The sequence below is a fragment of the Cricetulus griseus genome, chromosome 3 (assembly GCF_003668045.3).
Source record: "Cricetulus griseus strain 17A/GY chromosome 3, alternate assembly CriGri-PICRH-1.0, whole genome shotgun sequence".
Lineage (NCBI taxonomy): Eukaryota > Metazoa > Chordata > Mammalia > Rodentia > Cricetidae > Cricetulus > Cricetulus griseus.
This window is the reverse complement of record NC_048596.1, coordinates 25,616,896-25,905,253: the sequence shown is the minus strand read 5'-3', so window position 1 is coordinate 25,905,253 and position 288,358 is coordinate 25,616,896. Positions and strand designations below refer to the sequence as shown.

The following is a 288,358-nucleotide window of genomic DNA, read 5'->3' as shown; positions in this document are numbered from 1 at the left end:
TATCCAAAGCATGAAAAGGTGCACAGAGTTTTGTAAAAGTAGTTTTGGCACAGCATTTGAGTAACTGGGTCATTTATTTTACCAGCACACTGAGTAACAAGTATGTGTAATACATTATGATAAGATATCCAAGTTGCTTATGGCTTTGCATATCCCAACCAGCTCACAAAGAGAACATGGTAAGTTGATTGATCGCATAGACACTGAAGTTAGATCACCTGAGTTCAAACTCCAACTCTACCCTTTATTAGCTGTGAAATCCTGCCTGTGGTGCCTAACCTCTCCAGGCTTCAGTTTCTTCCTAATAAAGGGGGGAAATAATAGTGTTTGTAAGGGTTAGCTGAGTTAATGTACCTAAAACTCTCCGAGGAGTGCCTGCCATTAAGCCAAGCAGAAAGAATAACTGAAGGCTATTTGCCTTTTGTGATGACCTAGATTCATCCCAAAAGCAAGCAGACAAGAAAGTAATTTTGAGCCTCTATGTAAAATGAAGAGGGAAAACCCCATTCTTGCATTATTTACCAGTGTGAGCTGCCAAGAGTGCTGCAATAGACCCATCAGTGTGTCACTGCTGTCTGGGGCTTGCTGCACACTTCCTTCTCAATAAATCATTTCTAAAAGATGAGTAAAATTTCACACACAATTTTTCATAAGAAATCTTCCCATAGGAGCTGGTGTTAGCTGCATGCTTGTGTCAGAGATTAGCACATGCTTTCATGGCAGACAGATTGGCTTATCTCCTCAAAGCATCTGAAAGACTCAGTATGTGCTCTGAAATTTTTGCAAGCCTTGATTTAAAGGAATTCCAAGACTCATGGGGTTTATTCTTGGGTTTCTTGCAGTTGTAAATCAAAACATAAGAACATGCTTTGGGACATAATGTTTGTTGTGTTTTTAAATGGAGTTTAAGCTGTTACAATACCTCCTCTTAAACTCTGGGCTTAGAGTAGACCCTATTAGTACTCAGTATGTAAACAAACTACTAAGACAAACTGCATGAGATTCCATGATTCCTAAACTAAAGAATAAAAGCCGGTTAGTGCAAAACTATCAGCTTCAGCCAGATATGGAGGCATGTACCATATTAATATAAGATGTTATTGAGTGTGTCATGTATGGGCATGTGATATATTTGTATTATTTCTGTACATCTAAAACAGCTATAGGAAGCAAAGTTTATTTTCTAAAAGATAGAGACGTGGTCCATAGGAATACCTAAAAAGGAGATAGATGAATAAATTACTAAATCATAGACAGAGATTTAGTGTGCTACGAGTGGAGGCACATACAATGTGCAGAGCCTGTGCAGCACACAGAGGGAAGATGCTATTCCAGAGGGTGGTCTATCGAGGAGTTATGGGTGAACCTTAAACGGAACTGCAGTTTCCAGAAACAAAACCTAGGGAGATGTAGGAAACTCACAAGCAGCAGGGATGCCCAGGTGAAGCCTGGGCAACTACAGCAATCTCTTCTTAGCTTAAGGAAACACTATCCAAACTGCCCAGTAGAAGTCCAACATCTCGTGGTACTGAACATTATATATACCATACATGCTACATTTTGTTCTTAACTGTTCATCTCCACAAATAGAATAACTTGTTCTTTTCTTACCTTAAGAACTTTCACCTTTTCACTGAAGCCAGACATTTTCTGGCTTCTCTTTGGCATATGAAAAAATGCCTACATTCTTACTCTTAAGCTTAGCGGCCATCATTAATTAAAATAGAGATTACTTGGACCCTGGTACTACAATACTTCAGCAGCTAACCTAATAACCAAGGTGACCATTGAATGACTCATGGATGAGTAGTATGTGTAGCCTTGATATTGTGAGCAAAGCAATGTTTTGTTTGGCAGGTGGAATGGTTTTGTACGATACAAGATTTCATCATGCAACATAGAGTAGCACATGGTTATAATCATAGATTATTTGGGGTATTTTCTGTTTAACAATTCAGGTCATGGTAGATGGCAAATAACAGAAAGCATAGAAATCAGACTGCTAAATTAGAGAAGAGGAAAGAGGAAAGAGGAATAACAAGGATCCATATCAGAACCCACCCAGTAGAGAGACTAAAGACTGCACCTGTCAAAGCCTAAGGGAAGTAGAAACCTTCAAAGATGTGTTCAAAGATGTGGAACAAAACAGCAGGAAACATTACCAGCAAGCACTTTGCTCTCTTTAAATTAAAATGGCTACCTTCATTCATTCTGCTGCTAGGACGGACAGCTGGAACCTACCAGGCCTGTCCTACTCTTAATACATTTATCAGTTATGAGGCCAGAGAGATGGTTCAGCCTTTAAAGCAGTGGTTCTGAACTTTCCTAATGCTGCATCTCTTTAATACAGTAACTCCTGTTGCTGTGACCCCCACCCATAAAATTATTTTTGATGCTACTTCATAACTGTAATTTTGCTACTAGTATGAATCGTAATATAAATACTTGATATGCAGGATATCTGATATGTGACAGTTGTGAAACAGTCATTTGACTCCCAAAGACGTCTTGGACCCAGATTGTGAACCACTGATCTAGATGGCTCCTGGCCAATCACAGCCTCTATGTAGGTCATATGAATCTAGTTCACTGAGAGTGAGAAAAGAAGGTTTTGAACTAGAAAGATGGGTGAAAATGTACTTTTGCAGTCAGTCAGGAAGGAGGGTATTGTGAATTGAATGAAAATGGCCCCTATTGGCTCATAGGGAGTGACATTATTTAAAAGGATCAGGATGTGTAGCCTTGTTGCAGGAAGTATGTCACTTGGGGTTTCAAATGCCCAAGCCAAGCCCTGTGACTGACTCTCTCTTCCTTGTTGCCTGTGGATCTTGTTGTAGAACTCTAAGCTAATTCTCCAGTACCATGCCTGCCTGTATGCCACCATGCTTTATATTGTGATGACAGTGAACCAAAATCTCTGAATCATAAGCCAGCCCCAACTAAATTTCTCTTTATAAGAGTTTCTGTGGTCATTGTGTCTCTTTACAACAATAGGACATTGACTAAGACAAGGGAAAATGTCTTGAGGCTTGAGCTCTACATTGGACACAAGCAGCACCCCCCCCAAGACTAGTAAATTAGCAATTTTCCATCACTCAGAGGACAAACATATTTTGCCATTAAGAACAGCAGCATAAGTTGACATGGTTAATTATGTATATTTAAATACAATTTGTGAAATGAAGAGTAGAATTTTTCCAATCAGTACCATTTATAAACGCAGGGACAGCCAGGAAGGCTATGTGCCCAATCATGGCATAGTCCCATACAAACAAACATCCCATGTGAACCTATTTTATTACCCAATTTCATTAGGATAAAGTGAACATGACTTAAAATTGGATATCTTAACCATTTATAGGTGCACTAAGTTTTATTCTGTTGTGCAATCACTACTACCCACCAGCAGAAATTTTCTTCTTACAAAATGGGAAACACCAGGCCACACCAACTATACAGTGGCTCCCTATTCTCCTCTCCTCCAAGCCCATATATGAATGCATGAGTACCCACACACATGTGTGTATGTACATGTGTGCATGCATGTGAGTGTTAATAGTGGCCACCTTAATGAATATGAGCTGATAACCAGTTTTAAAATTTGTTAATTTGGCAGAATGTCTTTTTAGGTCATTTGCCTGTTTTCTAATCGGATTCTTTGTTTATTTCATTAAGTTTTACTTCTCCTTTATATCTCTACTGTATGAGATTTTTATATTGCACATAAGTGAACTAATCCTGAATTTGCCTTTAGTGGCTGCCTTATTTAACTAGCAAATTATTCAAGCTTCCACTTTGTAGCATATGTGAGCTCCCCTTCTGTTTCTAAGGCTGAATGATATTACATTGTTTGCATATGACATTTAGCTTTGCTGTGCATTCACTGAGCAATTAGTTCCTCAGAAGGCTGAGCTGGGTCTGAGGAAGAGTAAGTGCACTGCTGGCCCATTCCCCAGCCTCCCAGAATCCTGGAGACAATCAGACACAGCAGGGAGTCTAGTCAAGCAGGAACTTGTTTATTGCCCCAGAGCAAGCATCTTTTAAAGCAAAAAACTGCAGAGTGGGAAAACAGCCAGCCAATGCTTTTAAAGGACCTTATCTGATTCGATCTTGGCAACCAATCACTCTGTTTTGCAAACATCTCAGGACTTGCCCTCCTAAATTCCCCTAGGCACCATCTTTAACTGGTTCCTGTGCCCTTCAAGTTCCAAATTTTTCTATTGTGAATAACCTTTTCCTTGAATGTAGGCATATAAATACCTTGTCAAGAATGTGTTTTCAGTAAAATGTACATATCATAGAGGGGACTTACTAGATCCTATGGTAATCCAATTTTTTTTTATTATTATTTTAAGGAACTTCCATGCTGCTTTCTAAAACAACTGTGCCATTTTATCAACTAAGTGTAAGAGCTCCAATTTCTCTTTAAACTTGAAAACAATCAGTTATTTTGGGGTTGGTTGCTTGGTTTTGTATATGAGTACCAATGTGTGTGTGCGCGCACACGTGTGTGTGTGTGTGTGTGTGTGTGTGTGTGTGTGTGTGTGTGTGTGTGTGTGTTAATAGTAGCCATCTTAGTGACTTTGAGCTAATGACTAGTTTTAATTTGCAATTTGTAAATTTGGCAGAAATGCCTATTCAAATCACATTTCCTAATTGGATTCTTTGGTTCCGTCACCAAGTTTGTAGTCTCAATGTTAATCTCCTCAGATATATAAATATTTATAAATATTTTCTCCCATCCTGCTGGGTGCCTTTTAACTGTCTTAATAGAGTCCTTTGATGCAAAAAAAAATTAAAGTATTATGAAATCCAGCTTGTCTAATGATTCTTTAGTTGCTTAATTCTCTGGTATCACATGCAAGAAACCATGGCCAAATCTATCATGGATATTTCCCTTTATATTGTAAGAACTCAATAATTCAAGGTATTTCCCTTCCTATTGTTTTTTTTTTACTAACTCTTTTGGAAGTTTTGTATTTGTCTTTTGTTTTATGTTTTGTTTTCTATTTTTTTGTTTTTTATTGGGGGGGGAGTGGATTCTCTGCATCCCTGTATATCCTGGAACTCACTATGTAGATTGAGCTAGCCTCAAACTCACAGAGATCCACCAGCCTCTATCTCCTGAGCAATATGATTAAAGGTTTATGCTACAATGCCTGGCTTTTTATTGACTCCTTGGTTAGCATGAAAAATAATGGGTTCATTAGGTCTCATTCATACAAATACATCATGTACTTTGTTCTTATTCATCCTCTCTCCCCTTGTCCTCCTCCATCTCCCCTGGTCCCCTTCTGCTTATTACCTTCTCTCCCTAAAAAGTATACCCTACTGTTTTCATGTCACATGTATTCAATTACCCTGCCTTGTCTCACCTATTGTAATATTCCCATCTCCCATCTCATGGTTGCTCTTCTACTTTCATGAGCATACACACACATACATTTGCACATATGAGAGAAAATATGGGCATTTGTTTCTGAGTCTGGGTTACTTTTCTTGACATGATGATCTTCATTTGCATCCATTTTCTTGAAAACATCATAGATTAATTTTTCTTCATAGATGAACAATATTCCATTGTGTGTATGTGCCACAATCTATACATTCATCTGTTGATGGATATCTAGCCAAGCCAGATCTTGGCTATTGCAAAGAGTAATGCAAAAAGCATGAATCCACAATTATCTCTGTGGTATGTTCACATAAAATCCCTCAGATATACACCCAAGAGTGATACACATGGACTATTTCGTAGTTTTTTATGAACTGGAGTCCAGCATAAACTGCTGCTAGTAGCTTGCTTATTCTATGAACCAGACTGAGGAGCCAACTAAAAGTTCATATTGTGGATACTCCCAACTTTACACTGACTAGAATAGCTGAATACAAGCTTAAAGGATTCTTCCAGTTACTTGATGGATTTGCACTTGTGAAGCCATTACTCCTGAATACAGTTAGTTCCATTACACCAGATGTAAAGCTATGCTTTTTACCCAATTACTTTTGTTTAAGCGTTTCTAATTATTGCTATCAGGATACAACAAAGAGGATTTTATTATGATTCTTTTATTATATTTAATAATATAAGATAATAATAATATATCTATTATTATCTTTAATTCTTTTATTATAATTCAAGGTCCTATAACTATTTTGTTTTATAAGTATTTAAAATATTTATATTTTTTGTTGTTGTTGTTTTTTGAGACAGGGTTTCTTTGGAGCCTATCCTGGCACTCACTCTGGAGACCAGGCTGGTCTCGAACTCACAGAGATCTGCTTGCCTCTGCCTGGGATTATAGGCATGTGCCACCAACGCCCGGCTATAAGTATTTTTTTACCTTATAAAAAGACTACTACTTTTGTTCTCATGAGAAACAAATCCCAAATAATAATAACAGAGCATGTATATATATCAGGGGTAGGATACTCTCTTAACATGTACCAAGTGGGTTTTATTCCCACTCTGTAAAAATAAACTTATACACTAGATTATTGTTTTATTCTATGTTATCTTACTATAACAAAATGCCCGAGTGTACTCATTTTTAAGAAAATGGGGAATTATTTAGTTCACTGAAAGTCTAAGAATAGGCAAGTCCCCCTTTTCACTATTCAACTCTACCTTTTAGTAAGGGACAACCCTGCAGATTACATTACAGATAAGGATGATGAGCAAGAGTGGCTCATAAACATTTCTTGATTCATTAGAAGCCACTCTTTCGGGAATTAATCCAGTCCTGAAAGACATAATCTAACTGCCACAAGGTGGATATTGAACCCCTTTAAGTCACAGAGCACTCATGATGCAATTATCTCCCATTTGGTCCCACATCTTAAAGGTCCTGTCATCTGCCAGACTGTTTCTAGCACATCGAATTCTGGGCATGAATTAGCAGCTTCCACAACAGTACCAGGTAGAACCGTATACAGTGAGCAACACCACAGCCATTGATAAACCTGGGCCAGTATAAACCAATGTTTGACATGAAATATGCCAAATGTTCTTCTGTTCACTAGAATATAGGCCAGAAAGAGAGCTATCTGAGACCTGTGGCTATCCTTGAAAAGAGTAATGAAGGGAGTTGAAGGAGAAGCTGAGGAAGGAGAGGAATACTATTTGATGTTTTCAGCCCTGAAGAGTATGTACTCCCAAAGCTTCAGCTTCAACATTAGCTCATAAGGAAGCTTGTTGATTAGATTTATCTTCACTCAACCGTGATCATGTCTTTGTAAGACTTTTCCTTGAGCCACAACTAAAGACTTCATGAGAATATAGGCTGAACTAAATCAATGTATTAAATATGAAGTTGAATGACTGTAATCCAGTCAGATACCGTTTGGTGAGTATAAATCAAAAATATAAATATTCATATGAAGATTAATTCTCAATAAAAGTAATAGCTTTAGCTTTAGAAGCTTGAGGTCAAGCTATATGTCACTTATTAAATAGGTAACCTTCAGGGAAAAAAACTTAATTCAGCAGCATCATTACAATAGCAATCATACCTGGTTTTAGTCACAAGACCATGAACAAACTATCAAGTCTTATATAAGACATTAAATTTTTTTAGCAAAGTTTAAAGGCTTTTCTAAAAGAGCCATGAAATAATACTATATAGTTAATTCTTGGGAGGGAGAAACTTTGTGATTTCCCCCACAAACTTAAATTTTGTGTTGCTTAATATACTAGTCAAAAGGAACCATTAAGAAATGAAAGATATAGATACATGAGTTGATTCAACTTGCACAATTACAGCGGCTAAGTCCTTACAACCTAAGGATCCAGGGAAGCATACAGCTTGGCTAAATAACATCTAATGGCCTCCCATACAAGGAATCCAGTGATAGTGACTCTCAATCTAAAAAGCCCAAGGGCTGAGAATCAGGTGTGGGGAGGCAGTGGAATACTACTTTTACAAGTCTCAGAGTACAAAAAGGACTTGGAGTTATAACATTAAGGGCAGAAGTGGGTTAAGCTCTAGAAGAGGCAGAAAGTAAGACAATTCATCTTTCTTCTGCTGTTCTGTTCAGTCAGAGCTCTCAGCCGAGTGGCAGCACCCACCAACAGAGATCTTCCCCATTCACTGGACCCATTAAAGTACCAACCTCCTCCACAAATGCTGCCATAGGTATATCCAGAAATAATGCTTCTCTGAGTTACCTGATTATCCTTCAGTTCATTCAGCTTGACTCCTGTCTTAGTTGGTGTTTCTGTTGCTGTGATAAAACACCATGATCAAAAAGCAACTTGGGGAGGAAAGGGTTTATTTGACTTACACTTCCAGATCATAGTCCCTCATTGGAGCAAGTCAGAACAGGAACTCAAGCAGAACTAGAACCTGGAGGCAGGAGCTGATGCAAAGGCCCACGAGGGGAGTTGCTTACTGGCTTGCTCAGCCTGATTTCTAATAGAACCCAAGGCAGCCAGCCTATGAATGGCATAGTCCCCCATGGACTGGGCCCTCCTCCATTGATCACTAATTGGGAAAATGATCTCACGGAGGCATTTCCTCTCATGAGGCTCCATGCTCTCTGATGACTCTATCTTGTGTCAAGTTGACACCCAAAACTAGCCAGTATAACTCCTAAAATTAACCACTATATTTAATCAAATGTCACACTAAATATTTGTGGAACATGGTTTTAGTATCAAGTAATATGAAAAGAAATATTTAAACTGTATCATTCAATCATTATTATATATTTCAAAAATTAGGTCTCTTTACAGATGATTAAGCTAAGCTTTAAGGGGTAAGTGCCCTCTCCAATGCTGTGAGATACTAGGAGCAGAGACAGAATGTAGCCTCTACTTTCTGGACTTAAAAACCCATCAATGCCACTGGTAATTATTTTATCTTTAAGATGTATTTATTTTTATTTTATGTGCATTTGTGTTTTGCCTACATGTATGTCTATGATCATATGTATGCATTACCTGCAGAGGCCAGAAGAGAGTGTCAGATCTCCTGGAGTTGAAGTTACAGATGGTTGTTAGTTCATATGCAGGCTCTGAAAATCAAAATGGCGCCTCTGGGAAAGCAGCTAGTGCTCTTAACCACTGAGCAATCTCTCCAACCATCTGAATTTTTTAAAAGCATCATTTCACACGAATTTCTAACTTAAAAAAATAGGCTTCAAAAATATCTCAAAAAACAGGGGTAGGGGCATTGTGAAAGTAGAGATTGGAAATGGAGAGCTTCAGGAAAGGAGAGTTAGAAGCCATGGGGTGGGGGGACTTAAAATGAATAACAAGGGCTTTAGAAAAAAGTGGAATCAATGAAGATCCAAAGTAATTAGACAAATAAAAGATGTTTCCTACCTCATCAAACAACATCTGCAAGTTGAAAGGCTCTTTTATGTCAAGTCAACAACCAAAACAAGAACTTTTCAACATACCTTAATAAAGCTACAATCCCTTAAAGATAAAAGGAAAACTCTTACATGACACCAAGATTGCACACACATGTAATCTGAAATAAATAAATAACACTGGCATTTTCACTAGCAGAAGTTGAGAAATAGAATAAAACCTATCGTTTAAAGTATGAAACTTAGTTCTCTAGACAATTAAGATATGACCGTTCTTTCATGGATGATATGCAGGACAACAGACAGTAAATGCAGTCAAAGCAAAAGAGCTGAAAGCATTACTCAAATAATAAGCTAAACAAAAAGGAATTTAAACATGGAAAAAGAGGGGAAAGTTCAACAATTAAATGTGATTAATTTGTACATACATGAATGCTAAAGACATCTGTAAACAAAGTAATATGATAATTTGTCTAAAAAACTGCTTATTATTAAAGGTTTAAAAGTATTAACTAGCAGGAATATGCTAATTTATACAAAAATTACCATAGCAAAATTTATAGGTTGTAAATGGCAGGGGGAATAAATTATTTAAAGGAAGAAAGGAGAGGAAGTGATGACTTGAAGGGGTCTTTATTAAATAGAGTAAAAATGCCAAGGGAAATAGGTCACCCAACCACAAGTGTATCCTGAACGCGAGAATGTGGCTCACTTTGTTCTTCTTATTTTGAAATGGAGCTCCGGAAAACAATATAAGGGAAATTATAGAAGAACTTCCAAATGTTTAAGACAGAAAACAAATAGAATAAGTATCAATGAAACCAACCAGCTTAAGGGAACAGTCTCCTATTAAAATAAGGACTGGCCAGGTTACATTAAATGTATATTTTGTTCTTTATAAAAAAATACTTATGATGAAGTGACAAAGATGAAAAATAAAATAAACCACAATAAGTTACCAGAAAAACACAAACTAAGAAAATACAAATATGGGGAAGCAGAACAAAGCAGCCAGCATCATCCGCTGCCATTTTTGTCTTGCCCCTCCACCCTCTGGTAGAGAGGAGAGGGAGAGACCTACCTATACCCACTGGAAGAAGAGATAGGAAGATGACAGTATAAGAACACATCCAACAACAAAAAGACTTGTATGATACCACCAGAGTCTAGGGACTCAACAGCAGCAAGACCTGAACATCCCAATGCAGATGCAACAGAAGAGAATGGCCTTAAAAACAACTCCATGAAAATGATAGAGGCACTCAAAGAGGATATAGAAACTCCCTTAAATAAATGGAAGAAAAAACAAACCAAAAAAATGAAAGAAGTCAACAAATTTCTTAAAGAAAACAAGGAAAGCCAAGAAAAAAACAATCAAACAGCTGAAGGAACAATTCAGACAGTTCAAGACCTGAAAACTGAAATAGAGACAATAAAGAAAACACAAATTGAGGGAATTTTGAAATAGAAAAGCTGGGTAAAGGATCAGGAACTACAGATGCAAGCATAGCCAACAGAATATAAGAGATGGAAGACAGAATCTCAGGTGCTGAAGATAAACTAGAGGAAATAGATTTATCGACCAAAGAAAATCTTGAATCCAACAAATCCTTTACACAAAATATCCAGGAAATATGGGACACCATGAAAAGACCGAGAAAATAATATATTCCATGACACAACCAGATTTACACAATACATATCCACAAATCCAAACCTACAGAAAGTACTGGAAGGAAAACTCCAACCCAAGGAAGTCAATTACACTCAGAAAAACATAAGCAATAGATAATCTCACTTTACCGGAAGCCAGAAATATGGGAAAAATTCACACATAATACCGCCACCAAAAACAAATCCAAAAAAAGGTCAAGAATCAACAATCAACCATCATTAATATCCCTCAATATCAATAGTCTTAACTTACCAATAAAAAGACACAGCCTAACAGAATGGATATGAAGACAGAATCTATCCTTCTGCTGCATACAAGAAACACACCTCACCTTCAAAGACAGATATTACCTCAGAGTTAAGGTTTAGGGAAAGATTTTCCAATCAAATGGCCCTATGAAGCAAGCAGGTGTAGCTATCCTAGTATCTAACAAATTAGACTTTAAATGAAAATTAATCAAATGAGATGAAGAACGACATTTTATATTTATCACAGGAAAAATCCATCAAGATGAAGTCTCAATTCTGAACATCTATGCACCAAATACAAGGGCACCCGAACTGGTAAAAGAAACATTACTAAAGCTCAAATTACACATGTAACCTCACACACATAAGTGGGAGAGTTCAACACCCCACTCTCACCACTGGACAGGACTACCAGAAAGAAACTTAACAAAGAAACAAAGGAACTAACAGAATTTATGACCCAAATGGGCTTAACAGACATCTATAGAACTTTCCATCCAAACACAAAAGAATATGCCATCTTTTCACCATCACATGGGACCTTCTCTAAAATTGACCACATAATAAGCAACATAGCAGACCTCAACAGGTACAAAACAAATTGGAATAACCCCTGTATCTTATCGGACCACCATGCTTAAAATTAGAATTCAACAATACAAATTGCAGAAACCCCACAAACTCAATGGAAATTGAACAATGTTCAACTGCATCACTCCTAGGTAAAGGAAGAAATAAAGAAAGAAATCAAAGACTTCCTACAATTCAATGATAATATCCAAGCATACCCAAATCTATGGGAAACTCTGAAAGTAGGACTAAGAGGAAAGTTCATAGCACTAAGTGTCCACATAAAGAAACTGGATAATAGCCACACTAGAAATTATCAGAACACCTGAAAGCTCTAAAACAAAAAGAAGCAAACTCACCCAGGAGGACTAGACTCCAGGAAATATTCAAATTGAGAGCTGAAATCAATAAAGTAGAAACAAAGAAAACAATACAAAGAATCAATGAAACAAAGAGTTGGTTCTTTGAGAAAAAATCAACAAAATAGACAAAGCTTTCTCCAACCTACCAAAAGGCAGGGAGAGAACATGCAAATTAATAAAATCAGAAATGAAAATGGGGACGTAACAACAGACACTGGGGAAATCCAGAGAATCATCAGGTCATACTTTAAAACCTGTACTTCACAAAATTGGAAAATTTAAAGGAAATGGACAATTTTCTAGATAGATATCACTTACCAAAATTTAATCAAGAACAGATAAGCAATTTAAATAGACCTAAAACCCCTAACAAAATAGAAGCAGTCATCAAAAGTCTTCCAACCAATAAGAGTCCAGGGCCAGATGGTTTCAGAGCAGAATTCTATCAGAAATTCAAAGAGCTAATACCAATATTCTTCAAATTGGTCCACACAATAGAAGCAGAAGGATCATTGCCACTCTTTTTATGAGGCTACAATTACCTTGGTACTCAAACCACACAAAGACACAACTAAGAGAATTACAGACCAGTCTCCCTCATGAACATTGATGCAAAAATACTCAATGAAATACTGGCAAATAGAATCCAAGAACACTCAGAGAAACCATCTACCATGGTCAAGTAGGCTTCATCCCAGGGATGAAGGGATGGTTCAGCAAACGAAAATCCATCAATGTAATCCACCATATACACAATCTGAAAAAGAAAAACCACATGATCATCTCACTAAATGCTGAAAAAGCCTTTGACAAAATTCAACACCCCTTCATGAAAAAGGTCCTGGAGAGATCAGGAATAACAGGTTACATACCTAAGCATAATAAAGGCAATATACAGCAATCCAACAGCCAACATCAAACTAAATGGGGAGAAACTCAAGGCAATTCCTCTAAACTCAGAAACAAGACAAGGTTGTCAACTCTCTCCATAACTCTTCAATACTGTACTTGAAGTTCTTGCTAGAGCAATAACACAACAAAAGGAGATCAAGGGGATACAAATTGCAAGGAGGAAGTAAAACTTTCACTATTTGCAGATGATATGATAGTTTACATAAGTGACCCAAAGGATTCTACCAGAGAACTCCTATAGCTGATAAACACCTTCAGCAAAATGGCAGAATACAAGATAAACTAAAAAAAAAAATCAGTAGTCCTACTATATATAGACAATAAAGAGGCTGAGAAAGAACTCGGAGAAACATCACCATTTACAATAGCCACAAACAACATAAAATATCTTGGGGTAACTCTAACCAAATAGATGAAAGACTTGTATGACAAGAACTTTGAGTCATTAAAGAAAGAAATGATTCTGGCATAACTGGATGCAGACATGTAGAAGATTGCAGATAGATCCATATCTATACATGCACAAAACTTAAGTCCAAATGGATCAAAGACCTCAGCATAAATCCTGCCACACTGAACCTCTTGGAAGAGAAAGTGGGAGGTACCCTTAAACAAATTGGCACAGGAGACCACTTCTTGGACATAACACCAAAAGCACAGACACTGAGATTGACAACTAATGGAACTTCCTGAAACTGAGAAGCTTCTGTAAGGCCAAAGACACAGTCAACAAGACTAAACAGCAGCCCACAAATTGGGAAAAGATCTTCCCCAACCCCACATCAGACAGAGGGTTGATTTCCAAAATATACAAAGAACTCACGAAGCTAGTCACCAAAACACCAAATAATTCAACTAAAAAGTGGGGTATAGGACTAAACAGAGAATTCTCAATAGAGGAATATAAAATGACTGAAAGACACTTGAGAAAGTGTTCAAATTCCTTAGCCATCAAGGAAATGCAAAGCAAAACAACTCTGAGATATCATCTTACCCCTGTCAGAATGGCAAAAAAAAAAAAACACTAATGACACTTTATGCTGGAGAGGATGGAGAGAAAGGTGAATGCTTCCCCATTGCTGGTGGGAGTTCAAACTTACACAGCCACTTTGGAAATCAGTATGGCGGTTTCTCCAAATGCTACAACTGTTACAAACCATCCTATCAGAGAGCTATGGTAACCACTTATCTCCACATCACTGGAAATGTGCATAGGAATGTATGGTCTTCAAATAGAGAAAGAATAGAGTTTGTGTGTGTATATTTATTGCTAGAACATGTTGAAAAATTAATCATGCACTTTATTTGGGTTTTACCAGTTATATATTCTTAACAAAACACCAACAATTTTTAAATTTCATAATATCAAGATGATAAGAAGCATGGCTGAAAAAATTTAGAATATAGAATCATAATAAAAAGGAAGTCAGAATCATCTAAAAAGTAAGGGACTATTCATTCAAAATCTATGGGATCAAGCACAAAGCCACACCAAGGGACACACAGGCAATTAGCAGGAGAGCTTACATAATTTAGATACGTGGTCTATATCCCCCGCATAGTCACAGGGTTAGAGCCCATAGTTCTGCCAATCATGGTACCACCCAGCAATCCCACCAAGCCATGGGGTGCTGTCCCTCTGGCATTATCAGCCCAGAGAACCCAAAGAGTTACCCCACCACATTATAGAGCATAACTAATAACACGCACTAGGACAGACCCTATCTTCCAGCCATTATGTGTATAGCCCAGTGTCCTCATATGACCATGAATGTTTACTGCTCTAGCTGGTGGCATGGACCTGAGAAAGCAGGATCTAAAAATGAGGCAGACTAAAATCTCATGCAATACCCAACTTTCTCTGTAACATCAAAATGATTTACACCCTGAGGGTTAAGAAAGTTCATCTGAGTAAAGTTCTCATGATTTCAAACTGTATATAATCACAAGGACAAGATTCATGTGGCAAAAACCCATGTTTTTCCATAGAATATGGAATATGAATGTGAATAACTTGAGCCATAAATAACAACAGCTGAAGTAAACTCATGCCTATCTGCTGCACATGGGAGGAGCAGGAGACACTTCTCAAGAACCATTCTGTGTTCTGCAGAAACTGAGGTCACAAGACTCATGTCTTCTTTTCTTGGAATTTTCCCACAAGCACTCAGAAATCTCCTCACACAACTCCCTCTCGGACTTCGTTCTGACACAAGAAGCCGTAGTTCTAGTCGTGAAGCCTAGATTGTAGTGATGAACAACTGCAGACAGCAGCCTGCAGCCCTTCCCAACCTGAGTGCCTAGGAGCAACTCGGATCCATCCTAGCACAGCCTATAACCTGGACAAAAAAAAAAAAAAAGTCAAGCTCCTCACATCCACAGAACTCAGCTGGGGCCTGATCGATGATGGAGTCCAGCTGTCTCACTTGGCTATGGAGAAAATCTGAGACCCCATCCAATTTTGGAGATAGCCTATGATCACATTCAAATACGGACTCTTTCTAGCAGCAGCATCCAGCCAGAGAGCAAATTGGCACTCTTATCTGGCCAAAGTGATTTCAGATGCTGCAAAACGATTATGCCCTACTGTGAGGCCAGCTAGAGTACTGCACAGCTGGACAGCACAGCCTGCTACCCCACATGACCAGAGGGAAGTTTGTCAGTGCTAGTCCTAGGAAATCTTAATAGGGTTTCGATAGGAAATGAAAACCAGCTGTTAGCAACATAAAAGGATATGAATGTACAAAACTCACCAGTTAAATACGAGTCTGAAACACAATTACTTATTTTTTTAACTTTTGCTCTTTAAATTTTATTTTTAATTGACAAATAATAATTATAGGATGCAATGTGATTTTTTTATTTATGTTTACAATGACAAATTATTAAATTAAATTAATGAACAGATAGATCTACCACCTCATATATGTGTGGTGCTATACAAATCACTACAGAATTTTCCATGAGACTTTTTTAACAAAAGTATGAAAATCAACTACAAGGACAATAATTTTTCATTTAAAATATAACAAAAATGATATAAATTATAACATAAATAACTTAAAACATTAGGAGAAAGGCAACAATATAGAACTGCAGTAAATGATTGAAAATGTTACCAGCTTAAAATGTTATAGCTGTAAAATACATAATACAAGCACCACAATAACAACTGAGGAAAACATTGTAATTGGTAACTAAATACTAAGGGAAAGAAATGGAAAGCACATCACCAAAAAAAGGTCATCAAAAGACAAAGGAGACAAGAACAGAATCAGCTAACGAAGGAACTATTAAGTAACCAGAAGCCTCGTATCCAAGTGTGGGTGTTAATTTTGTGTATATCAAAAATCACTTCAAGCATAAATTAATTGAATTCCACAATCAAAATACACAAAGCAAATGTATTATTTTTAATTCAGTCATTTGTTTTCTAGGGGGGGAAAGCTACTATACAGACACAAGAGCAAAAGCAAAGGAATGGAAAATATATCCCAGGCTAATGGGAATCCTAAGAGAATAAGGTGGCTATATTATATCAACAAAAATAAATTTAAGTCTTGGGGGTTACCAAGAGACAAATATATGATTATATAATGATAAAGAGGTTAATTAATGTAAGATACAATGATAATTTATTCATAGAACACAAAAGGCCTAAACATAAGAAACAAATACTGACAGATCTGAAAGAAGAAACTAACAAAATACTGAATATGGCTGGTGAATTTAAAACCTACTTTTAATAATGGATCATCCAGAAAGAAAATCAATAAAGAAATATTGAGAAGGCAAAAGGGGAAACCTGCCCTTATGTCTAAACTCCACACAAAAAAGCTTATGGGTAATATCATATGCTTAACACCCAAATCAGCAATAGATGATATAAGGCAGGTGTTCCTCGAGAGTCCTGTGAATCCCCCAGATGGATATAGATGCTAAAACTAAAATTAAATTTTACCAAATAGAATTTGACAAAACATCAAAATATTTACAGCATATTAACAGATGGTGACTAGACATTTGACATCCTAATGTCATAGAGCATCTTAACAATAATTAGACACTAAGCAAGGATTATATATAAGATGAGCATTCCTTACTACTGTTGGGGAGGTTCTAGAAAATTCAATATGATGAAAAATTGAAAATACTGACTAGAAATATCAAAAGAATCAGAATCTATGTTATTACTGATATGTGTTCCCTTACCCAGAAAAACAAGTTAACTTGATGAAATTTCTATAACCACTGAGTGTAAAAATCACTATGTACTAAATTGAGCTTAGTATTTTATTTTCTAAAACCGTGACAAAAAATCACACATCAAATAAGTAAGACAGGGAAATAGAAACTTAAGCATGTAGATAAAGTGGAGTTCTCATGTCTCAGAGTGCTAAGGGAATGACAAAAGATTAAAAGACAGGCAAAATCCAAGTGAAAATATACGCATAATCTCACACATAAATTGCACACACAAAGAAATTACACTAGCATAACTAAATTTTATTAGCAAAGTATCTTCAAGTGATTTTGTTCTTTAAAGGAAAGTATAGGATGGAGTGATAAGCAGTCATACTGTTGACTCCAGCTCTAGATAGAGGGAATTTCAAAGCTATTTCTTCCCAGCACTCTGTCTGTCTCTTGTACATATTGGCTTCTTTAGCTATCCAGTCTTCCTCTGAGGCCCATCTACCCCATGGTTTGTTGATGATACGGGCACATCTGCATGATTACATTTCTCTACCAATGAGCCTCATTAGAGGTGTGGCCTCTCTCTTCAAGTTGCTCTGTTAAATAACAGCGTGATTACATTACCTGATTGTCTGCTGTATTTAAAGTCTTCTAACCCCATCAAAGCACATTGATAAAACCAAGACTTAGTGTCTCCTGAACTTTTATTCCAGTGAAGAATCTATCTCTCCATTCTCCATTCATTTAACCAAGGTGTTCATTAAGTGTAGTTCATTGAGCATGTTTGGAAGGGTACTTGTGAGACACTTGTGGACTAATGTAGACATGGAAAAAAGGATGTCAGACAGATGAGATGATGCTTTAAAAAATCCAGCCTGCCTGGTTTATGATACATAGTAGTGACCGTGCTTTATCAGAGCTGTTTTTAATGATGTTGCTCAGAATGGTTTCCTTCCAGATGATGATTGAGAAGCTAATTAAAAAAAATGGTGCCAGGTACTACAAGAGTAACAGAATTGTGCTGTTTTTCTGGGATTTTGTTTTTTACTTTTTTTTTTCTTTAAATGGAGAGTGCTGGATGTCTCTACAATTTTGTTCAAATGACTGCAGAACCTGGAAAAGCTGTTGCTGCTATTGATGCATAACATACTGCCATTATTGGTATAATTTGAATTTTTGGAAACTTACCTGTGCTGTCAACTTTGGAAAAGAGTATCCCAGTTTACCATGCTGAGTTGGCATTGTACAAAAATTAACAGCCATATTGGTCTAGAAATGTTGAACTTATTTTTTTTCCATTTGTACAGGGGTAACACACTGTATTAAATATGTAAGGTCTTAAAAAAAGAAGGGATTTTGAGAGCCCATCCCTTGTGAAGGGATGCTCTCTTGGCCTGGACACATGGGGAAGGGCCTAGGCCTGGCCCAGGATGATGTGGTAGACTTTGGGGAGCCCCTTTTGAGGGCCTTACCCTGCCTGGGGAGTGGAGGGGGGATGGCTAGGGGCAGGTGGGATGTTGGGGGGAGGGGAGAGAGAGGGAGAATGGATTGACATTTGAAGCAAGCTTGTTCCTAATTTGAACTAATAAAATAAAATAAAATAATAAAAAACCCAGCCTGTTTTACTTTATAAAGCAACAGAATTGTTAGAGAATTCAAATCATCTTAAGACTAACATAATACACTTACATTTTTGTTTTTAGTTTTAGTTATAAAATATTTTAACAATCAAGACTGAGGTGAGAATAATGCAAACTTTAAGAGAAAGGATGACAGAAAATTCCACCCTTCCACATACTCACTCACTAAATATTTCACTGCACAGTTCTCTGACCCAGCTATTATATCACTATACTTGTTTGAAGTCATTGTCCTACCATCTTTGAGCATAACATTGTCCTGAAGAATCTGTTGCTCGACAAACTATGATGACTTTGCAGGTATTGGCCTTTTGTCCTTGCTATTGAATCTTTTGTTTTGGTATTCTGTGGATTCTCGTGGGTGAGCTTCATCGTCACTGTACTAAATGATTAAAATCAAATGCAAAAAGAAAATTATTTTAATATAAGAAGAGTTTCCTTTTTCTCACATACAAGATCACACCTCACACACATTAACATAAATATACATGCATTCGCATGCATTTCTGATTTGGCTAAAGCACAAAATTTATTCTAACATTTTGTTTTCAATGGGCTATTATTTAATTTTTTCTGTTTCTGCAAATCATTGGAATCATAACATAGGAACACACATTTTGTCTTGAGATATTTGATTGTTCTTATATTTTTGGTTATAGGTTTTAATGGCTGAGCCTTCTCTCCAGTCCTTGGTTGTTCTTAAATTGAACTAACCTCCAGTTGTTAATTGTTTCATCATGATTATCCATCTTTTTCCTTTTTTGAAGAAACCAAGAGCTACCTGAAGATGGTGCCAAGCATCTGTGGTCCAGTATTAAAATTTTTGATTTTGTGGTGTGTGTGTGTGTGTGTGTGTGTGTGTGTGTGTGTGAGAGAGAGAGAGAGAGAGAGAGAGAGAGAGAGAGAGAGAGAGACAGCTTTGAAAACATAAAATCATAATTAAATCACATAAATGTAATCACTATTAAAGCATAGACCCATGGGTGACTAGTTAATGTAAAAACGCTTAATAAATACCACAGCATAGTATAGTCATCCTCATGACCTCAGCCATCTTCCTGAGATTAATAGAGATTTACACAAAAGGATTAGAGAGATGATGTGAGCTCAAATCATCTGCTGGCCATCTTCATGTGGGAATCAAACTCTGGTAATAAGACACAAGTTACCACTATACATCCACATTTCTCTCTAGGGACTAACAAATCTAGTTTATGTAAAAAATTAATTCACCCTAGTAATGCAGATTTGAGCCAAATCTTTAGGGAAAATATGAACACCCCATTTCATGTTAAAGAAGCAGTTTCCTCTCCCTCACATTAGCAAGAATTAATTACTAAGGTTATTGAAATCAGTCTTTGGTAGCCCCATGTTTTTTGCATTTCACTATCAAAGGGGATACTTACAGATGTTTCAGCACATACTGATGTAACATGATATTAGTAATACCTGTCTTCCTCACTCAACTACACACTCTGTGAAGTCAGAATCCTCATCTGGCTGGATTTCAGTGTCCATTGTATCATAAGCCTCATGTTGTTCTTGGGACCAAGTAGGAACTCAATATTTATGGCCAAGAAAAGGGAGAGTGGGAAGGGGGAGAATGAAAGCAGGAGAATCAGGAACTAGTCAGGTGTATGAAAATGAGTTGTGGCTTATTATTCAGTGAATAATTCCTATTATTATTGCTGTCACTACTAACATTTTGTGGACAGAATCATAAGTCCATTTGCCTGGATTTTCAGAGACTTCATTGGGCTTTTAGCCCTAAGCATATTTTGAGTTAACATTTCTAAAAACAAAAACAACAACAACAAAACATGTTTGTGTGCTTAAATTTAGACTTGTGAAGGTCCAATTCAAGAGTGTTTTCTACTATAGAAGGAGCAAATTAATTCAGTTGTAAAGAGAGACAATTATATCTACTTTACACTTATCACTCTCAGCATTGATTTTCTGAGCTAGGAAAACAAGTGTTGGTACTATACTAGGCATTCAAGTTCCTACTGCAGTCTGCATAATTATCTTGAATATTATAATAGTGTATCTGCTTTCAGGAAGTTTTCATATTTCTTATATCCAATTAGAGAGCTGTTGGTTACAGCCAAACTTTGTATGCCACTATTGTACCCTTAGAATTATTGTACCATGTTGGTCATTGTTGTAGTTTATAGGCATCATAGCTATTGGAGTAGGACTACTGGCTACTCCTCTCCCTTGGAAACTTTCATGGCTGCTAGTGCCATGGAAGCTAGTCCTGAGAGAGAAGGTATTGGGTTGTATCCAGCTGAGATCCTTTCGGTCTTATGCCTGAAGTTCACAGTGTCTTAAGCAATAGGGAATTAATTACCTTCAACCCCAGGCAGGAAGCCGAAAGCAATGGCAATAACCAATAATGGTTTGGGGATCCCTTGGACAACCCTGTCCAGGAGCTTAGAAGGAGGCTTCTCATGCCTGGTGATGAAGTTTTGTTAGATAGTCTGTGGTTCCTGGTAGGGGAGAGCATTGTCAACTACATGTACAGGATGTATATGTATATACAGGCATATATAGTATATGTAATTCAGGCAAATAGATGTTTCAAACAATATGTTTCTCCATGACTTATTCAGGCATTCTTAATATTATTTTACCCTCCTGTACTTATCTGTCTTCCCCTTCTCTGATTAAAGTTATCCCATCTTTTCCAATTCTTTCTTCAAATAAGCTAACAAATGTTGGTATTGATCAGTCACCTATTTTACTCAATGTTAACTATAATGATGTATGATAATTGTATCTATAACTTTTTATATTATATTTTGGTGTTTGTTTATGCATGTGTGCATGTATGCATGTGTGCGTGTGTGCGTGCGTGCGTGCGTGCGTGTGTGTGTGTGTGTGTGTGTGTGTGTGTGTGTGTGTGTGTGTGTGTGTGTTTGATGGGTACAGAGAGGTCAAAGGATGAATCTCAGGGGTTGGTTATCTTCTTCCACTACATGGGTCTGAAGAATTGGAATCCAGTTATCTATCAGGCTTGATGCCAAGTTCCTTTACCTACTGATCCCTATCACCAGCCCCCAAAATACCTTTATAAAAACCTCTAGTTTTGTGTTTGATTAGACAATTGTATAACTAAACTTAATCAAATTGATATATATAATTTGAACATCATATAAACCTATTATATCACAGATAATTGAGCTTCCAGAAATTAATTCTGTTTATATTATTCTACCAGATTAATAAATATATGAGTTTTTTTCCAAAATATATAAAAAAATTTCAGTTTGATTACTTCACATGTATAGCAAAAAAAAACTTCTTTGGAGAAAATGAGCACATTTCTCAAATAAACTCAATTATTCAAAGATTAAAAAAAAACCTGCCCTGAGTACCTTTGTTTCTACATTTCCAACCTGAGATGGTAGGAAATAAATGTACACAGAAGAAACACACAGTTTTTGAGGCCCAACTGCAGAATCCCGTCTATTTGTGTCATCTTCAAACTGAAAAGCTAAATCTGTGAGCTGTGAATTCAGAGGGCAGAGAAACACAAGCAAGTGATCCAACACAGCTGTAAAAATCATGAGGTGATCCACAAATGATACATTGGCATTATTGGTGTTTTGGATGCTTTTATGATGGTCATTAAAAAGTGTCTAAGAACTCTAACAATTGGCCAGAGCTTAAGAGGAAACGATTATTGTCCAATTTTGTTACCTTTTAGGAAAATTTCAAAGCAGTAAGAAAATACTACAGATAAGTACACCAGCTCCAGAGATAATCTGAAAGACATTCATTAAAATGTAAGTTATAGATGTGATTTTAAAAAAGCACATATCCTTAAAGGAATAAATACTCATATTAATTAAAGCCAAGACTTCTCTACATTTAAGGTTCATGAGAATGACATAGGGTTCTTATTAAAATACAGATTCCAGCATGCACTGGAGGAGGCTGCTCTCTGAGAACGTTGCTCCAGGCCTTACTTATCAGGTGAGTGCCATATCCCCATGCATCTGTGCCTCTGTGTACCATCGAACTGTTGCTTCTGGATGAACATGCTCAATAAATATACAACAATCTCACCCTACTAGAACAAAACTCACCTTTAGCACCAGTTCCTCAGGCATGCTCCTGCTGTCACTCTGCATGCACGCTGTTTTGAGCATACAGCTATGTCAATGGAGAGTTGAAGGCATGAAGACTTTGTGTGCGGGGGAATACTGATGTTTCTCTTTTGTCCTTTAGGTATCACCTTTGTATGTGCTATTGAAATTATTGTCTTTAGTGACAAAACCAATGAGTTTCACAATGTGAACTGTGAAAATGGTTGCAGACTCAGTGGATTCCCACTTCAGTCATCTTTCCTGGGCCACTATATCATGGAAGAACTCCATTTTGGGACACATGAACACTGTATTCTCATCAGATCCAACCAAGTGTATTACTGGGACTAGGTGTGCTTTTGGTGAGTCTTGGTATTCAATAAGAGAACTCTTTATAAGTGACCCCAATGAAGCCATCACACATCTGAATATCAGTGGCCTTATAGACTGCAGTATATAAAAGAAACTGCATAGAAGGTGTTCCACTTGTGAGCCCATGGAGAACTCCACCAGGCAAACAGGATACCAGTTTCCTATGTGATCAAGTCAATTACAAACGATTCTAAAGAATACTTCAATTGTCCATGAATGGATGTAGTTGAATGTTTTTCTCTGTCCTCCTGGTCCCCTGAACCAGTTTCTCTCCCACTCATGGGTCCCTGTAGCCACCTAAGAAATAATCACTCAGAGGCTAATATTAAATATAATTGCTTGGCTAATGGCACAGGCTTACTCCTGGCTAGCTCTCTCTTATAAATTAACCCATTTTTTAAAATAATCTGAGTATCACTATGTCACTGTGACTTACTGGTAATGTTCTGGCATCTTACTCCTTTAGTGGCTACATGGCGTCTCCTGACTCTGCCTTCTTTCTCTCCATAATTGTTTGGATTTCCCACCTAGCTATATTCTGTCTAGTCACTTGTCAAAATGGCTTTATTCATCAACCAATGAAATCAGCACATATTCACAACATACAGAAGGACATCCCACCTCATCCCCACTTTTCTATCTAATTAAAAAGGAAGGTTTTAACTTTAACACAGTAAAATTATGTATAACAAAATAGTTAACAAGCAAGAATTACAGTTACAATATTTAATCTATTTGCATCTGGCAAATTAAAGAGAATACTCTGTCATCTATCTTATATTTGTGAGTCTAAAGTTTTATGCCTAATTTATCTTTTATCATAACTAAGGAAAACTGTAACTGTCTGTAACTCCATCAAAGACCCCATAAGTATTGGGGCGTGGTGGGGCACGACTTTAATCCCAACACTAGGGAGGCAGAGGCAGGTGGATCTCTGTGAGTTTGAGGCCAGCCTGGTCTCCAGAGCAAGTGCCAGGATAGGCTCCAAAGCCACAGTGAAACCCTGTCTTTAAATAAAAAAAAGACCCCATAAGTATATAATATTGTCTAAATAAACAGGAAGTGCATTGTAAGCAATTTCCAAAGCTCTAGAAATGACAAAGATATCTGGCTCTCTGTACAGTCACCCAAAGTTGTTCTGTGATGTTGGGCATCTGTCTTCAGCTTATAGGCCTAGAGTGTCTGGCAGACTTCCCAGAGAAGCAAGAAATTAGAAGGTCTCTTCTGCCTTGCACTGGCAAAGTTTGTCAGTTGCTTTCTCCTGTGTCCTGTAGAACGTATGGCAGTTTCTTCTGTGAAGGAGGAATTTTGTGATTCAACATTAATGCATGCTAGCTATGTCCTAAGCTATTTCATGTATGCTGGCCACACAGTGATTCCTAGAATTAAAGAAATAATCCCCCAAAAAGTTTATAAAGTAACTGTGAGGCAGAGAGATAACATTTCTCTGCAGGTAATACATAAATGTTGCTTCGATGGCCAGTATCACCTATCAGATAGTTGCATCAGCTAAATTCAGGCACTGTCTGTAAGCACTGGGTAATGACTCTCCTTGAAGCAAACCTGCTTCCTAATACCCTCACCAGCAACATTCCCAAGCCTATCACTTTCCTTTTGCTCTGATCCTCAACATCACATGTTTCTTTTTCCACTCTCATCACAGTGCTCAAATAGAAGAGATTGCTGGTTTTGAAGTAAATGGGCAGCAATTCACAACCCTAAGAGCATCAGTATTTGTCCTAGAGAGGAAATCAAGAGGATAAAGAAAACATGCTTTGTTCCAGATCAAAGTGTCATTGCTAGAGCATGGGCTGTCTACATTATCACTTCCACATTTGGAATATGCAATGCCAAGAACAATGGGAACTATCTTTTTACAGGACAACAGGGATTTTATTCAGTCTCCACAATTTCTTGTTGAGATTTATTTTTCCTTTTTTGCATTTTGCAAGACATCAACATAATGAACTACTCACTTTGCCATGTAATATACACCTGGCAGTCGCAAAATTCAAATGACAATACCAGCAATAGCAAAGTAATGTGGGATTGCTGGGTGACAGGGGAAATCCAAGAAGCGTTTTACTGGCACTGTCAAGTTTCCTTTGTAGTTGTGTTTCCTAAGACAGGGAGACAGAGATTCCCCTTTGCAGGTCTGGTTTCTCAAGAAGCTGACTCAGACAGAGATTACTGAGAAGTTCCTTAAAAACTGCTCTCAGTGGGGGAAAAGGAGGAAGAAAAATTTGACAGAGGAGATGGTATGCAAATAACAACAAATATTTCTTAGCAACAGAGCAAAGCAATGATTATTTCCTGTTTCTTTTGAGGGGACTTCTTAACCTCAGAAGGTTAATCGCTAAAATCATAAGGTTTATGAAATTTACTATTGTACTTTGATTTAATTTATTTCTTAAACACAATGAATGTTCTGTATTAAACCTAAGAAAAGAGTGACCACAATCAATTTCTGGGTTCTGTGACTTACAGGAGGAAGTCTAGTTGAAACAGCTTTGGTAGATATATTATCCTCCAGGGCTCAGTGGCAAGCATTCCACACTACATAAACGTAATTATGCTCTTAACTGTTGGCAGATTCTTTACATTCCCCTCAATTATATTTAATCTTCATAAGTTTAATTCTGCTCTGAGAAAAAGAAACTACATTATAGCTCTGTTGCTTTAAGTATTTCCTGACAGATAATTGCTCTTCTCACCTCAACTCAAAAATCATTGTCTTCTTCTAATCTTCTCAACCAAATCATGATGGGCAGAAAAGTTATCCTAAGAGGTGACAGTTCCATGTTTCTGGTCCCTTCTTAGAGTGTTTTCCAATATTTCTTAGTTGACCATGAGGACATTCAATGTGAGGTTTTCAGAAGTCTGTGGAAAGGGAGAGGGACCTAGAACCCTATAAATAAGTCTTTTGGAATATATGCAGCATAGAAACCAATCCAGAGATAGCCAGAGTACCAGGTGGAGGAGGGAGCAGAGAATACTGAAAACATAGACACCTGCTGGCTGGCCGACCCCTTGTCTCATTCCCTTTCCAATCAGTTTGCTGTAGGGGACAGTAAGCCATTCCTTTTAGAGGCTAGCTACAGGGGTACTTGACTACACCTGACTATAGGTGAGGCCATAATGACAAGGTATGGGCTCTTAAGGGACCACAGAGGGCATGGAAGCCTCTTCTCCTGACCCTTCTCCTTGGCTTAGCTGCTCGGCTGCCCCTGGCATGCTCTGGCTTGTGTTTGGCTGGTATTTATCTGAATAAAGTTATCTTGAACCTACAAGCTCTCCCATCAATTTGCTGAGAAAAACAGGGCTAACTATCATTACATGAGGTTACTCTTTGTAGAAGCAGAAACCTCAAAGCTATTGAGACAGAGAGACAGCAAGGATGCTTGGTCACTTTGTATAAAATCCTTGATGTAAAGGGGAAAATAGTCTTCCTTCTGTTTCCATTAAACAAAATATAGCTCACTGTTTGCTTATTCTGGAGGCATCGTGGCTGTTTCCTTATCTATCTTACTGTGTTCGTCTGCCAAGCATTCTTTGAGGACAGATGTGGCAGAACAGTGCAACCCCATGTCTCTCTAGGAACAATAGGAGAAAACTGCTATATACACAACAGAGGCAAGCTTTTCATAGATCCTTATTGTGCTAGCAACTTCCAGACCCAAGGTCCACATCTAAAGTCCCAAACTGTATATGTAGCATCATGGACATGTTTTCTGATACTTTTCTAAAGTTGTGTGGGTAAAATGAGATACTGGCAAAGATAACAAATCATTCTGTTAGAGTTGCCCTTTGTGTGTAAGACAGATTTGCCAGAGATTAATTGCTTTCAAAACAAAAAAAAATCAGCCCTACCTGGATGTTTCTCTCCCTCAATATCTACAACCGTTATGCTTAAGTATGCTTAAGTTTCTCCATTGGGCACAAAAAGTGTGGGAAAATGAGATAAAGTATGCTTCTATATTTGATGATTATTAGCTCCAGACTAATATTATATTTGGTTACCTAAATACAGTATTTAGTAAACATAAATGTATGCAACAACATCCATAAAAGAAAATTATTCTAGATTTCTTACTGTGAGCCAATACTATTCTAAGCATTTTACATACATTAATCTAGTTAAATCTTACAATAGGCTCTTGCACTCAATCTTATTACTAATCCCATTTTATACATAGGGAAGCTAAAGTATAGAGACAAGGTCTAAAGTCACAGACTAAGTAATTATATGAAGATAATCCTAAAGACAATGTTATTAAATCAAAATAGCACATCTTATCACTTAATAGAAACTTGGCTTGGAAAAATGTTTATGTTCTCACAGAAAGAGAAGCACCACATGTGTTTCAGAAAGATGCCTTTTCCTAGCTGTTTGCCGGCAACTTTAAATTAGAACTGTTCTCAGAAACTTTTGTCACCACATCTGGAAAATGTTACTGTGGCCCCATACCCCTTCAGAGAAAACCCAAGATGTCTGAAGTACTGGAGTTTCCCAAAAAAACTGTCATTCACGAGATTATGAAATCTCTACTCAAAACCTTACTAAGGGACTGTTGCAGTTTGTTTTCAAAGTGTACCCCAGAGGCTCACATGGCCTCAGTCTGTGGTGCTGATGGGAAACAGTGGAACTTTCATAAATTGGGGAGCTTTCAGAAGAGAGTGATTAGTAAAGCATGACCTTCAATAGGGACAGCGGCACTCCCTGCTTCTTCTCTTTCTCTACTTGCTGGCCTTTAAGTGGTAACCACTCTACCCTATGCCCACCTCCCATGATGTTCTGCCTCACCACAGATCTAAAGCAAAAGGACCCAGTGACAACTTGGACAAACACCTCTGAATCTATGAGCCAAAATAAGCCTTTATTCTCTAGGTCACTGTTTGCTAGGGATTGTTTCACAACAGAAAGCTGCCTACCATAGGACCCAAGTGGCTAAGTTAAAGAAACACCTGTCCTCTCCAAACCCAAGAAGTTCCTTGCTCAACAATTGACTTTTGCTAGCCTGTGAATAACAAAAATAATTGCTTGCAGCATTAGTTTCCCCTGGAACATTTAAGAGCACAGTTCAGAAAGGGGGTGGCTTTTAAATACAGTTATGCACTGCTCCTGCTTCTTCACTAGGGGCTGGTGTCTTGTGAATTCTAAGCCAACCTTTTACCCAAATGAATTATAGAGACCTAGATCCTCTAAACAAAACTGTTTCACTTAAATCCTAGGCAAATTCAAGGTAAAAAAAAATGGCCTCAGTTTCCACTAGACACAGTAAAGAAAATGTATAGCTGCTTAGCGTGTATTAGTTCCTGACCTCCTTCCAATGATAACGAGGCCACATTAATTAAGAATTCCAAACTCTAAAATGTGTAAAGTAATGATGCATTTAGTGATGGAAGTAGGGAACAACAAACGTGACTTTTGTTTTCTATTTTCTCTATCCTCCATCTGGAATCATCTCACCATGTTTTGGTGATCAAGGGGGGGGAACTAGATCACAAGTATACAATTCATAGAAAAGACCCACAGTCATTTGTGAAGATGTATTAAAGTCAAAAGTCAAGATGATCAAACACAATGAACTATGCTACCAACATGGGCTAGACATTCACGGTGTAGAAGGTATCTTTCTGATGTCTAACACACGTTAATTCATTCTCTTCATAGGAAATCATGAGCTAGACACAATTTTACCATCTATATATTTAGATGAGAAAATTAAATATAATGAGGTTAAGTAACTCCCCAACGAAGTTCTGATAGTTGAGCTGGAATGAAACATTTCAACACAGGCATTTTAGTTCCAGAGTCTCTGAGCTAAATTAAATCATTGAATAGTGCTTGCATCTTAAAGTATTTTTTTTCTGATGGTCCTTTTTCTGGCCTCAGAGATGAAGAAACAGCTGAAAAGTTCTTTATCTAGAGGAGAGTCTTCTTCAGTGTTTGTGATTTGGAGAAAAGGTCATCAGTTTTGATACTGTCCCACACTGATTTACCAACTCAAAAAAAATGCCATTGTAATCCCAACACTCAGGAAGCAGAGGCAGGTGGATCTCTGTGAGTTCAAGACCAGCCTGGTCTACAAAGCTACACAGAGAAACCATGTCTCAAAAAAAAGTCGTACAATGATCATTTTTGTATAGCAGAGAGCTTCCAAACACCTGTATCTAACTTCCCATGGCAGTGTAAACAATAGTTAGTGTCTCCCATTTGTACTTATATCTGTGATATTCTAAGAATTCAGTGAAAAACAAATACACTAACCCATGTCACAAGCAACACAAGTGGAACAGCAATCTGGTATCTGAGCCTGTTTTATCCCACTACCTCCAACCGGGATGAGTCTGTGGCTAGAAACATGTCCATGCCAATCCCTTCTCAGTATTTCTGACATTAACTCAAGAAGTAGATGAGATTTTTATAGTGGCCTACAAAGTCAATCAAGCCTTTGAAAATATCTACTGGAGGGATTCAAATTAACTCCTTCCTCTTAAAAAATCCAGCATGCTTTTGGAACTTTCAGAATCAAACTATTAATTGGAAGATAAGGAGAGCCCTGTCCTTGTTTATATTGTTCATTCTGTGTCATGGATGTTGATAAGTGTTCCCAGTAGATAGCAGATACTGAATACACCTTGATGACAAAATAGTTCATAGCAAACATGACCTCTGTAATTATGGTTCCATTGCTAGTGAGGGAATCAGGTGAGACCATTTTATCCAAGTTTATTCCAAAATCTCTATTGGGAGAGTCACAACACAAAATACAACAGGCAGGGGAAATACTCAGATTCATTACCTCTCGATCTATCTTATGTGTCCCAGAAATCATTAACTAAAATACAACCGTTTGATACCAGGTTGAAGACAAAGTTCTTCACCCACCCAAAACATATACCCCCAAACTGATATGCAAAGTCCTGTTACAGTATTTGGCATTTTCAATCAATTTAAATCTGAAGGCCACCATAAACTTGGTGTTTTGCATATGAATTTTAAACATCTCTTTACTTCAGCCTTCTCAATTTTAAAACCAAATAAGGATGCATGCCAGAGTTAGTGTAAGAATAAATCTTAAAATATATCAAAAGTGATGACTTAGCAGCTGTCACTTAGGAAATGCTTAATAAATGGAGGTAAAGTATGGAATGGGAACAAGCTCTACATCATTCTCATGTTCATTCTACATGTGTTTTTAAGTCCTCATTTTTAGCATAAAATCATATTAATTAGGCAATTACCAAATGTTCTTATGATCTGTGTCCACCAGATCACTCATGGAGAAAATTTATGATGTCTTCTAAGAGATCTTGTCAACAGTGGGTTTCATCCCCAGTGTATTGATAACCCTTATTCTTACAAGAAGAATATGTTTTACTAAATGAAAGAGTTTATGTGATTTCTACAAATACATAGCTTGCCTCTATCCAGAGAACCTCATTAAGTTGATCTCAAGCTGCATTTCCAAATAACTTTAATGAAGAGAGCTCTTGACTTTAACATACCCTAAAGATTCCAGGTTTGTGTGTTATTCTAAATAACAACACCTGCAGGAAACTTTTAGATTATTTGTCACAGGCAGGAATTCTGGTGACTGCACTGAGAGACTATGACTTTCTGGAAATATCTACACTTACTTAGTAGTATGAACTATAAAATATAAAAGATAGCTTTGAGAATTTTTTAATCATTATTGCCTTTGCTAGCAATATGGTTCTGAGGTAAGTAGTATTCAAGAGTAAAAGAAAGGAAACATCACCAATGTTTAGACCCCACAAGTACTAGAGGCTAGCATACTTGACCACCAGAATGCACTAAGATTAACATGTGCCAGGCTCCATATTTACTATTTTATGCCCATGTTCTCTCACTCAATCTCCATCAATTGTCCTATTCTATGAAGTAGTTAAGACAGATATCAATTGGAAATATTGTGGCACAACCAAGGTCCTTTATCTATAAATGAGCAGTTCACAAGTTAAACCCTTAAATCTGGGTTCAAACTCTGGGAGTCTATGCTACCATCTCACATCTCTTACACTTACCTGAAACACAGAGTAAAACTTCACTATCACATCTGGAACAGGCAAGCATCTAACATCAGCTGTGGCAATTAGTATACAATAACAGGTAGGAGCATTAGAATCTTTCTAATTGTGGAGTTTCCACTTCTAATGATTTCATTGTATTCTCATTATGGTGTAATTTCAGATTGTCCAATTGCATAAGTGCAAGTTTTCTTTACTCATTTGCCAACTTTCCCACTTTATGGATCTTTCTCCAAATCTGTCTTACATATTCTCATAAATAGGTTTGGTAATCATAAATGAAAATAGAACACCAGCAATGTCAAAGCCATTAGTGCTTCAGACTCTTCACTTAATTTTCAATCAAGAGTGGAAATAATTGGCTGCACTCAGCCCATTTTTACTCTACAGAACAGAATGATATTTAATTCAGAAAGATGCCACCTTATCACCTCCATGGGTTTGCTAAAATGAGGAGAGCAATTTGAAAAAGACAGTTGTAAGACTTTAAACCATCATTTTTAAAACAGCCAGTCTGACTCTTACATACTTCAATGGGCACAGACAGAAAGTCGAAACTTAAAAGAAAAATATTCATGGTGTCACTAATTTAATAACAGTGTTTCTCTACAACACTCAGGACTATACTTTAAAGTCCTTATAAATGCATAAACCCACATTGGATTGCACAAGCAATTCCATGATTGTCAAAATGTGGAATTTTTATGATGAATCCCCAAGATGTGTTTCAGATTGGGCAGTTGATATGTACAGCATGGATTTTCCCAGTTGTAGACACACAGGAGCAGCAGTGACTACTGAGATTAATTTGATTGTCAGACTACAGGACATTCCGGAGGTCATTTCCACCTTGTGCCAGTTCTCCACCTCAGCTGCATGGCTAAGAGCAGGAAGCACAAGGTTCTGTTTCTGTGCAGCTCTGCTCTCTTTCCTTTCTGTGACATGCTGAGTTTGAGCTCATAGCTTTAGTTGCTTCCTGGGTCATCTTAGGCTGAAAATCATTTCACCCCTTCTTAAAGTATTTCTCCATGTCACGGTGGTTCCATTCCCCTACAACTGGCAGATGTGATGGGTTAGACATACCTACATTTAGAAATAAAATAGAAATGATGCTCATATGGTCCTGTCAGATTCCCCAGAATTCTGTGCCTGGGATTTCAAACATGTTGCTTCATCAATTTCCTCTCGATGTTCCATATGGATGCTCCTTCCTGGAGAACTTCCCATCAAGAAGGGAAGTCTGGGTCTCACTGAGAAGCCAGATGTTATGAATCATTCTGTTCTAATAAGTAATTATCACCAATAACACTGGTTTGGGAAAAATACTGATTTCAAAGATGATTATAAACAATTTTATTAGAATTAGCTTATATCCTTTTAAGTATGCAAAATATGCACACTTATCTGAAATACACAGAGAAAAATTGATTTATCTGAATTTATTTGCAGGAAGTTCAAACATCTTCAGAATCAGACACACATATATGCATTCACACATGCATCATACGTACTACATGCGCATATGAGTGGGTGTATTACAGCATCATATTGAGAAGGACTGGGAATCTCATCTTTCCAAGTCTAGCATCTGAACCATGGAGGTTTCTTTGATGTTCCACGGGGGTGGGCTTAGGCCCTATCCCAAAGGATACAATAGACTCTGATGACACCCTATGGAAGGCCTCAACATCAAGGGAGAGCAAAAAGGATATGTGATAAGTAGCGTTTTAGTTGTGGGGGTGGCAGGGGAGAAGGGAAATGGGATTGTCATGTAAAACAATCCTGTTTCTAATTCAAATAAAAAATCTGAGAAAAAAATAATTTGGAATAGGAGTAGGATCAGTTTTTCTTGCACACACAAACACACATACAGAGAGAGAGAGAGAGAAAGAGAGAAGGGGAGAGGGAGGGGAAAGAGAGAAGAGAGAGAAAGAGAGAGAGAGAGTTTGGTTTATACACAATAGCATTTTTCTACCATCTTGGGGTGCTGCATATCAAGTACAAGATCCCTGCACCTATTGAAAATGATTCTTGGGGACACACTCTGGGAGTGAGGTGTGCCATCAAGAAGCAGCCAGTGACCTCTCTGCCTACTGGAGCTCGTAGACAGAACCTTCTTCACTAGGACAAAAGTCAAACAGCTTTCAGTGGCTTTTCCTGCAGAGCAATGACTTGTCAATAATGAAACTCTCAGAGTTCTTAGCCTCCCATCCTGTCACAAGAATCCTATCATTTACACACCATTAAAATAGAGCCTAAATGCTTCTCTCAGGGTAGAAGAAAGGAAAATAAAGCAGAAAGAATATTCAGCAGCTACCTCTTCAGGCAGTTATAAAAACCCAAGATACAGGATCAAGATCATGCCTGGCTTCCTGGAGGAAGAAAAGAAAGGAAGGGAGTGAGGGGGACAGGAAGGAATGAAGGAAGGAAGAAAGAAAGAAACAAAAAAGATAAAAGAAAGAAAGGAAGGAAGGAAGGAAGGAAGGAAGGAAGGAAGGAAGGAAGGAAGGAAGGGAGGAAGGAAGGAAGGAAGAAAGCCAAAAACATCCAAGAGTTGTCAAACTGCAGAGGCCTTTCAGTCGGTACTTTCTTACCATTGTCATAACAGATGTGATCTGTGGCAAAGGTTTTCAGTTTTTCCTTCAGACCCGGAGGAATTCTCAAGCTGTTGCCTTTAAACAACTTGAATGTTTTCTAAAGAAGTACAGGAGCACTTACAGCGATGACAATGGAATGCATTTTTAGCATTTCAGAACCCATTCTGAATGCATAAAGCTTTGCCTGAATTTCTGCTACAGTGCCTACTCTCTTTCTTCTGCCATCACTGTGTTCAAAAGGATGGTGAGTCCTGGGGTACACAGACAGACAGAGCTGGCTCTCAATAGAGCCCTCAAGGAGGGAAAATTGCTGGAGATCATCTGGTGGGTGTGGGCAGTGGAAGAGAAAAGAAAGAAGATTGAGCCTGACCAAAGATCTAGATGAAAGAAGTTCAAACCGTATACTGCCAAGATCTTGCTACCATCCTCCTTATTATAGGAAGGGGAGATTCCTTGTGGGCTCTGCCCTGCTTAGGGTGGCAAGAGGAAAGGTGGTACCACTTGAAGGACCGGATGAACACACATGCCCTTTGCCCCAACAAGCTACTTCAGTCACCAGCAAACACTCGCCCTAAACTTCTATGCCTCATGGGTCTCCCTAGGGTTAAATACCATGTTTTGTAAAGCTATGATATAGTTAGAGAGAAATGTTCAGTTATATAGAGTGATATATCATGGAAGAAAATATCCCTTCCCCAGTACTGATTTCCGTCCTTGTGCCCTTGCCACAAATAACTACACTTAACAGTGTATTTTACCTCACCTGGGGACATGATTAAGACATATGCAAATGCATTTATACCTAAGGTATTTTTTAATTCAGACAGGAGTCATACAAAACATACTACTCTTGACACTTGCATTTTATACTCTGTGTATTTGAACAGTTTTCCATGGCAGTACACCCAGATCTAATTTGTTCTTTTTCAGGGACTAAATTGTGTTTGGTCAGGCTGTAATTTAATGAGTCCTCCCTAAGTGACCATTAGGTGACTCAGTTTCTGGTTGTTATGTGCCTTGTTACAGTTATTTGCGCATTCATCTTTGGGTAGCTAGGAGAGTATAACTCAAAAGCGAGAAGCAGGCTAAGTAGTCACATTGTCACTTTTAATAGACAATGTCAGTTGTCCCTCAATAAAAAATGCATAGAAGGAAGCTGTTTCTTCACATTCTTTCCAGCACCTATTGCTCACCAATGTGTAAAAAAAATCATATTTCATTTTTGTATTTTATTTTCACTAATTATAAATAAAATTATGAATCTACCTATCAATATAAATTCAAAGTTTAGCTTTATAATGTCCTATTTATTCACAAACAAAGACATACAATTTCCATTATAAGTTACTGTTTGGATCCTTTGCTTGTTTTGGTATTGTTTATTTATTGTTCTTGATTTGTTAGACTACATATATGAAATTATACTATGCTATATTCACTTTCATTTTTTCCTTCTTTGTCCTATAGGATTTTTTGGCTTTGTTTTCCATATTACTTTAATAGTGGAGCTTTTGTATGTTTCAGACTGAGTTCAAATCAAGTTTGTCTTCTATTTTATAACTTCTGTGTTGTCTATGAAACATCATAGACTTCATCAAACTTTTGTCAATGACTAGTATTTTTCTATTACTTTTATAACTTAATTATTTTAAGTATGGCCGTTTTAGTCTATGATAATCTGTTTTGAAATGAAGACATGTGCTACAAGCTAGCGAAAAGTTCTCCCTAATTTTTAGCTGCCCAAATATAATTTGCTGCTACTATAATTTTGTTTCATGGATTTCAAATATTATCTGTATATCAAATTCCAATTTATGTGCAGGCCTGTTTGTAATCGTCGAGTACTATTCCACTGATGTTTCTAGTTACACTTCAGTTACAAACCAACTTGGTTATTGTCACACGCAGATTTTTTTGGCTAGGAAGTAAAGAGTCGTTAGAAGCCTCACATGAACAGACAAACAGAGCCTGTGACAGTATGGCAGCGGCTCCAAGGAGAGTTCAGATTCCGTACCAGACACAGACAGCATGCAAGGGTCACCATCTGATTCCCAGATAGGAATCACCGGAAGGGGATGTGGAACAGGATATATGACTAATACCCCCCTTTCACGTTAATTCATTTCCCAGGTGAGGAATCATGGTGTCTGGAAGTTTGTTAGGTAGAACTCCCAGGCAAACTCTCTGGGACCTGTTGATATCTGTGAGAAAGGTAGCATCAGATAGTGTGGCCTGATCAGAGGCAGGGTTTTTATATCACACTCCTACACTTACATCATTGGGTTCCCATATTTTATGCACATTCATTATTTTAGAAATGGCTTGGGGTTGTCAAGGTAAAGCCCACTTTATACCCATTAAACTTTTTGTACCTGATATATATATGAGGGCTGGTCTTTTTTCACAGCTCCTTTATAGACGGTTTTGTTTTCAAGCTGGCGACGTGACATGCAGAGTCTGTCTTTTCAAATGTGGAAGCTTAGGTTTTCTTTAAAGTGTGACTTTAGTTCTGAGCAAAAGCCACTGAAGTGAGTGGGCCCTGCTTATGTGATTCCCACATGAAGCTCGGGAGAAAGACCTAAATGTAGACCCAGATGGAAGCTGCTCCACTGGAAGCCAAGATCTGTTTAGAAATGCAAACTTCATAGGGTTCCACAGCTTACGTCATCCCTAGAGACACCTCCGTTCCTTGGATTTATCACATCTCACTCTGTGATAACAATGCATGTTGCAAAACAATGTGTCCCCAGGGTCAGTGATCCAGTCTTGCAGTTGCAAAGGCAGGGTGAATAACCTAGCTTCAGACAGAGGCCTGGGTAGGATGCTGCCACACTCCTCAGCCCAACTGCAAGATGAAAACTGGACTATGCCTATCTGAGGTCTGTTTAGTCCATGCTTTATGTCATTAAAGATTGAGCAAGCTGGGTTAGTGCTTATTTGGAGCCCTCAGGGAAAGTCCTATCACTGTGCTCTTTTCCTTTAAGAAGTAACTTTGCCTAGACATCCTTGAAGAGAGGGGAATGGAGAAATGTAGACATGCAAAAACCTATAAAGTTTGAGTGTGTATAGTCCAACTATGAGAGAGGTACCTAAGGGCCCCACATTGTGAGAGTTTAAGCGGTGAGCAAGCAACTTCACTGAGAGGAGACTTGAAGCTGGATGAGCCAGCCACTCAAAGGGACCAAATTTGGACCATATTTAGCATCCTTTAGATGGTAACTCCTTTAAACCTTCACAAAGCCCTGGACCATGGAACAAGTGTGTATTGGAGGTGGCTATGCCCATCTTGGGGAAAGTAGTAAAGATATATGAAGCTACAGAGCAAAGAAGGCTGTCAGAGCATCAACTATGTGGCAAAGGGAGTCACAGTCATTATTTCCAGTTACTGTAACATCTGATCATTTCCCAGGGGCTCATGGACATATAAGATGAAAAAGCTTAGAGGTCTGCAGAATTCCCACAGTTGGGCAAATTTGGGACTTCAGAAGAAGTATGAACTCATATCTAGTAAGACAGCTCATTTTTCCCCAAGAGATTATTTTTATTAGTTCAAATTAGAAACAAGGCTGCTTCACATGTCAATCCCTTCTCCCTCTCCCTCCCCTCCCCCAGCCCCCCACTAGTCCCCTACCTCACCCCCCCTCTGCTCCCCAGGAAGGGTAAGGCCCTCCATGGGGTTTCCCCAAAGTCTGTCATATCATCCTGGGCTGGGCCTAGGCCCTCCCCCATGTGTTCAGGCTGAGAGAGCATCCAGCCATGTGGGATGGCCTCCCAAAGTCCCTTCTTAAGCCAGGGATAAATACTGATCCACTACCAGGGGCCCCATAGAGTGCCGGGGCCTCCTCATTGACATCCACGTTCAGGGGTCTGGATCAGTCTCTTGCTGGCCTCCCACACATCAGTCAAGAGTCCATGTGCTTCCCCTTGTTCAGGTCAGCTGTTTCTGTGGGTTTCACCAGCCTGGTCCCCACCTCTTTGCTCTTCACTCCTCCCTCTCTGCAACTGGGGTCCAGAGTTCAGTTCAGTGTTTCGCTGTGGGTGTCTGCCTCTGCTTCCATCAGCCACTGGATGAGGGCTCTAGGATGGCATATAAGACAATCATCAGTTTCATTATAGGGGAAGGGCATTTAGGGTAGCCTCTTCACCGTTGCCTAGACTGTCAGTTGGTGTCATCCTTGTAGATCTCTGGAAATCTCCCTAGAGCCAGATATCTCCTCGAACCTATAATGGATCCCTCTGTTATGGTATCTCTCATCCTGCTCTCCTCTATTCTTTCAACCTTCCTGCTCCTCCCTTTCCTCCTCTCCCCTCCTCTTCTCCCCCTGTCATTCTCCCAGCTCCCTCTTCCCTACCCTCATGCTCCCAATTAGCTCAGGAGATCCTACCCCTTCCCATTCTCCGGGGACCATGCATTTTTCTCTTAGCGTCCTTCTTATTTCCTAGTTCCTTTGGTGATAAGGATTGTAGGCTGGTAATCCTTTGCTCTATGTCTAAAATTCATATATGAGTGAGTACATACCATGTTTGTCTTTTTGTGACTGGTTTACCTCACTCAGGATGGTTTCTTCTAGTTCTATCTATTTGCCTGTTGAATTTCAAGATTCCATTGCTTTTCTCCACTGAGTAATACTCCATTGTGTAAATGTACCACATTCTCTCCATCCATTCTTCAGTTGAGGGGCATCTAGGTTGCTTCCAGGTTCTGGCTATTACAAACAATGCTGCTATGAACATAGTTGAACATATGCCCTTGTTGTATGAATGTGCATTCTTTGGGTATATGCCCAAGACAGTAATTGCTGGAACTTGAAGTAGACTGATTCCCATTTTCCTGAGAAATCGCCATACTGATTTCCAAAGTGGTCTTACAAGTTCACACTCCCACCAGCAGTGGAGGACTGTTCCTTTTTCTCCACATCCTCTCCAGCATAGACTGTCATTGGTGTTTTTTATTTTAGCCATTCTGGTGGGTGTAAGATGGTAACTCAGAGTTGTTTTGATTTGCATTTCCCTGGTAGCTAAGGGTTTTGAGCACTTTCTTATGTGTCTTTCAGACATTTTAGATTCCTCTGTTGAGAATCAACAGACAGCTCATTTCTTTATGAATACTTTTTATGAGATCTGCTTTTGTTTCTCGAAGTAGGTAACATTTACCTCTTTGAAATATTTAAGCTTTTAACTAAGCCAACCTCTATCTCAGCCTCACCCAAGGGACAGCTTCCAGATTGTTTAGTAAGTCCACCAGAGCAGAACTACTCCATATAAACAAGAATAATAAAGTCCAACCATCTGACTCAAGTGGCTGTCTTACCTCTCCTGAGAGGGGGTCTCCAGATTATGGTCACAACCTTTGCTAGTAAGCAAGCAAAGGTTTCCAATGACAGGTGATTCACATCTCCACGAGAAAATGGCCTGTAGCAAAGGCTATTGTTCATCTAGGTATCACTAAATAAAATATGAAATACTTGAAGTTCATATGAAGTTCTTTCCTTACTTGTCACTGCCTGTTTTCAGTACAAGCCTCCACTGAAATGACTTTAAACTCAAAGTCCATAAATTTGGAGACTTGAGGTGACACTTGTTTTTCCCTACAGGTTTTCACTTAAGGTCACCCAGTCCTTGGGTGGTCATGAAGAATAGTTACTTGAAACAGGTACCTTGTGAGTTTCCTCACCAGTTTAATGAATACCTATCAAGCAATGCTTCTTTTCATAATTTTTATTAATCTTTCTTGACAATTCAAATACTTGTGATAAGGCATTTCGATTATGCTTACCACCTCCCATCCTCTCCTGTCTTCCTTCCACCACAGTAATCTTCCCCTCCTCCATACAAATTCCTTTCCCATGTTCATATTTTCACTTTGTTGTGTTAGCCAGTGGGTCTGTCTGTGTGACCATGAGTTTGGAACTGTCCATTGGTGCTGGAGTAAGCACTCACCACTGTTAACTCTCCCACCCAGGTACTCTGGGAGGCCATGAGAAAGTAGACCACCTGCTTCTTTTACTCATTATTCTAGACATTGATAACAGAAATGCTTTGGATACTATGACCTTTTGTTCCCATCACATTTTTACTTTGAAAATAGTCTCCAAATGTCAATAAAGGACATATCTGAGGACTTAAGAAAAAAATCCTCTGTGAATGCACACACAAAAAATAAGTTTTATGCTTGTTTGTATCTATAGAATAAAAAAATTAACAAGGGCATACCTTTCTGACAAGAATTCTTGGATAGAATAGCAGATCAAATTTTTAAGTTGGGGATTAATATGAATGTTTAACTAGTTTTCCTATAACCACATTTGGAAATTTTGAAAAGAAAAACATGCTACCCTAATGGATACTATTAGCATGAATAAGAAAAATACAGTGGAATTGAACATGCTGTATTAAATTTTTTCATTTATTTTCATTCATATGATGTGTCTGTGTGTGATATTACCCTTGCCTAATTAGTAGACACACACAGCGTTCCAACTAGCCTTTCTCTATTGATAGTGGTGTTTCCTTAAGCTAGTTATAAGAAACCTATTTTAATAATTTATCTTTCTAGCCGGGCGTTGGTGGAGCATGCCTTTAATCCCAGCACTCGGGAGGCAGAGGCAGACGGATCTCTGTGAGTTCAAGGCCAGCCTGGTCTACAGAGCGAGTTCCAGGACAGACTCCAAAGCAATACAGAGAAACCCTGTCTCGAAAAACCAAAAATAAATAAACAAATAAATAAATAAATAACTTATCTTCTTTGAAATTTGGGTTTTCTTGGTGAAATTCTGGAATATCCTTGCAAAATTAAGATGAATGATCTTAGTGGGGATTTTTGCTGCATTTTTCACTTGTTAAAAATCTAACTATTCTTGGGAGTCCTCCCAACACCTTTGTTCTTTAAAGCAAACAGCGTATTTATATTTCTGTCTACTTGTGGTATACAGAGTGGTTCCATTAGCATCAATACAGTTGTAGTGTCCTTAAGAGCTGATTTTTAAATCAGAAATGAACAATACTAAGTGTTTTTCTCTGGATTAAATTAAACAGTAAAACATTTCAAGCCTCTGGAATCACTCCCCCGCATCAGTACGGCAAATTTAACAACCATTTTCCTGTGTGATACAGAGGGTTTGCTATGCTTCAGTTTTTCTCTGCTCTTCCATGAGCTTGTGTGCATGGAGATAAGGATGCTCGTGGCTCCCATCTGCATAACAGCACTCCCAACTCCTTTAATTAACAGGTGCTCTTGAAATCTCTTTTCAGGTACCTCCTATGCTGTTCTAAATCTGTCCTGGGCTCCCACTGTTCAGCTGTTGACAGTGCTTACTAGTATTCCATCGGGAGTTAACTTCCCCAAAGAGGGAGAATGGAGGAACGCTGTTACATTTGAAGGCTTATATACAGAAAGGGGGTACCACAGGCTCCCTGTAACTCATGGGTATGTGTTCCTTTCAATGAGTTTTGAGGCACATTGTCTAAAGAATTGAGAAATACGCCATCATTGCACAAACAAAACTCACAAGACAAATCCTACAGCCAAATAAAACTAAGTCGTCTATTAGCATGTTTTTGAGTGTTCCTACTACACCCATTTCAGGGTGCTAAACTCAGAAATGCTTCGGAACATTAGCTATTGAAGCCCTACACAGAAAAGCAGATACAGATTTAAAAACAAGAGGGCAGAGGTCTTCTCAATGCTTAACATTACTAACAAAAGAAAATCACAGAAACTTTCACTTTTTCAAATCAAAATTCACAAGAAAAGCACAAGGGAAAGTTTAATATAACCTGCTAGTAATCCTTAGATTCTTCTGGTATAAAGTCACACTGTATTAAGCTTATGTGAACCATTTTCTGCTGCAACTTGGTTCTGGATTTTAGAGAATAGAGATTATGCTCTATATGTTTTGTACCTTACTTAGGGTTTTTTGGGGGTTGGTTTTTTGTTTGTTTGGTTAGTTACTTGCTTGGGGTTTTTTGTTTGTTTGGTTGCTTGCTTGCTTGGGTTTTTTGGTTGGTTGGTTGGTTGGTTGGTTGGTTGATTGGTTGGTTTTTTTGTTTGTTTAGCTGGTTGCTTTTTTGTTCGTTTGTTTTGTTTTTTTGTTTTCAATCATAGTAGAAATAATTTCCTGTCGTGCTAAAGTACTAAAACATGATTTATACACACAAAAATTCTGGAAGCCATTTAATTTTTCTTTATTCCTTTACATGTGTGTGATATATTATGCACATATGGGAGTGGCAGATGTGTGCCCGAGCACACACATGCAGAGGGGGACGGCCAACACCTGGCATCTTTCTCTATCACTTTCCACCTTATTTTTAGGATAGTGTCTCTCACTGAACCTATAGTTTTAAATAAATAAGTATTTATTCATTTTTACATAACCTGGGATACAAGCCGGTTCTTAAACTTTCAAAGAAAGCATTCTGCCTACTAAGCCATTTTCCCAGTCCAATTTAATTCCCATTTCTTAGTAGTTTGGAATTTTTTCATTATTAGTACCTGCAATTGTGATTTGCATAACTTTTTTTACATCTCTATTCTTTAGGGGAGATTTCCAGAAGGGTGACTGATTTTGTTTTTGTTGCAATTTAGAAATGCAATTTTAGTAAATGTTTAGCCTATGAAAACACAGAAACTATTCATTTAAATATTCTGGTTTTATTAAAGAATATTGTCAAGTAAAACTATCCACACTGTGAAGGTGCACATCATCAGTGATGTTTGCTTTGTTGGGTGTGTGTGTGTGTGTGTGTGTGTGTGTGTGTGTGTGTGTGTGTATAATGATTGCACTAAGGATCTCACACCCTCTACCACTAAGCTGTATTCGTAGATCACCATGATAGGCTTTTGTATGTGCTTTTTGCTCACATGCTGTCCCTAGATGGTGGTGCTGTTTGGGAAGTTTGTGAGATCTTTGAGAGGGAGAAGCATTGCTGAAGGAGCAGACCGTGAGCCTTTGTAGACCCACCTGACTTCTGCTGCTTCCTGGGTGCAAATGCAAGCAGTCAGCCTTCAGCTCCATAGCCGTTCCTTTCTTGCCAGCTTCCATGCCACCCCATGGAGCTACCAGCCAAATTAAGCCCTGACTTTTAAGTTGCTTTTGTCAGAGTATTGTGTCACAACAATGAGAAAATAACTAAGACATGGATCTACATATGCTATTAATTGCTATTAAAATCCTAGTTTGGTTAACGTTTGTGTGTGTGCTAAGTTGTAAACACAGCAGCTGAAACTTATCCACTTAGTAAGTTTCAGGAATACATTGCATTAATATTCATGCTTGATTTTGTTAGTGGTATTACAGCATATGGAGGAAGTTATGAAGAAAGTTAATTTATTTTAGCTAGTGGTTCTGATTCATTGTTGAGTGTTCCCATCCAGTAATGGTATTCTTACTGCCAGAATCTCAAGATGATATTAGAGCAATGGTTCTCAACTTGTAGGTCACAACTCCTTTGGGGGTCACATATCAGATATCATGCGTATCAGAGAGTTACATTATGACACACAGCAACAGAAAACTTACAGTTATAAAGTAGCAACGAAGTAATTTTGCAATTTGGGGGAATCACCACAAATGAAAAACTGTATTGAAAGGCCACAGCATTAGGAAAGTTAAGAACCACAGATTTATGTCTTCCATGGCATGAAACCATGTGGTGTGTGTGTGTGTGTGTGTGTGTGTGTGTGTGTGTGTGTGTGTGTGTGTGTGTGTCTGTGTCTGTGTCTGTGTCTGTGTCTGTGTCTCTGTGTGTGTGTCTCTGTGTGTGTGTGTCTCTGTGTGTGTGTGTGTGTGTGTGTGTGTGTGTACAAGTGCATGTGCACCTGCCTTCTCATCTTTCTCCTTCCTTTTACCAAGCTACCATCAACATTTGATTATGGGGGGGTCCCATTTTGATGACCTTATATAATCCTAAAAGGATCCTAAGAGGTGCCAATTCTAAAAGCCATAGTCAGGCTGTTTCTACTCACTTTATATCTCACAATGGAGATAGAATTGGTACAAACTGTATTCAAATACTGATGATTACTATTAACAATAGTCACCATGCTACTCAGTATGTATCTAGGACTTGTTCACAACAGGAAGTTCATACTCTTTGACCAACATCTCCCTCTCACTTTGGGTATCCACAGTTCTATTGTTTCCATCTCAATGAGAGCAGCTGTATATATATTTTTCTGTGTCTGCTTTACTTCATTTACATAACATTCTTCAGGATAGTCCATGCATTACAAATGGCAGTACCCCTTTTGAAAGAGGTTGAGTAACTTTTCATTTTATACACTACATACATAACAATACTCACTTCTTTCCCTTTTAAAATTTTTGCCCACCATCTCTTCTCTTTTCCCTTTGAAAATGTAATCCCTGTGATAATATTTGTTCACTTGTTATATTTATAACACTTGCCTGGTATATAATATATGATAAATAAATATGTGTTTCATGGATCAGTCATTTGTTCCCAAATAAGGTGAACAAAGATTGCTTTACATGGTCATCCTTATGTACTGGTGGAGAATTATTTCCATGACCTCCCAAGAATAATAAAATTTGCAGATCAAGTCATTTTTATAGAATGGTTTTGTATTTGCATATAACACACATTCTCCTGTATACATTAAATCATTTCTAGACTACTTAAAATGCTTAATACATTCAATGCAAATTCTATGTAAATAATGACATACTAACTTACTTAATTACTGGGGAGCATCACTAAGTGATTGGTAGCATGGTACTATCTTCACAGTGTGGAAAAACTACCTGTCAACCCAGGGTAGCATGCCCAAGAGAAATTATATCAGGACACAGAATAAGAATGATGTTGGTTATTTATTGTGGGAAATTACTTACACCAAAACCCAGGTTAGTCTCTGCAGCCTTTCCAGACCTGACTAGAATCCCAAAAGAGAGCATTGCCCCCTCCCTCAGCCAGTTATTCCATATGCCTTCTACATACCTGTGACCAAACCCAAACTGTCGTGGTCAGTGGTACAGGTACTATTCTGCTTTTAGTCTAAAGAAAAGATTTAGACATGAAACAAAACTAAATTGTGTCAATATACAAAATGTCTTAAACATACATAAAGTCATATGTACATAGAAGATGATAAGGATATTTATGCACCAAACATTGTAAGTAGAAAGAAGACCTTACACAGTAAGACAAATTGTGATGTACAAATTATCCAAGAAAGGAATACAACTTGATCCTACATGAGTTACATCATATGAGATTCTATAACAATGTAAGTTGTCTATAGCTAAATAATCACTAAGATAATCATCTAACCATATGTATCCCATCTGAACCCGAAACTATTCTGAAAGACATGTCCAAGTCTGAACATCTCCTTCCAAACCCAACCCTAAACAATCAGTGTCCAATATGCCAACTATCACTTTGTTATTCATTTTAACTTTTAATTTAGGCCTCTGATCCTTTATAGAAGTTTGCCAAAATATACATTTTTTTGTTTCCTCCAGTTACATTTGATTCATCCTCATTAGCTAATCTACCATCCAGAGCGGTATTATTCTTTACAATAGGCAGTGGATTTTCTTTTTTTTTTTTTTTTCAGGAGGAAGAATTATTTCAGCTCAGGGTTTCAGAAGTGTCAGTTCATGACTGTGGTGTAGTGGAGCAGAGGAGAACAACATACATCATGGTGGACCTGAGGATAGAGGTAGAGGAATGCTGATGCTTTCTCACAGTGTTGCCCTTTTAATCTGTCCAAGCCCTGGGAGGGTCATGCCACCCACTTTCAGGGTGACTCTTTCCCTCCAAGTTCTTTCTGGAATGTTCTGAAAGACATACTCACAGTGTGCCCCCATCTCCTAGGTGATCTTAAATTGGGTTATTGGATTTTTTGTGGAGTTATTTATTTATTTATTTATTTTTAATTCTTTAATTACTAGTCATATTTACATATCCATCCCCATTTCCTTGCCCTCCCATCCGCCCATGTTCCCCACCAACCCCCCAACCCATCCCCCAACTCCTCCCCAGGGATAGCGAGACCCTCCCCCAGGGACCTTCAAAGTCCATCATATCATTTGGGGGAGGGCGTAGGCCCTCCTTGCTGTATCTGGGCTGCAGTAGTATCCCTCCATGGGGAATGGGCTCCCAAAGTCCATTTGTGCTCTAGGGATAAAGATTGGCTCCACTGTTAGAGGTCCCATAGACTGTCTTGACCTCCTAGCTGGTCCCCACATTCAGAGGACTTGGATCAGTCCAATGCTGTTTCCCCAGCTTTATGACTAAGGTCTCCATGCTATCAGTAGGTCAGGTCCACTGTTTCTGTAGGTTTCTCCAGCCTAATTGTCCTGGGAGAGATTGTCTTCCACAGTGACTAGGAATGACCTACAGAAACAGTGGACCTGACCTACTGATGGGGGCCTTCGAGAGGTCCCCCCCAAGGAGTTTCCTGATTGTAACATGATTCCTTGCTTGTCTCTAGTCAATTTACATTCATTGGTCCAGTATTGGCCTTTGTCACATCGTCTATATAATCTAGAAGGTTGAGGCCTTCTGCTTGATTCGTTTCTAGGAGGAGCATTAGATCCAGGAATGCTTTGCCTACATTTTCTTCTTAGATGTCCTATTCTGCATGTGCATGTGCACCCTCTCTCAGCCAAGAAAATGTTTTAATAATCAAAGTGAAATTTGGACATCATAGAAAATAAAGCTATGATTGTCCACTAATTATGCACATGGTTAAATGCATACAATGGCAAGAACTATGAGTAACTATAATAAACCAAGATCTCTGTTGTATATATTTCATTTTTCATATCACTTACACATCAGTAGTCATCATACTTTTAAGCAATCAGAATGGGATATCTATTATTTCAAGCTGTGTAAATCAAATGTTGTCATAGATTATTTTACAAGAGTTAGGTCTAATCTCCAATGCTTCACTTTGTTTAAAATCATTCAGGCACAGAGAACTGGAACACAGGGGTACACAATTTCATGGGAGAATAGGTAGAGTTCTAGTGACAATTAATCTCAATTGTCAACTCGATCGAGGAGATCTGGAATCAACTCAGAGGCATGTCTGAGTTGTGCCCATGAAGCTATTTCCAGGAAGGGTGAGCTGTGGGAGAAAGACCCCATAGTGAGCAGTACCTTCCAGCATGTCGCCAGGGTATAGGGAGGTCCAAGGAGAAAGTGCTGTTTGCTTGCCTGACTTCACCTCTTTCTAGAAAGCAAATATGCAGCCTTTGCTGCTGTAGACATCTTTCAGTGACATCTTATTCTAGCATCTCCAGCTTTCTGCTATGGACTGAAAGCCAGTGTTTCTAAGAACCTTCCTAGGCTTCAGCTGAGAAACAATCACCAGTTGCTCCCTTCTCCAGAGTGCTACCACCCAATGTTGAGCTACCGGACCTGTATCACTTATATGCCATTTTAATAAATGCCCTATTCTAATATTTATACAACTCTCATGTACTGTTCCTCTAGAGAACCCTGACTGATACAACCCTCAACCCAGGTTTGTCTGCAATAAAATAATGTACTTGCCTAATTGATTGTTTTTATAGAAGACCAAGTGACTTTTGCAAAAATGCCTAAGTAGAAAAAGTAGGGGAATGAGCAGCATGTTGGCAGCCTTGAATCTTGTTTTCTCTTCCTTGGAGAGTATCTGCATCTGGATTCAGGATGTTTGGCAGCTGTTTCAGGGGCTCTCCAGGAAATGTTCACACAAAGACATCAGCAATTCTGAGGAAATCCTCACTTCAGGGAACTTCTTGAGCAACAATCCCTAATAAGAGTCCAGAAAACCAGTGGGGTTACAGTAACTATGGTTGTATGTGAAAATATCCACTAGAAAATCCTAAAAAATAATAGAAAGGGACCAGTAGCAAACTAGGAGCCTGAATTAAAAAAGTGAAAAGCAGAGAAACTTCTATGAGGCATATAATCATGGGAAACAGATTTGATAAAGGATATCTTCTGCTACTTTTGCTGACAGATATTAATTTTCCACTGTTACTGGACAACTCACTGCCTTTCTTCCCAGTGCCCAGGACCTTAACTTCTACCAAAGATGTTTTTTGACTACCTCAGGGAGCCAAGATGAGCAGTGTTTGTGAGAGACAGCTCTGAGAGCACACAATCTGCCTTTCTAGGGAAATTTAATTAAAATTAAATTTTAAATAATTTTTAAAAATAAAAAGTGTGTGGTGAGTGGGTTGACACCAGATGATTGACCAAAGAAAAGGAAATGTTACAAGGTCAGATCATGGAGCCCAAAACTAATGGGAAAGAACAAGAGAGAAGCAGAACAATAGCAAAGAAGGAGGAGGTAACAGTGTAGATACAGAAAACCAAGGATTTGGAGGCTGACAGGGAGGAGCAGACATTTCCTTCCTAGTAGGAGTCAGACTCTTCTAGAACAGTAGCCTGAAGATTAATGAGAGCAAAGGGGATATCAGCAGAGATGTAGAACAAATGAAATGGAAGAGAGAAAACAGGAGACCTTGGTTCCTCAGCTTTGCTAGTTCCTGTGAGGGTCTGAGTCTCTAGCTAATGGCACTAGTAAAGAATTTATCGTCTCGATTTGTGTGTGGTGAATAAAAATTGATTATTATTTTTATAAAAACTATACATTCTCACAAAAGTCTTCTACCAATAGAAAATAGTAAAGTACAGTAAAAAAATATTAAAACTAAATCTTACCTACTGAACATTGTAACATATTGCAAATACATGGGATAATACATTATCCCAGTTAATTCAGAGTAATCAGTCTAGAAATATATATGTTCACACACACAATATTCATATACAATTGCATATAGCTGTACAAATATGTATATATGTAGAAATAAACCACACAGAGTATGCATGTATACAGAGAGATGACTAGTGGTAGATTGTAGAAAAATAGATGGATAGATAAATAGATAGGTAATATACTTTTCATGATTTTTTTATTGTATGTGTGAAGGCCAGAAGTTAATGCTGCTCACTTTATTTTTGGAAAAAGAGCCTTGACTTGGAACTCATTGGTCAAAATAAACTGGTAAGGGGGCCCCAGGATGCCTTTGACTCCTCCTTCCCAATGCCTGAATTATGAAACTAAGCTGTATTCCCAGTCCAGATAACAGATTTTTGCAAAATAGATTTATAGTATTTGATATATTTTAGGATAGGATAAAAGACACCATGAAAACAAAGCCAGCTAAATCAATAGGGTTGACACACATACTGATTTACAGAGACTGAAGCAGCCTGCACAGGCCCTGCATGAATCTGCACCAGATGGGGACTTAGAGCTAAAGGGAGAAGTGAACACATGTACCCATCCCTAACCCAAAAGCTATCTCCAATTGATAACCACTTGCAAATAATTATTTAGTTTTTTTCCAAGGGAATTTCACTAGGGAAACAAAGTATTCTTAGGGTAGGTTACATGCCCAGCATTGGATATTAACAGAAAATAAACTCAATGGCATCTTGGGAGGTTCCTTGTCTCATAATAAATCAGAGATGTTTCTTTTTAATTTCATATTTTTATTTATCTTTTCTTACCCTGAAGGTCCTTTATGTACTAATGTACTATGGATTGCAGTTTTGTGCTATTATGAGATTCCTGAGTGTGTGGATGAGTGGGTCTCTACATCTGTATCTGATTCTTGTGCCTTTCTTGGGCTCTTTTCCTTTTATTTGTTTGTCTTGTTTTATTCTGATGTGTTTGTTTTGGCTGTATCTTATTATAATATATTTTATTTTATTATTATCTCTTAGATGCCTGTTTCTTTTTATAAAGATAAGACAGAAAGGGGGTTGATCCAGATAGGGAAGGAGGGTGAGTAGAGGGATGGGAAAACATAACCAAGATATATTATATAACAAAAATCAATTTTCATTAACTGAAAAATGTCTATGTCTTGAGAAACTGGCAATCTTCCAATTTTTAATTATTAGAAGTTATTGCAGAGCAACTAAAAATAATTCTATAAGCTATATTCATTGATGGGACTGAGAAGACAGTTGTTTGGTAAGGTGCATGCTGTGGAAGCCTGAGAAGCTAATGGATCCCTGACCCCCACATAAGAACAAAATAAAACCACTAGTAGGTTCAAAACTGTAACTCAGCACTGAGGGGCAGATAAATAGCCTGCAAGTCACTGATTAGCCAGGCTAGCTCAATCCAGGTTCAATGAAGACCATGTCCCAGAGAGCAGGGTAGAGAATGATTAAGGAAAACGCCAGACCTTGACCTCAGGCCTCCACATCCACAGAGATTCATCCTCACAAACCTTGCACACATGCATGTCTGCATGCGTTCACACTTACACTGCACACATAGTTACACACGAAAAGATTCATTTATGTAAATATCCCCAGAACAAAGACATAGGGTTATTCTTTTAACTGTACATGGAACACTTCCATGACCTGTTTAACACAACTTATTTAGTAGCCTGTCTTGGCGATATAGAGATGAGCCCTTGTTCTTCATTCTTCCACCCTCTCCTCAGGTCACAAAAATGTTTTCCAGACAACCATTTTACATTTTTAAGTTTCATAGCACAGTCTGGTCTTGAGACATAATTTCCCATTGTTTTCCCGACTGTGTTTCCATGAGTTCTACATTATACACATCATGTCCTCATCATTTATCCTTTGATGTCTGAGATGTCAAGTACATTTTCCCAGTATGATTCAGTAAGTCCCCTTTATCTACTCGTTGCTACTGGTGTTTGTCTTCAGTTGATGAGTAGAGCTATTAAGAAACTTGAAAAACATTTTTTTCATCTATAAACTTTTCATTTGATGACCTCTTAATTTTCCTTCTTGACATTCGTTATCTTGCCCTGGATATAGCTTAATGGCCATTTGTTTCTATCTGCCAATTTTTTTTCTTCCCATGATAAACTGTCTTTTCATCAGAAATTTTGTGCTTTTATTTAGTTTGGGGAAGTTACCTTCTATTTTGTTTGGATCTTTCCCCCTATATCTAAAGTTGCAGTGTAGTTGCTCATAAAGATTCCTTAAATGTTTGGAGACCATTCTCTAGTGTGTTTCCTGTTCCATACACTGACTCTTCTTTGTGGCCAATTATACTTGTGCTGAGTATGCTTTCTACTTTCTGTCTTCAGATTGATTAGTTTTTGCATGTTAAATATTTTGTCTTTTTCATTCTGCTTTTGTGATTCCTCATGCTTTTCATCACCCCAACCTGGCAGAGATGCCAGAGTTCTTACAATTCTTTTTTGTTGCTTATGCTTGTGTCTGTATTGATTTTCCTTCCCTGTTTCTCCCCTAATTTCTATTGGTGCTATATTCATCTTTCTCTTGGAGTATTATTTTTTTTCATCAAAACCTATTGGGCTCTCTCTGTCTTTGAGAAAACAATGTAACATCTTTAAAGATGCAGATTTATTTTTATGTACTCTTTAGTGTTTGGGAGTTTCATATTGTGATACATATTTTTTTAAAAAAATGTGTTTCAAAATAAAAACAGTGATCTCTCTTTTAATGGAGCCAACTATTACCTAAGAAAAATGTAGGAGTGCCAGTCTATAATTGTGGCCAGTTTCCCCAAATCTACTGCTGCTACCATTACCTATGCTGTGGGCTCCTGACTCTTGTATCAACATAAGCATTGATTTAATCTGAATAAAAGGAAACAATTATTTGGACAACTTCATCCACTACAGAATTGTGCTCCTTTCTAACAAAACATATGTTTTAAAAAATTGAAATATATACAGCAGACTCATCTCTACTAGAAACAGGGACCTCTTTTCCAGCTTCCCATGGGGACAAAAGTAGAAGTGACACTTCTGCTCAATGCTGATGTCATTCAGCGTCACTGTGGAGTATTTCTTCCTCCTCACCAAAAGGGTAATGAAGACAGTTGGCAAATAATTAAGCCAGAGATAAACAAGGGCAAAATTAGTTAGAATCAAAAGATTCATAACTGAAAAGAGTGCTTGGGAGAAAGAAAATCAGTGATGACTCATGTTTAAAATTATGCAGGAGACAAAGTTAATTGTATGAAAAATTCTAATATTAGGATATAAATTTGAGTAAGACAGACTTTCCTGACCAATCTGTGTCCCTAGTCAATCAATTAAGCTCTGATTGCCCACAATCATCCCCATGACTCACATGTTCTGTACTTACACAGAAAAGACCAAAGTAGAGCCAGGATTCACATGGCAGCCTTGATTCCTCTGCTCTTTCCATGGCACCCCCTCTTGCTAAGGATAAGGAAGTCACAGTGGATTCATAGCAAGAGAAGAAGAGCACAGTATTCATTATCTAGATTCTAAAGGGTAGAGGAATTGTGTAGCTGCCATCTGCCAGAGGGCAAGTTCACAGGTGGAGGAATCTCATCTGCCCTTGTGACTTAGTGCACGTGAGACCAAAGGAAAGTGAGTGAACATCACATCACATTTCTCTTTCATCCTACACTAGTCAGTTGGACCTGAGACAATAAATAAACTGTCAGCAAAGGTCTGTCTTAGAGATGCCATCCCTGTGATTGCAAAATAACAGTTCTTTTCCCTAACTCTCTTCAAGAGCCATCGGTGAATGCCAGATACCGCATGTAATGTCAAGTTGTACACATATGCAGTGTTTGTCATTTACCCACGTATGGATGGTCAAATTTGAGAATTAGCACAGGAAAGGATTAACAATCACTAATAGTAAAGTACAATAATCATAGCAAGATAGTTAAATAACAGATGCTTCAAACATGGGAATTCTGTAGTTTTCCATTTACTATTTTTGAACTGAATTTTACTTCAGAAAACAGAAACTATGGGAGGCAAAAGCTTGTTTAAAGGAGAGCCACACTCTTAGGACTATCTTCTCCAGGGACATTCTCCAGTCACCTGGGTCCCTGACACAGCAGCACAAATCATCAAGATCTCAAGAATTATAGTAGATGTCTAAGGTATGAGAGGACTCTGCAGCCTCTGCTCTTAGGTTCACCTTCCTTTGTCCTAAAATTACAATTTGAGGTGATTAGAGGCTGGAAATATGGCCACTTTATTGTTTCCTTAAGCATGAAAATGTTTGCTCACACATCATTTTCTTCTTTTCCTTTATTGCCTTTGACACAACTTAACAGAGAAAATGGAATAAAAAGCTCCAGACGAACATATGTCATGATATAAGTATGACCCAGAATGACACTGTTGGCATGGGATAGAACCTTTAAGATGCAGAGCCTCATGGGAGGGCTAAAGGTCACTGGGCAACATGCCCATCACTTTCCATTTCCTTTCTCCTTTTTGCTCCCCAGACATGAGGTGTGTAACCTCTAAAGCTATAAGCCAAAATACTTTTCTCCTTTCAGCTGATTGTCTCAGGCATTTTATTATAGTGACAGAAAGTTTATCATCCCTGTGCTTTCTCTCTACCCATCTCCAATCTCTTGAACATCTTCATTTGTGTTTAAACTCTTTTTTATTACTTTTTTTATAATTTATTTATTAGTTCTAGTTAGGGAACAAGCTTGTTTCAAGTCCCTTCTCCTTCTCCCTCCCCTCACCCCCAACCCTCCTCCCCCACCCCCAGCCTACCCCCCACCCCATCCACCCACCACTCCCCAGGCAGGGTAGGGCCCTCAACGGGGGCTCTGCAAAGTCCACCAAATCTTCCTGTGCTGGTCCTGGGCCCTTCCCCATGTGTCCAGGGCCAGAGTGTAACCCTTCACGTGGGATGGGCTCTCAAAGTCCCTTCTTGCACCAGGGAAAAATACTAATCCACTACCAGAGGCTCCCTGGAGTGCAGAGGCCTCCTTATTGACATCCATGTTCAGGGGTCTGGATCAGTCTTGTACTGGCCTCCTCGATAGCATCTGGGGTCCATGTGCTCTCCCTTGTTCAGGCCAACTGTTCCTGTGGGTTTCTCCAACCTGGTAAAGACCCCTTCGCTCTTCATTCCTCCCTCTCTTCAACTAAATTCCCGATTTCGGCTCAGTGTATATCTGTGGATGTCTGTCTCTGCTTCCATCAGCCACTGGGTGAGGGCTCTAGGATGGCATAAAGAGAAGTCATCAATCTCATTTTAGGGGAATGGCTTTTAGGTTATCCTCTCCACCATTGCCTGCATTGTCAGATCATGTGTGTCATTCTTGTCGGTCTCTGGAGATCTCCCTGGTTCCAAATCTCTTCTCAGACCTATAGTGGCTCCCTCTGATATGGTATCTCTCATCCTGCTCAGTAGCCCTACTTTTTTATTTTAAAAGCAATCTTTTCTCATTTTATATATCAATCCAAGTTCCCACTCCCTCCCCTCCTCCTGCTACTCCTTCCTCCCTCCCCAAACACTGCCCCCCTATTCATTCCCCATTCATTCCCATGGGGAGTCAACGAATTCTGGCACCTTACTTTGAGGCAGGAAACTCATTATTCTGCTGGGCTCACAGTACTTGCTGCTTGTAATTGGTTTACGTAGTTGAGTGCATGACACTGTTTATTTTGTAGTGAATTTCAAGGATTTTAAGAGTAGTTCAGACTGGAAATAATTTTCTTTTTATGTACAGGCACTAGAACTTGACATCTACATAAGGTAGGACTCCATTAATCAGGAAATTCATATAGCTCTTGTAAAAATTGCTTTTGCAATTTTCTCTGTTGTTCTTGCAACAGCCATGAAGCAATGAGCACCATGCCAAGTACCCAGGAAGTACCAGGTTCTCCATTGGCCTCCTAAATCCAATAATTGAATTAATGTGACAATTCCCCTCTGTGACAGAGCAAAACAAGCAGCCACTAAATGAACCAAAAGGTATATAGTATGTTCCCTGAGGTCATTTGAGAGTGCTGTTGCTGACTAGATATGGTTTGAATGTGCCTTCAAGGGTTCACATGTTGAAGACTTAGTCTAGTGTGACAGTGTTTGGAAGTGGTGTGGACCTATTGAAACAGCTCCCCATTACTGATGGTGCTAACCTTAGAAGGAATTCAAGTAGCTCTTGTGGGCCCTTGGTCAGTTCTTAAGAGTTGTTATAAAGGGAACAGCTACAACTACCTCCCCTTTCTCTGGCTTCCTTTCTGGACATGTGATCTTTTCCTACCACTTATACCTCCATATTTGTGATATCATCAGCTCTGGAGTCAGCACCAGACCTGAATTGATGCTGGCCTCATGCATTGAACCTCCTGAAATGAAGAGCTAAATAAAATTGCTTTCTTTATAAGACTACCCTGTTTCAGTCATTTTGTAATAGCAACAGAATATGGACTCATATAGGCACTTAATGACACCTTTGCTAGGAACCATTTCTAAAAAATCACCTAAAAAATTTTGCCAAAAATGTTTAAATTGCCCATTTTCTATTAAAATTTCACAATTGTATCTTTAAATAATATCTCAAAAATAATTCTAAATTCTAAATAAAGTCTAATTCATGGCTGTATACACAGCATGAAATTATTCAACTTCAAAGCTTTAATCTTGTAGGTTTGCTACAATATCAAGACAATTATAATTTCCTATATTTTCCATATAGCAATCATTAAAATAATTTAAATACATTTTCTAGGTTATATCCTTCCCTATTTATTTATTCATAATTATCCAATCAGCTGAAGTACTTTCCTGTACTTTTCAACCATCATATAATAAATACTTCACTCAATTAAGTTTAAAGTTTAATCAACTCTGACTCCTATGTCTATGGAAAGTTTTAATAATCTAAATTGAAATCACCTATGATAAATTCATTCACTCCTTTCACTGGTACTTGGTAGTTTGACTAGAGGGACATGTCCTAGAATTAGCCTTTAATTGCTTTGTATTATATTAATCAAAAATATTTTAAAACAACATAAAATGTATTTTAATATTCTATAGGTTTATGTTTAAGAAAATAGCACACAAAACTTGCTAAATAAATTTTAACAGAGTCACCAAGCACTATTCATTTCTATGTGCAAGCATGTGAGCTTGCTTCATTGTCATCAGACAGAAATCTTGGTGCTTCCATTATAAAGGGTGGGTCAGCGCCACATGGCTAGAGTCTGTGGTAACACAGTAGACATAAGCCTAGGTGAAGTGTGCTGTAGGAATAAGCAAAGCTGCTGTGAGATTCCAGTTAGTGTGTGTGTGTGTGTGTGTGTGTGTGTGTGTGTGTGTTATGTAACCACTGAAACGTACCGAAAAGAAAAGCAAGTATACTGGACTGGGTAGGCACTTCATTAGAAACAAGCAAATTTGGCTCCACAGGACTGTATGAGACAGAGATGGACCAAGTGAGGAAGCTGCTCCCCAGATGGCCTCTCAACTCAGGGTGACAGCAAATACTGTGAACTGGTATGTTTCTCTAATCAACCATCTACTGACATCTATAAAGTGTGACAAATAATAGAGAATATGCCATTGTATCTTTCATGGCTCCAGGAATTGGGCTAGCTAGGACAGTGAAAGAAATGAAGAAATGACGATACAACTGACAGAGAGAAGCTGGGAGTGATCTGGGCTCTCTGATGGAGAAGCAACAACACCACGGAAGCTCAGTGTGTTTATTGTAGACAGTTGAACAGGAAGGCAGCGTTGCTGCATAAAGCTGAAGAAGGAGGTTGGGGTATTGCATAAAAATTAACAAGGAAGCAAGTTAGTGTATTCAGCTGAATATGGAAGTGGGCTTGACTAAACTCAGTAGGAGCATTCTCTGGAAGGGAACACCTTCAGGCTGTAAACACCCTGGAGAAGAAAGCTAGAGTGGACATTTCTCCATACACTGTCAACATTTCTACAAAGACCTAAGGAAGGCATCGCCATCCCTCAGAGCCTCACCTGGGGAAGGCTTTGCTATTCTGGCAGACCTGAAGCATTGGGATCTTTGGCACAGATATTTCCAAGTCAACAACACACTCTGACTCAAGACATCGCCTGCTCCCTGCAGGAATAGCCTGTTACCCACCCTCACTGTTGAACATATTCTTACTAACATTTTCAAACTATAGAAGAGTCAAAAAAGGAAATAAATCCCCTGTAGTGACAATATCCAGTCCAGAGATAACCATTCTTACCAATCATACAAACATTTACAACGACATATATACATAAAAGTTTCAAAACTGCAATTATGTCACCACACTATTTCTTACTTAAAGCTAAGTTCCCCCACTCAAAACTATTGCATGCATAGTGGAGAGGTGGCTCAGCCATTAAATGTTAAAACTCACATCCAAGAAACGAAACGGTGGCATCAGTTTTCTTTTTTGCATTATTTGCTATATTTCTGTAACTCATTTTTATTGCTGACTATAAAATACTCCTCCTTTTAGGCTATATGCTCCAGGATTATAGAGATTAAGCCAGTTTTGTGAATGTAGCCAGTAACCACCATGAAAATTTAGCCAACTATATATTGCTTAACATCCAAGTGTCTTTCAAGTTTCAACTGCCACAAATACTATATTATCATTATTAATGTTTTGAATTTTCCCAGACTTTTCCCTTCCCTTCCTCTGATGCTTTAGATTTCATCTTTCTCCCTCTCTCTGGAAAAGTTCTGTTTTTCCTGCTAATTCTTTGAAACTTTGTGATGCAGACCAAGAAAGAAAGAGGAAGCTCAAGCAGAAGAGGTGAGTGAGCTAGGACTAGAGGAAGGTCCTGAGAACGTCAGAGGATATGACGTGAGAGCAGCTGTGTGAAAAGATGAAACAGGATAAATACATTGCATATATAACCCCTTCACTATCTATGCTATTGCGCCACTACCATGCTGTTTTTAGTACTATAGCTCTGCAGGATAGTTTAAAGTTGATGATGGTGATAACTCCAGCAGTTCTTTTATTATCAAGACTGTTAGAATTGTACTGGTGTGTGTGTGTGTGTGTGTGTGTGTGTGTGTGTGTGTGTGTGTGTGTGTGTGTGTGTGTCTACATGAAGCTGAAAATTGTCTTCTCAAGATCTGTGAAGAATTGTGTTGGAATTTTGGTGGGGTTGTTTTGAGTCAGTAGATTGCTTTTAGTAGGTTGGTCTTTTTTATCATATGAATCCTACTGTTCCATGAGCATAGGACACCTTTCCATCTTCTGACATCTTCGATGTCTTTCTTCACTGTCTTAAAGTTCTTATTATACAAGTCTTTCACTTGCTTGGTTAAAGTTACCCCAATATTATTTGAGGCTCTTGTGAAACATATTGTTTCCCTGATTTCTTTCTTAGTCTGTCATTTTTATGTAGGAAGGTTACTGGGTTTTGTAAGTTAATTTTGTATCTTGCTATATTGATGAAAGTGTTTATCAGCTATAAGAATTTCCTGGTGGAAGTTTTGGAGTCATTTATGTATGCTAACATATCAAATGCAAATGAAGATACTTTAACTTCTTTCTTTCCAATTTGCCCTCCTTTGGTTTCCTTCAATTGTCTCATTGCTCTAGTTAAGACTTCAAGCACTATATTTAATAGGTATGGAGAGAGTGGACAACCTCTTTTTCATGAATTTAATAGAATTGGTTTGAGTTTCTCTCCTTTAAATTGATGTTGGCTGTGGGCTTGCTGAAAACTGCTTTTATTATGTTGAGGTATGTCCTTTGTATCCCTAATGTTTCCATGACTTTTATCATGAAAGGGTATTGGATTTTGTCAAAGGCCCTTTATCCATCTAAAGAGATGAACATGAAGTTTTTGTCTTTCAGTTTATTTACATTGTGGGCTACATTTGTTGATTTATATATGTTGAGCCATCCCTGTATCTCTAGGATGAAGCCTATTTGATTAGGGTAGATGATCTTTGTGATGTGCTCTTGGATTTAGTTCACAAGTATTTTATTGATAACTTTTGCACCAAGCTTGAAGGAGGAGGTATCTTCCAATATAGGTCCTTATGAATTGAGGTAGCTTAACTTCTGAAAAAAAAGAACCCCTAGATCTTAATGACTTCAAATCATTAAAGTTTTTATCTTACCTTGTGTCTGTGTACAGTAGTAGAGCTCATGTGACAAAGGCCACTGAGTCTATGAACACAGCATTCTCTAGAGATGAAAAGGCAGGAATAGCTTCTGCAGGATTCGTAAACACTTCCACACACACAACTTGTAGTAGCAAACGTCATTTTTGCTCCATTCTATTGTCCAGAACTGAGTCATAGGTTACCTACCTAGCTACAAAGAAAATCAAGTACATAGTTCATTGTGTCCGGCCCCAAGATAGCCAACTTCTAGAGTTATCTACAGAATTCTACAGAATCCTGGTATAGTGATTATAAGGTATTTTTGACTTGGGTAAGTGGTAAACATAGGGCCCAGATAAAAACTATTTTGTAATATCACTCCTAGGTGTATGGATCTTGAATTTGACTAAAGTATCTGACAGAGTTGTAGTTAATTTACCCTGATAGCTATGCCCTATAGAAGTCCTCTGCTTATTTACAAAAGCTGAACACATCCTTCACAAGAGCTGTTCAGTTTTCCGCCATGCCCATGAACCACCTACATCCTTTTAGCTTATGTTAGTCACATAATTATTTTTTCTCTTTATTGCCAAAAGTCCTTGTTTAATTCAGAACATAAATTATGTTGAAATTATGTTTGATTTTCACTGTAATTAGTCTGTGTCTCTCTGCTCACAGCACCACTTGTGGTGATGGCTTACACAAATATATTAAGATAAATTGATCTGTGCATAAACGTCTATGCTGGTTTTTCACTCATTTCTTAGTCAACATGCCTACACCAAATATATCTTTTAAAACAATGCTATGGTAATTAAGCATTTCAGTTATTTAAACACAATAAGCCTTTCATTTCAGCTCTGGAAAAGAAAAACTTCCCCATTGTGCATAGTAGTCAACAGAAGAAATCATTAATCCTGCCCTGGGATTAATGTTAAATTCAGGTGAATGAAGCCAGTTGCACATGAGGAAATCCCTCCCAGGGTGAGCTTTCCAGAGATGGCTGCCCTCAGCCTAGGACAGAGGAAGGAGCAAGGAACTGTCTTTGTTGTAGCCTTCTGCTCTTTTTTTTTCAGTGCTAGTCAACTCAGATCTGGGTTTCATCAGAGGCCACACCCCTAGCCTGCAACCCCTCATATGCTGGTTGCTTCTTGACAACACACTGTTGTAAATCACCAGGACATTAATAGTCTGTCAGGACTTTATGATATTGCCTACGGGCCTCTCTGTCATACAGTGACACTTTTTTAGAGATGATTTGCAAATCTTCATCTTCATGACTAGGGAAAAAAAAAGAAAATGTAGGGATACTGAAAGTTCTCATTATCCTATGTGTCTCTGGTAATTCTCACATATTAGTATCTTCAACTACTCAGTTGTATTTGCTGCCATCTTTTATACTTTACCTAAGATGGCCAACACTGCCAAGTGTTTCTTTGCTGATGTTTGGCTTATTTTTCTGTTTGAGAAAAAAAACTTGTCTTTAGCAAAAATATCACCATTACAATTAATACTTAAAACCAAAATAGAATATGCAGTCAGATCTCCCCATCTGGGAGTTCCATATTTCAAGTTGCAAATATTCTGGAAATTATATTGTACCAGTACTAAACACACACCGACTTTTGTTTTCCTGTGTCATTACACCCTAAACAACAATGATTGCCACAGCAAAACCATGTTGACATGGCATTTACATTGTATTAGGTTTTGTAGGTAACCCAGGAATTATCTAAAATATACAGCAGATGTGTGCAGGCTACATGTAAAAACTGTGTCATGTTACTGAAAGGACTTGAACACATGCATTTGGTACCAACCTATCCCTTGTGAGAAACCAGAAATGGCCATATAATTAAAAGAACACGTGCACAACCTTATTCAAAGGAGGAAAACTTTAATGAATAAGACAAAAGTATGAGTAGACACCTCTGGGAAATTTTTGTTGTTTTTGAGTTTTTGCTATGTTGCCCACATTTGGATTCAAAATCATAGCAATCCTCCTGACTCAACATCCCAAGTGTTGATATTGCAGGCATGAGCTACAACATCTTGCTTGAGTACACTTTAAGTAAAACATGATGTGGAAAGCCTTTCATTATGACATCAAAGCCATAAGTAAATGAGCAAGCTTTTTAAAAACCCCTTGTCAACAAACAAACAAACAAAACAAGCAAAAGAACAACAACTGGTAGAATCATTTTACTTGTAAGTAAATCCTATTCATTTACCTAAATAAGGCTCTTCACTAAGACCTGAGAAATTTTCTAGAGAAAGAAGAAATATCCCAAATGCACATTATAAACAACATGACACTATTACAAATCATATCAAATAAAAACAGCTGACAAATCACACCCCAAAAACCATAAACAGAGCATTAGAATAGAACTAAATCCCTCCAGGGGATATTAGATGTGGTGATATATTGTTTATGATCTAATAAAGCTTGCCAGGAGATCAGAAAAGCAAAGCAGCCAGTCACTAGCTCTTACCTCTACCAAGGCTGGGAGGGTGATACTGGCTCCACAAATCCTCAACATGGCTGGAGACTGAATGCCTTCCTGTCCTCAATGTGGCTGGAGACTAATTGTCAGCTCAGAGACCCGCCTCCTGTCTTATGTAGAGAAACAGAGGTCACACCTTTAATCCCAGCACTAGGGAGGTGGAAACAGGAGTGATAAGGCTAGGTGGAGAGAGGAATATAAAGCAGGAACTAATGGCAGTTTGAGGCAGTCTGAGGAGCAGTGCAGTCTGGAGATGCAGTCAGAGGACAAGGTCACCCCTTCAGTCTGAGCATTAGTAGACGTGAGAATTCTCTAGTGACTGGCTGCTTTGCTTCTCTGATCTCCAGGCAAGCTTTATTTGATCATAAACAATATATCACCACAATTAGATAGTGGATAAATGTCATTTTATGCTTTAGGAGTAATTTCATATTAGTAAATACAATTATATAATGTAAATTTTAGCTGTCCAATGTTTATTTCATTCCAAATCTGTTCTTCTTTTCAAAAACAAACTGTAAAATAAATTTGGATGAGCAATGACTGGATACTATTGTAAAATTTTATGCAAATCTAAGTCCAGTATGACACTTAGTGGAGAAATAATGAAAACATTTCCATTAAAGTCAAAGAAGTTACAATCATCTAATACTGTTCTGAGTATTCAAGACAATGCAATCAATCAAGAAAATTAAATAAGCTATACACACTCATGGGCAGCTGCAAAATATCAGTATTTCCATTCAATAAAATTTGTGTAACTTTTTTAAATTTATAATTTCCTGAAAACCTCCAGAGAAAAAATGGAAAAGTTTTGGAACTGTTAAGAAAATCATTAGCCAGAGATGATGGTGTTGCCTTTAATCCCAGTACTCCAAAGGGACGTCTGTGAGTTCCAGTCCAGCCTGGTCTACAGAGGGAGTTCCTGGGCAGCCAAGGATAGAGATACCCTCTCTCTAAAAAAAGGAAAGAAGAAAGAAATGAAGAAGGATGGCAGGGAGGGAAAGAGGAAGGAAGGAAGGAGAAAAAGATCATTAAGGCAAACAATTTAAAATTGAGTACACAAAAACACAATTACTCACTTCACATATGGGTTAAAACCAGATAGAGAACTACAACATTCACAATAGCAACAAGTAACAAAAATGACAAAAACTGAAAGGAAATTTGTATCACTAGAGATTATTTTAAAAAAAAAAGCATACACAGAAATAAAAATCAATTGGCTAAATGAAAGGCGGCCTTTGTTTCTGGTCAGGAAGATGTAGTGCTGTAAACTCTAAACAAAATCACCACAGGATTAACATTTTTAAGTCGCATGAATGTATGTGTAAATATGTGTACACGTGTATATGTGTGATGTGTGTGTGGTTTATGTGCCCATGGGCATATAGATGCACATGCCCATAGATTGCATGAAGACTAAGGGAGAGAGAGCATCAGATGCCCTGCTCCATCACTGCCCAGCTTATGTCTTTGAGACAAGGTCTTTCCCTGAACTGGGGGGCTAGGCTGTTAGCCAACAAATCCAGCAATACTCCTGTCTCTACCACTCCAGCACTGGGATGACAGACACCCGTATGACTCCTCTTGACTTTTTACTTGAATTCTGGGGATCCAAGAGCTCTTATCCACTATGCCATCTCCTCTGTTTCAGCACTTAATGATTTCTTTAAAATTCATCTGTAAAGAACATAACAAAAATCATTCAAGGGGAAGGAGGGAGGAGCAGGCACTTTCATGTTTAGAGGGTAACTCCTTATATTTCGAAGTAATAGGAACAATAGCATCAACTGTGTTAGCATGGAGAATAAAACAGAAACAGTTTTCCAAGGAATCTCAGGCACAGAGGCATATATGAGGAGGATTCAGTAGATGGTAAATGTATCATTTCCAGTAACTGGGGAAAAGTGGTTATTCTCTAAATGATGTGGGGAAACTGGCCTCATTATAGGAGTTAAGTTCCATAAACTATAAGTACATTAAAATTAATGATAAGTGTAAAAAATGAATATGGGATCCAAAGCATTTGAGTAAATGCTTTTAATACAACAAATTGGAACAAGAATTTTTGTCACCAAAGCCAGAAACTATAGAGTAAAATCAATTCACATAGAATTTCTGGGCAACAAAACCAAAATACCACAATGATAATGTTTGAAAGAAAAATATAGCAAGAAAAACAATGCATAAAGAATCACTACTATTACACAAGTGCTTCCACAAACTACTACTTATGAAAAAAAGATGGCCAAAGACAATCACGAGTCAATTCATAAAAGTTCAAGTGAACAAATGTACAAAGCAGTTCAGTTTCATCACTTGCTGAGATGCACACACAAACAGGGAAAAGGAAATCTTTAAAACCACAAAACTCCACACCTCCAGAGAAGCAAGGAAACACGTAGGACCATAAGAGAGACATACATGGCCCCCTAGTGAAGTGGAAAAGACAAGAGCCCCTGAACAAATTGGGAGCATGGGGGGAGGAGGGAAGGAGGTAGGAGAAAGAGGAGGGGGAGGAGAACATGAGGGACCAGAAGGATTGAGTGGGGAGAGGAATAGAGGAGAACAAGAAAAGAGACACATCAATAGAGGGAGCCACTATAGGTTTAAAGGGAAATCTGGCACTTGGGAATTGTACAGAGATCCACAAGGATGACCTAAGCAATAATGGAGAGGCTACCATAAATGCCCTTCCCCTATAATGAGATTGATGACTACCTTAAACACCATCCTAGAGCCTTCATCCAGTAGCTGATGGAAGCAGAAGCAGAGATCCACAGCTAGGCACTGAGCCCAACTCCTGGAATCCAGTTTCAGAGAGGAAGGAGTGACCAACAAAGAAGTCAAGAGCATGCTGGGGAAACCTGCAGAAACAGCTGACCTGAGCAAGTGGGAACTCATAGACCCCAGTCTGACAGCTGTGGAGCCAACATAGGACCAAAGCAGGTCCCCTAAACAGCCTTCATCCAGTAGTTGATGGAAGCAGAAGCAGGAACCCACAGCTAAGCACTGAGCCATACTCCTAGAATCTAGTTGTAGAGAGGGAGGAGGGATGAGCAAAGCAGTCGAGACCTTGCTGAAGAAACCTACAGAACCACTTGACCTGACCTAGTGAGAGCACATGGACCCCAGTCATAAAGCTGAGGAATCAGCATTGGTCTGAACCAAACCCTCTGAATGTGAATGCCAGTTAGGAGGCCTGGGCAGGCTATGGGACCTCTAACAGTAGAACCAGTGTTTATCCCTAATGCACAAATGGACTTTGGGAGCCCATTCCCTATGGAGGGATACTATTTCAGCCCAGATAGACGGAGGAGGGCCTAGCCCCGCCCCCCAATGATGTGATAGATCTTGATAACCCCCCATGGAAGGCCTCACCGTCCTTGAGGAGCAGGTAGGGGGTGGGTTGGGAGAGTTGGGGAGGTATGGGAGGATGGGAAGGAGAGGGAATGGGGGATTGATATGTAAAACGATTGTTTCTAATTTTTTTTAAAAAAGGAAAAAATCCACAAAACTCATCACATAAATGACAAAGCCTGAACATGGCCAAAGGGAAAGAATTGCTCTTGTCCATAAGCTACTGAACAGGATGAAGAAACAAGGGCTTTCCAGGGAGGTGTTTTATCAATCCATGCCAAATTATAAATGTGATTTTCTTTAGAATCAGTTATAAATAAACTCCGTTCAATCCAACAATCTCATGTATATAGAAATTCTCTACAAAAATGCAATTACACAGTAGGGAAGAAATATATGTAAATATAACCCACTGTTTTACTCATAAAATTGAAAAGACAAAACAAAATGTCAATCACTAAGTGGTTGGTTAAATAAGTAAGGTAGTGTGGTACATAGAGCGCCGTGTGTGTGTGTGTGTGTGTGTGTGTGTGTGTGTGTGTGTGTGTTATGTATGTATGAGCACTGAGCCAGGGTAGGACAATCTCAGCTAAATCATTATGTGTGCTATAAATGTATATGCCTATGTGTACTAAAATATCTAGGAGTTTATTTCTGGCTGGTGAAATTTCAGTAATTTTGTTGTCTTTCTAGTCATTTCGTTTTGTTTTGCTTTGTTTTTGTACCATTGTGGCTCTTAGTTAACTCTTGTCATTTTAACTACAAGCTATTAAACTTTTTCAGAATAGAGTTTTGCCAGCATGCTCTCTAACTCGTTTGTTCTTTTTGTCTCTCCCACTGCACCTGTACTGCAACATTTCATCAATCCTAAGTGGGATGTGTTTGTTTTGTTCATATCTTTATAAGCACAGTTCTTAAAATTGGCGGCACTTCCCATAGCTGCTGCCCAGGAGGCCACTGGGTACTTGGAGACATGCTTATGGTTATCCATGCTGTGTCACTTCAATGAATTATACGTGTCTGGGAGACATTTTTAGAATTGCACTGGCATTTAAAATTGCTTTGGTTACTCTTGCTACATAACGAGTCATCTCAAACCGTCATGGCTTAAAATGACAGCAACCATTTCTTCTCTGTTTCTATTAGCCACGATGGAATTCCAAAAGGAAGTCTTCTAAGAACCCATTTCCTTGTCCCACAGTGGCTGACACCAGAGCAAACAGGAAGTTTGGGGGGAACAGGAGAGGCTGGAAACCAGTTTCATCTTCTATGTACTCTCGGTGCTTTTCCACGTGACTCTCTAGGAGTCCAGCCAGCCTGGTTTCTTCAGAGCTTGGATGTCACAGGGGGCTTCAGAATGTTACCATGGAGGCTCTGGGCTCTGACACACTTTTCAGCAAGCTGGCTGCCAGCTTCTCAGATCTGTCTTCAGAAGCCATGCAACACTTTGCTGCTGCCTTCTTTTGCTTACAGGCAAACCTGCAGCACCCTGAGGCTTGGGGTGAGAAATCAGGTTTCCTGTCTTAATGGAGAGTAAAGTTTATCTAGAAGCTGCATTCTAGTCATTTTTGCTAGCAGGAGTGTAGAAGAATCTGCCACAAACTGTTTGATAAAAGATTACACCATTGTTTAGCACTGAAATGTAAAGTCATTTTTAATCTAGGAAGGTACTATCTGATAAGAAAAATAATTGAATTTTTATCTGTTTAACAATTCTCTTTCAATACATTCAAAATAAAAATTCTAAATGATAAAAGAGCATTGCCTCTGGTTTCATCAGCACAATGTTGTTCCTTCTTAGTGATTATGCAGGAGGTATCTTCATTTGCCATTCCATGCCTACTTCTCCTTGAGAGCCTGACCCCACTATGTGGGCAATCTCCCGTGCCCTCTGAGTTGGGCTAGTGGGCAGACCAGGCAGAAGATGGAAGGAAGAAGAGGAGTTCAGAACATTAACTCCCCTTCTTCCTATGTGTGAGACTGCCTGGCTCAGGCAACAGACAACTCTCCTCCTCCCATGTGTCTATAACATGTCCCTCCCTGAGTCATTCTAAGGTCAGACATTGACGGCTGCTCAGGTGCCCAGGCCCAGGTCCCTGCACATTCCTCTGTGGGTCTGTTCTACATTTATAAACAAACCACTGATGTATAAGAGGCCCCTTGACCGTGGGGAGCAGGGAGCCACTGTAATATTTTTATTTATACTCCACTTGTGCTATAAACACAGCTTCAGTGATGTTGGCTCAGCACCACACTTGGTTTGAAGTTATCTGGGCCAGATCTACACTCATTATGCAGCAAAACTAGACAGAGAGGGAAACCAGTAACCGCACATCAATGAGGACCTGCAAAGGAAGAAGACATGGATGCATAAAGAGTCAGCTGAGGTGGTAACTGGAGTGAGACACGAATAGAAATGTTTTCACTGTGGTATCTCAGAAACCTGGAAAGGGTAGAATAAAAAGAATCAGGACTTCTGCCTTTCATGGCTCAGTGTCAAAAATTAAAGGAGGACTCCTGGACACTGGGAAACCTGGGTTTCATACCACTTTAAACTTACAGAGGGGAATTATCTCCTCAATGCTTTTGTGACAAGCTCAACATTAGCCTCATTTGCATTTTAATTTGGGGGGGAACAGAACATCCTAGTCATCTTACAGTCATTTTTGTCTATTTTATTAATTTTTCATTTATTTTACATACTGGCCACAGTTTCCCCTCCCTCCTCTCTTCCTGTTCCCTCTCCCCACCTCCCATCCATCCCTCCCCACCTCTATCCACTCCTCTTTTTAAAAAGAGTCAGGCCTTCCATGGAAGTTAAAAAGCATGTCACCTTGAGACAGGAACAAGCTCCTCCCTCTTCCTGCTAAGACTCCTAGAATAGTGGAGAGGGTGCCTGAATTGGCCTTCTCCTGTAATCAATTGGTGACTAACCTAATTGTCAACAGACAGCATTCATCCAGTAACTGATGGAAGCAGATGCAGAGGTTCACAGCTAAGCACTGAACCTAGCTCCAGGGTCAAGACAATGCTAGGGAAACCCACAGAGACAGCTCATGGAAGCTCATGGACTCTGGACTGGCAGCTATGAAGCCTGCATGGGACATGGGACTGACTTACCTAGACCCTCTGCATGTCAATGACAGTTGTACAACTTGATATGTTTTGGAGACCACTGGAAATGGGATCGGGACCTGTCCCTGGTCCATGAGCTGGCTTTTTGGAACCTATTCCCCACGTAGGAATGCCTCATCCTGTGGTCTTGCAGTTAATGGTTGTAGCACCTGCAAAACATCTAGTGAGACCAGAAGTTTATAGAACTGAAAACAAAGCATAGACTGTGCAAGCAGCAATGAGTGGAGACAAACTTCTTATGTTCTAACAAATGATTGATTTTTTTTTCTTATTGCAAGTAGCTGGGAAAAAAACATGCTGACTGATTGGTCATGTGAAATAGCTTTGCAGAAATTCATACTGTGATTGGTTGTGTGAAAAAGCTTTACAGAAATTCAGTTGTCTGTTTAAAATCAAAGCATCATTTGAGGAATGATTGGCAAGTTAATTCCAATAAAAATCAATTATATTTGTTCCAGTGATCCTGCTTCTTGCTATATATCCAGGAGAGACATAGACTGAAAATGATCCCTCAACATTCACCCCTCATTCTGAGAGAGTTTTTGTAGCCCTCACTGGGATCCTCCTCCTCTTCTGTTGCAAATCATAAGAAATTCTCCTGAGTGGATTTCGTGACTCGACACTTGTAGTAACTGTTGCTTACCTGGTTTCATATAAATATCACCACTGCTGAAGATGTTCACCTCCCTTTAATAAGAACTTCTCTGCCATGGTGATTTGTAAAGGTTTCAGGCATAGCATCCCAAGCAGGTCTAGAGAACACTACCAAGGGCCGGGGAGATGACATTGTGGTTAAAGGTGCTTTCCATACAAGCATAACAACCTCAGCTGGATCCCTTGGAGGACAGAATCAACTCCTGATAACTGTTCTGTGACCTCTACACATATGCACCGTATCTTATACATAGGTGTACACATACACATATATGGACACACACACAAGAAAACACACATACACCTGTGTTAATAATAATAACCAATAAAAGCTTTAGTAAAAGAAAATAGGAAACCCTACTTCAGCAACAACTTGGGCAAAGATCCCAGGAATTCCAATTTCCCACCTGTGCAATGTGGGAAATGCACTCCGTGTCATAATTAGAAGGTAGAGATGTGGGATGTGTTATACAGCATGGATGATGAAGCAAAATGTTCACTCATAATTATGAACTTTGAAATATTAGAAACAGGAAGCCTGGAAGAGCTTCTCAAATGTTCATTCCAGTACAGGGTCTCTTTGAGGCAGAAATTTCCTAGCAGCTACTCTCAGAAGCCCACCTTGAACTAACTTAAACAAACAGATGTGAAATTTACTGGAAGACATCTGAAGGAAGCAGACTGAAAGCTCCACAGTCATCGAAGAGATTGGAATTCTTTCAACTTTTGAATCCACTCTCCACAAGCACCAACAACTGCTACCAAAATCACCATAGAAGCTTCTCAGTCCACGGTATTTATTATTCAGACATGTTAAAGAGAAACTAATTAACATCAAACTAGCACTATCAGGTGAACTAATTTTGAAGATAAATAAAATATTTGGGGAAGGCACTAATGCATTGCTCATTGGGATATAATTGATCTATATTAGGTGAGATTTTCTAAATCTAAATATGCATGTTAGTTTATGGTCCAGCAATCCTGCTCCCATAAGAACTGATGGTATTGAGACAAAAACAGACACATTGATCAATGGAACTGAACTGAAGACCCAAACATAAATCCACACACCAATAGACACCTGCTTTTTATATATAAAGAAGCCAGAAATACACACTAAAAAATGCAGCATCTTTAACAAATGGGTCTTGTCAGATTGGATGGCTGCATATAGAAGAATTCAAATAGATTCATATTTATCACCCTGCACAAAACTCAATGCTCAATGAATCAAAGACCTCAACATAAAAACAGATACACTGAACCTGATAGCACAGAAAGTCTGAAATAGTCTTGAACTCATTGGCACAGAAGACTTTCTGAACCGAACACCTTTAGCACAAGCATTAAGTTAAATAATAATTGGGACCTCATGAAACTGAAAAGCTTCTGCATAGCAAAGAACCCATCATTAGACAAAGCAGCAGCTTACCAACTACACATCCAATAAAAGGCTAATATACAAAATATATAGAAAACTTGAGAAACTAGATATCAAGAAAACAGATAACCTAATTTAAAATGAAGTACAGACCCATACAAAGAATTTTCAAAAGAGGGAACTCAAATGTCTGAAAAAAATGTTCAACATTCTTAGGTCTCAGGGAAATGCAAATCAAAATTACTTTGAAATTTATTTTGCACTAGTCAGAATGGCTAAAATCAATAAAATAGCTCATTCTAATGAGTAAGTAGAGTAATAGGAACATTGATCCATTGCTAGAGGAAGTTAAAAAAAAGTATAGCCACCATGTAAATCACTGTGGTATTTCCTCAGGACGATAGGAATCAATCTACCTCAAGATCCAGCTATACCACTCTTGGGCATATACCCAAATTATGCTTAATCCTATCACAAAGACACTTGATCAACCATGTTCTTTGCTTCTCTGTTCAGAATAGAAATGGGAAACAACCTATATGTACCTCAACAATGACTGGATAAAGGAAATGTGCTACATTTACACAATGGAATATTACTCAGCCATTAAAAGGTGAAGTCATTAAATTTACAGATAAATGGATTAAATAGAAGAAAATCTTCCTGACAGAGGTATCCCAGACACAGAAAAACAAATATGTATGTATTTGCTTATTTATGGATATTAGCTGTTAAGTCAATGATAAGCAAGATACAATATGCAGAACCATAGGGGTTAGGTAGAGAGTAATGAACTAGGAAGTACGGATAGAGCTCCCTTAAAAGAGGAAGTAGAATAGATAGTTTGGGATATATAGAGAGGGTTTCAGGAAGTGGAGGATCAGTTGGAAGGGGAGAGGTAAGAGGAGATGAGAGAGGGAATACAGGGAGGGATAGAGAAAATTAAGGGCCATTTAAGGGTAGTATGGAAAATCAATACAAGTAAAAGTTTCCTAGAATATATACATATTATAAAGGAAGTCTAAATAAAATCACCACATAATGGGGAATATAGAGCCACAACTGGACATCTCTTGTCACCAAATGAAGTTTCCAGCCTGGGTTACATCTAATTGAGTTGTTAGCCAAAGGGATTCCATTAGAACCCTCAAACAACCCATACTGTTTTTAAGACTGTGGGTCAGCCCTCACAAACATATAATAAGGCCACATTAGTGAGGACAATGCCTACACAACTCACTGAACATGGAGAAGTCGAGCCACTACCTTCCTAGAGGCATCACCCCATATGCTAGAGTCTTTTGTTCAAGAAGGTACCCTGCTATCAAAGGAGAAACATAAACAGCAACCCAGCTGCAAACCCTTTTATTCACAACAATGTACTGCCTGCAAGATATGTTAGTGTAACCATGGCACAAACCTGTGGGACTAACCAACTGTAGCCAGACTTTCTTTGGACAGTCAACTCCCAAATATTGACACAGAGACTTCTTTATGAAAGTTTGGCCTTAGTTTAGGCTTGTTCCCAACTAGCTCTTAAAGCTTAAAATAACCCATTTATATTAACCTATACTCTGCCACGTGGCTCATTACCTCTCCTAAGTACTGTATGTACAAATTCCTCCACTTCTCTCTGGAGAATCCCACTCTCTTCTTCCCAGAGTTCCTATCTCTGCCTGGTAGTCCCACCTATCCTCTACTTCCTATCTATTGCCATTCATCTTTTCATTAAACCAGAAGGTGCCTTTCACACAGTTTGAACAAATATCGCCCAACAACCAACAATTATCTGATTTGACTTAAGGCCTCCTCTATGAGATGGAACATGACAGGGTAAGTCCTTCTGTGTATATGTTTCTCTTATTGGTTAATGAATAAAACACTGATTGGCTGATTGGCCAGGCAGAAGTGACATAGCTGGGCAGAATCAGAATATAAGCAGGGACAAACAGGAAATCGCTCTCCTCTCTTCTCTGTGGAGATGCTGGACAGATGTGATGCAGACCCCAAAGGAGTAAGAGAGCTGAACCTTTTTTCTGGTAAGATAAGTCTACATGCAAATACTTAGATATTAGAAATGGGTTAATTTAGATGGAGCTAGCCAATAAGAGGCCATAGTCGCTGGCCAACAATTTCAAACAATATAGCATTTGTGTGTTCATTTGTGACAGACATTGCAATGGGCCCAGGCTGGTGGGAAGAATGTATGTTACAAAATAGCATCCTCAATGTGAGACATGAATTTCAACCTGACAAAAGGTTAAAAAGGGATTTTAGAAACAAAAGAACAAAGTCAAGCATAGCTTCTTGGTAGCAGCATTTTTCTCAAGTGAGCTCTGTTTTGCTAGAGACAAGCAGAGACTCACACGGCTCCTTTAGAGGAGTCTTCCTGACTCAGCATAAGCAGAAAAATGCAATGCTCTTTTAAGAGGGCCTGTTAACAATTGAATGTTGTGTCTGAGCAGCTGTCAGTGACAGTGACCACATCTTCAAGCCAACAGCCTGCTATTTGATGACAGCATAGACCAAGGCAGTGAGCACAACGTACCCCCCCTCTGCCATCTTGGAAAGACAGTTGCTAAAACATCCACTGCTCACATTCCCAAATATTGTTTATAAATGTTTGTTTTCATTTAAATGGAGTTGGCTATAAGTGGTTAATGATCAAAGCCAATCTCTAAAGGAAAAAAGGGGACTATGATATAGAAATGAATACCTTGCATTGGAATGGATTTTCATTTATTGATACAAATTTAAGGTCATTCTGTTATATGTATATTTCTCCTCTTGTTTAGGTATTATTGTGTTTATACAGATCTTTTAAAATGTAATGGTTAACTAAATACAGATTATATATAGTCAGCTACAATAGTCAAAACTTATACTTAGGTTAGTTAGGTTTTCTAGATAAACAGAGATATACTTGAGATGGATGTTCTTCAAACCTTTCAAAAACCTTCAGAATATGCCATTTAAAATGGTTTTGGATTTTGTTGACAGTGAGACACAACTGCTCCTGGCAATACCAATTATGTTGGAGAGGAAGATGGGCATCAAAGAAACTCGTTATGGAGTTTGCTTTCAATATGGCAAGACTAGCCATTTGAGCAAGAAACCGCTCTTGCCTAGACTGACTGTTGCTGTATAAACTGGACATGCAGGACCCACAGGAAAGTGACTGCTGAACTTGCAAAACAATATGGACAGTCAAGAAGGGTTCCTGCTTCATGGAAGAGTCTACCAGACATTCTACAGCACACAGAAAAATGACTGACAAACTGCCAATGCAGGCAGACAATTTAAAATTTCCTGCTTCACTGGGAAGTCTGTCAGACACATTGTGGCCTATGGGCCAAAGATGGATGCCCAGACATTTCAGAAGAATTTCGGGTAACTGTCCAGGTAGCAAGATGTCTCTGTCAATTCTAGAGTTTGTATACTATTGTCCTGTGGTCTTTGATGGAGTTGATGATGTATAGTTATGGTTATAGTTTCCCTTAGTGAGGATAAAAGATAAGTTACATATAAGACTTCAGACTCTCAATGATAGGATAGATGATAGAATACTTTCTTTAAATCTTGCTAAATGTTAATGAGCTAAATATTATAACTATAGCTCTCATTTGGTAACTGTTTGATTATATAATTTTACTATGTTAAAGTTAAAACCTTTCTTTTTATTTAGACAGAAAAGAGGAGATGATGGGGGAAGTCCTTCTGTGTATATGTTTCTCTTATTGTCTAATGAATAAAACATTGATTGGCTGATTGGCCAGGTGGGAAGTGATGTAGCTGGGCAGAATCAGAATATAAGCAGGGACAAACAAGAAATCACTCTCCTCTCCTCTCTTCTCTTCTCCTCTCTGCTGAGCAGTCGACATGCAGGATGCCAGAGGAGTACAGGTCCCTGAACCTTTCTCCAGTAAGATAAATACACAAGGGCAGAGAGGGACAGCAGGACCTAGCCAGGCCAGAAGAATCTCATGTTATAGAAACACATACCCAAAACTTCTTGGGGGACCAAGAACCTGAGACTAAATAGACCAGAAACCTACGGTAAAACCAAATAGTACTGTTCTACTAAAGGAACATAGCAATAAAATGATTCTGCTATATTTGTAGATCAGTACCTTGCTTGGCCATCAACAGAGAAGCTTCATCCTGCAGCAGATGAGAACAGACACCCATAGCCAGATATTATGCAGAGATTAAGAGACCTTGGAGCACTCAGCCCTAAATGGGCTGTCTCCATCAAATTCCTCTCCTCAGGACTCAGGGAACCCCTTGGAGGGGAGGTGGAAAGGCTGTAGGAGCCAGATAGGATAGAGGACACCATGACAACAAAGTCCTCTAAATCAACAGTATTGACACACATACTGATTTACAGAGACTGAGGCATCATGAACATGTCCTGCATGGATCTGCACGGGGGTTGGGGGGGAGATCCTAGACCTGAAGGGAGAAGTGGACACATGGCCCCAGCCCTAACCCAGAAGCTATCTCCAATTGATAACCACTTGCAAATGAAAAATACTGGAGAAACAATATACTCCTGAGGGTCGCTTGCATACCCAGCAGTCAACAGCCAGCAGAATACAAACCCAACAGCATTTTTTGGAGATTTGTGTTCTTGTAATCTTATGTCAGGGTTTTTTTTTTTACTTTATCAAATTTTATTTATATCTTTTCCTTATAACCTAGATTAAAAGTCCATTGAATTTTCGTTGTTTTACTAATTTTAGCATACAAAATAATGTATTCATTCCCGTACACATTCATCATTGCACTTCGAATGTTCCCTCTACTGACCTCCCCACAACTCCATCCACCCTCTTTCTGGTCTCTTTACTCCAAATAGTATCTCTGCTGCTTCCATATAATGTATTGTTCATTCCCCTCTCTTACTCCCCTTCTTACTTGCTCCTGTAAATTTCTTATTCCCATATCATAACACCTGTTATATCCATGGCCTACACAGACCTATGAATTATTTCTAAGACTGATTTGTTTGACTTAATAATAACCAACTTTTTCTTACAAATGTCACAATTTTATCCTTTGTGGATGAATAAAATTCCATTGTGTGCACCACACTTTACTTATCCATTCATATATTGCTGGGTATCTTAGCCTGTTTCTATACCATGGCTATTGAGGGTAACGCAGCAGTAAACATGGATGAACAACTGTCTCAATGGAATGACAATCCACAGCCCTTGAGGTATATGCTATTTTTGTTAATATGGTTCTATAATATAATTTAAAATCAGGAATTGCAATGGCTCCAAAATTATTCTTTCTTCTTTGAGGATATTTGATGGTTTGTGTATTTTAAAATATTTTTCTACTTATGTGAAAAATGTCTTTGGAATTTTGATGAGCATTGCATTTACTTTTTAAGATTTGGGGGCAATATAGTCATTTTACTGTATTAATTATTTTACCCTGTGAGCGTGAAATGTCATTCTGTCATCTAGTGCCTGCTTCAATTTCTTTCTTTGGTATCATCTATTTTATTAATAAATTTTAAATTTTATTATTTATAAAGTTCTTTCACAATTTTATACATTTACTCTATATATTCTCTCTCCTGACCACTTTTTCCTATTTCCCTCCCACCCCTACCAGCCCATCCTCCTCTCTACAAATTTCTTTCTCCTATTACTGGTTTTGGTGTTTAGTGTCCCTTAGAATTTAGCTAGGGATGTCTGTGTGATTCTAAGTTTGTGACTAACTATAGAGCGTGGTGGGTTCACCAGTGGAATATTCTTTACAGTAGAGGTCTTTCACCTTGATAACTCCTAAATGAAGTATGTATTCACTTTTTATGAAGCTATTATGAATGAATTTGTTTTCTTTTTCCACTAGAGAAATTCATTATTAGCAGTCAAGAAAATACAGTTTTTTTGTGCAGACTTTTTAATGCTGTGACTTCTCTGAAAGTTTTATCATATATAAATATTTTTCTGGTGAAGGTTTTTAAGTACAGAATAACTTCATCTGAAAATAGGAATATTTAACTTCTTTTCATATTTGACTCTTTTTTTCTGATGTTGTTGCACTAAGTAAGACTAAATGGAATCAGAAGAATGAGATTTGACACCCTTTTCTCTTTCCTGATTTTAGAGGACATGCCTTCAAGTTCATGTCATTGGGTGTATAATTGACCATAGGTTTATCCTTCACAGACTTTACTATGTGGAGATATGTTCCCTCTATTCCTAGTTTCCTAAAGGAATTTATAATGAATGGGTATTATTGAAATACATTACTGACTGGTTAGAAGTTGCAGTCAGCCATAGCCTAGTAACTTTCTTTCTAAGCTTGGCTATATGAAAACTCCCTCCCTCCACAGCAAGGCCTTTTGCTCTCTACCTGCCCTTATCTGGAGAATGTCCCTGGGCCTGAAGGACTGACCTGATATGAAAGCTACCTCTAAAGCAGATGCCTGATTCATCTTTAGCTTGACTCTTGACACAGACCTCTGTTAAGAAGACCTGTGCTAGGCGCTCTGCTATGGGACCCTACTGACACATACTAACCCTTGTGATAGCAGTGTGCCATATAATGCAAATTTGGGTTTGTCCCCAGACTCCTCAATCCTATATATTCCTTATACTTTGGAAGAAAATTGAGCTCATTCACCAAATTCTGTTTCCCCGGAGGCCCCCCTCTGTCCATGCTCATGGCTGCATACAAAGCTTTCTGTCGCCCCTTCTGCTCCTTTCTCCTCTCAACCGATGGCCCATAGGATGAAAGGGAAAAAAGACCCCCACAGGGCATTTCTTTGTCAAAGGTTTTCTCTGCATCATGATGATCGTATGATGTATTCATTGTACTTAGATGCTGTCTTTCATGTTCTGATTTGCATAGGGTGAAGTAAACTTTCATCACCAGAATGAAGCCAACTTGGTTATAATGTGTAATTTTCAATTTATTATGTGTGAATCTTGAATTTCATTTCATTTAGACACATTTGTTTCTTTTCCTTTAATTTGGAATTTAATTTCCTCTTTACACTGCTATAATCTGAAAATTAAAAAGTTATTTGGTGAAGATGTTTGTTTCAACCTAACATATGGTCTAATTAGGTGTCAAGGGCTTCCAAGTAGATATGTATCTCATGTCTGTTGGTTAGAATATTCTGAAGGTAGAAACATGCCTCAAATTCAAAGAGAGACAGTACCTCAGAATTAAGGGCTGGGAAAAGATTTTCCAATCAAATGGACCCAAGAAACAAGCAGGGGTAGCAATCCTAATGTCTAACAAATTTGATTTTAAATGAAAATCAATCAAAAGACATGAAGGAGGTCATTTCATATTCATCAAAGGAGAAATACATCATGATGAAGTCTCAATTCTGTATATCTATGCCCCCAATACAAAGGCATCCACATTCATAAAATAAGCATTATTTAAACTCAAATCACATATAAAACCACACACACTTATAGTGGGAGACTTTAACACACCACTATCACCACGAGACAAGACTACCAGACAGAAACTTAACAAAGAAACAAAAGAACTAACAGAAGTATGACCCAACTGGCTTTAACAGACATCTATAGAGCTAGAGCATTCCATCCAAACACAAAAGAATATACCTTCTTCTCGGTGCCACATGGAACCTTCTCTAAAATTAACCACATACTTGGCAACATAGCAAACCTCAACAGGTACCAAAAAATTGGAATAACTCCCTGTATCTTAGCAGAGCACCATGCTTTAAAGTTAGAATTCAGCAAATTAACAAACCCAGAAATGAAAAGGGGGACATAACAACAGACACTGAGGAAATCCAGAGAATCATCAGGTCATATTTTGAAAACACATACTCCTCAGAATTCAAAAATCTAAAGGAAATGGACAATTTCCTGGATAGATACCTTTACCAAAATTAAATAAAGAACAGATGAGCAATGTAAATAGACCTATAGCCCCAAATGAAATAGAAGCAGTCATCAAAAGTCTTCCAACCAAAAAAAGCCTAGGGCCAGATGGCTTCAGTGCAGAATTTGACCAGAAACTCAAAGAATAGCTAATACCAATTCTCCTCAAAGTGTTCCACGCAATAGAAGCTGAAGGGTCATTGCCGAACTCCTTTTACCAGGCTTCAATAACATTGGTACCCAAGCCACACAACAACACAACTAATAAAAAGAACTACAAACCACTATACCTCATAAACATTGATGCAAAAATACTCAATAAAATACTGGCAAAATGAATCCAAGAACACATCAGAAAAATCATCCACCATGATCAAGTAGGTTTCGTCCCAGGGATGCAAGGATGGTTCAACATATGAAAATCCATCAATATAATCTTCCATAGAAACAGAGAATGAAAAATCACATTAACATCAAACTAGATGCTGAAAAAGCCTTTGACAAAATCCAACACCTCTTCATGATAAAGGTCTTGGAGAGATCAGAGATAACAGCAACATACCTAAACATAATAAAAGCAATATTCAGTCAACCAATAGCCAACATCAAACTAAATGGACAGAAACTCAAGGCAATTCCTCTAAAATCAGTAACAAGACAAGGCTGTCAACTCTCTCCATACCTCTTCAATATTGTCCTTGAAGTTCTAGCTAAAGCATTTAGACAAAAAAAAAAAAAAGGAGATCAAGTGGATACAAATTGGAAAAGAAGTCAAACTTTCATTATTTGCAGATGATATAATAGTTTATATAAGTGACCTGAAAAACTCTACCAGGGAACTCCAACAGCTGATAAACACCTTCAGCAAAGTGGCAAGATACAAGATTAACTAAAAAAAATCAGTAGCCCTACTATATACAGATGATGAATGGACTGAGAAAGAAATCAGAGAAACATCACCCTTTACAATAGCCATAAACAACATAAAATATCTTGGGGTAATGCTAACCAAACAAGTGAAAGACCTGTATAGTAAGAACCTAGAGTCTTTAAAGAAAAATTAAAGAAGATACCAGAAAATGGAAAGATTTTCCATGCTCTTAGATAGGTAGGATCAACATAGTAAAAATGGCAATCTTGTCAAAAGCAATCTACAGATTCAATGCAATCCCCATCAAAATCCCAGTATAACTCTTCACAGACCTTGAAAGAACAATACTCAACTTTATATGGAAAAACAAAAGACCCAGGATAGCCAAAACAACCCTGTACAATAAAGGAACATCCGAAGTCATCACTATCTCTGACTTCAAGCTTTATTACAGAGATATAGTCCTGATAAGAGCTTGGTATTGGAACAAAAATAGACAAGTAGACCAATGGAATTGAATTGAAAACCCTGATATTAACCTACACACCTACAAACATCTTATTTTTTATAAAGAAGCTAAAATTATACAATGGAAAAAAGAAAGCATCTTCAACAAATGGTGCTGGCATTACTGGATGCTGGTGTGTAGAAGACTGCAGCTAGATCCATATCTATCACCATGCACAAAACTTAAGTCAAAATGGATCAAAGACCTCAACATAAATCCAGCCACACTGAACCTCTTAGAAGAGAAAGTACGTGGTACCCTCACAGGAGACCACTTCCTGAACATCACAATAGTAGCACAGACACTGAGATCGACAAATAATAAATGGGACCTCCTGAAACTGAAAAGTCTCTGTAAAGCAAAGGACACAGTCAGTGAAACAAAACGGAAGCCCACAGAATGGGAAAAGATAGTCACCTACCCCACATCTGACAGAGGGCTGATTTCCAAAAAATACAAAGAACTCGAGAAGCTAGTTACCAAAACACCAAATAATACAATTAAAAAGTGGGGTATAGAACTAAATAGAGAATTCTCAATGGAGGAATCTAAAATGACTGAAAGACACATAAGAAAGTGCTCAACATCCTTAGTCATCAGAGAAATGCAAATCAAAACAACTCTGAGATAGCATCTTACTCCTGTCAGAATGGCTAAAATCAAAAACACCAATGACAGTTTATGCTGGAGAGGATGTGGAGAAAGAGGAACACTCCTCCACTGATGGTGGAAGTGTCAACTTCTGCAGTCACTTTGGAAATCAGTATGATGGTTCCTCAAGAAAATGGGAATCAGTCTACCTCAAGATACAGCACTTCCACTGTTAGGCATATACCCAAAAGATGCACATTCATACAACAAGGACATCTGTTCAACCATGTTCATAGCAGCACTATTTGTAATAGCCAGAACCTGGAAGCAACCTAGATGCCCCTCAACTGAAAAAGGGATGGAGAAAATGTGGTACATTTACACAATGGAGTACTACTCAGTGGAAAAAACAATAGAATCTTGAAATTTTCAGGCAAATGGATGCAACTAGAAGAAACCATCCTGAGTGAGGTAACCCAGTCACAAAAAAGACAAACATGGTACGTACTCACTCATATATGGAATTTAGACATAGAGCAAATAATTATCAGCCTAAAATCCACACCTCCAGAGAAGCTAAGAAACAAGGAGGACCCTAAGAGAGACATACATGGTCCCCCAGAGAAGGGAAAAGGGACAAGATCTCCTGAGCTAATTGGGAGCGTGGGGAAGGGGAGAGGAAACTAAAGAAAAGAGAGGGGGAGAACAGGAGAGGAGGACATGAGAGAGCCTGAAGATTTAGTCAGGGGAAGAATTGAGGAGAGCAATAAAAGAGATACCACAATAGAGGGAGCCATTATAGGTTTTTAGAGAATTCTGGCACTAGGGAAATGTCCAGAGATTTACAAGTTTGACCCCAACAATCTAAGCAGTGGTTGAGAAGCTACCTTAAATGCCCTTCTCCAATAATGAGATTGATGACTACTTTATATGCTATCCTAGCACCTTCATCCAGTAGCTGATGGAAGTAGAGGCAGACACCTACAGCTAAACCCTGAGCTGAACTCTGGAATGCCGTTGCAGAGAGGAAGGAGTGATGAGGAAAGGAGTCAAAACCAGACTGGAGAAACCCACAGGGACAGCTGCCCTGAACAAGGGGTTGCTCATGGACCCCAGACTGATAGCTGGGAAATCAGCATAGGTCTGATCCAGAACCTCTGAACAAGGATGTCAGTTTGGATATCTGCTTAATCTATGGGCCCTCTGGTAGTGGATCAGTATTTATACCTATTACATGAATGGACTTTGGGAGCCCACTCCACATAGAGGGATAAGCTCTCGCCTAGACACATGGGGAATTTCTAGCTCCTGCTCCAAATGATATGACAGACTTTGAAGATCTCCCATGGAAGGCCTTGCCTTCCTTGGGGAGCAGAAAAAGGTTGGGAAGGAGGTGGGGGTGCAGGGGAGGAGGGGAGGGAAAGGGAACTGGGATTGACATATTAAAGAAGCTTGTTTCTAATGAAATTTTAAAAAAGAAAACAAAGAATATTCTGAATATTCTATCTACTAAAACCATTTGATCCATGCATGATACAACTGAAAGTATTGCTCATGGTTTATTAGTTTAGGTGAACTATGTAGAGATGAGAATTGGGTACCCAAGTCACCATTATCATATCAAGACATGTTTGACAATTTGTGGTCATTATCAGTTTTATAAAATTGATACCCCTCATGACTCAGTACATATACATATGCAATTTTCACATATTTTTTGTTCGTTTTTCAAGACAGGGTTTCTCTGTTCAACAGTACTGCCATCTGCTTTGTAGACTATGCTGGCTTAGAACTCATATAGTCTTAAAGAATTGTTCTCTTTATTAATACTTAATGGTCTTCTTTATCTCTTCTGACTAATTTTGATTTACCATCTATCTGATCTAGTATCAGAATGGCTATGCTATCTTCTGCCAGCTACTATTTGCTTGATAAACGTTCTCCCTCATTCTATAGAGACAACAAACAACTCACCTAATTTTTTAATGTAGTCAGCTATTTTGCATCATATTAGTGAGGAGATAAGCCTATTAACATTTAAGGTTATAATTTGGAAAAGTTATTCATTCCTGTAATTTTATTGTTTTTATTTTCTGGCTAATTTAAGATTTTGGGGAGGGTTCCCCTATTAGTCTTAGGGGTTTTAAGATTTTCTATGTTCTGTGTAATGGATTCATAATTACCTCTGTGTTTTCCAACAAGTCCTCATAAAATTTATTCTGTATTGTTCTCTCATGCTTGCTATTGCCTTTCTTCTTCCTCTCTGTACAGCATTCATTTACATATCTACACTGATGGCTTTATTGTCATGATGGCTTTATTGTTATGTGATAGCTTGTGTTTGTGCTGAAATGCCTTTGTTTCTCCATTGATTTTATACAGATAACTTTGATGGATACAGCAATCTTGACTGATAGATTTGTACTTTGTCATTCTGTGTTCTCCTGGTGAGAAATCTGATGTTTGCCCTTTGTAGGTCAACTGGAGTTAACTTATAGCTTCTATAACTCCTTTCTTTGCTTTATACATTTGACAGTTTGACCATAAGTTCTCCAATCATGACTATCTGGGTTCCTAAAATATATCTTACATTTGGGTGTCTACTTCTTTATCTGACTTTTGGGAAATTTCTGCTATAATTTCATTGAGTAGACTCTCTATGGCTTCAACTCAGATCTTGGGTCCTTCTTCTTATCTGTGAATTCTGAGGTTTATTTTCCCTTTTGGTTGTATCCCCAGAGTTCTTCTCAATTGTTTTTTTCTTTACGGATATAACTTCTGCCTCATCTTCCATCATTAACAATCTTTCCTATTATGTATTGATGGTGCACTGTGGGTTATTTGTAAATAATCCATCCACTTCATTCCTGTAATTTTATTGTTTTTATTTTTTGTCCTTGTACATAACTTCAACTGATTTGCTGAAGTTTTCCTACACAGTTTTCAGTTTCTCTACTATGTCACTCACCTTTCATCCACTTTGCTAGCTTTTTCATCTGGGTGCTGTGTAGATTTTCTTATTTCGCTCATCTGCTGCTTGAATGAGTCCTCTGTGTGATCACCGATCCTTCCTAGAAGTAAGATTAAGAAATCTCTTCCCAACATCTCAATCATTTTGCTTTCAACTTTTAGGGACTTATAAACTTCTGGAGGCATTGGGATGGCTTTATTTATTATACTTTATGTTCCTTACCTGAGTATTCTGGTTTTCCTTTGTATGGTGCTTTTTGTGGTTTATTTTACACAAGCCTTTCTGATAAATTCACTTAAGCTGACAAACCCCAATACAAGCAGAGTAAAAAAAAAGCTGACAATAGTAACAGACAGTATGCTTGACAACAGGCTGTTTTGTGCCAGTGCCACACATGTGTGAGCTTTGCTGCCCCTGTCAAAATTCAGAGATGGAGATGCTACCACAGGACTGCAAATGAAAAATACAAACACCAGTTAAGTGAAAAGTACCCCTGTCCCCTTTCCTCCTGTCATTCTCCTTTTTCTCTAGTCCTCATCCCCACTCCACTTTTCCCATCAGAAATATAATTGGGGTAGGATGTGTGAAGCAAGCAACACCACCCTTTCTTCAGAAGGACTGATTTTACAGCCTTCAGTTAGGAGTGCACTGGGAGAAGAGAACAGTTGGAGATGGGCAGCTTTTACCTGGAAGACTGTGATGATTGATCTCTGTGGTCAACTTGGTTGGATTTAGAATCACATAGTAACTCACCTTTATGTATATATGTTTATAAGAGTTTCCAGAAAGGCTTCAGTGAAAAAGAAAAGCCCACTCTAAAGGTGGTGTCTTCATCTCATGAGCTGTGGTGCTAGACTCAATACGAAGGAAAAGCCAAGCTGAACACAAGCATCCATATTTCTCCACTTTCAGAGTACACAAAGAGCTCAAACATCTCATGCTCCTATAGCCACACCTTCTCTTCCAGGACGGACTATATCTTCTCAAATTGTCAGCCAAAATGAAAAGTCAGCAGTTAACCATGGCAATAGACCATGTATAGGAAAACTTGATCAAAGAAAATAACTTCAGTTGAGAACTAGATTGAGAATTAGAAGACACGGCAAAAGAAAATGAAAAATAGCCCTGAAAAAAAGCTCTAAAAATAAAGGCCCTACAGTACAAACATATATCACTACTGACCAACAGAAACTTCACAAAGCAATGAGCAGACAATTTTCAGAAGCAAAAATAAAGATGGATAACAAATGCACAAAGCATTTAACCTCCACAGCCACCAGGGAAACACAGCTTCAACTCTTCAGAAGACCAACATCATTAAAGCTGACAGTAGGAAGTATTTGAGAAAATAAGAGAACCCCCTTACACATCATTGTGGGAGTGTGAGATGGCAGAGTCACTTAGAATTGGCAAATTCTACTTAAGTATATTCATCCCCATCCACTTTGGCATGCTATGAAACCATTTGGCTTGTAAATTATCTTGAACACATCCATAAAATAATTTGGGGAACTATGTAGCTACTCACAATATTTTAAGTAAGTTATAAGTGGAAATACTTGAAAATGTGTAATTTTGAATTGTTTTAAGAATCATGTCTCAGTATTCTTAGAGGACTGCTTCCAGGAACATCACGGTGCCTTGTTCAGGAGACAATGATGAGAGAACAGGGCCTGAGCATGTCCACTACTGACTCAACTTTTTTCTCAAATATTTTTAAGCTGCTGTTGTTTGACTCCATGGGCAGAGAACCCACAGAGGGCTGGTTCTTCTGCTAATTTAGAAAATAAAACTGTAATGTATGTCAGTTTTTTAACAATCTACTCAAAACAGTATCAGGAAACTATTGCCATCTATTTTTCCTTCAAAAATCAATTGTATCTCTTTTTCTTTTTTCTGATGATTTTAATATAATCATTTCTCCCTTCCTTTCCCTCCCTCCAAGCACTCCCACATATCTCTCCTTCTTGCTTTCTTTCAAATGAATGGCCTCTTCTTTTGTGGATTGTTGATACATACATACATACATACATACATACATACATACATACACACCCATACATGCATACATAAACACACACATATATATTTCTAAATGGTGCATGTTCAGTCAATATAAAGTTACTTGCATATGTTTTCAGGGCTGAGTATTTACCACTTATGTTAAAAACCCACAAGCATTTTTTCAGTGTTCTATTTTATGTATTTACATTTGAATGTTTTTATTTATTACTCTATTACATTTCTGTTATAAAAATATGCATGTCCTAAAATTTATAAAAGTTTGTTTTCTTGTAACTGAAATTGTTAAGATTAATTTTCTCTATTGAAAATGTTATAATTAATTTTAAGCAGCAAATAAAATTTTACCAATCCTGTTATATTAATTACTCCTAAATTACTATTTATTAAAGCTGAATGCATTAAAAACTGTAATGAGTAATTATTCAATGTATAATTTTATCAGAAATTAATCTTTTAGTAAAAATAATAGTCAGCTGGTGTTTTCATTCAGTTTATAGACTCAGTGATAATTATTGTTTATTTCTGAAATGAAGCAGAGTTCATGTTAAATTAACAGCAGATAGAGGGAAGGTAGCTGTTATGCACACCTTCCCCATACTGTATTACCCATAGGGTATTTTTAAGTAGCAAAATCTCCCATTCACACCTGTTTATATAAACCAAACAAGTACATGGTGATCAAAAACAAATGAACATAAAAAGGGTTGGTGAATAACCACAAACATGCCTAAGTCCAAATAAAAAAATATATATGAATTTATAATATCCAATAGTCTTTTCCCACTGAATGAGAGAAGGCATCTATTCTACAATGTAACGTGTTGGTTCTAAAGTGGCATCTTCCATCATGTTTTCTTACAAACTGTCAATATTCTTGGAAGAGCAAAGACCAAGACATCATCATGAGCTCCTTGCTTAGATGAAATATGATACCAGTGCCCTCTGAAGCCCCTCCACATTTCTTAGGTGTTTTTCCTCTCACAGGACTCAAGGGAGTTGTGTTCTTTGGCAAATGGAAGACAAAATAGGTGAGATCACTAAACAAAATGTCATGCTACTCCATTCTACAAAATATTTGAATTTAAATCATTGATGGATCAACATGCCACTTCTAATTTCATTAGAATTAACAAATTTAATGTGTGTGTGTGTGTGTGTGTGTGTGTGTGTGTGTGTGTGTGTGTGTGTGCGCGCGCGCGCGCGCACATACTGGGAGCAGAGAGTGGGAACTAAATCCAATTTTCACTAAAAATGCAACACATTTGTGTTATTTATGTTTGTTTTTGAAATAAAGTCTTGGTATGTAGCCAGGTTGGCCTCAAATTTGAAATACTCCAACTTCATACTTCCAAGTTCTGGAATTACAATAGTGAACAATTTTGCCTAGTAACAAATACTTTTTAATTATCAGTTTAGAAGATGGTGAGGAAGTGGAGAGGTAGTGTAGAAGTCTCTCTGGACTAAAACACTCCAGCACCAATGAGAGTGGAAGAGAGGAGATGTCACCAGTGAACTGAAGTCTGGATAGCTACTGAAAGGCCTCGGTCTCTTACCCAGTTTGCATCATCAATTCATACTCTAAAACCATAGGATGGAGTGAGAAGACAAGCAAGTGGGACTTCCCAAAAGTTTATGTGGGGGTTAGGTTTTTGCCTTTCAGAGGCATATGATGTGACAGTAGACAGGTATAAGCTTTTGTGGTCAGGTTGCTTAGGGCAACAACCTATTGTTTTAGCAATTTCTCCAGGTCATTCTATTCCAGTTAGCAAGATGAAGTCATGGTTGGCAATGAGTGGTATAAGCAGTGCTTTAAGTAAATCATTAAATAAGCCAATAAATCAATGTCTAATAATTGGTCTTTTCTATCATATTCTACTTCAAAGGTAAATGTGATTCTCGGGAAATCAGTCTTAGAATTTGAAAGCTATTTGCTTTAAATCATCCACATTCAAACTCTTCATGTTTGGGTGTGTATGCACACATGTATAGTAGGTAAGTGTTAATGTGTACATGTTTATGTAACTAATGAAGCAGGGACTAATTACATATACTCTAATTTGAATATCACAGTCCTGAAGCAGACCTTCCCAGCAGGTCTTCACAAAGTGGGTAAATATATTAACTTCTTCAGTCTTCAGGGCAGCCACATAATGGGATGAGTGATATCAGAAAGACTGGCAAATCAAATGAAAATCATTGTCAAGTCCTTTATGGAAGTAACTCTCACTTATATTAATATACACAGAGAGGGACATCCATAAATGCTTACAACAGTATTCTTTATGTTACAAAAAAAATTGGCAGTAAATGAAATATCCATTAAAGAAAAGGCAAAATTGCAGTGTATTCAATTATGCAAATATTATATTGAAATTAAAATGGATGAACTTAACCTCTGTCTTCCAATGTTAAGAGATTTCAGAAACCTAGCTATGAAAAAAAGCATATTTGGGTTGATGAGATAGCTCAGCCTACAATATGTGCTGGGGTATCATTGGTGCAGAAACTTGTGGAAGTGGCCAACCAATGACTGGTCCAACTTGAGGACCACATCTAGAGAAAGCCCACACCTGACACTACCTAGGTGGCCAGGAACCAAAGGTTTGACAGCCCAGAGACCCAGGATAGAACCAAACACAACTGCCAAAAAAATCAATGAAATGATTCCTAATGATATTCTGCTATACTCATAGACCAGAGCCTAGCCTAATCCTCATCAGAGAGCCTTCATCCAGAAACTGATGGGGGCAGAAGCATAGATCCATAGTCAAACATTAAGCAGAGCTCAGGAATTTTGTGGAAGAGGACAAAGAAGGATTGATTGTAGGAGCCAGAAGGGTCAAGGACACTACAAGAACATGACCCACAGAATCAACTAAGTGGGGCTCATAGGGGCTCACAGAGACTATAGCAGCAAACACGAACTTTGCATGGCTCTCAGCTAGGTCTTCTACATATAGGCATTGTTATGTAGCTTAGTGTTCTTGTGAGACTCCTAACAGTGGGAGTGGGGGCGGGGGTGGGGGGGTGGGGAGGTCTCTGCCTTTTGGGATCCTTTTCCTCCTACTAAGTTGCCTAATCAGCCTTGATATAAGGGTATGTGCCTAGTCTTACTATAATTTGTTATGCTGTGTTTGATTGATATCTTTGGGAGGACTGTTCTTTTCTGAAGGGAAATGGAGGAAGTGTGGCTCTCAGGGAGAGAAGAGATGGGGAAAAGGCACTGTGAGGAGTGGAGAAAGGAGAAACTGTGGTTGGGATGTAATAAATGCAAGAAGAAATAAATAAAAATAAAAAGGAAACATGATAAGGTCTATTGTAGAAAATATAAGTAATGCAAGCATCCCAATATAAACAAACTAGCAGAGACAGACAGACAGAGGGGGTGGGCACTCTGGTTCCCCTTCCAGAGGACTTGAATTTGATTCCCAGCACCCTCATGGTGACTTACAACCATCTGTAACTCCAGTTCCATGTAATCTGACACCCACTTCAGGCCTCTGCAGGTACCTGGGACACGTATGGTGCCCAGACATATATTCAGGCCAAACATCCACCACACACATCAAAATTACAAAGAAGAAAGGAAAAAGCATGTTGCAGAAGGATGCCCACAGTATAGCAGTGTGCACAAATTATATGCTTGTGCAAATTTTTAGGACACAAATGTTTTACGGCAAAATCCTTTAAGTGCCAAGTATGAAAATGTTCAGGAACACACCTGCTTCCAGGAGAAGAAAGAAGGAAAATGCAATTGAAGAGGAGAGTAAGTGCACAGGGAGCAAACGCCAAGTGAGCGTCAGTGTGTGAGGCTGTTCTCGGACCTTAATGTGTATACCCATGTACTAGTGCATCCGCTCAGCATCCCTGTGAGGACTGTGGGGACCTCTCAGGATTATCTCCCTTTTACAGATGAAGGGATTGAAGCTCAAAGGGAAGAGGCATCTTTCCCAAGCCACTCATCTCTAACAAAGGCTATAGAAAGAGGTCCTCAACTTTCAGCCTTCTCTTTTATTAAAAAAGAAAGAAGTTAATGAGACCAAATGATGCCGCAATAAATGAGTGGGCTTTATTGCAGTGTATCATCTTCCATTTGTTCAAACTGTCAAATTTAAAAGCTCTGCTTCACTTCTTTCAAAAGTTAAAATTTGCCTGAAATTCTGGTTATGGACTCCTTTAAGAAAACCTGTTATTCCCCACTTGTCTTCATCAACAATAGATAATTTATGTATAAGCTTTCCATGATGAAATGGAAATAAAAGCATATCTCTGGTTTTATTAAGCAATTTTTCTTAAAAGCCAGGGCCCCAATAGAACCCATGTATCTTTTTTAAATGGTAACGTCCAAAAATCTGTGCTTTAAATGATTCAAATGGATGAATGGGAGTTAGGCCAAATTTTGCTTAAACTGATTCAGTTGAGTAAATCTATTATTTTTGCCAATATTTAAAAGCTTGCTGCAACTTAATTTTTAGGAGCCAAGAGAGTGAACAGTGTGAAGAGGAATCTCTGATTAACACCTAGAAATAGTCTCAGGCATTAATTTTACCTCCAATTCCAAAATACAATCAAACATTTTAAACAAAACCATTCATGAGGAAGTTGATGGAACAGTGAGATGGTTTGGGGCTTTTTTTTCACTAGAACTGCTGTCTTGGGCCAGCAGCACAGCGCGAGCTGCCCCACAGACTCACCAAACTCCACAAGGACCAGGAGCCAAAGGCAGCTGGCCAAATCCCCCTGACAAGTCTCCGCTATTACCTAATTATACTCATTCATTTTTGTTCTAATAAGCTGGGGAGTTCCCTCAGTTCTCTGCACTAATAATACCAGAAAAGGGACCTGGCTCAAATCACATAGATAGTTTGGATCAGAATACATTCTGAGGTGGTAGAATCTGTGGGTAAACAACTGTAAGGTTTACAGATCCCTAGTAAGCAGCCTGCTGTCACTATCTAAAACTTCCATCAAAGGTTTTCAGGTTCCAGTAACGATTTGGGAAATTGCTTTAGCATACTATAACTGTGTGACTTGTAGGAAGAGGAGATTGCCTGAAGGTAAGAAAAAGGGGCACAGGACAGTTCAGTTTTGATGAGGAGAATAGAGAAAGTTTGTAGTGATACATTATTTATGATTTATTAAAGCAGCCTTAAGCTATAGAGATCAGGCAGTGGTGATACACACCTTTAATCCCAGCAGCCTGAAGTTAATCCTAGGACTCAGGATTAAGAGGTAAACAGATTTCTGTGAGTCCAAGGGCACCCAAATCTACACAGATTGAATCAGTCTAAAAGAGAAATACAGCTCACACCTTTAATGCCCACCCCCCCCCCGCACTAGAAGGGTATAAAAGACTGGAGCAAGTATTCAGTAGGCAGCATTCATTCTCCAGCCACACTGTGGACAGGCTGCAGTTTGAGACTTGGTGAAGAGCTAGTACATGGATCAGCCCTTTCAGCCTGAACTAGAGGTAAGAGCTAGTGTCTAGTTGCTTTGCTTCCCTAATCTTCAACTTGAACCCCAATATCTGTCTCTTGGTCTTTTATTTATTCATATTACAAAAGTTACACATTATAACAACTGTATCTAAGGTTCTTCAAGGGAACAAAGCCAACAGGGAGGCATATCTATGAGAAGGATGGGAAGGGGGAGGGGAGTTAGTTGAGAGATTTATTATGAAATATTTACCCATGTGATATAGATTGGGAAGTCCAGTGATCTGTCTGCGACATGCAGAGCCAGACAAGTTAGTGACATAGCTCAATGGGAGTCTAAAGGCCTGAAGCAGAGGCAAAGAATGCCCTAGTTTACTATGTCAGGAAGACAGCAAATCCCTTTTTCTTTCCTTCTTTGATTAGTTAGTCCTTCAGTGACCTGGCTGAAGCCCACTTATGATGGGGGATGCCCTTCTGTATATACATTTCTCCTATTGGTTGATAAATAAAACACTGATTGTCCAATAGCCAGGCAGAAAGCATAGGTGAGGCCATGAGACCAGGGGAAGGCTGGAGAGAGGAGAGAGACACTATGTAGCGGAGGAAGGAGTAATAAGTCCCGACCCTTCTCCAGTAAGATAAGATCACATGGAAATACTTAGATTAATAGAAATGGGTTAATGATTAAGAGAGAGCTAGCCAATATGAAACCTAAGCCATGAGCCAACAGTTTCTAATTAATAAAAGTCTTTGTGTGTTTATTTAGGGCTAAACATCTGCAGGACCAGGCTAGAAAGAAATTCCAGCTATACACTTATATAGTATACCATTCACATACTAGCCTTGAAAAACCTACACAAATACACTCCAAAATAATGTTTAGTCAAACATTTGGGTACTCTCTGTCCAGATTGTCTAGACTGACATGTAAAATTAAGCATCACAAAGGCTGTGATAAAAATTTAACCAAGAGATAATATTGGGGCACCAGGTGCCTGGAAATCGAGACATGGAAGACTGGCATGAAGAAGCAACAATCATAGTCTTCGTTCCTTTACAGTGATTTAAGACTGAACTAGGGAGTGCAACAGCACTTCACACGGGAGAGGTATTTGGAGGCTCAAGAGTAAATTATGTCAGAGTTCACCTGCAAATTTTCACACTGTACATCTAGTTGGATTAAAAGAAATGTAGATCCGTGGCTCTGCTTCTTCTTCGGGATCACTGGCTGAACTGGTCCACGAGGATGGAGGGAGCAGAAGTGGGGAACAGGGTTCAGTGGCTATGGATACAATGGAGACGGCCCTCTGGAAGGTAGCTTCAGTGAGTCAAGTCAGCTTTATTCCAGAGTATAAGGAATATGTAGGATTGGGGAACCTGGGAACAAACCCTAATTTGCATTAAGTGGCACAATCCTACCGTAAGGCTCCTAGCACAAGCCTTAGTTATCATATGCATAGTCAGGGAGGCTTCTAACAGGAATCTCTGCCAAGGGTCAAGCTAAAGATAAGTCAGACGATCTGGCCTAGCGACAGCTTTCAAATAAGGTCAGTCCTCCAGGCCCAGGGAATTTCTCCAGATAAGGGCAGGTAGAGAGCAGGAAGTTTCACTAGGGAGGGTGGGAGTCTCCATGTCTTCAAGTTTTTGGAAAAAGCTTCCAGGCCATGATAAACTGCAACCTCTAACCAGCCAGCAAGGCCTTCCAATAGAGACTAGTAAAACCAAGATAAATTTTCAGGAATAGCTGCCATGAATGTAGATTTTACCATTAGGTAAAATGTCTAATAGGCTAGAGATCCAGATGGAATAAAAGGGAATAAGGACTGCTGATAACTACGCAGACATTTGGCTGTCTTTCCGTCTCTGTCTCTATCTCTGTCTCTGCCTCTCTTGTTCTGTCTGTCTATCTCTGTCTCTGTCTCTGTCTCTGTCTCTCTCACTCTGGCTTGCACTCTTTCTCCTGACAGCCATAAGGCAGGCATTTGTTCCTTCTTACATTCTTTTTACCGTGCCCAGCATTATGTTGGGCCTTAAATAGTGGCACAAATAGACCACAAATAGACAATGGTCTGTATAACCATGAGGCAAATACAGTTTTCCTCCTATTGAGTTGTTTCTCTCAGATATTTATCACAGCAATGGAAATCCAGCAGTCAGTAACCAACATGCATTCTGTGGTAAAGGCGAGAAGATACAATGAAAAGAATCTGCCAGCTGAGAGATCAGTGTTTCTAAATACAAGCTAATGTCCTTGTACTCCCTTAGTCTCAGTTCCCTCATCCCTCATACACAGACAACAATAACTTCTGATAACTCTTTGGAGGGTTACTAGAATAATTGATCAGTAATAGACTCTTAACCCAAAGTTGCTATTAATCATTGTCAGAGAATATGCATAAAACTGAAAGTCTACATCTTACACAATGTCATCATCCCACACTCTATGGATAATGTTCATCATGTATTTCACAAGTAACTAATCATTTCAAGGACAGGCATTGGTCAGTTGCTTTGCTATGGAAACAGAAATGTGATGCATTGATCTTTTAATTGACTCCATTACTGATACAAATATTAAGTATTTGATGCAAGCAATCTCAATGATGTGGGACTTGCCATTTCTTCCTGTTGTGAATTTATTTAAGAAAAATTTTGACCTAACATTCAAATATAGCCCATCACGTTAACTAAAGCTTCCCTTCCCTATGTGGTTCCCTTCTCTAATGTTAAATCACTTGCTCTTCACCTTTCTGACCCAAAACACAGCACATCCCACATTTGCTGGTCACATAAAATTTACCAGTCTGGAGAAATGGCTCAGTGGTTAAGAGCACTGGCTCTTCCAGAGGACTGGGGTTCAATTCCCAGCACCCACATAACAGCTCACAACTGTCTGTAACTCCAAGATCTGACACTCTCATAAGACATACATGCAGGCAAAACATCAATTAAAATAAAAATAAACTATTTAAAAAAAACTTATCAGTCCACACTAGAGATACCTTTCTAATAATATGACCTTGTAACTTCAAAATCTCCTGATGATACTCAAAATGTACTCTTTCTTTGCTTTGGGAGTTATTTAGCTAATGCATTCATTCTTAAAATTAAATACTTTTCAGTGATTTCCAGACAGCATTGTGGATTCATCTTAACTGTGGGTGAGCAAAAATAAAAGTAAAATTGAAAGAATAATAATAATAACAACAACAACACAGGGAGATTACAGTTGTTGACAAGCTAACACAATAATGTTTCCAACATGGTTGAAGTAAGCAGTTTCTCTATCCATACTGCTGAGTTGAACCTTGCCTGCTAGGATGGTCTCATCCCAGAATGATTTGCAAACTTAGTGTTCTATACAACCTATGACTACACTACAGTAATCACTACACAGGGGAACCTACTGGGCCATCACAATCCAGTCACTGCTCACTTTCAGTGAAAACAATGGTCAATTTTTGTGATTCTTTTCTTTCCCTATATAAAATGTTTGTTCTGATAAAATCTGCTATAAAGTGTTTTTGTCTGTTGAAAGTAATTTTAAAAACCATATGTTTATATTGTACTTTTAGTTCAGTTTTCTTAGAATTCAGTTTTATTCTTCAACCAAAAAACTACATAACACTTCATCAAAGACAGTTGGCAAAGTGATGGTATATGTGATTCTCCTTTAAACAAATTCAGACAAAACATGGCTCCTGGAAAACAGTCTCTCCCTTACTACAGACTGCAGGTAGAATCAGACCAACCAGCAGAGTCTTCAGCTCTGTGATTCTCTGTGGCTATAATATCTAGTAATTTTCCTACAGGTGTATGACTCACCTTGGTGAATAATCCAAGACTCAGATCTATAGCTGTTTTCCTCTGCTACTGCAAAACCGTGAGGATTCATGGAATAAAGAGTATTTCAATAATAGCCTAATCAAGATATAATTAAGAAGGATAATTTGGCACCAAAAGTATTCCATAATACACATCAAAGATACTTCCTTACCACCTGTTCTTTCCCTCCATAGTGCAGGTGTGATTCCTTTATAACATAACTTTGATCTCCAAACCTACTTCTGACACCTGACACCTATGTCTCTTTCCAGTTCCCACCAGACATACTGCACACTTCATTTATGTTTATGTAGATGATCACATCACGTCTGTTAGCTGCACATTTTAAAAGTTGTAACCCAACTGGAACTTTATCCAAGTTTCCTCATGATATTTGTGAATCGATTCTTTTTAAAGATTTATTTATTTTTATTTTATGTGAAGTTGTAACCCAACTGGAACTTTATCCAAGTTTCCTCATGATATTTGTGAATCGATTCTTTTTAAAGATTTGTTTATTTTTATTTTATGTGTATGTATGAGTGTATGTATGTATGTTTGTATGTATGTATGTTTGTATGTATGTATGTATGTATGTGCACCATATTCATGCAGTGCCCTCAAGGGCCAGAAGAGGGCATTAAATCCCCTAGAACTATAATTAAAGAATGTTGTATAAGCTGTCATGAGGGTACTGGGAATGGAACCTGGGTCTTCCCCTGCAGTGGCATGGATAATGATTCACGGCACTAGGTATTAATATTAAATATAATTTTTTTCAGGGAGAAGTCACTTACAGAAGAAACAGATGGCCACCGCAGGTTTCCGCTCTAAGGATCTGCACAGGCTGCTCTTCTGTGACCCACCCAGAAGCAAGAGAGAGATGCTCTTCTGTGACCTGCCAGAAGCAAGAGAGAGCACTGGGGTCGGGGACCCCAGATCTAGGCCTACACTCCATCATGTCTGCACCTGTGACCACACCCAAATGGGTGTGGTCAGTGCTACAGGTGTGAGTGGGGTGGATATCTCACTATACTCCACAAGGGCAGTAAGCTCTCTCAGACACTGAGCCCCAGAAATTGTTTTTAGGGATGGATGTTCAGGGAAAGTATCATGCTTTTCTAGTACCACAAGAAAGAAAAAAAAGGAAAGAAACAAGCAAACTCTTTTCCCTCTAACATTTAGACAATTCCAATTTAAAGAGCCACCAGTTAAATAAATCCCAGTCTGTGGGAACTAGACACCCTGAGCTGGCTCTCAAAGGCTGAATATTTACACATAATGTTGAACAGGGAGTTTCTCACTCTAAGCTTGGAGCAAGTAACAGCATCATGATATGCATTGCTGGGGTGTTTTCAAAATGCGCTGACCCACTGGAAGTTTCCAAATGGCTGCTATGTATACTGTTAAAGACCATCTGGCTAGCTGTAGATAAACAAGCTTCAACATATGGGCCATAGCACATACACAGCTCTGCTCCACCAGTGCAGAAAATTGAGAGAAGGTCACTCTCGTGATATGAGTAAGTCATGAAAAACAAGTGGCCCTGGGCAGTAGCTCTGCCCTGAGATGTACACAGAAGACTCAGCAGCATTTCCTTCCCTGCTCCTCATTGGGCAGGCCACAGCATTGAAAGTCTCCTCACTTCTTCTTGTAAAAATAATTAAAAGTGCCAAATCAACTCTAGTCCTCCCCCTCTTCCCTTCCCTCTTCCTCCCCCCTTCCTACTTTTCTCCCTTCCTAACAAGAAACATACAGTACATGTCTACCATGTATATGTTCCCACCATGTTGCTCAATAAAAGGGGCATATTGGCTGTCTTAGTGTTCTGTTGCAAGGCAAAGACACCATGACCACAGCAACTCATAACGAAAGGCGTTTCATTGGGGCTGGCTTACAGTTCAGAGGGTTAGTCCATTATCATCACGGTGGCAGGGAGCTTTGCAGCACACAGGCACACACGGTGCTAGAGAAGGAGCTAAGAGGCAGGACCAGAGACCCTGGGCCTGTTTTGAGCATTTGAAACCTCAAGGCCCACCCCCAATGACACACTTCCTCCAAAAAGGCCACACTTCCTAATAGTGCCACTCCCTATGAGCTTAAGGGGTCCATTTTCATTCAAATCAGCATATTGGTGATGAAGACACATGACAAGTGAATAATGGAAAATAAGAAGAATATCCCGGGCAGAGGGGAAGACCATGCATAAAGGTCCTGACATGAAAAAAAAAAATCATCTACTGTTTAAAATAATTCAAGGCTTGCAAACATCTGTATCCATTCCACTGAGAACTTGGTTAATAATTAAAATGCTGAAAGGAAAATTTCTGCCATCCCCAGGTGGGAATTCAAACAGTTATTATATTTGCACAAACTATTTGAAAAAAATGATGTAAATTTCTAACTCAGATTGGTGAGCTCATGCCCACAATCAGCCTAATAAAACTATATGAAAATATGATTATCAAATACATACACAGGCATCTCATGGACAAGGCACCTTGTAAGTGCTTGATCAACTTATGTCTGAGCTAGTTTCCAACAAACCCAGGAGAAGCCTGAGTACCAGGTTCCATATTTACTGACTAAAACTAAACACAGAGGCAATTGTGACTCGGTGTCTCTTACAAGTACTTCGCTTCCCAAACATGGCTTCCCAATGCTCAGCCTTGCCAGAAGATGACAGCTCATCCCCCAAAGTAAGAAAAGAGATTAATCCTCACACTCATTCTTGCTCAAACAGCCATAAACCATGTGGAAAATGTTTACCTCAATCATTTCTCTCAGTTCTTAGTTAAAACAAAAGTTGTGCCTTTGGCAGAGACAATTTACATCATACAGGAAAGATTAATTATTAGACATGTTCTCCCTTTCAATTGCTACGTTTTCCTTCCATTTGCCTGCCATGCATCTAAAGTGCAATGCATAAATGGGATCCAGCCCCAACCCCTGAAGCTGCAATGAGACAGAGTTCAACACTTGGTTATTAAGATCAGGCAGGATAAGGAGCTGGTTTGAATAGTGAAGGTTGCAATAAGAAAATTAAACAAATACAAAGTCTAAATTGATCCCACTAACTAGCCACAAGGCCCTGAAAGAAAGTAAACCATCCCTCTTGGCAACCTGTTACAGTGTTGTGTTCTGCACTGATGACCTGATAAATGGCTGCTAACATCCTGATGACAAATTCCTTCAGAGTAAGGACTATACCACTCCCATCTTTGTCTTCTCAGTACTGCCAATCCTGATGGGAGCAAGAGCCCAGTATTTATCAAATCATGAAACAAACACCCTTTAATTTAAAATTTAAAAGCTACTAAATGGATAAATTTCTACATTGGAATTTAATTTATTGCAAAGCTGTCAATTAATTGTTAGGTTTTGTTTTTGTTGTTGTTGTTGTTACTGTTTTTAGACAGTGTCGCCAGATGTAAACTTATACTATCTTCAGACTGTTCTCCCGCCTCCGCTTCCTGCGTGTTAAGGTAACAGGTGTGCGCCACCACTCCCAGGTAGCTGTTAGGGTTTTAGCAAGCACCAGCACCGAGTATGCCCCCTACCATCCTTTGTAGAGTAACATGTATGACATCAGACCTTTTATTAAAAACAATTGCTTATGTTTCTTTATTACAGCTACAAATAACCTTTATTTGATGTAATGTAATAAAACATTTTCAAATTTAACAACATGTATCTGACATAATTGTTATTTAAATTATGAATATAGGTATATACGGTCACTCTAGCAAATCTGCGGCTCAGAAACTTGTACACACTTTGAAAGGACGGTGCCTATTTCTCCTTCACAGGAAAGGGGCCCTTCCCTGTGTCTCATAATAAACGTCGTCAGTGACAGCTGGAAGAAGTCCATAATCCATGTTGGAATTCATTTATCCTGTGAGAGGACAGCCTCCTTAGTTGTAGGAAAATAATAATTCTCTTTCAGTTCTTTTATCAGATAAAGGTTTGCATTCATTCCCCCCTTGTAGACATGGTTACTCTCTGATCTATGCCCTTCCATCTCCTTCAGCCACAGCACTACATAGTACCATTTAAAGGGTCCTATCCACAAAAGAACCATTCTGTCTCCTTACCTGTCCTGATGTTGACCATTTTTATTGAGGGCAGGGTGTAAGAGGACAGAATTCATCAGGCACACATTTGATTTAAGATACAGAGAACACAGAGACAAATTCTCTACATGAAACAGAATGGTGTTCTAGAGTATTCACAACAGGGGTCCAGGTGACCTTCGATTCACACAGTCCAGTTGGATGAACATATTTACGCTGTCTCCGGAAGCACCGCCAACATTCATGGATATGCTATTGCCAAACTCCTTCCTCAGAACACACAGTTATAGAACGGCCCTGTGGGCTCCTTGCACCCTTGTAGAAGATGAGAGTAAACAACATGCCAAGAATCATGTTAATATACAATGCAGATAGGTGGCGCTCACTCTTCTCCAGTTACCATCCTCTCTCAGAAGCCTTCAGGAGTGTGAGCCCAAGAAAAAGCTTTCTTCCGGTTTCCTGCCTCTTTCCATCCTGAGATCTGTTCCTGAGTTACACCACAATGATAGGGGATTTAACAGTGGATGGACACTGGTAGGAAGTCACAGGGACCCTGCAGAAAAGCCAAAGTATTTGACAAAAGCTTTGGACAGACACTGCTCTGGGGAATCACTTGTATTAGCTGATGACAGGTTTCTGTTTTCTAACATGGACATGCAACACATTCAGCACTATGCTTACTGCAGTTTGCTTGCAAAGACACCCTTCTATCACACCCCAGAATTGCACTGTCTCGTGAAGGACTCCCGAAAAGTGACCACGAAGCCTACACTGGAAGCATGGGAGTTGTGCATTAGGAGTTTCCCCTACTCACATGAATGTGGACTTGTGGAAAGCACCAGAAACTGCTTCCCTCGAGGAACCCAGCTCTGTTAGTGTGCTTACTGCTGAGATAGCTGTCTGACACTGAGAGCTATTTTCATTTAAACACAATATCACAGATCCACAGGGGAAAAAGGAAGAAGTCGCCATCTCCCCCAAAATACACTTTGTACAACAGATCACCCCCTGTTATATTTCAGCCATGCCAAGAAGACAGAAGCCATGTTCCATTTTGAAGTCTCAGCCAATGGTTTCGTTGTTTCCATCTGTTTTGCACTATTTCATCTCCTGCATTCCACTCTGGATCATGTATCGTGACCTTTATCTCTACAGTGGTCAGAGTTTTGTCTATAAAAGAGACAAAGACAAGAAAATTAGGTAGACCATAAGTGTGGGTTTTATATTGTGGTGGGTGGATTTTGTTTTTCTTTATTATGGCAGTCAGTGATTTCAACCATTGGGGACTTGTAAGGTTTCATGAGCCTCTCTAATGGGGAAGAAAATGTAATGTGTCAAAAGTTGGGTAAGTTACCAAGCCCATAGTCATATATTTGAGAATGAGCCCCAAATAAGCATTTAGAAATCTTTTATAATATAGATGTATCCAAAAATGGCTTTGCTTTCAAAAAGAACTTAAAATCTTTACAATATAGTATAACCTTCCCCCTACTTGAAAATAACGACTGCTCAAAGAATAATGAGTATGAAAAATAGAGGAGGCATTATCAAGGCTGGAAAGATTAAGTAAGGATGAGGTGGAATGGGGGAGGAAGGAGTGTAGGGAGGCTAAACCCAAACGAAAGATGTATTTAAAAGCCACACTGAAATCTATTTTGTAAGCTAATTAAAATACAATTTTAAAAAAAAGAGTTTGAAGAAAGGTATGCTGCATAGGTGTAGATAGCTGCTCCAAGAAGCTGTAAATTATTAAATGAAAATCCCAGTGCCAATGTAGGGTACATCTCTGTGAGGTTTGGGTTGGGAAGCCTGAGAGACACCAAGCAATTCAGACTACTGCCATTTCCGTGGTTGCTTCCCAAAGCTAGGTGATAAGACTGTGCGGAAGACACCACATACTTTGGTTGAAATGAAAAAGGAACTGACCTGAAAAATTCCTTTTGGATGGCTAGCTTTCATACTGCCAAAAGATACAACACAGTCTGATGGTGAAGAAAAGTCATCAACAGTCTTGCCTACTTATAAATCCTTCATTCTACAGTATCCACCTACCAAACTAGATGTGCCAGCTGGTGATACAGTGGCATGATGGCTATGGAGCTAACCAAACACCCTCTGATTAGATTTGCTCTACAGGAGGGAATTCATTCCTGTAAACCTGATCAAAAGGTCATGGCTACTCTCAGCCTGGGTCAGAAAAACTTCTGTTTTCTGGGAGAACAATGGTTAGAGACTCGATCAGTCAAAGTGCTGGGAATAACTGGTCACTGAATGCCCAGCCCTAAGTGATACACCTATATCACTCTTTCTAAGCTCGAGGAACAGGAAAGAATAAGAGAAAGAGGGAATATAAAAGCAGGAAGATGGGGGAAGTGGCTATGAAACGCATCCTCTGGACATGGCATGGCTACTGCATTCATAAACTCCCAGAAGTGGCAGTCACCTGCACAAGACTGGGTCCATTAACATCCCATCAGGAGTGGGGAGGGACTTATAAGGTTTAATGGTTGCTGGGGGAGAAGTTGCATAGCCACTGGAAAGTAGCCCTTTCTAACGGAAATATCCCCTCACCAATGCTCAATAAAGCAACACCAATTAAATGCAGTGGGTCACACACACACACACACACACAAAACAAATATGAAAGTGGGTTCATGGGGGTTTGAAAAGAAAGATGCATTTAGCCAAAGAGGGTCAAGAAAGAATAAGAATGATCAAAGTACAGAGTACTTTCTCTGTCTGTCTCCCCCTTCTCTCTTACACACACTCACACCCACACACACTCACACCCACACACACCCACCCACACACACCCACACCCACACACACACACACACACACACACACACACACACACACACACACACACATTACTTCCACTGAAAATCATCACCCACTTCAAACTTAGAAAGATATGGCCTAGGAACTGACCTTCCCAGAAACCAGAATCCTGCTCCCTCCCGGCCTGTCTTCTAGACAGGCCATAGAAAAGTTTAAGCCAACAACTGAGACAGTATCCATTCCCCTAAGATAGACCCACACTCCCACAATGCCATATTTTCACAGGCCTTGACTTACCACAAAAACACTCCGTTTAGGAGCTGGTCAAGGTCACAAGCCCAGGACTTTGCTTCAGTTTAGCCTCCTGTCCCTCTTACACTGCCCCTATATCTGAATCCATTTATCTGAACTTCCCTTCTCAGCCCAGTCTCTCATGTAAGTGTGGCGATGGTTGAATTTTCCTGCTGATAGAATCCACTTCTCCATAAGTCACAATCTCTGGCTTCGACCCTCAACCTCACACAGTACTATCTGGGAAAAATTGCTGTATTTCAACCAAGTCCAAATTTCATGGGCTGGAGTGGAGAAAGAAAACAACTGTGTCCTCAACTAATGAAGCTCTGGATACAATTCTAGCCTGGGACCCTAGGCTCTTCCCACCAAGTGGAAGGAACATACTCAACATCCTCTAACTCAGTTTTGCCCCCGCCAGTTCCTAAACTCTACTGAATTCCCCCTGTCCAGCACCATCTCCTGAGCTCATCTTTCCTCACCACCCACCTGCTAGCCAGAGGGATGATTTAGCGATTCCAGGTCCCAGACTGCTCGGATACCATTAGCTTCTCTCCTAGAATCAATGCTATCTTCCTGGTAGAGTCTCCCCCAGGGCAGAGACCTCCCATCTTCATTAGCTTTATAACACACACTCCTTCTGCTATTGCTAGGCCCTCTGTCCACCACGCCCACTATAGCCCAGGATCACTCCTGTCAAAAACCTACCTGGCTCCCTGGAATCGCCCCAACTCACTCAACTTTCTGATATCACTGAAGACATGTTCCAGGTCCCTTGGCCTCCAGCTGTCACTGGACTGGCCTGGCCTTCAGCACTGAGCAACTCCTATCCCAAGCCCTCCCCCTACATCTCTTCTTATTAAACCCTACCACCTTGATATCACTTCTTTCATGATCTTGACATGTAAATAATCTTCCTAAGAACACCCCTCAAGCCTTGTTTTTACTGTATACTTTTCTGTGCTGTTTGATTTTACATTGTGCTACTTGTATTTGTTACCAGCTAAAGAAAAACAAACACAAAAGAACGTGGTGGAAGAGGACAGAGCAAGGGCTCAGTGGGTGAGTGTGTAGCATGTTGAGGCTCCTGACTTTGATCCTCAGCATTACATAAAACACTACATAGACCAACACCCTTCCTGCTTTAAGATAATTAAACTCTGGATAACTGTAAAACATGGAACGAAGACACTATTGTCATTACTAGTTGATTATTGAATAAAGGCAAAGCACTGAACTTGAACTTCAGGCAATGGGACATGTTATGTGAAGAAAATGTCACTGTGAGGTGTATGTCCAGGGAATAGCAAACTCTTTTTTTGCTTCTGTCATTAAGACAGGGTCCCATCACAGACACCCAGGGTTGCAGGGGCCTTGATGTTTCTTTCCAGTTTCCCCTGGGATGTAATTTACTTCATTTCTTTTAAATTACCCCTTTCTACAAAGAAAGCATGCAATAAGGTTGAATTCCAAAGCTGCAGCCTAAAGCCTGGAGCAGCAAATTGACAGAATTCATGGCAGAAACCCAAGGTTATTCTGCGATGAGTCACTGCTAAGACCCACTGCAATTGATGGGGGATTAGAAGAGGTCCTTTGAAGAGGAAGACAATACCATCACCAAGGAGAAGAGAGGAGATGGAAAGGAACAGCTGCTTCAAAACAATTCCATGATATTCTTTTAGAGCAAAGTATTTTAGAAACTCCTTTTCAGTACTGCTCATAAATGTTGCCAAAGAACATGGTCCTTGTGGACATGATACTTAAAAGCAATTTGTGGCAGTTCAAGTTCATGAGCAGAATCATTCATTAAAGAGAAAGAGAAGATCCTTGCTTGTGTCAAGTCACATTGTTACATTTTGTCATTGCCTTTATTTACAAACTTGTGAAATAGTGAAAAGATTAAAATGATAGTAGTGAATTAAAATTACCAGTGCAACAGTATTCACAGCCTTTTCCCCTGTATTCACTCCGTTACCCCAAGGAAAATTCTCGAGTGCCTGATGGACTCCTAAGGCTCTGGTTTTGCTAATTAAGAAAATGGGAAGAGATGGGTAAATATTTGGAAGTGACAACATACAGTCTAGATTGATCACACAGAGAAAGAAGGAAACTGAGGTGTAGGAGAAAACATAATGGAGTCAAGAAGACCAAGCAAGAAGCCAAATAACACACACCCAAACCCAACCAGCCAGATAGGAAGCAAAAGGCAGGAGAAGTTATAGGGAATTTCCCAAAGTCCTCAGGTGGGCCACCAGATGTGTGAGGAAGCTGAAAAAGTGGGAGGAGTCTAAGATCTCTCCATTGCTCTGAGCTGTGGGTTGCATGTCTTTTGTCACTCTTCTGGAGACCACAATGACTGATTACATCATCATTCAGACATGTCACCCAAGATAATAATATCAAACAAGTTAGAAAAACATGAGACTTAAAAGCAACATATGTCACATCAAATCAATTAGCAGCTTTCCAATTAGTGTTTGCTTGAATGTAACTGTGCAGTGTGAACCAGGCAAGTTCTAACTTTGGTCGAAGATGTCTTTTACACTCAAGTGTCACTAACCTCAAGGGCACTTAAACTGACAGGAGTGTCAACTTCCAGAGGTGAACACTGTTACACAATCTTTCTACCCATGCCATGCCTGGTGCTGTATCTCATACACAGAAAGCCACTCAGTGTTTCGGGTAATACCAGTGAAGGAACTCTACCTTCTGTGTCTTCCTACACAGTGTCACTGAACCAGTGCCCCTATTTTGATGGCTCTGTCCACTAGCTACAGAAGAGATGAATGACTTACTACATCAACGTCAGAGCTTCCAAACTTCTTTTCTGCTGGAGGCTTTTGTACACATTGTAGGATAGCTGGCAACTTCCCTGACCTAAACCTAGGAGACGACAGTTCACATCCAGGCATACTCCAGTAATGACAACCAAAAATATCTCCAGACATTGCCAATCATTCCCAGGAGAAGAGGTAACAATTCCTCTGAATTGAGAATCTGTTGCCTATGCTTAAAGTCCAAATCCTTGGGGCTGGCATAAATCATTAGTAACAATTTCTATGACATTTCTACTCTGATCTCCAACTGTTTTCTCACTCTGGAAATTTGTCAAGATCTCTGCTCTGGCTGGTCTGTCCTTTGCATTAGCTCCTACATTAGTGACTCTACACAAATGTCCCTTTTACCTGGAGTGCTTCTCTGTTCACTGTTAATTATAAATGCATTAAATAGCCTCAAAGATTCGCCTGTTAGGAAGTCTTATCTGATAGGATTCATGTAAGCACTTGCTAAGTTACTTTCTTCTCCATTGAGTGACATGGCTTCTGCCTGTGACTTTCATCATTATACAACAAAGCTGAGTGTGCATGTGCTGTGGTAGATTCTGGCCATTATAATGAAATATCATAAAGTGATAGTTTATGAGAATGTCCCTTATTCCTGGAAACTAGAAAGTCCATAGCTGTTGAACCAGTAAATTTGCATCTGTGAGACTCTCTGTCTCCTTCATAAGCCAATTCCCTCTGTTCCCTTTTATAAGGGCCCTCATGACCTAGTCACTAGAGTCACTAGTCACTCTAGTCATACAGTCCCCACCTTTTGATATGGCTGCATTTGAGTCTATATTTCGACATATAAATTTGGGGGGAAACACAAACATTCAGATCACAAAAGTATGTTTCTGGACTTGTATATGGTCACAAAGTATATGTTTCTGGAATTCTATATGTATATACTTTCTATAGAAATACATGAACAACAGCAACAATGATGTCACATTTTATGTATCTACCATAGTGTGTACCAGGCATCAAAAAAAACTGAAAATGAATATTCTCACATTGGTGCTGATAACAAAACTACCTGGTATAGAGTTCAAAAATGGCTGCTATATGAGCATACAATAGTTCTAACAGTAAATACATCCTAAAGTTGATGGATATTTTTAGGCCAACCATCTTATCTTATTTGCATATCTAACATGGTTATAAATTCAAACTGAGAGAGATGTAATTAGGCACAGTAATTCTCTCTTAAATCAAGGGACAACAGACTAGTGCTTGTGGGCCAAATCCAGCTGGCCATCTCTTCCGTAAATTAAGTTTTGTTGGTACATACCCATGTCCTCTTGTTTACTTAAATGGATGACAGTAGCAAAGATGAGTAGTTTCAACAGAACCATATGGCTTTCAAACGCTTAAAAAACTGTTTGGTCCCTCACCATATAAGTCTGCTGGCCCTTGTCTGGGACTAACAGGAAACAACACCCAAGCCTCCACACTATCTAAGGACAGACAGGCAAGCATCCTTGTGCTTTATTTGAGCAAATTTATTTTTGTAAAGGGTACAGTAGCATGAAACTAAAAGCACTTCTGAACACAGGCTTCCTGGGCTGAAATCCAACTCTATCAATCTCATCTGAAGGACCGTGGGGAAATGACTTGATCTCACCAAGCTCTTGTTTTATCATCTTCAAAATGGAAATGGAGAAAACTAGCTCATTGTAAAGTTTTGAAGTTTCCATAGTATTAATCCCACGGAGTTCTCAGTGTAGTGGCTGAGAATAGAACCTTAGTCAATGTGTGCTATTATTATTTCAAACAGGGAAACCTGTTTGCATCATGTTTTTAAAATTACTATTCTTATACCTGAAATATCTGCGAGTTTATTAGATAGACTAATCAGTAAAATTATCCTCAAGTCTCCAGAGATATCAAATAAAGCTATGATTAGGACATCATCAGCACTCTCCTAGTTTGCATACTGGCTACTGAACGAGCCCTCCTGTCATCTGCCCTCCACACCATTTCCAAAGGTTTTCCTCAAACATAATCCACATTGAGTTACTCCTAAGAAATGAAACCAACACACTCTCCTCTTTCTGGCCAAACAATCCTGGTGCCAGGCAAAATAACCTAACTACTTGTACCAAGAAATAACTGCTTCCAAGGGATTCAGAAGTACACCAACAAAAATGAGTTACTCATCTACTCCCTCACTTTCCCCTACTCACTAATACAAAGCTATTTTATCCAGAAATCTATAGTTTTCATCAGTTCACCTTAACAACATCCAGTCCAACTCTTATCAATGGCCTGGCTTTATTTCCTGTATTTGAGAAATAACTAGGATTCTGTCCAGATGGGACCCTCCTACCGTACAGCATGTCTAACAAACTTGGCTCATTTAGAGTAAAGACAGCATCCTAGGTGTCTTCATAGCACACATAGCCCACACATAGCACACATAGCTCCAGTATTCAGTAGTTCTCCACTATCTCAGACTAAATTCATCTGACAAGTGGAATTACATGATGATTAAGGGCACATGCCCTGAGATTATTCATTCCACATCTATGTGATCATAAGTCAATTATCCTATATCAATTACTCAGAGCCACAAATTAATCCCCTGAGAACTGGGTAGCAGGAGAGCTCCTGCCATTGGTATTCTACAACTGTCAAGCACTGGCATAGATTATGCAAACTAAAATCTAAAACATAGCTCCTTCCTTAAGAATTTCAAAGTGGGGCGGCCGGGGGGTGGAGGAGAAGAGGAATACTCATTCAGTGGGGTCATCTAGATTTGAAAGATCCTGGGGGGGGGGTTGCTTACACTGAGTGTTCTAGAAGCTGATGTCACATGCTAATTGTTTTAAATGCTGCCTTTTGTATTGTGAATGATTTCAAATGTACAACAGAATACACACATTTGAAGTAGAAGTGAACACAGTGATACTAACCCCAGTTCAAGAACCGGAACTGCTATACTCTCCCAACTTCCCATTCTAAGACAAATGCTCTCTAGTATTTGAAAGACGTTGGTCCTAGGATTGAGATTATGTGGGATATAGACTCAGTTGGGACATAATTATAAGACACGCCACTTGCCCAGGCAAGCTGACAGGGAAGGTCCCTCCAAGATAAAGCTTCCCTCCAACCTTCTCTGCTCTATTCTTTCCTACTCCCATTCCTCAGTGCACAAGGACATCTCCTCCACCAGAACTTTCTATGATTTCATCCATCGAATCCCCTCTACATAACCTTTTCTTAAAAATAAAAAAGTCTTCATTTTATCTGTTCATCTGCCTTTCACCTCTGCAGCAATAGGTGAGTTACTTGTAGTATGTGAGTTACTTATAAAACTCCCAAGTCCTTATCACCATCAGCCCTTTGTAGTACATTTTCAGATCTCAACTCCCATTATCCCTTGGAGTGTCAGGAACATCTTCCAGACAATGTCAAAAACTGGACAGCTATGACAGGAATTAAGTTCCTGGATACCAAGACAGGAAGCACTACCCTGTCTTGTCCCAGCATGCCATCTCCTATATATGGATGTAGTTCCAAACCAGAAAAACCAAAAGAGGCATTTCTTCCTCAAAAGACGCGATTCTCTGGGAACTATGAGATCACAAAAACAAAACAAAACAAAACAAAACAAAACAAAACAAAAAAAAAAAAAAACCGTTTCGCCACATGGAAGTACAAAGGCAATTAAAATGCTAATATCATAGGAATTCGGATACAGGGATGGACAAACGTTAGCTGTCATTTATGATGAAAGAAATGGAGAACATCATCTTCCGGGCCACCGCCAGTCATACGAACTGAAATACATCGGACAACCAATCTGCCCTTCCCTTTCAAATACCTACCTATCTTGGGTTTTTTTATTGTTGTTTTTTTGTTTTTTGTTTTGTTTTGTTTTGTTTTGTTTTTAACCTCAATGTGAGTGAATGGAGGTATTCCGAATTCACACCTTTCTCTGGTAGAAAATAAGCTAACCACTGATTCAGGGAGCTTTCCCCAACATTCAAGAAGCTGCACGAAAAGGGGTGGGGGGACATAAAGGATGGTAGTGACAAATGACCTTACAGCACAAACTCGGATTTCTCAGGCCTCTCAGCAAGTTTCAGGGCCTCGTGCATGCCTGCTGCAGAGAGCTTCCGGTTGATATTCCTGTACTGGCACTGGAGTAGGCTGCGGTAGGTGGTCCTCAGGTCCCGGTTGAAGAAGGCATATATAAAAGGGTTAATGAGAGAGTTTGCATAGCCCAGCCACAGACATGTCCTCTCTACCCACAGCGGGATGCAGCTGCAGGCGGTGCCACAGATAAAGGGCCTTGCTGTGGACAAGAGGAAAAACGGCAGCCAGCACACTGTGAAGGCTCCCACGATGATCCCCAAGGTGGTGGCTGCTTTCTGTTCCCTCTTGAAGATGGAGATGTTTTTCCTTTCGTGTTTGAGCAGTCTCGAAAGGTTTGCGCACTCTTCCACCTCCTTCTGGAGCTTCACCACACCATTCAGGGAGATGGAGCTCTCCGGCTGCGAGCGCGGGAAGCCTGGGAACTTGTGTTTGGCCGCGCTCTTCCTGGCGGCCTTGTAAATCTGATAGTACATGAACAGCATGACCGACATGGGGATATAAAACGCCACGGCGGTGGAGTAGATCGTGTAGCCAAAATCCTGGCTGATCAAGCACACTTTGTCATCGTTTACATTCTGAGCCCATCCGAAGAGCGGAGGTAAGGTGATGGAAGCTGAGAGAAGCCAGACCGACAGAATCATTTTGGCCATGCACCTGCCATTCTGCCTCACAGGGTATGTGAGGGGTCTCGTGATCCCAAGGTACCTAGCGGAGAGATGGAAAGATAAGAACTGAATACAATCATCACTGGCCACCCGGGAAGTGCTACCAGCCAGGCCCTGGTAGCAATCCTCACAACAGCCCAGTGGGACCATTACTTGCATTTTGCAGAAAGGTAAAGTGGAGCTCTCTCGTACCCTACCTGTTTTATTCCAGGTCATTCAGTCGGACGGAGGTACTGCCAAGTTTCAAATACCGTTTGGTAGAGTTAGCCCATGTTTTACTTACACCTTGTAGGTTTTGACCACCTATGCAGCCAGGGAGATAAAGATGAAATGCCTGCACTCTCCCCATCAAACTCTCACCATTCAAACTAGGCACGGTTAAGACATCACTCCTCATGTGCAAACATCTTCCCAGCTCAGTAAAGGTCAGTCAGGCTGATACTATAGGCCCCCTCATCTCTACAGTCTTAATTCTGGCCAGCTTTTAAATCTTTCCAATGTCCCCTTTGCAGCAGAGCAGGGGTATCCCCTTAAGATTGCCGATTTGTGAGCCATTTGAGGACTCTCAGAATTTGGAAATGAAAGCAGGAGTAGGAAGTGATTATTTTGTTATCCCCATAAAATTCTCACAAAACGATGGCATCAGAGGAACAATATTTGAAATTAAAAGCAGTTTGCCGTGTGCTCCAGTCTGAGATGATCCACAAGAAAGGGATAGTTCTCAGAAGGCTGAGGCAGTGTTCCCTCTGTTTGCTTCTAGAGAGATAATGAATAGGTCTGCGTTTCTTTTACCAGGGATTTACAATGCCGAAGGGACAAGGCAGACAGACAAAACATGCGCGGTGAGATGTTTGACTAAAGGCTTAATACTTGTAAATGTTTGGAATTGTTCCCTATATATTTAATGGTCTTGAGAAAAGCTTGTCATTCTAGTGGTGTTTTGCTCCTGTTATGTGTACGGAAGATCCACTACAAAAGTATGTAAGAAAGGGTTGTCAGCTTACCAACCAACAGCTCCTTTTCTGAAATTTCTCAGTTGGTAGAAAACAAAACAAAACAAACCTGCTAACACCCCTGATGCTTAAAGTTATCCCACAGAAGTTCAAGGTTATGCTCTTTTTTGATGAAAATTAGCATTTCTACATTGTTTGCAAAACAGAGATACAGTAAAAATAAACAAGTCAGATTTGCTTACTCACCATGAATATCTAGCTCTTCATTCCTTCAATAAGCATGAGAGTTTCTGAAATTGGCTCTAAGGTCCCCAGAAACCAAAATTGTTCAAATCCCCTAAGTGAATATCACATAATCTACTTACACAGAGAGAGAGACTCAAATCATGTCTAGATGACTTATAATACCTAGTTGGATATAAACAACTGTAGATAGTTGCCATAGTGTATTGGGAATACTGGCAAAAAGGCCAGTCTGTACTTGTCAGGAAAGATACAGTTTTTTTAGGCCTAACCATTCAGCATGTAATCTGTGGTTGGCTTCGTCTACTGATGGAGAGATCACAATACAAAGGCTTGACCATATTAATGGAGCTGTTCCTATATTCCAGGCACTGACTTAAATATTGAGTATATAGCAATAAATCAAATAGACAAAATGTTTTGAAAGCAGCACCAAGTAAAATTATGAAGAGCAAAGGGAAGGCTGTAGCCACAATAAGTAAAAAAGGGATTTTCTGTGCCTTCCGGGGACTTAGGTATTCACAAGCTTTGCCTCTCCAATTCATAGTAAGAATTCGCCACAACCACAGGCTTATCAACTGAAGTTAGAACCATGTTTTGGCTCCCCAAAAGATTAAAAAAAGACAAAGGATGGTTTTCCTAAGAAATAAAGAATAACAACAATGTGGATAAATCAAGCAGGTACTCATCTGAAAGCTTCATGCCTACTGGCTAGCTTTCATAGTGTTGAGGGTATTATGCACACTACCAAAAGGGGGGGATAACCATCAATCATACCCATCTATAAGCTTTAAAGAACCATATTAACGACTAGTCTGGATAAAACATGTGGCATGTACGTCATGGGAGTAACCAATCAACTTCTGATTATACTCAGTGCCAGTTCCACCAGTTAAAACGCATACCTGGCATAATTATTAGGGCCAAGAACTTGTGGCTAGATAGGCCTTAGCAGAGAGTCTGCTATTATGGGGATCATTAAAGAAGAGGGAGCAGGAAGATTTGAAGCCATTGGTGGTCTTCTGGAATTAGAAGGATGTTGCCATATATGAGCTCACAACAGTTGTGATAGTATGCAAAGGATCTGTGCAAGCTCCAGCCAGACAAATTCTCACTAGGGCTGTAGGGAGGTGCTCAGATAGCTCCACTCCTAGCTAAAGAGCTATTGGCAATTGGCAGCTGCTGAGAGAGGGAGAGTCAGTTTTCTAAATACCTCTATCTAGTAGATCAACCATGACCCAGAGGAAGTCCACATAGACAAGAATATATAGGCAGCACAATTCAGACTCCATGGGTTAAAAGTAAAAAGGGGACACAATGTTGACTGGGTAGGAAAGGGGTAGATCTGGAAGGAGCTGGGTAACGGGGTGAGCATGATAAAATCCATTGTATGAAGTTCTTAAAGAACTTGTTTAGAAAGAAAAAAGTACAATAGAGGTTGGAACTATTCCCTTCACGTGAGCCAAGAAGAAGAGTAACAGGGAAGTGACAGGAGACTAGGTACAACCTTCAAAAGCATGTTCCAATGATCTAGTTCCTCAAACTAGGTCCCACCTCCTGAAGTTTCAAGAACTTCTTGAAACAGTGCCACCTTCTGGCGAATAAGCACATGACACATGAACCTGTGGGGGACATTTCATACTCAAACTACAACAATGTTTATCTGAAATTCAAATTTAAGTGAACCTCCTGTAGTGTTGAGCAAAGGGGACAAGACCAGGCTGGAGAAACCCACCTGACCTGAACAAGGGGGAACTCATGGACCCCAGACCTATAACTGAGAAACCAGCATAGGACAGACCCAGACCCCCTGAACATGGGTGTCAGTTAGGAAGCCTGGACAGTCTATGGGGCCTCTGGTAGTGGATCAGTATTTATCCCTAGTGTAAAAATGGACTTTTGGAGCCCATTCCACATAGAAGGATACTCTCTCAGCCTAGACACACGGGGGAAGGCCTAGGCCCTATTCCAAATGATGTGACAGACTTTAAAGATTCCCCCATGGAAGGCCTCACCCTCCCTGGGGAGCAGAAAGGGGATGAGATAGGGGGTATGTGGGGAGCAGGGGAAGAGGGGAGGGAGAGGGAACTGGAATTGACACGTAAAAGAAGATTGTTTCTAATTTAAATTTAAAAATTGTATTAAAAAAGTGAACCTCCTGTGTATTGTCTCCTCTCTTCTATAATGGTCAACCAAGGATGACAGACACACCATGTCATAATTTGCTTCTTGCTGGCACATCCTGTCTGATTTAACACTTTAGGACTGTAGTTACCAAACAGCTCCTGAGAAGTTTTATGAGAAAGAGATATTTTTTTGACAATCTATCTCATATATTCCTATTCCCATTGTTCTTTTGTGTAGTTACATACATGTGTACTTACCTATTTGATAGCCTCTGTAGAAAATGCTTCTGGTTCTAGACTGTTTCTGCATTTAGATTACAAAAATAACTATACAATAGTTCTAAAGGAAAATCAAGATCTGTAATAAAATACTGTACTCTGAGAAAAGAAAAAACCAGAGGAATAAATTCAGAAAAGAAAGGAGAAAGGAAAATGAGCCAGGAAGAAAGAATCCGGGGGAAAGGAAAATATAAAGAAAAAGAAAATATGAGAAAGGATTTATTTGTTTTATGTAGAACTGTCTCAGCAGCAAGCTACAAAAACAAATATCTGGAAAAAGTTTAAATAAAAATGACCCCCCAAAAAAAAATACATTGGCACTGATGGGACCTCATGATTAAACTGATCTTGCCATAAGTCTGAATGTAGTTCCTCCACTAAATGTGGTTATGGGCCTGCCTTTAATTTAACCAACCAATACAATCTCTAGTTCACCAAGAACTAAGGGAACTGGGGATAGTTCACATGGTTCCCCAGGTGACCACCAGGTGGCACTGAGACACCACCTTACACCTATTTATGGGGTAAAGGGGTATAAATGAGTTGGTGGATGAAATGGGTAAATTCCAAGGAGACAGTAGAATTGCTCAGGGCAAGAAGTTATATTTTATTTGGATGGCTGCAAAACAAAAAGTTAACAGTCCCTGAATTCACAAATTCTTAACCATCTACTTAAAGGCAATTTAATGTACTTCTCTTCACATGTCCCTTGCCACCAGAACAAGGGACTATGTATGCTTCAAGCTCAATTGAAAATTCAGCCTTTCTCCTGTCTCCATAAATAATACAGAATTCACAAATAGTTGACATCAGAGATTAACCAACGGCATATTAAATGATATCTCCCAACTCTGGGCAATCTCATAAGAGTGCCTGCCCACACATGTTAGCCCACTTACCTAACATATTTCAGGAATGGCAGCCAGACCATAGTCTGCCCTCGGTGTACTGTTATGGAATAATCTTTCTGTACACTGTGGAGTTGTGTCACTCAGATTGGTGTAATAAAAAGATGAACGGCCAATAGCTGGGTGGGATTTTCATGGCAGAGAGGATGCTGGGAAGAAGGGGGAGATGCCAGAGGACACAGAGCAAGCAGCATGGGCATTACAACATAAAGGTAACCAAGCTATGTAAAAGAATGTCGATTTTAAAATATGGGTTAATTTAAGTTATAAGAGCAAGTTAGAAACAAGCCTAAGCTATCAGCCAAGCTTTCATAAGATTAATAATAAATCTTTGTGTCATGATTTGGGAGCGGGCTGGTGGAACAGAGAAAGGCTAGCTACAGTGTACAAATTATATTCTATAAACACTGTCATGCTTTGACTGAATTCTTTTAAGTCACACCCTACAATAAAGAGGTTCCCCAGCCAGATTCCATTTAGTGAGGCTTTAGAAAGTTAAAATCAACTGAAAGATGGCATACACATGCCAAGTGTTCCCTAAAGTGTCTGCATATAAGACAAATAAACAAAAGCCAAAAGCTTATATTTGGTTAATTTAAATATAAATGTTATGAAAGAGATTAAGTTCTTCAACAACCAAAGACTTTAAATATTACTAAAAAGCCTTAAAAATGGTCAAGACCTACATGAAGAAATTTTAAATGTTATTGAAACGCATAAAAGAACACTTAAATCCATCAAGAAACATACTTTTTGTCTTTAATGAGAGTACCTAGTACTACGAAAGTGCCAATTTTCCTTTAATATTTATAATCCTTAAAAATATCATCCAGCCCCAGTTGAGTAACATTCCAGGACTTCACAGCTTGAGTCAGTGTGTAAAAATGGACGCGTAACCTGAAAAGGAATAGCAAAGTGATCGCTATCTCATGGAAGCCAGTATAAAAGCCACAGAGAAAAATTGTTCTTATGCAAAATGAGTATGGGTGATGTGCTGAGCTTTGGCTAGATGGCAGAATTCTTGTTTAGCATGAGCAAGGTCTTGAACTCAATTCCCAACCACACAGAAACTAAAAACTACAACACAATAGATCCCATGAGTCACTACTTCTTGGACTTTGTGGCTAAGAGGAGGTGTGATATGTTGATAAATTGGTTCAACTGTATGGGGGGTGTAAAATGAGCCATTTTACATCAGTAATAAAAGGCTAAATAGGCATGCATTCTGTCAACTCACGGGCAAGCAGGGTTAAAACAACCCTTGCCTCTTCTCTTTAACCTTATTAAATACAGATCTCAGATGGGTCAAATATTACCATATCAAAAAATTAAACCTTAAGACTATAATGAGAAAATATAGGGATTCCTCCAATACTTCGTGATGGAGTACTCTTACCTATAGGACAAAATATTGAACTATAAATCATACATTTATATGTTTTATTTTAAATGATGATGACTGGTGAGATGACAAAGAGACTAAGAGCACTTGTTGCTCTTGCAGAGGACCCAAATTTGGGTTGTGGCAGGTGGCTCACAACTACCTGTAGCCCACCTCCAGGGGATATCACGCCCTCCTCTGGCATTCATGGGCACCTGCATGTACGTGTGCAGTACACAAATCACACATCACACACACATCACACATCACACAAATAAATAAAATGTAAACCTTGAAAAACAAATGGCATTTACTTAAATTTTAAAATCCCTACAGGAACAATTAAAATCAAATAACAAACACCTCCCAGCAGCTCCAGAACTTGCTAGAGACCCAGGGGACAGATGAGTCCTGAGCCAGGGTAAGTGCAGCTCTCAGACTTCACTAGAGGAGTTTCATTGTGCAGTGCCCAACAATTAACATAGAATTTGTCAAGGTGCACAAATAAGTGACTGTGGAGTCATAACCACAAGTGGGACTTCTATATCATTCCCTCTCCAAGGCTAAGGGACTGGGTAGGTTGTAAAAGCCAGAAGTAAGGAAGAACCAGAACAAACCAGTGTACTCTGGACATGTCAGAGCCACTGCTTATGAGGTCACGACAGCTCTTGTTGCCTGCATAAGACCTGAACGAGATTAAGCCAGTTAACATTCAAGCATGGAGTAGGAAGGCGTTTGTGAGCCCCCATCCATAACTAAAGCGCTTTGGGCAGCTAATCGCTTCTGGGGAAGGGAGAACCAATTTTCTTTAAGGATATATGTCCTGGTATGTTGACCACGTTCCAGTGGATGGCCCTACACTCAGAAGAATATGAACAGCACATATTGGAGTAAATGGGTTATTAAATACTTTTAAGTAAACAGGAAGCTTGAAGATAGGGAGATGGGGATTGTCTTGTTTAGGGTTTTCATTGCTGTGAAGAGACACCATGACTATGGCAACTCTTATAAAGAAAACATTTAATTGGAGTGGCTCACTTACAGTTTCAGAGGTTCAGTCCATTATCATTATGGTGGGGAATAAGGCATTGTGCAGACAGACAATGTGCTGGAGAGATAGCTGAGAGTCCTACATCTTCCAGGAAACAGAATGTCGACTGAGACACTTGGCAGAATCTGGAGCATAGGAAACTTCAAAGCCCACCCCCCACAGTGACACACTTCCTCCAACAAGGCCATACCTACTCCAACAAAGCCACACTTCCTAATAGTGGTACTCCCTATGAGATTATTGGGGACCAATTACTTTCCAATGGGGGAGTTAAAGGGAGAAGTTGAGGGTGAATAAAATTAAAATACAGTGTGAAATTCTCACAGAAATAAAAACAGTTTTATAAATAAATAATAGTCAAAAAATAGAATTCAAATGGAAATATCTCACTATTCTTAGAACTCTTACTGGTGAACAAAAGATTATCATTCCAATAAAATTATTGAAGTAACTGACCAAAGAGGAAAATATTAGTGGCCAATGTTTATTTATGTATACAAATATGTAAAGCTTTATTTGTAATCAAATAGAAGCAATTTTTGACATATGGCATATACTCTGACCATTCCCAAGGTGTAAGGCAAAATGCATCTGGAAAACCAGGGAAGCAAGAAATTCCATTACTCTGCTATAAGGAGGACTGAGATGGGAGAGTGGAGGATAGTTTGCATGCGTCATCGTTTACCCTTTGGCTCAAAGACCAGACTGAGAATTTGTCTTGAGATAGTTGGGCAAAGCCCAAACGGCTAATTTACAAAGATGTTAACAAAAAAGAGAGGGGAAAGGTGCTATTTAACACTTTGACAAGAGATTAGCTAAATCATAGTGTGTCTAATACACCAGAATGTGATGTCATCAGTTATCCAAAAGGCAGTGTGCACATCTGTATTAAATGACATGGAAACACAAAAGAATGCAGAGAAAACAGCATCCAGCCCTCATAGATAAGCAACAGATTATTATATTATACCTTGACTTTTCATGTGCAGTTAAGTATATGTTTATTGCCATGCATATATAATAGCATGTCCACATGAATGCACAGCAAAATGTTGATAGGAAATTTTATCTGAGATACACAGATTTTAATGGTTTTAAATTTTTCTTTACAGTGTTCATCCTTGAAGGATTTTTTTCAAGTGAGCATATAAACCTGCTGTTTTTCACTTTAAGAGCAAAATAAAATATTTAAGAGGATTTTAACATTCCTAAATTACCTGGAGGACTCTAGCAGAGACAATCTAGCACATAAAATCCTTTAAAAGTGGATAATTAAATCTTATATTGTTTTATTTGATTAGCATGTCAAAAGTGTTTTATTACATTCACAGATTTGCACAATGGAACTCACGAGTATTTAAAATCCTATAATTAACTATATAAAGTAATATTGCTATTCAGGGAAGTATTTATTCAAATTATACAGTCATTCTCCCCAAACCTTGTATAGGATGAATTTTACCTTCAACATGGAGAATGAAAAAAAAATAGGAGAAAAAAATCATAGATTAATTCTGAATATTCCTTAATTATGCACAGTTAATATTTATCATGCTAACATTTAATTAGAAACCAAGGTCCTTATGAAGCCTTCAGAAATGAACTTTCAACTACATACAAATGTTAAATACAGTACGTCTCGGAGACATAGATGCCAAAGTAATGTATAATGGAGAAACATAAGCAACTCACATTAGGTGTCTGACTCAAGTAGGAGCTGGAGGAAAGAGGATTAGGAGCTATAATCTGCACAGAGAGTGACTGGAAACAAACCAACTCCGCCACTTGCCTCCTGTTCCAGCCGTATAGAAATGTAGATAATGGCCCTTAATTAAAGAGCTTCTCATGTGTTTCACTGCTGTGGAATCATATCAAGGGTAAAAGAAATGGGTGGGATTATTCTAAAGTACAGTGGTTCTTAAGAGTGCTCAGCTGAAAGAAAGTTCATACACCCAGAAAGCCTTTTCAACCGACTTCCTCTCTCATGGGAAGAAAGCTCCAGCCACTGTACAGGTCTCCCCAAACTGGTCAACATCAAGAGCAGCTTCTAAACATGGGATTCTAAAACTGCCCTTGTCTTCCCAGGAGATTTGGAGGCCCAAGAGCATCTGTGTACTTGGGGTTGAGTGTGTGGTGTCTTCATTACAGACACTGCTGGGTGTCTCCATCTGTCACTTAACAGGCACTTTACCTCTATTTCCTGTGTTCAGTCTTAGCTTCCAGTGTGGTCTGATGAAACCACAACGAATCCTGCTTCTAGTCTCAGCTATTCTGTCCAAGGACTGAGCTAACTGAGACTGTCTTAGCTTTTATGTCTTACTCAAGTTAGAGAGGTTTGGGTATGTAAAACACAACAAAGATTTAGAAACCTTTCTGCCACTCTTAAGAGATAAAATAGACACACTTATGTATATAAATTAAAATTAGAATGTATATATGCACATATGAAATTGAAATAAAATTCTCCAAAAAATATCTACTATTACAAGTACTCTCTCCTCTTCTCTGATCCATGTTATATTATTTCAGACTTTGTGTGTGTGTGTGTGTGTGTGTGTGTGTGTGTGTGTGTGTGTGTGTGTGTTTATGACTGTGTGTGTGACTGTGTCTGTGAGTGTCTCTGTGCGGGTGTGTGACTATGTCTGTGTGTGTGTGTGTGGTGTGTGTGTTGTGTGTGTGTGTGTGTGTGTGTGTGAGAGAGAGAGAGAGAGAGAGAGAGAGAGAGAGAGAGAGAGTATCTGTGTGTGGCGTGTGACTGTGTGTGTGTGAGTCTCTGTGTGTGGTGTGTGACTGTGTATATGTGTACACATGTGCACAAGTGCATATGGAAGCCACAGGTGGATTTCAGGTGTCTCTCTGATGATTCTCAACCTTACCTTTTTGGCACAGGCTATCTCACTGAGCCCGGCATTCACCAAATGGCTAGATGGGTTGGCCAACAAAATTTGAAAAGGTTCTGCCTCCCTCAGCCTCATCAGCATGAGGGTTATATACTTGCAATCATGCCTGATTTTGTTACATGGGTGCTAGAGATCAGATCCTCTTGTCTACACACCAGATCTTTAACAACTGTGGCATCTCCCCAATGCAGACATTTTTAATGCTGATTCTCTTTCTCCTATTTGCACTGCTTGGGATCAAACCCAGAGTCTTATGCATGAGAGCCAGTTCTCCGCCATTGAACTACATCCTCAACTCTTAAATGCTGAACTTAGTGCTCAAAATTGATCTCATACACCAATAATGAAATGGCACAAATTTGGAAAAGTAATAGTGTTCTATAAATATATGGAAAGATGTTTACCATCACACATCAGGAGGGAAATATAAACATATAAAACATAAAAGATATTTTGCCCATCAAAAGCATTAAAGATAATGATGATGATTAAAATCCATAATGTTCTGTTATGAAGCAGCTACAGTTCCTATAGACCACTGGAGGACAGTCACTTGATGCAGTGACTTTGCAAAACCGTTGGTGGTCCTGATCTGATTACATCCCCTATAAAACCTAATAGTATACATTCTATGGTCCAGCAATTCTTCTGGATAAGGAAAGACACTTATCAAAAATATCAAATGCACATATAAGATTGTTCACAGAAGCACAATCAACGAAGGCCCCAAATGAAGCCATCGTATTCTACAAGATTGAAGTGAGCACAGTTCCTCCAGTACAGCATCAATGGAGTTGTGGATGCAGCATGCTGACAGAATGGGAGTCTCTGAGACAATGACAACAAACCATCTACAGCTTGCCCATCAAGGTTTCCTCCCAAACTGAGAATGAACCATCTACAGCTTGCCCATCAAGGTTTGCCCCCCCCAAACACAAACAATGCTGAGGTAGTGCAGCATGAAACAAAAGAAAACCCACACCTTAAAAGCAGGCAAAATTAGTGTCAGGTGGCATAAAGAGAATAGTGATTAACTGAAGCAAAAGAGTTTATGAATGTGTAAGAGTTAGAGAAAAAGCAGCAGTCTGGAACGTCCTATCTCTTTATCTAGGACTAGCACATACACATGTTCACTTTTTAAAAGTTAAATAGGCTGTTCAGCTATGATGCGTGCAATGCTCTCAATGCATGTAAATAATCTTATTTTTAACTAAAAGTGACTTTTAAAAATACACTAGGGAGCCAGGCGTTGGTGGCGCACGCCTTTAATCTCAGCACTCGGGAGGCAGAGGCAGGCGGATCTCTGTGAGTTTGAGGCCAGCCTGGTCTCCAGAGCCAGTGCCAGGATAGGCTCCAAAGCTACACAGAGAAACCCTATCTGGAAAACAAAATACAACAAAACAAAACAAAAAAATACACTAGGGAGCCGCGTGAGGCTTGGGGACAATGCGCTGTGGAACCCAATCCCATGGTCCAGTCCACCCAGAGACTGCCAAGGTCCGGTACTAGTCCTGTCTCCACCCACGGGAAGAAGAGAGCCATCAGAGTATTGGACCTGCTTGCAACCACCAGAGGTATCATCTGTCTTTGAAGCTAAGGGATGTTTCTTGTATGCAGCAGAAGGATGGATTCTGTCTTCCTATGCATTCTGTTAGCCTCTGTCTTTTTATAGGCGAGTTAAGACCATTAATATTGAGGGATAGTAATGATCATTGATTGTTCATTCTTGTTTGTTTTGGATTTGTTGGTGGTTGTGGAATTTTGTGTGGATTTCCACCCCCTTTTTTCTTGTGGCTGTTGGTAAAGAGGGATTATCTATTGCCTATGTTTTTCTGGTTGTAGTTGACTTCCTTGGGTTGGAGTTTTCATTACAGAACTTTCTGTAGGACTGGATTAGTGGATATGTATTGCTTAAATCTGGTTTTGTCATGGAATATCTTGTTTTCTCCATCTGTAATGAGTGAAAGCTTTGCTGGCTATAGTAGTCTGGGCTGGCATCCATGGTCTCTTAGTGTAGGTAGAATATCTATCCAGGACTTTCTGGCTTTCAGAGTTTCCATGGAGAAGTCAGGTGTAATTCTGATAGGTTTGCCTTTATATGTTACTTGGCCTTTTCCTTAGCTGCTCTTAATATTATTTATTCTGCATGTTTGGGGATTTAATTATTATGTGCTCTACTATATACAGATAATAAATAGGCTGAGAAAGAAATCAGAGAAACATCACCGTTTACAACAGCCACAAACAACATAAAATATCTTGGAGTAATGCTAACCAAACAAGTGAAAGACCTGTATAGCAAGAAATTTCTTTCTTTAAAGAAAGAAATTAAAGAAGATACGAGAAAAGATACCAAGATCTCCCATGCTATTGGATAGTTAGAATCAACATAGTAAAAATGGCAATCTTGCCAAAAGCAAACTACATATTCAATGCAATCCCCATCAAAATCCCAGCACAATTCTTCACAGACCTCAAAGGAACAATTCTCAACTTTATATGGAAAAACAAAAGACCCAGGATAGCCAAAACAACCCTTTACAATAACAGAACTTCCAGAGGCATCACCATACCTGACTTCAAGGTCTATTATAGAGCTATAGTCCTGAAAACAGCATGTTATTGGCACAAAAATAGACAGGTAGACCAACGGAATTGAATTGAAGACCCTGATATTGACCCACACACCTACAAACACCTGATTTTTGACACAGAAGCTAAAATTATACAATGGAAAAAAGAAAGCATCTTCAACAAATGGTGCTGACATAACTTGGATGCTGATATATAGAAGACTGCAGATAGATCCATATGTATCACCATGTACAAAACTTAAGTCCAAAATGGATCAAAGACTTCATCATAAATCCAGTCACACTGAACCTCTTAGAAGAGAAAGAAGGGGGTACCCTGGAACAAATTGGTACAGGAGACCACTTCCTGAACATAATACCAGTAACATAGACACTGAAATTGACAATTAATAAATGGGACCTCCTAAAACTGAGAAGCCTCTGTAAGGCAAAAGACACAGTCAATGAGACAAAAACGGCAGCCCACACACTGGGAAAAGATATTCACCAACCCCACATCTGACAGAGGGCTGATTTCCAAAATATACAAAGAACTCAAGAAGCTAGACACCAAAACACCAAATAATCCAATCAAAAGTGGGGTACAGAACTAAATAGAGAATTATCATTAGAGGAATCTAAAATGGCTGAAAGACACATAAGGAAGTGTTCAACATCCTTAGCCATCAGGGAAATGCAAATCAAAACAACTCTGAGGTACCATCTTACTCCTGTCAGAATGGCTAAAATCAAAAACACCAATGAAAGTTTATGCTGGAGAGGATGTGGAGAAAGGGAAACACTCCTCCACTGCTGGTGGGAGTGCAAACTCATACAGCCATTTTGGAAATCAGTATGGCAATTCCTCAAGAAAATGGGAATCAGTCTACCACAAGATCCAGCAATTCCTCTCATGGGCATATACCCAAATGATGCACATACATACAACAAGGACATCTGCTCAACCATGTTCATAGCAGCATTGTTTGTAATAGACAGAACCTGGAAGCAACCTAGATGCCCCTCAACTGAAGAATGGATAGAGAAAATGGGGTACATTTACACAATGGAGTACTACTCAGTGGAAAAAAGCAATGGAATCTTGAAATTTGCAGGCAAATGGATGGAACTAGAAGAAACCATCCTAAGTGAGGTAACCCAGTCACAAAAAGACAAACATGGTATGTACTCACTCATTTATGGATTTTAGACACAGAGCAAAGGAATACCAGCCTACAATCCACATCACCAAAGGAACTAGGAAACAAGGGGGACTCTAAGAGAAGAATGCATGGACCCAGAGAAGGGGAAGGGGACAAGGTCTCCTGAGCAAATTGGGAGCATGGGGGAAAGGAAGAGGGAGTTAGAAGAAAGAGAAGGGGAGAAGAGGAGGGGAGAGGAGGACATGGGAAAGCAAGAAGATCAAGTCAGGGAAAGAATAGAGGAGAGCAATAAAAGAGATACCATAATAGAGGGAGCCATTATAAATCTAAAGAGAAATCTGGCACTAGGGAAATGTCCAGAGATCTACAAGGTTGACCCCAACTGACAATCTAAGCAATGTCGAGAGGCTACCTTAAATGCCCTTCTCTGATAATGAGATTGATGACTACCTTATATGCCATCCTAGAGCCTTCATCCAGTAGCTGATGGAAACAGAAGCAGACACTACAACTAAACACTGAACTGAACTCTGGAATCCAGTTGCAGAAAGGGAGGAGTGATGAGCAAAGGGGTCAAGACCAGGCTGTAGCAACCCACAGAAACAGCTGACCTGAACAAGGAGGAGCTCATGGACCCCAGACTGATTTCTGGGAAACCAGCATAGGACTGATCCAGACCCCCTGAACAAGGATGTCAGTTTGGAGGTCTGGTTAATCTCTGGGGCCTCTGGTAGTGGATCAGTATTCATCCCTAGTACATGAATGGACTTTGGGAGCCCACTCCACATAGAGGGATAAGCTCTCAACCTAGACACACTGGGGAAGGTCTAGGCCCTGCTCCAAATGATATGACAGACTTTGAAGATCTCCCATGGAAGGCCTCACCCTCCCTGGAGAGCAGAAAGGGGATGGGATAGTGGGTCGGTGGGGGGCAGGGGAGGAGGGGAGGGTGAGGGAACTAGGATTGACATATAAAACAAGCTTGTTTCTAATTTTTCTTTGTTTTGATTTTTTGAGACAGGGTTTCTCTGTGTAGCTTTGGAGCCTATCCTGGCACTAACTCTGGAGACCAGGCTGGCCTCGAACTCACAGAGATCCATCTGCCTCTGCCTCCTGAGTGCTGGGATTAAAGACGTGCACCACCAACACCTGGCTGTTTCTAATTTAAATAAAAAAAATTCCTTAACAAAAAAAAAGCTAACCCTACCATGTGAAATTAACCTGAATGCCAACCTGTTCTATAAAGCCATTATAGAATGATATGATATCCCATTATTCTTTAAAAAGCCATTCCACCCCTGTTTCCTAGTTGCAATTATGATTTAGAGCAGTAAACACTCTATTTTTTTCCTCGAGTACCAATATTGAGGAAAAGAATTGGGCAGAAAAAAACAGTGGGGGCGGGGGGGGTGGACAGTGAATAATCTGGCCACATATGGAAACAGAATAGCAAAGCTCTCCTATCCGATAAAATCAACTGTCATAGAACAAGAATTAAAAGTTTCTCCTTATGGACACACTCAGACTGAATGAAAACAAAGCCAATCATTTATTCCACAAACATGTTTAAGATTTATATATGGCATTAGCTTACTCCTGCTGCATAACACATTACTACTGTTAAGTGTTTTAAACACTGCCAGAATACTTGCCAGTCCCCTGGGCACAGGTCAGCTGAGTTCTCTACCCAGGGTCTCACCAGGCTCAATCATGTTGGCCAGGACTGAAGTGCTACAAAGCTCAGTGTCGTCCACCAAGTACACAAAATTTCTGACCATTCACCTCCTTACAGCTATAGCACTCATGAAATACACCATGTGAGAACTCTGAATCTCCCTGGGCTTTAGATAGTCGTTGAAAAGGGGCTCATCTGGTTAGATCATGTCCACCAACACTCAAGGGGAAGGAACTGGACCAAGAATGTGGGCTCTGGGTAGAGAAAATTGGTAGCCAGCTTGAACTTTCACCCCATATGATAATGGAAGCTAAGAACACAATTTTCCATTGATGGACCTAAACCAAAACCTAATTTCTACCTACTCAGTAAGAGACAAGGATTCCAAATGTACTTTATGTGAGGACATTATTTTTGCTGTATTTTAGTCAATTCTATATTTTTCATATATATGTTATGTATATATACGTGTGTGTGTGTGTGTGTGTGTGTGTGTGTGTGTGTGTGTGTGTGTGTGTGTGAAAACTATTAAAAGATTTTTAGGTCACTGAAGAAACTCATAAGGATGGATAGTAATGTAGATTAGTAGTGACCCCTGAACTATGTTAATCATTTCAACTGGGTTATTGCTTACAGTAAACTGAGTTTTCCCATCTCAAAAATTTTGCCTTTTATTCATCAGAGAAAACTAAATTGGAAAGTCAAAACTTTTACAACGAAAAACAAAAAAGATGACAGGCAGGAACTTTGCTTAAAAGCAGAAAGTTTTAGGGATGGAAACAATTCTGGGTTATGATAACATGGTACCCAACTCCACCTCATCCATAGAAAAAGTACTGTTAAACAGTACTGTTAAAAGAAGGTGAGTGTGGGGCTGGAGAGATGGCTCAGAGGTTTAAGAGAGCTGACTGCTCTTCCAGACGTCCTGAGTTCAATTCCCAGCGACCACATGGTGGCTCACAACCATCCATTATGAGATCTGGTGCCCTCTTCTGGCATGCAAATATACACGGAAGCAGAATGTTGTATGCATAATAAATAAATAAAATCTTTTTTTAAAAAAAAAAAAAAGGTGAGTGAATAAATTCCTTAAAATGTGGTTAATAGGGCCAGCAAGGTGGCAAGGTGGCAAGGTGGCTCAGTGGACAAAGGCATTTGCTACACAAGCCTAGTGACCTGAATTTAATCCCCAGAATCCACATGAAGGCAGGAGGCCACCCACTCTGCAAAGTTACCCTCTGACCTCCACTCACACTGTGAGAGTCTCATATTCTCTTCCTCTCCCCTATCTCCCTCCATCTCTTCCCTTTCTCTTTCCATATGTGTGTCTACAAAGTGTTTAAAGAGTGTCTACAGAGAATCAAACTGAGGCATGAGAAGTCAGCAAACAGAAAAGAGGTGACGACCAGTGAAAAGCAGAAGTCCTGACATATCTCAGCAGACATGAGGACAGCCACCAGCACTTGTCATCTCTCAAAACTGCACAGGAGATATGTCAAGTTCCAGAAAGTAGATATGTCCTCTGCCTAGTGGAATATGTGCTGGGCCAGGACATTTAAGGAAAGCACAGAATAAGGGCTTCATTTGCAGGGAACTGCACTCCCTTCTCCCAGCCCTTCTCGGACTTCAGAAAGAAACATATAATAAATGAAGAGAAATAAATGATATTAAACAAGGAAGAATATCAACAAGCATTCAACCACTCCATGTGGGAACAACACTAAGTAAAAATAATAGCTACATAAGGAATGAGCAAAATATCCAAAAGAATTCTTACAGCAAAGACTTCCATACATGTCACAATACAAGTGGGTACAATAATTACAACAATAAAAGGAACCAGGAAAGAGTATGTGTAAGACTCCAGAAGCATCAACTAAAGAAAACACACTTTGGAACACAAGTAAGTCCTTTTCACCGTAAGAAATCTAAGCAAGCACCTGTAATCACTGGAGCAGAGGCATAAAGATTCTGAAAGAGAAGAATGAGATGGAAAAAGAAATTGTTGAGTCTGAGAAATAAATTGAGGCCAAAGCACCACCAGCATAGGTCTAATGATGAGTTATGAAGCAGCCGAGATAGAACAGACAGAGCTAAAGACAGACCATTTGTATGAAGTAAAGTCTTGAGGCAATCATGAACAACATGCACAGAAGAATTTATTCAAGCAATCAGAAAGATGACAGCTAAGGAGAGAGCACATAGATAACAAGGGTGACTCATTTTCTGACAAAAGAATGGACTTAAGAAAACGCAACAAAAAGTATATAGGTAAACAGAAGAAAGGTGGACAGATGTATTTTCCAGTGAAAAAGCTGAATCTTAACATCAAAGGATGTATAACACAGTCAGAAAAAAAATCATACAGAATAATTATCTATGATATCGATCCTAGTAAAGTTACTGAGTTTTAAGAAATGAAAAAGACTGCTAGAGGTATTTGATATGAAAAACAATTAGCAAGAAATATACAGGATAGGAAAAAATAATCAAGCTAGCTCTCAACAGCACCATCTTGTACTAGAAAATGCTAGAAACCTATTTTAAAAGATCCAAGTGTATAAAAACATGAAATAACTTTGTGCCTGTTGTCTAAAACTAAAAACTCAGCAGACATTTTCAAACACTAAAGACCTCGAGGAATGTAGTATCCATAATCTCTCTGGAGGAGGAATAAAACTCATCTGCCAAATGGTGACTCAAAACAAGTAATTTAAAACCAGAGAGACCATACGTACCACGGAACCTGCTTAATTACTGAACTAACACATAGGAATTGCATTCTCAAAAAATGTAATGTTTACAAAATAAAAACACTGTGGGAGTAACACAGTGTTAGAACACTCTTCAACTCTCATGACAGATTAACTGGTTAATTTAAATTAATTAATTTAAATTATAACTAATTTACATGCTACCTAAATTTCAGCGTATAAACTCTTGCCATCTTTCATATTTTGCCCCTTCATTTTCATATAAACTTTCACAAGCAAATATTTCTTAAAATTAATTCCTTTTATTTAAAGTTCTTGAAGCAAGGGCCACTGTGACTCAGCCTATCAGTGTGTGTTCATGGTCAAGCCTGTGACCTCAGTTTTGATTCCCAGGACCCAAATGGGGGGGAGAAAAAAAACAACTATTACAAGCTGTCTTCTGCCCTCCACATGTGTACAGTGTTGCGTATGTGCCCAGACACAAGCTCACATACACATACACAAATAATAATAAAGGAATACAATAAATTTATTTAATTTCAAATTAGTATAATAAAGTGAACTAATCCACTTTTAATATTTTAGTATGCAATAAATTAATTACATGCAATAAAATTACAGCTTTACTAATTATATGGAATAATTAACAAAGTAACAAAGTAATATGTGTTAAGAACATGATTTGATTTTGATGATTTTTAAACTGTGGACTTTCTGTCTGAAGATGGAGTTTCTGTTCCACCTCATCCCACAGTTGTTAAGTCCTAAATAAATACACTGAGGCTTATATTAATTATAAACTGTTTGGCTGATGGCTCAGGCTTCTTATTAGCTAGCTCTCTCTTAATTATTAACCCATTTCTATTAAACTATGTGTTGCCACAAGGTTGTGGCTTACCAGTAATGCTCTGTTATGTTACTCCTTCCGTGGCTACATGGAGTCTCTCTCTGGACTCTCTCTGTGTGCTCCTCTTCCCAGCTTTACTAGTCTGGTATCCCCACCTGTACTTCCTGCCTGGCTACTGGCCAATCAGCATTGATTCACCAACCAATAAGAGAAACATATATTCACAGCATACAGAAGGACATGCCCCATCATCTGTCTGCCTAAATTGACCAACTAGCCAACAAGTTCAGCTTCTACTGGACATAAGCATAAAGAAACACCTAGAACGCTACTCACCAAATGTTAACATTCATTTTGTCTACCTGAGTAAAAAGAGTTTAGATTATTTCTTATTTCCTTTCTTGTACTTTATATAATTTCTTGAATTTTACGAGTGTGTATAACCAAAAAAATTATATCATCACTCAAATAGTGCAGTTATTTTTATGTTTATTTTATTATATGTGTGTGTATGTGTGTGTGTGTGTGTGTGTGTGTGTGTGTGTGTGTGTGTATAGGCTGCATGTGTGAGGATACATGTGCATGCACACAAGCAAATTCATGCCATGGTATTTCAGATAACAACTAAGGTCATCAGGCTTCTTCAGCAAGCTCTGTTACCCTCTTCCTTAGCTTCACTTCCTATTGTGATAAAGTATCTCAACAAGAAACAACTTCAGGGAGAAGGGGTCTGTTTAGGCCATAGTACCATGTAACAGTCCATCATGTCAGGACATTGGAAACGGAGTGGGGCATTTTACTATGTTCTTTGCATGAAGTCTTTGAAATCTAATTTGCCTTTTGACAGCTTACCATAATTTTCACAAACTTCATTTGTAATGCTCCACGTACAACTCTGGATTACTATCTTGAACTAGATGTTGGCTGTTTCAGATGATAGTTTCTAATTGCTTCTAGTTATTTCTAATATATCCTTATATGTTTCTAATATATTCACAACCTGTGGTGGGTAGGAGAGCTATCCCTGGGGTCATGAGAGAGGGAAAACTGGCACTGCCCCACACCCCACACTGGCAGCAGTAGTCAGGAGAGCAGGCCTTGCACCTCACCTGGGCAGCACAATAGAGCTGACCCTGTTGGCATGAGGATAGCGGGGGAGTGCAAGTAAGTTGTCCCAGGGGGGCTTGAGAACAGGAGGACTGACCCTATCCTCCTTTATCTGCCATATGGTGGCATGAGTGAGATAGAAAATGCCCTACCTCACCTCACCCCTTGCCAGCTGTGGCAGCTGAGAGAAAATGCCTCCGGTGTGATGAGAGTGAGACAGCTGGCCCACCCCTCACCAGCTGCAGTACACAGGAGAGCAGGCATGGCACCTAGCCTGGGGATGTAGGTGAGCCAGGCCTGTGGGCATGAGAGCAGGAGACCCACCCACCCTTTCCAGCTCCAATAGGTGGGAGCGCTGACCTCAGGGACATGAGAACAGAAGAGCTGGCCCTGCCCTTTACCAAAGGATAGCAATCCAGAGAGTAGGCCCTGCACCATGCCTGGGCAAAAGAGTAGAGCTGGCTCTGGTGGTCTGAACACTGCTGGGACTGAGGGTGTGAGAGTAGAACTGCTCCCTTCTCCCTGCTGTCTGCTGTATTTGGGTGAGCTAGCCAGGGCAGTACTGGGGAGCCAACCTAAACAGTGACAAAAATGGAAACTGACAGATGATAAACCCAGCTAACACTCAGGCCCAGAAACAGGACCACGAGGTAGCCCACCCCAACATCCACCTCATCTGTCAACGACGGGGACATATGAAGGGACTGGACCTGCAGATCCAAAGCTACAGGATCTCTATGACACAAGGCAACGATAGGGTATCCAAGAGGAGTCCCAGTGAGGGCCCAGTACAGAGGATATAGCAGAAGCTAGAGGCCTTGAACCAGACCAATGATGACTCATTGCAATGAACATTTACAAATAAAGTTGTATGGACTAGGGATATACTGTGTCACTCACTGGAGCATGACAGCTACCATGCTGAGATTTTTTTGTTTTTGTTTTTTGTTTGTTTGCTTGTTTAGTATTTTTGCTTGTTTTAGTTTCTTTTTTGGTTTTTGGTTTTCCCTTTTAAATTTGTTTTGGGATGGAGGTTGCAAGGGCAGAGGACAGAAGCAAGGGGACAGGGAGATAGGTGGGGTGTAAAATCCACAAAGCAGCAATAAAAAGTTTAAAAAAAAACATAAAAACCCAATATGAAGCCAAGCATGAAGGCACATCCCTTTAATGTCAGCACTCAAGAAACAGAGGCAGGAGGATCTCTGTGAGTTCCAGGCCACCCTGGGCTACACAGAGAGTTCCAGGACAGCCACGGCTACAAAGAGAGACCCTATCTCAATACCTATATATGTATCCTAAATGTGGTAGCCCAGCCTTCTAGAGGCTCAAGCGAGGTGATCTGGAGTTCAGGACTAGTCTGAGCTACATAAAGAACTTGTGGCTGACCTAAGCTATATAGCGAGACCTTGTCTTACAAAATAAATATTTACTAATAGTATTAGATGTGAAAATATTAACTAATATGAATACTTAGGGGATAATAGTCTCATTAACTGAAATCTGAGACTATGGTTTTATTCCATACTATAAAAATATTTCTAAGCTATATTATGCATGTCTCCACCTAAATAAGAATATTCTCCTAAGTATAATAAAAATATGTTTTGATGATTCCAGGAGTTGCACAGTCCCAGCAGTGCTGGTCTCCAATAACCATCCATGAACAGAGGCATAAAGGAAAGCAAATCTAATTAATTAAATGTCTTACTTAGCTGAGGTCAGTTAGAAATTTGTGATGACATGAAATATTAAAGAAAGTCTTTTGCAGAGTTCTTGCAAAGTCCCATAACAGTATGGGACTATTTGAGCTGAAAACAGCCTTTGTTAGTGTTAAGAACAGCTGACAGAGACAGGTTCCATGAATCTATAAGACCATCAGGAGCTCAAGACCTTCCTGAGTCTTAAAAAGACCCAAAATTCATCTTAAACAGACATACGTGTGGCCTTAATATGGCTTCTACAAAAAGTGTCCACAGCCATGTTCCAGGCAAGAAGTTAGGCCAAAGCAAGAAAAAGACAACTGAGTCTAATTTTAAGGAATTTAAAATTAATGTCATTTGTATCCCATCATTTAGAACTGTGAAGTATTTAAACTGGAGGTCATTGCCATCCTGAGTAAAACCAGGATTCTGCTTTAAACAAACAAACAAGCAAACAAACAAAACAGCAGAAAAATAAAAGGATTTGGAGATGGTGTCCCAGAGTTGAGTACAAAGACAGGTACAGCTCAGTTGATAGAAACAAAAGCTGAGTCCTAGACTCCTGTGTCTTGTGAAAGATGGAGAAAAGTAAAAAAATACATAGAACTAGTAAAAGAACACAATTTAAATCAGTGCCACTCCCCACTCAGCACCCGAATCCCACATGCTTTCTCATTTCTTCCTCCTCAACCAGTGTGGAAAATGCCTGTGTACATTTGTAAAGATAAATCTCCAACAGTTCTTCCCTCTTCCATTGCCCCCGAAGTTAGTTTCTATCAGCTGATCCATCACTCCGAGGAAACGGAGGTTTGCTATGACTCTCTCCACCTTGGACATTTCAGCCTAGCAGAATAGACCCTAGACACAGACTTTTGACTACCATATGACATAGACCCTACAATGAACTGAAGGAAAACTCCCTTTGCTTTGACTGCTCAAATGCAGCTCTTTTAACAAACTAGGGTGTCCTCAGAAACACACACTGGGCACTCACCCTCTGCCCCTGCAGGGAATCCAACCGTCTTCCCACTTAACACTTACTGTTTTTCACATCGGGCCTCCCTATCTCTTGCACTATCTAAACATACCTCTATGGCCAGATACCTTTTCTCATGTGGTTCTCTTTCACCTGCTTCTCCCAAATTAGCCTCAAATTCATTTCTCAGCTTTAATTCTATACCCCTTCAGACACGATTTCAAAACATTCTCCATCCAGTCTTGAGCACTATGTTAGTTATTTTTCTTTTGCTGTGGTAAAAACAACATGACTCAGGCAACTACTAGAAGGAAGGGTTCATTTGGCTCACAGTTCCAGAGGGATAATATTCTGTCACAGAAGGGAAGCATGGCAGCAGGCAGGCATTGTAGCTGGAACAGCAAGCCGAGAGCGCACATCTTGAACCTCAAAGAGACTGAGCTGCAAATGGCGCTGATTATTAACCTATAACTATTAATCTATGTATTTCTGCATGGTCTTATCTTACCAGAGAATGTCTGGCACATCCTATCTTCCTGGGCTCTACGTGGTGTCTCTTTGCAGCACCTCTCTATCTACCTTTTGCAGAATTCTCATCTCCTAGTCCCACCTATCTTCATGCCTCTATTGGCCAAACGGTGTTTTATTCATCGACCAATAAGAGATACATATATACAGAAGGGCATCCCCCATCAGCCTTCAAACCCTCAAAGCTCAAATACAGGCATATACTTACTTCAACAAAGCCACGCCTCCCAAACCACCTATAATGTCACCAAATGGGGCCAAATATTCAAATGTATGAGACTATGGAGGACATTTATCATTTAAAGAATCACAATCTCCCTGACTTTTGCCTTGTTTCTTGTGATCTCTGAGCTTGAGTTTAATTGCCACTATGAGCTGGAAAGACCAGGCACCCTTAATTTCTGCACTGTGTGCTAGAATGGAGGAGCCAACCACATTAAAGAGAGTGAATGGCTGCCCTGACTCTTGCTGGGAACACTGGGGAGGTGCCCAGAGAGAGGAAAGGTGAGGGACCTGCTGCTCTGTGGTTCTGTTTTCCTATGCAATCCCAGAAGTATTCCCTGGGGAAACAGGTATCACTCACCAAACTTTTAAAAGAATTTTCAACTTTTTCTTACTTTGCAGGATAAAATGATGAAGGGAATTAGGATAAACACAAGATAAGGAATTAACATCAGGAATGACAGAATGAAACTCAATACTTCAAAATCAGCTCAGAAGTAACATCTGTACTGATGAATGCTCAATATTTTGCCTTATAGAGGAAACAGCAACAGACAGCCAAGGCCCACCCTGATCTGGCCCCTGTGTTTGCCCCAACCTCACTGTGTATCCTTAAAAGGCATAAAATGGAAAAATTGCTGTTATAGTTTGGGTTTAGAATTGTGCCCCTAGGACCCATGTGTCAAAGGTTTGGCCCTCAGCTCTTCATGCTGTTCAAGGGTGATGGCAAAAGGTGGGACCTACTGGGACATTTTCGGTCTGTGACAGCAAGCCCTCAAAGAAGATGTGGAACTGTAACCTCTTCCTCTTTCTCTTTCACATCCTGGTCATGAGATATTAATGGTAAAATGTACCCAGTATTCTGTGTATTTGATTACTGGAGTGGCTTACTGCTGCCTCTCCTTGCCCCAGCTTCAGTTCCTGTGGCGCCACACTTTAGAACCCTCACTCAAAATAATCCCCTCTACAGGATGTTTCTCTTCTACTCTATTGGAATACAGTTCTTTACTGTTATTTGTTCTAGTTTTGTCTGTCCCTAGGAGAAAGGTTACTATTTAATTATTATATTCATTATGTGGCTTCAAGCAAGTGTTCTAAATTTTTTAATTTTTGACAGGTAGTAATAAAATTATACAAAGAAAGATTAGTATTAATTATATTATCGCTAAGACAAATCATATTGACTAGATACTGTGAAATAAACGTATTTTATAAATTACCTGTATCATAAAATATACCATATATGCACAGTGGATAAGTGGCTCAGCAGTCGAGATCACTTGTTGCTCTTACAGAGGACCCAGATTAGGTTCCCAGAATCTACATGGTTCACAACCATCTCTAACTCCAGTTCCAGGAGACCCAACCCCCTCTTCTGACCTCCATGGGCTCCGCATGGCACACAAACATACATGTAGTCAAAACACTGATATACAAAAACAAATAAATCTAAAACATTTTAAATATACATGGCACTATCTGATCATGATGAGAGCCAACCCAATAGATAACTTTTATTTATCTTCATTTTATTAAAATCAATCACAAAACTAATCTGAAATGCCTCACTAATAATTCCCTTTGTTGTATGATCAATGCCTATATGTTATTCTTTCTCTGAACCTCAAACTTTTTGGAGTCTATGATTTACCCCTGGAACAAATAACCTAGGCATGAATCCCAGCATTACTGAAAGCTCAAAGCATATTACTCCATCTCTCAGAGCCTCTAGTCTTCACCTATACGACCAGAGTACTAGAGTCTTTCTTATGGGACTGTGTTAGAACTTAAATAACAGCATTTTTAAAATGTTTGGTTCAAAGGTTGGTGTGGAGTTTATAAACAATGAGTGGCAACTATAATAAAGAATTATATTAATACCACAAATTTTAGAGGCATGCACCCAACCTCACTACAAAGGGCATCCTATATGCAGCAAATGATCTACAACTAAGTCACAACAACTGGAGGATCAGGAAGCCAAGAGGTGTTAGGAACAAGGATTAATGAGTGTTAACTGTGACCATTTTCTTTTCTGAGAAACTCAATCATGAACAAGCCTGGTGAATCTCACCTTTATCTAGAACACCATGTGGCAGCTGCACACATAACTTGGCACTGCCAACACCAGCACTGTATCATTTCCCAATCCATTCATCAGTGTGCACTCTGTCAACCAGTCTGGAAAGGACTCTGGCTCCCACCACTGCCCAGATAACTCTGCCTAGAGCATTCCATGGTGCTCCTCAGGCTAAGACCTACCCTTTCAGGATCTCACATTGGATGCTTACTCTCCAGAACAACACCCTAGTCTACATGAGTGCCCTGATCTACACTCCATGGATATCTTCTCATTAAGTGTACTGTGTTACAGGAACCTACTTATTTATCAGGATTTGCAGGAAGGTAAGATCATTAAAATGGAAGCCATGCTTGCCCTTGCTCAGCACAGAAAGCCACATCCTAGTACAATGACTGGCATGACATAAACATCAAACAAATACTAGTTGCAAGTATTATTTAACTAGTTACCTATTTAATGAGATACACAGAACTGTAGCAAGACTTCTTTGATCCATAGACATCACTTAGAGGCAATCAGAAACAAAATATATTTGATCACTCCAACATATATAAATATTGGATTTACATAATCAAAAGCCTGACAGAGAAGCCTAGTGAACCCCTGAGCACTAGAAAGTCAGGAGCAGGGGATCACAGCAAATGTGAGACCTTCCTGGTCCACACAAGGAGTTCCGGGCTAGCCAAGAGACACACATAGTATATTAGTTACGGTTGTGTTGCTGTGATAAAATATCGTGACTAAGACACTCTTACAGAAGGAAGTTTATTTGGACTTATAGAGGATAACAGACCATCATGGCAGTGAAATATGGCAGCAGGTAGAAGACATGGTGACTAGAACAGCTCAGAGCTCATATCTCTACCCCAAGCAAGAAATAGAGCAAATAAATGGGGAATGGTATGTAGCTTTTGAAACCTCAAAGTCAGCCCCCAGTAAAATACTTCTCCAGCAAGGCCATGCTTCCTATACTTACACAAACAATGCCACCAACTGGACACCAAGTATTCAAATGTCTGAGTCTATGGGGAACATCTCAGCCAAATCAACATGCATAGTGAGACCCTATCTAGAAAAGAAAAAGGTAGCAATTTGACCTCTGTCTTCTCACGAAAAAAGTCAATGGAGTTCAGGAACTTTTAAAATCCTAGATGCAACTTCAGTTGTTACTTTTAGCCCCGCCCCCATCTGTCAGTCTGTTGGTCCCACCCCTACCCAACACACACACACACACACACACACACACACACACACACACACACACACACAAGACCTCCATACAACACAAGGCTCAGTACCTGGCACTAAACAAGCACTATATGAATGTCACCCCTGCACTTCTACCAGGGGCCATGTGACAGCATTTCAGTCAAGTAACAGCAGAAGACTCATGAAGACCCTCCTCTAGCCTCCATTTTGTGATCACTTTTCAGTATCTCCGTGGTTCACTTTTATTTTTTTACATGGTCCTTCAAACCATCTTGATTTTCCCTTTTCTTACTACTCCTCTGACTGTGTCATACATCTAATGAGAAGGACTGAGCCAAGACTACACCACAAAGCAATTCTAGCTAGAAAGCAAGCGCTGAGCTGCCTGCCAAGCAGCCCAGAACAGAACACATCTGCCCCTGGAGTGTGCTTGCTCCCCTAAATTCATGTGAGCATAGGGAGGTGGCCTTTCTGTGGGGTACTTTCATGCCACTTGGCTTCCATCTTAAACACTGCTCATTCCAGGCATGTCCATAGATGGGGCCTCCTCAACACATAAGCCCAGGCTTCTCTGTGGCCTGAACAGTCTATACTCACATAATTGAAAGAGAGGCTGATGAATACCTGGTCTTCACTCAGTTTAACCAACTCCACACACCCCAACAATCTGAATAACCAGCAGGAGCCTTTAGCATCCTTATGGGGGATGTCCTTCTGTATATTTTTTTCTCTTATTGGTTGATGAGTAAAACACTGTTTGGCCAATAGCCAGTAGAGGCAGGAAGATAGGCAGGGCTAGGAGATGAGGAGAATTCCGGGAAAGATAGGCAGAGAGAGACTGCAAAGGACACCATGTAGACCACAAAGGACTAACAGGTCCAGGCATTCTCCAGTAAGTCAAGACCATATGGAAATACATTATAGCAATGGGTTAATAATTAAGACAGAGCTAGCCAATAAGAAGCCCTAGCCATTGGCCATCAGTTTAATAATTAATATAGCATCTGTGTATTTATTTGGGGGCTGAAGCAGCTGTGGGACCTGGCAGGACAAGAACCTCCAACAACAGCATACTGCAGATTCCAAGAGGCCTCAGGCAGGCTACGGCCTCCTTTCCAGCAGGTACTTGACTATTATGGTGGATCTGTCCATATCTCTCTGTGCAGGTCAGTGACTTTTTTTAAAACCAACTAGAGTCTTGCAAATTTGAAGACTATGTGAAACCAGATGTGGTACACTTACTAACTTCTCTGTATATATGTGCCTCTTGACATCGGAACACAAGAACACGGGGATGGGCTATGAAAGACTTCAACAGATGGAAAAGGGAGGAGAATAGGAAGGAATGAGCAAACTTGACAGGGTTTAACTTCCCTTATGCCTGGTGATTACCTGAACCTTTATTTTTAAACTACAAAGCCTTGAAATTCATGAATAATACAGGAAATCTATAAAACGCCACTTTTCTGGAATAAGCAGGACATTAAAATGCAAATTGCAGTGCCACACACAGCTGTACTTGATGTGACAAATTAAGCCCTTCTTATTCCTAGTCTTGACATTTGCCTCCAAGATGTTTGTTCGATGTACATAAAAAGCACCAGAGGAAGGCACACAAGAGGAATGGAGACAGCAACCCAAGAGCCAGCCCAGGGAAGACAGCCCCATGAAGACCTTAGTGGGCACCTACCCAGCTAGCAGAATTCATAGAGAAACTGTCCCCTCCATTACTAAATTTTTCTCAGGGAATTGTTTAATGACAAAGGTATCTCATTGGAATGACAAGGACATGTAGGAATCTAGAAGACACTGGGAAAGCTAGAAAGGTTCTAGGTACCCAATAAGGCCAAGCTTGCACATTTCACAGGCTAAGATGCACAGAGCGGTTCTCTGCCCTCCTTTAATCTACAAGGGCCCCCTCCTGGATTATCTTTGTCATCTACAATTTGCAATCCCACAGGGTGTGGCTTCGTGGGTATTCCCTAAACGTTTGATTAGCCATTTTTACTGAATTCCATTTACCTGGGGCTGGAGCTGCAGTGCCAAGAATTAGCTCCATCTAGTGGATAGCGCCTGACACAGGCAAGAAGACCCTATGCAGTGGGTCTTAGCACTGCCAAGACCAGGCAGGCGGCACCAGGACATCTTTGCCACCACTCTACAGACCTCTGGCAGTCGCTTGCACAACTCCTTTCTGCTTACCCAAAGGTGCATTATTCTAAAATATACATCTATTATCAGTGGGGTGGCAGCATAAGTGTGCCAGGCACGTGTGGAAGTCAGAGAACAGGACCACTCTCAGGAGTCATTTCTCTCCTTCCACTTGCATGCAGGTTCAGAGATCAAAGTCGAGTTGCATGGCCAGTACTTGTGCCTGCTGAGCCATCTCACCAGCCCAAATCAAAGGTTGGCATTCCTGGGTAGGCTCTCACTAACAGTCTTTCCGTAAGGGTTAACATGTGGTTCTTTAGTGTGAGAACAATATCCCAAACCCCAAACAGATCACTCATGTGCTGAGAGTTTTAAAGCATTAGCAATGCAGAACATTTTTCGTGGAGCTCTGTGTGAGGTTCTCACAAGAAAGATTCTCAATTGTGACCCTGTACTCTGTGGCTGTTTTATTTACTCTTTGCTGATGGGGGCCGGCCAAAGAAATACATGGGGACTTATTCATATTTATGAGTAAGTGTCAAGCCTTACCTTGGCTTGTTTCCAGCCAGCTTTTCTTAAATTATCCCTGTCTACCCTTTGCATCTGAGCTTTTATCTTTCTTTATTCTCTATGTCTTTACTTCTTACTCCAAGTCTAGTTGTGTTGCTGGGTGGCTAGCTGCTGATGTCCGTCTCTCCTTCTTTTTCTCCCTCCTCCATTTCTCCTCTTCTTCTATTAATTCTCTCTGCCTGGCCCCGCCTATCCTTCTCCTGCCTAGCTATTGACCATTCAGCTCTTTATTAGGCCAATCAAGTGCTTTAGGCAGGCAAAGTAACAGCTTGATGGAGTTAAACAAATGCAACGTAAAAAAAAAATGCAGCACTGCAACACATCTTTGCATCACTAAACAAATATTCCACAGCATAAACAAATGTCTCACATTTTAAACTAATGTTCCACACCAGTATGTGGCAGTGCTCAACTTGCAAAGCCAAGTAAACAAATCATTCGAAGACCAGGAATGTGACTGCAACCAGAGACAAAATCTAAAGGAAAACTAAAACTTCTTCATCTTTTTTCCGCTAGGAACCAAACTCTCTTTTACTAACTATTTACAGGTTGTTATTCTGACACACTAGTGTAAAATTAAACAAACCTGTATCTGTACTCCATTCAGAGGATTGCATTGATATTGCCAAGCTCTTATGGGATCTGGAGGAAGAGAATGGGGGTGGATATGATTTACTGTATTCCTGTATGAAATTTTCAAAGAACAAAAAATTAAAACACACACACAAGCAATAAGAGGATATTTGATTTGAATCTTCTGAAATCTTTTCTCTTTTACATAAAAAATGGAAAAATTAAAAAATGGAAAAGATGTGAAAATGTCAGAAGCACATAAGCAGACCAAAGCCAGGGGAACAGAAGAAGAGTCTGCCACTCTTTCATAATCTGGAGAACTCCTACTCAACCCTCAAGACCTTGCTCAAGTGTCCCCTCTACAGTTCAGTCCTTCCAGTCTGCACCCCGCCACCAGCCAGGCCCTCTCAATACCACCAAAAAGTCTCAGTGCATCTGCTGACTTGCCCTTCTCCTTTCTTGAATCTCCCAGCACATCTGTCTGCTAAGTGACTACTGAGCCCAGTGGTAAATAAGTATCTCTGAAATAAATACCATTTTTTCTTTCCTAAACTACGCTTTGCATTGTTCTTCAACAAAATGTAGAAAAATCTGCAAGATGGCACAAAGACCCAGCAGTCCTCCCAGCCTGCGCTTTCACTCTTCTTCCATGATTTTTTTTCCTCCTATATCCTCTTTAAACACAGTCTTCCCAAGCCACAAAATCAACAGTCATTGAAATGGAAAGCAGAAAGGAAAATAGCCTGGGCTCTGGTTTTAAATGCTATTCTCTTCTCTTTTGCCAGAGATAAAACTGTCAGGAGGGAGGCCACGTGTACATCAATGCATCTGCTTGAAATGTAAAGACTGTGGAAAAGCTCCGGCAAGATCAGATTCTACATCAATCCAAGCCCTGAGAAGGGGGTCTGTTTCTCCAATTCCTGATGGCAAATGGACTGCTGACGGTTAAGAGACGATTAAGAATCATCACATTTCCATGGAAATTAGAACCGAAACAGAAAGATCAGCCTGGCAAAATTGCCTAAAATCAGACACAGCTAAACAAAAAATAAATCAACAGAGATGACACTGTCCCACTAAATGCATTTTGTTGGTATACTCTAGTGATTCCAAATTTTGATCTGGGGAGGTTAAGGAACGATAAATGGGACTGAAATTGATAAAATGCTTTTTTCAGAAGCACTGAGGACCAGAGTTCGCTCCCCAGAAGCCATATAAAGAAAAATTTAAAAGTGGCATAGACTTGTAATCCAAGCACAGGGAAGTGGAGATAGGTAGACAAATGGACAGCCACTGGATGAACGAACGTCAGGTCAGTGAGAGATCCTGCCTCAAAAACAGAAAAACTGAATTTTTCTCTCTGCCCCTTCCAGTCTTTCTTTCTAGTCCATCCCCATTGTTTTATGGTTCCCAATGAGCTGAAGAGCCACTCTCCACCAGGAACCCCTGTGCCTTGTTCAGCCCCCATCACAAAAACTTCCAGTAACAGATGCCAATTAACACAGAGACTCACAACTGGACAAGGTGAAAAGGGTGAAAGACTGCAGCACTCAGCCCTAAATGGGAAGCCTTCATCACACCCTCCTCTCAGGGCTTATGGACCGATGCAGAAGAGGAGGCAGAAAGATTTTAAGAGCCAGCGGTGCTATGTGACGCCTTCCAAACTAACAGGACTGATGCACATGTGACCTCAGAGAGGCTGTGATAGCACAAATCTAAGACTAGTAAAGACTCAAACTTGACAAAATCCCAGAATGGAGAAGGTTACGTGAACACCAGGTCCCACACCTCACCAAGAAGTTATTTGCAAGTGATACTTGCTGGCCAAGGGAAACTCAGTTTTCCCCACTGGTGCATTACTGCCTATATCAAGCACACCACAGGCCCCGTATCCAGGAGCAGTTGGCCAATGCAAAAGGAATTCCACGGGTTTTTTGTTTGTTTGTTTGTTTGTTTTGCTTTGTTTGGGGCTTTTGTTTTGTTTTGACAATTTTTCTCTTATTTTTTTCTGTTTGTTTTTATTTCTGGTTTGCTTGTTTGTTTTGCTTTGTTGTTGTTTCTGTTTTGAGAAAGAGAGAGAGAACATTAAGTTGGGTGGGTAAGTAGCTGGGTAGGATTTGGGAGTTGTTGGTGGGGGAAATAAAATCAAAAAGTATTGTGTAAAAAAGTTTAAAGAAAAGAAATGTGGTGGCACCTGAGAAAGTATACTCAAGGTTGTCCCCTGACCTTTACTCTCTCTCTCTCTCTCTCTCTCTCTCTCTCTCTCTCTCTCTCTCTCTCTCTCTCTCCCAGGCTCTGATGTCCGCTGAACAACCTTGGACATGAACACAATCCCCAATGTCTCTTCTTTCTTCTCCATAATAGAGGAAGGGCAATATTCAAGTCCTGGTTTTGTTATGAGCACCTTTGTGTTTAATACGTAGGAAACACTCATTCGGTGAAGATTTGCAGTTGCTATTCTTCTTTCTTAACTTATTCATCCCTTGGTTTCTTAAAAACAAGGACTGAGTACACACACTTTGATATTATGCTAGAGACTTACACACACACCGTTATTGTTCACACCTGGAAAAAAGAAAAGAGTTAGACACAGTGGACCTTTCCCAGGCCAACCTCTGTCACGCCGGCCAGGTGCTATTTAAACCACTGCTAGGCTTCTGCAATCTTTAGATTCCAACTTCCTTGTTAAATTACATTACTCCTTTCTTAAGTGACTTAAAAATCAACATCACACTCACTGTCGTTCACTCTTATCTCTTGACACAGAGGTCCCAAGTGACTCTGTCTGTAGGGTCTATCAACTGTGCTTTTTTTTTTGTTTTTCTGGGACCTTTCCACGCCAAGCTGCCCTGGAAATATATTTGGACCTCTCGGAAGATGACACTGATTAGAAAAATTGCAGGTCTTGCTTTTTTTTTTCTTCCATTTTAAAAAATCCAGACCTGCACATATCTATTTGAATAAAATTGTGCAACCAAATCCAATCTTGTAACATTTGTGTGTTCCGCTCAATTAAGTGACAAGATACATTCCTGTGGTATTTTCTGCCAAATGGTGACAAATTAAACTGACTGAAGAACCCATTAACTGACTCTTTCGGCTGAACACTTACCGGTAACCACATGCACTCTTACTTGCCATGACTTTAATTTGAAGCAAGCATTTCCTACTCTTTGAGCTACTGCGTCTGTTAGGGAACAAGCTATTAAGAATACTGTAACGTCTAAATTAAATAAGCATATTTTAAAAGGCTGCCATTTTCAGCTATTCATCTGTGTAGCTTTCTTGATGCCAGGCAAAGAGGTGGACAGATACAGCTAACGAGAGAGTATGGACACTTGACTAGATGTGGCTGCAACTGTCTGACACACAGATTGCTTCTGAGGTTTATTAAACCAGCTTGCTACTCCTCTGGATTACTATAAGAATAAAACATCACAAATTCTAACTAATAGAGCAACCCCATTAATGATTCCATTCATCCCCGTTTTGCCTTTCCTATCTGATACTGCATTTAAAACACAGGTTCAGAAGGTTTTATGCCAATCCGTCAAGCCCTTCTCTTTTGTGAGCACCTACAATATACGTACACACACACACACACACACACACACACACACACACACACACACACACACACACACAATACCTAAAGGAATGAAAAAGGAGATAGATTGGGAGATGACAGATTCTAACCGGATGTTAAAGGAAGGGTATATGCACAGTGTAGCGTTTATGTGGCACATTGAATACTGAATAGAACTCAGAGAGACCTGAAAAATACCATATATATATTTCCAGAGAAGACAGACGGTACTCAAGACAGATGAGAGGTCCAGTTGTGTGGGGATGCTTTTTCTCATGTGAACCGAAAGAAGAAGAACCTTGTAGAGAATTCTTACAATTTTCTATTGCCTCATCAACCACTTGAAACATATGCTGGACTTTCTTGTAACAGAAGCCAGTGGCCCTTGACTACATTCCAAGTTCCTCAATTAGGCCAATCCATATAACTGCCTCATATAACTGCCTCCCAGTAGCCACTTCCCTCTGTGACAGTTACGGCCTGTGTAACAGACCCTGTTGACTTCCACACTGCACAGCCTGCATTAACCCACCACAGAAAAGAGTCCCCATCACTGAAGTTCTTCCAGATCTGTAGCATGATAGATAAAAGACCCAGAGACAGATTTGGGGATTCAAGCTGAAGATCAAAGAAGCAAAGCAGCTGGCCACTAGCTCTCACCTCAAGCTCAGGTTAAAAGGGCTGATCCACACATGAGGTCTTCACCAAGCCTCAAACTGCTGCCTTTCCTCAGCATGGCTGGAGAATCCTGAGACTACAATTTCTTCCTATCCTCAATGATACTGAGCCTTCCTGTGTTCAGTGTGGCTGGAGAATGAATGCCTCCTACTGAATACTGAAGACTCTGCTTCTATCTTTTATTTTTTTTTCTGGGGAGGGGGTTTCGAGACAGGGTTTCTCTGTGTAGCTTTGGAGCCTATCCTGGCACTCACTCTGGAGACCAGGCTGGCCTCGAACTCACAGAGATCCGCCTGCCTCTGCCTCCAGAGTGCTGGGATTAAAGGTGTGTGCCACCAACACCCGGCTGCTTCTATCTTTTAAACCCCTCTAGTGCTGTCATTAAAGGCAAGTGATATGTTAGTCTTTTAGACTGATTCAATCTTGTATATCTCTGGGTGGCCTTGAACTCTGAGAGATCCATTTACCTCTTAATCCCAAATCCTAGGAATAAAGGTGTGTACCACCATCTCCTAGCTTCTGGCTGCTGAGATTAAAGGTGTGCCTGGCTCCTATGGCTTGTGGCTGACTATGCTTTCTGAATCCTCAGGCAAGCTTTAATAAATCATAAATAAAGTATCACCACACGCTCCATTAAAGGCACTGGCCCACATCTCTTTCTCTCTACTCCCATGAATGTCCTGCAGGTGTCCATATGTTCTTGTTGGCCTTTAAGTGATAAAATATTTCCATCTTGTGTCTGTCCTAATAACTTCAAGGGTGCTACCCATCTTAAAGATCCTAAATTAAGACAAAAATACAAGAAGCTGTAAGGCTGATGTGTGTGTGTGTGTGTGTGTGTGTGTGTATGCGTGTGTAACAGACCTCAAGTCTTAAAACAAAGATGCACATTATGCTTTTTTAAAGCTGTTTTTATTATGTATACAGTGTTTTGCCTGCACACCAGAAGAGGGCACCAGGTCTCATTCTAGATGGTTGTGAGCCACCATGTATTTGCTAAGAATTGAACTCAGGACCTCTGGAAGAGCAGCCAGTGCTCTTAACCTCTGAGCCATCTCTCCAGCCTCTGCACATTATGTTTTGATCCCAACACCCTAAGTCTAATGAACCAAAAAGCAACATTTTCTTCAAACTGGCTCTTGGTTCTCCCTTTCAACTTTGTTTTCTTTCTTTCTTTTGGGTTTCTCTGTGTAGCCCTGGCTTTCCTGGAACTCATTTTGTAAACCAAGCTGGCCTCAAACTAGGACTTCTGCCTGTCTCCCAAGTGCTGGAATTAAAGGCATGTGCCACCACACTGCCTGGCTCCTTTTAATTTTTTTCATTCCTTCAAGATAACACTACAATTTCTTTGTCTTATTTATTTATTTATTTATTTATTTATTTATTTAGGAAGTATAGAAAGATTCTTCTCCTTAAGCTTCTAAGCCTCTAAACTTATTTAGTTCTTTTTTAATTTAAATTAGAAATAATTTTTTTAACATATCAGTCTCAGTTCCCTCTCCCATGCCCCCCACCAATCCCCTATCCCATCCCCCTTCTGCTCCCCAGGGAGGGTGAGACTTTCCATGGGGGATCATCAGAGTCTGTCACATCTTAGCAGTATCTCACAAATGGAAAATGTATTTCCTGAGTCCTTGAACCTGAATTATCCAGTCGAAACTGTCCCCTATCACTATTTACTGCTTACCTGGGAAATCTCCAAATCTGTTTTTGGCATACTGTTAAAGACATATGACACTAAAGAACTTTAAAAAGAGAAGTCATGCAGCTCAGAAGTCTCTGTCTCCCAGAAAAAAAAAAAATCAAGTGCCTGTTAAAAGGATGAAATTAAAGAGAGGATGAAACAAAATTCTGTCTGCCTATGTCTTAGTTAGGGTTTCTATTGCTGCAGGGAAGCACCATGACCATAAAGCAAGTGGGAGAGGAAAGGGTTTACTCAGCTTACACTTCCACATTGCTGTTCACTACTGATGGAAGTCAGAACAGGAACTCAGACAGGGCAGGGACCTAGAGGCAGGAGCAAATGCGGAGGCCATGGAGCAGGGGCTGCTTACTGGCTTGCTCAGGACCACCAGCCCAGGAACTGAGCCACTCACAATGGTATGGGCCCTCCCCTTTGATCATGAATTGAAAAAATGCCTTTAGGCTCCTTCCTCTCTGATGACTCTTAACTTGTGTCAAGTCAACATACAAAACCAGCCAGTACAGCATGAGTTCATCCCATACACTCACATAAATGGCCAGAACATAATCATAATTCCATTATTCCAAACTTCAAATTTCTTGGTTCTAGTACAGTACAAGGTGTCGTGGGCTATTAAAAATAAAACAACACCAAGCCTCTAGTTCTGGAGACATTGACATCTATCTGAAAGATAAAGGGTTGTGTTTGTTTGTTTGTTTGGGGGGTGTTTGTTTGTCTTATATTGGTACTTTTGGGGCTTGGTTTCTCTGCAATGGCACAAGAATAAACTGATTATAATTCTTGATTTAAAACAATATCAGCACAGGCCCACATTTTACTTACACATTTTAATTTACTATACAGTTAAAAATAACAAAACCAACACCATGAATGAATCAGCCATTCCCCCAAACAAAAATATAACTGTGTTCACCCTGGTGCATCAGCCTCTCTCTGCCCTTCTCTCACACAGGCGGAAAACCACTTCTTGTAATTATAAGTCCTGAGTCAGAGCTGGAAAGGTGGCTCATTGGTTAAGAGCAAGTACTGCTCCTTCAGAGGGCCTAGGTTGAGTTCTAGCACACACATGGCAGCCAACGACTCTTGGTAACTCCGGTTTCCAGAGGGTCACCTCCCTCTTCTGGCCCCTCTGGATACTGGGTGTGTACACAGTGTACGTATGGACATGCAGCCAGCATCTTCAGTCCATGAGCACATAAGGACATTTACATTCACATCATAGCAACAGTGAATACTGAAAGACTGCAAGTTATTTTTTCCCTGTAATTAGAAACAAGGAAAGGATGCCTTGCCCTGCCATTTCTACTCAACTCAGAGTGTGCCACTTGTCCTAGGTGGAGAATTTAGACTAAACAAATAAATAACATCTCAAGCTGGAAAAGAAAGTCTAACTCTCTCTGTCCAGAGACAACATAATCTTATGTCCAGAAACTCTTGAAAGTTTCCCTCTTAATAAAATCCTGTTATAGATAATAAATTCAGGAGAGTTTCAGAATCAACAAAATCAACATGCAAAAATCATTTCCATTTTTATGTACTATTTATAAACAACCTGGGAGTAAATTTCAAAACATGCTCTGTCTACATTGACAATAAAAAAACTAATGAAATAATTTGAAGTAAATTTAGTCTAGGAGCCAAAAGACATGTATACTTCAAACCACAAAACACTACTGAAACAAATTAAAGATGACACAAATATATGAAAATAACATCCCATATATCCCATATCCATGTGCTGGAAAAACTAATATTGTTAAAATTACATATTGTAAAAGCAATAATTATGTTATATGCAATGTCTGTCAAAATCTCATTGATGTATTTTGCAGATATAGAAAAGCACATTCTTAGTGTGCATATCATATGTATAAATTATTATTGAAAAGGAACAAAACAAATGATTCATGTTTTAAAAATAACTACAAAACTGCTATTGTCAAAACAGTATATCATTGTCAGGAAGACAAGCTTACAGCCCAAAAGAAGTAAATGCAGAGCTTAGAAACAAGTTCTGGGCACTAACAAATAGTCAAATGACTTTTTCACAACCGCCAGAGAAAGGAGAGTCTTGTTTACAACCAACACTGAGAAAACTAAGTATCTACACGCAATAGAACAAAGACAGATCCTTTTGTTTTATCACATGCAAAAATCAATCCAAATGGTCTCAAAACCTAAGACTATGAAAGTCTTAGAAAAACATGGGAGGAAAGCTTCTCACAGTAAGTTTGGCAATGGCTTCATTTATGATACCAAAAGCACAGGCAACAGAAGTAAGATGGAGAAACGTGACAACATAATACTTTATAAGTCTATGCCTCAAATAAAGCAATCAAAAGGGTGAAATGGTCATTGACAATATAGAAGTAATACTTCACATATTTGTGAATAATACACCTGATAAATACCTAAAATCCATATATATGGACTATATATATATATATATATATATATATATATATATATATGCAAGCAACTAATTTACATGTTTTCAAAGAAGATACCAGTAACCAGAGAGAGGCCCCAGCTGGTAAAGCAACAGGTATGGCAGAGTATGTCTGAAACTCCAGCACCTGTGGGAAGAAACACACTCCTGGGTTCTAGGGGTGGCCAGTCTAGCCAATCAGCAAACCGCAGGCTCAATGAGAGAATAAATTGACTCAAAAGAATAAATTGGACAGTGATAGAGGAAGACACATGATGTTAGTCTATTACCTCCACATGTACAAGCATACCCATGGATATGTTCTCACATACGCTCTTAAACACATACAAATTAAATGCACAATAAAAGTGAGAAAATACACTCACCGCTGCTAATAATTAGAAAAATGAGAATTCAAACCACAAAAAAGATACTTATAACCTCATCCCCATTACTATAGGCAACATGACAAAAAGTAAATGTGGAAAAAGCTCTGGAGAAATCTGAAAGTGTTTACTGCTGGTGGAGATACAAATGGAACAGAAGCCTATGGAAAACATTATAGACATTCCTCATGATAAAGATGTGGTGTCATGTGACCTGCCAGCCCCGAGTCTGGGATGTAGCCAAAAGAAAGGAAAGCACTATCTTGAAGAGATAACCGCACATGTAGGTCCCATTTCAACATTACTTACAACAGCCACGAGGTGAAAGCTATCCCAATGTTCATCCACCGACAAATGGTTAAAGAAAGTTGAAGCATATCTACAATGCAATATTTGTTTAAGCCCTGAAGGAACTAAGTCCTGTCACATTTTATGGCATAGATGACCCTTGAGTATGATATATTAAATCCTCCAATAAAAAGACACGTATGTGTTCATATTTACAAAGTACCTAAAGCAATCCAAATCAATGAATAGTGGCCGCCAGGATCTCAGGAAGGGGAAGTGAGCTGCTACTCAGTAAGTGCAGAGCTCCAGGGTTTTTTGTTTTTGTTTTTGTTTTTGTTTTGTTTTTTGTTTTTTTAAGATTTTATTTATTAAGTATACAGTCCTCTGCCTGCATGTGCCCTGCAGGCCAGAAGAGGGCATCAGACCTCATTCAAGGTGGTTGTGAGCCACCATGTGGTTGCCGGGAATTGAACTCAAGGGAAGAGCAGTCAGTGATCTTAACCTCTGAGCCATCTCTCTAGCCCAGAGCTCCAGGTTTTTAAGTTGAAAAAGTTCTAAAGATCTCTTCCACAATTTAAATACAGTTAACACTGCTAAAATAGATGCTTAAAATATTCAAAATGGTAAATTTTACACTGTGTGTTTTTGTCACAATTAAAAATGAATTTAAAGTTTTCCCCCTTGATGAATAGATTAAACAAGTGCATGAAAAGCTACACAATCATTTTATGTTAATAAAACCCTAATATCAAATCAAAAATAGCTCTAGACAGAGCCCAGTCATCAAAATTATCTATACACCAGGCCCATAATCTCTCAGTTCCACTGGTGTTTACACAGAGCCTGCTGTGATCCAAGCACTATGCGGACACACAGGGAACAAATTAGATCTGCCTGTTGGTATCCTGGCAATACGCTGACCCCACCCCCTGACAATGGGCAAGATACCCACACCGGCATTCAGGCAGATACTTAAGACAGCTCAAGGGACCCTGTGTTGCCTGGCTATGTTATGAGTTAAGCATTATGTGGCTGTGTAAGGACTTTGTAAGGACCCTGCATGCATGTGCAAGCTTTCCCTGTTAAGCGGCACCTCCCACCAGTTCATCCCTTGTCCCCCTCCTCTCCCCTTCTCCCCCTTCCATCTCTGTTCCCCTTCCCCTTCCCCTTTCCCTTCTATCTCTGTTCCAGGTTGGACAACACTTACCCCTCCCTTTGCTCCCTTCCCCCAATAAACTCCACACGGGCTCTGTTGAGTTTTGTGGTTTGTGTTTCATTGCCTGCTGCTGAATCAAAACACAACACTGCCATCATGGAATTTATATTCCAGCCATTTAAAAAGTAACTATAATAGGTACTTTCCTGGTCTGCAATTTTGTACCCAAATGGCCCACGTACTAAATGTTTGGTTCCCAGCATATGGTACTATTTTGAGAAGGCAGAACCTTTCAGAGGTAGAGTCTAGTGGGAAGTCTTAAATCATTGAGGGTGTGTCATTGAAGGGGATTGGTGGGTCCCTCCTCTTCCTCTCTCTTTAGCTTCCACCTGCAGGGTGAGGGTTTTCTCTGATCTCATTCTCCCAAAGGTGCACAAAACCAAAAGCAATGCAGTCAACAAACCATCAAGGGAAACCTCCAGAACTGTTATCCAAAGTAAACCTTGTCTCTTTTTAGATTGATGGTCTCAAGTATTATGCTAAAGTCAAGGAAAGTTGGCTAAGGGATTCAAGCGGGAAAAATCTGTGACAAAACACTTACAGAACTTTAAAATAAATCATTAGCAATGACCATAGAGGAGGTTAATTCAAGGAAGATAACAACAGTTTAATATTAGAAAAGAATGCTTGAGCACAGGTGGGGAAAGACAGGGTAAGGTGATGGGAATAGAAAAGTGAGCAAGACATGAGTACTGAAATGAAAAAGACAACTCTTCAGGGGAAATGACATCTTATTTATTTATTTATTTATTTATTCTGCATTTCATTCATTCACTGATTCCTTGACTCAATTATTTACCTAAGACTCATCATTTATGGAAGTTTAGTAGAAGCCAAGCAAAAGGCAGCTCAGTCCTTGTCTTCAAGGAACCAACAATCTATTATCAGTGACCATAAAACCATGTAGGAAGACTATTTTAAAAGGTTAGGTTCAAGTTCAACAGCATTCACATACAGTAAGAAGGACTGGAAATCTTATCAAAGTAGAAAGTACAATCTGGGATGGCAAGTGCTTTGAGTTTACATAAAGAAATATGAAGACTTATCAAAAGGAAAAGGAAACAACTGTAGGGCTCAGGGCAGCTTGGCTTCACTGCTGCCATGACAGGCCCAATGGAGACCAGCTAGAAAGTAGGCCCAAGTTTTCATTTACCCTAAAGCAACACCTGACTCCAAGAAAGACCACAAAGGTACCACCCAGGAACTGACCAATTAGCATCCAAGGGGAAAATACCTAACATTTCAAAGGAAATACCTAACATTCCAACCATTGTAGATATAGGATCACCAGATGTCCCCTAGAACAACACATTCCCATCCCCTTTCACCAAGACACCCCTAGACAAATACCAGTCAGTCAGGGGTCCTGAACCTTAAAAATCCCTCACCCCAACCTCTGCTATGATAAAATACCCCCATCCCAACTGAGCTTGAGGCTCTCTGATCTAGTACCACTGCCTTAGACATATGGAAGGTCAAAATTTGTGTGGTGAGTTATTGTTCAAGATTTAATAAAACTTGACTGAGGATTCAGAAAGCAAAATCAGCCACAGGCCATAGAAGCCAGGCACACACCTTTAATCCCAGCAGCCTGAAGACAGGAGGTTGTGGAACACAACTTTAATCCTAATGAAAGGTTCAGGCATTATGCTGGCCTGCCCCTGTTACCTGGAGGAACAGGCAGTACCCTGGTCAGCCCAAGGTTCCATGGAAACTAAGTCTGCACACAGGTGCAGAGGACCCCTTTAAAAGACAGGTCCCTGTCCATTTACCCTCTCTGCTTCCTAGCTGTTTCCTCTCTACTCTCTCTCTCTCACCTATGTGCTCTCTCTGCAGTGACCGGCCATGGCGGTCAGCCATTATCCCTGTTCCTTTCCTCTTCTTAGTCTCCCCATTCTGCCGGGCCTTGTAATAAACTTATAGTCAATATGTCTCATATCTCAGCATTTTCATTTTCTTCTTTTTAAACAAAAGAATAACACCTAGGACTCAGGATTAAGAGGTAAACAGATCTTTGTGAGTTCAAGGCCACCCAGATCTACACAAGAGTGAACTGTCTAAAAGAGAATTATAGCTCACGCCTTTAATCCCAAAATTAGGGCAGTTTGTAAGACAGAAGCAAGGTCTCAGAGAGGCATTCATTCTCCAGACACACTGAGGAGAGGCAGGAGTTTAAGACTTGGTGAAGAGCTCATTCATGGATCAAACCTTTCAAGCCTGAGCTAGAGATGAGAGCCTACAGCTGGCTGCTTTGCTTTTCTGATATTCAGCTTGAAGCTTGAACCCTAATATCAGTCTCTGGGTCTTTTATTTTTTGTGTTACAAGTTTGAGCTTGAGTAAAGGCTCTTTGCTTTTGCATACAGATTCGGACTCCTTGTTGGTCTTTGGGAGACTCCAAGATCTGGGCGTAACAAAGACTGTATCAGGGAAATAGTCCTTCAAAGATTTTTTTTAGAAGCAGTGGATGTTTAAACAGCAAAATTTTTTGTATTTTTAAGTGCAATCTTTCTAAAGTAACTTGTGTGCTTTCTCACAGTCTGAAAGGGCATCTATAAAACAAACCCATCTAATGACTCAGCATCATTAGCACAACAGTCAGGTACCACCCTGTGTGTGTCTCAACCCTGCCCTCAAGAGCAGCTAGGCTAGGAACATTTCTCCCATACCAGGCCCTGATTTCTAGGTTTTTCATTCTTGAATGCTTTTCTCCAGCTTTTTATAGCTTTTGTCTTGAACACGCTGAATATTACAGCTGTAAGGGACCATGGAGATTAACTGGCTCAGCCCACTAGCTTTTCAGGGGAGGAAGCCATTTCCCTTTCTCTACCAAGATGAGAGGACTCCAACTCTGCTGTTTTAATATGCCTGCTGTGAGCTACTTGTCTCTCTTTGCTTATTTTCTACTTCCAACCTGACAACAGGGACGCCAGATAAGCAACCTTGATAGAATCATACCCAAAATAACCGTATCTAAATGAAGAATTATTTGAAGAATTGCAAGTAAGCTTCAATGTTCTCTGGGTCCATACACCATGCTGATTTAGAAGGCTCTGTTCCTATCTTCCTGGTGGGGAAAGCTCACTGTGCAACAGGAAAGCTCTCAGGTTTTCACAGGAAGAATGCTCATTCTCTGAGAATGAGGGACTCTCCTCTTACATGTGATGGAGTAAGCTAGTCCCTACCTATGAGCCTTGGTTTTCTAACTTGGAAAAAAAAAACAGAATGAACTCAACCTAAACGGGTAGTTGACATTAAACATGATCACATGTTTAAAGGAACAATACAAAGATGAGACTGTCTTCCTTCTACTTTTATTGAAGAAGAAGAAACCATGTTTGCAAAAGCTAATGCAATTCATTCTTATATGCAGCTCATTCCAGACTAAGCACAATCATACTCAAAGCAATGGTGTGTCTGTTCTCCATAGGGTTTCTCAAAAGTTGATGTCATTAGAATCACCAGGGGGCATTTAGAAGACTATCAGTTTATTCTCTATCAACAAATCCTCTGGGCTGTGAGAAGTACACATAGGAACATTTTGAGAGACTCCCACCATTCTCTTAAGAGCCTGAGCTTCGTTCAATGTCTCAGAGAAAACCTTAAATCCACGGTAATCCTCCATTCCAGTCTGCATAGATCAAAACCCCTAATAGGAGCTGGAGAGACTGCTCAGTGTGATGATTGCACCAGTGTGAGGATCTTAGGCCAGATCCCCAAAACTCACATAGACATAGCAGGGCATATCAATGCCTGTCCATAACCCCAGAACTGGAGGACAAAGACAGATGGATCACAGGGTCACTCTGTCCAGTCATTCTAGCCAAAAGGACTGGCTTCAGAGGTTAAGGAAGAAGCACACACACACACACACACACACACACACACACACACACACACACACACACACAGAGCACACACACGCACACACGCACGCATGAGAGAAAGAGAGAGAGAGAGAGAGAGAGAGAGAGAGAGAGAGAGAAGCAATTTAAAAGAAAAAAAGTTCTGACCTAATTGAGGCCATCACACATGTCCACATGGATAAGCACACCTGCATACAGATACACATGTGCATATATTGTGGAATAATCCTTCTGTACACTGTGTGAATATATGTTGCTATGACTGGTTTAATAAACAAGGCTATAGCTGGGCAAAAGGAAGTTGGGCTGGGAAAGCCAAACTGAGAATGCTGGGAAGAAGAAGGGCAGAGTCAGAAGAGATGCCAAGAGACGCAGAGGGAGCAGGATGAACATGTTATATTAATAAAAGTATCACCACGTGGGCAGAGGGTAATTAACAAATTTGGGTTAATTTAAAATGTAAGAGTTAGCTAGTAACAAGCCTGAGCTATTGGCCAAGCATTTGTAATTCATATTAATTTAAAGTCTCTGAGTCAAATATTTGGGAAGCAGCTGCCAGTTATTTGGGAGCAGGTGGTAGGGACAGAAAACCTGCATGTACATGCATACATTCATACAACACCTAGAAGCCCCCAGTGTCCACTGGGGAGACTCCTGGCTGTTTTCTTTTGTTTCTACGCTGACATCTTTGGGACTCCTCCTGCCTCAATCTTGATTCTCTCAAAGTACTTGACAGTACCTAATGTAACTCTTGCACCAAGTTCACATACTAGAATAGTGGTACTAGTTGTTGAAAATATAATAATATCCCCATAATTGCTGACAAAACCAAAACTGCATGCAGTTAAGCTCTGTGAGGGGTCCCATCAAATCCCTTTGTGACTCAGATTGGTCATCCAGAGTAACTGAATATTATTCATGTTATATCCCTAGCCTCATGATTAGAGACTTTGCCCCCATAGCACCTAAATTTAAAGGGTGAAAATAGCTTAGAACTTATACAAAACATACAAAGAATTATCTGGCAAAGAACTTAAGTAATCCAATTAAAAGGGAGGGATAGATTTCAAATATTCCTTTCAAAAATGAAGATACATAATTACCTAGGGTTCTTAATATCATTTCCAAGCAGGGGGGAACTTAAACAATGACATTTTAATTCACATTCACTAACGTGCATAATCAAAAGTCCTAGTACCCAGCCAGTAGTGGCTCTTATCAAACAGCACTGTCAGGCCAAATGTTGGTGAGTACATTAGTTTTCTCACTGCTATGACAAGTGTCAACTGAATGAACGGTTTGCTTTGGCTCACAGTTTGAGAGTGAAGTCCATCATCATGGCAGCAAATTCATGGCGGCAGGAGGTAGAACCCATAGTTGGGAAGGAAAAATATGAATGCTGATGTACAACTCACTTACACCTTTTTGCTCAGTCATGGACCTCTAAGAAATGGTGCCACCCACCATTAGGCTGTGGTCTCCCCACCCTAATTAACTCATATAGACAATCTCTTACAGATTTCCCCTAGATTTTTTTTCTCCTACATGATTCTAGATCCTGTTAAATTGGCAATGGTATCAACCATCACCATTCTATGCCTTGGCAATGTCATACCCAAACATAATCACTTTTAAGCTATAACTTTGTACTTCTTGGCCCCATAAGTTCATAGCCATCTCAAGATGCAAAATGTGTCCAGTCCAACTTTAAATATCCCTGTGGTCTTCTCAGTTTCCATAGTATTCAAAGTTATAAATGCAGAGTCTCTATGAGGCAATCTCTTAACTATGAGCCCTAATAACATAAGCTATATATACACGACGCAGACACTCCTGTTCCAGAAGGGGCATAGAAAGTAAAGATAGGATCAAAACAAGACTGATATCCACTGAGGCAAACACAAATCCTACAGTTCCATGTCCAGCAACTGAGGCTCATAAAGGAATCATCTTGCCCCAAATTGTCTAGCCCCAGTCTACTCCAGCCCTGACACACACAGTTCTCTTTGCATACAGCTTTCTTTGGCAAATATCCTATGATCCCGGCATCTCTAACATCCTGGGATCTCCAGAGAAACTTGGGCTTCACCTTTACAACTTTACACACTGAATTCTCAGAGCTTCCTGTCACACACTGCTTGGCTCCAGTGGCCTTCTGGAACCTTGGGACAAGCCTCCATTACTCTGTCAGTCACGCATCTATTATGTCTGTAAGACTAGTATGACACAGATTACATTGCCAAATCCTTTCATTAACTTGGTAAATTACCTGTCCCTTTGGACCACAGTTGCATCAGCCTCTGGGTACCCTACAGGCTAACCATGTCCCATTAAGATCTGCTTACAGCATTCTAGGGTTTTCTAGATCCAAGTTTCAAACTGTTCCACATCTCTTTCCCTAAACAATTCCAAAGACCCAAGAATCACATGGCCAAATTAATCACAGTAAAGGATCGACTTTTCATACTAATTTTATTAGTTATTATCATTTCTTGTTATGTTGACAGAATACCTCCTGAAAGCAACTTAAAGGATTTCTTTTGTTTTGGAGTTGACAGGTAAGTTCTTCATCACAGGGAAGTCACAGTGGCAAGAGACTGAGACAGTTGGTTTCACAGCATCCACATATAAAGGCAGAGAGATGAATGAATGATGCTCAGACCAGCCCCTCCTTTTAAACTCTTAAATTATTATTGTATGTGTTTGTATATGATGGGGCACATGTACCACAGCATTCATGTAGTGGTCAGAGGACAACTCTATGTAGCTCATTCTCTCCTTTCACCTTTAAGTGCCATAGCTAGGTTTTCTATGGTTGTAATAAACATGATGACCAAAAGCAACTTGAGGAAGAAAGAGTTTATTTCAGTTTGCATGTCCCAATCACAGCCCATCATAAAGTGAAGACAGGGCAGGAACCAGGAGGCAGGAACTACAGCACAGACCATGGAGGAATACTACTTATTGAAATACTGTCTGTGACTTTGTCAGCCTCCTCTCTTACAGAACCAAGGACATTTGCCCATGGTGGGTTCCTTCCACATGCTTGATGATCTGATGGAGGAATTTTCTCCATTAACATTTCCTTTTCCAAGATGACTCTGGCTTGTGTAAAGCTGACAACAACAACAACAAAAAAAAAAAAAAAAAAAAAAAAAAAACCTAATAGCATATATGAGTTCTGGGGACTGAACCCAGGTCCTCAGGCTTGGTGGCAAGCACCAAGTGTTTTTACCTGTTGAGCCATTCCACACTCATTTCCACCTCTCTATGGATGGACTCCAAACCATGGAGTCATGCCACCCACAGTTAAGTTAAGTCACCCCAGCTCCATAAACCTGACCAAGAAACTCTCTCACAGACTTGCCTAGAAATTTGTCCCTTAGGTGACTCTAGATTCTGTTAAGCTGACAATCAGTCTTATTCTCATGGAGTGAATATAAAAGACTCAAACTTCTAGGGACTGCTGTTGAAGTACACAATTGCCTTAGAAAAGGTTTGTCAGGGTCTTACAAGTTAAACATATGTAATAGCAATTCTACTCACAGGTCTCAACCTAGGAGAAGTAGAACCACTGTCTACTCAAAGGTCTGTATACAATCTTCATGAAAGAATGATAGATTAAAATTGTTCTTATCTGCGGAACCAGATGAATTCTTAGATTTTAGGTTTTTTTCATATTTAGTACATTTGCATAAACATAATGACATGTCGTGGAAGATTAATTCAATCCTAAACATGAAATTCTGTTTATATCTGTTGGATGTGTTACAAATATACATAGAAGATAACTTTATAAGATATATTTACTACAGTGTTTAACTGTCACATGAGGTTAGATATGGAATGTTTCACCTATCAACATATTATAGTTCAAAAATGTTTGGATTTGGGAGTATTCTGGACTTTGAACTTTTGGATTAAAATAATCTACCTATATTTGCAACAGCTAAAAGTAGAAGCTCTTCAGATGTCTTCCAGCCACTGAATGGATAACCCAAATAGAGTATACAACAGATTCTATTCAGTAGAAAGAGAGCTATTGATGCAAACTGCAACACAGGTGAACCTAACAAATGTAATGCCAAATGAAAGAAGTCATATATACATGTTATATGTCATATTGTTGCATTTACATGAAATTTCCAGAATAGGCAAATCAATAAAGACAGACATCAGATGCATAGTTGAGACCAGAGAACAAGAGTAGGTGTAGGTACAGCCTGGGAACTTTGGGGAATAACAGAAATGTCAAACACTATATTGATAGATACAGAACACTCTCAGTCACAAACACTATTCAATATACTTACAGTACACTTACAATGGATAAATTTTGCTCTTAAACAAAAAAAAGATGAAAATAATGATAGAAATATTACATTTTCATTCCCATTCCTTCTTCTGTCACTTCTCTGCCTCTTTTTCTACTGTGGGCTAAAACTCGTCCACAGGAATCTGCTGAGATTGGACCTCCTCTCTGAACAAGCACTCCATTCTCTAACTTCTCCTAAATATCCACTTGTTTGTGAGGAGTGTTAGAAGCCCAAATCACCTCCCTTGAAGACCCATTTCCTCCTTTGGCGCCAACCACTCCTACTATCTCTTAGTTCATCTTTGTCCTGCCTCTGGTTTTAGTACAATCCCTCCTCAAACATAACTCAGACATAAAATGCCAAATATTACCCCAGAACTCAGGCCAAAATTTTCATTCAAATTGACACCATTTAGCTAGTTCTGAGTTGGGTGGAGTTAAGGCAGTGTCTCAGGAAAAAATTCCCACTAAAACATTGAAAAATTTTAAACATTTTTCAAACCCACACACAATAGTAATTATACTTTAATGTTAGTTGATTGAAAAAATACAGAATGACAAAAATCTACTATGATAGTTTAAGTGTTCAGGAAATTTGCATTTGTTCATAATAACTATGTTGACATTTATCAAATACAAAAATCTGATGTTCAAAGCAGGAAGGAATATTTGAAAGATACTTCTATGGTCTAGAAAATTACAGGACTTGCTTTAAAGTATGCCCTTCATATTTTTGGGCTGACACAGCCCCTAGACTTTGAAATAGAAGGCTCTGGGCTAAGATGATAACAAAGGATGAGTTACCAGGCTGAAGAAATTCCACATAAGGAAATACTGTAATAAAAGATCTAAGTTGTTCCATAGAAGTTTAAGAGAGTAATGAATCTTTGTTTGCTTTCTACATTTTTCATTATTGCTGAGAAAAAAAAGGGAGGGAAAGAAGGAGGGAGAGAGGGAAGAAAGGAGAGAAGGAAGGAAGGAAGGAAGGAAGGAAGGAAGGAAGGAAGGAAGGAAGGAAGACAAGCCTGTAGAGAGATTTTTGTGGAAGTAAAGCCTTGATTTGAAGAGTTGTTAAATGTGAGTCCAGACCACCACTGCTACTTGGTACCCAGGTCTGGTAGCTATCAGACATCCTGGCCACAGGGAAGAGACAGCTGCTATAAGGAAAGATGGTCTCTGATAATGTTCTTTTATTATCTACCACCATAGAATCATAAAAACTACAAACGAGCTTTGTGGATATTAGCAGATCCCAAGCAGCTGAAGTAGGATACTTCAGTGTAATTCCCACAGGGCAGTCCCACTTTGTTGCCAGTTCAAAGGCTAATTGTGAGACTTGAACACTAGAGTAAAAGCAATTGCTTCTTGACAACTTACAAAAACACTCTCCTGTGCTCATATTGTTTAAAAAGTGCTATCGACCCAGCTCTACAGTGTGGATCACCGTCACATCTAATAAGGAAGTCTCACAGGAATATCTAAACTCGGGGCCCTCATCCTCCAAGGTATTACTCTTGCTTTATCAAAGGTGCAAGAAAACAAACTAAAACATAATCAAGGCATTGGCAACCTTCTAACTCATTTCACAAGGCTTCAATAGCCAGAAAGAACACCTTAGAGGTCAAAGAAGTAAAACTGCTCCCCACTAACTTTAAACTACTCTAGTCCTTCAACAGCATAAACATTTATTCACTCACACAACAAATAATTATTGGCCATTGATCTCATGTCAGTACCTTGAAACAGCCTGCTATCACTAACCCAAGCTAGAACACACTCAGTAACTGTGATGAAAGCCTCCCCCATGGAAGGATCTTGACTTGTGGCCATTTTGGTTTGTGGGTGTTTATTAAATAGATAAATACTTTACATTTCTTGAAGAACAAAAACAGATTACCCTGAAGGGCATTAATTATACACACAAATGATCAGCCTATACGGCTTTTAAATCTCTTACCAGATACACAGAGAAGTCCCTTCCTGGCATTTTTTTTTTCATTCCAGAATATAGAAGATAAGGCAAAGGCTGCAAGAGAAATTACCCAAGTACTGATGAGCCTGATCTGGCTTAAAAGTCAGCATGGGAAGATTGCAGTACAAGGATGCATGCACCCCGGAACAGCTATGAATGTGGCCCTAACAAAACTGTAAACAAACCTACTTTAAATGTTTAGGATTCATTTCTTTTATTAAAAAATGCTGTGTAGTTCTCAAGCATCAACTTTGCGGATGGCAGTGTTGTGCCTCAATGTCTAAACGTTGGGCTTGCCTACAAGGACATAAAGAAGGTAGCCACCCTCACCAGTTTTTCCTTAATGGGGTATGCAGAATATTACTGGACAAAAAAAAAGTAGGTCTATGAGCCTTCTACATCTGGCTGTATCCCTCGACAGCTGGCACAGTAAATGCTAACTTCTCTGTGCTTCAGTTTTTACCTTCACAGAATGTGAAGTGGAGAGCATACCGTCTCTAAAATCTTCTTCTCTTCAATCGGAGTCCCAGTGAGAAACAGAGTGCATGCTCAAGACAATTCCAGGAAAATGTTTCAGGGGTGTGGGCTGGGATAGGGAAATCACAAAGCAGTGTGGCAACAAGAGAACAATCTCTATCCTTTCTCACATGGAGAAGGGAAGGGGAACCAGGCCAGCAGGGTAGCAGACATCCAGCTTAATAGGATGAACAGACTTCCAGTGCTAAATTGAATGCAAGGTGGGGTGGGAGTGGGGAGTGGACATCATTGTCTTGTTCCTGATTTTAATGGAAATACTTTGTCTTTTCTCTTTGCTCGGCAAGATGTTGCTATCGTGTGGGCTTCCTATATTTATTATGTTGAGATATGCCCCCTGTAGTCCTAGATTGTTTTAGGACTTTTATCATGAAGGGATATTAGTTTTGTCAAAGGCTTTCTTCATCTAATGAGATGACCATGTGGTTTGTTGCCTTGAGTCTATTTATGCCGTAGATTCTGTTTATTGATTTACATATGCTGAAGCATCTCTGCATCTCTGAGACTATAAGACGAATGAAGGAAATAAAAGAAGATACAAATAGGAGAGAAAGAAGTCAAAGTACCCTTATTTGAAGATAATATAACTCTATTCATAAAAGATCCTAATGACTTCACCAGAAATCCCCTGCAGCCGATAAACACACTCAGCAAAATAACAAGCTAGAAAATTAACACACACAAATCAGTAGCCTTCCTATATCAAATGACAAGCACACTGAGAAAGACACGAGGCAAGCAAGTCCATTCATAAGAGCCTCAAGAAAAGTCCTTGAATAAATCTAACCAAGGAAGTGAAAGACATATACAATGTAAACTTTACTCTAAAAAGGAAATTGTAGAAGATACCAGAAGGTAGAAATATCTCCCATGTTCTTGGTTTAACATTGCAAAAATTACCATCCTATCAAAAGCAATTTTCAGATTCAGTGCAGTCCTCTGGAAATTCCCACTGGAGATCTTCAGAGAAATTGAAAGATTATTATGTTTAATATGGAAATACTGGATAACAAAAACAACCCTGAACAACAAAGAATGGCTGGATATGTCACCACCCCAGATTTCAAATTATGCTATAATAACTATAGTAATAAAATTGCATGGTAATAACATAAGAAAGGCACATTGATCAGTGGACTAGAACTGAGTACCTACTGATTTTTGACCAAGAGGCCAGCAATATACTTGGGAGAAAAATCTTCTACAAGTGGTGCTGATTAAAGTGAATAGTTGTGTAAAAAAGACGGAAACTGGATCCTTATCTCTCACTCTGCCAAAATGCAACTCCAAATGAATCAAAGATCTCAGTGTAAGAACAGATCTCTTGGATGTGACTGAGGAGAAATTAGGTGCAGTCTTGGACTCGTTGACAGGAAAGGACTTTCTGAATAGAACAAAGACAAGGCATGGATTAAGACCAACAATTAATAAATGGGATGTCATGAAATTAAATGTCTTTTCTACAGCAAAAGATACCAACATCTGAGTCAAAATGCCTACAGAATGGGGAAAAAAGTCTTTACCAGCTATATATCTGACAGAGGGTTATTATCTAGAATATAAAAAGAACCCAAAAGATTAAATAGCAAGAAAGCAAACAACTCTATTTAAAATGGAGCATGGAACTAAACAGAGAGTTCTCAAAGGACAAAATACAAATGGCTGAGAAACATTTTTAAAATGTTCAACAATGCCCCTAGTAAGCCCCACAGACTAACAAATAAAAGGCACAATGTCAGAAATGGCTTACCTCTTTTAGCATTGTTGGCAAATAAGGGCCCATAAAAACAAAACATTGCAAGGTATTGCCAATATTCTTGATTACTCTCCAAAACCTGATGGTTAAGACCCTGCTAATGAAGACATCGCATTCTTGGGTCATGAAGGAATTAAGGTGGTGCCTACTGAGAAGCCTCCTCCCCACTGGCTAGTTTTCATAGTGCTTGAAAGTGGTATGCATGATACCAGAGGAAAAAGAAATAATCATCAGTCTTACCCAACTGTGAACTACAGTAACGACTGGCCTGATGAGACATGCCCACTGGCACAGTAGTAGCATGAATATCATGAGAGTAACCAGCAACTTTCTGATTGGACTTAAGGCCCACTCCAAAAGTTGGAATCCATATCTAAGCACCATTATTGAGGCCAAGAACCTATAAACTAGGCAGGCCATAGGCCTTAGGGGAGACACTATTAAAATAAAATACTCTGCTAGATGGACATAGTATCTAACAAACTCCTAAGCACCTCCTGTTATACCCATAGATTAGTGCAGCTGAGTAGATAAAGATCAACACATAGACCCCCCTCAACTGAGCAAGGTGCAGACAATAAGAGACTTTGGAGGGCTCAGTCCTAAATGAGACATCTGTATTACATCCCGTCTACCTGAGTTTCAGGGATCATTCATGGTGAAAGAAAGAGTGAAACATTTAGAGCCATAGGTGGTAGAGGAAGACAATGAAACATTGTTTTCCAGACACAGCAGGGAAGTTGTACATATGAGCAGCCGTGACAGTATGAACAAGACCAGCACAGGCACATGCCAAACGAAATTCCAGAATGGAGAAGGAAATGTGGGCATAAAGCCCTAGCTAAGGAGCTATTTGCAACTAACAGCTGCTAGGGGAAGGAGAATGAGTTTTCTTTAGGGGTAAAAATCCTAGTGTGGAGACTACCCCCCCCCAGTGAAGGCTACGTATCCAAGAGTATATAAGCAGTATGAACTTCACAAGTTTAAAAAGCAAAACAACAAAGAGAGAATACAAATTTGATGGATAGGGAAAGTGAGATGGACTTGGAAGGGATGGAAGTGGAGTGAATGTGATCAAAATGAACTGAACGAAATTCCCAAAAATGAGGGGAAATAAGAAATGGAAAATAAAAACATTTTAAGAAGAAGCCCAGCAAACACAAATTGGCCCTCTACTGCAGCATCCAGCAGAAGCCGGCCTATGAGTCATTTTCCAGAAGAAAAATGACTGGAGAAGCGTGGACACTAGATGTTGAGATACAAACTAGGGCAGACCCTTTGCCATTTTCCATTCTTTGATATTTGATAGTTTGTGAGGACAACTTGACCTAAGTATATGCAAACTTAAAACTTATAGGCTACTAGGAATATCTGTGGAACCACATATACACCAAGGTCAGCCCCTACCCTCTCAACGTCAAGATGACTCAAAAGGAGATAAATAAGATATTTCTGCGAGCCAAGGACTTCATGCCCCTAAGTAAGTGTCCATGGCTAGATTAGTAATTTGATTTGCAATGTTAAGATACATGATTCATCATGAGTAGATATTTTTCATTCCCCTCTCTATGAAACTCAAGGATTAAGATATTAGGTCTAAATTAGCCACTATTGGGTCTGAATCAGACATAACAATGTCTGGTTCCGGGGTCCAAGTTATCCTGTATACGCTGATTAAACTCCCTGAGACTTTCCTAATCTATAAAATGGGAACATTAGAACCTACCATGTGGGGCTGTTATGAAGATTAAATAAAATATTCATTGTGTAGCACAGGATTTGACTAGTGAATGTTAATGTTTATGATTAATCCCACATTGGGCATTTATTTAACAAGTAATTCTTGGACATCTGTTAATAACTTTGACCCGAGTTGCCTTCTTTTGCCTTCATTCTGATGTTGGAAGCCTTTTTCATTTGACTTCTGGGGTTACCCAGAGTGCTAACAAACCGATCAGCAATTTATACTGGAGCAACACATTAAATGAATTTGTTTGACGATTTATCACCTTAGACAAGATGAAATTAATAGCTTTCAGTGAGAAAATTGTTCATTTTGCAAATACATGTCTTTTGCATTGAAAAGAAAATATCTAAATAAAATATCAATCACCAAATAATGCCATTTGAGAGATGTAATTTAGAAAAAGGAAACCCTGGCTTTTATCAAAAGGCTTTATTTTGGCTGGTGTCTTCTATGGCTATATAATCCCATCTTTTTTAAACTTGGAGGACTTTGCTTTGATTTGTAGGTAGACTGAGTCATTATGAGGATGGGGGAAGGCACCAGAATTGCAAAGGGAATGTGAAAATACAAAACAATGATAATATGCTCAAGGCCAAGTTTTGTATCACTAAGTGGGAAGTGGGGAAGACATATATAAAAGATACTGCTGGTGACGAAAGAGCCAAGATTAAAAGATACTTAATTGGTCTGTATACATTTATCCAGTTCTGTCTGTTTATGTTTATTCACATTTCCAGAATGGATGTTTGTGCCTGGCAATGGGGTTGGATTTATATAGATGAATTTTTTTGCTCCTGTGGGCACTGATCCTGTCATTGGCATATCCAAGGTCTCCTAGAGAGACAGACTCATACATACACTTACCCATCTAGAGAGTTGGATGGGCATTGTGCCATAATATGAGCAAATCAATATGGGAACATGAGTTCAGGAGACATTAGCTCTTGCAGAGTAACAAACCATTCTAAAAGTTGTGACTTCCAGAGCAGCCAATTATTCAGCTCACCATTTTGGTCCAGGCAGGTCTGATTTATCTCGTCTGGGTTTTATTACACGTCTTTGGTCAAGTGATAGATCTTCTGTGTATCTGAATAATTTATGATAACCTCATTCATGTAATGGGCAACAGGCAGCCAAGGAAATGAGTTATGCATCTCCATTCCAACCTGGGCTTCTTCCCAAGGTAACTAGCATCCCAAAGCCGCAGCTGGAGAAATGGGCATCTTTTTCAAGTCATATCATCTTTGTTAAAATCTTATTAGTCAAAACAGTTTATAGGGTCAAGCTAAAGCCCATGGGGAAGTGCAATAAAGTCGTATTTTTAAAGGGCTTCATATACTGGATGGAAAGAACTTAGGACCATTTTCACAACCTATTATGAGCCTGTATACAAGTGAGACATCCGAGAAGAATATCCCAGTCTCCAAGAAATCTATCAGGGTAGAAGCTGTTCTCTGAGAGAAGAATCAAGACAGGAGCTATAGATACAAAGGCCTGAAGTTCAGTCAGGTGTGTCAATGAGCAGTGAGGGATGTGTTTAGGAAAGTTCTGGAGATAAAATCAGAGTTCACCATCTGATTTCCCATGTTGTACAAGTATATTGGAAATATCTATGCGATAGTGGCTCCTGCCCTCTTATTCCCACTATCAAGCTGTGCCTCCGAGGCTTAGAAACTAACCCAATAAGGCTTGCGGGGATGTTCATGTAATGAGATACGCAGGTACAACCCCATTACAATGACTGCCCTTGCAGGAAGACCTTACTGACAGAACATCCTGGGAATAAAATCAGCAGTGTCTTCATAAATCATATGAAGCAGAATTGTGCTTTCAAAGTCATAGACAAATGCTGCTGGCAGCTATGATGAAAGGAAGGAAACAGGCCCAACAAGTCCAAACTCTGTCATCAATGGTGTGGCTTCTGAAACTCTTTTTATTTACCCTAGCTACATATTTTACACTCAATATTCAAGTAAATGGTCACTACCTGCTTCATTGATTTGTTTACTTGTTAATTCATTCATCCATCCAGCAAATGTGTATTAAATACTTTCCAAATGTCAATAGGAACTAGGAGAATACTAGGAGTCATAAAAAACCTGCCACTAAGGGTCTTACCATTTGATAAAGAGGGAAAAACACATAAATGTAAAGCAACAATCTCCTGTGGTGATGGTAGAAAAGAGAGCTTGCTGTACAAACTACAGGAAAGCTTGGGAGGAATACCCAACCCAAGGAAAGTGTCCCAATAACTACTATATTTTAACTGAATCTCAAAGAATGTTTCAGAAACCAGCAGGCACTGGGAGGGCATTCCAGGCAAAGGAAATGGAAGTAGGAGAAGTATGTATTGAGGCATGGAAATAGGAGAAGGCATGGTTACATCCAGGAAGTGTACAGAGAATAGGCAAGAGCCAACTAAAATATGATGATCTACCATGAACCCTCCCTTCTCTAGGAACAGAAACAATCATATCTGTCCATGGAATAGACTTTGGTCCCCATTTCTGACATTAGTAAACAGGTTGTACAGTTTGAGGGACAGGATGGAATTTGCTGAAGCCTCATCAAGAACACATGTAGGCTTCTCATAAATGTAAATCTAATTTACATATCCCTTTTAGAATGAAAGGAGAATCAACAAGGGGATTGGAGAGTCCTCCCATTCAAACAACTCTCTACTTCCAGATGACCTGGCAGACTGGAGAACCTGAGTTCCCACTGCAATATTGAGCGTTAGTGGATGCTTCATAAAGAGTCAGACCTTTGGCTAACCTCCTTATTGATATGATCTTATTAAACCACCATACTACTTTTATTGACATATATCTAGAATTACAAATAATTAAGTTTAAAATTAAGGGATGACATGGAAAGTTACAGTTGGGGAATCAGTCACATTTAGAAGAACCTACACCCTACCCTCTCCTTTCTGTCTCAACAGAGCTCTTTGGCAGGAGACTCCAGGCTTGTGTCATAATCATTGCTCCAGGAACCTCAGTCTAAGTATTTCCCACCTCTGAGTTTCCTACCTGAAGCTTCCCTGTCTATAAGAAGATTCATCAGACTCATTTATTCATTCATGAATACATTTGCATCTCAGCCGGTGTATGTGGGACTTAAGATATGAGCATGGTCTCAAGCCTACAGTATTTCTATTATAGTAGGGTATTCCTACAACTAAATTCATTCATTCAACTAAAATGACCAAGTACCTACTGTGTGCCCGGAACTCTATAAGGCTTGGGGTGTAGAAGCTAATAATGAACTTAAAGTTCTTTCCCATCCTGATGGAATTCAGGATGTGTGCATGAGCGCTTTGCAGAAGATTAAGGGTTGGAATTTGGATTCCTTGGTGAATGCCTGACACCTAAACTTCTTGCAAGTGCCATTGCTACTGAAAATTCCTCACTACCACTGCTGCTCTACTTCTTTCCTCCGGTCAAAGTCACCTCCATCTCCCGGACTTCCCTCCCACCATTTCCCTGAGACTACTCTTGTCATGATGGCCAGTGACTTCCAGGTCAGCAAACTAATTACATTCTGTCCTCACCAAACACTCTCCCTTTAATTTCCACAATACAACCCAGGCACTTGTCATAGCCCACTGACCATCCCTTCCTAAACCTTGCTGGCTCATTTTCTTCTTGTAATTTCGAATCACTTTATCTCCCAAATGTTTGAAACTGTGGCCATTAGAATGTGTTTTCTTGTCTTCTCTCCCATTATTTCTTTTTTAAAATTCATTACAGTGAAACATGTCTTAGTTAGGTTTCTATTGCTATGATAAAACACCATGACAATAAGCAACTTGAAGAAAGGGTTTACCTCACTGTATAGCTTTTAGTTTATCATTCAGAGAAGTCAGGTCAGGAACTCAAGGCAGGAACCTGGGAACAGGAACTGGTATACAAAGGCCATGGAGGAGGGCTTCTTGCTTAATTATTCCCTATGAATTGCTCAGCCTGCCTTCTTATAGCACCCAGGATGACCAGCCTATATGTGGTGTCTTAGTTAGGGTTTCTATTGCTGTGAAGAGACACCGTGACTACAGAATGTCTTATAACGGAAAAAAATTTAACTGGGTGGCTTACAGTTTCAGAGGTTTAGGCCACTATCATCGTAGTAGGGCATGGTGACCTGCAAGCAGACACGAAGCTAGAGAAGCAGCTAAGAGTAGAGAAGTGGCTACATCTTGATCCCACAGGCAACAGGAAATGATCTGAGTGACTTGAACATATATGAGACCTCAAATCCCATCCCCACAGTGACACACTTCCTCCAACAAGGCCTTACCTACTCCAACAAAGCCACATTGCCAATAGGGCCACTCCCTTTAGGGGCCATTTCCTTTCAAACCACCATATGTGTCATCACTCACAGGGAACTGGGCCCTCCCACATCTATGACTAATCAAAACACTGAACCACAGGCTTGCCCATAGGTCAGTCTGGTGGGGGCATTTAAAAACCAGCCAACACCACACTCAAATTTGTTATCTTTAACCTTGACTTCTTTGTGAAATTCTGGGTTCTTATATCCAAATGTCTGCTGATACCAAATTTATCATTTAAAATACCACTCTTTCTTTTAGCCACTGACTCTACTACTCTTACAGCACAGTCAACAGCATCACTGTCTCTTGAATTTCTTGAGCAAAAACACAAGAATGATGAGGCTCTCATATCCAGTCAAAGATACATCCTGGATACCTCTACTTTTCTCCATTCTCACTACCCTAAACCCTTTTCAAACCACAACTTTCTCTTTCCTGAACCATTGCAAAAGCCTTTTAGTGGACTTCCCAGTTTTCAGTCTTGTTCCTCTGTTACTACTCAAAAAGTAGCCACATGAACTATGAGGATGGAGGTCAAGCCTGCTAACCAATGTTCCGATGGCTCTACCACACTTAAAATTCAAACTCTTTACTCACCCTGAATCCCTAAAACATATGACTACTTTGATACTCTCATCTCCTCCCAGGTTTTACTTTGGGCCCTACACTCCAATCACACTGGCCCAGGGCCTTCATAACAGCTGCTCTCTTTGAGTGGAATGTTCTTCTTACTACATGAACATACCCTTCATGTCACTTATATCTCAGTTTGGTGTGTGTGTGTGTGTGTGTGTGTGTGTGTGTGTGTGTGTGTGTGTGTGTGTGTGTGTGTGTGTGGGGGATTCCACATGTAGAGGTTAGAAGACAACTTGTGGGAGTTAATTTTTTCTTTCCACTACATAGATTCAAGAGACTGAATCAGGTCACCAGGTTTGGGAGAAAGTGTTCTTTATCAGCTGAGCCATTTCACCACCCTTTCATCTTAGGTTTACATTACCTCCTTAGAAAGGCCTTCCATGGTTACCCACTCTAACATGCTTCTCTGTTTTAATTTTCCATATCATACATAGTCCTAATATATTTATATCTCTGTTTGTAAAACTGTTTCTTGCCCACTTTGTTGTATTAAAATATAAGATCCTAGAGTATAACATGTTTGTCTTGCTTAGGATATGGAAGAGTAAACAACAGATCAGGGAATCAATAAATGTTGAAGAAGTAAATAGATACATTCCCTATAACAATAAACGGGTGTCTTAATGTTTCAGTAGATATTTTTAAAGACTTTCCACCTTTGGAATTTAGAAAGGTACCCAGTAGCATCATAGGAGCCTGTAGTGCCTAGAAAACTGTCAAGAATAAAATCACAAAAAATCCATTCGTGAGCAAAAAAGAATTGTAAAGACTTTTTCTGAGAATAGCAGAGACATTTTAAATCCAAACATATAAAAATGCATTTCTTAAAATAAAATTCTGCAATAAAGACAGTTGGACCATATTGACCACAGCTGGATTAGGGCATGCCCTGTAAGTCTCTCATGTTTCTGCCTAAATATTGATGGCTTCCTTTAGTGTATGGTTCTGCCAAATGTTCCAGATGAGAGAAACATTCAGAAGGAAGACAGCTGTCTATCCAGCTGTCTGTTGGAAAGTGGAAAGTATCAGAGTGTTCAGCAATACAGAACACTCAAGGATTTGAGTCAGAACAGAGGCCATGATGAAAATGAAAATATAAATGGATGAGTGGGCAATAAGAATGGTCCCCCAAATAAAAGCACTGCAGAAGTCCCCAAAGAATCCATATCCTTAAGATCTCATCCCAAGACTGGCATTCTTAGCTCAACACACATCAGAAGAGTGACCCTTATCATAGGTCTGAGCTAGGGAGCAATCATTTTGTAGCAGTCCTTAAGAATTCTTCAGGCACAGAAAGCCTGTTTGAGAACAAATCACAGAGTACCTGGTTTTTATTGATAGAAGAGCTAAAACATTCCAATTGTTTGCAACTAGAAGCTAAATGACTCACAACTCCTTCAGGAAAGGTCATGTTGCACAGGAATTAATGGTAATACAATATCTTTAACTGAACTTTTCAAGCTCCAAAGTCTAATAAATAAAACAAAATAATCCTGATACTCTCTGCTAGATAGCCCTGGAAGATGGGTCTATATCTTTATTCAGCTTTGCTTCTTCAGTACTTACATATCTAGTGAGCAAAGAAGAAATATTTGCTTATTAAATAAATCTCTAGCTTACTCATTCAATCCTTTAACTCTTTTTCCTGCCCGCTGTGTCTCTGTCTCTCTATCTGTGTGTCTCTCTATGTCTGTCTGTCTGTCTCTGTCTGTGTCTCTGTCTGTCTCTCTCTCTCTCTCTGTCTCTCTGTCTCTCTGTCTCTCTGTCTCTCTGTCTCTCTCTGTCTCTCTCTCTCTCTCTCTCTCTCTCTCTCTCTCTCTCACACACACACACACACACACACACACACACACACACACACACATGCCTACTTAAAGTTCATCACTTACATTATACCTTAAACCTGTGAAGGAGTTGGCCTGGTATCCCACAGTGATCTCATCTTAACCTTGCCCCAGAAGCTTGCCTTGTTAATCAAGAGAAGGATAGCCAACTTGTTGGAATAAATGGGCCTCACTACTTTCTCCATTTTATATGAAGAAACTTTGACATGCAAGTATCCTGAGCACCCAACACTATATAAGGCAGCCAGATGACAGAGGCACAGGTTATCTTATTAATTTTCATCCTACAAGTTTCAACTTATTAGGACTGTTTAATATTTTCCTAGAGATCCAATTCTTCTGTGTCCAGCAATAGGCTCTCTGTTAAATAGAAATGCATACTTTAACACAATAATACTAATAATCACAATGGTTAACATATCAGCACTCAGTATAAACCAGGCTCATGGTAAACGATTATCCACATGCCACCTTGTCTATCAAAACCTGCAAAGTAAAGCTTTAGAACTACCAGTTCTATAGAAATGTATCATGCATCTCACACATAGTTAAGACTAGCATACACAAAAGCCTAGATTAAAACCCTAGCATTGAAACCCTAACCCACCAAAACACCAATGGCTTCAAGTCCCAGGCTTCCCTTTATCAGTTTTTTGCAAACCTTAGGAATGTTTGCAAACCTCCTGAGCTTGGTTTCTCTACCTTAAGAAAGAATCAACAAAAGTGCCTTCTTATGAGGCTGTAGAAAGGGTTAAACCAATGCAGCAGTGCCTACTGCATGTTAAAACTAATCTCAGCCCCACAATTCTCATCGATAAACCTGACACCCCAAAAGTTCTGAAATCAGATCTTTCTCTCAGACTGATTGTATCAGATTCCCCATGGACACAAACTTAGCCCCTAACAACAACATGAAATTATTATTTAATATTTATCTGGGTCATAAGTGGGGTGTGTATCTTCTTGGCTGATATTAAGACTTTAGAAGGCAGCAGTCCTTTCCAGACTCAAAAAGAACCTATTTCCCGTTCACCTTTTCTGACTTCCAGAAGCTACTCCCACCCGTTGGCATGTTCATTCCATTTTCAAAGCTTAGCAGCGGTGGCTGGGGCCCTCCACCCACAGACTAGCACCACAACTACCACACCACTGCGTCGTCTCCTTCTCTAACTCTCTTGCCGTCCTCTGCCACGTTTAAAGACCTTACGATTGTATTGGGTACAACTAGACAATCCAGGAGAATTTCTCAACCTTAAAGTCAACTGGCTGGAAACCTTAATTCCACCTGCTACCTTAACCTCCCCTGAGCCTTTTACTATGCAAGGTCATATATTTACAGGTTCCAGGAATTTGGATACAAGAAATTGTACTTGGAAAAGCCAGGTTTTTTCCTACTAAGTTGGCAGCAAGCTTATGCAGCAGCAGAACATTATGTGAACCGATACTACTAATTTTTGGTCTTTAGTTTTTTTTTCCAAGAAGTGCAAACATACCCAGAAAACATTGTTTTAGCATTTACATGGGTGTTTCTTAATATAATAAAGATGGCACATAATTAACTGTCATGGCGGCTATATAATATACATTCACTGAACTGCATTTCTAAACTCAAAAAAAAAATTCAGAACTCTGAAATACATCCAGCTCAAAGGATTTCAAATATAACATTAAGGCATTATGCTAACATTATAATTACAGTTGTTATTAAGATCTTCATTAATATCTTTCTGAAAGGGAAGAGAAAATGCCCTGTGGTCAGCTGGGTTAACATCATGTTCACAACGCCAATAACAAGAGACCTGCAGAAGGCAAAAAGGACCTGACATCAAAGTACACACACATACACCTCCTTGCAATTGCTTCTTTATCCCCAGAAAAAAAAAAAAAAACAACTATGGTGAAATAATGTCCTTGTCTTCCTCACCTTAGAGGGGTTTGAGTTCAGAATAAAAATAATCAGAAGCATTAAAGGGATTAAATAAAATGAATCATGTAAACCTGTTGTTGGGCCTGGTATACAGTACACGTTCAATCAATGATATTTCTACTCCCGGCTGTTCTACTGAGGCACTGCCTTCGGACCTTACATCTATGACTTTCTTTGTGAGCTTCATGAGCTTAATTGAAAATGTGTTGATTTCACTAAAAGGAAAAGCTTTGGAATTTTCATTTAATTTTGTTTGCATTTTTACCCTGATCTGCAGTGATGATGATAAAAACCATCCCTGGCTTTCAGCCGCTAAGGCTTTTACATTACTGGCAACTTGTTAATGTCTGTGTTCCACAGGTGCAGAGAGCCATAAGTGACTCACCAGCTTACAGTGCCTTGGGGGGACCATTGCTTGGCATTATCTCTGCCTACTCCTTGCTTCTGCTCTCCCCATGCAATCTCTTTCATGCTAATTTGCTTTCCCAAGGAAACTCCACCTTCACCAAGAGGCATGTTCTGTACAAGTTGAAGAATAAGAAGTTAGGCCCAGATATGTGGATCCAGGAATCTGAGACATGACTCCTTCCTTTTTTCCCCTCCCTCCTTCCTTTTTTTCCCTCCATCAACCCACAAAGACAGCTGAACCCTTACTACTTTCCAGATATTCTGCTGGGAAGTAGAAATGCAATTTCTATCTAGACAAGCCCAGCTCCTGCCATGTAGACTGTACAGATGAGCCCATGAATCATAAATTCATTACAATCAATTTCTCAAGGCTTTAATTACAAATTGAAGTGACTGCAAGAAGGAAAAAGTGCAGAGCGATCTGAGACTATTTAAGTCTGGGGATTCCAGGAATGCTTCTTAACACATTACACAGTAGGCTATGGCTACAATGTTTTTTGTTTTGTTTTGTTTTGTTTTCCTTCTTTTATTTAAATTACACAAACAAGCTTCTTTTACATGTCAATCCCCGGTCCCTCTCCCTCCCCTCCTCCCCTGCCCCCCACCAACCCCCTGTTCCATCCCCTTTCTGCTCCCCAGGGAGGGTGAGGTCTTCCATGGGGGATCTTCTAAGTCTGTCATATTATTTGGAGCTGGGCCTAGACCCTCCCCCGTGTGTCTAGGCTAAGAGAGTATCCCTCCATGTGGATTGGGCTCCCAAAGTCCATTCATGTACTAGGGATAAATATTGATCCACTACCAGAGGCCCCATAGATTAACCAGACCTCCAAACTGGCATCCTCATTCAGTGAGTCTGGATCAGTCCTATGCTGGTTTCCCTGCTATCAGTCTGGGGTCCATGAGTTCCCCCTTGTTCAGGTCAGCTGTTTCTGTGGGTTTCCCCAGCCTGGTCTTGACCCCTTTGCTCATCACTCCTTCCTCTCTACAACTGGATTCAAAGCTCATTTGGATTCCGGCTACAATGTTGTAAAAGAACCAAATGAGCTTTGGATTCAGACGATCCTTGTAATATGCAATGTGCAGGGGTTTCCTTAGCATCTTCAGCTACAGAATAGTTCTTGAAAGTGGTCATACATGTTCACTTTTGATCAGAAGAGACACTCTGTTAGTATTCAGACATCTGTACCACCCTGCCCTTGGAGTTCTGACAGGATATGCTCTGAGCTGCAACCACTAAGAGGCCGCTGTGCACATTCACAATGTTCCCTTTTCAAAGAGCCCTGTCCTCCTCCCATCTCTCTGTCTCTGTCTCTGTCTCTGTCTCTCTCTCTCTCTCTCTCTCTCTCTCTCTGTCTCTCTCTCTTTCTCTCTCCCTTTTCTCTCTGTCTCTCCGTCTCTCCCTCCACTCTCTCTGCCTCTCTCTTCTCTTCTGCCCCCCTCCAGTCCCCATAGGACATTCACCCCCCTCCCCTCTCCCCTTTTCTATTCACTTTCCCCCAATAAAAATCCCCTCTACCCAGTCTCTGTCACAGGGTGTCTTTCTCTCGAGTGCTGCTTTTTTTTTTTTAAAGTACAACATACTCAACGTCAGATTCTCAATAAATATACTTGCAAGGATGCTAGGAAGATTCAGTGAGATATAATTGGTTACTGTTATATTTCTATAAATTTACATAATGTAGGAAACACTCATCAAATGATAGACAATATGTGAACTATTTACAAATGGGAATAACACATCTACACTGAGGTTCAAGGAATCTGGGAACATTTGTAGGAAGCACAAGTTGGGAGGAAATTGGTAGTTAGATTTAGTGGTTCATATTGAGTTGAACCATGTAATAGCGCAGTAGTAATTGCTAATCAGTAAGAAGTTTAGGATTCCCTGAGTTCTTAACCTGGAAGCCACGAAACCCTTCCTTCATATGCCTCCTCCTTCTGAAGCATAATCCTTGACCAAAGTGGCCAGGCATCTCGTCACCAGGTGCTTATTCTAGGCAACAAGAAGGGAGAAAGGACAAAATAAAAAGGGCTCATGCTGTCTTGAGGGATACTATGACAAAGCCAAAACATTAATAGTTCTATTAACATCTCTTGAACAAAAATAGGGTAACATGACCATACCTGACTGCAAGAGAAGCTAGGAAATAGTCTTCACTATAGGAAACCTTAACCTGAGTGTGGGGGAGGGGGCTCAGATAATATTTCTATAATTGAAAAGGAAGGACAGGATAAAGACTGGGGGGAACAACTGCAGAATCAGCAACAAGGGGCAAAGTCATACTGGCTTGAGGTTTTTCCTTGACATCCCTTCTCTTGGAAATTCTTCCTGCTCTTCTCTCTGAACTCACTCATATGCTACATTGTAGCCTCCATTCATGGGTGCTTTTCCTTTGCCTGGGATACTTCCTGTGCCTGGGATACTTCCTGGTACTTTCATCAACAACCTAATTTTACATTTCTATCGTGCTCTAAGACAAGATTTATCCCCACTATTAGCCCATATTATCGCAACTTCTATTATATTTTACAAATATACTTTTCCTGTTATTTTCTGAAAATATTATTTCTATGTTTTATATTTATTTATAAATTATAAAGTTATAAAACATATAAATATAAACATTTATATTTATACAAAACACATTATATATGTATATACAACACATAAACATATATTTCTTGAATTGGTTTGAACATGGGTCCATCTCTATAAATTGTATATCCTTAGACAAGCCACCTGTGCCCTCCAAACCTTTGGTTCCTCTAACAGAACATAGAGATAAGAACAATCACTTTATAATGCTGCAGGGAGGATGAGAAAAAATTTGATATGTGGAATTGGTCTATGAACAAAAAAAGCAACCCTGTTAACATAAGAAGAAAATTCAAGTTGCTTGTGGGAAGTGTTACCTCCCAAAAGAACAAGGGATTCTGTTTCTTCTTTCCTTAGCAAAGCTAGAAGATCCTTAAAATGTATGTACAAGCTGCAAATTAATATAGAGCTGAGAAAGAATGACTTCCTTCGAAGAGAAAGATGATCTGGAAAGGCCAGAATGCCCCTGCATTGCTGATCACAGCAGAACTAATGCCAACAGCCAAACTCAGATCATCGAAGGCAATGAGTCATAGAACCTGGCAGCAAAGCAAGACTTCAGCCAGACACCAGTCAGAACTAAACACTGTGGCTCTTGGAAAAGCACCAGATGACTTCCTGTAACTGTGAACAACCCAAAGATGACCCCTGCCCCCACATAGGGAGCTAAACAGCAGGGACTAAACAATAACAACTGCATCTGCTCAGTTAATCATACATCTCAAAGAGAACCAAATGCACTTCACAAGTTGTCATCAAATAAATAGCCTTGTTTTTTTTGCTACAAAGTGACATGTTTGTGCTAGGAAATGCCTAAAATGTATGTGGATGCTTAACAATAATTTTAAACTACAATTACAACTACAGTCCAGAAAGCAAGCATTGCAATGCCCCAGGAGCGTGTCACTTGGATCGACATCTCTTTCCCACCCAGAAATGATAATTATTCTTGTCCTCTTCAGCTACGTTCACTCCTTATTTAAGTCACCAGTAATACACATCTACACAATGTTGTCTATTTATTACTTTTCTTATGCATGGAGTCACATATATTTGTTTTTCTGTACTTTGTTCCTTCTGGTCAACATTTTGTATGTGACCCTACAATATTCATTGTTAAAATGATATGACATCTAAAATTATATTTAATCAGTGCTGTGTTTTAGTAAGATCTCTGAGTAGATCTGATTCATAGTCAAGTTATTCAACTATCTATATATATCACAATTTATTTACTCATTTTATCATTGACACATATGTCTCAAATTCTCAAGAGTTTTAAATTGGTGAGTACTCTAAACACTTTTATAGAATGCTTTTAATAGACAAGAATTTCTCTTATATATACTTGTAGTAAAGTAACAAAGGCATAATATGTGTGTGTGTGTATGCGTGTCCTCAGTAACACATGACAACAGTAAAACATGTTAAATGGTTCATCAGTTTGTAGTCCCACTGCTAACATATGATAGTTCTCTTCATTCCTCGTTCTTGCCAACATTTACTATTTTTTCAGACATTTAATTTATTGCTCATCTGGAGGGTGGGACAATTTTAAGCTTTCTAACAAGAGCAAAGTTAACTACTGTGCATCATGGTAGTACGCGCCTATAATCTCAGCACTTGGGAGGCTGAGGTATGTAAATTGCCAGTTCAATGGCAGACTAGACTGCATTATAAGATCCTATCTCAAAAACAAGTAGAACAAAGAATAAACATCGACCATTAATTAGCAGAATTTCAAATATGAACTTGGCTTTACAAATACAGTCAGGTATTTCTTAGCAGCAGAGTCTGGAGATGTACTCCAAGAAGTTCATTTCCAGTCAGTTTCATCATTATGGAAACACATTATTTGCCCAAATCAAAATGCCATGTGGTGGTTTCAAAGAAAATGGACCCAGAGGGAGTGGCACTAGTAGGGGGTGTGGCCTTGTTGGAGTAGGTGTGGCCTTGTTGGAGGAAGTGTATCACTGTGGAGGCGGGCTTTGAGGTCTCACATATGTTCAAGATACTTCCCAGTGACTCAGACCACTTCCTGTTGCCTGCTCAGGATGTAGGACTCTCAGCTCCTGCTCTGGCACATGAATGCCTACACACAGTCATGTCCCACCTGATAATAATGGACTGAACCTCTGAAAACGTAAGCAAGCCACCACAATTAAATGTTTTCCTTTCATGGTGTCTCTTCAAAGCAATACAAACCCTAACTAAGACAGAAGTTAGTACCAGGGACAGGGGTATTGCAGTGATAGGCCTGACCATGTTTTTGTTTGGAGGAATTGGACTTTGGTGCTTTGGGTTAGGAAAGCAGTGGCCTGCTTAGTGGGTATTACTAGTAGGAGCATAGAAGACAATGGTGCTGATATTAATTCAAACTGCCAAGGGCTGGCTCAAGATGTTTCAGAGAAGAATTTTATTTTGTTGCCTTGGAATCATTCTTGTGATATTTTGATGAAAAATGTGGTTGGTTTTTGCTCTTATCCAAAAAGTTTGTCTGAAGCTAAAGTAAAGAGTTTTGGACTAATTCCCTTGGCAGAAGAAATATCCAAGGAGCCTAGTATAGCCTCTGTTTTTGTGGTTGCTGGTGTTAACTACAATAAAGATATATAACGAAAAGGAGAAAACTGAGCAAGGAAAATATTTGAGGAGAAAGAAGCACCAGGAGTGGAATGGAGCTAAATTGTATATTCAGGGAGATAAACAGATTAAGAAATAAAATAAAAGGAGTGGTGACCTCAGGGTAAGATCCCACCTAGCTAAGTTTCCAACTTGTGAAAAGGAATTAAAGAAAAGCTAGAGCCAGGTGTAGTGGTATACTCCTTTAATCCCAGTCCTTGGAAGGCAGAGGCTGGTGAATCTCTGAGTCTGAGGCCAGCCTGGTCTACAGAGCAAATTTCAGGACAGTCAAGCTTAGGCACTGAAAGACAGAAAGCCAGCAAAGCTGGACTGAATGCATTATAATATGGCTACAGGCCTTAGGATGCCAGGGAATGAAATGTGGCGGTTTGAAAGAAAATGGCCCCCAAAGGTGTGCCCTTGTTGGAGGAAGTGTGTCACTGTGGAGGTGGGCTTTGATCTCTCAAATATGCTCAAGATACCACCCAGTGAACATAGCACTTCCTATTACCTGTATATCAAGATGTAGTAAGCACCGTGTCTCCTACACACTGTCATGTCTCACCATGATGATAATGGACTAAACCTCTGAAAATGTAAACTGCCCCAAATAAATGTTTTTCCTTTATAAGAGCTGCCATGGTCATGGTTTCTCTTCATAGCAATAGAAACCCTAACTAAGACAGGCTATAACATTACTAGGTGATATAATTTTATGAGACTAAAATTGCATATGTAGTCCATCACTGTTGAAATGCTGTGATTGGGGGCTGGAGAGATGGCTAAGGATTAAGGGCATTGGTTGCTCTTCCAGAAAGCCTGGGTTCAATTCCAAGCACCCACATGGCAGCTCACAATGTCTGTAACTCCACTCTTGGGTGATCCAACACTTATATATGGTGTACAGTACACATGTACGCAAAATGTTACGAAAAATATGAGTGAATATTATTTAATGGTTTTTTTTCTTGAAGTATGGTTGATACAGGAAAGCATTTGGTATCATGGGAAAAAAACAAAATCAATAAAAACAGAATGTAGAGAGCAAAACATAATATTCTACAAGATGTGGAAGAGCAAGACAGGGACAAATCAAGGTCCTTGTCCATATGCCAAACGGGTTTTAATTCCACCCCAAATGAAAGGAAAAGCTAATGATGGGCTTTAAACAAGAAATTTACATGATGCTGTTTCTATATTTGTATGTTTAAACTATTTCAGGCACACATTCATTTCTTGCTGTAATGAGGTTTTCAGATGTTTCAGACCCATGTTTCCACTTAAAGCAACTATAAAAAGCTTGATACAACACAAAGTGCATGCATACCTTCTGGTAGGCCTCACAGAGCTGTTTAAGCAGTAGGACTTCAGGACTAAAAGCACTACAGAAGACAGGAAGGTAGGCTAAAATACCACTGAGTCATTAGCCAAAAGTGGGTCAGACCTAAAGGGCTGAGGATCCAGTGAAGAGCCTAAACACAGAACTGCTTTTAAGAGTTAAAAACACCAGAAGAGCTTTTGACAATCTTTTGGGACCAGACAGACAAAAATTAGAGACTCAAGAGGCCAAGAACCCAGTGAGAAGGGAGGACAAGAAAACCAAGTAAGCACTAATCTGGCATTCCACTCAAGACATTTGCTGAATTCTGGAACAGAGGAGAGCAGGAGGCTAAGAAGCACAAAGATCCCATACCAAAAGTTTTCAGTGGGAGTTTTGACAGTCTCACAGTTCTCAAGACACTAAAATATAAGTCAGAGGGAGAAGTCACTGAGCTGAAATCCTAAGAAAGCTACATCCTAGAAAGGGGTATCTGCCAGTGGCAGTATTTCATCAGTGGAACAAGACTTAGGGGGATGGCTTGTGATGGTTCACCTTCATTTCAATTTGATTGGATTTAATATCACCATGGAAACATTTTCTGGTTGTGTCAAGAAGGTGTTTCACAAAAAGTTTAACTGAAAAGGAAAGATCCCCTGTATGGAGTCATCACCATCTCATGGGCTAGGATGCTGGATTTAAAAAAAAAAATGGAGCAGGTAAGCTAAGCACCAGCATCCATCTCCCTGTGTTTCTTGACTGAGATGTGACCAGCTGTATTATGATACTGCGAGAATGGTTTCACACTACAGTAAACTATATCCCCTCAAACTCAACCCATTCTCAGGGCTTGGGAAATGGCTCAGCCAGAAAAGTGTTTGCTAAAAAAGTGCAAGGGGCTGAGTTTGGACCCCTAGCACCCAGGTTCAGAAAGGCCAGGTGTGGCAGGTGTATCTGTTATCCCAGTGCTCAGGAAGCAAAAACCAGGAATCCCTCAGGCTGGCCAGCCAGCCTAGCCAGTTGGTGAGCTCTAAGTATAATGGGAGACCTTGTCTCAAAATAAAACACTTCTCCTTTAAAGTGATTTTCTTCAGGTATTTGGCCACAGCAACAAGAAATATACCTAATAAAGAAAGTTAGTAGCAGGAGCTCAATTGTGATAAATCCGACATTATAGATCCTAGGCACTGAGAACCAATCAGCAGGTGAGAATGGAAGAAGGGTCTGGATCTTCAAGCTAAAGAAGCCCTAGCTGTAAACAGAGCTCAGTGGACCACTTCAGTAAGAGTCTGGAAGACCAGAATGCCAAGAGAACTGTGGAAAGCGGATGCCTGGGTTCATGAGGCTTCAGAGTAAGGCAAGAATTCTATCAGGACTTAGGCTAGAGGCCATTTGTGTTGTACTCTTGCAAAGAACCATTCTGCCTGTCCTGAGGATTGGAATGAGGATGACTTTTGAAATAATTGACTAATTGTTTGATAGAGGAAATTTCAAGGCAAGATACCCAACAGACTGAGACATGGCTATGGTTACTGCTCTTAACCAGGTCTACAGTGAGAGGACACCCAAAGCAGGACAATACAAAAAAATGCAACTTGGTGAGGGAAAGGAGCGTGAGAGAGCTTAAAGCTGTGAGGAAGAAGGGTGCGGAGAAATAATCTGCAATTGTTGAAGTTGTTAGCGTCATAAAGGGAAAGCTCTCACCCTGCATCACGATAATAGAAAGACCCCATCCATTGAAGGCTCCAGATTATAATGATGCAAATACATTTGAAAAGTCAGAGACTGGACAGAGAATGCTAGCGAAAGGATTCTCAGTTCCAAATGGCCATCTAGGGAAGTGCTTTCCCAGGTCAGCCTCAAAGGTGTGCAGGGGCTGCTGCAGTTATGGTTCAAGAGTCCCAGGCTGTATCTCAAGAGGCACTGTCTTATGCATGGTATTGATTCTTCAGGCATGAAAAGATATAAGAGGGAATAGAGTCACGTGGGCTTTCACTCAGGTTCCAGAAAGCAACTGAGGCCAGGCAGTGTGTAGCAAAGTTGGATTCCCTCCAAGAAAACCTAGGAGAGCATTTCCTAAAGCTGGGACGGTGAAGCTTAAGTTGAAATGGAGACTCCAGTATTTTAAGAGATGCCAGGAACATGGGACATCCACCAAGGAAAGCTAAAATCACAGGGGGTAACTGATGCCTTCTCCCCTGAGCAATAGTAGAATCTGTATGTGCTATCTGCAGCCTAATTGGAGAAGCAGAACTGCCTAAGGCTGTTGGAGCTCAGGTGATTTCGTCGTGAGTCCCAAATGGCAGATATGGAGTTAAAGGGTTTGGGGTTTACCCTGAATGGTTTTGGTTTTACCCTGGTCTGGCCATTCTTTACTAGCATCCCAGTCCACCCTTTCGGCATGCAAATGTTTCTTCTATTCCATTATATACTGAAGCCAAAGACAGTGTTTGTTGTTGACGCTAATGCTGCTGCTGCTGCTGCTGTTTATGGGCAATCATAGTTAAGACATTCCTTTGAGCTTCAGAATAGACTTTGGACTTCTGAACAGTGAAGTCTATGAAGACATTTAGAGATGAATTAAATGTATTTTTGCATTAAGATGAAAATTAGACTTCAGGAGCCAGGAGTAGAATGGTATGATTTAAGTGATATATTTGGATGATAAATTAAAAAGAGGTACTTTGTGGTTATCTTCACTATCAACTTGATTGAATTTAGCATCACCTCTGGACATGTCTGGAAGAATGATTCCAGCAAGTTTTAAGTGAAAAGGGAAGACCTGCCATCAATGTGGGCAACACTATATCATGAGCTAGTATCCTAGACTGAATTACAAGGAGAAAGTCATAAGATCAATATCCATCTTTCTTTACTTCCTGACTGTGAAAACAATGTGAACTGTTGTTTTATGTCCAGCCACCATAACTTCCCCTCAAACTATAAGCCAAAACAAACTTATTCTACCTCAAGTTCCTTATCAAATATTTTATCACAGTAATAAGAAAAATAACATATAGATCATATCGTAATTGAATTAACATAATGAACCCCGTGATTTGTCTGCTTTGCATCTATTTGAATGCCATGTTCCCTGTAGTTTCAGGCAGGTGAAAGCTTAGTTCCCAGCTGATGGCACTGTTTGGGGAGGCTTAGGAGGAGTGGCTTTGCTGGAGGAAGTTTGTCACTGGAGGTGGGCTTTGAGAATTTAAGGACTCTCATCATTTCAGGTTTGCTGTCTCTGCTTCCTGTTTGTGGTTCAGGATATGAGATCTCAACATTCAGAGCAGCTTTATATGTAATAGCACAAACCAGAAATTTAAATTATATATATATATATATATATATATATATATATATGTATGTGTGTGTGTGTGTGTGTGTGTGTGTGTACATATATATATCAAATTATTGCATTGTTGTACAATGAGATGCAACTCATAAATAAAAATAAATGGATCACTAGTCAAGAAAAACTATGTCATGATGCTAAAAGTCAGGACAGTGGCTTCCTCATGAACATTGCAAAACAACTTACTCTTCATTCATTCTCTCTTGAGTACCTAATAGAGGTTATATTGTACTTTCTGAAGAATGAGGGAAGACAAAGGCCTCTGTGAGGTTGATACTGATATATATATATATATGTGTGTGTGTGTGTGTGTGTGTGTGTGTGTGTGTGTGTGTGTGTGTGTGTGTAGGACTATAAAGATAAGCTCTGTTATTTACTAGGCTCTGTACCTAGAATGTACACTGTTCTATATGTATTTCAAAATGTAAATTTCATAACACATTTCAGGTATATGGAAAGCTATACAAATCATAATAATATTGTATCTACATCTAAGACATTTAAAAAAATTCTTGATATACTTAACATGTGCTAATTCCTAATGGAACCCACCTGAGATCATCTCTCCCCTGAACTGGATGTCCATCAAGCCTCTGCACCAGTTCATACTTCTATTTCTTATATAAGTTCCAAAGACAACAAATAAGGTTTATTCTGAGTGTTTTAAAACTCTATATATTAGGCAACTTGAAGCTGGGTGTGGTGGCACAGATCTAGAATCCAAGCACTTGGGAAACAGAAACAGGGATCAAGAGTTCAAGGCCACTCTTGGGTCCCACAGCAAGTCTGAGGCCACCCTTGACTACATAACTTTATGAAGGGAACTAGCTAAGAAAGGCACAAGGGGCCTTGTAAGATGATGAAACTGTACCTTTCCTGTGTTGCTGATCACATGCATTGGACTAGACATTTAAGATCTATGCATTATCCTATTATCATTTCATAGCTGTAATCCAACAATTGGAAAACCAAGGCAGGAGAATTATGAGTTCAAGACCAGCCTGAGCTACATAGTAAGATTTTGTTTCAAAAGGAAAAAAATGTGTATTTAATATACTTAACTTTATCTTAACTACAATTTTTTTCAAAGATTAGAATGTTCCTTCCCTGGAGTCTCTCTCACTCTCAGGAGTTCTTTAGCACTTTTCATTAATAAATCTATGTTCACTCTCCTAATAATAATAATAATAATAATAATAATAATAACAATAATAACAGTATAGATCATTCTAGATTTTTCTGAGGAAATGGATGGGGTACGAAATGAAACTAGAAGACAAGTTTAAACATGGCAGTAGACCTGGTAATATCGAAATCACATACTGAACAGTGAAGAAGGAACTACAGTTGTGGAAACAGTTCTTTGAGCTTAACCACGAAGCAATATAAAAACTAGAGAAAGAAATAAGTCCAAAAATAAGGAATTCTTGAAGACAGAAGGCTGAAGTTGACCTAGTAGAGAAGAAAAGGCAAAGATAGACCAAAGTATAAGCATTAATAAAAAGCCAACTCTTTGAGAAGGGATGAGATGCAATGAGAGTTTTCTAATCTAACAGATGCTACTTCTTTTATTTTTCTTTTAATGAATATGATTCATTCTCGGAAAGAGGTTCAGGATGGGAATTTTGAGGCCTATGGAAAATGATGTGGTTTTGCATTAGAAACAACTAGGCAAGTAGTCCAGCATGGAGGAAATGGTGAAGAAAAATTTCATGTTTCACTTTGGTCAGGTTATGTGTACAACAGATAACCAAATTTGTACAATAGCATAGTGTGGGCTAAGAAGAATAGTGTTGCTCGCTCTTGGTTGCTCAGTACAAGGTACAATGTCACCGATTTTACTTACTTGGGGAATGAATGAAGAATAAATTGTTTTGATGGTATATTTTGTGTCGTCTGCCATGTTCCACAACAGAGCTGAAGAAAGTACTTTTTTTCTGAAATAATTTACCTCAGTTACAAATACATTTTTAATTCTTCCAACTTCTAGCTTTGGAAGTTCTTGAGAGAAAAAACATCAGTATTTCTGTCAATGTCATCAATTCTCCATTTTATCTAAAAAATAATATGTAGATCTAAAATTCTGTTTAGATGGGAATTCACCAATGGGTCAATTCTTGCAGGAACAAAAGATAAAACATATGCCTATATTATTGCCATAACTTGTAACAATCACAAGGGTATAGTTAATGGAAAGTTGAGATCTTGCCAGGAAGAATTAGCCTGTACACTGTGCTCAGGACATCCTGCTGGTAGTAGATTGTATGTGCACACAGAGAAAGGATGCCTTTACCCCAAGTGTAGGAATCACAGGGTGAGCTCAGCAGAACCTGAATGTGCCTACAGCAACAGAAGCTGGCTCACAAGTTAGTGCAATGTGCTGTTTATCATTTTCCAATTACAAGATGAAGAAAGGGCTATAAAGACATCACTTGCATCATAAATTGATATTTGTTTTATTACACTATAGTCCATTTACAAGGACTCCAGTCATGGAAGAACTGTTTTTGGTTGGCTGAGCAGTCAGTGTCTGTGCGTGTATAACTCCTGGATATCCTTATTATGTATATGGAATGCACTCTCCGAGTTCCTGTTGTCACAGCCAGACTGTAAATGCATATGTTTTTGTCATTTTTAACTACAGTAATTCAGAACTTCAGCTGCCAAGTTTGGTGCCAATATTCTCACATAGGCAGTTCATGCTCCAGTCTTAAAATAATCCCGTGTTTGCTGTCAGAAGCTCCTGTCATGACATAAAATGGCAGGATCATTTTACAAAAAAAAAAAAAAAAAAAAAAAAAAAAAAAAAAAATCTGAGTCACTACCTAAATACAACTACAATATGTTTCTTTTTCTTGACAAACATTTCCTTTCCTATTGCTCCCTTTATTTAGTAATTATAAACTCTGGTCAAGCAGCAAAATAGAAGAACATTTCAAACACAACAAACCATGCATAGCAAGGTTTTCAAGGAGGAAATGGGGAGGAAACTCAGCTACATGCCACTGCATCCTCTGAGGCACTGTCATTTTAAATGCAGAGGCATCAATTATTCTCCCCATGCTGAAAGATCTACACATTTAAAGGTTCTACGGGTCCACTAAGAAAATAAGCAACTGTTTCTCTGTATCATTAAACACAACAGGGTACAGTCCTGTGCTGGGTTGAAGTCACCAGCAGAATTCAAGTGTGGGTATTTGTGGTTTAATATTTTCTATTACAAATGAAACAGAATTGTTCTGTAGCCAAAGAGTATTGAACCCATACTTCAAGTTGTCATTTGCATATGTGTAAGGCCAAAAAGCAGCTTCATCCCAACATCCTTATATTCTTAGAATCTGAAGAAACTCCAAGGATTCCAAGGATTCTCCTACTCTACACCCCCCAAAGCAGCATTGTTATTTTGTTTTTTTTGTTTTTTTTTTTCTTTTCCCAGCATCCCCGATAGATGGACAACCTCTGCTTCAATGCTCCACTGGGGAGTTCTCGAGATTATATTCCTAGATTCCCAAGGAATATGACGAAAGACTAGAACCAACCTTTAAGACAGGAGTCAGGCTCCAGTCGGTAAGCTTGCAGGAAACCGACAGCATGGCCAAACACTGAAACCAGACTTTCACGAGAACAAAATTCAGAATTAGCATTGGTAAGAGTGCAGCGTTTAAGAACCCAATGCAAAGGCCATTCAGAGGCCTTTCTTCATCCTCCAGGGTCTGGGAATCATCGTGCCTTTTCCCTCCTGACTTATTTCTTAAAGAAAGAAATAGTTTTATGGGTTACAGCAATGGTTTGTCAAGCTAGAGAGCTTTCAAACCCATTTCAAAAAAAAAAAAAAAAAAAAAAAAAAAAAAAAAAAAAAACTGCAAAGGGACCCCCCTGGTGGAATTGCTAGTGCTTTTAAAAACTCTGGTCTTAAACTCGTCACCACACTAAACCAGAAACATTTCAAGGTTTCTTTTAAAGGTGTGCTTAGCCTGTGCTTGAAGTTGTCTGGTTGGTGTAGGGGAATGGGTGTGGGGTTGTATTTTAAGCTCAGCCCTTTATCCCGAGGGGAAGTCTGGCTTGATCCTCCCAGGAAAGACTGGCGCGGGCTCAGCGCCCGGCACATCCCCAGCGCAGCCTGGGACGGGGCCGCCTGGCCCTTACCTGTCGATGCTGATCACGCACAGGGTCATGATCGAGGCCGTGCAGCACATGACGTCCATGGCGATGAAAACGTTGCAGAAGAAGTGGCCAAAGATCCACTTGCCCCCGATGAGGTCTGTGACGCTAACGAAAGGCATGACCGCCACAGCCACCGAGAGGTCAGCCAGCGCCAGGGACACAATCAAGTAGTTGGAGGGCTGGCGGAGCTTCTTGACGAAGCACACCGAGATCACCACCAGGCAGTTGCCTGCGATCGTCAGCAGCGTGATGAGCGTCAGGATGGAGCCGATCACAACTTTCTCGACTCTGCCGTAGTTGATCTGCTCCCCGCAGCCGGAGACATTGTCCGGGGGCGCGTCCCAGGTGGGCGCGGGGCTGGCGGTCACCTCCCGGACGCCGCTCAGCAGGTGCGGCATCCAGGAGCTCACCACCGGGTGGGCGCCACCGTCGGGGCTCAGATCCTGCAGCCCGCGCCCCACCTCCGGCAGGATGAGCGAGCGGAGGTGGCCGTAGAGGTCGGGACGGCCGCTGCTGTTAACGTCCATCATCGTGCCAAGCGCCGCTGCCCATGGAGCCGGCGCCCCAGCCAAGCGCTCCGGCTGCGGGCCCCGGGGCTGGATTCACCTTGCCCGCTCGGCTCCGCGCGGCCCAGCCATGGGGGCCGGCTCTGGCCACTGGGGGGCGCCCGGCTCGGCCTCGCGACCCCGCACGTCCCAGGGTCCCCCAGCCGCTGCGGGTGACGCGTGGGCGAGGACTCCCCGCGGGAGGCGCCAGCGGTCCCCGACGGGCGCGCGGCGCGCAGGGTGATCCCGGGCCGGGCCAGCGCACAAGCCCCGCAGCGGCGCGCGCGGGGAGAGCGCCCGGCGACCGCGGCCGAAGTTGCGGAGTGCGCCCCGCCCCTCGCGCCCGCCGCCGCCGCTCCCCTGCGGCAGCCGCGCCGCGTCCCAGCCCCGCCCCGCTGCCAGCCGCGCCGGCGCTCGGGCGCCCCCCCGCGCCACCACACAGCCCAGCAGCCCCCCCCCCCCGCGACACCCCACCCCAGTACTGTAGCAAATGACAATCCGGTGGAGGGGGGGGGGTCGGTGCATGAACCGGTGGAGAACCTTGTTGGAGATTTCTTTTTAAACCCGTTAATAAAAATTAATAAAGAAAGAAAGAATTTGGAAGGGGAGAAAAACCTTTTGAGCACCACACCAAGCAACAAATAGATATATTCTGTTTCCCATTTTGACCACTTATGAGAGAAAGCGAAGATGGAGAAGAAGCAGCCAGATGGGGTGGGTGTAGGAGCTCTGATGAAAAGGAAGACAGAAAAAAAGGGAGGGGGAGGGATGCCCGAGGCCGGGGCAGCTAGGCTAGCACCGGGCACCGACTTCTGGGGGCTTCAACTCTGACTAACCTTCCTGAGGACTAGAGACAGGCCTCTCTGCTTGAAAAGAGACCCTGGCTGCCTTTCTATTAAGGTTTCCAAAACCACAATACTGAGGTGAGGCTTGAATTTCCCTTAACAACCAGAAAGTGTTGCACACACATGCAAAGAATGACCACCTATAATGTTCTGCAGAGGTAATCCAGGAGGTGTATGCTGATTTAATATCTATTGCCTAAAATCCCCTCTAGTATTCACATGCTGTCAGGGTGGCTGGTTTTTATTTTTTATGTGAGACTTTGCTTCATTGCATTTGTTTGAAAGTTTTATTGGAAGCCACGGTGATTTCTATAGTTTTAGGTTCCAAAAATATTCAAATATGTTTCCTTTTCCAGTTAGAGCCCAATGGTTTATGAAATAGGAAGAAGAAGGAAAAAAAAACCCTCAAATATATTGATCTGGATGCTGAATAATACTCTCGTTTTTCAAGGTAATGGGCCTATTTTGGCAGGTAAGGAAAGAGTTACTATTGCAATCCTCTGGTTAAGTAATTACTGTATTTCAAACTCAGGCTTGGCTAATTCCCCTGTACACTGGAAGAAATAAAAGAGAAAGATAGATGGCCTAAACAGGGGCCCAATGTTCGTGGCACCTTTGCTAGGATCTACAGTCCAGGACTGTCCTCTACTGAAAAAAGCAATGAAATAGAACTGAGGGGTGACATAAAATAATGCCTGGGCCACAAAACACAATTATCTCACATTAAAGAACATACAAAGAGCCGGACGTTGGTGGCGCATGCCTTTAATCCCAGCACTAGGGAGGCAGAGGCAGGGGGATCTCTGTGAGTTCGAGGCTAGCCTGGTCTCCAGAGCAAGTGCCAAGATAGGCTCCAAAGCTACAGAGAGAAACCCTGTCTCCAAAAACCAAAAAGAAAAAAGAAAAAGAACATGGAAAGAGGTGTTTCTCCAGCTTCACTTATTGCTGTATTTACTCTCAAACAAAAAAATAATAATTTATACCTGGAAGGCAACTCTGCAACCATCTGTTCACCCACGGACAGAGAATGAAACAGCGGCTGGTAAGTTTGTTTCTCTGGTGTTGTGTGACTGCTTTGAAATACCTCACTGTTCACTTCTGAGATTTAGACCTACCCTCCAGCTTGTGAAAACCCTTGAGGTGGTACATCGCACAAGACACTTTTGCTTATTTGAATTTTAACTCATTTCTACTTTTCATTTTCTCCCTTGTTTACCACCACCCCCAACTGATTCAACATATACATTCTGCCTTGGTGCTTTTAAATAATATTTCACAATGGTGAGTTATACAAATATTTGAAGGTTGGCAGGTTTTACATCAAAATTTGTAGTCAACGCATTTTCCAGCTACATACTTGCCTAGTTTAGTAATATTTGATAGTCACTACTGCTTCTTGCCTCTGTTTTGCTTTAGTCTATTCAAGTTTATATATATATATATATATAATATATATATATATATATATATATATATATCACAGACTAGCTAGCTTTATAGGGGTGGAGACCAGAGAATACAAAACAAAGGTCAACAGACTCAGTGCCCGGTGAGGCTCCAATCCCAGGTTCACAGACAGCTATTTTGCTTTGTCTTCATACTGTCCGGAGGATGAAATGGCCTGTTGGAGTCTCTTGCGTGAAGACACTAATCCCATTTATTAGTGTGACTGCCAGTGGGTTCCCCTTCTAGAGGATCCCCCCTAATGCCCCTACACTGGGCAGCAGGATTTCAACATATGAATTTAATAAGGAAAAATCTGTTTAGTCTTTTAAATTACATGACATATAGACACTCCAAGTAATCATGAAATACGATTTTCAAAATGATTTTCCTTTTCATTGTCAATATAGCACATGGCCCAAACTCCCCTTCTTATAGAAAAGTCACCTCTATTATATTATTCCTAGGGTTGGCTGGGTTTATTTCCTAGGATTTGCTAGATTTTTAATTTATAAGCTGTCACAACGCATAAACGTGGTTATTGAGAATCTTGGCTTCCACAGTATAACCTTGTTTGTGGTGACTTTAAGTTTCATCTATCATTGTATTTTCCTGAAATTCTGGCAGAACAATCTGGAATTCTTGCAATTTCCCTCCAGCCTTCATGAACAAAAATTGTATCCTAATGAAAATGCTAAAAATCTCATGTCTGCTTCTTACAAATGGAAATTAAAGGTATAGGTCCATGAAATAGTTACAAAATAGAGGCTCTCATCTGAATTTGCTGTCCCTCCTGTTGGTTTTCTGTCTAACATGTGTATCAAGGTGTTGCTTCCTTCATGTCTCCTCCTGCCTCCTCCCTCTATCACTTACATGGGAGATAAGTGAAATGTTGGTATCTAAATCAAATCATGTCTTCAGTTTTTATCCCTTTTATTTCTTTCATTAAGAGAAACTACAGCTTTAAAACATACCAATCTTCAACAAAGCTCATTGCCTATAAAATCATGCTCATGGAATCCTCAATGAGGGCCCCTGAGAATGCAGCTTTCTGAGGTTTTCAGCTGGCAGTCTCCTGCTCACAAAACTGCTCTGGGGGAGCTCTGCATCGTGAATTCTCACCTTTTCTCTGTGCCCTTCCTTCCTCTGGGTATTCCTCTGGCTCATCCAAGTGCACATCCTTCATCACAGCTATGCAGACCCACACATGGCTGTACACAGGACATAAGCTTCGGACGGTTTATTTTCCCAAAAATCAGAACATTCTGACAACCTATCACTCCTTATTTATGAAGCAAACATAGGATAAAGCTTGCTGTGCCAAAGGGCTCATGGAAACTCACCATTCAGTCAAGAATATCGCCTGCTGGGGTTCCAGTGATCTCCCAGACCTAAGGCATCAAACATCTTTGGTGCAAGGTTAGTCTTTCACTTCTCCAAATTTTTGGTCTTTCATTTTAATGCATCTTACCTAACTCAAATGAACTAATATTGTGGGTGTCCTTTGGCTGCAGAATTAGATGAGAAAAGATTAAATGGGTATAGTATATGTTGGGTACCTTTTATCTGAAATGGCTGAGACCCAAAAACGTACCATTTCTGATGTTTTTCTAGATTTTGTATTTCTATATGTATAGTAATGTATCCATTCCTGACACATCCTTTTAATCCTCCCTGGTGGTAAATGCCTTTAATCCCAGCTCTTGAGAGGCAGAGACAGGTGGTTCTCTGTGAGTTCTAGGCCAGCCTGATCTACAGAGTGAGTTCCAGGATAACCAGGACTATTTCACAGCAAAACCCTGCCTCAGAAAATTAATTAATTAATTAATTAATTAATAATAAAAACAATCCTCCCTATAGCCAGAAGCTTTTCTGTGTCCTGCCTGGTCCCTCAGCTGCTTATAAAATAATCATGCAGAGTCTTAATAATAGTTATAATTGTTTGACCAATGACTCGGGCTTATTACAAACTAGCTCTTACATTTAAATTAATCCATTTCTATTAATCTGCATGTCATTACATGGCTTGTGGCTTACCCGTGATGCTCTTACATATTTCTCCTCTGGCAGCTGCTGGTGTCTCTCTCAACTCTGCCTTCTTTCTCCCTGTATTTAGTTTGGCTTTTACACCTAACTACATTCTACCCTGCCATAAGCCAAAGCAGCTTTATTCATCAACCAACAAAAAAGCAACACATATTTGCAGCCCATAGAAGGACACCCCACATTATTTCTCCTTTTTTGTCTAATTAAAAAGGAAGATTTTTAACTTCACATTGTAAAATTGCATTGAACAAAATAGGTATCAAGCAAGAATTACAATTATGATATTTAGTCTGTTTGTATTCAGAATAAAGATACTCTATCCTATGTTTTTGAGTCTAAAGTTTTATATCTAACTTATCTTTTATCATAACTAAGGAAAGCTATAATTATAACTATCTAGTCTTCAACTCCATCAAAGACCCTAGAAAGATATAGTATTACCTAAGTAAACAGAAAGTGCACTGTAAACAACTTCCAAAAGCTCTAGAAATAACAGAAATCTGCCTGCCTGGATAGTAACCCAAAGTTTTTCTATAACATTGGGGCATCCATCTTCAGCCTACAGGCCTAAAGTGTCTGGTAGATTTCTCGGTGAAGCAGAAAATTTGAAGGACTGTCTCACTTATTTTGGCAAAATTCGTCAGTTGCTTTCTTCTGTGCCCTGTAGAATATCTGGCAGACTCTTTCATGAAGCAAGCACTCTGGAGGACCATCCTATCTTGTTTTGGCAAATTCAGCAGTCATTTTCCTGTGGGACCTGAGTGTCCAGTTTATGTAACATAGTGTCAAGCTTTCTAGTCAAGTGCAGTTTCTTGCTCAAATGGCTAGTCTTGCCACATTGAAAACAAACTGCATAAGGAGCTTCTCGACCATCATCTTCTTGGAGTAATTGGTGCTGCCAGGAGCAGACATGTCTCACTGTCAAAAAAAAGTCTAAGTTCTTAAAACATTTTAAATGCCATATCCTGTAGGTCTTTGAAGTGTTTGAAGATTACCTATCCATTTGAAATATATCTCTGCATATCTATAAAACATAACTAACATGTCTCTAACTTTGACTATTATAGGTAACCATTAATTTGTGTTTCTTAACTATACATTACAGTTTTAAATTTTCTGCATAAACATAATACCTTAACTGAGAGTAGAAATATGTATATATATATATATATATATATAATAACAAAATTAAGCTTAAATTTGTGTCAGTATATCAAAATCCATACCAATGTGAAATATTTTGAGATTAACAGTTTTTTAAAATTAAGTAGATTCAATAATCTACCTTTTTCATCATTTCTATATCATATCCCCCTTTTCTTTAGAAAGAAATTGATTATGCCCATCAACCATTTATAACCAACCCCCTTTAAATGAAAACTAACATTCATAATTGATATTTTGGGAATTTGGGCATAGTTTTCTATACTATTTTCTGCTGATTTGGGACGCTGGTAATCTTATGGGGATCCTGAGAAAATTTAGAATTATGGTCATGTCCTACCTGGGGTATTTTGTATAGTTGGTCCATCTCAGCCTTGAAGCTGCTGTGGATGTTGGATAACCTGGACCCTTGTTCCCATCAGAGACCTGTCAGGGCCGGGGTCTTGCTCGATCAAACCATATTAACCTGAAATGACTCCACAGCTTCAAGTGATGTGGGAAGTCCTTCTGTACTCTGCGAATGTGTATTGCTTTTATTGGTTGATGAATGAAGCAGATTTGGTCTATGGCAAGGCAGAATATAGTTATGTGGGAAAGCCAAACTAAATTCAGGGGAAAAGAAGGCAAGAGAGAGATGCGGCAGCAGCCACCAGAGGAGAAAGATGTAAGAACATCACTGGTTAGCCACAAGTCATGTTTATGACACGACACACATAATCAATAGAAATGGGTTAATTTAAAAGTAAGAGTTAGTTAATAATAAGCCTGAGCCATTGGCCAAACAATTAAAATTATTATTAAGCCTCTGAGTGATTATTTTAAAAGCAGCTGAAAGACCAGGTGGGACACAGAAAAGCTTCCAGCTCTACATCCCATAATCATGTACCAGATCCCTATTTGTAGGCACTGTGCTAAATGCTAGAGGGGAAGAGTGACCCTTTGTAATACAGATTCTTCCAGATTTTTATTATCTTTCTAGGCATATTGAGATATCTTGGATATGGGGTCCAAGTCTACACATAAAATTCCCTCATGTTTCAATTTAACTCCAGAGCCTAATGATAATTCTATATAATACTTTTAGTGCACCTAATTTTACCTGTGGAATTTTTCTATCATACAGGCATTCAAAAAGTTTCAGATTTTGGAACATTTTGGGTTTCAGGTTTCCATATTAGAGATGCTAACCCTGTGTATGTAAATATCTAAATCCTGCTCTGAGGTTACTCTAGTGGCTATGGCAGTAACAGATAACAGAACATTCATTCCAGAGATAGGACACAAATCTGTCACCAGAGACATTCTGAGACTTCCCGGTGATGAAAGCAGGTTAGTCTGGAATATACAAATGTCTTCTGTGACAATCCCTGTCACCAGAGTTACTCTCATTTTCCCCCTAGGCTTTTAAGGAACTTTTCCTGTAACTTTGTTATAGTACTTACTATTATTGCACTATATCTTATATCTTCATTTATTTCTATTTTATGTGTATGAGTGCTTTACCTGACTGCATGTCTGTGTACCATATGCATGACTGGTGCCCACAGAGGTCAGAAGAATTTTAATGCAGACATATGCTTTCATTTGCATTAAATCTTAATATACTAAAAATGTACTTGCTTACTTCCATTGGGAAACTGATCATTCTCTATGTAGACAAAATAAAGTCTACATTTGTAAACTTTAAATTTTTTTTCTTCTACCAGGCATGGTAGTACATGCCTTTAATCCCAGCCCTGAGGAGGCTGAGGCAGACATACCTCTGCTATCTCTTTTAGTTCCAATCCAGCCTGCTGTATGTATTGAGTTCCAGGTCAGCCAGGGCTACATAGTGAGACACTGTCTCAAAATAAATAAATAAATAAATAAATAAAACCTTTCAATCAAGATGACTAGAAAATCAGGGAACAAGTGGGCATGGTGACACACGCCTGCAGCATTAGCACTAAAGATGCAGAGCTGAGTGGAGTATTACAAGTTCAAGGGCAGTGAGCTCCAGGTCAGGCCGGGCTGCACTGTGAGACCTTATCAGAAAGAAAAAAGAAAAAAAGAAAGGAGGGAGGGAGGGAATGGGAGGGAAGGAGAGAAAGTTAGAGAACAGATATATTCAAAAGCACTTATTTTAATTGTTCAATGTTTTCCCTTACTAGGCCTGATTTTTTGTTTGTTTGTTTGGTTGGTTGGTTGGTTGATTGGTTGGTTTTATTTAATTTTTGTGTTTTTTTCCATATAAGTGATACATGTGCGCCCTCTAGTGGAACTTCTACTCAAGAATGAAAATTATTTTGGCGGGAGGGGCAGGGTGTTCAAGCTGAAGATCAGAGAAGCAAAAGCAGTCAGCCAGACACCAGAGTTTTCACCTCTCCACAAGCCCTCAGCATGGCTGGAGACTGAACACTGAACGCTAGCTCTGAGCCCCTGCTCCTGTCTCATATACCTCTCTACTGCTGGAATTAAAGCCATGAGCTCTTCAACAATGGAAATTCTACAAAGACGATAATATCCAAGGAAAGGCACGGAAGAAAAAAGAAAATGTCAAAGAACAAACTGTTACCAGATTCCACAGTACAAATCTAATGAAAAGAGAAATTAAGATCCTAAATTTAAAAGTAATAGATAAGAGTAGCCAAATGACAAATTTAATGTGACTTTATCTTGGATATTCAAGTGCAGGTGTCAAGTAAGCAGGCAAAAGTTCAAGGAAAATGTCCCCGAGGAAGGATAGAGAAACAGCCTGAGAGTGCCCCAACTTCTGGAGATGGGGGAAAGGGGAAAGAAGATGACTGGGGAGAGGCCTGTACATATGGAGAGCCAGCAGAGATTGGACACCTAACGCCCAAGAAAGAACATGCTTCAAAGACCATCCGACTTAACTTTCCTACTGCTTGGATAAAACGCTACGACCAAGGTGCTGTAGTCAAGAAAACATTCATTTTGCTTACAGTCTCAGAGTATTTGAATCCGTGGTGGCAGAGCAAGGACCAGCCGAGAACTCACATCTTCATCCACAACCGTGAGTCAGAGAGAGGTGGGTGGAGAGGAAACAGGAGAAAGGGGGGGGAGGCAGCAAGAGACAGAGACAGAGACAGAGAGAAACTGGGAATGACACCAGCGTTTTGAAACTTCAAGTCTACTCCTAGTGACATCATTACCTCCTTTAAGGAGGTGACACCCCCTAATCTCCCTCAAACAGTCCCACCAACTAGCCACCAAGTATGGAGCCTATGGGAACCATATTCTCATACAAACCACCACAAAGATGGAAATCACTGAGAATGGCAAGGAATCTCAGTGGAGTGGTAGAACAGAAGCAGGCTGGAATGGATCTGAGAACAGAAACAGTGACAGTGGCAGGCGGCATTTATAGGAGCTTTGCTCCAAAAGGTGCTTGCACTTCAGACAGAAGCTACAGGAATGTGTGGTAAAGGGAAAATAAAAAGAGAGGGACTTTTGCTGAAGAATTAGGATGTGGGATGCATCGAACTATATTTTCCAAAGATTTTTAATATGTTGGGACTCCTGTATTTTTCAAAAATCATGTCCCGAAATGAAAATTGCCAAGCTGGTGTAGAGAAAAAAAAAAAAAAAAAAACAGCTCTCATATTACAGGGAGTAAAAGTTTATTCTGGAGACATTTTGAGTGATCATGGCCCGGAACACAGATTTGGGTTACCCCAAGTTCCACGTTCTGACGTGGAAGCAGTTTCATGAAGTTTTTATATTTTACAGAACAAAGAGAGTCATAGATCAAGGCAGATTTAAAATACATTGGTGGGCTCACCAGAGAGACAGGTACAGTGGCATGGTGGTGGGCATTAAATAGTCTTAAATGTTATTTGATGGTATTCTTTGCTTTTGGATTGGCAGAAGCAAGTGTTCTGCTAAGCCAATAGATAAACTTTTATCTATTGTCACAAGATGTTAGTTCCAATACAGTGTGGGGCAAGGAAGGGCTATTCTAGAAGGCTAAAACTAGCCCAAGACGAGGTAATTTGCTTCTGAACCTGCACATTCCCAATCTCTTGACACTACTGAGATTCCAGTTGGTTAATCAGTCTCTGGAGACAGAGTCCTTTCAGGAGTTTTTCACACACAGCCAGACACAGCTTCTCTTCAGGGATTTTTATTCACAGTGGGGTGCAGTTCCTCAGAACAGCATATGCTTAGTATGTACAAGGCACTGGATTTTATTCTCAACACATAATAGGGAAAGAAGGAGGTAAAGGAGATGGAGGAAGAGGAGGAGGATAAACGCTGTATCCAGGCAAGTCTATGGTCAGTGCTGGGGGCAGACAAATAGGGCAAGTTCTTGGCTCTGCAGACATTCATAGGAATATTAGTCAAATAATTACAGTGCACTATGTGAACCAAAGAAATGTGCGCTTGGAGGAAAGTGGCATTAATACTGCCTTAGAGAGACTGAAGAATCCATTGAGCTAACATTTCAGCTCAAGAAGAAGCTTCTAAGACTGCCCATGTAGGAGACTGGAGGAGAGGGGAATGCAGTGCCAACAACATCTATAAACACAGGAAACACTGCTCACATCTGCATATGTTGAGACACATTTGCAATTATAAGGGGAGACTGGAGATACACTTTTAGCAGTCTCTAGAAACACCTTCCATTGCCACTGTATTGGAACTAACATCTTGTGACAATAGATAAAAGTTTATCTATTGGCTTAGCAGAACACTTGCTTCTGCCAATCCAAAAGCAAAAGCAAAAGCATAGAGGAGCCTGTTTTCTAAAACCCTGTGTCCCCATTCTACTTAGTTGACATTGCTCTAATTACTCTAGACTGTAGTGTGCTTTCCTCCATCTCCACCCTGACCCCTAGGTTGCATGATGGATCTCGAGTCTTTTGCTCAAGGAATATGCCAGAGAACTACTTGGTTCTACATCATTCTCTAAGGCCATGTAGCCCCACAAAACAACAACTCAGTTCCTCTGCATTTCAGAAGTGGGTAAGCCTGTCTAGACTGGATACTGGAGGTGAAGGGCCTGACTTCTTAGGAGAATAGAACATCTCTTTCCTATGAGTTTACATACTTCCCTGAAGGCCTTTCTCGGCACATATTTCCTATAGCAAAGTGTGATTCTTTTTCCTTCCCATCTGACTTTCCGAACTACCTCTTTAAAGGGGGGTGGAAGAATCACCAGTACACTGGCCCCATCATTGCTTCACACAAGTTTAAGTCAAGGATTTTTGTCCTCTGCTACACTTTTAGCAGTCTCTAGAAACACCTTCCATTGCCAGCACTGGAGGGATATGAATATCGGATTCGATCCATAAGAAAGAGGAGTTGTGGAATATTATGAAAGCTCAAGACAAATGCTGTAACAAGTTACCCCAGATGTTTTCTTTATAAAAATTGAAGAATCGTGATATAGATTACATTAAAATTGAAAATGCACAGAGTGAGAAATAAAATAGTAGCTGTCTTATAAAGGAAATTCAGTATTTCTTTGATTTAGAATGAAAACATATTTTATGGAGCAAAATAAAGCATACAGGAGTTTTTATTTTGTTCTCATTGTTCTTACTAGAACTATCATTAATTAGTATTATTTTCCATTCTGTGTACAGTAAAAAGTTCTGCCTTGAATCCTCTAACTGGAAATAATATTCAGTTTGATTCCTGTTCTCAACCAAAAAGAATTTGTGGGGAAATATAAATACTTCTGAAATGAATAAGACTTTTATATAATGGATTTTATAATCATATATGTACCATATACACATATACACACATAGATGTAAATATATCTGTACAGATATATTGTTACATACTACTAGCCTAACAGCTAATATTTTAGGCTTTCCGAGTCAAAATGCAAAATCATGCCTGTTTGGCATTTAAATGACTAGAGAGAAAACATTTCCACAAATTTTACAGAAATTCAAAGTATAATAGTATAGTGTAATTTTTTTGGTAATCTAGATTTACTTCTGAGAAGAATGTCATTCATTCTGAGGGGTAACATTTTGCTTAATTGGTGTTCAAAATTAGTGATCTCCTACCATCAAAGCAATTAGATATGTTCATTTCTTAATGATCTCTGTAATGAGATTTTAAATATTTCATCTTTGAAAAGCCCCTATCACACAGGTCCTGCTGAATTCTCCTGACAGTCTACAAGCATACAATTTTTTTATTAACATGAAACTCACGTAACCTAATATCATCTATTTGAAAGTGTGCCCCATCTTCCTGGTCTCTACATGGTGTCTCTTTGCAGCCCCTCTCTCCCTCTCTCCCTCATTCTCCTCATCTCTTAGACTCACCTATACTTCCTGTCTGGCTAGCAGCCAATCAGTGTTTTATTCATCAACCAATAAGAGAAACATATACAAAAGGACATCCCCCATCACATTTCATACAAATGGAGTGATGCGGTTTGTGCCCTTTGGTATCTAGATTCTTTCTCACTGAAAAATGCTTCCAATGTACTCCCATATTAAGACTTTACCTATATATTTTTCTTTACCTAAGTAATTTCCCAATGAATAAGTAACCCAAATTTGGATTAGCTCTTCTTCAGTTAATAACCATTTGGAATGCTTCCACATTTTGACTGTCAAGGAAAATGCTGTTATGAAAACTTGAATATAATATTTTGAATAGACTTGTCTTTTTAGTTATCTCGAATACTTGTGAGCAGAACTCTTGGTTCATTTGATACGTCTTTGTGTGATGGTTTAAGATGTTTCAAATGTTTTCCAGGGCTGTTACAACATAGTACATTCTCATAAGGACTATGAAGCTTCCAGTTTGTTATATCTTCATCAATTCTTGTCAATTCCTTGTCTTTGATTTGTTTAATTATAGACATCCCATTAAGTATGAAATAGCATCTCATTATTGTCTTCAGGTAAAGTTCTTTAGTGATCAATGGTCAGAAGCATCCTCTCAAAATGCCTATTGTCCAGTGTTTGTCCACTTGGAGAAAGCTCTCAAGTTAAGTTCCTTGGCCCTTTTAAAACTGGGTTGTTAATGTGTTGATGTTGATCTCTAAGAATTCTTTCCACACTATGGATGTAAAACCCACCTCAGATATATGGTTTCCAAATGGCTTTTCCAATTCTTTGAGTAACACTTTCACTTTTTCAATAGTGTATTTTAAAATACAAAGTTTTTGCTTCTAGCCTGGCATCATGACAAACACCTGCAATCCTAGTATTTGGGAGGCTGGGGCAGAAGTCAGGAACTCCAGGCTACCCCAAGATACACAGACCCTGTTAAAATCCACAGTTCTGACCAGGATCTATTTGTTAGTTTATTTTTTTCCCTTTTCCCTTAGGATTTTGATGTCCAGGAAAATACCAGGAAAGCTAGCTCAGTTAAGAATACTTGTTTTTCTTACTGAGGAAAGCTGTGAGCAAGAATGGCGGTCCTCCCCAGGGAAGCGCTCAGCAATTGGTTGTCCAGTGCCAAACGGTCAGCCTGGAAAACATACATATAAGTAACATGATGCAACTGAATGGGTTATGCTTAGTAATATATGTGTATACATACATGCAATAACAAATAGTGGAAAAGGTGGCCATGAATTTGAAGGACAGCAAGGAGTGGGTATATGGAAGGATTTTGAGAGGGGAAAGAGAAGGGAGAAATGTTATAATTAAATTATCTCAAAAATAAAATAAAATAATAAAAATACAATAATTAGAAGCTTTTTTAAAAAGAGAATAATAATAATAATAATAATAATAATAATAATAATAATAAATAGAGAGTGCATGTAGCTCTGGATGAGGAACAGATTGATTTCATTCTGAGCTCCTACACGGTGGTCCACAACCATCTGTAACTCCAGTTCCAGGGGATCGAATGCCTTCTTTTGTCCTTAGGCACCAGAAACACATGTGGTATACGTACATGCATGCAGGTGAAACACAAATGCCCGTAAAATAAATAAATATTTTAATTGAGGATTTCTAACCTAACCCCATGAATATTTGCACCAGTGTTTCTTTCTAAGAACTCTATGTTTGGCGTCTGCACCATTTCAAGTCACTTTTTTATATATAATACGAATGAAACTCATTCTTGTACATCTGAGCACTCAGTGTGCCAGCATCATTGGTTGAAAGGATGATTCTTTCCCTATGAAATGGTTTGGGCACCTGTTTGAAAACTCGTTGGTTGTGAATAGATATGTAGCCTTACTCCTGTACCCTCCACTCTCTTCACTCTGCATTTGCTACATGGCTTTGTTTTTAATATGCGTCCTCCAATACATCCTGCTTCAGCATGGTTTTCTATTTGCAATGCAATATGAATTTTAAGTTTGGCTTGCCTGATTCTTCAAAAACAAGGAAGCAGTTTGGATAGAAATTGCATTTAAAACTTTAAAGGGCAGATGGGCATTGTGGCACACAACTTAAATCCCAGCACTTGGGAGGCAGAAGCAGGTGCATCTCTGTGAATTCGAGGACAGCCTGGTCTATGGAGTGAGTTCCAGGAGAGCCAGAGCTACATAACAATAACCTGGTTCAAAAAATAAAATAAAGATATTTAAAAAAAAACTGGCTGGGCATTGGTGGCGCACGCCGTTAATCCCAGCACTCAGGATGCAGAGGCAGGCGGATCTCTGTGAGTTCGAGACCAGACTAGTCTACAGAGAGAGAGTACCAGGATAGGCTCCAAAAGCTACACAGAGAAACCCTGTCTCAAAAAAACAAAAAACAAACAAACAAACAAACAAAAACGTTTCAAGGGACTGGCGTGCAAGCCTGACAGCCTGAGTTCAATCCCCAGGAACCACACAGCAGAAGAAGAGAATGGAATCCTGCAAGTTGTCTTCTGACCTCTGCAGACACACCATGGCACAAGTGCACACTCAAGCACAAGCACACCCACACATACACATAAAGAAGAACCAAAATTGTTTTGATTACTTTTTTACATCTCTGTGATAAAAATACTCAAAAGAAACAACTTCAGTTGTTTTGCCTGGATTCATCGGGATAATGATCCCTTTAATGAGATAATGTACTTTTCCTTCCTAGAAAGCCTCCCCTGGTACAGTCAGTCACTATGTAACCATAGCTCTGCCACTGAATTAACCCTGACCACTTTTCTGAATTGCTTTTCCTTTCTTTTTTTAAAGCTCTTGCTTTTGGGTGCCAGCCAGAGCCTAAGTAGGCTTGCACTGTTTCTCTGAAGCTCTCCTCCCTGCCATGTGGCTGCTTAAAAATGGCATGGCTCTCTCTTCCTTGTCTTTATCTCCCTACCAAAAATGACAGCTTGACTGCCTTGTGGTTTTCCTTTTAAAGTCTAATAAAACTGTCTCCAAGCTTACTTCTGAGCTTGTAATTAAATTCTTTTATTAATGAGACAAAATCTCCAAGAGAGGACCCAGTCTCCTGGATAACAGATGGCACCCTATGTGCGACTCCCCAGTTTTCCAATAACAAGAGTCAAAGGTTGATTGGTTGGTTGGTTTTGGAGAGGAACTGACATGAGATTGCCTTACAGAATGATCATTATCAGGAGGGGATGCTCCTTATGAGCACGGAGAAAGGGCGTGAGTGGTCCTTGAAGTACCGGAGCATTAGAAGAGGTACAGCATCGGACCAGATACAGTCTAGAGAGAGGAAGTCTTTCCTCCCAAATTCAGAAAGAAGCTAAGTTATTAGAAATAAGGCCTGGTTTTGGTTTTCATCTTTCTGAGTCTGGGCTACCTCACCCAGGATGGTTTTTCTAGGTCTGTCCATTTGCCTGAAAATTTCATGAGGTCATCATTTTTTACAGCTGAGTAGTACTCCATTGTGTAAATGTGCCACATTTTCCTTATCCATTCTTCAGCTGAGAGGCACCTAAGTTGTTTCCAAGTTCTATCTATTATGAATAATGCTGCTATGAACATTGTTGAACAAGTGTCCTTGTGGTATGATTGAACATCCTTTGGGTAAATGCCCAAAAGTGGTATCGCTGGGTCTTTTTTTTTTAAGATTTTATTTATTATATATACAAAATCCTGGTTCCATGTTTATCTGCACACCAGAAGAGGGCACCAGATCTCATAACGGATGGTTGTGAGCCACCATGTGGTTGCTGGGAATTGAACTCAGGACCTCTGGAAGAGCAGTCGGTACTCTTAACCTCTGAGCCATCTCTCCAGCCCCTGTCACTGGGTCTTAAGGTAGATTGATTCCCAATTTTCTTAGAAACTACCATACTGATTTCCAAAGTGGCTAGACAAGCTTGCACTCATACCAGCAGTGGAGGAGTGTTCCTTCACTCATAAGTGGATATTAGATGTAAGGCAAAGAATAACCAGACTACAATCCACAGCTCCAGAGAAGCTAGGTAACAAGGAGGACCCTAAGATGGACACATGGATCACCCTGGGAAGGGAAATTAGATGAGGTGTACTGGGTAAGCTGGGAATAGGGGAAAGGTAAGGGAGAAGAGGGAGGATGAGAACATGAGGGAAGGGCATGGTGGAAAGGCGGAAGGATGCAATGGAAAAGTAATAGAGCTACTTTTTGTTTTCTCCCCATTTTTATTTAAATTAGAAACAAGATCATTTTACATGTCAATCTCAGTTCCCTCTGCCTTCCCTCCTCCCCTGTACCCCCCAACTAACACCCTACCTATCCTATACCCTTTCTGCTTCCCAGGGAGGGTGAGGCCTTCCATAGGGGGGTCTTCAGAGTCTGTCATATCCTTTGGGATAGGGCCTAGGCCCTCCCCTGTGTGTCTAGGATGAGGGAGTATCCCTCTATGTGGAATGGGCTCCCAAAGTCCATTCCTATGCTAGGGAATAAGTACTGATCTACTTCAAGAGGCCCCATAGATTTCTGGGACACCCACGTTCATAGAGTCTGGATCAGTCCCATGCTGGTTTCCCAGCTATCAGTCTGGGAACCAAGAATTTCCCCTTGTTCAGGTCAGCTGTTTCTGTGTGTTTCACCAGCCTGGTCTTGACACTTTTGCTCATCACCCCTCCTTCTCTGCAACTGGATTCCAGTTCAGTTCAGTGTTTAGCTGTGGGTATCTGCTTCCACTTCATAAAAGAGATATCTTAACAGAGAGAGCCACTATGGGGTTAGGGAGAAACCTGGTGCTAGGGAAATTCCCAAGACTCCACAAGAATGATCCCAGGTGAGACTCCTGGCAATAATAGAGAGGATGCCCGAACTGGCCTTTCCCTGTATTCAGTTTGGTGACTACCCTAATTGTCATCATAGAACCTTCATCCAGTAACTGATTGAATTTGATTATTTATAAGGTAATTGATTATAAACTTGTATGTTTTAATTGTTTTTAATAAACTAATATAGCTTCATAAGATTAGGACTTGCAGCTTTATACTGTTAACTTTGAGCATAGCATTCCACCATAGTGAATGGACTCCAACAAGCTAGCTCATGTGCCAGGTTTGTATCATGGTCCTACTACCAGGGCCCCACAAGCTCCTTGGGTCATGATGTTTCATCACAACAATAGTAACCCTAACTAAGACACAGATCAATAGAGTCCTTCCTGTTCTTATTTTTATGAAATGATTTATCATTGAAAATTTTTGATTTATGGAATGGGAAGGCTTATGCAGGGTGGGATTAGGGGGCTAAGCATAGCAAAGGGTCTATGAAAAAGCCACATACAAACCCAGTGTTTTGCAACCCAATTTAAGAAAGAAAGGTGGGTCTTGAGGTAAATGGATTCCCATTTTCCTGAGAAACTACCATACTGATTTCCAAAGTGACTGTACAAGTCTGCATTCCCACCAATAATGGAAGAGTGTTCTCCTTTCTCCACATCATCTCCAACATAAGCTGACATTGGTGTTTTTGATTTTAGCCATTCTGACAGGTGTAAGATGGTATCTCAGATTTGTTTTGATTTGCATTTCCCTGATGGCTAAGGATGTTGAGCAATAACTTAAGTGCTTTTCAGTCATTTGAGATTCCTCTGTTGAGAATTCTCTATGTAGATCTGTACCCCATTTTTAATTGAGTTATTTGGTGTTTTGGTGACTAGCTTCTTGAATTCTTTGTATATTTTAGAGATCAGCCCTCTGTCACATGTGGGGTTGGTGAATATCTTTTCCCATTCTGTAGGCCGCCATTTTGTCTTGTTGGGGAAACCCACAGAAACAGCTGACCTGAGCAAGTGGGAGCCCATGGGCTCCAGATTGACAGCTAAGGAATCTGCATAAGACTGAACCAGGCCCCCTGAAAGTGGGTATCAGTTGAGGGGCTTGGGCAGTCTGTGGGGCTGCTGGCAGTGAAACCAGTATTTATCCTAGTGCGTGAATGGGCTTTTTGAGCCCATTCCCTGTGGAGGGATACTTTCTCAGCCTAGACACAGTCGGGAGGGCCTCAGTCCTGCCCCAAATGATGTGACAGACTTTGATGATCCCCCAAGGGAGTCCTCATCCTTCCTGAGGCGTGGATGGGGGTGGAGGTGGGATGGGGAGATGGTGGGGGGAACGGGAGTACAGGAGGGAGGGGAAACTGGGATTGATATGTAAAATAAAGTTGTTTTTAGTTTAAATTTTAAACAGAAAGAAAACTGAACCTTATCTACCAAAAAACACTAGTTCTAGATTATATGATTTTAAGACAGAAACACACACACACACACACACACACACACACAAAAGTAAAATATAAAAACAAATTAATATTTTAGGGGGGCTTTCAGCACAGTACAAAAAGGCAAAGTGTTCCTGTCTTTAATTTTGTAATTCTTTACTGTGGGATAGCTTGGATGTCAGTTCTGTTACACATAACTGGGCAAGGAAATGGAATTGGGTCAGAAAATTCTTTTTTTAATAAAAATTCCTCAAATAGTGAAAATTTTGATTACAAAAAAGAATGAGAAGGGATACCCTGAAAGGGCACTGAAATAGTCATGTGATTTTGTTGCTGATTTCTGTTGGTGTGAAATACTACATTCATTGATTTTCATTGTTGAGCCATCCTTTCCCTCTTGAGGTAAATGCCACTTGGACACGGTTGTATAAAACTTTTAACATGCTGTTGCATTTAAGTTTTATGGCATTGTTGAGTACTATCGCATCTATATTCATAGGAGATATTGCTCTTCATTATTTTCTATTTTGAGGGATTTTTCTGGCATTAGTACCATAGTAGTGTTAGCCTATATTATCATAGTGAAGATGATATAATTCTTATACTTTTGGATAGACTTTGTGAACAATGGCATCGTCTAAAGGTGATGTATGACTCATTATAATACCAGCATTGTATACCCCTGGGTGAAGACTTAAGAAGCTAATGAAACATGCGATGCATGAAGCCATATTTAGAGCTATGTGTGACAGACAGAGCATATGCCAGAAAGTCCCTACTATGCAAATGTCCCTTAAAGCACAGAGTATGAGCCATAAAAGTCCTGATTCTGTGCACAGTTGCTGTTTGAGTTCCTGACCTTCCTCTTTGCTCCTCCCATGGACATGAATCTTTCCTTACTATCCTGTCTCTGCTTCTTATGTAACTCAGTATCTGCTCGATTCCTGTTCTCAGATACTAGCACTCCGGGCAAGTACCCAGCAAACCTCCATATCTACCAGTATCATCTCCACGGTTTTGTGTTGCACTAGGAAGTGAGTCCTTAATTTTCATAAGTAGAAATGAGTTGTAATTTTTAGAAAATGGGCTGGATTACTGCTAGTCTAATGAGTTTCCCAAAGATATCATTTTGCTATACTGATAGTTTATATGTTTCCTTGGAAGGTAAAGTACTTCGGAGTTTTTAAAGGGACCATAGTGCCATCAACCGAAAGAATCCAGTTCACTCTTCACTAATACCCTACCTAAGATGGAGCTTGGAGACATTTGCAAGTAAATGCCTTTTGATAGTTCAAACATCTATCAATATTCACCATAGTTATTTGAAGCATGAACTATGTGAGGGTTATGATTAATGCTTTAGCTATCATTTGTATATGTTTTTTAAATTTAGAGCCCAAAGTGGTCTTTGGTCAATGGTACAATAAATTGGCTTAAATTTTGTGCTTTGATGAAACCATGTCACATTGTGCTTGTGTTTCATAAGTCTAAAGTGAATACTGACCCCTGCAGGAAGTCCATCTGTTGTCATGGTTACCAGTTCTAAGGAGTCTACTTTCAAATTCTCAAAATTCATCTCCCTACACAAAAATAAGCTACTTCTAAGATAGTACCTCTGAGGAGTGCCATTTCTAGAGGATTTTTAGTCTTGTCGAAATTCTCACAACATGGACTAGAGAGAGATGTCTCAGCAGTTAAGAGCCCTTACTGCTCTTACAGAGGACATAAGTTGGATTCAAAGAACCCATGTTGTGTGGCTCAAAATAGCTATAACTGCAGGTCCAGGGGATCTGATACCTCTGGCCTCCTCAGGCAAAGGCACATACTTGCACAAATGCACATGTTTATACATAATTCAAACAAGTAAAATTCTCAGAAACACAAGTAGATTTGGGGCATCTATTCACTTGTCAGCTGCAATGAAAAATGCCAGAAGTAAATTGGGTTTCTTTGGGGTTTTGCTGTTATTTTGTTTTGTTTTTAATGGGACTTGTCCTTTCAGTTCTAAGCCTTACCACAATACATTAGGCAATAGGACTTCTAAGTATTACACTTACAAATGCTAGTTTGCTTAGGATCTGCTCTCTTCTCTAGCCTTAATAAATGCCCCCATGTTAATGTGCCCAAAGTAAAAAGGGTTGTCTGAGCAACCGTTTGCACATGGCGTGGAGCAGCAGTGCCTTGCTGGTTTGGTTCAGTTTTGCTTTGGTTTGGTCAGCTGGACTGACCTGTGGATGGGGAGGGTATCATTCTAGTTTAGGCTTTGTGTGTGCTTCTCCACGGGGTTTGCATTTTTAGTAAGTAGACTGAGTCAAGCGACTGCTCTCCTTGAGGTCTGGTTTTATACAGGCTGTTGAAAGTGAATCCTGTGCACATTGAGCTCCCTCCCGCTTGTAGAGAATTCCAGCCTGGCTACCATGAGCCGGGACACGAGTTTTTTTGTTTGTTTGTTTGTTTTCCTGTCTGTGAACTCAAATTGAAATTCTGGCCCTTCCTGCATCCTGAGCCCACCTGTCTTCGAACAACACTGGCTTTCACGTTTAAACTGAGACTACACCAGGATAGAAAGATGGGAAGGAAGTCATGAGGCCCCAGAAGAAAAGCACAAGAAGCCCGGTAAAGAACAGGGCCGGCCGCTGGGTGGCCAATCAAACTTGCCAGATCAGGGAACCATCCCTAGGAAGGCAGGTTTTCCATTTAATGTGCTTTTCCTGGCCAAAATTTCCACCCACTAAGGCAGTGTCTACTGGTTGAGCCTTCATGAGGTGCGGCTGGATCTACCCACCTTTCTGAGGCCTAACTCCCAATGCAGTAACCACCTCTATGCTGGTTAGAGCCTTTAAACTGTCTAGCCTGTGCAGTGTGCCTCCTAGCTTTTGCTCTGAAGCTGGCCTTCCCGGCCTGCCTGCTTGCTGCTTTACTCCAGGCAGTGTTGCCTTTGCTCTTTCTATTCTCCTCTTCCTTGCAGGCAGCTGTGATGTAGTCACAGCTTGGCTGCCCTGGAGTTCTCCTTTTAAATCCTAATAAATTGCCGAGTTTCTGCTCGAGTCCATTCCTTGTCCTCCAGCCTGCTTATGTGTATTCTTCAATTATTCTATTGATGAAACTCAGAACCCCAAAAGGGGGAGAGTACAGTCCGAGGCATCTGGAAGAATCCAGAGCAGGAATAGAAAGTAGTAGATTAAATATGTCTGGCAAACTGAACCAGACCATGAGAGGAGAAGGGGGATGGGGTGTGGAGAGAAAGAGAGGAGAGAGTGCCAAGAAAGAGGGGTCAAAAAGGAGCAGAGAGCATATGGCCAAAAAGTCAGGGTTATATAGGAATGAGAAGCTTCGGGGAGGATGTTGTGAGTTCAGGGTTACTCAGAGATTCACCATGACCATGAATCAATTTTAACAAATAAGAGGCTTTATTAAATACTCAGATTCAGGTTTCTCAAGATGCAGCAGCTATTCATACTGGCCCTGGGCTTATAAAGGGAGAAACCACAAAGTTACAGCTTTTGGGGGGCCGAATTCTCTCACATCCTATGGTGACTAATTTTTACAATAGACATCTTGTAGCAGCCTAGGTTATCTCCAGCAAGCAGTTTATACAGAAGCAAAATTATCGATTAGTCCCAGGACCCATTGTCTTGCAAGAACAATAGCGGCAGTAAAATTTACAAGGATAGACAGTTTCTTAAGATCAGCTTGACTCTTCCACTCACGAAAGTTATCTATCTTGAGCAAGTGCCTTGATGGTCTGTTTCACACACTAGCCGCTGACAAGCTGAAACAACTTTCTCATGGATTCTCTAAGGACAATAGCGTTCAAATTTTGAACATATTCTTCACTATGACAGGTAAGCTCATGAGCTAGACAAGTTTAGGGTAGACGGCAGGGTGAGAAGAGCTGAGAGGAGCCAGGATGCCAGCATGGACTCTGTAACTGGTACTTGAGATGCTGAAACAGTCTGGAGGCCAGCATGCACTTTGGTATGCTATTAGGCACCACGGTTAGCCATTTTTTCCCAGTTTCTTTTAGACCTGATGCTAAATTCCATTATGGAAGAGAAAATTATTTAGAACCATTTTCCTAAAGTCCAGGATAACAGAAACTACCACCACCACCATCACCATTACCACACCACCACCACCACCCTGTGGACTTCTTTTGAGAATTAAACCAGCAAGCAACAGGTCCTGTTCCATTTAAGAATTTCTAATGTTTTCTTCAAACTTTGCATCCTTGCAGCCTCTGCCACCCATTCAGGCCAATATTCGACCTTTTATTCCGTATCATTTCTCTATACCATCCTTTTCCCTCTTCGCACTCCTGCCTCCTCCTCTGCCTCCTTTTCCTTCCTTCCCATCCCCTGCTTCCTCTCACCTTCCTTGACCCTTTATTTCTCTTCATTTTCTCTCCTTTACCTGCCATCCACAACTGTCCTCTCTGCTTGCTTATCTCAGGAGACAATACACTGCGCAGCAACTGAGCCAAATGCTTCAACCCGCCATTATATAATTGCCTAATTCTTTGGTTGCTCAAATGTCAAAAGAAATAGATGTTGATTTAAGAAAAAACAATACTAATTGCTTTGAAAATTAATAAGACACACACACATAAGTACTTGCAAATGGTCTGCCCCAGTATAGTGCTCAATTATTTTCATCCGTTCATTTTATTTCTCACCCTTTCTCTTCCTCTTCAACAAAGCTCAGGGTATAGAGCAAAGGGATTCTAAATGGTGAAGTCCACAGCAACATCACCACGACTTTAAAACAAATATGTCCTCTTCAACCTAATCTCAGCATCAAATAATCAAAATTCTTAATCTTAACTTAGGTCCACTACACTATGGCCATACTACTGACCAATCCAGATTTTGCGATCATGTATGAAGATGCCTTTCTACTTGTACAAAAGCCAGCACTAGACATTCTGTTGAAAAGCCAGTGGTTTGTTTTGTATGACTTTGCTCTAGTGGCAGAAGTTGTTTTGCTGTTGTTTTGTTTGGGGGAAATACCAAACAAAACAACAATTTTTTTCTTTATGTAAATTAACCAAAGCTAGGTGTGGCAAAGCACAGCTGTGATCCCAACGCTCGGGATTCTGAGACAAGAAGATTGTGAATTTGAGCCCACCCTGGGCTACTAACAATAACCTGTTTCAAAATAACAATAATAATAATAATAAATATTCTCTCAAAAATCAGTAAGAAATTAGAGACCATTATGTTGAAGAGTATTACTCAAAGTGTGATCAGAGGGGAAGTCCTCATACTGTTTGCAATCAGTACAGAAATTGAAATGTTTCTAAACCTTTTCAGCACTTCGTTATTGTCCTAATGGTCAAGTCCTACTGATCGATAGACTTTTCTTATTTGAGAACCCAGCAGTTCAGATATCATATTACTGAGCTGCAGGAGGCTGGGGCAGCTTATTGGTAATGCATAAAGGATTCCCATGCTAGCCAGCCAGAGACAGAATGGAAAGGAGTAAAGAACTGCCCTTCTGCATCAAGTGGATTAAAAAGAATGCCAGCATTTTATGCCGTCGGATAATTGATCTGCCAATATTCAAAAGTTAATTTTTAAAGTAGAAACATCAAATGATATTGCAATATGTCTCATGAAAATTTGTGTATTGTCGCTAAGCTTTCATCTTTGAGAGTGCCCTGCCATCTTGTGGTTGTAGATGTTTCTATAACAGAGACCCATTATCTTAGGCTTAGCCCAAAGAACTAAAACAATCCGCCCCAGAGCAAGCGCTTCAAAGAGGCTTTTAAGCCCATTTTCAAAGAATGGAATGGACATTAGAGAAAGGAAAGAAAAACATTTTCCCATGTCTCTTCATGTGCTTATCAACTTACCTACTTTGGAGACTTATGTATCCCTCTCTGGCCTGGATGTCACCGTGTAGATCAGGATGGCCTCAAACTCATAGAGTTGCCTCAGCCCTCCAATTGCTGGAACTGAAGGCGTGGGCCACCACCCCAGGCTCACCCAGCTCTTGGAACAGGGCTTCACGACCTTAGACGTCTGCTTGATCTCAAAATGCTCTATGGGTGTGTTTAGAATGAATCACTTTCTACTCTGTTGTATTGGCGAGAGGGGCGGGGGGAAAGACCCTACTGTGTCTACCAAACATTCTCGTTCAAATCACGACAAAAAGGGAGTAAGTGAGGCTGTAGGTTCGAGCACACTAACTTTGGCTGGTTTCTAGAGGACAGGAAATACTGTGCAGAGAGTAGACGACTGAGAAGGGAAAAACCACAAATCCCAGGATGCCAAAGTGACAGCCTACAACTCCCAGCATGCTCGAGGAATAACAGGGCGACTGCGCAGATTGGCGCGCGGGTGCTCCTGGGACGTCAGCATGGCGGCGTTCGCAGATTTGGACCTAAGAGCGGGCTCGGACTTGAAGGCTCTTCGGGGACTGGTGGAGACCGCTGCTCACCGTGAGTCTACTGGCTTCGCCCCGCGAGCCCGGCCCCTCGCTGCCCCCATACCACCGGTTTGCTTGGTAGTTTTTCCAGGCCCTATTATTGGGTCTCTCGTGGGATTGCGGCATTTCCCTAGAGGCAAATGGTAGTTGCTATGTCTCCCGGATCCCTGGCGTGTGAAACTCACAGGCTACTGAGGAAGCTGCCGTTGCCTGGGCTTGCACAGTCTTTCCGTGCGGAGGGAGAGAACAGAGGCCAAAGGGGTCGAGGTGTTGGCAAGGGGGCTGTGAGCTGATGAATGGTAGGCTCTGGGACTGGACTCCAGGTGTACAGTCCCCTAAGCCGGTGGGTGCTTTTAACGTCAGTCCTTTTGGGCCCCGACGACATCTGACAAATACAGAAAGCTGGGTCGCAGGCAGGAACTGCTGTGGACTCTTAGAGAATGGGGAGGGTGTTACCTTATTTCTCCCGAGTTTTAAGTTCCTTGGGGATGAGCATTAATCATGTGTGCTGTCGCCTGCCATAGGGTCTGTCAAATAATGGATGCTCTAATAGCTTGAACTCGGGAGTTATTAGACTAGTTTGCCATTACCATGCACTATCTTTTATATTAATACTCTATCATCTTGTTGGTCTTTAGACAACTTAAAGACAAGAGTCGTGATTTAGATGTGTTGGCGACAGAGGCACTTTTCCAAGCAGTGCTAACTGTTGTGAGGATAAGGCAAACCGTCGTTTTCCCTGTCTTTTACTGTAGAGCACCTCAAAAGAGGTGTAAGGGATTCGTCCTTCCATTGCACCTTCGGGTAAGGGAGGAAATAGAGCATCGCAGAAGAAATGAATGATAATGAAGGTGACGGAAAGACACATAAACTTGATGGAATAAAAATGAACAAAGGGGCAGGAAATCCTGAGAATATTGTTTGGAAAGCAGAAACAAGGTGTTTTTAGTGTTTTGCTAGCATAAATCACAGCCTAAATATGTGCCTGGCACTCTTCTAAAATGCTTAATTTTCATGACACTCTGAAGTGCTGTCTGCTGTTAACATCACTTGACAGATGAACAACCTGAAACATAACAGTAAATATTATTAAACCCTCTTACTTTCCAAGTCTAGAAACAGAATCCAGGGCTTTGTGTATGCTAAGCAAGCATTCTAACACTTAGCTACATCCCTAACCTCATCTCATACTCTTGAACAAGAAAGAATATTTTTTAAATAATCTATTTTTTTTTCAGTTGGATATTCAGTTGTTGCCATCAATCATATTGTTGACTTTAAGGAAAAGAAACAGGTAAAATAAGATTTCTCTGATTAATTAGTAAATAAATATTAAGACTTTACAAGCCCAGCAGTGGTGGCACACGCCTTTAATCCCAGCACTCCAGAGGCAGAGGCAGGCAGATCTCTGAGTTCAAGGCCAGTCTGGTCTACAAAGCTACACAGAGAAACCCTATCCCAGAAAAAAATATCAAAAACAACATTTACAAATATTTGTATTTGTGTTGGGAATAAGGAACTAGAAATGTGGACTTGTTGCAATGACCACATACTTAACAAAAACAACACAAGGAAGGAGGAGTTTATTTTCTTATACTTTGAAGGTATGGCAGCAGGAGCATGAAGTGGCTAGTCACAGTTCCTCCTCGGTCAGGAAGCAGGAGATGAATGCTGGGGCTCAGCTCACTTTCTCCTTTTTAGTTAGTTCCCTTAGAACTCCAACCCATGAAATAGCTCAGTTTGCATTCAGGGTGGGTCTTCCCTCCTGGGTTAACCCTTTATGGAAACACCATTATAGAAATACAGAGGTGTGTTTCCATCATCATTTCTAAGTCCAGTAAAATTGGTAGTGAAGCATAAGTCATCACAAGCATGTTTGCGTTTTGAGACAGAATCTTATGTGTCCCAATCTGGCCTGGAATTCAACTGTGTTGCCAACGAAGACCTCCTGCTAAGATTACAAGCCCATGCCCAGTTTATGAGATGCAGGGGTAGAAGGCAAGGTGGTGTGCATTTTAGAAATCACTCTACCTCTACTTACTGAGCTGCCATGTGGCAAGTCTTCTCTGTACTGCTAGCTCCCAAATAGTGAGACTTCTTATTATGAAAACTTGGCCTTAGCTGAGGGTTGTTTCTAACTAGCTCTTATGACTTAACCCATTTCTGTTAATCATCGTGCTGCCATGTAGTTTATGGTTTTTACCTCTCCTCCTACACGTCATGCTTCTTCTGAGTCCAGCTGTGACTCCCCCTTCTTCCCAGAGTTCTCTCTGTCCAGAAGTCCCACCTATACCTTCTACATAGCTGTTGGTCATTTAATATTTATTAAAACACAGTGACATATCTTTACACAATGTAATCAAATACCTTGCAACACTGTGTCTCCACCCTCTCTACTCACTGGGCTGCATCCCCAACCCTCAACTATACTTCTTTAAAAACACCCTATGCTTACTCTTTTACAGTAATAACTGAACTAATATATATCATACAAATTCAAAGATGTTTAAAATTACATTGCTGTTAAATGAGCTATAACCACGATATCTTGTTACCATGGTCTTATTAACTCATTTACTGATTTTTTTCCCATTTATTTATTTATTTATTTATTTATTTATTTTTCCGAGACAGGGTTTCTCTGTGGCTTTGGAGGCTGTCCTGGAACTAGATCTTGTAGACCAGGCTGGTCTCAAACTCATAGAGATCCGCCTGCCTCTGTCTCCCGAGTGCTGGGATTAAAGGTGTGTGCCACCACCACACCTTTAATAGACTATCAAATACATATGTATGCATACTTATTTTTAATTAAACAACTGTACCTTATAGGTCATTTCTGTCTTTAAAAATTGTTCTTATTTTTATCCTCTGGTGTTCTGAGCATCTTCTCTGCTCTTTAGTTTCTTTCCTTAAGAAAGAAAAAGGCTGTTTAGTACATTTGAATACCAGAAATTAGCTTTTTTTGATTTTTTTTTTCTGAGATGCCCTTAAAGTGTTTTGTAGTGCTTAGTTCTTTAACATGTAACTAGGATTGCTGTTTATCATTTGTTGTAGGAAATTGAAAAGCCAGTAGCAGTTTCTGAACTCTTCACAACTTTACCAATTGTACAGGTAGGCGTTTTAGTGTTTAAGTGTAGTGTCTGCCCATTTAATTCAAACATCTCGCCTTCCTGTGGTGTTCTCTGCTTTCTGCCAGTTTCACCTTCCCATCAGGGCTCGTCTCTTCATCAGTTTTTACTGTCCATCCGAACTTTTTGGTATCCTTCCTAAAGTCCCACAGCTATTAAATTATCTCATTGTGTAGTTTACTAGATGTGCGTAGTATTCTCTTCTGCTAATATATATTCCTGTAGAACAAGCATGCTTTGTTGATCTGTACCGTCCTCTGTAAATTTTACTATTTTGTACTGGTTAAAAAAAGAAACAAATCAATTGCATTTTATCTTTTTTAATAATGTATTTTTGTTTATAGGGAAAATCAAGACCGATTAAAATTTTAACTAGATTGACAATTATAGTTACAGATCCGTCTCACTGTAACGTTTTGGTGAGTTTGTTGTTTTTCTACATTTGGCTTCTAAACTATATTAACTAACATTGTCACCTGTCATCTCACCCTGTTCTTCCACCACCTGTAACCCTCAAACCCATGACACCTTCCTGCTTTCCCTGTGTGTAGAAGCCGCACAATATAATGTGTCTCTTACAAAAAGTTAGAAGGTGCCAGCAACAGAGGAGAAATGTCATCAGTTATTCCAGCATTCACAGATTATACATTTTGAATGTACTTTTTCATTCTCATATACAGTATCAAGTTTGAGGTTTTCCCTGTTAAGCAGTAACTGTGTTTTACTGATATATTCTCCTTTCCTAGAACAGAAGTATTTTCTTATACATCTGGCATTTTAATTTTATTGTTCAGAATTTTCATTGTGAGCTTGTGTGTCACAGTCATGTGAATTACCCACAACACATGAAGTACTTTAGCTATATCTAGGAAAAAATGCTAATTCCACTGAGGGCTGTGATAAAACACCATGACCAAAGGCAGTGTGGGCAGGAAAGTGTTGATTTCAGCTTACGGTTCATCATTTCATTCAAGGAAGTCAGGGCAGGAACTTGAGGTAGAAACCGGGAGGGAAGAACTGTTGCAGAGGCCACAAGAAACACTGCTTACTGGCTTACTGCTCATAGTCTGCCCAGTCTGCTTTCTTATAGTACCCAGGACCACCATCCTAAGAGTGGCATTGCCCATAATTAGCTGGCCTTCCCACATCCATCATCATTCAAGAAAATGCACCACAGGCTTGCCCACAGGGCAATCTGATGAGGGCATTTTCTCAATTGAAGATCCCTCTTCCCCAAATGCCTCTAGCTGTCAAGTTGACATGAAATTAGCCAGCACAGTTGACCTCTTGTCAGCTTCACACACAAATACGTCACTGTTAAACCATAACTTTTCCTTTCTTGCTCATCCCCAGAATCTCATATATGTAATAGTGTATAATATAAAATATTCTAATTTTTAGAAGTCCCACAGTCTTAAAAATTCAAACATTTTAAAAGTTCAGCCTCTCCAGGCAATGGTGCTGTACACCTTTAATCCCACCACTAGGGAGGCAGGGGCAGGTGATGTCTGTGAGTTCCAAGACAGCCAGGGCTATACAGAGAAACCCTTTCTCAAAAAAAAAAAGTTCACGCTCACCAGGCAATAGTGGCACATGCTCTCAGGATCTCGGAGTTCAAACACAGCCTGGTCTACAGAGCAAGTTCCAGAACAGCCAAGGATACACAGAGAAACCCTTTATCAATTTAAGAAAAAAAAAAAAAAAAAAAAAAAAAAAAAAAAAAAAAAAAAAAAAAAAACAGGTTGGAGAGATGACTCAGGGATTAAGAGCACTAGCTGTTATTCCAGAGGTCTGAATTCAATTCCCAGCAACCACATAGTGGCTCACAACCATCTATAATAGGATCTGATGCCTTCTTCTGGCATAAAGGTATACATGCAGAGTGCTCATTAAAAAAATAAATAAATTTTTAAAAATATCCAAAGTCTTTCTCAAAGTCCAAGCTTCTCTAAAATATCCAGATTCTCTGTAAAACTCCCAAAACTCAAAGTCTCTTAACTGTGGGCTCAGTAAAATAAAAAAATAAGTTATATTCTTTCTGACTCCAAGAAACCAGGGAATCGGCTGTCTCCATGTTTCCTTTTCCCATACACATAAGGCTATAAGCCCTTTCTAGAACTTAGTCATATTTATGGGGGGAAAAGTTCACCCATTCATACATAAATTAATAACTTTGCATAATATAAAGCTGTCTTGGAATTTACTCTTAGTTCTATTTAAAAAATGTAGCTTAATATTTCTCTGTCTTCTCTGAATGGTTTCAAATCTGGATTAAAAGGGATCTTTGTTCCCTAAAAGGCCATGATAGTGGCTTTTAAGTATATGTTCTCCTTTGTTGAGTGAGTGTTGTGAACACAGGGACTTGCAGCCAGATGTGGTAACTCAGACCCCAGCACTCAGGAGGCTAAGGAAGGAGGACTGGTTTAAGTTTAAGGATGTTGAATGTTGCTAGGTGACCAGGCATCTGTTTATATATTTTGCTACTGTGTGATAACATTCATTTTGTCTTACAGAGAGCAACTTCTTCAAGGGTCCGGCTGTATGATATTGTTGCAGTGTTTCCAAAAACAGAAAAACTTTTTCATGTAAGTGACAGGTGAAAAAGGATACTGTTTTCCCATTATGTAAGTCTATTGTTATGACATAGTAGATGCCCTATTCCTCTTAGTTCTAGTTTCATTTATGTTGCTGTGATTCAAATAAGTGGACAAAAAGCCACAAGGGAGAAAGGATTAGTTACTGCCCATCATTCTGGAAAAGCCAAAGCAAGAATTTCAAGCAGCTGCTGATAACAGAGCAGAGAGGTATGCATGTGTGTGCACTTGGTTTTGTGTGCAACAGTTCAAGACCACCATCACCACCCCCACCCCCTGCCTGGGAAATGGTTCTGCTCACAGTGGGCTGGGTCTTCCCCACATTGATTGTCTTAATTAAGATAATTGCTCATAGACACAATCCATGGCCAACTCAATGCAGATGGTCCCTCAGTGAGACTGTCTTCCCAAGTTAAAGAGTTTTTCTAATTATTTATCAATAAAAACTCGGGAGTCAGATATCAGGTAAAAACCTGAATGAACAGAGAATTGACAGAGACTTGAGCAGTGATTCCCCTCTCTCTCTCCTTCCTAGATCCAAAGGGGCCAAGAATCCTTCTAAGCCCTGCCCTACTACTTCCTGTGTCTCTTTACATGTCCTCGGTCCTCCAAAACCTCTATGGCTAATTTTCATCAACTGGTAGCTAGCTTGGCATTCTGATTCAAACTTAATTGCAGTCGGGATGGCGGAGTGCCATCAAAATATCCCACAACACCGGGTGATTCTAGTTTGTGTAGTGTTTACAATTAAAGCTAACCATTACAAGTCCCACCTGGAAACTATTAGCTTTTTCTGTTTGCACTCAGAGTTCTGGGATTTCATAGGGGCATATATGAGTGGCATGCTGGTTTGGATTTAGTCATCCTGGTAGACATTTGATGGATTGGTGTGAAAGAGCTCATGAATTTTCTCCTGTTCCTTTCTCTATGCTTTGTTCAGTTAAAATTTCTCCTTGGTAAATTCACCCATGTCCACTCAGTAACCACTTCAGTTTCTGGCCTTATCTACTTCTGCCTGTGAGAGAAGAAAAAGGCAAGCCTGTCTCTGGTCCAGCTCCCTCTGCAAGCTCTGAGGTGTAACCCATATGCCAGTGTAAGGGTCATCCCTTAGTTTTCCAGAAACTCCTCAGAATCAATTTTTGAGAGCCTTTGTGAATTGAATTCCTTTTGTTCTTTTAGAATTGACCTGTTGATTTTTCAGACAAGAAGGAACTTAGCACATGGACTCATTTTTGTCTCTATGATAGACTGCCCTGTTCTTGCAAATGATTACAGTGGGGGAAAAAAACTGAAATACTCTTTTAAGTAATGTCTTTATAAGGAATGCTCAGGAAAATGAGGTATAATTAATTTTAGATGTAGTTATGAATGTTCTCCTAAACTAATCTCAAAAAGGATCCATCTGCCAAAACAATATTGCAGGAAAAAATACTAGTCGTACATTTTTTTAATTTTACACCCTTTTTTTAAGGTAGTATTTTTCTTTTTAGATTGTAATTTAATTAGATTGTTCTCTTTCCTTTTCTCCCTCCAAACCCTCCCATATACCCCTCCCTATGCTCTTTCAAATTTATGATATTTCTTCATTTCTATCGAATGAATATACGTATTTGTATATACATATATATTTCTAAATGTAACCCATTGAGTCCATATACATATGCATTATATATTTCTGAATATAACCCGTTGAGTCCATCTAAATGTTACTTGTATGTATGTTTTCAGGGCTGACTGTTTTTCAAGCAAAATTTATTCTAAAGCTGTAGACGGATCTTTTTTTTACCCTAAGTTTATCCAGTAGAGGGAGCCATTGACTACGGAGGCTGATGCAGTGTCTCAGGGTTTAGCAGCAACTGCTAATTAAGTTAGTAGAGAGAAACACCACACCACAGATTGTCCAGGATGCCTGTGCGTGAACACACACACACCTCACCACACCACCCATTTTTGGTGGCTTCTTTTATGAAATAAAAGATTATATTAATTCTCAAGTATTTTGTTATAGATTAGGAATGAGTAGAAGCAAGTACTTAATCATCAAAGACCTGTGGACCAGGTATGGTGGTGCAGGCCTTTACTGCCTGCACTCCATCACCAGCACTTCAGAGGCTGAGGCAGATGGAGCTCTGTATTTGAGGCCAGCTTGTTTACATTGTGAGTTCAAGGACAGCCACCACACCTGACAGGGAAGTAGCTTTATAAAGTTCTGGTTTGGTCCTGTTCCTGCCATCTTTCAAGCCTTGCCTGTGCAGGATGCTGTTGTAGAATGTCTGCACGAAGGGGACATCTCTGAAGGCAGCATCTCTCAAGAAACAGTCTAAGTCTTTCAGCTTCAGATTTATCTGGGATTATTATTAAGTTACAGATCATTAGGTCTTATTTACTGAATGAATCTGGAAATATAGGCTAGCCAGCCATTTGATAGTTTTTAGGTGAATTTTGTGCACGTGTACAGTTGAGAGCTACTGCTTATGGGCATCTCTCTGCCTTGGCAAGCCTGACTTATGTGTATGATAAGTGGTGGCACCAATAAAAGACATCCAGCGTGAAAGGTTGGCTGAGCCATACTCTCTTGTGCCTTGCGTTCCACAACAGCAAAAATCAACATATGTTTGTACATTTTTGTGGGGACAAACTTTTAAACCATCATAGATGTCTCTGTCCCTCCAAGAAAAAAAAAAAGTTAAATTCAGATACAGTCTACCAATTTTCAGCCAGAATTGAGATACTTAGCTCCAAAACTATTTTAGACATAATTCTGTCATTTTAATGCTTTGGGGAATGTTAGATTAAGCCTCCCCAGTGCTAGGAATAAGGGCATGTGCCCCTTCTTCACATAGTTCTTTGAATGAACCAGTTGGACGTTTAGATTGATAGAAAGTTAAGTCACAGAGTACTTTGGAACATCTTAAATTTAAGAGGTCTCCTCTGTTGCTGAAAGGTCTTTACAATGCCCGTCCTTCAACCAGTGCAGATCGCTTGTTTAACTGCCTCCCCCATAGGAGAGAGGAAGAAACAAAAAAATGTATGATGAGAAGGAGCCCAATTCACCTTTAGTAGGGAAGTCATTTAAAGTCTTCTTTTCATTAAACCTAATTATGTTCATGATAATAAATTCCAACACCACTTAAGTCTATGTATAAAAAGCATGCTTTCCCAGCTAAAATTTCTCCAGAGGAAGCCAATACTTTCTTGTGCATCTCCTCAGAAATGCCGTCCCCCACTAAAACTCCTTTCTTGTTAACTCTAGAAGCAACCACCACAGGCATTCTTTTGTTATTTTTCAGAAATATTTACCTACTTCTTTGACTCATTGTCCACTGTTTATCCCTCTGTCTTCACTGTCACCATACTTTTTGTGCCTTATAATATGTGAGTTCTATAACTAAATGTACCTCATCCTTTAAAACATTGGCACATTCCATCCTATAAGAGACCAAGGGGATCATAATTACTTAAGTGAAATGGAAAGTTTTTTATTCTGTCCTCTCTTTGTGATGGTCTGGCAGTGACTGTTCTTGCACTATTGTCTTGGCTTGTGTGGAATTTATAGCTATATAATATAATAAAGTCCCAGTAAAATATATTTCTATAAGTGATAGTGCTTGTCCGAACGTGAATTGTTAATATTTACTAGGGCTGTGGCTCAGTGGAGGAAGTAAAATGTTGGTGGCTCTTGCCATCGTGCTCTTCGCTGTGCTCCTGAAGATGAACAGATGCTGGAGTCAGCTCAGCTCTGAACCTCTGCAGAACCTCGATTCATTTTTAGCAAAGTCTCTGTTGTTCTTTGTGAGCCAGACAGCTGGAGCAGTTGGGATGGGCAGATTCTTTAGGAGCCAGATATTCCTGCCAAACAACATAGTCTCCCAGGCTCTTACCATGTAACTCTTACCATGTAACTATGACCATCTTCAAACCAGATGGTCTCTGATGACCACTAAGCCATGGGGCTGGGACAAGAATGACAGAAGCTGGCATTCTGAGGACAATGGGTGAGATGTGACATCTGTCACTGCTGAAGAACTGCCCTTCCTACAGGCATTACCAATACTTTCTTTCCCTTGCTCCTCACACCGTGCTTTCCCCTGTTCTTGCTACAGACACTGGCTTATCAGGTTTGCTCTTGAAGCCCATATGCATCAGTATTCTAAGCAGGGGTGGGGTTTTTTGTTGTTGTTTTTTTTTTTTAATGTGTATTAGTATTTGCCTGCATGTATGTGCATGTATGTATATGTATCACATGTTTGCCTGATGCCCACAGAAAGCACAACAGGGTGTCCAATCCCCTTAAACTGGAATTACGGATGGTTGTGAACCATCATGTGGGTTTGGGATCTGAACCCAGGACCCCTGAAAAAGTAACAAATAAATGCTCTTAACTGCCAAGCCATCTCTTCAGCCCCAGTGGAATATTTTCAACATAGTACAAAACAGCCAGTGTTTTTGCCTCGAAATCAAGTAATGTCTGAATGATTGCTGTCTAGGCCTGTCCCCTCAGTATCTTTTGACTTGCACTCCATAATCTGTGCACCAATTTGCTTTCCTCCCTAACTTTTCTATTTATCCTGTTTGCCTTATCTGTTTCATTTCTTTTGTATGTGGTTTATACAGATATTTTCAAAACTCTCTTAGAGATGAGTACAGAGAATCCTCTCAGCTCTGCTGTAACCCTTTGCTAAACTGTTTCTATTAGGATATGAGCAAAAGGCCATCACCCACACCATGCTATTTCGCAGCCACAGTAGTCCACTTGGAACTACAGCCTGAACAATTCCTGGTGGAAATGTGCTCGGTAAATAGCTTGTGTAAAAGATGGACTGGCATGCACTCATTATGGCTTTCCAGTCCTTGGATTTCACAACAGTTACCTTCTGCTTTCTGAAATAACTAAAAGTAATGCTCTAGATACTGACCCCAATTCAGCAGCTCATTCATAGATACAAACTTCATGAGTTAGCGGGCCTTCAGGCTGGCCTGAAAGAATAGCAGACACTGGCTTTGTAATAGGTTTGTTACAATTCAACACAGAACCATCATGATACCTGTGGAGTAAGCCATACTGTTTATGTTTTTGTATATAAAGTATAGCCATGTCTCTCATTCCTGTGCATGCCAATTTTCTGTTAATCTATTTTTCTTCTTGACAGGTTGCTTGCACACACTTAGATGTGGATTTAGTCTGTATAACTGTAACAGAGAAATTACCATTTTACTTCAAAAGACCCCCTATTAATGTGGTAAGTGCATTTCTTTCTGCTATAAACTTGAATCTGTAGACACTGTCTGCAGACTAGAAAAGAAGCAGAAGAAACCTGTGTTCTTGGGGCCTGGGTACTTAGTAATTAGAGCAGATTCAGAAAAGAGAATTTTGGTTTTCTAAGCTGACTAAAAGAGAAAGTTTACAATAGAAAGTGTCTAAGCTGGGAGCTGTGGGGTGGCTCAGTGGATAAAGTGTTCACTGTGCAAGCATGAGGCTAGGAGGTTGGATCTCCAGCATCCACACTTAAAACCAGGCAGCATGACAACAGGCTTGTAGTCTCGGCATAAGGGAACTGAGACAGGAGCAATCTGGTAGCTAGACACACTGAATCAGCCTGCTCTGGGTTCAAGTATGAGGCCTGACATCTGATGTCTGCCCCTGGCTTCCACACACTGTGTGTGTGTGTATGTGTGTGTGTGTGTGTGTGTGCGCGCGCGCGCGCGCGCGCGCGCGCGTGCACACACGCTCTCTCTCGCTCTCTCTCTCACACACACACAAAGAAAATATTTAAGCTGATTGTGTTGGTACTCCAGGCTACTCTAATAGGCACTTGACCCAGAAGTTCAAGACCAACAGCAACACACTTGAGACCGCCCCTGCCCAATAATAATAAATTTAAAAAGGATTTGGTTAACTATCAGGGTACTGTTTTTGAAAGGCCTAGGAATTAAAATTTATGAAGAATATTTCCAGCTTGATATTTAACAATGATAGATATTTAAAACCTCAACATTACATTAAGATGGAAAAAGTTAAAAAAAAAAAAAAAAAAAAAAGGCCAGGTGGTAGTGGCGGTAGTGGTGCACGCCTTTAATCCCAGCACTCAGGAAGCAGGTGGATCTCTGTGAGTTTGAGGCCAACCTGGTCTACAGAGTGAGTTCCAAGATAACAAGGACTACACAGAAACCATGTCTCAAAAAATCAAAACAAGCAAAAAAGCAAGGAAACGAGAAGGTAAAAAAGACAGAGTCCTTGAAATTCATAAAAATCGAGATACAAAAGGAAATGGTGTGAAGTCACCAGGGACTGGTAAGTGAAGTCACTGTGCACGGTGACCTGCTAGCTTCCATGGTGAGTGAAGTCACCGTATATGCTGTGGCCTGCTAGCTCCCATAAGAACCACTGCAATAGGGTAGCCTATGCGCAGGGATCCTTTTATTTTCCCTCTGGATATAGACTTTTTCTCATATAAATTTCTCTTTTTCCTATACCTTTCATCTTCTATCCGCCATATTGCCTTCTAAGGCTCACACCCCAGCCCGCCCCCACTCCACCCCCTGTTTCCATTAAAGAAAGGTAGTATTACTTCACACCAGTAACTGATACAGAAGTTATGAGGTCACTGCAGCTGGTAACTATTTGCTTTGATAGCCAGAACATAGAAATATTGTTTAGCATAGTGACTTCCAGAACCCAGTTATGTTATCAAAAACTATTACCCAAGGAAAGGTTTAGCAAACATTCCAAATCCCATTCTGAATTATGTCAGAATTCAAATACCGTTTTCAAAGTAGACAATCGTCTTATTCTGAAGTCTTTGTAGAATTATTTTTTTCCTTGCTTTTGTCTCCCTTTTCTCCTAAAGAATTTCTGCTTGAGCTGGGTGTTAGGGGCAACAGTGAGGGTAATGTAAGCTGTTTAATGTGGAAGATATAAGATGACTTATGTTCTAACCCTAGGCGAGTACTACTAAGGTGGTTTTTTTAAGTGCCAAATGTGTAAGGAGAATACGGAAGAGCTAGCTACAGAACCTGAACCCCAACTGTGATGATGGTAGCACTTCTAAATGAAGACATGAACGTTCTAAACCCCAGGCAAGCGTCACCCTTAGACTTGGGGATCTATGTTATTCAGCAGATCATTTATCAAAAATGAGGAATGAAATCTGTCAAGTTATCTGGCTTCAGTCACAGGCTTCAGACAGGTCTGGTTGTACCTGTCAGGTAGGACCTGTGTGGTCCACACAGGGGAACAGCTCCCAAGCGCTTGGTACCTAGATACTATTAGGTACAAAGGACCTACATTTATGGTCATCCTGTTGGCCTTTTGTGTTGAAAAGGCAATCTCTGCCTTACAAATCTATCTCTACCTTTTACCAGTCTCAGACTGCGTGTCCCACAAAATAGCTACCTAGAATTAGACAGCACAGCCACTGTGTATATTTTTTGTTAAAATTAACAACATTTTCACCTTAATAAACTAGGAAGCCCATTTTCTAGGCAATTTGCCTGAGTAACCTTATGCAGAGTTCTGTGTCCTTGGCTGGGAGGAAATAGTGATATGTGGACAAAATATGGAAAGGAGCAATGTACACCATATAATTCCTCGTGGCACATGGCAGTGGTCAGATTCCTAGTGAGGGTTTATACTTCAGTCTCTTCTGAGGAAGCCTTGCCATGAAAGCAGCCTCTGAGCTTCCATAGTACTCCAGCTGTGCGAAGGCTTTTCTCGATACCCCAGTGCTGGCCTGTGAGACCTTCCTGAAATATGCTGTTGAATCAGTGTATCTAATTTAAATTAGCAGTCAGCATTTTGGGGAGTCTGGCCAAGATGCTTGCTTTTAGACATTAGGTCGATGTCAATGTTGCATAAGGGCAATGGGTACTAGGGTAGCATTAGGAGAGTGGCCCTCGAGGCAGGCACCAGGACACTAACACCTGCCAATTACGTCTGGAAGTGCAGAAAAGTTGCTGTTGAGAGTGTCTGATATTTCTGACATGATTCCCACATTTTTCACATTAGACATTCTGAAAAGTAAAAAACATTGACAAGTGGGATATGCAATATTTAACACAGTGTCTACTTTATAAAAAAAATCCAGTATGAACATTTTACATATGTTGTTTAATAAAAGCTAGATGGAGGTGTGGACAGAAAGGCTGCATAAGATTACATTTAGTCTTCATCTGGTATAGGAGACTGCAGTGTGAGCTGACCAGGAAGCAGGTTAATTTATTCACTTACTTTCATGAAAGAGAGAAAACTAGAAACAGATAGCCATATTTTTGTTTGGGGAAAACTGCACTGTAGAGGTACAGTAAGTACATCATGGTAAAGGCTGTGGTGCATGTCCACCATACACACATTTAAAATTTAATAAAACAACAACTCTCACTTCATGATGGCCAGGAAATTGAGAAGAAGAAAGGACAAGACAAGTTCCTCACATTCTTCCCAGTTGCATACCCCAAAAGACATTTCTTCTTCCCTTGACGTTTGTTATTTTCAATGCTGAAATGTAACAAAAGTAATGTAATGGAGAAAGGATTTGTGTCTGCTCACAGTTTGTGGAAATACAGCCCGTCATGGTTGGGAAAGCAAGGCAGCAGGCAGCTACATGGTGACAGCATGCAGCCGCAGGATCTTCCATGGAGATGCAGGACACAAAGCAAGGGAGATGCAGGACACAAAGCAAGGTAGTCTACAAAACCTCAGTGACCCACTTCCTCTAGCAGAGTTCTACCTCCCAGAACAGCGCCACCATCTGGGGACCAAGTGTTAAATATACTGACTTACGAGAGACATTTACACATTCCAAATACAACATGGCCACAAGTCTGAAATCAAGGTGTGAGCAGGCTGTACTCCCTCTAAAAATTATTAAGGGAGCCTTTCTTTGAGTCTTCCAAACTGGTGGTGATTTATTAGCAACTGGTGCCTAGCTGCCACAGTAACACCATTCTCTTTGTCGGCACTGTGTTTTCCTATGAGTCTCTGGCCATTTTATAAGAACACCAATGAGATTAGGAGCCTGCTGTTTTCAGTATGACCTACTCATCTTGATTACACCTGTACAGACTATCTCCAAAAAAGGTTACAGTCTGAGATCTGAAATTCTACAGGTCAGGAATGTAACATCTTTTACAGGTGGGGGTACAGTTAAGCTCACAGTACCCAGCTGTTCTATTCTAGTTTTTATCTTTCGGATAATTTGAAGCAGCCCACATCTATTAGTAAAGGCTTACTAAACATTGTACCTCTACAGTAAATGCTAAGCAGCTGTAAAAGAAAATGAAATTTACAAGCTGACATGGGAAAACTTCCAAATCAGTCAAGATAAGAACTTAACAAGACACCTTTTAGGTAAGAAGAAGGAAACTATGGTGTGTATTCATGTTCGCTTACATCTGTGTGAAGAAGCTAGAGGAAACATAAGAAATAAATGAAAGCAATTACAGCAGTGGGGTAGGGCAGTGAGAGCAGATGCAAGGAGGACCTGCTGTTCCTTCTGTATCTTTGATCAGTGAGTCAGAAGACAATGAGATCCTAACAAATGACACACCGGAAGGCTGTCTACCCCAAGTTCAGCGTAGGCACTGATTCTTAAGGCAAGCAATCAGCGTGTTGCCCTGGAATCAACTCTTGGTTTCCCTTCTTCCTTCTCCAAAGCTTAGCTTAAGTTTTTAGTGCTTAGAATTTTATTATCCATAGCTCCTGATCTAAGTGTCAAATGCTGCCCTTCGTGACATCATTGTGACTATTATTTCTCTTTAGTAAGAAAAAAATCTCATCATCTGCCTATTCAGGCACTTCCATTCAGACATGAGAACAGAAGCCAATCAGGCAGGCACGCTCATTCTCTGTAAAGACATTATTATGAACAATCATACAATGAGCTTACGACAATTTACATAAAATGCTCTTAGGAGCAGGAGACCAGGTAATGACTGTGTTTTATTCATCTAAAACAGCAAAGTTATATGAAAGAAATATTCACAGCCTTCAATAGCACATTATCTTTAATTTCTTTCTCAGGAGTGTTCTTAGCAATTTTAAAGTGAACCTGATTAATGTACCAAGACTAGAATCATATGTGAAAGAAATTAAGCTGGCAATTCTATCCTGTTTTCCTCCATCCTCTCCCTCAAAGGGGTTTTTATTTTGTTGTGATTCCCAGACAGGTTTAAAAATTTAAATTGACTCAACTAGAAACACTTAGGGATCTGATCATTCAACACCACACTGCTCACATCCTTTATTCCTGTCTTCAGCCTACTGCCCTGTGGTTTACTTCTGCAACTAGAAGGGTGGGGAAATATGAGTCAGACTCTTTGTCTGGTAGCTTTAGCGAAAGAAATAGCTGAGGAGATAACTTGAAATGGCCAAAGAGATGTTTTTATTTATCTGTGGATTTCCTTCACCAAGTCCATCCCAGTTCCTTGATCATCCACAGTGAACAACATTGTCACATGGCCCCTTCTCCACAAGCTACAGTCAGAATATACCTGCTGCTGATGCTGCTGCTGCTGCTGCTGATGATGATGATTTGAATTAGAAAGGGAGTTGTACCAGCCCTGAGAAGTATAAATCTAGGCAGGGAAATTAGGTGTTTGTTTAATTACAGCACCAACATCGTGGCATCTAGATCTATTCCTAGAAGGAATGCAAGCCAGAGAATTAGAGATGGGGAAAAAGATGTCCAAAGAGGGGAGAGTAGTGTTTAAATTTCAGCTAAACGTAGAGATGTAGGAAAATCTAAACACTGCTAGCCGTAAGATCAGAGGACAAAAGAAGAGAAAGAAGGTGGGGGTGGGACATGGAAAAAGAAATCTGTTCAAGAAAGAATAGAAGGAGCTTCTAGATGACTTCAGGTCGGCGAGACCAGTCCCTTCACTCCCTGGCGACCCTGAGTAGTGAGGCCCATAGAGCCTCACCTTGGAGACCAAGACCATCTTTCCCGAGTGAGCCAGCTATCCTGCCTTTACTTCAGAGAGCCACCATAACCTGCATGAGTTTGGCAAGTTTCTAAGGCCTTAGTTCTTACCACAGGACTCCTGCGCTTCCTTCTCCAGCCTCTGGCCTTCCCTCCATGCTCCAGGCCCTGAGCCTGTTTGTTCTCTTCCCTCTGAAAGGGCTCTTCATCCACTGTGCAGTTGCTTCATTTCTCTTCATTGAAAACCTCCTTGCTCAAATGTACCAGAGCTCTGAGAAGGGCTCCGCTTTGTCAAGTAATTAGTGCTTTAAAACAAATCTGTTATGAAAGGACAGACTGTTGAAACTTAAGAAAAGCAGTGCATGAGAGAAAGACACCATGTGACAATGTTCAAGCAAAAAGGCTTTTTTTTTTAAGGGATCACAAAAAGAGGAGAGGTGAGACCAGCCTCTGAGGACAGGAGCAGTGGAAGAGAGGAAAGAGAGGCAGAGGCAGAAGGAGAGAGAGAGGATGGGAGGTGGGGAGGACTCTTTTAAAAGAGGACATAGTGAATGTGCACAGGTGATGCTCTTAGTGATGCTGCAGCTGAGGGCGTATCCTGTCAGAACCCCAAGGACAGGCCAGCACAGATGCCTGAATACCAACACAGACATTGCATCCTTTAACCTGGGAAACTGAATTGTGTACTGGTGAATTTCAATCCCACTCCCGTGCTTTGCAGACTTTCCACTCTTAAGAGAACACTAAATGAGAAAACTTTCTTCCTCATGGAAAGACCAAGCCCATATGGCAAGCTGGGCAAAACCCTGAGGGAGCAGATCTCATTCACCTTTTTTTCTGAACTACAATGAACCTTAAACAGTATTACTTAAACAGAATGGGCTGGAGACATGTGTGTAAGTCCCAGCCACAGTTCTTTTGCAGTACCTCAACCTCATTTGTTAGCACAGTTCCTCAGACATTCGGTTAGCATGGCATTGTTCTGTCATTCAACAGTAAATGACTTAGCCATAAATAAGGTTTCCCATTCCTGCTCCTCAACCCCTTCAGATGTCTCCTCCTTCCCCTTCATTCTCTGGTCAAGTTGCTCAGCTCACTGTTGGTTCACACTTTTCCTGTATGTGGGAAGCACATCTTTCTCCTTGGATCCCTCGTGGAGTAGTAGCCCTCTGCACCACACTGACTTGGCTGCTCTCAGCCTCTGTAATTCCTGCTTCCGTAGTTTCCCTCCCACAGCTAACAGAAGCTCTGTCAATCAAGTAGAGCCTCTTGTCTGTCTTCCTCACTTTGGATAGGGGTGCAGGGGTGTGGGTCCACCGCCTCTGTTTAAGCCATTCCCTTGCTATGTAGGAGGTGTACATAGAGGGGAGGAAGGAAGGTGGGGAGAGACTTAATGTGTTTGGCTTTGACAGTTTACAGTTTATCTTCTTTATTTCTGGTGAAGGCAATTGACCGAGGTCTGGGCTTTGAACTTGTCTATGGCCCTGCTATAAGAGATGCGACGATGAGAAGGTACACAATTTCCAATGCCCTCAATTTGATGCAGATCTGCAGAGGAAAGGTATAGTTCCTGAGACAAGGACACTTTTTACCTCTGGTGGTTACTAGTGATGTGCTGGTGCTGTCAACTCCATTCTTAGCCTTAAGCAGAAAACTCTCAAGACACTAAATTCCTTCATTTCAATGAGTCCTACAGGGTTTTGTAAAAACTCCCCAGGGAAGAGTGAGATATGGAGGGGAAAGATGGCTGAAAGCCTTTATTTTTGATAAGGAATTTGCAGTTTGCCTCAATCAAAGACTTCTCTAAATAACAGTTATTTGTCTCTGAGTGAATTAAAGTTACAGCTTTTAAACTTGATTTATCTGCACTAAGATTTGTTTATGAGGCTTACTCTGCCTTTTGTATTGGCTGCCTTGAGTGTGACATGAAGAGCTTCAGTATTTCCACATTCATTATTTGTCTTTAAAAGAAGTTGGTATTTGAGCCTCAATTGCTGGTCATTCGTATTATACAATTCAATTATTTTTATCAGTTATCTAAAAATAATGTTGCTTACTTTCTGTTTTATAGAATGTAATTCTATCCAGTGCTGCAGAGAGGGTAAGTGTGGAGTGTAGGCTTTGTCTTGGTAGTTTTAAAACTTCACTACGTTTTTAGAAAAACTGAAATAACAGTGTAACGTATTGCCTATTTGTGATTTAAAGGCATTTGCCCATAGTAATTGATAAAATGTATCCTGTTCATTTGGGCATCAGGTGTTGCCTATATATATTTATAGCTGTGGGTTAATTAGAATAAAGTGATTTTTATTTTACCCTTTACTTAATTAAAAATACTTTACATGATTTATTTATACTTTAAGAAACCTATCACAATTATAATAACCTTAAATCATGAAATTTTAGATAGTTTTATCTTATTTGTTATAAATAATTAAAATGTTAATAACATCTCATTTATTTTTTTATTTTAGCCTTTGGAAATCCGAGGACCATACGATGTGGCAAACCTGTATCCTCTCAATGTTCTTTTTAAAAGCTTGAGTTCATATTAGGTGGATGGATGCATGTGTCAATCAGAAAATTACTTTCAGAAATCAGTTCCCTCCTGCCATCTTTTGGGTCCTGAATATCAAATTCAGGCCATGGGAGTTGGCAGTAGGCACCTTTACCTGCTGAGTCATCACACTGGACTGGGATTTTCCCTTAGAAAACTGAATCAAAAATGGCATTAGAGTTTAGCCTGATGTTTTCTTACCCTTTAGTTGTAAGTTTACTGCTCAGTAGCCTCAGAAGCAGATTACAGCAGACTGTAAACTTCATCTTTCTGGTTTTGGATAAAGTGGCAGAAGAGAGAAACAAGGGACTCTACATGATAATGACAGTTAGGCGAGACTTAGAGTCTTCTCAGATGCAGGTTTTCGATGGGCTAAGGGCTCACTGACCCTGTGAGCTGTCATTGTCATTTGTGTTTGTATTGTCCTTGGCTGACTCTGGGTTGAAATCTTTAATAACTCTATTAGAGGGCTACTGTTTGGGCTGTCTGAAAATGAAGCCAAGGCTGCCGTGTCCACAAATTGCCGAGCTGTATTTCTCCATGGAGGTGAGCAAGTTCTCATATAAATGGTCGTGTTATAGTCAGGTTACTATCAAACAATTGACATATATCTGCTTTTAATATCCTTCCCTCAGAGTTCCTACAAGACTGCCTTTTCTCAACCAGTTCTGACCATACACTCTGCTCCTTGTCCTCACTTTAGGCTTTACTTTCTATAGTTTGCATTGCAGGACTGATCATTGAATATGTTCTTTCTAACAACACAGTGTCCCTTTCCTATGTTTTCAGAGGCTTTTAACATTCGTCTTGCTTGCTTCTCTCTGAATGGGCTTGCTCCCTGCTGAAAATAATGAGTTTCAGACACATAAGTGGGACTAGTGGTGTTAGTCTGACAGGATCTCAAAGCCCCTCGCTTCAGATCCCCCTGGAGGGTTGTATCTAGACTATGGTTACCCATGAGAACGTAAGATTGGGTTAATGCGTGTGAGAAGACCCACTGTGGGTGGCACTGCTCCCTGGGTGGGGATCCTGGACTGGATGAAATGGAGGACACAAACTGAGCACCAGGTTCATTACCGTCTGCTCCCTGATTGTGAGTGATGTGGGTCCTGTCTCCCTGAGCTCCTGCCGTGATGGACTCTACCCTTAAACCGTGGGCTGAAACCCATTACTCTACAAGTTGCTATTATTGGGGTATTTTATAACAAAAACAACTAAGAAAAGCCGTATGTTAAACCATTAAGAAAAACAGAAACTTTTTTTTTAAATCAAACTCTAAAGTCAGTCTACAGCTTTTGCTTTTATTATAACTCAGAATATTTCATTTCTTGTTTTGGTTTACAGGGTCAGGTATCTACTAATCATATATTTTGAGTACTTTTTTTTTTTTTTAACCAAGGTGGGGTTTGGGGGATTTTTTGGGTTTGATTTTTTTTTTTTTTTTGCTTATTTGAATATATTGTACTAAGTTACATAAGGCCATTTTTGTAACTATAATAAATGTACTTTGAGCATATTCCCCTCCATGCCCCTCTACGTAGCCTCCTTTTTCTCACCCCCATTAGTCCCTTTCATGCAAATTCCCCACCACTAACCCCCATACACACACAGTTATTAGTCCCTCTGTTCACACTCTCCCATTAGTCCTCTTTGTGATAGCCCGTCCGCTACCTCCCATCGTCCTCTTTGTTCATATTCTCCCCACTTACCCCACATTGATCCCTTGGTACATATCTCCCCACACCTCCCCCATTAGTCCCCCGTGTTCCTCAGACAGTTCCTTAGATTCTGGCCTTCCGCTTCCACGTGGTCTGCTCGTGTCTGATTTATGTCTCCATGTAAAATGGGAGGCCCACAAGGGAGGCGAAGCCCACAAGGGAGGCAGAGCCCACAAGGGAGGCAGAGCCCACGTTTCCTTGCTGTGCTCTTTCTAGCACTGTTACTGTGCATGGTGCTTCATTAGTTCATCCAGGCAGTTGATTCTCCTGTGTGCCTTCATTCTTATGTCTATTTTTAGTCTACCTATCCCAACATTTTGAACATTTCAAAACCACCATTAGGGATCTGTATGTTCTGTATATGACAGTGCCTGCCCCATTAACATATTTTTAAGGCAGGTTGACTCAGTTTAAGTTCAGCTCTGCTGCCAAACTGACCTGAGCATGCAAAATAATTCCACTTTAACCGTGTGTAAAGAATTATAAATCTGAGTTTGGTTTGATGTGTTCTCTCAGCAAGCATTTGTTAGGTGGATGTTGTGTACCAGGTCACTGGTGGTCGGTCAGTACAGCACAGTGTTGAGAGGTACATCCTAATCTGCTGAGGGCGATGGCATGTGCCAAAGCATGAGGTCAGCACAGCCCTTGCTGTGGGAGCAGTACAAGTGACTCCTGCATCTGTGCCTGTGATTTGTTCATCTTTTTACCACACATAAAGCAGTTGCTAGACCGGTGCCTATGGCTGGTTCTGACTGCATAAGATGCCATGGAGAGAGCAATGGAGAAGCCCTGCTCTGCAGTTTAACTTAAGAGGTAATACTTAGGACTGGACTGGATGTTAAATACTGCTCTTTGTGCATGTTGGGAAAAGATAATGATCATAAATGGCATCAGCACTTGTCAGAGCTCTCTATGGTTCTCTTATTTTCGTGCTGTAGGCCAAAGAAATGGGTGATGCTGGTTAAACCACTTCTCCTTAAATTGTATCTTACACCAGGTATGGGGATGCGTGCCTGTAATCCCAGCTCTCAGGAGGCTAAGGCAGAAAGGTCAGAGTTGGTTGGACTGTGGAAGGATTCAAGGCCAGCCTGGGCTTTATAGTGAGATCCTATCTCTTCACTCAATGTCATTTCTGTTTTACAGAAACTAGGAAAACTGCTTTTGGGATTATTTCTACAGTGAAGAAACCTCGGCCATCAGAAGTGGATGATGACTGTCTTCCAGCTTGCAAGAAAGCTAAATGTGAGGGCTGAGAAGGCCTCAGTCTCCATCAGCTGCCTCCCTCTTTTCAGCTCATCGGTCACAGTGGAAGGGAACTTCTGCTGAGTTGATATTTTCATTAAAGCCAGAAACTAGCAGTCTGTAAAAACAGCTTTATATTCAGACTACTAAAACAGCAAATAAAACCCAGTGAGGTGTTCTCTGAATACTAACAGTTAAATTCATTTAGATATACTTAAAGAAAAAAAAAAAAAACTGTTTTATCCTTTATGTGAGTAATGAGTAACAATATGTACACCAAAGTAAGATGCTTTAATATTTGAAGATATTGAAGATAAATAATGTCTTTTCTATTTGATACACATGTTTGTTTGTTTTTTAATTTTACTGTCCAAAATGTAGTTATTTTAAAGACTTAAACCCTATTGTGGGGGACACTTTTATTTGTTGAGTTAAAGTTCTTCCTTAAGGACTGCTGACCTTGTAGAAGCAGAAGGGACACTCACATGAAATTACTTGTCTCATTCATTTACTACCTTCTGCCTTCGAGCTGTGCTTAAAGTGCATTCCTCCTGTTAGTTAGAAACTCGGTACCTAGTAGTGATTTTCCTCATTGCAGTACAGTTCAAAGCATTTGACTCCAAAAAAAGAAAACAAAAGCCCTTTGGAAATAATTTCTTTTTAACAGCAAATTTACCAGACTAAGTACAAGTTGTTATTTTTGTAAATATCTGCATTTATGGCCTATTGATGTAAAGACCCCCAAGACAGTGCAGTTAACTGTAAGGGAAAGAAGAAGAGCTGTCTTCTGAGGTGAGGCTGTAAGTGCTTAGAAGAGTGCTTAGCAGCAAGCACATCAGCAGGATTGTGAAGCTCCAGTCCAGGAATGTTAGCATAGCTCAGTGTTAAAAATTAGGGTATATCGGTTCTTTTTAATGCATTATACTTTACCGTATTAATAGGAGAGATGAGAGGAAAAAGAATATTCCAATAGCAATATCTACTCTTCATTTTATGTGTAACAATGAAAACCCTTGACAAGTACCTGGCGTGGTGGTTCCCAGCTGTAATCCCAGCACTGGGGAGGCTGAAGCAGGGGGATCACAAATTTGACACTAATGTGGCCTAATAAGTACAACAAAAGAGCAAGAATAGTGGAGGAATGCCATATAGGTAGCTCTGTGGAGTTTGTACACGCATATAAAGCATGACGGCTGTAAAATCAAACCTCAGTGCCGGCGTTCATTGACTACTGTTCACAATGACTAGAACCCACTAGACATCCATCAGCAGATGAGCCGGTAAGAAAATGGTGCATACACATTCATAATCACTTGACAGGATCTAGAATCAACTTCCAGATAAGCCTGTGAACAGCCTGAGAGTAATTATCTAGATTGGTTCATTGAAGTGAGAAGATTCACCCTACATGTGAGTGTCACCATTCCTTGGGTTTGGGATCCTAGACCTTCATAAAAAGGAGTTGTATTATTTAAAAAAAAAAAAAAAAAAAAGTTAGCATGTGCAGGCATTCATCACTTTCTGCCTCCTGACTAGATGCTCCGACTGCCATGCCTTCTCCATGGTGGACTTTCCTCAGACTGCAAGCTGAAATAACCCTTTCTTTCCTTCAGTTGCTTTGATCTGATACTTGTTGCAACAATGAGAAAACTAATCCAGACATACAATAGAGTTTTATTCAGCCATAAAAAAAGAATGAAATGAGGGCTCCTGGTCCTGCTGCTAGTCCTGGTGACCTGAACCCCAGGACCCCCTGTTAGAGGGAGAAAGCTAACCTGTAACCTCCACATGTACTCCATTGCAGTGGTATTTATGATTTATTAAAGATTGACTAAGGGTTCAGGAAAGCAAAGTCAGCCTCAAGCTGTAGAGATCAGGCAACGGTGGCATACACCTTTAATCCTAGGACTCAGGGTTAAGAGGTAGACAGATTTCTGAGTCCAAGACCACCTAGAACTACACAAGAGTGAATCAGTCTAAAAGAGAATTATAGGTCACACCTTTAATCCCAACATTAGGAAAATAGGTAAGACTGAAGCAAGGTCTCGAGAGGCATTCATTCTCCAGCCACAATGCGGAGAGTTACAGTCAGAGGCTTGGTGAGAGCTTGTGGAGACAGGATCAGCCCATTCAGCCTGAGGTAGAGCTAAGAAGCTAGTGGCCAGCTGCTTTGCTTTTCTGATATTCAGCTTTAAGTTTGAGCCCCAGTATCAGTCTCTGGGTCTTTTATACATTTGTGTTCCACACCATGTCCCTCTGCTCCCCCAGCACCCATGTACCCATACACAAAGTATAGTTAAATGTTTTCTTTCCTTTTATTAAAAATAAACTTTTTTTTCTTACATATTATATCCTGATTATGGCTTCCCCTCTAGTCCCAGTTCTTCCCACTCCCCTTCCTTCATCCCTTTTCAGTCTCTTGTTGGAAAACAAACAGGTTTCTAAAGGATAATAATAAAATATAAGATAAAAACCAATACAATGGAATAGGATAAAAACAGCTGAAGGAAAAGGGCCCATGGAAAAAAGGCACAAGAAACAGATAAAGACACAGGCCCACTCATTTGCATGCAGAATTTTATGTATACATAAAGTTCATAAAGTTATGTATACATAAAATTCTGAGGGAAAAGTCCTGACAAGATGTTATGAGACAAGGAACCTCCAAAAATGCTGTTGAGTTCACTTTCTGTTGGCCATCTACTGCTAGGCTTGTAGCTTACCCTTAAGAGTAGTTTATTTCCCCAGTGAAACTCTCTTGGAGGGAACTAATTTTTCATTTGCAAGTGGCTATCAATTGGAGATTACTTTTGGGTTAGGGATGGGGACATAAGTTCATTTCTTTTAGTTCTAGGACCCCATCTGGGACAGACCCATGCAGGCCCTTGTATGCTGCTTCAGTCTCTGGTTTCATATGTGTACTGGTCTGGTTGTGTTTAGAGGTCCTTGTTTTCTTGGTGTCCTCTATTCCCTCTGGCTCCTGCTCTCTTTCTGCCTCCCCTTCCATAGGCCTCCCTGAGTTCTAAACCTAAGGGAAGGGATTTGATGGAAACAAGTTTAGGGCTGAGTCTTCCAAGGTCTCTCTCTGCATAATGTCTGGCTGTGGGTCTCTATTTACCCCATCTTCTGTGGGAGAAAGCTCTTCTGATGATGGTTGAGCAAGGTAATGGTCCTAATATAGCAGAATATCATTAGGAGTCATTTTATTGCCATTAAAAGAAAAAAGTAGTATTTGGTTTCACCCAAGGTACCTGGGATATCTATTCTCAGATTTTTGGTCACCAAAGCAGCAGGTTCCATTTCATAGCATGGGTCTTCAGTCACATCAGATATTGGTTACTCCACAAGCTTTGTGCCTCCGTTAGCATAGCATCTCCTGAATGCAGGACACCATTGTAGAACAAAGGGTTTGTGGCCGTTTTCTCCTTTGATAGCATGCAAAGTACCTTCCTGTATCAAAGACACTTTCATGTAGGGGTAAAAGATTTATGTAGGCACCATCTTGGCTTCTTCATGTTCAATGATGTCTTCAGCAATGAGGCCTTGCTATCAGTTTGTGGAGAGCAACCTGTAGTCTTGGCAATAGCCTAGGCTGTTTGAGGATTCCTATGGGACCCCTTTGGCCAACAGCTTGAGTAGAAGTAACTCAGTCCTGATGTTGGAAGCTTCATTTGGTGACAAGAGATGGCCAGTTGGGGCTCTGTCTCCTTCATTATTTGGTGATTTCATTCAAGTCATCTTTGTATATGTATATCAGAAAGCTTCCACTGCATTCAGTTTCCATACTACCCCTTAAATGGCCCTTAATTGTATCTGTCTTGCCCTATACCCCTCCCTTGTCCCCCCCTTCCCTTCCAGTCCCTACTTCATCTTCCCATTCTACCCCATCGCATCCATAACTATAATTATTCTCTTCCCCTTTTCTGGGGCGGATTTATCTGCACCACCCCCAAGTCCCTGACTCTATACCTAATCTGTGGTTCTACAGATTATAGCTTGATTATCATTTATTTAATAGCTAATATCCAAAAATAAGCAAATACATGTCATATTTGTTTTTCTGGGTTTGGGCTACCTCGGGATGATTTTTTTTTCTAGTTCTACCCAATTAACCTGTAAATTTCTGATTTCATTTCTTTTTAACAGCTGAGTAATATTCCCTTGTGTGAACGTACCATTTTCTCTACCCATTCCTCTGCTGAGGAACATCTAGATTGTTTCCAATTTTTGACTATTGTGAATAGGCCAGCAGTGAACATTATTAAGCAAGTATGATGATGCATACTTTGGGGATAAGCCCAAAAGTGGTGTAGCTGGATTTTGAGGTAGATCAATTCCCATCTTCCTGAGGAACTGCCTGCCACACTGTTTCCATAGTGGCAGTGCAAGTTTGCATTCCCACCAGAAATGGAGGGTTTCTCTTACTCCACATCCTCTCTGGTACGAGCTGCCAGTTGTTTTGTTGATCTTAGCTATTCTGATGGGTGTAAGATGAAATCTAAAGTAGATCTGATTTTCATTTCCCTGATGACTAAGGATGTTGAGCATTTCTTTAAGTGTTTTTCAGCCATTTGAGTTTCTTCTGTTGAAAATTCAGTTTAGATAATGGTGGTGCACACCAGTAGGATTTGCTACAAGAGGTGGAGGCAGGCAGATCATGTGTTCAAAGCCAGATGTCTGGTTTATCTTTAGCTTGACCCTTGGCACAGATTCCTGCTATAAGCCTCCCCTACGGCACATGGTAATGAAGACTTGGCTAGGAGCTCTGCTATAGGGCCCTACAACCACAATGATAGGACCAGGCCACTTAATGCAAATTAGGATTTGTCCACTAGGCTCCACAAACCTATACATTCCTTATACCCTGGAAGCTGTCTGGAGGCACAGGTCTATAATCCCAGCTACTCCGGAGACCAGGGGGAGAGGGTCACAAATTCAAGGATTGCCTAAACTACAGTTCAAGGCCATCCTGTACAATTTAGGGAGATCTTGCCTCAAAAAGAAAGCAACAAAAGAAACCAAAACTGTGGGCAGGGATAGGGTGGGGCTTTACAGCTCAGGCTTGGGGCATTTGCCTGTGTGCATGAGACCCTGGGTTTAAACCCCAGTAGTGAAAATAATAAAGACTAGCAGCAGCCAAATTTTAAAGAGTTTGCATTTGATCCAGGGAGAAATGGAACACCGCTGAAAGGTTTGAAAGAGGAGAGTAATTGGATCACATCTGCATTTTAGGAAACTTCTGGCTGCAATTAAAACAACAGAATAGAGCATAGGGCTGGAGAGGGTCTCTGCTTCACTTCCAGGAGACCCTGGGTTCAGTCCCCAACACCCACTTTGAGTGGCTCAAACATCTTGTAACTCCAGTTGCAGGGGATCCCACAGCCTCTTCTGGCTTCTGTGGGCTTTGGCACATGCATGGTAACAAGTACACCACACACACACACATACTCGTCAATAAATAAATCTTTTTTAAAAAGAGTAGTAAGCAAACCTGGAGGCCAGGAGGCAGGAGGGATGATTGAATAACCCTGATCTTGCAGGCCTTGCCTAGACTGGAGGCCACCGGTGGCAGGGCAGACTCTCATAAGATGTCAGCATGATTGATAAGACTTGGTCACTTAGGGCTGAGTGAAAATGAAGTGAGGAACAACTTCCAGAACTCTCCATCGGCTGTTGCATTGTGCCTTCAGGGAGAAAGGGAACATAAGACAAAAGACCATAAACAAGAGCCGGTTCAGGGGGTAGACAGGAGCTTCTAAAGTCTTGTGATAGAAACGGAATTCCCCCTTCAATGTCTCTCCCACTGCCCAGAGCTGGTCCCCATCTACATGCTTTCCTTCTACACTGTCTCTTCTGCCTGCTATTTCTTCATTAGTACAAATGTTTCAATGTGGCAATGCGAACCTTACTCTGAACTCTCTTCTCCTTTTAACCCCCCAGCTCTTGGGCTCAAAGAAGCCCAGATAAGACACTTTGGTCACAGACTAACATATCCAAGTACTACCAGTCAAATGTCAACATGAGCAAGAGAAACACGATCTGGATCCCATAGCTTAGATCACTCATTCTCAACCTGTAGGTCAAGATCACTCTGGACCCTTTCATGGGGGTCATTGATAATCATCAGAAAACATGGATGTTTACATTATTATTCATAACAGTAGCAGAATTACAGTTATGAAGCAGCAATGAAAATAATTTTTATGGTTGGAGTCAGCACAACATGAACTGTGTTAAAGGGTTGAAGCATTGGGAAGGTTAAGAACCACTGCCTTAGAGTTCTGACCAGGTGACCCAGGATGCTATGGGGAAGGCAAGGGTAACAAGCGATTAGGAAAGAACTGAGAGAATGAATCTGCCACTTGGTTCTCCATGTGAGAGGGGAGCTTTGTGGGTTGTCAGAAGACAGAAGAAGCCAATAGCATTTCAAAACATCCTCACAACTCCATGTGCGCCTATAGCTGAAGGACTAGAAGACATCTTGGTCACAGAATGTGACTGTACTCCCTCACAAAATGGTAGAGGCGTGTAAGAGGTTGATATATGCAGTCCTACTTGGTGTGAGTTTCAGGGGAGCCCAGTGCTGGGGTTTGACATGAGTCTTCCTCAGGCATGGTATGTCCCGAGTTCCAAAGGTTGCCCACACCCCTGAGTTTCTCCACTCTCTCCTGCTGCCTGCAGAACTCTAGGCTTGAATTCATCCTTCAGAATCTCCCTCAAGCTTGACACCTCCAAGAAGTCCTAAAACCCCGGTCTACACCACATATGGACCTCTACGCTTTAGACACTGAGAGAGCACTCTAGAGTTCCCCTTCATTGGACCCAAAATGGACTGATACTATTTATTTCTACTTATTTCTTCAGTAGGTGTCTGTCCCTGTGGGGCCAGGACAATCGGTTTTTCTCACCAAAGGTCTTTAGTGCCTCACTCAGCATTTGCCAACAAAACTTTTCCTTTTGGAGGTCAAAAGCCATTGACCCAAAATGTTGTCTCATAGAAGGCCTTTGACCCAGTCAGCGCCTGTCCACAATACAACGACGGATAAGCCCCTAATTTGTTAGTCAATCCCTGATGAGAAGTCAGGAAGTGCTTGTTTAACCTGCAGTAACCATTCTTCCCACCAGGGGTCTCTTTTTCCACACCATTGGAATGAAGGCTTCTCTGTCTCTGTCTCTGTCTCTGTCTCTCTGTATGTCTCTGTCTGTCTCTCTGTCTCTCTCTCTAATCGTAGTTCTCTGCTTCCTACCGGAGAAGGCAGCAGGTGGTAAGAAATGCAGATTCACAGGCCCCACCCGAGACCAGCTGAGGGCAATTCTTCAGTTTATCAAGATACCTGGGTGACCCATCAGCACAGTAAGTACTAAGACTGGTTTCTACGGGTCATTTCTTTTGTTTTCCGTCCCCTCCTCCTTCCTCATTTTTTATTGTTTTTAATTTTTATGTTAATGTATATGAGTGTTTGGATTCGTGCATGTACGTGCACCATGTGCATGCCTGGTGCCTGTGGAAGTCTGAAGAGAGCATCGGATGCCCGGGGACCGGCTTTGTGGACGGCTGTGAGCCATCATGAGGTGCTGGGAACTGAACTCAGGTCCTCTGCAAAACCAGCAAGGGCTATTAACCACTGAGCCATCTTCCCAAATCCCTAGACATTTCTAATCTGAAAAAGCTGTTAAACACTGATAAATAGGCATCTTCCTAAACGACTCTTCTTACATGAGAAATTCCCACTGTTGCACTGACAAAGAACTTAAAACATGGTCTAGAATTTGTTTGCATTTATTATGAATATAAAATATACATACAGCACAATATACATTTACACATTTACAGTGTCTTTCCTTCTGCCTTTGATTTCTGCCCACTCCCTCCCCACCTCCTCCACCTCCTGCATTTACACTCATGGAACTCTCTCCACCTTGGGACATCCTGTGACTTGGTAACCAATCAAACCAAACCCATGGGTGCAAGGAGGGCTTCGGTGTCTGTCCCACAGAATTGCTTCCGTTCTTTCCCCCATCACCACACGCCTTCTGTTGCTTCATGCAGTTATCAGCCGTAAGAATTCAGAAGAGAGCTGCAATGATCACCCTGGACATTTCAAACTACCTTGAATAGTTTCTATACGACCCAGGTCAAAAGTGTGCAATTAGACGCCATTCACCCACAAGGTTTAAGATCTATGGGAGGACGCTGAATGCTGCATACAGATTAAGTTTTACTCCCCCCAAAAATGCTCGTGAAAGCCTGAATATCAATGTTAGGAAATAAATAAATAAATAAATAGGAATAAATACAATAGTGAGCAACACTGAAGGAGAGTTTGACACCTATAACCCAGCGCTTTCTTGCAGCGTCTGTAAGTCTTTCTCCCTACCCTCTGGCAGACAAAAGCTGGATATAGCTGCTTGCTCTTCTGTTAAGCAGTGCTTTGGAAATGCCTGTGAACAGCTCCTGCAGATAGTCTCCTTCCTTAGAATGTAGCTATGCGAGAGGTTTTGTAGCCATTCTCTTTCAGGCTGTCGAATATTGCTTTGGTTCCATTCTGCCAGTGCAGTACCAGGTCCATGGGGGTCTTCCCAGCCTACACAGAAAAGAGGAAATTTGAGTTCTAGGTGGGAGGTGCCTATGTTGATGAGGTATGTTATCAAAGTACATGCTTTTATGCTTTTACTAGGAGGGAGCTACTGTTTGTTCAAACCATTCTGTCATGCTGGGGTTTCTGGTTGTTTTGTTATTTTGTTTTTGTTTTGTTCATTTGTTTTGGGGATGTTTGTTTTGTTTTGTTTTTTGGCTTCTCCTTCTACCAATCACAGAACTATCCCAGGTATTGGAAAAAAAAAAATCCTGTCCTTAGGCACTAAAGTAACAAAGATCCTCAAATCATTGTGAAGTTAAAGCATGTATGTAGGTATTTCTAGGACCTTGCTGAAGGGCTCTGAGGAGCATTATTCAGTGCCTCCTGGTGGTAAGTACACTGCCACCAAGCCATAGATATCCAGCCAGTTGCTGCCAGGCTGCTGACTGCTCTCTAGGTTCTTCACAACTACTCAGAATTTTCACCAAGGCTTCTCAAAAAAATGTACTCATCAAAATGAAATTGGTGTCAGTGACAGGTAAATAAATATTTTTTCATTCCCTTATGCACGTGTCTCAAGAGATTTACACATATTAAAACACAGCACTTCTTAATTCTCTTTAGATGTGAGAAGTCCTAAGTGTTACTCTCTGTATTCAGCTCAGAAGTGCTCTTGATTCCAGAGGTTGTAGACTGGCAGCTTTGATACGCTAATCATTCAGAGACTTGGTTTTGCTCAGGTTGGGGTTGGAGGTGAATCAAGAGATTTTCTATGTGAATTTATGACTTTTGCAAAAGCAAAAATCAGGAAAGACTTCTGATTCCACAGTACCTCGAGGAACTGGATTGGAGAAGAGCCACCATCAAATAACCCGCACAGACCCTAGTAGCCACTCACTGATGTCATTTATGTGATCTACATGGCCCTAGTGACTATATGCATGCCATTCATTTCTGCTTGTCGTCTTTCATGGCTTGTAAAAATAAGTAGGCAAATCCTTATCTTCTGTGTCTTTGAAGATTGCCTTGCATGTACTTTTGGCTCATTTTTAAAGAGAGAAACTATCGGGTGACACCAATCCCAGTTCCTAGCACAGGGAACCCTACTGCTCACATTTCTCAAGCCAAGCAGGCTCCATCTGACCACTAATCACCATTCTTTCTTCTTGTCACCAAGTCAGGCTCCCACTCGGGGTGGCTCAAGCTAGCCTTGAGCCTGAGATCCTCTTCCATGTGCTGGGATATGGGGCACACTGGGCTTCCTTTTTAATTATCCCTTCAGGCTCACAGTAACACAAGAAGAGGAGGTGGTGGTCATTTGCCTCAAGAAGACCTTTCCTCTCTTGTAACGATTCTCCAACTCTCAAGGACATTTCTTTGGTGATTTATCACTATTCCTCCTGCAGATCTTCTTTAAGCTATGGTAGATGATACTTGTCTGGAGATTGTAGCCATGAGGGTACGTTGCTTACATTTCCCCATGTACACATGTACTTATGTAGGAATTCTTGGGACCTAATGTAGGGAAATTATTTCAAGACACATGCATATAAAGTGGAGAATCAGAAAGGCATGGTGGCCCTGGAAAAATGGTAACATTTTACCCCGTTGTAAAAAAAGAAGGAATATTTGGAATTCCCCAAATTGGATATTGATTAGTTTCAGTCTCTGTGTAATTTGTAGCTATTTTGAGAAAGGTGGGTGTATTCATTCATTCCTGCTCTAGGCTCTCTTCAGCCAGGAATGACTAAGGCAGATTGGAATTACCCAATGTGGTTCTTATGTTTTTAAGATTTGTTTATTTATGCACTTTACGTATATGAATGCTATGTCTGTATGCATGCCTGCAAGCCAGAAGAGGGCATTGGATCCATTATAGTTGGTTGTGAAACTTTGTGGTTGCTGAGAATTGAACTCAGGTCCTCTGGAAAAGCAGCTCATGTTCTTAACCACTGAGCCATCTCTCCAGCCCCACAATGTATATTTTAAAGGTGACAATTTTGGTCATCCTTTATTCAAGACCAATCTTTCAAAGAACTATTGAGATCCAAGGTCAGAGCCAAAGTTATAGTTTCCCTATGTCTGACTCTGTGACCTGAGTCCTTGCCAACTCTCACCCTGTCCTTACGGAAATAGACACATTGGAACTATCAGTGTATCTCAAAATGTACTACCATGGGAATAATACTTTCAAATATCTGAGAATTTGAAAGTATCAGTGGTACCCTGGCTTTGACTACTTACACAGTTCTTGGTGTTGAGGTCTGCCCCGAAGGTCATTAAGAGCCGAATCATCTTATAGCGATTCAGCCTCACAGCGTCGTGCAGTGGGGTATCTCCTTCCTAGAAGCAGGATAAGCAGATGCAGTCAGTGTGAAGCCAGGAAGTGGGTCCTGCTGGGGTGCCCCAGCTTGCCTGAATGATTTCAAATAAGCTTACGGTGACTCAGCCCTGTCAGCTACTCACTCTGTCCTTGGCATTGAGATCCGCCTCACAGGCGATGAGATGCTCTGCACACTCGTAGTGACCAGTCCTCACCGCCACGTGCAGCGCTGTGCTGAGCAGCTAAAACATTAGAAAACGGGAAAGGGTGAGAACAGACTGCCGAGGCCTCAAGGCACGTGCAAATGGGGTGTGTGCGGCTTGAGGTGTCCATAGAATAACGACTGACAGAGGACCTCCGTGGGCAGGCAGGGAGCAGAAGCCTAAGGAAGGGCAAGGAAATACCTTGTCTCGGGCACTGATTTTGGCCCCTTTGTTCAACAACAGTTTCAGGACATCCAGGTTTCCTCCACGACATGCCCAGTGGATGGCTGTGGATTCAAGCTGTTTGGGAAAGAAAAAAAAAAAAACAAAACAAAACAAAACAAAAAAAAACACAAGACAAGACAGTGTGAAAGAGAATCTTGCTGGGGCTGGGGGTTGGTCTTTGGTTTTAAAGGCCCAGAGAATATGGACAACTGATAGTTCTTGGTGGTTTTGGTGTTGAGAGCCACTTCTGAGTTTCTTGCTAAAAAAAAAGCCCAGCTAAACTGAGTGAGTGGCTGGATTTGTAGTTAGGAAGCTTTTAATATATCTGGTTACATTTTAGAATATCTTAACCTGGATCTAACCCCTCATCCCACCTCCCTGTCTTTCTCTGTCTTTCTGCTGGCTCTGTGCTGTATTTGCACTCGAACAGCCTAGGGACCTCAGCTGTCAATCACTGTGGTTACTGCACTGTACTTTGAAGAGATTGCCACCTCTCTGCTTTGTTTGGTGCATCTCTGGACTTCCAGATTCCAAATTTGGGTTTGGGCATCACTTTATTATAATAAGTTTCTTAAATTTTTTTTCAGTATTTTGTCCTTTGATTAAATTCAGGTTAGGTTCTTTGGAATTTTTTTTATTCCTTTTCCATTTTACCATAATGCCAAATTGAGCTGCATATAAATAAATGAAGCATTTTCCAGTTCAATCTTCAGGGTATAAAATATATTGTATAGTGGTCTTTATGGAAATCACAGCGGCTGATTGTTAGGGTCTGAAGAGCAGCCACTTTCCTGAGACCTGATTCATTTAGCATGCAGCCTGACTCCAAATCTCATCAGTGGCAATTGGCATCCATCATATAAAGTTGCAGCTAGGAAATTCTCGTGGGTTGCTGGCAGCCGAGGGGCCAGGAGTGGGCTGTGCTGTCTGATGAAGGAGTGTGGTGTTGAAAGGCCAGGAATGCTACTGACTTGATAATGACCCAAACTCTCTGGTGAGGTTACTGAATTCTGCCCAACAACTTTCACTTCCTTCTCTTCTCTGCAACACTCCTCTCCTTTTCAGGCTGTCTGGAAAATGCTTCCCCATGACCTAGTCTCATCGCCCAACTTCCCTTTGTATGGAGAAATGAGCTTTTGACTAGTTTTCTCAGATCAATTTTCAATCCAATTGGGCCAGTTTTCATTGTACGTTTTCCTGAGCTTTTTTCGGATGGTCTGCTTATTTTGGCTCATTTCCAAGCAAAGAAATATATTTACCATATCACGGAATTCAATCTGGGCTCCAGCCTCCATTAACTTCTCCACAATTGCCAAGTGTCCTTCTAGGCATGCTCTGTGGAGAGCGGTCCGTTTATACTGTCAATGATTAAAACAAGAGATAGTGGTGCATATAAAAATGCGTATAATCCTTTAAGAGCTATGAAGCTGGGACTATGATGACCTAAGTGATAGAAAGGCCAGGATTGTTTTATGAATCAGAGTGCCAGAGCTCACTGAAATTACAGGATTAGAATAATTATCTGGCAGCTACAACCTGAGCTTCCTGTCCTAGACCCTTCCTAAGTGTTAAAGGCCAAGGCAGGCGGATGTGGACTTCAAACCTCAAACCCCATCTCAATGCTGAAAGGTCCCTTTTTGTGTTTGAACATGCCCAAAACAGCAGATGGTTTTCTTCCATCCAGAATGGATGCTAGATTGAATATCAAAAATCATTCAATTCACTTTTCAAAGAGAGGAAACTCAGCTTTGGTGTGAGCTGCCCCATCACTTCACGGGAGAAGCAATACAAAGTCGAGATTGCTGACAAGCTGGCTTTGTATTAATGAGCCAGCAGGCTAATGGAACAAGACTGTGCTTACAGATAAACAGCGACAAAGACAATGCACAGGAGCTGTTCCCATCAGGTAGTGACAGAGCTGGACTGGGAACTCCACCTTCCCCTTCCAATGCTGAGCTATCTTGGTCTGATGAAAGACATTGCTAATAATAACTTTCTCCAGAAGATACTTTTTGGCCTGGAAGTCTATCCAAAGGATCTAAGAAGTTAAAGACAAACTGTCTTCAAGTCAGACAGAATTATATGAGAACAGAAAAACTCCATGCAATCCATCATGCTAATCTAGTATTTGGGGGTTGTGGTGTAGGGGAGAACAATACATTCATTTTTATGCTCCTGGCAGATGTAGCAACAGCTGGAGAACCTTTTAAGTGGAAGACATCTCAGACTGTGTTTGCCAGCCTACAGGAAGGCATGGGCCTTACCTCATCGCAGACATCGGGGCTGTTCTTGTCGGACAGAAATTTCTCTACAACTGGCAGTTTGTTCTCCAGCGCAGCTTTCAGAAACCTCGGCACATCCACAGGTTCAGTCTAAAGTGAGGAAGTAAGGATGGAGGAGGGAGAGGAAGAGGAGGGGGGAAGAGAGAGGGGAGGGAGAGAAAAAGGAGAGGGAGACAGAGAGGGAGGGAGAGGGAGACAGAGAGGGAGGGAGAGGGAGACAGAGAGGGAACAGGAAGGTGGTAAACAAGTGGAGGAGGACGTTGAAGAGAACAAAGAAGGGAGAGATTGAAGAGAAAGGAAGAAAAGAAAAGAATGGTCATGGGCTTTGCCATCATCTCCCCTCCACAGCACTCACCCCTGCAACCCATGTGGATGTACAGTCCTGGAAACCCAACAGTCCTTACAATAATTTCAGGTTCTGGTTCCTTCACAACTGGAACTTTAGTCTTCTTGTATTTTTTTCTTTTCTTCAGTTGAACAATTATTTCAAGGTCTTCCAAGTTTTCAAGCTTTGATCTTTGTTCTAATTTTTTCTTTTTGAGCTAGAGAGAGGAGAGGAGAGGAGAGAGAGAGAGAGAGAGAGAGAGAGAGAGAGAGAGAGAGAGAGAGAGATATCAGGTATTTAAAAATATAGTGAGTTTTAACTGGTGGTGTATAAACAAAACCTGTAGTGTCTAAGGGAAGTGTGTGGATGGTTTGCTCATAAAGGAAATTTAAAACACTTTTAAGTAAATGTCTCACTTCAGTGATTTTTTTCATTAAATTATCTGGGGTCAAATTTTAATCTAAGTCTTATTTACTTTCTTTGCTTGTAGAACTAACTCTTGACTAATTAGATGGAGGCACAATGGAGTCTCTCAGTGATCATTTTGTAATTAGTACCATAAGCTCCAGATTTCTATAGAATTTGTTTTCTCACTCTCAAAAACTAAAGTATGTTTACCCAGGAAAGAAAATACATATTAAATTCTCAAATATCAATGCATTCTCTCTTAAGTGGCCCCCACTACTCAGAAACAGAGGCCACTGCCAACTAGTGCACTTGTTATTATGTTAGTAAGCTATAAACGTCAATAAAACTTCAACAAAAGTAAATGTCAATAAATATAGCAAACTTGTTCTGACTATGAACCATGATAACTAATGTTATCAAAAAGAGGAAATCTCACCTCGACATTAAGTAAACATTGTGTCCTATTGGGGTTTCCCTAGTTATGATTATCTTTCTGTCTTTTGATCAAAACATGACCACAGCAGATAATATCATTGGTTTAGAATCCAGAGGTCATGGTCTCATCTCAGAATCATTTCCCAAATCATTTCCATGTGTACTGACTCTTCACATCTTTGTGGGTTCAAATTTGGTGAAGAGACAACTTTAGAATGGTTTGTTTATTTTCCCTCTCTTTCCTGTCTTATTCAAGAGATCTCCACACCCCAGCCTCCCACTAGCAGACTACTCTATGGAAGGCCTTTACCTCTGCCTCTCGCTGTTTCTCACTTTTCCATTGTTGCTCCTCTGGGTTCACATGGTGGACTGGAAGAGTCTTCAAATCCTCTTGTTTCTCCAAAGCAATGGCAGCTTCATATTCTCCATCTCTGAAATCCCCAGAAAGGAATTCCCCTGCGGCCCCACTGCTATTCTTCTTCCCTGTTACCTACATGTGAGGAGGATGGTGACATCAGAACCAGTGCTGCTCATCCTAGGCTCACTCTCCACAAAAGATGCTGCAGGATGCCCACAGTCTTCCTCCCTGATGACCATCACATTCAGGCAGTGCACTGTCAGAGGCATAACTACAGATCTCCCAGGATGACCTTCGGGTGCTGTCTTGCTCTCTCAAGAGTAAGACAACATGTGTATCAGGTTGACACACATAAATTTACTTTTAGCCACACAGCCCACTTTCTCTTAGGAAATTCACCAACTAAATTCACTTACTTTTCATTTCAGCCTTGAGGCGTAAAGTGCTCAGACAATTATTTTTGCAGTAAAATTTGTACCCCAAGTCATGATAACTACATTATTGCATATCACAGCAATGAAACCCGAGGAGAAGACAACAAACAAGAAATATGCAGAAAATGCATTGCTGTCAGCTGTTTCCACTTGTTTCATCACATAAACAAACCACATCCCATACTTGACATTTGCAGACTTCCCTTACATTATGCCTGAAAAAGAAAGGGCATCTGAACTTTCAAATAAAAGCCAAGATGAAGCAGGCATTGACAGGTAAGAAGATGTCTTACATACCAGCTCCTCTACTCTCAGCACCATCATGTTGGCAGCAGTGAGTCTGTATGTTTTGCTCTCTCGTGGATGAACCCCTGGAGTTGGCCCTGCCGAGTCCCTCCACACCAGCTGGTTATATAGTTAGGGCTGGGTGAGATAATCTTCCAACCTGGGAAGTCAAGTATCACCCCTGCCCCCACCGATGGCCAACTCAGAGGCAGGTGAATTTTCATTCCAGACTCAGTGTCTGGGAAGCTCAAGAGGGAGGAGATGACAAGCTGGCCACAGTGTGTGCGAATCAGGAAGAAATGTGAGAGGGCCATTCCTTTGGCAGTGAGCGCACAGCTCAGCAATGCGAGTCATCCTACTTATCGGGAAGCCAGGGACAGCTGTCTGTTAATATTGCACCACACCGCTGCTCCTTTTCCTTCTTTGCCAGCTTTCATATGACTAGCCTATCAAGAAAATGCAAGCAGTGTGCATCACACTCACAGAAATACGGTATCTTTCTGATAAGTGGGCTTATCAGCACTCCAGTGTTGCTTCAGGACATCCTATTCCTGTGGATAAATACCCCGGGGGGAGAAGGAGCTGGGTCTTGGTGGCACTTGTCTATATCTGTTTGGAATTCTCTGGAGTGATGTCTCGGGCTAAAATGGCCCCATGACATGTCACCTTACCATCATTATAAGAAATTGAAAGCATTCGGTAATGCACTTTTATTTCATGGTGTCACCGGCCATAATTAGCACATGGCATGCTTACTGCGTTGTAAAACTGAAGGCTAATCAAGAGTGTTTCCCTCAAAATGGTTCAGTGTGGTCCAGAGACAGGTATTAGCAGAAACGTGACCTTGACGCTGTCACTGATATAAAGTTTTCAAATGTTGTGGGGAAAGCTTGGGTGAGGCTGAGAAAAATGCAGATTTGAAGCTGGAGATTTGCGGGCTGACGATAGAGCAGGCTATCGTGTTCCGTCCCTCACCCTGAAGCAAGAAAGCCTTGGACAAGCCTTGCTCCTGAGAAAGGCAAAAATGGTTGTTTCTGGCTTTTCGTTGCTGAGGTGCTGAATTATGAAAAACATAAATATTGAAGTCATTTTATTATTCAAGGGAAAGATTCCATCTTCAAAGCCACTTGCAATACATTTTTTGATGAAAAGAAAGAAGAATGAAAGGGGGTGTTAGTTTTGGAGGGAAGTGTTAATTAGTGTGTTATGTTTGCTATGTTGACCTTTTATGTCTGTCCCTCCTCAAATTCGCCATTCAGCAAACATGGTTGCTATTCTCACCCCCCAGCTGAAAATGTTCATTCAATAAATTATGTTTCTAGAACCTTCAGAATGAGACATTGTCCTGAAAACCAACACGCTGACTAATACCTTGTATTCCATGGGTTCACCTTTCCTAATGTTCTGTCCTGAGAGAGGCTGTCAAAGGATAGTCATAGCTCTCTTCTTTTTCACAGTTAACACCATCTTCTTTGGGAGCTTGAAGTGAGAAGCAGCTATATTGCTTTTTTCGTTCCTGTAGCCTTATATTCCAGGTCTGGCTCAGAACTAAGGGGAGCATGAGAGCTTTCCTTTGAGGAAGGCTTCTGGGCTGTTGAGCTGTCTTGAATCCCAGAGCTCTTTGTACCTTCCAAGCTGAAGCAAAGCCAAGGATCTGGTTTTACAGAGAAAACACTGGAGCACAGAGACACTAGGCAACTTGCTAGTGTTTAATGGACAGCTAGATGGTGAGGCTCTCATAGTTCCACCCATGAGAAGCAAAAAAATCTTGAGACCAGGTCAAGTTTCCTGACTCAGTTCCTACTCAGATTTACTCAGAGCCCAAACAAACCTGACTGAAGGCTTTCTGTGAGGACATGACTTCGAAGAACGCAAAATAGGGAGGAAGGCTTACCCAAACTATTCCTCTCTCCACTCAGGTGGTTTCCCTCTAGACTCAGGCTAATCCTGAATGTGAAGCTCCGGGAAATCCCAATGAACACTTTGTAGAGGTCGGGCTTAAAGGGGCGATGGCATGAGCTACATATCACAAAGGCAACGAACTAGGAAGTATTCCTGGCTGGCAAAACCACTCTCGGGCAGACTTTTTCCCAGTGGGTTAGGTTTGTCATTATTAAGATGAAAGAGTCCTCTTTTGTCTGTTTATTCTGGTTTGGTTTGGGGGTTTTCATGTGATGGGCATGAAGGCATAGCCTCAGGCATGTCTATGCAGGTGCTGTACCACTGAGCTGTACTTAATCCTAAGTGTGGGTTTTTTTGAGCCCCAACAACAGATAAGGAAAAATTTTATTTTAAATCATTTGTATTCATCAAAATCGAGGGCAAAACTTCGCAACTGGAAGAGAAAGCTCCCATCGCTTGATTTTAAGACTCTTCCTTCCTATGAAAGTTCACATGGCAGATAAACTCAGAGGTTTGTGTTTGGGTTATCACAGCCTCTGGGCATAACCTTTCTTTGCCAAGATGGATTAAAGCAGCAAATCTCTTAGTTGAATCTCCAGCCGTTTAGCAATGCAATAGCAGGCATCTTTGATGAGCACCAGCAAGAGAATGACCCCAGAGCTCAGCTGGTGGGACTGTGCAAGCTTTGCTGTCTTCTTGGGATTTATGTGTTGATGGATGAAATGACAGATGATGAGAGTCATAATCCTCTGTAGAGCAAGAGAATATGTGAGGCAGAGAAGTATTCACTACTGGTACCCAGCATCTGAAAGTGTACACAGACCCCACCTAGGTTCAGGTGCTACAGTTCAACTAAAAGGATAATTTTGTTTTTCTGTATGAATATGAAATATTGCAATTTCACACATCTGGCTCTATTTTTAATTACATGGGTAGCATGTACATCATTTTTTAAAGATCAATAACATGGGAAATATTGCTCTCTTGAGCTCTTACTGGGTGTTGATTTGACGTACCACTTTTCCACTTACTAATAGGCCTTAGAGATCATTCTCTACCAAGCACAAACAAATCTACCTCATTATTTTAAGGAGCTGGATGATTTTTGCACTTGAAATGCATGTCTTATTTGACTTCTCTCTTATTTATGAGCAGGGCATTTTTCACAATGGTTGCATTTATTTGCTATAACTGAAGGCATTTTATAAAGCACATCAAATTTTATTGTTATTAGCATTCCTTGACCTTATAAAACCTAACTCAACACTAAAAGAAGAGCCCCAAGGACTGTGGCCAGATTCTGACTTGGAAGACATCTTGTTCCACTGTTGCACTTATACGAGTGTCTTTGCCAACCCCTGAATAGCCTCCTGGTCCCAGCTCTTGCTCACCTTCCTTGGCTCAGACAAATGCCCGAAATCCAAGTGTCCTTACAGCCAAGGATGACTCATTGGAAAATGCCAAAGGGAAGTCAGGAAAGCAAGCAAACTAGCCTTAAGGTTGTTTCCCCTCACCTGCCAATCATGAATGGAGCCGTCTATATATGAACAACATAAAAGTATGCTAGGAACATTTGAGCAGTGTTCTGGCATTCACTGTCAAGAAACGAACATGAAAACTGAAATGCTTCTACTCTGGGCTCTGAATATGACTATCTTGAGTGGACAGAGAGTTCCTGTTCAGAATACTAGAGGCCTCCTGACACTAGATAGGTAAAGGCTGGAGGTCTAATCCCAGAGACCTTGATACAGTCTACAAAAGAAATCCCAGACAAGCCCCCAAAATGATACAGTCTAGAAATGATGATACAGTCTAGGGTTCTTGACTGGGTTCGTCTTTTCTCTGCCAGTTAAAGAATTAAAAGTCAAGAAATCTTGAAGCACAAAGGCAGTGTTCGAGAATTCTTATCACAGACAAAATTATCAGTAAAGGCATTTATTGGAGGTGAGCAAACAACTAATTTAGAGTTCATCATCTTGAAGACAGGTAGAATGTTTGGTCTACCACTGTTGTGTAACTTATCCTGATCCAGCCTTGAACTTGTTAAGCCAATCCATCAGCAGGGAGCCTGTTGGCCTGAGACAAAAGTTGTCAGACTTTTGTCTCAAGTCAGGAGGTTGAGAAAGATGCTGGCCACCTTGGAAATTCTCTCTGTTTCTTACCTAACCATGGACCCTCTACCTATCTGTCTACCCTCCATGGAGTCTGTCTGGCTCCTGGTCTCTCAACCTGACAGTAGGCAATGTGTCAGAGTGAATAGAGCACCTTTCTGTCAATTCTGTTCACATTAATTCATCTCAGGCAATGGGCACAGCTACACAGACACTAGAGTCAAGGAAGTCTAGTCAAGGGACAATGTCCCTCTTGAAAAGTTACTTGAGGCAAAGGAAGATAATTCCATCCTAGCAATTGACTTCAGCTAACTTCCAAGATTTGCCTGAGAGCCTGAGACTTCAAAGGTATAGACAAATGCTACACAAGCCACTGGGCTAAATAAATATTTAGCTGAACTCCAGTGAGATTCTTAGATTCATTTCCAGCTCAACCACATAGCTTGAATTCTACTTTTAGTGTGAAATAAATTTCACCATTTTTCATGGTAATTGACAGCTAACACCCTAGTAGTAAAGAAAGTTGAGGGTAAAGGCTTATGGCTGAGAACTCTGAAGGGTAGCACTTCATTACAACCCTCCAAATGCTAACAAACCCTAAAGAGGGCTTCCTCCCAGTTAGAGACCCAGAGATGCAAATTAGCATTTCCCACACTGGTAGTTCTGAGGACTGAAGACTTTCACATCTTAGAGAGCCATGAAGCTTAAAAAACAAATGAAAACTTAACGCCTATGATTCCAGACACACAAATAAATCTCTGCACTTCAGAACAAATATTGGTGTTTAAGAAAACTTTCTGGTGGTACATTCCTTTAATCCCAGCACTCAGGAAGCAGAGGCAGGCAGATCGATGTGAGTTCAAGGTCAGCCTGGTCTACAGTGTCAGTGCCAGAACAGGCTCCAAAGCCACAGAGAAAAACCCTGTCTTGAACACCCCCACCCACCCCCCAAAACAAAAGAAAGAAAGAAAAGGAAAGAAAACCTGCCTGGTTCTATTTTCTAATTTCCATTCAATTTTGAGAACATCACTCCAGAATAAAGATTTACATGTGGATATTCCTTTTAAGTTGTACTAGACTGTCCAGCTGTACTGACCTTGATCTAAGAATTTGATTATTAACAACTGTCATGATGAAGACCATGGGAAACAAACAAATTAATAAAATGAGTTTATTCCAGGCTTAGGATATAGCTTGGTGGTAGAGTTCTCACATGTCCAGTCCATCATGGCCCAGTCTCTAGGTCTGGTTCCCAGCACTGGGACAAGGGGGAGGAAAAGAAGGAATGAAGGAAGGAAGGAAGGAAGGAAAGAAGGAAGGAAAAGAGGGAGGGAGGGAAAAATAAAAGGACAATTACTCATCTAATATTTATTTGGCCCTACTGTGTTCAGATACTTTACTCCTCACAAGAAACAGACTCCTCTCTCCTTGTGGGGTTTATAGTTTTGCTGAATTATTTAAGGGAAATCTCACTGTAACATGTTTCATCTGCCCCAAGTCAAGGAGAGTGAATGAATGCAGAAGTTATGGTGTGTGTGTGTGTGTGTGTGTGTGTGTGTGTGTGTGTGTGTGTGTGTCTGTGTCTGTGTCTGTGTCTGTGTCTGTGTCTGTGTCTGTCTGTCTGTCTGTCTGTCTGATTAGACAAGGAACCTTGTTTCTCCATGTTGGCTTTACACTCTTCATCTCCATGTCTGATGTCAAACAGCCCTTCAGATCTCCAACTCTTTTCAGCTTTTTTGACTACACACACTTTTCTCACTTGTACTGTTCTACTCCCTTTTAGCAGCTTTCCTCAGCAGGTATCCCATGGCTCTGGCATCTCCAACAATGGGTCTTGGAGGCACTCCAGGCTTCAGCTTCATAGCTTCATGCAATGACCAGGTTAGGCCTCCATGCAGTGACTCCTTTGACACATGTGTGACCTCGGTGGCATTCCTTGGTTGCAGAAGGAGATTCCATAATCCCTTTCTTGTATCGTTGATTCTAAAGCCAGAACCATGAGGCTGAAGCTGACAAGTTCTACTGCTTTCTGGGGCTAAAATATAGCCCCTCATTCAATTACATCTTCACCAGCTTTATTTTCAATGGTTTGCTTCACTCTCTAAGCTTGGCTGTTCTAGAACTTTCTCTGTAGACCAGGCTGGCCTTGAACTCTTAAATCTGCCTGCCTCAGCCTCCTGAGTTCTGGAACTAAAAGCATGTACCAGCCCTAAACTTTTCTTTACATCCTTTTCACAAGCTGGATATTTAGCTGGGTAGGATCTTGCCTCAAGATCACTGTTAGCATAATGTTCGAGGGGGTCCTTGGTGGGAGACAATGGCAGGTGAGGGTGACCAAGGCAGAGGGACAAACATGCCAGGCAAACAGAGTTTAAGTGAGAAGTTTTATTACAAGGGGGAAGGAAAGAGAAAAGAGATAAAGAGATACAGAGACAGAGAGAAGACAGAAGACAGAGACAGGAAAAGTCCTGTCTGCCCCAGGGAAACAATAGGAAGGAGAGAGCAGGGAGAACAGGAAGAGAGCAGAAAGAGAAGAGAGTGGAGAGAGAGAAGAGCCTGAAAGAGAGCAAAAAGAGCATAAGTGGGTGGAGGTCCTTCTTTTAAAGGGGCCCTTTGCACCTTTGTGCACACAAGTACTCATGGAACCCTGGGCTGACCAGAGTACTGCCTGAGTGCATTCTGCCAAGTGACAGGGCCAGGCTAGAATAATGCCTGAATCCTTATATTCCCACCTTTATTTATTATTAAAAGGTGAGGAGTTAGGTGTGGCAGGTTAGGGAATAAGGATGTCTTTAGAGTTCTCAAGACTACTTGCTGCTGACCTGGGGGCATCGGCCATCTTTGGGGGACCTGAGAAAGCTGGGGTGCTGCCATGTCCTGGTGTAGCTGGGTGTTTCATCACAGTTCAGGCTCTATGGAACTCTATGGCACCTCTTAAGACCTGGCAAGATGTTGGCAGAGCAGGGGACAAGGTTAAGTTTAGGAAAATTTTTTTCTAGGTCCTGGTACTTGAGGATCATAAGATGAGGGAGGGTTCCCAAGGGGGTTCCAAGATGAAGGAAGGGAGTCCCAGGACCAGAGAAAGGTTGAATAATATTTATCTGGGGTGAATCTGACCTGTTTGGGTGGGTTCAATTCAGCTCCCTGGAACTTGCAAGACTCCTTTGAGTTTATGAAAACATAAATTTTAGACATATTAGCAGTATACTCATGTCAGAAATGATTTGGTTGAAACCATTAATGTTCTTAAAACTGACAGATATCTTTAGCCCAATGAAAAGCGCCTTAATTTTGAGCTTGCAGTTATGATTGTATAGTGGTATAGTATGGTGTTTAGTACTCTGTCAGAGTTGGATTCGTAGCTTATCAGAACTTTGTTGACTAATGTTAAGACTATGAACAGTAGCATAATGAAAGAGAGAAAAATCTGGAACATATTTCACTCATTTGGATGTCTCAAATCCCTTTTTTGTCATCACTTAAGCCGTTTATCCTCAAACCTTCATAACTTGAATTCATACACCTTATGTTACCATTTTAGACCTTTCTGTTCTCAGACCTTCATAACTGGCATTTATCCTCAGACCTTCATGCACCTTACACTTTCCTATCTTCACCTGGATAAACCCTAAAATACCTGTTCCTGAAATCTGTTTTGTGACAGTTGGAGCCTTGGCTGCTGTTTACAACTGGAAAAGCTACAGTTGTCCAAAGCATCAGAGTTCTTGAGAAGGATAAAATTTTACCTGAGTTAATGATGAGAGAAGAAGGTCTTACTAGTTGACTGCATGGACAGCACCAGAGGTACCTGTGGTGCTGACCATGCCCATTTGGGCATGGTCGCAGGTGCGTACATGAGTGTGTGAGATTTGCTCTGGGGTCCTGGACAGACTTGCTCTCTCTTGGTTCTGGTCAGGTCATAGAGGGCAGCTGGGTGTTGATTCATGGAGTTGGAATTTGTGGGTTATCGGTTTCTCATGTATGTGATTTCTCCCCGAATAAAATTAACCTATATTATCCTAGTCCCATGTATCTTAATCTGTACATCCACAGAAAGTCACACCCCCAGTTCCCCACAGTTGTTGAGGTCAGAGGTTTTTAGGACACCTGCCTTCTGCTTACAGCATGGAACCTGTGGATTAGGAGCTTTAGGAAGACTTGCCTTCCAATGGCCCGAGCAACATGCAGAAAGTTGGTTCCACTGTCCTCTTGTCCACCATCTGAAGAGTCCTTTGCAGCAGTTGAGGTGAAAGGCAGGATTGCTCAGTGCCATTTATGAAGCAAGTTCCGGGTTGAGTTTCTTCAGTGTCCAGTCTTCTTGGAGGAAATGCCAACATTATGCTAACATCGGTGCATGTGATTGGGCAGGTTTTTCCTGGCATTTGTTCCTGCCCATGGTAGTCTGAGATATGCCGGGACCCTGTAACCTTCAACTAGGTCACTTTTCCAGCTAAGGATCCCTGGATTCTTCCAACCACCACCGCCATGTCTAGTAAGCCGGCTTCTCATTCTCTACTTCTGTCCATGCTTCCATGAGTTAGGATTCGTATCAAGACTGTGGTCTCTCACCTTTTTGGCCCTGTGAAAATCCCAGTACTGGGTGACCATGTGTCTCTCGGGCTCCGGGGGAGCCCTGGCACCTGATTTGTGCTCAACCAACCACAAAATCAGCCGGTGCCAATTGTATCTGATCCTCCCTTAGTCTCTGGGATGCTGGAGATTATAGGCTTTGGATCCCCTCTACCTCTCTCATGGAAGCTGAGCCCCACATATCAAACCAGGTACATGCTTGTTGGCACCCTCCCTTCTCCAGTGATCCTAGTTGGAGGTGTGGCCTCTGCTCTTCTTCACTTGTCTGTTTTCCTCCTCCACCCAGCATGCTAAAACTCTTCCTGCCACAGCAGCATCCTGCCACTTCCCATCATGGCTAAGCCTTTCTCAGAGCAGAATCCTCCTTCCACCTGGGAATGTCCTGTTTCACTAAATCTTTTGCTTCTGGGTCAAATGTCTCTCTCTCTCTCCTGTTCGAACTCTGACAAGCCATTCAGCCTGGGATGGCGAGTTCCTCTTTTCCATCCATCTGGGCTACTTCCCTGTTTCTTCTCCGTGCAGATGCCAGTGACTGACAGTGGGTTGGCCCGAGACAGCATCTGCTCAGAATGCTCTGAGAGTTTTGTATTTTTCATTGTTTCCCCACGAATGAGATTTTGGGGTTTTGTACCTTAGCACAGTCAATACCGACAGGTGCATTCATTTCTCAGACCTACAGCGGTCTTTTTGGATGTTGTGCCCCTTGGACTCCAATATCCTATTGGTTTCACACATCTTTCTGTCTCACTTGTGGAGAAAAAAAGCCAACAAAATTATTCACAAAACTTTCTAACCTCTGCTGGACAGGAATGTGTTTGGCCCTGCCATCTTGACCATGTGGCCTAGCTATAGGCCTGCCCACTCCCTTCCCTCAGTCTAGGCGGAGGGACAGTCTAGCTAGCTTCTGCCAACAAACCCTGCTGTCAGACATAGTTCATTTACTTTTTTGCCTTTTATTTTTTGTCTCTAATTTCTTCTTTCACTGGCTCAGTTGCGCATGGCTTGTTTGTGTAATGGTGTGCCTTTCCAGGGCCTGGTAGGGCACACATTTCATGGAAAACAAAATGAACAAAAACAAAAACAAAACCTTGCCTGTTGCATCTGCAGTGGATCTGGTAGTTTCAAGTCTACTCTGTATCTTTAAATGTCTTGTATGTTCACTACAACGTGCAAATCAGAGATTACACTCTGGTTCTCCCATTCTTCTTACTTTTACCCAGTCTTGTTTAATATATCTTTGTGTCTCTGTACAGATGATTTAAATATAACTTTATGTACGTGAATGTAAGCTAACTCTATATGCAACTTAAATTTAACTGTGCTAAATTTCAAATATTTCTAAATTGCTATGTATCTTTAAGTGACGGTAAACATTTAAGGCTATAAAGGTCTATTTCAAATTAACAAAATATTTACACCAACCAGTCCATCCTGTAAGCTTTTTGCAACAGTTAAGCTTCTATTAAGGGAGATTTTTCTCTACTACTTTGTCCTTTACAGGCACAAATCTAGCCTACTAAGTTAAAACCAGTTACAGTTAGGCTGGAGGGCTCTGAGTAAAACATCCCTCCACAGCCTCTCCGCTTGAATCCAGTTCTCCAGACAAACCCTACCCTAATGTCATTGTAGCCATACTAAGTACAGATTAATTAATTACAGTGATAAAGCCACCTGAGTGCTTAAGGCAAGTAACTAAAGACGAATTTTGTCTGCTGAGATATACTAAACAGATGAACAGCCCTCAAATGCTCAGAGATATAGAGAATATGGCATTTAAAATGTTTTCTTGAATAGCTTTTCATAACAGAGAGACAGGCCATTTGCTGGCACCACCCTGTTTCCTCCAAGAAGACTGGACACTGAAGAAACTCCACCCACAAAGGTTGTAATGCTAGCCACTGCCTTTCACATCAACTGCTGCAAAGGACTCTTTGGACCATGGACAAGAGAACAGTGGAATTGACTTTCTCCATGTAGCTTGGGCCAAGCTCCTACTCCACAGGTCCCATGCTATCAGCAGAAGGTGGGCATCCTTAAAGCTTCTGACCTCAACAACTATGGAGGGGGCTGTCCATGTGGCCAGCTAGGAAGTCTCTGTTCTCTAATCATTAATGCAGGTAAAATTTCATCCTTCTCAAGAACTCTGATGTAGTTTGATGGCTGGTAGGTTTCAGTGTAGCTCTTGTCATTCCTTTGTTTAAACAAACGTTTTAAGGTATAACAAAGTAACTTAAGGTATACAAATGCAAGTTATCAGATTTCTTTCTTTCTCATTATGCTACTGTTCATAGTTTAACATTAGTCAACAAAGTTCTGATAAGCTACGAATCCAACTCTGACAGAGTACTAAACACCATACTATACCACTATACAATCATAACTGCAAGCTCAAAATTAAGGTGCTTTTCATTGGGCTAAAGATATCTGTCAGTTTTAAGAACATTAATGGTTTCAACCAAATCATTTCTGACATGAGTATACTGCTAATATGTCTAAAATTTATGTTTTCATAAACTCAAAGGAGTCTTGCAAGTTCCAGGGAGCTGAATTGAACCCACCCAAACAGGTCAGATTTATCCCAGATAAATATTATTTAACCTTTCTCTGGTCCTGGGAATCCCTTCCCTCATCTTAGGAACCCCTGGGGAACCTCTTCCTCCTCTTATGATCCTCCTCCTCCCAAGTACTAGGACCTAAGAAAAATTATTTTTCCTAAACTTAACCTTGTCCTCTGCTCTGCCAACATCTTGCCAGGTCTTAAGAGGTGCCATAGAGTTCCATAGAGCCTGAACTGTGATGAAACACCCAGCTACACCAGGACATGGCAGCACCCCAGCTTTCTCAGGTCCCCCAAAGATGGCCGATGCCCCCAGGTCAGCAGCAAGTAGTCTTGAGAACTCTAAAGACATCCTTATTCCCTAACCTGCCACACCTAACTCCTCACCTTTTAATAATACATAAAGGTGGGAATATAAGGATTCAGGCATTATGCTAGCCTGGCCCTGTCACCTGGCAGAATGCACTCAGGCAGTACTCTGGTCAGCCCAGGGTTCCATGAGTACTTGTGTGCACAAAGGTGCAAAGGGCCCCTTTAAAAGAAGGACCTCCACCCACTTATGCTCTTTTTGCTCTCTTTCAGGCTCTTCTCTCTCTCCACTCTCTTCTCTTTCTGCTCTCTTCCTGTTCTCCCTGCTCTCTCCTTCCTATTGTTTCCCTGGGGCAGACAGGACTTTTCCTGTCTCTGTCTTCTGTCTTCTCTCTGTCTCTGTGTCTCTTTATCTCCTTTCTCTTTCCTTCCTCCTCCCTCCCCCTTGTAATAAAACTCTCACTTAAACTCTGTTTGCCTGGCATGTTTGTCCCTCTGCCTTGGTCACCCTCTCCTGCCATGCCCCCCCCCACTCTAATGTCTCATTACAACTTTATGCTAAATCACCATTCCCTTTACCACATTTAATACCAGGCTTTTCTTTAATCTGCTTATCTCTTTGAACACAGGACTTTGCCCTAGTCTACTTCCTGGTGCCTCTTCCTCAAGATGTACATTTTATGTTTTTTCTTGTTCAGCTTGCTCCATTTTTAGGTCTGCATAAGAGTGAACATTAATAGCCACATGACAGAGTCAATACTAAACTATTTTGTGATTTTTTTCTGCCAATGTCATTAATCCAAAATTCTTCAATTTAGACACTGACAGATGAAGGCAAAAATTAGCCATGGTCTTAGCCAAAACATCACAAGAATGATCTCTAAGCCACATACAAATATTCTTCCCTCAGAAACCTTTTGAGCCAGCCCCTCACAGTTCAAATGACCCTCAGCACCACTGCCTTCCATGTTCCTACTAGGATGGTCCATTAAGCCCCACTGAAAGCACTCAACTGCTTTTCTAATCTGAAAGTCCCAAAGTCCGTATCCTCCAAACAAAAGCATGGTCAGGCTTTTCACAGCAATACCCCACTCCTGGTACCAACTTCTGTCTTAGTTGGGTTTTATTGCTGTGAGGAGACACAATGCCATAGCAACTCTTACAAAGGAAAACATGTAATTGGGCTGGCTTACAGTTCATAGGTTTAGTCCATTACCATCATGGTGGGAAAAGTGGTGGCGCACAGGCAGTCACGGTGCTGGAGAGTCAGCTGAGAGCTCTACATGAGGACCTGTAGGCATCAGGAAGAGACTGCCACATTGAATATGGATTGGACATCTGAGACCCCAAAGCCCACCCCCAGTGACCACTTCCTCGGCAAGGCCACACCTCCTCCAACAAGGCCATATGTCCTAATAGTACCACTCCCTCTAGGCCTATGGGCCTATCGGAGCCATTTTTATTCAAACCACCATAGGGTCTAAAATTTAAGTGAAACTTTGGAAATCACAGAATCAAAAAAGTAGAAATAAATACCCATAATTGCAACACAATGTATAGACTGCAACACTGATTCTCCAAAACTTCAAAAAAGAAACATGGTTATAAGGCTTTCACCAGCCCAGTGAACAGCATAGCCATACCCCTCCAATCTGAGGTTTTTTTAAAATGCCATATTTTCTATTGACATCCATTAAAATATCAACATCAAGATGTGGTAGACTTTGGGGAGCCCCCTTTTGAGGGCCTTATCCTGTCTGGGGAGTGGAGAGGGAATGGCTAGGGGCAGGTGGGATGTTGGGGAAGAGGGGAGGGAGAGAGAGAAGGGATTGACATCTGAAGCAAGCTTGTTCCTAATTTGAACTAATAAAATAAAAAAAAAATCAACATCAAGCTGGGGCCCAAACCAAACCAACCATAGTGTTTACTTTGAATACGTTTGTCTTTTCAGGTTTACAAAGTACCCCCAAAGACTGGAGAAAGAGGAGAAGAAAGAGAGGAACAGGAAAAGGGAAAGAAGAGAAGGGGGAGGAGAAGGGGGAAAAGGAGAAGTCTCACTGTGAGGCCCATGCTGACCTTGAACTCATGCTCTCCCTGCCTTTTTCTCTTGAGTGCTGGGATTACTGCTATACCACCACACTGCAAATTAGATATTTTGATCAACCCTCTGCTTTATCGTCTCTGCTCTGCCTCACCAAAGCTCTTTCCTTTGTGGTAAGGGTCAGAAGGGTTGCCTGTGTCTTTCTATTAAAATTCATATTTTCTCCAAACAATAGGTTATTGTTTAGGTTTCTTCACTAATTTCCATAGTTTTAGAAACCAAAAGTCATAAGAATCATCATTCTCAGTCTGTGATCAGGTTGACTTTACTATCTATTGCAACTTCAAGAAGAATCAGTTAAAATATGATTGCATAATTATTCCCCCCTCTACTTTTTGAAAGGCCAAATTTATTGTGGATGGTGGAGAATTGGTAATGAAGCAAGGGCGGTTTTTTCTTTTTAGATTATATTTTTCAAAAGAAGTCCAATTGTCATAGCAACGCTCTGAAAAGATTCTGATGCAACTTTGGAATTATTTCACACACCCAATTACATAGGATGTCTGCTTGGGATGAGAGATAAATGCTTCTGTGACTGCAAACATAGGAAGAAAATCCATCTTCACATTTTTAGCCATTTATTAAAGCAGGGGAAAATCGTTTTCAAAATGCAATTTCTGACTTCAAGAAAGATTATTGCAAAAAAAGAAAAAAAGGTGTCTCGGTGCAGTTTGGAGGTTCCTAATAAAACAGAGACTGCCACAAGTCATCTTCACTATAAATCTCCTGCATTGTCTATCCCCAGGCCCTTTGAAATCCTCAGGGGCAGGCAGGTAGACACCAAGGACTAAGACCTCTGGCACATCAGAGCTGTGTTGTGACAAAAGTTTCTTGTGGCTTACCTAAATCTTGGCAGTTAGTCTGTTTGTCTCAACCTAATCCCAGGAAACAATATCACCACCAACAACAATTTATTGAGTGTTTTCTGTTGTTCAAAGGTAGAGGGGAAAAAATGAAGTTCCTGTGGTGATATCTTGTTTGTACAAATAAAGCATGTCTGAAGATCAGAAGGTGGAGCTTGCCACTAGCTAACCATAGAGGTCTGGAGGTCTGTATAGACAGTCAGGAAGTGAGATGGTTGGGTGTAGAAAAGAATATAAGTAGGAGAAAGTAGGAAATTGCTCTCTTTTCTGCTGGAAAGCTAGTGAGGTAAAGGTGGCTTTGGCTTGCTCCTTCTCTCTGATCTCTCAGCATTTCCCCTATGTCTGACCCCAGGCTTTTATGATTAAGACTTATTAGAACTCATGTTACAAGTCCCTGCCATGGGATATGTGTGAGCTACTACTCTCCCTCTATGGTTGCTCCTATTGAGTTTTAGTTTTTTGGAAGGTAAAAAAGGCTTTGATATTGTTCCATCCAGTCCCCTAATTTCACCTTTTGAAACATGTGGCTCCTGAAGAGGTCATACAGAGACAGATTATCAATTCAGTGTGTGTTTATTTAACCTATGCTTGTCACATTTCCCAAAATTACAAATTTCTGAAAGTATGGCAACAAGAAGCATAAGCTATTACTTGTGTAAAATCCTTGCAAAAATGTCTAACCCGAATCTGACAGTAAGGCAACATGCAGACAAATGCTGACTGCAGTACACTCCATGAGACAGATAGACAACTTGGGTTCTTCACAAGGCTTTGTGATAGGAAATGTTCAAGAGAGATTGTCCTGGACTGAAAGGAACCAGCCTCAGCTAGATCCTGTCACTTAAACACAAATGCCATAAAAATGTGTTCTTAGGACAATGAGAGCTATGGGTGTCGTTATAGATAGTATGGTTGAACTAAAGAGAGCCCTTCTTTTTGTTTTATTTTCTTTATTTTTTTTTGTTGTTGTTCTTGAAGACAAGGTTTCTATGTGTGTCCTTGGCTATCCTGGGAACGTCCTCTGTAGAGCAGGCTGGTCTTGAACTCAAAGATCCACCTGTCTCTCCCTTCAGAGTTCTGGACTTAAAGGTGTATCATCACTGCAAGAGAAAGAGAATCATCTTATTCTTCCAAGATGCATTCTGAGCACTTAGGAATGAGGTACATGCTCTACACGTCCAGAAAACAAGAGAAGTGGGGGAAAAGTACACATGAACATGGCACCAAAGACAAATATAATCACGAACAGTCAATGAATGGGAAAGATGGTGCAGGTGCTTTTCCTTCATCTTTCTACATGTTTCAAAAAATTTTTAAAATTTAGTAAGACGGGAACCCTCAGGCTAAAGTCCCCTGAAGCAAGAGTATAAGTTTCTCTATACACTGAGCTCTTACAGCAGTCCTGGCACCTACTAGGCACTGAGTGTTTAAACTACAGAGAAGAAGGTCCCTGGATAGATCTTTGGAAGGGACAAACCAAGGAGCAGCCAGTCTGCTCTTCAGGTGATTTCTCAGAGGCTCCATGGAGCCAGAGCAATGCCCAGAACTGGGTTCCTCTGAGCATTGTGCTCTCCATGTGAGGTCAGCTGAGCAGATTAGAGAAAAGACCCATAAGACCAGAAGAGCTTCACCATGACCTGTTTCCTTGTCACTCAACAGGGCTGGAAATGGTGTGGGGACTATTCTGATGACTGAACAAAGACAGCACACACTGACTCAGACAGCCACTCTATATTCAGGAGAAAATCTGACTGTTAGCCCTCAGGGGCCATGGCATGCTTCATCCCCAGTGCAGAGGTAGATAAATTCTTTCTACATTTCATCCCACCAGAATGACTTGGTGGGTGGTTTTTGGGGGTGTTTTTTTTTTTCCTTTCAGTTTTTCCAGACAGAGTTTTTCTGTAGCTTTGGAGCCTGTCCTAGAACTCACTCTATAGACCAGGCTGACCTTGAACTCACAGAGATCTCCTGCCTCTGCCTCCAGAGTGCTGGGATTAAAGGCATAAGCCACTACCGACTGGTGATACCTTTTGATACTTTTTTTTTTGAGTCTTCCAAGCTCCTACGAGGTGATAACTTACCAGGCCACTTCCAAATTGGGTTAAAGAAAAATAAATATTTTAAAGATTTATGTATGAGTCCACTGTTTTATGTGAATTTGGGTGTGCCTGCATCAGTTTGTGTGAACCATGTGTGGTGGTGTCTGAGGAGTCCAGAAGAGGGCATTAGATACCCTGAAACTGGAGTTATAGGTGGTTGTGAGCCACCATGTAAATGCTGGACTCTGAACCCAGGTCCTCTGAGAGGTCAGTAAGCACTCTGAACCACAGAACCACCTCTCCAGCCTAAAGAAATATATATTAAGAAATTGCCAAACTGTAAATAAAATGCCCAGAAAGGAGGGTAATGGGGGGGGACCCAGGGGAGGGAGGAGCTACACAAACAACCTCTTGCCTATTTCATTTCTCTTGACCACCCCTTTTATCAGACAGACTCTGGTTATGCAGACCATGGTGGCCTTGAGCTCACAGAGATCAACCTGCCTCTGCCTTCCAAGTGATGGAATTCATTATCTGGTGCCCCACCTCGAATCCTCCAGCTTGGCACTTGGAGGGCACATGAGGCTTTCCAGCCTCCTGGGAAGTGGAAAAACACTATTAGTCCTCTAATAGTGACTGGGTTCAGATCCTTTTAACAGACCTGACCCCCTGCCACCCCAGGCTTGTCCTTTTTCCTCCGTAGATTGCAAGTATGATCTGCAAGGTGATCCTGTCTCTCCCATTGCAGGAGCCTGCCTGAGCTTTCTAAACTGAATCCAAGAAAGGCAAGTTTGCAAACACAGACTCTCCTGGTGCCAGCAGCTGATCTTCAGGGAAGAGGGAGCCCAAAGTTATTATGAGATCCGTGGTCCGTAAGGTTAAGATATCTTTATTCAGATAAACCCCGCATGTCTCAGCCCCAAGCCACAAAGCCCCTTGGGGATTTCTGCTCTCCTATAGAGACAAGGGTCTTGGGTTTCACAAAGGAATTCACAGAGCCACTGATGCCTCAGGGATCCGATCTGCGGGGAACTAAGTGGAGGAGCAGCGAGGAGAGCCAGGCACCCTCTCAGCTCTGTCAGGACCTGGGTTGTTTATCAGGGATGAAAAAATGTCCTCTCACTGAAAAGGAATGCTTGGCAAGGAAACGGCCCCTGGAAATCTACCAAATGGTGCCTGGGGAGCCAGTTTAGGTTGGCAACAGATCAAAATCACCAACTTGGGTCAGTCATACTGGGTGGGGCAGGTTCACCAGAGCTTTGGGAAAGGACAGCTGTCCTCTTTTCTAGGTAGATGACGTATGTCAACAGAAGGAGGAGGTAAGAGAGGAAAGGGGAGACGTTATATGAAAAAGCAAAGGAGTGTTTGTTTGTTTCCTTGCTGTGCCTCTCAGCTCAGCGCAGCACCTAGGTCTCTTCCCACCATGTTTGGGGATGCTGCCATGAATGAGGCAAGTAGCTCTGCTCACTGGCATGCACACAGATAAGGGGAGAAAAATGATGTCCTTCCTTATTTGGTGGCCCTCAGAGTCACCATGCTTCTGCCTCTCCAGGCAGAAGCCTGCAGACTGCTTAGCACTTCCTTATCTAGGAATTCCAAGGCCCACCACAGGCCTCCGGATGTGCTTCAACCAACGGCCTGCCACTTGCCTCCTCTCATGATGACAAGCAGATTACATAGCTCACATACCTTCTGCATACCAACCAGACCCCAGCTCTGAAAAGGAAGCAGCTACAAAGTGAAGGAGATGCATGTTATTATTGTATATATATATTATAGACATGGCTCAGACCCTTCTCTGAGCCTAGATCCATGGGAGAAATGCTTTCCTGCTCCAGGTGAGCTAGCTCTTCAATCATTAGCAGGCACAGAGGCTAATTAAATACTCAAACCCACACAGCAAGTGAATGTGGAGGGAGGGGCTATGATTCAAAATCAAGCTGACTCCTACCTAGTGCAAATGGCAGTCACTAATCAGAAAGCTTTGTCACGAAGTCTGCCTTTGTGGACTTGAAGACAGGTTCCTTTCAGATATTGTTTCTAATGGTGCACTTGGGCTGGCTGTCGGCATCACCATGGTTACAACCAAAACTCATCTGCAGTCTCCAAAGATCCTGTTTCCCAGAGTAAGAGAGTGAGGAAAATATTTGTTGAATATAGAAGTAAATACATGAGTGTAATATATTTATTGAATATGCCAGTAAATACATGAGTGTAATATATGAACAAAGGGGGCTGGTGAGATGGGCCCAGCACATAGAGGACTAGTTGCCTACTGACCTGGGTTTGATACATGAAAACTACCCAAAGGTAAAGAAGAGAATCAACTGCCCAAACCTGCCCTCTGACCTCCACACGAGTGCCACAGCACATGGCCACACCACACACACACACACACACACACACACACACACCACTAATAATAAAAATTTAAATATCTGAATTAAAGTGGAAGGAATATAAGGCAGATCCATTCATAATCTCTAAACATGAATGAGTTAAATAAGCCCCTTAAGTGACAGCTAATCTTAGGAACTAGCAATTCTACCTCTGGCTAGCACCTAAGATGATTAAAAACAAGAACTTGCAAAGATGTCTGCTTTTCTAATATTTATTATTAAAATATTTATTTTATATCTGCATGGGTGTTTTGCCGGCATGTATATATGTGCTTCACATTTGTGCCTGGTGCCAAAAGGGACAAAAGAAGGTATCAAATGCCCTAGGATTGGAGTTACAGACTGCTATGAGTCACTTGTGGGTGTGGGAATCCCACCTTGGTCCTCCACAAGAGCAGCCATTGTTCTTAACTGATGAGCCAACTCGCCAGCCCCTTGAACAGATATTTATACACTCATGTTTATAGCAGCCTAGGTTAACACGGGGATGCATACCAAGTGTTCATCAAGAGATAAACAGAAAATCATTGCATAGTGCTTACATATAATCAAATACCATTGGGCCTTGGGAAGGAAGGCTGTTCCGGCTTATGATACAATATGGATGGAACTTGACAACATCATGCTGAGTGAGGTACGTTCCAGAGACACTTTATTATCTCACTTACCATCAGCACTTAGATTAAAGCAAAACCAAAAAGTCGGAAAGTAAAGTGTCTTCAAAGGCTGGGGAAAAGAGAAGTAGGGAGTTGGAACATGAAGGTAGGTTTTACCATGTGTCAGGAGTTATGGAGCTGAGTGGTGGTGACAGTTGCATATTATGACTTTAAAGTACTAAACTGTACACTTACACAAGGTTAAAAAAAACCTAATTTATGTATATCTTACTACAAAAAATCAAGACAAAAAAAGGAATGAAAATAATTATCTTAAGAACATCAAAGAGATAATTATTTACTGTAAAAGAATGAAAACCCAAGTATATGCTGTGTATGAGAGATACGCTTATGCCAGAATGACACTGAGGCCAGGCTTGGTGGTGGCTATGCCTGTGATCCCAGCATTCAGGAAGCTGAGACAGGAGGCCATGACGCTTGAGGCAAGCCTGGGCTACAGAGTGAGACTCTTGTCAAAAGAAAAAAGAAAAAAGAAAAGGCTGGAAGAAGCTAGCATGTAAATGCTACTAAAATACATAGAAAAGACAATAATAGTACCAAGAAGAATAAAATACAAAGCAAAAAGCAATACATTAGAACAAGGAGAGAAGACACAACACTGAAAAATGTGAGAGTAGTAGCACTTTTTTGCACAACAAACAATATGGCATCAAAATATCTGCCAAATCCATGTAGCCAGGCATACTAAGAATGAATAAATATAGTAAAAAGTACTGCTTTAGCTGGATAGGAACTTGCTGTCTTCCCCTGGAAAAATCTGTCTGTGGTTTATTTAAAGCAGGGAGCTCAGGCCAGATTTCCAGATTGGAAAGTTCTAGGGTATCATGGGGAGGAGTTATTTATGCTGTATGAGTATTTTACATCGGGGCAGTATTATAACAAATAGATCATGGAAGTCATACATCATCATAAGGAAAGAGACAAAACCCCAGTAGTTTCTTGGAGTGTCCTTTTGGAAACTCCCCAACACTCAAGGTTCTTACCAGGGCACGTGTGTGTGTGTGTGTGTGTGTGTGTGTGTGTGTGTGTGTGTGTGTGTGTGTTAGTGGAGGTGGTGTTATACCATGATTTTCCTCTAAAAAACTCGTTCCAGCATCAGAAAATGGCAAGTCAGTCAAACTTGAGGGGATCATAGCTAGAGAGTTTGAGCACTGCAGGGTATGTTTCCAGGGAAAGAATTCATGCCAGAAAATTGAACCCTGTTCTGATAAAAAAAAAAAGTAAGAAATAAAAGCAGAAAAAACAACAACATTAAAAAAAAATACAACCAGGTAGGCACTTTGAGCTAAACAAAAGTGTTGGGGTACCGCTTAGAACTTCTCACATGAGAGCTGAAATTCCCAGTAAAAGTGAGACAGGATCTCTGTAGTTTAAGAGGTGTGGATGTAATCAAACTCATTAATGTCTCATGTTCTTTGCACAAACTACACAAACCAAATCACCATGTCCACACTCTGTGCCAATGGGGGTTCGGGTCTTTTTGGGGCTGCCATTACGTTGGTTTGTGTATGCTATTTATTTTATTTTTTGATGTGGAGTGGGTTGAGGATACCCACATATTCTATATTAATGTACCGATGTGGACGGATAATCACATATTAGGCTCAAGACTCTTCCTGTCTTTCTTGTCCTTAAGTTGGTCTCCCCACTCCCATCTGTACCCCTGAGTAGGGTGTTCTTGTCTCTCCAGTGGGACTCAGCATATTACTTTATCTCTGGCTGTCCGCCCTTTTTTCATCTTTTTCCCTCTCCCACCTTCCTTTTTTTTTTTTTTTTTTTTTTTTTTTTTTTTTTTTTTTTTTTTTTTTTTTTGCTTTCTGTGTTGGCTGTGGTTGCTGCCTGCTGCCTGCTGCTGCTCGGCTGCATTTCTGTTGATGGAGTGAGCATTACAGAGGCCCAAATATGGTCAGAGGTTTCAGTCAGGGCTGAGATCACCATAGATGAGCAATGCTTGCATTCTGCCCAAAACTAAGGAAACCACGGGGTGTCAGCGACGACGGTCCACTGAAATCCAGACACCTCGGGTCAGGGAGGAAAGGGATGCAGCCAGAGCCCTGTTTATAAAAGCAGCAAAGGCTTCTGCTGGCTGTGGCCTCTTGGTGTAATACAGTCAATTTTCCATTCCACATCAATTTGCATTCCTACCTCTGTTATGATTATTTTGCTAAGCATAAGCCATCTTCCCTAGCTCCCCTTAGATTATTAGAGCAGGTACAACAATGAAACTATTGAAAGATTTTTTTCTGACACACTCTCTTTTTGAAAGAATGTCCAAAGAAATTGGCTACCTTAGAGGTTCTAAAATGTCAAAAATTTCTATTATTTCCTGCCGTGGCTATAGCCCAAAACCTTCTAGAACACTGAGATTTCTTTTTTTATCATTTCTTTTTTAAAAAATTATTTCGCATACCAACCACAGTTTCCCCTCTCCCCTCTACTCCTGTTCCCCCCCCACCGCCTCCATTTTATCCCCCCATTCCACTACTCCTCTGTCTCTATTCAGAAAGGGTAAGGCTTCCCATGGGAGTCAACAAAGCATGGCATATCAAAAGTTGAGGCAGGACCAAGCTCCTCCCTCTGCATGAAGGATGGGTGAGGCATCCACCGTAGGGAATAAGTTCGAAAGAGCCAGCTCATGAGTCAGGGACATGTCCTGGTCCTGGGTGTCTGCCACAAAAGACCAAGCTACACAACTGTCAGCCAGATGAAGAGAGCCTAGGTCGCTCCCAGACTGGCGTCCTAGCTGTCTGTCCAGAGTCGGTGAAGTCCCACAAGCTCAGATCAACTGTCTCTGTGGATCATGACCTTGATCCCCCTCCTTTGCTCATATGATCCCTCCTTCTTCTCTTCAACTGGACTCCCAGAACTCTGCCCAGTGCTTGGCTGTGGATCTTTGCATCTGCTTCCATCAGTTACTGGATGAATGCTCTCTGGTGACAATTAGGGTAGTCACCTACTGGTCTGATTACAGGGGAAGGCCAGTTCTGGCACCCTCTCCACTATTGACAGGAGTTATAGCTGGGGTCATCCTTGAGGGTGGGTTCCTGGGAGTTTCCCTGACACCAGGTTTCTCCCTAACCCCACAATGGCTCTCTCTATCAAGATATCTCTTTCATTACTCTCCCCTTCCAAACTGCCGACAACCCACCATCCTGATCCCCCATGAGCCCATCCCTCACGCCCCCCCTTTCTGCCTGCCCTCAGTTTACCCAGAATATCTCCTCTTTTTCCTCTTCCCAGGAAGATCTATGTGTCCCTCTTAGGGTCCTCCTTACCTAGCTTCTCTGGGCACTGAGATTTCTTATTTCTTGGAGTAAAGGATAAGGGATAATTTTATTTGCCTGAGACCTAACCCATATGAGAAACATGTTTCCCACTATGTGGTGATATTTGACTAAAAGACTGCCTGCAAAATTTCTAAGGGACCCATGGGGAGATCACCTTTTTATTAAAGTACTTTGATTAACTAAGCACTCAGAATGCAGACTGTTAGAATGTACAGAAAGTCTTCTGAACTGAGCCAACTTCAGCCACAGTGGACAGCGGCCTGTTGTTGAGGGATGTGGGAGGGAGGCTACTGAACACTATGTTGGGGCTACAGCCCAGCTTTCCTTTTCATTATTATCACTGTGTGCATTGTTCATGTATGTGTACATGCGTATGTGGGTGTGCTTGTTCTGTGTATGTGGAGGCCAGAGGCTAATATTAGGTGTTTCTTTATTGATCTTCATCTATGATGATGATGATGACAGAGGATCTCACCTTGTATCCCTGGTTGACCTGGAACTCACTATGCTGACTAGGCTGACCTTGAACTCTCAGAGATCTACCCATCAAGTGCTGGGACTAAAGGCATAAACCACTATTCCAGGCTCTCACTAACCCTGGAGATGATCATTTGACTGGTTGGTCAGTGAGCCTCTGGGATGTACCAGTCTTTCTGTCCCACCCTCAGTACTTGGTGCTGGGTTGACAGGATCTTGTTGCCATCAGATGCTTTATGTGTGTGCTGGGGATCCTAACTCAGGTCCCCGTGCTGGGGATCTGAACTCGGGTCCTCATGTTTGCACAGCAGGTGCCTTAACCACTGAAGTAGCTTGCCAGGCCCCCAGGTCTGGTTTTCTGTTTTCTTTTTACAATTTTTCTAGGGGATTCCAAGCCAGAAAGGCAGGGGTACTTTCCACTTCAATTCACAGCTCATGGAACTGATTATAAAAGGTTTTGAAGTCTTCAGCAAGACTCTGTGGGACAAATTCTAACCTACATAACGTAACCTTCCCAGTCCCACCTGTTTAAATCTTTGCTGGCCACCTGCCAGGCGCCACGCTTTGGGATGTCTGATCGGTTCATTTTAAAAACCTCAGTGTACCCTTATAACTTACTGCATACTCCTCTTTACAGATAAAGAAACTAAGTCCATTGCTTTAAACTGATTTTCTCAAAACCTCATAGCTGGGAGGAAGAAAGAGATCTGGGATTCCAGCATCGTGTGCTAACTTTGCCATCTGCATTTTCAAATCCTGTGCTTATGGCTAAGCTCCCCATTCTGAATACAGCTGGGGAGAAAACTGGCAACACACATCATCTGTTTACCTTCCTCTGAACACCTACAGTCATCTACACAGCACACACTCCATGCAAGACTTCACCGAGACCACCGGAGCAAGAATTGTTCAGACACACCCACGCAATCCCAAACCATTTGCAAAGCCTGATATCTGTGCTCTCAGATGGCCATTGTAAGAAGGGGTCATTTTCAGATCTTAACAGAAAAGGAGACTAAGAGGCACAGTGGTTAAGTGATTACTCAGTGTTACAATGCAGCCAACATAGCTGAGACTTGGGTCTAAGATGGGTCTTACTCCCTGTGCAGTGCCCATTTGGCTCCTCTGCTGGTCATCTGCATCAATGGATCATGACAGCCTGGAAGCATCACGTTGATAAAGAGTCACAGAATGTGTTAAGACTTAGCAAGGAAGGTGTAGCCATTGGTTAAGTTTGTGAAGGAACATCAGAATTGGGAAGAACAGCAGTACACTTGTCACAAATAGGTCATCTCTGATCTATTTTGTGCAACCTCATCTTCTACAGAAAGGGAAATGGAGGCCCACCTCAGACATTTGGAAATTTTGCCACATTCTCTGAAGACTCAATGGCAGAGCCAAACACACACACACACACACACACACACACACACACACACACACACACACACACACACACACCGACAAACAACTCTCTCGCCAAAAACAAAGCAAGGAAACAAACAAACAGCAAACTCGGTAGTTTGAAAAGTCCAGATCACTTGCCATAGCATTTAAAATATGAAGCTCAGGCTTGTTGTGCTCATCCAATCACAAGTTTCACAGTCTCTTATGTGTGAATGGAGGGTAGGAATAAAACTGAGCTGGGTCGTTGCCAGGGAAGACGGAGATGAATCTCACAATGTTCCCCTTCCAAGCACCTATACCCTTCTTTCACGTTCCCTCTCTTTTACTATCACTAGTACTGGCTCCTGCATCCCCATCCTTGTCTAATTCTCCCATCTTTAAAGAGTTTTACCCGATTTTTCCTACAACTATGAACTGTTCAGTGTTGGATGAGAGCATTGTTTTGCTTGTCCACAGACTCTTCTTGGCTTTGCCCTGCCATGTATGCATCCTTACTGCCTTGAATTAACTTCAGCCAGGAGTCTAGCAAGATGGTCCATCTCATAAAGACACTTATTATCAAGTCTGATGACCTGCATTCACTCTTTGTCACTGACATGGAAGAAGGGGAGTCTGACCCTTCACAAATTGTCCTCTCACCTCTATCCATGCTCTACGGCAAGGGTGCCAACACCCCCCCACACACACACATACACAAACACACACACACACACACAAACATTATCTGGTTCACAGTGTTCTAGAGGCTCAAGAACTGAAATGGGTGATGGCCTTCTCTCTGGCTGAGTTCCAGAACCAACAGAAGATGTCATAGAATGACAGACTCTGTGTGTGTGTGTGTGTGTGTGTGTGTGTGTGTGTGTGTGTGTGTGTGTGTGTCTTCTTAGAAATACAACGAAATTTAGTAATGGAAGACTCACTTAGGTCTTTTCTAATCCTACTGATCTCCCAAAGGCTTCACTTTAAATACCATAGTTAGATTAACTTGGCATATTTCTGCAATCTCTACATGAGATTACAGCCCAACACATCCAAATCACAGCAGCAAGTTAAAGCAACATCTGAGAATCTGATTCTGTGGTCCAACTGGATTTAATTCCCAAGATGCCTTTTCCACAGCAGAAAGTGGGCTGAGTTTAGGATTTGATGATGAGGCCAAGCTTTGTTCCTCTAATTGATTATAAGTACTCATTAAAGTTAGCATTATCATCCATAAAATGGAAATAATAAATCCTGCTCTGCAAAATGGAGATGAGAATAGATATGTTTTAAAAAAAGAAAAACACAAAACAGCTCTAACTTGAAATTAAAGCATACATCATTATTTTTCTAGGTTAAATATAAATGATGAGGAGTCATTTGAAAAAGGACCAGGCCCAGGGCAAGGAGATGGAGCCATTTGCATAACCCAGCTCCAGTGAGTGACCTATGACTGGAACTTCCTGGCTTTACGAAAGTCATGCATTTTTAACACATTTCCCCCCTCAGCTATTAAATGAAATAACACCAGATGTGATCAAATGCCACTTTTTGATCTCTGAATATTTTGGTTTCTGGTGGTTGGTTTGCTTCAACTTATGCTTTCATGTGTGGGGGGAATGTAAATTAAAATCATGAATATTATTGCCTGGATCTATCTTTTGGAAACGTGTGAATGATGAAGGGTTTCATCTGATGGAGCTTGTGAGTAGCACATGTAAAGTCTCTCCAAGCAACTTGTAGAGTATTTTGAATTGGTCAACGGATTTGAACCCCAGTATCTGGGTCTAAACTTCAAGCCAGCAATGTGGTGAAACCAGCCATGGGTTCCAAGCTGCACTTCAAGCTCTTAAAAAGCCATCTTCACTTCTAGTAAGTTCTTGGGCTGCCAAGACTAAGACCACACATTGCAGAAGTTTCTCTTCTCAAAGTCTGGTGACTGGAAGTCTGAAACCGAGATGTAAGCAGGGTTGTTTCCATCTGAGAACACCAAGAAAGCAGATTCTTTCCATGGCTTTCTGTCTATTGTAAACTGAACTAGGTCTCTATGAAAATGTTACTTTGAAATCCTAACCTCTCGTGCTTTGGAATGTGAACTGATTTGGAGATAAGTTAGTTACAGGGTTAAGTTATAGTGAAATCATCAGAGAGGACTCTAAATCAGTATGAATTACATCCTTCTAAAATGAGAGAATTTAAATACAGACTCACAAAAGAAAAGCAATATAAAGATACAGGGAGCAGCTACTAAGGAGGCTGAGGCAGGAGGATTGCTTAATGCCGAGTGTTTGGGGTCAATCTAGGCAAGATACAAGGGGGATAATGGGGAACAGATCTCTCTCTAGTATTAGAAGAAGTACCTGTGGATACCATGCTTTCAGCCTTCCAACCTGCAGGACTGTTGTTCAACCCAAGTGTGGTCCTTTCTTCTGATAGTGCTACCATGCTAATAAACTAGCAAGATTTGGTATTCCTGGCTTATAGCTCCATCTTTACCTACAGTTCATAGATTATTTCCTTGTTTGCACATCTGTCTGCCAATGCCCTTTCTGCTTATGACTAATAGGAATGTGACTGTTGATTTATGACCACAGGAGTCCAGAATGACATCATTGTAACCAATCACATATGCTACCACTCCATTTTCAAACGTCACAGTTTGAGCTATGAGGTGTTCAGATTTTAATGCAGGAATGGAGGAGGGGACAAACCCAATTGGTAACATTCACTTTCCATAGATTTTTTTTAAAAGCTTACATAATGTGGCACCATGCCCTTCAGCAAGAGGTGTGGTGGTGGTCAGCTCCCCTCTGAGCCACACTTGTGACTTACTCTGAATTAAAATGCCTTGGCCATGCTGAGTGAGGGCCAGAGCTTTGGTCTCAAAAGCTTGGAAATTTCTTCCTCCCCATCTTAGAATACTGCCTACAGTCCAGGAACAGAAATTTCCAGAATCCTAGAAGACAAGGGTCTTTGTGTAGGGGACCAAAGTTGCTGCAACAACCAGCAGGCTTATATGGGTGAACTCATTTAGCAGACAAATGTGACACAGTACCTGTTCTTGTATGACCTATTACCTAAAACTATTTTATTTCATATATATGTGTGTTTACAAATACATATATATAGTTTTCATAGTGAGAAAAATGAAAAGAATCACCAAATGCCAAGACACACAGTTCAGGCTATAGAACCTACAAATAGACCATTCTCAGAACACACACTCTTCAGGCATGGTCTGGTCATTTTTGTTATAGTGCAGACATGACTATTAGCTACAGAGACCATGTAGCAATCAAAACCTAAAATACAGTCTGCCTCTGTATCCTTGGTAACCACAGAAAGAAAATATTAAAGAAAAAGTGTCAGTGCTGAAAATATATGGAACGTTTTTCTTGCCACCCATTCCTAAATGATGGAACCAAACAGCTGGTCTCAGCATTTACACATAATAGGTAAAAGTACTCTACTGATAATTTAAGATGTAGGAGAGTGTACACAGGTCATCTGTGGACATTATGGCAATTCACATGAGTATACACGGGTCATATACAGACACTATGGTGATGTAGATGAGGGGTTTGAGAACCACATGGCTTTTGATGACCCTGTAGAGTTGGATATATTTCTCAGGCAGTCCTTCACAGACGAGGTTTACCAACCTTTGTCCTACACACAGTCAGTTCTTCAGCTTGTCACAGACACACTAGTGAGATGTAGAGGACCAAGTCAGGGATGCTCAGTCAACCCAAGGCTCAGGGGAAAAGTCAATTCTTCTGTAAAGGATTCAAACTTAAGGATGTTTCGCTATGCCATGAGAGAGAATATATTTCCATAGATTCTATTCATTTCTTTTTAGATTTTGTGTTAGCTTATAAAGAATTAGGCTTTATCATCGTGTTTTTGAATTGAAAATCATATTTGTTGTTTTTTCCTCACCCATCTTCCTCCCTTTCTTGTGCCTTAGACATCCTGTAACCATGTCACAGGTGCCCCCCTCCTTTTTTTAAGTCAGAGTCTCACAACGTAGCCTTCAATGGTTAGGAACTCTTGGTGTAGATTAGGCTGACCTCAAACTCACAGAGATACATACACCTGCCTCTGCTTCCCAGGGTCTTGGTATTAAATGTCTGAGCCACCACTAACTATACCCAGGCCACATGTAACCTTTTGCCCACCACCCTCCTTTTGAAAACACATCTCTTGTTGTCCTCTGGTGGTTGGCTATCTTGTTAGATAATCATCTTCTAGAGAATTTACTTACTTGACTTTCAGTTAAGAACAAAATAATTTTCATATCTGTTTTTGAAAATAAAATGAGTTTGAGAATTAAATATAAACCAAATAAATATAAAACTTTATACGAATGGCTATATTTTCCAGGTAACATACTTAAATAAAATATATAGAAAAAAATGATCTTTTAAAAATATTTTATTTTTTAATTGTGTGTATATATGTGCATGTGAAAGCAAGAGCCTAGAGAGTCCAGAAGAGTGAGCTGAATTCCCTGGTGCTGGAGCTGTTGTAAGCTACCTGGTATGGGGTTAGAAACTCACGCCAATCCTTTGCAAGAGCAAGTGCTGTTTACCACTGAGCCATCCCTTCAGCCCCTGATTATTTTGTTTGTTTGTTTGTTTGCTTGCTTGCTTGCTTTTAGACAATGTAGTGTGTATTCCAGGCTGACAAACATGATATGCACCTAAGAATTATGTTTAACTTTTGATCCTCCTGCCTCTACCTTCCATGCATTGAGATTGCAATGGTGTTCCACTATACCTGGTTTACATGATGCTGGGGATTTAACACAGGGCTTTGTGCATACTAGGCCAACACTCTACAAGAGCTGCATTCTCTGTCTGAGAACAAGTGATTAATAGGATGAAAACTCTCAGTTAAATGTTGTTGAATTCTGTGGTTTGCTTTGAACTTAGAATATTCTAAGTTCCGTTTTTCTGAATTTTGTGCTATTTGTGCTACTTGGACAAGATGTCTAGACTACTTACAAAAACTCTTTCCTCATTCATACTGGTAATGAATTTGAGCTGCTCTGAAACAAACCTAGAGAGATATTAATTGTGTTATGTTGTTTTCTGAGCAAGCTATGGTCAACTGGCTTCCTGTGTAAAAGGCATCTTCTCATTTAACTTGGGGCCATGCATGTCTCAACTACAGCACTGAGGAAATCATTAAATTAAGAAATAGAATATCTAAGTTCTCATCCTGTGCCACCTGAGGCGTCTTCTCCACAAACCAGGTGAAAGATAATATTTAACCCATTCTTTATATGCTGAAAGTTATGTCAGCAAAGCTAAAAAATACAACAAAATCCTTGCTCCCATGAAAGAGACTTGTGTGTGTGTGTGTGTGTGTGTGTGTGTGTGTGTGTGTGTGTGTGTGTGTAACATAAATGGTACTCATATAAGCAAGAATGTACTGTAGACTGCAAGAATCCCATAAAGGAAAACAAAGCAAGGGATGATGCTTTTGTTTGGTTGGTTCTTTTTTTCTTTTCTAAGGAGCCAAAGAGAGGACTGAACAGAAATTGACATGGGTATCTGATGACAGAGCCTTCCAAATAGAGCACACAGCATGTGAACAATCCCTGAGGCAGAAGTGCACTTAGTACTCTGAGAACATCCACGAGGCAGGATGGCTATAGCCCAATGAGGCCAGATCATGCAGAACTTTCTAGATTATTGACAGTATATGGATTTTTTCAAAGGACAAGATGAACACTGGAGAGCTTGAAGACAGAAGGGGCTTTAAAAAAAAACGTGAATCTAGTGCTTGCTTCGGTAGCACATATGTTAAAAACTTGAATCTATATTTTTATTTAAGTGTCATTTAATTTTTTTTGGTTTTTTAAGACAGGGTTTCTCTGTGTAGCTTTGGAGCCTATCCTGGCACTCGCTCTGGAGACCAGGCTGGCCTCAAATTCCCAGAGATCCACCTGCCTCTGCCTCCCAAGTGCTGGGATTAAAGATGTGCGCCACCAATGCCCGGCTTGACACTTAAATTTTTAAAGCTCTTCTGTCACCTATATTGAGCATTGACTGCAGGGCAAGGGTGGAAGTTGGGAGACAATTGGAAGAATAGTAGAGTAGGCCAAGTGGGTGTCGTGACTGGGTGCAGCAGATAAGTAAAGAGTGCATGGAAAATGGCTATGCTTGAAGGTAGAACCTAGTTAGATGGAAAACTTGTAAGGTGTGAGAACAAAACAGAGTCCAAGATGACATCAAGTTTTTATTTGAGCCGTTGGATAGAGACATGAACTGACATCCACCAAATAGGGAAGAATGTTCCAGGTGAGAAGAAATTGGAGTTTGATTTGGAGCCCTTGAACCTAAGGCATCTATTAGATATCCAGAAGTAATAGAGAGTATATATTTTAATTTGAGAGTTTGGAGTTCAGGGGGAGTAGTATGCTTGGGGTTTTCCACTCTATTGGGCTGGTTGCCATTGTGAGCACTGGAGTTCCAATCCTGGTAGACTTCTTGATAGCTGTGTGTTAGAAAGTGTGTCATCTTTTCTAAGAGTGAGATAGAGGAAGAGCCATGAGCTCTCATTCTACACAAGGGTAGAACCTTAAGCTGTTAGCTTTTCCAGTCCTGAGACTTCTGTAGGTTCTGGAAAGCCCAAGCAGGTCCTTTTAGCAATCCCATATGATATGATTTCTGGTGGCTCCCAAAGATATTGTGCTAGGCTTGCAAGATGTGCTTTAAGTTAAACACCTATAGATAATAAATTAGTCTGGATTGTCTATGTGATCCCTTAGTTCAAACACAAGTGTTTTTGGAAACTAGGTATTTTATTAAATACTGAATAAGACAGTGTGGTGAAAGGAGAGAGATAGACAGAGAGAGAGAGAGAGAGGCAGAGAGAGAGAGAGAGAGAGAGAGAGAGAGAGAGAGAGAGAGAGAGAGAGAGAGAAGAGAGAGAGAGAGAGAGAGAGAGAGAGAGAGAGAGAGAGAGAGCTACATCATTGACTCTGGAGGTGGAAGAAGGGACCATGAGCCAAGAAATGTAGATCATAAATGGAAAATACAAGAAAACATATTCTTCCCTGGAGCCTCTAGAGCTGTGGTTCTCAACCTTCCTAATGTTGTGATCCTTTAATACAGTTCCTCATGTTGTGGTGGCCCCCAACCATAAAATTATTTTCTTGCTACTTCAGAACTATAATTTGGCTACTATTATGAATCATAATGTAAATATCTGTGTTTTCAGGTGGCCTTAGGTGACCCCTACAAAGAGTCATTTGACACCCACAGGTTGAGAACCACCTCTCTAGAGGGACTGCACTACCTCCAAGGTCTCACACACAGAAGAGGCACTTGTGTAAGGAAAGGAGTTAATAAGATTACTCTTGGATCTGTCTCTTGGCCCACCAGCCTTAAAGGCCAACAGTGACCCAATGCTAATAGTAGTTTCCGATCCAGAAGAATCTTGCTAAGTCCCCTTATGAAACATCCTTCCCCCACAGCCCACAGAAAAAGGACTGCTGATCCAACATAATCTAGAGCTGCAGGAATCGGAAGCACACATTCTCAAGTGAGTCCTTGAGAACTATGGCTACAGTGTCAGACCCAGACACTGTATTATAGCCACTTGAGCCACAAAGCCACACACCAGTCCTTGGTTCACTATATATACTGCATCCTAAAATAACCCATTCTGGTTCTGTAATCTTCCTGAGAAGATGCCATAGCAGGGCCACCTCCAGGTGATTTGGTATACAGTAGGAAAAATGCCTTCCATAAGGGTCTGTTGGATAAGATGTTATCTTCACCGTAAGGTAGGCTCATTGATCTGTGTTACGGGGGGGGGGGGCAGCATACCAATCAACTGGGCATTCTGTGAGACCTTAGAAGCGGTGTGACGAGCAGCACTGGAGGCAGAGAAAGAAAAAGCACATTCAGATGGGGTAGATGTCAGTTAAGATAAGGATGGATTACTGCTTCCTCCAGTGTGGAAGGCTTCTACAGAGCCCTTTCTAATAGTCTAGTAATCACAAGATTAATGGTCAGTGCTGTAGTGTGGCCAACTGGTTCCCTCACCATAGAGTGGCATAACAAATTCTCAGTGTCAGTCTCTGCAGCTGTCAAGAGGGCATTTAACTGTGAGTGACAATTACTAATAGAGTCTCAAGGAGAGGAATCCCGTTGGTGACCCATCCCTGCTGTGACGGTCACTTACAGGCCCATTGCTCAAGGACCACAGTGGCTGAGAGGAGGCGCTGGCTTCTTTCCACAGGGTAATTTAGCCCAAGGACTAGTTCAGTGTTTGCTTTTTTTCAGGTTGCAGGCAGGCTCCTCTCATTTCCACATGACTCCCAAACTCCCTTCTCTCTGGTCTTCCACTCAGTTTCCTTCTGGTACCCTTGCTAGATAGACATTTACTTTTCTCTGGCCCATGTGTGTATGTATCTCAGTCTGTCTCTCACTTTATATAAACAGAGTCTTTCTGAATGGAACGAGTATTCTGTAAGCGGTGTCCCTTGGGGTAGCTCTGAGGAATGCCAGGATGTGACTCACACACGATGTGTCACCCATTTATGAAGCAGACTTCAATTGCTTCTGCTATTGGTTGAATACAGGGAGCTCCTTAAGAGTTCATAGGTGACAGCCAGGAACAAGGAATCTCTACAACAAAGGCCAGGTGTGTACCATGACCCCAAGTGGTAGTCTATTCTTTGTTGTAGATGGCATGGTCTTGTTCCAGAGTCCCTGTATCTGCTCTCAACCTGTTAGACCTTGACAGATGCTCTATTAAGTACTGATATCTACCACTCAGCAAGAAGGAAATCATGCCTGGTGCTGAAAACTTTGCCAACTACCTACTAATGAAGTCGTAGATATTGTAGGAGAACCTCCAACCACCACGTCGTTAAAACAGAATAATCCCTAACAACAATTCAATTATTTATCTTGGTCATCACCCCTCATCAAGGAAACTTCTCTTCACAGCAGACAGAGATCATTACAGAAAATCACACCCAATCAAAATGCAGAGTTGTGGAGCCCCGTCCTATTTAGGAAACTACTTCCTCACCTAAAGATCAGGGCACATTTCAGGAGAGGGAGCAAAGAGATGGGTCCTAAGAGCTGGAGAGCTAGGGAGTTTTCTGTGACACTGTGTCTTCTAGGAATGTCAAAGCTACACCCATGAAGTCTCACCAACATGATTTCCTAAACATGAGCTGAACAAGTTCAATAATAAGATGGATGGGAGAAAGCCCATGAGGCCTCAACTCTACACAAAGACCTACAGGAATGCCAAGAGCAGGAGAAATAATCTTCCCCAGAGAAAAGAACACCAACTGGTTATCCAATACCAAATAGTCAGCTCTGAAGACACACACACAAGTAACATTGTATAGACTGAGCAGGGGGTATTGTATACAGAAACAGCAGGCATTTACACATGTCTATGTATCAACAACTAATAAAAAAAGGAGGCCATGGACTTGAAAGAGAACAAGCCAGGATATATAGGAGGGCTTGGAAGGAGAAATGATTATATAACAATCTTTAAAAGGAAAGGAAATAATTTAAAAAGAAAAAGAAAAAACTCCCTAAATTTTAAAGTGAGAAAGAACAAAACCGAATGGAAACTCACACATAGAGTACTGAGAAGGACAAATGTGTGAACAGATACATGTTGGTCTTAGGTTTTCAATTTCACGAGAGCATTTCCTGCCTAAAGCAAAGACAGTAACAGTAGGGAAAATGAGTTCGTCATGAATTGATCCCATTCCTCTCCAAGACATAGGTCCCCACCCCAAGAACTTGGAGAAATTCCTACTGATAGGAGATGCACAAAGTGCTTTGCTTTAACATCAATGACAGGACAGAGTCACTCGGTTTAAAACCCTTTCATAGAAAAGGAAGCCTGAATGTCAAATTCTCAACCTTCTGAAATTCCATGTCCTGAACTATAACCAAGAACTGAATTGGTCTGCATGGTTTCTCAGACCCGAGACTTTTTAAGAGTTGAGATAATGGAATATGCTGATGTTTTATAAGTGAAGGAAACAAATGTTCTATAAATAACTGCTATTTGGAAATCCCCTCTCAGCTTGCACCTAGAGACAGAATCCAGATTTTAACCAATCTCTCCAAACATTTACAATTTGCTCTTTGGCTCACTGCTTATATTCCATTATAGATCAAGCCAAATGCATCCTGGCCTGATTAAATAAAAGAAAAACTGAGTACTCCAAGCAGGTAAGTGAACCAATAAAGCTGGAGAGGCTAGCAAAGACATAAACTACAGGTTATGGGGACAATAAAGGACTCCAGTGACACATAGATAAAGAGCAGAGCGACTTTTTCTATTAAAATGACCTCAAGACTAAAGACTCACTTGCTGGAGGGACATATAAGGTCCCCCAGGACCCAACGGCAGGCAGGGCAGCAGGCGGCATGGGGGTTAGCACAGTCCTTCTGCCAGCTACCCAGGCCTGTAGTCTCTTATCGCCACCTCTCCCTGCATATCTACTCGCCTTGTGGTTAGTGGCTGTGGGTCCTGATGTACAAATTTGGGGGGGGGGCAGTAGGATATTTATTTATTTATTTCATTTATTTTACATACTAACCACAGCTTCACCTCCCTCTTCTCCTCCTGTTCCCCCCCCTGCCTCCCATCTACTACCCTCCTCTCATTCACTCCCCGTCTTTCTCCATTCAGAAAGGGGCAGGGCTCCCCTGAGAGTCAATAAAGCATGGCACATCAAGTTGAGGCAGATTCAAGCTCCTCCCTCTTCATCAAGGCTGGGCAAGGCAACCCAGCACAGGATATGGGCTCCTAGAAGCCAGCTCAAGAGCCAGAGACAGGTCCTGATGCCACTGCTGGGAGCCCCACAAACAGACTATGCTACACAACTGTCACACACATGCAGAGGGCCTAGGTGGGTCCCATGTAGCCCCCCCCCCAGCTGTTGACCCAGAGTCCATGAGCTCCCAGGAGCTCAGGTCACCTGTTTCTGTGGGTTCCCCTGTCATGACCTTGACCCCTCCGACTCCTACAATCCTTCCTCCCTCTCTTCAACAGGACTCCAAGAGCTTGGCCCAGTGCTTGGCTGTGGATCTCTGCATCTGCTTCCACCAGTTACTGGATGAAGGCTCTCTGATGACAATTAGTGTAATCACCAATCTGATTACAGGAGAAGGCCAGTTCATGGATCTACTTTTGAAATGGAGTTTGCTGTCGTGGTTGTGAGGTGCCAGGTGAGTGCTGGGAATTGAATCCAGGCCCTCTGGAAGAGCAGCAAGTTCTCTTAACCACAGAGCCATTTCTCTAGCTCCAGTGGCCTGAGGCTTCACTGCTCAAGAAAGGCTGGGAACCCTGGCTCCATCCCTCTTCATATCTGTGCCCTTAACAACATAATTAATCTTTGTAAAGTAGCTCTTTGAAAGACGTGCATATTGCTTCCTGTTTCCGTTTATTTGTGTTCTCCTTTCTCCCATACTGTGTGATTCTTATCCATTATTATATCCCATAGTGTCTACCAATATGAGCACAGTAACAGACTGTATGTAGGAAGCTACACCCATAAAGTCTCACCAACATGAAGGTCCAAACACAAACTGAACACGGACAACACAGATAGACATGCCAAAGTGGATGGGGAAAAGCTCCTGAGGCCTTCACCCTACCGAAAGAACTCAGGCAGCTATGGAAGGCTGAGCACAGGAGAAATAGTCTTTCCCAGGGAACAGAATGCTAACCGCTTGTCCAATACCAAATGGTCATCCCTGAACACACACACAAGTAACATTGTGCAGACTGAGCAGGTTATATTTAGGAATATATATGTATATGCATATATGCATGTAATAACAATTAACAAAAAAGGGGGGTGATGAATTTGAAAGACAGCAAGGAGGGGGTATATGGGAGGGTTATGGAGGGAGGAATAAGGAGGGGGAAGTGAAAACAAAAAACAAAACAAGAAGGGAGGGTGCTGTCTAATTTCAATTTTTCTAAGGGTCATTTTTTCCTCAATGTTTGGAAAAACATTATTAATTCATTGGAGACCTACTCCAGGCAAGACCCTGAGTCAAGTTGCTGTGACAGGGAAAGGGAAGGCGGGTAAGGAATAAGCCTTTCCTTGAAGACGGTTCAGTCCAGACAGGCAGGCAAGCATCTTAGTCATCTGCCCCAGGGCTTTTCTCTCCTCTCCCACAACATGTGACTGTAGGGAACCATTTTGGGAATAGAAACTTTGGGATTGTTGGGAGCAGAGGTGCTTTCTGGGTGGACAACCCCGCTTGCTGGGTTGTCGCCTCGGTCACAACCACCCTGTGTGCCTTTTTCTTATAAAACATATTAGACATCAAGAAGCCATGTGAGTCTTTTCTAGAAGGCCCAGGTTATTTCCTCAATGATCCCCAGGGAAGCAAGCAGGAAGCAGGCAGGAAGGTGATGAAGAGGGGCCCTATCCTGCCCCCTGCTTCCTTGTACCCCTTTAAAGGATTACACCCTCACATGCGCACCCCTTTTCCCTATCTTCCTATTCCCTATTTCTCAGGAATATTCCAGGACTTATGAATGGACTGGAGGAAGCAGAGATCTGGGCCTGTGAATGAGCACAGAGGGTGCAGTGAGCTAAGAAGGGGTGGAGGTGGAAGTGGAGACTGATCTCCTTGACCAGGCAGAGGGTTAACTTATGCTGGTAGTGCCCACCCCTTGCAGCCCAGGCAACGGCTTTCCCTTTGACAGACCTTTGGTCTTGCTTCATGGAAAACATTGGTTCTATCCCTGTCAATAGCTCTGTTCTTCACTATTCAGGGTTACTGTGGTAAATGACAATGATGGGTGCCACCATCCCTGATTTCTCCCTCTTCCCAGCTAAATGAATGAGAAGACAATAAGAGTAGAGACTGAACAGTCTCATAGCAAGGAAATATAGTGCTAATGTGAATCCCAGAAGGATCTTGCCAGCGGTGTCCATAGAAGTGTTGGTCCCTGGGATCACGGAAGACATCAGTGGACATTTGAGCTCAGGTGTGATGATGCCTTCTCCAGCTATTCTTTTGTACATTCTGGATGTACAGTGCATACCCACTTTATCATGTATTTCTGCTGCTCCCTGTGCCCATAGACTATAAGTGGGTTGGCAGCATAGATATTGTCCTGTCACCATCAGCAGCTGGAAACAACCTACCTAAGCCTGCCCCCATACCAACTCTGGCACACAATAATTTTTGTTAAAGAAATCCTTTGCCTTCATTGTATTTAGTAGGCTCCCCACCCATCTCTTCTCTAAGCTGTCATAGTTACACTATGAAGTCAGCCAATGATTGATGAAGAAAGATATGTACAAAGATAAATAAAAGACAGATTGTCTTCCAGGCTTGCAGCAGGAGGGGTAGGGAGTTCTAGCTCGATTGACAGATCTCCAGCCACACCAAGGAATGGCTATGCCATAACTACAGAGGGTGGAACAGTTGACCGACAGTAGTTAAGAAAAAAGGACAGCTCATGGACCAAGAAGCTGCAGCATGTCTCCTAGCTGCCCCATTGCTGTGATCTGTCTGTGAGCAGACAGATGGTTCTACTCTCAGAACTTGAAGCCATAATATATTTGAGTCATACACATAACTCCTCTTGTTCCAACCACATTCTCACCAAGCGACTGGAAAATTACAGTTTGAGTTTCCCGTGCATTTAGCAATGGCCCATGTTGTTATTAGAAGGTTATAAGGGGCTTATCAAACCTATCTGCTTCAATCTAAAAGATATGAGTGAATGCAAAGGGATTCCATGGGCTTCTGGTTTGCTTGCCTCAAAGCCACTTCGTCCTTATATTTCCCCTCTGGGGAAAACATTGACTTCTCCAGTATAATTAATTGTACCTTCTCCTCACAGGTTCTCAGAGGAGGGTGGCACCCACACTTGCCAAGTCTTGGAACTCCTTGCATCGACTTATAGAAGCTTGGCTAAACAACTCACAGGAACTTACCTTGGGAAATTTGTCTGGATTCTGGGATGAAAGAAATATTCTACTGGAATTTCTGTCTCCAGACAGCACCAGCCTGTGCTGCCAGCACCCTGTAGGGGTGGGTAAGGGGAGGCCAGAGTCTCAGAAAGGAGCAAGGTTATGTAGCAGGGAAGAAAAAAAACCCCAAACCCAGCCATGGATGAAGCTTCACTAATTATTAGACATAATACCGTCCCTGTTTCCCTATTTGAATTCC

At 40.5% G+C, this 288,358-nt stretch overlaps 3 protein-coding genes and 2 long non-coding RNA genes across 14 annotated transcripts; 3 read left to right on the top strand and 2 right to left on the bottom strand.

The window, feature by feature from the left end:
• Positions 1-98,178: 98,178 nt before the first annotated feature.
• Positions 98,179-211,358, bottom strand: Htr7 (5-hydroxytryptamine receptor 7). 5 transcript variants are annotated; one of them, XM_027406351.2, is made up of 3 exons: positions 210,870-211,344; positions 108,099-108,854; positions 98,179-99,321 (listed from the first exon to the last, which is right to left on the bottom strand). In XM_027406351.2, the coding sequence occupies exons 2-3, from the start codon at positions 108,797-108,799 to the stop codon at positions 99,279-99,281; spliced, it is 744 nt and encodes a 247-aa protein (XP_027262152.1). In that variant the 5' UTR covers positions 108,800-108,854; positions 210,870-211,344; the 3' UTR covers positions 98,179-99,278. The 5 variants fall into 5 exon arrangements, 3 of the variants coding, with proteins under 3 accessions (XP_027262152.1, XP_027262150.1, XP_027262153.1); XM_027406349.2 differs by lacking the exon at positions 210,870-211,344 and adding an exon at positions 186,404-186,972; XM_027406352.2 differs by lacking the exons at positions 98,179-99,321; positions 210,870-211,344 and adding exons at positions 102,955-103,248; positions 186,404-186,972.
• Positions 211,310-233,940, top strand: Rpp30 (ribonuclease P/MRP subunit p30). 6 transcript variants are annotated; one of them, XR_004769002.1, is made up of 13 exons: positions 211,310-211,457; positions 212,683-212,738; positions 214,499-214,555; positions 214,917-214,991; positions 217,086-217,157; positions 222,317-222,406; positions 229,527-229,643; positions 230,154-230,183; positions 230,557-230,594; positions 231,106-231,185; positions 233,079-233,170; positions 233,355-233,406; positions 233,501-233,519. XR_004769002.1 is itself a non-coding variant. In XM_027406358.2 (12 exons), the coding sequence occupies exons 1-12, from the start codon at positions 211,376-211,378 to the stop codon at positions 233,505-233,507; spliced, it is 756 nt and encodes a 251-aa protein (XP_027262159.1). In that variant the 5' UTR covers positions 211,310-211,375; the 3' UTR covers positions 233,508-233,940. The 6 variants fall into 6 exon arrangements, 4 of the variants coding, with proteins under 4 accessions (XP_027262159.1, XP_027262158.1, XP_027262156.1 ...); XR_004769001.1 differs by having other exon boundaries at positions 233,076-233,170; XM_027406358.2 differs by lacking the exon at positions 233,079-233,170 and having other exon boundaries at positions 233,501-233,940.
• A 7,810-nt stretch (positions 233,941-241,750) lies between these two features.
• Ankrd1 (ankyrin repeat domain 1) lies at positions 241,751-249,555 on the bottom strand. The gene is given in 9 exon segments (NM_001246706.1): positions 241,751-242,184; positions 244,423-244,521; positions 244,645-244,743; positions 244,906-245,004; positions 246,189-246,287; positions 247,194-247,301; positions 247,616-247,753; positions 248,690-248,869; positions 249,469-249,555. Coding segments are annotated over 9 exon segments (960 nt in total). The 5' UTR covers positions 249,496-249,555; the 3' UTR covers positions 241,751-242,073.
• LOC118238529 lies at positions 248,834-284,547 on the top strand. The gene is made up of 3 exons (XR_004768999.1): positions 248,834-249,447; positions 266,677-266,796; positions 284,325-284,547. It is a non-coding gene; the product is annotated as an uncharacterized LOC118238529 (long non-coding RNA).
• Positions 259,858-263,183, top strand: LOC118238528. Its single transcript, XR_004768998.1, has 3 exons — positions 259,858-260,625; positions 260,814-260,932; positions 262,877-263,183. It is a non-coding gene; the product is annotated as an uncharacterized LOC118238528 (long non-coding RNA).
• Positions 284,548-288,358: the final 3,811 nt, after the last annotated feature.

Coding starts and splice junctions, on each gene's coding strand:
- Htr7 (XM_027406352.2), bottom strand. CDS start 186,951: ATGATGGACGTTAACAGCAGCGGCCGTCCCGACCTCTACGGCCACCTC. Junction 108,855..186,403: donor TGCGTGATCAGCATCGACAG/GTAAGGGCCAGG, acceptor TCTCTCCGCTAG/GTACCTTGGGATCACGAGAC. Junction 103,249..108,098: donor GAGAAATCCGAGTTTGTGCT/GTAAGGTCATTT, acceptor TTTCTTAATTAG/CAAAACCAGAGCCTTAGGAG.
- Rpp30 (XM_027406353.2), top strand. CDS start 211,376: ATGGCGGCGTTCGCAGATTTGGACCTAAGAGCGGGCTCGGACTTGAAG. Junction 214,556..214,916: donor CAACTTTACCAATTGTACAG/GTAGGCGTTTTA, acceptor TTTTGTTTATAG/GGAAAATCAAGACCGATTAA. Junction 222,407..229,526: donor AAAGACCCCCTATTAATGTG/GTAAGTGCATTT, acceptor TTTCTGGTGAAG/GCAATTGACCGAGGTCTGGG.